Source organism: Phyllostomus discolor, chromosome 1 (genome assembly GCF_004126475.2).
Source record: "Phyllostomus discolor isolate MPI-MPIP mPhyDis1 chromosome 1, mPhyDis1.pri.v3, whole genome shotgun sequence".
NCBI classification, from domain to species: domain Eukaryota; kingdom Metazoa; phylum Chordata; class Mammalia; order Chiroptera; family Phyllostomidae; genus Phyllostomus; species Phyllostomus discolor.
This window is the reverse complement of record NC_040903.2, coordinates 175,523,527-175,782,578: the sequence shown is the minus strand read 5'-3', so window position 1 is coordinate 175,782,578 and position 259,052 is coordinate 175,523,527. Positions and strand designations below refer to the sequence as shown.

At 45.2% G+C, this 259,052-nt stretch overlaps 6 protein-coding genes and 6 non-coding genes across 17 annotated transcripts; 10 read left to right on the top strand and 2 right to left on the bottom strand.

Annotated features, from left to right (window-relative positions):
* Positions 1 to 113,737: 113,737 nt before the first annotated feature.
* On the top strand, positions 113,738 to 128,505 carry LCTL (lactase like). Of its 3 annotated transcripts, none has more exons than XM_028507447.2 (14): positions 113,738 to 113,821; positions 114,374 to 114,513; positions 116,861 to 117,024; positions 117,816 to 117,903; positions 118,181 to 118,290; positions 119,740 to 119,868; positions 119,969 to 120,064; positions 121,424 to 121,478; positions 121,572 to 121,733; positions 124,794 to 125,068; positions 125,575 to 125,701; positions 125,837 to 126,036; positions 126,906 to 126,969; positions 128,390 to 128,505. In XM_028507447.2, exons 2-14 carry the CDS (start codon positions 114,396 to 114,398, stop codon positions 128,503 to 128,505), a joined length of 1,704 nt encoding a protein of 567 aa, XP_028363248.1. In that variant the 5' UTR covers positions 113,738 to 113,821; positions 114,374 to 114,395. The 3 variants fall into 3 exon arrangements, with proteins under 3 accessions (XP_028363248.1, XP_035865342.1, XP_035865347.1); XM_036009449.1 differs by having other exon boundaries at positions 113,752 to 113,821; positions 114,360 to 114,513; XM_036009454.1 differs by lacking the exons at positions 113,738 to 113,821; positions 116,861 to 117,024 and having other exon boundaries at positions 114,456 to 114,513.
* ZWILCH (zwilch kinetochore protein) lies at positions 128,017 to 161,810 on the bottom strand. 2 transcript variants are annotated; one of them, XR_003684108.2, is made up of 19 exons: positions 161,523 to 161,804; positions 159,385 to 159,436; positions 154,241 to 154,336; positions 151,379 to 151,497; positions 149,254 to 149,453; positions 148,644 to 148,714; positions 148,158 to 148,313; positions 146,544 to 146,615; positions 143,171 to 143,264; positions 142,602 to 142,651; positions 141,850 to 141,955; positions 140,815 to 140,894; positions 139,246 to 139,402; positions 138,720 to 138,748; positions 136,010 to 136,146; positions 134,834 to 134,928; positions 133,545 to 133,657; positions 129,706 to 129,821; positions 128,017 to 128,632 (listed from the first exon to the last, which is right to left on the bottom strand). XR_003684108.2 is itself a non-coding variant. In XM_036009458.1 (19 exons), exons 1-18 carry the CDS (start codon positions 161,573 to 161,575, stop codon positions 129,727 to 129,729), a joined length of 1,776 nt encoding a protein of 591 aa, XP_035865351.1. In that variant the 5' UTR covers positions 161,576 to 161,810; the 3' UTR covers positions 128,017 to 128,632; positions 129,706 to 129,726. The 2 variants fall into 2 exon arrangements, 1 of the variants encoding a protein (XP_035865351.1); XM_036009458.1 differs by having other exon boundaries at positions 133,545 to 133,670; positions 134,846 to 134,928; positions 161,523 to 161,810.
* A 64-nt stretch (positions 161,811 to 161,874) lies between these two features.
* On the top strand, positions 161,875 to 167,245 carry RPL4 (ribosomal protein L4). The gene is made up of 10 exons (XM_028506442.2): positions 161,875 to 162,123; positions 163,464 to 163,635; positions 163,826 to 163,932; positions 164,281 to 164,419; positions 164,844 to 164,968; positions 165,504 to 165,633; positions 165,914 to 166,070; positions 166,348 to 166,431; positions 166,725 to 166,845; positions 166,930 to 167,245. Exons 1-10 carry the CDS (start codon positions 162,121 to 162,123, stop codon positions 167,158 to 167,160), a joined length of 1,269 nt encoding a protein of 422 aa, XP_028362243.1. The 5' UTR covers positions 161,875 to 162,120; the 3' UTR covers positions 167,161 to 167,245.
* Positions 163,684 to 163,754, top strand: LOC114493634. Its single transcript, XR_003684255.1, has one exon. It is a non-coding gene; the product is annotated as a small nucleolar RNA SNORD18 (small nucleolar RNA).
* Positions 164,120 to 164,218, top strand: LOC114493636. The gene has a single exon (XR_003684257.1). It is a non-coding gene; the product is annotated as a small nucleolar RNA SNORD16 (small nucleolar RNA).
* Positions 164,675 to 164,747, top strand: LOC114493633. The gene has a single exon (XR_003684254.1). It is a non-coding gene; the product is annotated as a small nucleolar RNA SNORD18 (small nucleolar RNA).
* On the top strand, positions 165,692 to 165,761 carry LOC114493635. The gene has a single exon (XR_003684256.1). It is a non-coding gene; the product is annotated as a small nucleolar RNA SNORD18 (small nucleolar RNA).
* Positions 167,246 to 168,492: 1,247 nt separating the features above from the next.
* Positions 168,493 to 172,237, top strand: SNAPC5 (small nuclear RNA activating complex polypeptide 5). Of its 2 annotated transcripts, none has more exons than XM_036009448.1 (3): positions 168,493 to 168,637; positions 169,847 to 169,936; positions 170,728 to 172,237. In XM_036009448.1, exons 1-3 carry the CDS (start codon positions 168,548 to 168,550, stop codon positions 170,848 to 170,850), a joined length of 303 nt encoding a protein of 100 aa, XP_035865341.1. In that variant the 5' UTR covers positions 168,493 to 168,547; the 3' UTR covers positions 170,851 to 172,237. The 2 variants fall into 2 exon arrangements, with proteins under 2 accessions (XP_035865341.1, XP_028362695.1); XM_028506894.2 differs by having other exon boundaries at positions 168,496 to 168,637; positions 170,731 to 172,237.
* A 1,109-nt stretch (positions 172,238 to 173,346) lies between these two features.
* On the bottom strand, positions 173,347 to 256,096 carry MAP2K1 (mitogen-activated protein kinase kinase 1). 2 transcript variants are annotated; one of them, XM_028505981.2, is made up of 11 exons: positions 255,569 to 256,096; positions 214,445 to 214,655; positions 213,035 to 213,181; positions 205,920 to 205,997; positions 205,316 to 205,365; positions 182,438 to 182,564; positions 179,588 to 179,789; positions 178,243 to 178,307; positions 175,511 to 175,572; positions 175,107 to 175,152; positions 173,347 to 174,378 (listed from the first exon to the last, which is right to left on the bottom strand). In XM_028505981.2, exons 1-11 carry the CDS (start codon positions 255,646 to 255,648, stop codon positions 174,265 to 174,267), a joined length of 1,182 nt encoding a protein of 393 aa, XP_028361782.1. In that variant the 5' UTR covers positions 255,649 to 256,096; the 3' UTR covers positions 173,347 to 174,264. The 2 variants fall into 2 exon arrangements, with proteins under 2 accessions (XP_028361782.1, XP_035865337.1); XM_036009444.1 differs by lacking the exon at positions 255,569 to 256,096 and adding an exon at positions 246,120 to 246,148.
* LOC114493544 lies at positions 236,043 to 236,149 on the top strand. Its single transcript, XR_003684181.1, has one exon. It is a non-coding gene; the product is annotated as a U6 spliceosomal RNA (small nuclear RNA).
* LOC114491499 (60S ribosomal protein L36a-like) lies at positions 238,863 to 241,950 on the top strand. Its single transcript, XM_036011322.1, is given in 4 exon segments — positions 238,863 to 238,880; positions 239,963 to 240,091; positions 241,343 to 241,601; positions 241,604 to 241,950. Coding segments are annotated over 4 exon segments (555 nt in total). The 3' UTR covers positions 241,753 to 241,950.
* Positions 247,045 to 247,176, top strand: LOC114493696. The gene has a single exon (XR_003684305.1). It is a non-coding gene; the product is annotated as a small nucleolar RNA SNORA51 (small nucleolar RNA).
* Positions 256,097 to 259,052: the final 2,956 nt, after the last annotated feature.

Here is a 259,052-nt window from a genome sequence, read left to right as displayed (position 1 = left end):
CCCTTGGGAGCAAATATGTGAACTGTGGCTCCCTTCCCTCCTTCTCCCATACCTCCCTGAGGTACTACAGCATCCCTTTCTGCAGCGTTCCTGGGGGACTGCTCTGAGGGATGTCGGGCCTGTGTGAGGGCCTCAAGCCTAGGAGAGACTCAAGCAGTGGCTGTCCTGGGAAGGCTGCCTTTTCCCTGGGCAGTAACCCAGACCAAGTATGGCTTTGGCTCTTGCTCACCTGTAATATTGGGGGTAGGGTGCCATTAGGTATGAGCTGGATGAGCCTGAAGAGCAACTGAGCCCAGAGTCTGCTAGGCCTGAGTTTAATACTAACCCTACTTAATCTTTCTCGGTTCTGTAAGCCTTGGGGTTCTCATCTGTGAAATGGCATGGGAATCATACTCAAGGTGGTTACCAACATTAGGACATGGGGACCCAGAGTCTTCCCGCCTTATGGAAAGACTGCTCCTTAGGGTGGATTGTGTCCACAATCCTTGGCTTCCCAGGACCCATCCAGCCTAGCTCTGGCCTGCATTATGACCACTAGAGGGTGTGTGTGGCAGGGGCCCAGCAAGGCAGGGCCTGCCTGGGAGTTAGAGCCTAAGGGCACCCTACTAGAGAAGGAGCTCCAGTTCCTGGGGTTGTAGGAGAGGTGGAAGCTGGGGGTCCCAGCTGCTGCTCCTCAGGGGTCTGTAGCCAAGTCACTAACAAAGTAAATCACAAAGAAGTACCTCTAACCCCTCAGATTCAAATCTGCCCCACTCCCTTATTCTAGTTTTCCTCCCCCAAAGCACCCTGTGTTCCTTCCCCTTTACAGTGCTTCTCACAATTTGCAACCATACAACTCCTTGTCATTCTACTCTGCCTCTAGAAGGGAAGCCCATGTGGATAGAGATGCTGAACTTGCAGGCACAGGCACTCACAGCAGCACTGAGGGTGTAGTCATAAGCAGGGCCATTTGAATGAATTCTGTCTCTGCCCTCAAAGAAGCTAATTCACACAAGACAGCACCTGCCCCATTCTCTTTCTCCCCAGTCCCTAGCACTATGCCTGTCACATAGTGGGCACTGTAAATATTTGTCACTTAGGTGAGCTGAAAACCCTCACTTCACCAAGCTCCATGCTCATTATCATCCTGTACCAAACACACACACTAGCTTATCAATACCCCCAACCATACAATGAAAAAGTTATTCTTACTAGACCTGATTTTAGAGAAGGAAACAGGAGGTTAAGTAATTTGTCTCTAGTGACAAAGCCAATTGGTGACAGAGTTGGGACTAGAACCCAGGGCTGCTTATAGTAAGTGTCATCTTCTTAACCCCTGGGCCTAGAAAAGAAAACATGCTTCTTTGTCCTTGGGAAGTTCCCACAGTAGCTGGGAAGATAAAAGGCACAAAATAAATTACACAAGGCAGAACGTGCTTCTTGGTGTTGGGAAAGGGGTGGGGCTCTAGGGGCCACTGCCTATGAACAGAGAGGCCTCACAGAGGGAGTCTGGACCACCTCTCATTGCAGTCAGATGGATTGGCAGGGAGACTGATTCATCCTAAACCCACTTCATAAGAGACTGATGAATAAAGCAAGGCCCTACTCATTAATTCTCCTGGAGAATAACTAAAGCCCCAGTTGACAAAGCGATAGTGTCCTGCCCCTTTGGAAGGTAAATCTACTTGGCCAAGATGGCCCAAAATGGGGAGTTGGGAAACCCTTAGGTGGTAGACAACTGTTCTGTTTTGGTGAATGCTGTGGACCCTCTCTCTCTTAAAAAAATGTACATGTGCATAAATAGAACTTTGTGTTCATTCATTCAACACATAATTATTGAGCTCCTATTGGTGGCAGGCTGTGCTCCAGGTGTTAGGAATCCTGCAGTAGGCAAAACACGAAAATTCCTGAGTGCAAGGAGTCAAGTGTGAGGACAGACAGACCATAACCCAAATAATCAGGTATAAGGTGTTTTGGAAGGTAAAGATACCAGACTGAAAATAAAGCAGAGAAGGGGAGAGAACAATGTTAGCAGAGGGTAGGTGCAGTTCAGAGAAAGGAGTCAGGCAATGCTTCCCCAAGAAGGTGGCATTTGAGCAAGGTCTTGATGGTGATGGGCAAAACACTATAACACTATCTGGAGGAAGAATGTTCCAGGCACAGAGAACAGCAAGAGTCCTGAGGTGGAAGCATGCCTGGAATGTTCCAAAACCAACAAAGAGGTAATGATATGGGAGAAACACTGAGGGGCAGGTTAGGTTCATACAGGACATTCTTGGTTCTTTGGCTTGTCCTCTGAGCTACTAGGAGCCCCTGGGTTCCCGTGCAGGGCAGGAACCTCCCCATTTTAACTGGCTCCCTCTAGCGGCCCTGTGAAGAATAAGCTGCTGGGGGCTGCGGGGAGCAGGGGCCTGGTGGGAAGCTGTTGCTGTGGCCCAGGAAAGGCCATGGTGGGTTGGGGAGAAGTGGTTGGATCTTGGACATATTTGGAGATAGAACCAACTTAATCTGCTGTTACATATCCAAGAGTGAGAGAATATATGCACAGTACACATGCTATTGATGCTTATTTACTTATTTTTCAAATCAACTCACCATGTGTATTTAGCCTTATCATAAGTAGTGATATCCTGAAGTCACAAATGTCCTAGTTGTATTTATTGCTTTAAAATAAATACATAAACTAGGATAGATTTACCTTTGCATCGCCTGAAATCATTCTGGGAACCACCAGGGTACATGCGATGTTGAGAATACTGATTTAGACTATTCTAATCTCACTTACTTTTAAGCTTTTTGTTTGTGTATTTTTGGCTTTTTTACTACTTTTCCTCAGAGAGAATTATTTTCCTGTTCCTGTCAATAACTATGGGGTCCGTTACCATAATCTCTCTGCTGGTTTTGTTATTTATTACCACTGCTGGTTTTATTATTGCCACTCAGGCAGCCTGTGCTTGGGTTCTTACCCATTACTCTGTTGAACCCACCAGACCTGGGTTCAATTCCTGCTTCACCGCCTCTTAGCTATATGGCCTCAGCAGTTTCCTTTACCCTCCTACATAACCCCCAATAATGCACTATTATCATTCCTGTGTTGTAGATTACAGAAGGGAAGCCTGAGACTTAACTGGTAATAATAATATTGGAAGGTTTTTTTGAAGATTAAAATGCTTAGCACAGCGTCTAGCATCTAATAAGTGCTGAAGAAATGGTAGCTATTATTAGTTCAATGAAATGGAGCCAATCATTACCAGGCTAAGCCCCTAATCTAACCCTGGAAACTACTTAATCTCTAGGAGACTCAGTTTCCTCAGCGATAAAATGGACCTTTTGACTAAGGTGGGAGCTCAATGAGTTGGGTCCTGTCACACTGTAGGAGTCAGCAACTCATGGGGGAGGCAGCCTAGAGAAGGAAGGTGGGCTGTGTAAGGGAATCAAGAGAAACTTCCCTCCTGATTGCTACTGGTCATACCCCTGGGCTACACTTAACCCTCTACTATCTATATAGCCTTTCATGAGTGCAGGACAGAATGGGGGCAGGGAGAGGGACCTGGTAGATTCTAAGTCCAGGAAAGGAGAATGATTTGTCCAAGATCACAGGTCATTTGGAGGTAGCAGTGAATTGAGCAGAGATTGCTGACTCCAGGGTGCCTCACCCCTTATCCCAGTACTTAAGGCTTCTCTCGCCCAGCTGAGCAGTGTATGTATTGCAGGAGGTAAGAGGACAGGCTCTGGATCAGACTGCCTGGGTCTTGATCCTGGCTCTGCCCCTTACACAGTGGTCTTGGTCCACTTACCTATCCTTTCTGAGTTTGTTTCCCATCTGTAAAATGGGTTTAATAATGACAGTACCCACCTCATAGGGTCATTGTGAGTATTGACTGAGTATTTAGAGCTGCTGCTGTCACTCTGCTCCTGCGAATACCACAGGAGAGGGCAACACCCTGTGCTTTTTCAGCTTTCAGATTCATCCACTGAATGAACAGAGAGTCTTGTGGTTGTTGAGAAGGCTAGAGGCCGTAGCACAAAGGTCAGGGTGAGGGCTGGTGGATTTGCTACAGTGAAACTGGATTACCTGCACCTTCTCAAATGAGGCAACTGGGGGTGGAGGGAGGTTTCTTAAAGTCAAAAGATTATTCAGGAGAACTAATTTCACTCAAAGATGTTGGGGAAATTTATTTGTATACAATAAATAAATTGTATATTATATTTATACTATATTTCATTTTTAATATTAAAGCTAACCCAGCTATATCAGAGAATAGAATGCAAAATTTCCATGAGTTTTGAACAGAGATGAAAGACTTCTAAAGAATGTCACAGTTGCTGTGAGCAGCATCAGACCACAGTCCCAGACTTGACCTGACCCTAGTGCCAACCACTGCCCCCCAGAAGAAGCTCATTACCCTCCACTTTCAGGGAGATACAGGAGCCCTTGTTGAAAAGATGATGCTCAGGATGTGGCTAACTTTGATGCTGGGCTATAATGTTTCTACTGGGCACCTGCTACAAGCCAAAGTCATCTGTGCAGGGAGCCCTGCTCTTCAGCCTTCACGTGTGCCAGTCCACACACTTGGAATGCCCTTCCTTCTCTTCCTCTGAGCAAAACTTTTGTTTCTCTCTCTCCCTGAGAACAGGCCTGAGGCCAACTTCCTTGCACTGTCCTGGCATTTGTATGCCCCTGCTTCCCAGGGCTGGAAATGATGCATCCGCGTTGGAGAGCCCACAGCCTGCATGCTCCTCCTGTCTGTACCCCTAGCCCAGACCCTGGAGGGGCTCCAGAAATTGTTTGGATAGAGGGGACTAAATATTTGATAAGTAGGGACAAATTGGCCTCCCCATAGAAGTTGTACCAACTCCTGTCCCTACAGCAATGCTCACACCTGCAGTTCCACTCAACATATATACCACACAGATGTGCTTGCGTGGAAGTGAAAATAGTGTCTTTGTGCCACTAAGAAATGCACAACTTAAAGAGTGGGAGTTATGCTCCAGAATGTTACTTTATAGTAGAAGGAAAGAAACTAGAAACCACCTTTATCAATAGAGAATCTTGTTAAATAAATTATGATAGATCATCCAGCTATAGAAAAAAAATGAGGCCCTCAGTGTCAAGAGATCAAAATACTAAGTGGCTAGCAACAATGTATACATTATGCTACAATTTGTGTAAATTTTTTACAAAGTCTATATGCTTGTGTAAAATGTCTCTGTGAAGCTACACTGGAAACTGGTAGAGATGACTGTCCCTTGAGGGTGGGACCAGGAAGCTGGAAGCCAGGTGAGAGGGAGATTAGCTATTCAGCCCACCCTTTGTTCAAATTTTTTGTTTGCTTGTGTGCTTGTTTTAATTCATTCTATTTAATAGGTAATGCCTGCACCTGGTACGAAGTCTAAACGGGACCAAAGGGTTAGTAAAAAGAATTTGCCACCGCTCTTCTGCCTCCAGCCTTCTTAATATTTACCCTTCTGTACATTCTGAAGTTTTGCACCAGGGGCTGGATTACCCACTCAAAAGAAATTAAATCAAGTATTTAAAAGTAAAAATATATATATATTCTTAAAATAGTAAACATTTATTGAAGAAGGGAATAAACCAACAAAAGACTAGTTGACTGAAGAATTAAATATATGCAACCGTGCAATCACCTGCAAGCAGTAACCGACTAAGTGACAAGTGAAATGGCAAAAACAAGAGATGTAAGTAAAAGCTGACAATGGTTTGAGAGCACATCCTGTCTTGTCTTGTTCTTCGTTTCCTGTGTGTGTGTCCTCTCTTCTGAGCCAGACCAGGGCAAGCTTTATGCTCCTGTTTACTTCCCAGAGCCAGGCGCACAGAAGGTGTGAGATAAACACTTCTGGTCCTAACCCCCACTGGCACCAGCCAGGCTCTGGGAAGGGCCTTCCTGGGCCGGGGACTGTCTCCATGGGCTCAGACACTTTTGTCTTCATGGGCCCCTTCTTCCATTAAAAATATATGTATATTGAAAAGTATTTTTTACAAGTGTATTGCCATAATGATAAGTGTAATCCAGGCTGAGTTCATTGTTACACATTCATTAGTATTCATTTTTTTCTTCTGGGTTCAAACAAAATTGAAACATTTCATAGGCCCCCTAAAATTATTGTGGGCCCTAGGCACTGTGTCTGCCGTCTATAATGGATGTCTGCCCTGGGCCTGTGCCCCAGTCCTGGCTGGTGTTCAATAAGCAATGCAGCTTCTAGGAGCAGCCTGGCCAGGGTAATACATGGGGGTTGTATCCCAGCTCCAGCAACACCCGTGAGGGCTCTGAAAGCAATCACTAAGGCTTCCTGAGCTCAGTTTCCTCCTTGCTAAAATGCAGTGTTGCAACGAGGATTAGAAATAATGTAAGGTGCTTAGTTAGCCTAATAGTATTGATTGATCTGTCCCTAGGTTAGAGGGAGTGCTCTGGAGGGGGGCCAGGGATGTGGCTGACGCAATGACACTGACTGCATACAGCCAGGAGTCCTGCCTCTTCAGAAGGAGAGATGGAAGGAAGGTGGTGGTGGTAGAAGGGACACTCAACAGCCTTCTCTCAGTGTAAGTCTGGAGCAGATAAAGAAAGATTAAATTCAGAGTCAGGCGACTGCTCAGGGGTTCTCAGCCTGGACTGTGTTAGAATCACTTGGGAGCTTGAAAAATACTAAAATTCAGTTCTTACTCCAAACCAATTATTAATCAAAATATCTGCTGAGGGCCTGGTATATTGCTTTTAAAGCTGCCCCAGGCGATTCTAATATGGGGCGAGGCTAAGCATCCCCGGGGCTATTCCTGTGGATGGAAGGAGTGAGTGCGGAATCATCTGTCTTGTCCAGCAGACGACTCCTCACCCCGACAACAGCTGAGACCACAAACTCTCAGGGGCTGCCAGGGGTGGATTGAAAGTAGGGCCAAAGTCATTTGTGGGAGCGGGAGCGTTCATCCAAGGCCTTGCACCCAAAAGAGTATTCTTTTTCTTAAAGACAGCTTTCCAAATTGCATAGCTTCAGGCCGTACCCAGCTTGGATCCACCCCTATGAGAGCCACTCAACCCAGAACCTTGCTGGACCCTGAGATAAAGGGACCAGATGCACTATGGCCAGTATGGCTCAGCTGGCACTCATAGTATTGAGTGGGTTGTGGGTTTGAGCCCAGTCAGAGCACATGGCTAGGCTGCCGTGCAGTCCCTGATCCCCAACCCCCAGTCTGGGCACATACAGGAAGTGACCAGTCGTTGCTTCTCTCTCTCTCGTCAATGTTTCTCTCCCTTCCTCTCTCTAAAAGCAATGAAAAAAAAATCCTTTGGTGAGGATTTTTTTAAAAAGGACCAAATGCCCTCTAAAGGTTATACCCCCACCTAAGGGGGAAATAACGAAGAAGACACAGGACCTACCCCAGCAAGTGTGGGCTGCAGGCCCCTCAACCTGAAGATCTGGGTGCAGTTAACCTGCCAGCCTGGGTCATCCCAGGCCCACTGAACCAGCATCTCTGGGTTAGGCCAAAGGCTGCATTTTTCACATACTTCCAAGGGGATTCTCACGTACAGGAACATTTTTGAGTTAAGAGAGAACCTATGTTCTACATCTTGGTTAGGAAGAGAGGATTACAAAATACAATGTCTGTCCAGAAGGTATCCAGCCATGAAAATAGAGGCATTTATTGAAGAAGATACAATATAAAAGAAACATCGTACACAGAACAATGATGTCTCAGTCCCCTTCAAAGTAGGCACCTTGGTACCTCACACAGTTCTGCCAATCGCCATCAGCTGCCCCGTCATATTTTCCTGAATCTCATCGACAGTCTGAAATCTCTTCCCTTTCAAAAGTGATTTTAGTTTTAGGAGAAGCCAGAAGTCTCAGGGCGCTAAATCTGGGCTGTAGGGGGGCTGAATCACCTGGGTGATTTGATGTTTCACCAAAAAACTCCATGAGATGTGATGCATGAGCAGGCATATTGTCATGATGAAGCTGCCAATCACCAGCTGCCTGGAGCTGCAGCCTTCTGAATCATCTGAATAGTTTCTGTGGAGCAATGTTCAGACTAAATGCAAAATGTGATGCAGATTCATTGCTCTACTTGATCAGTCATTTCAAATGCAATGGCCACACAGTACACATGCTTACTCAACAGTGTCTCCTGTCCCCACTAACTAGTACAGTAAAGTCATCATTGTTCACCCATGTGCATTCTAGTCCACTCTCCTTGGCTGCCAAGCTATATCAATGTCGCTCAAACCAGTCTCGTTATATTAATAATGGCTGGACTTTTTCTGGACAGACCTCATATATACATATGTCAACTAGTCATCAAGATTTACACTTAAGATGTATACTTTAGTATCTGATTCAAAAACAAAGGAGAAACAACCTACTATGTGTCTAGAACTTGAAGGAGAATCAGTGAAGGCTGCCTGGAGTAGGGGCTCTTTGAGCTGGGCCTAGACAGGGATAGGAGCAGAGAACAGGGGCGAGGGAGTTGGAAGACCCAGAGGAAAGAGACTCCTGTGGACAAGGCAGTGGGGAGGCAGGGGCAAATGGAGAGAAGGTTCATTCAAAAGTCTTGTCAGGCCACTACCTCACTCCCCCCAGGAACAGGGTGGCCTCAGAGGCCCACAGGCTGCTGTGGTCAGCATAGGTAGCCTATGTAAACTCTCCTCTTCCCTCCAAGTGCATCCAGGGCACTCTCCCCAACAAGACGGCATTGTTTGGGGTTCCAGTGCAGGGCAAGAAAAACAGAAAGCCCAATTGTCCCTGTCATAATGGGTATATAATTTATAATAATGTCAGCTATTAAAGGATTTTTAGTAATTAACTGACAGTGGTGTGCTATTTCACTGCATTTTTGCCTGTTATAATGATCTTGAACTTTGTAAGGCAGTTTTGAACTTGCTCAAAATAAGCCTTGAATACAAAGAAGGGCAAGATCATTGCAAATGAGCGGTAGGAGAGGTTGGACAAAATGAGACTGTTCTCCCAGGAAGAGGGGAGAGCTATGTAGAACCAGGGAAATCTGAGGCCCACTGTCTTCTCAGGAAGCTGCACAACCAGCAAAATGCCTGCCAGACCAGAGTGGTGAGTAAAGATATTTTATAATGGTGTGTTAAGTTGCATTTTTTCTCAACACACCTTGTTTGCATGATACCTAGGAATATTTTTCTCTTCCCAAAGAAATATACTTCCACTCTCATTTTTCTTTAAGTATATTTTGTTAGTTATGCTATTGCAGTTTCCCCAATTTTTTTCCCTTTATCCCCTGCTGCCCTGCACCTCCCCACCACCCAGCATTCCCTCCACCCCCTTAGTTCATGTCCATGGGTCATACATATACGTTCTTTGGCTTCTCCATTTCCCATCCTATACTTTACCATCACCACTGGTCTATTTTTGTACCTACCAATTATGTTTCTTATTCCCTGTACCTTTTCCCCCTATTCTCCCTCCTCCCTCTCCCCACTGATAACCCTCCCTGTGTCTGTAATTCTGTTCCTGTTCTACTAGTTTCCTTAGTTTTTGCTTTTGTTTTTTAGGTTCAGTTGTTGATAGTTGTGAGTTTGTTGTCATTTTACTGTTCATAGTTTTGATCATCTTCTTTTTCTTAGATAAATCCTTTTAACATTTCACATAATAAGGGCTTCGTTATGATGAACTCCTTTAACTTGACCTTATCTGGGAAGCACTTTATCTGCCCTTCCATTCTAAATGATAGCTTTGCTGCACACAGTAATCTTGGATGTAGGTCCTTGCCTTTCATGACTTTGAATACTTTCCAGCCCCTTCTTGCCTATAAGATTTCTTCTGAGAAATCAGCTGACAGTCTTATGGGAACTCCTTTGTAGGTAACTCTCCCCTTTTCTCTTGCTGCTTTTAAGATTCTCTTCTCTTTAATCTTGGCTAATGTAATTATGATGTGTCTTGGTGTGTTTCTTCTTGGATCCAACTTCTTTGGCACTCTCTGAGCTTCCTGGACTTGCATGTCAGCTTCATTTGCCAGATTGGGGAAGTTTTCCTTTATTATTTGTTCAAATAAGTTTTCGATTTCTTGCTTTTCCTCTTCTCCTTCTGGCACCCCTATAATTCAGAGGTTGGAATGTTTAAGGTTGTCTCAGAGGTTCCTCAGCCTCTCCTCATCTTTTTGAACTCTTTTTTCTTCATTCTGTTCTGGTTGAATGTTTATTTCTTCCTTCTGTTCTGAATCATTGATTTGAGTCCCGGTTTCTTTCTCTTCACTGTTGGTTCCCTGTGTATCTTGTTTATTTCACTTTGCATAGTCTTCACTTCTTTATTTTATATCTGTACTCAGTCATTTCTGTGAGCAACCTGATTACCAGTGTTTTGAACTCTGCATCTGATAGGTTGTCTGTCTCCTTGTTGCTTAGTTCTTTTTTCTGGAGTTTTGATCTGTTCTTTCATTTAGGCCATATTTCTTTGTCCCCACACACCTGTTACATTGTAAGGGGCAGAGCCTTAGGTATTCACCAGGGGAGGGCAACCCACTTCACTGCTTTGTGGTGCTGCATGTGGGGGAGGGGTCAGCGAGGGAACAATACCTCTTGCTAGCTTGCTCGGCTCTCACCCCACTTTTCATCACTTCACCTGCTTCCCACAAGCACATTGTGCCCTTTCAGGTGCTGATTCCCAGATGGGTGGGCTTGTTCTAGGATCCCTTGGGCCTCTCCAATGGACTCTCCTGTGAGACTGGGAGTGTCCCCCACTGCCACAATACCCACATGTTTTTTACAGCCAGAGTGTTTGAGGCTTTATTTCCCCACACTGGGACCTGGGTTGCATGGTTTGTCTTGCTCCCCAGTTGTTCCTCCTGGCTTATCAACATGAGAATGTGGGAAATCTCATCTGCCAGCCACTGCCTTACCCACCCCACTTCGCCAACCCCCCCCCCACCCTTGCCACACATCCTCTCTGTCCCGGCTTCCCTTCTTTGCCCCTCCTACCAATCTGGATAAATATTTGTTCTTTAACTCTTGGGTTGTTGGACTTCCATGCAGTTTGATTTTCTGGCAGTTTCTGGTGGTTTTTTGTTTTAAAATTTGTTGTTATCATTCTTTTGGTTGTGCGAGGAGGCAAAGTGTTTTCTTCGTATGCCTCCATCTTGGCCAGAACTCCTCATTTTTCTTGAAACACATGACTCTCTTGGTATCTTTACTTTTTTGATTCTTAATAGAGAGACATAGGTATAGAAATATTTTTTCTTCTTAATTCCATCAAGGAAGAAAAAGGCAACACAAGCCCAATGATAAATAGTAACTGACACTGAGTGCTGGAGAGGCATTAGGGAATGGTGGGGTCTGTGGCAAGTGGTGAACTCAGGCCCAATATGAGCACAGCATCTGCTTCTTAACTCCAGACAATCAGGACTGCAGGCCCCTGGCAGATACTGTTAAGTGGCTATGGCAAACCTCTGTGCTCTCCCTTTCTCTTTAAAAACAGAATGGTGATTATTTTTAGAGGGGAAAATTTTATCCTGGACAAAGGACTAGTTTGGCCTAAGCATAGACACATGACTATCCTAAACTTCCTTGTACTTTGTATAGCCGTGTGACTATTTCTGGCCAATAGATATAAGAAGTTATGCAGGAATTCTGGGAAGGCTACATAAGGAGAGTTGACCTCAGCTGGGAGGCTCCCTTTTATGCCCTCAACTTCTCTTTCCCTTAGAGTATGAATGTGATAGCTGGAGCCTTGGAAGCCATCATGGACTGGTGAAGCAAGCTTTTGCAACAGGAGCTATACACTGAAGACAATAGAGGAGAAAGAGACAGGAGCCTAAGCCCCTGATGACTTTTTTAATCCATAGCCACAGGCCTGGGCTGCCGATTTATCTACTAACGTCTTTTATATACAGAAGCAGCATCTATCTTACTTAAGCTACTGCTATTTTGCATTTTTTCTGTTATCTTGCCCAACTTGTTCCAGTTAATACAACTGGCTCACTATCACCAGGCTATCCAACTTTTATATAGATTTGCAGGTGACATAACTAGATGTCATAAATGTTGGAAACCTCTAAAAATAGTTAAAAAACTGAATAGGCCAAACAAACCACATCTTAGCTGCATTCAGCCCAAGCCTCCCCCCCCACTCCGTCCCCACCCCCCGCCTATACCACTGATGGCAGTTATTAGGACTGTTGACAAATGGCCAGTTCTCTCTTTTAAGGGAACATAGTAGGATTCTATGTACCTATCTACCCCCCTGCACTCAACTGTGGCCATCTGACTTGCTTTGACCACTGAATATGAACGGAAGTAATGTGAGCACTTCTGCACAGATGATTTAGGGGCCAGTGTTGGTCTTGCCACATTCTCTTTTCCCTGCCACTTTCCTGTGGAAGCGTGTTTAACATGGAGCTTCTTCAGCTGGATCTTTGAGTCACTTTGAAGGACAGGGCACCCTGATAACCCACCAAATAGTGTATAAACATGAAATAAAGATGATTGTAAAGCCGCTTGGACTTGAGGATGTTGTTACCACATTACCTGGCCAGTCCCGACCGCTCTGCCATCTACACCCTGGATATTGACCATTGGGATTTTATGAAGCCCTTCTTCAAGCCTGCTCTCTGGAGTGAATTTCTCCATCTTTCTAGCCCTCTTACTCATTCTTTGTTTTTTTTTTCATTTATTCTTTCATTCATTCATACATTCATACATCAAACACATGGAGGGCCCTTCTATGCACCGAGTCAAATCGCTGCTGTCTGGGAGCTCGCATCCTTCCTTTGGCCGGGTTGTTTCTCTTTCTGACATCCCTGTGGGCCCTTCCTAACCTCCCTCACATCCATCCCAGCAGTGGAAAGGAATCAGGGGAGAGGGATGAAGTCCTCTGAGGGCAGCCTCTCATGGCTGAGATTTGTGTCAAGGTGTGTTTGTTTCTTTCTTCTATCTAATTTAACCCTTATCACCTCTGGTAAAAAACCCCAAGGCTCAGAGAGGTTAACTAGCTTGCCCAAAGTCACACAGTTGGAAAGCAGCAGACTAGACTTGAAGCTAGTTCTGACCAGGCCTGTGCCCTACAACTACTTTATGCCACCTGCCTCCATGGCAGTGTCTTTACTCTGGTCAGTGCTACCACCAGAAGCCACCTGTCGTGACAGGGCAGCCTAGCCGAGGGTCCATCTCCCACTTCTGATTGTTTCATCACAGACTGGAAAAGCATCTGAAACTCTGCACTGAATTTGATGCAGTCAGTGCAAGCCCATGGTCAGCAGGGGAAAACAGAGAAACAGAACAGCTTGTTCTGTGGGAGTCTACAGGAGTCTAGGAGCTTGCACGTGGGCTTGGAGATGGTGGATGGCAGCTGTGTCCATTAGGAAGCTTTGGGGTGCAAGTAATCCAACGCAAAGTGGCTCAAACAATAAGCACCTTCACTACTTCATGAAAAAAATAACTTAGAGATAGGCAGGTTCTCAGAGAAGCTCCACAAAGCCATCAAGGACCCAGTTCTTTCTATCTCTTTGATTATCCTTCCTCAGTGGGTCAGCTTTGCCTTAGGCTGGCTTCCCTCACAACTGCAAAATGGCTGCTTCAGTCCCAGGCATCATGTCACGCACAATGAAGTCATCTTTCCTTCTGTCTCCTTCCAAAGAATAAAGAACCTTTCCCCAGCAGATGTCCCCCTCAAATCTCATTTGCCAAAATAGGGTCACTGAAGCTAAAGAAATGTCATCTGTTAGGGGGCTAGACAGTATCCATTCATCCCTTCCTTTCTCCACCCCTCTTTCTGTCCTGGGAGGCTGCTGTGCATGGGCTGCATCAACAGGTAACCTTGCTCTCTGACTTCAGGTTGGACTCAGTCAATGGGGAACACCAGAAAGTGCTCCCAGAACAGGAAGGGGAGCATCAGGAAATTTATTCCCTTGGGTCCTCCTTGCTGGATTGCCATGGATACCTGCATCTTCCACTGAAGGCCACAGTACCTGTAGGGTAGCCCTCTCCATACCATACCCTGTCTTGGTCCTAGTTCCTGCTCCCTCCCTTGGGGGCTCCTCAGGTATATGGGGTGATAGCTCCCCACCACTGCCAACCCCAAGCTTGTCCACCACCCCTCCTGTAGTGCCCAAACTCTTTGCACACCTTTGTAAGTAGTTCTGTATCCACCCCTCTCAGTTGCCTAGGCTGAATGTGCTATTCTCTACCCTTCCCCAGACCTGACTGATATTCCAGGCTGGGGATAAAGCTCCCTTTGCAGTCTCAAATCACTGTCTCCTGGGCCTCTTCCCAGAAGGTCCCTTTAGCACTTAACCCTCAGTCTGTCCCAAATACCACGCATCTCTCTACCCACTGTGCTCACTTCCTCATCTCTGTCAAACAGCACCACCAACCATTCAGCCTCCCAGGATCAAAACTCGGGTGTCAGCTTCCACTCTCCCACTGCCCTGTCCCTAACCCAATCCAGAGCAAGTTCCATTGATTCCATCTTTACTCCCTCTATTCCTTTCCTCACCTCCTACCTAATTTTAGGGCTCCATCACTGCTTACCTGCCTCATGACCGCAAGCTCCTAAATGATCCCGCTGCCCATGCCACTCCCTGCTGTCACAGGAAAGCCCTTACCCACAGCTCTGATCATAATCTTATTCTCCTGCTCCAATACCTCCTCCTATTGCCAGCAAATTAATGCCTTAATCTGATATCAAAGCCCTCCATGTTCAGGCCCCTACCCTGCTATCCAGGCTCATTTCCTACTGCACATAAAACCCTCTGGCTATGTAGGTTTTATCAGCTATTTCTGGGTTAAAAAAATCACCCCAAGTCTCAGTAGCTTAAAACAACAACCTACATTATTTCTAACAATTCTAAGGTCAGCCAGAAGTTCTGCTGATCTGAACCAGGCTCACATGTCTGCAAGCAGCTAACAGGTTAACTGCAGCTGGGTGGTCGAGGATGGCCTCACTCACATGTCTGGTGGTTGTCCGGCTGTTGGCTGGGTGAAAGAAAGTGACTGAGTCGCATGTCACTAATCATCCAGCACACTAGTCAGCTGATGCATTAGTAATCTATTGCTGTGTAACAAAATAGAGAGCTACAAACAACAAACTTATTTTCTCACAGTTTCTGCCCATCAGGAACCTGAGTGCCACTTAGCTGGGCATCTTTGGGTCAGGGCCCCTCACAAGAGTACAAGCAAGGAATCAGCTAACTAGGGCTTCAGTCATCTCAATGCTCAAATGGGGGACGATGGGCTTCTCAAGCTGACTTGTGTGACTTCGACAGGTCTCAGGTCCTCACTGGCTGTTGACTAGAGACATCATATCCATGCCATGTGGACTTCCCACAGGACACTCATGACATGGCAGTTGGAGTCCCTCAAAGATCGCCAGAAAGAGGAGAGAGACAGAAGTCACAAAGTCTTTTCATAACCTAACATTGTGAATTGCCAGCCCATGTCTGTTGTTGCATTCTGTTCGTTGCATTCTGTTCGTTAGAAGCAAGGCACTAGGTCCCAGCCAGTACTCAGTGGGATGTTAACCCAGGAGGAGGGGTCACTGGAGCCATGTTAGAGGCTGTCTGTCACACCAGGGCTTGGGTATACACTGGCGGCAGGGTCCTAAGAACAGCAACAGTGAGTGTAGGGCTAAATGCAGATGCAAGGGATGGGGCAATAGAATCCATCTCTTAATCAGAAGATCTACTCAGTTACACGGTAAAAGGGATACTGGCAAGGGTGGGGAATCATGTCCATTTCTGCAAAGAACCATACAGGGTTTCCCTCTGGTCCCTCAGAACGCCTTGTGCTTTCTCGCCTCAGAGCCTCTAGGTGCACAGTTTCCTCTTCCTGTGTGTCCTGGCCCCGCCTCTGCCTGTTGTCATCCTGCCAGTCCTCAAAGACCAACACATACCCTTTTTCGCTGCTATAACAAATTACCACAAATTTAGTGGCTTAAAACAACTCAAATTGTATTACCTTATAGTTCTGGAAGTCTGAAGTCCCAAATGGGTGTCACTGGGCTAAAACGAGAGGTTGGCAGGGCTGCACACCTTTCTGGAGGCTCTAGGGAGAATCCACTTCCTTGCCTTTTGCAACTTCTAGAGGCAGCCTGCATTCCTCAACTCATGGCCCCTTCATCCCACTTCAAAGTCAGGAATGGCTGCTAGAGTCCTTCTCACTCACATCACTCTGACACTAACTCTCAGCCTCCTTCTTCCACTTATAAGGACCCTTATGATTACTTTGGGCCACCCACATAAGCCAGAATAATCTCCCATCTCAAGGTCAACTGATCAGCAACCTGAATTCACCCTTGCCATGTAACCTAACATAATCACAAGTTCCATGGACTATGACACAGAGGGGGCACTATTCTCTCTACCACACCCCATCCCACCCCCACCCCCGTGAATAATAACAGCAGCAGCCTTTGCTGAGCACTTACTCTTTGCCCATCAGTGTGCCCAGTGTTCCTCTCCCGAAACAATCTCCTCCATTCTTCACAACCCTATGAGGAGGTTCCATTCGTGCTCTGATTTTGCAGGCTCCAAGTGGTTAAGCAATCCCCCAAGGCCACCCAGCAAAGAAGTGCTGGGTTTGGAATTTGAACTCAAGTCTGCCCAACTCTGAAGCCAAAGTCCCAACCACTTGCTCGTGCTGCCTTCTATGAAGCCATCTGGTCCCTTCAACCAGATGTCACCCATTCTCTGTGCTCCCAGAACCGAGTACTTGGGCCTCTCTTTTAAGAAATACTCTTCTGAAGTCTCAGCTTTGGGCAGGCCACCCCCCTGACTCAGCAGGCAAAGTACTAGTAGTAATTCATTAATGAACATTTAACCTGTGCCAGACTCTTCGCTTACAACACCTCTCACACCCACTGCCAAGGCAGATGCTACTCTGCTGTCCAGAGGAAGAAACTGAGGCCCAGAAAGGTGAGGTTTGGCCTCAGGGCTCATTAGCATCAGTGCTGGGAGATGAACCCAAGCCAAATTCCAAAGCCTGTTCTTCCCCTTTGCTAAGCTGTCTCTGCAGTTGTAAGCAGGATAGAAATATACACCATTACCTAACTCTAGGCTGGCAATGTAGCACAGTGGTTCAATTGGACCTCCTGGAGTCTTATTAGTGAGATTCAAATCCCAGCTCTCTCATTGTCTGCCTGTATGATTTTTAGGCAAGTTACTTAACCTCTCTCTGCCTCGGTTTCTTCATCTGTGTAATGGGTATAAATGATAGCACCTATCTCAGAAGGGCTGCTGTGACAATTAAATGATACATCTAACACAGTTTTGACAGTGATCACCACACAGTAAGCACTCTGTAAGTGTTTGCTATTACTATGGGTAGGGTTGGTCAGCTAAGGGTCATGCAGAGTCCCTGCCCCAATGTCTGGCCATGTCATTGGCCTCTGCTCAAGCCTTGCTAGGCATCTCCCTTCTGTGAAACTTCACTACCCCACACTACCTAAATGGGAGGTTATCTGGAAGAGCAAAAAAGATAAAGGCTTTGTAAACTCTAGAGTGAAGTGCCCACGTTGGTTAGTAATGACCTTTATGACATGCTTGACCATCAGACCTGAAAACCACGGACTCCTTGGAGGATCCAGTACAGGCCTTCTCAGTGCGGCCCCAGGGAAACGGATGGCTGGCAGTTGTCATATTTCCTCCTCCCCTCCCATCGCCACACCCCACCCCCACCCCATCCATCCTGGGGTGGCCATGGCTGCAGGAATGTGATGGTATCTCAGCAAACAGACAGTTTGTTCCCAGAGGAGCCGGGCCGCCCCCAGGAGGCCCCACTCTCCCAGCCACAGTAAACACAAGGGTCTGTCCTCTTTATCAGCTTGGCTCAGCAGCAGCGGAGACAGTCTGCCCGCTGGAGAGTCTCTGCGGAGCGATAAGCTGCTGGGCCCCTTGTTGGCTGCCCTCCTGGGGCTCCAGCCGAGTTGCTCCGGATAGGAATCTTGGGGCTGACCTGGCTTGGAGCCTAAACACCTCATCCAGGGGTTGGGAGGCTGAGGGTGGGGCCGGCTGCCTGTGCTCTCGGGGTGATAGCCACTCCACTGAAAGAAGCGAAGGCCTAGAGTTGTGCCAAGGGGCTAGGGCACACAGTCTGCAAAGCTCCCAGTTGCTCTCAAAGACTTGTGAATCATTTAGTTACACTGCTTTGCAGGCTATCTTATCATCAGCATCTTTACAGAGAATACTTATTGGTGACCATTTTCCCTCCAATGTTTTCCAATCTGCACTTCATTCAATGAATTAATGCACATAAACCGCTTAGCACTGGGCCTGCTAAGGGCTCAATGAAGGTTAGCTTGCAGTAGGTGCAGTGTGGTGACATCCTTGTCATCATTTTAGTGGTGCAAGTGACCCCAGCCCCTTATAATAAAAACAGCTGCCTTTTTGTGTAGGAGGGTCAAGCCCATTATGGCCTCAGTGTCTCAACAGACTAGAGGCAGGGGTACTGGAGTGCACAGGGTTCACATATGACAGAGGAGGAGACTGAAGGCACACGGAGATGAAGTGTTCTGCCCAAGGCTGCAGAGCCAAACACAGCACAGCCTAGACCAGCCCCCTGCCCTCGGGCTCGAAGGCCAATGCACCCTGTCCACCTTGGCCACCGCCTGCCTGAAAGGTAACCACTGAGGAGCCTGGCTGGATCACTGGTCCACATCCTGGATCCTCTCAGGGGTCAGGCAGGGGCAGATCAAGACCCTAGGGTCTAGGGACTGGCTAATGCTCCTCCACAGCACCTTAGTAAACAGCAGGGAATGGAACCCCCAAATAACCAGTGGCAGTTGTGAGCATGCTGGGTGAGCAACTGGGAGAGTTGTCCCAACTCTGCTGTTTTTAAGCCAGTGACCTGGGGCTGGGCACTTACTCTCTCTGGGCTTAGTCCCAAGATCTTTATTTTCTTATCTGTAAAATGTCGCCTCCTCTGCCTTGGCTACCTACTCTGAGACTTGCTGGGTGAATGAAAACCCCCTGGTTTGGAGCTCCTGAGTAAAGCTCCCTCTCCTCCTAATTAACTGACTTCCAAAACCCTGGCCACCATTCAGTGCCCAGCTCACATGCCTCCTCAGGGAGCCCTCGTTGGTCTCTCAGCTGGGCACAGCTGCAGCCTCTCTGAAGCCGTCACCTCTCTCCTAGGGTACCCTGTCCCTTAAATGGGGTCAAAGTTCAGGACCGATTCCTTGTTGCATCCCCAGATTCCAGCACATAGTGCAGCACACATTGAGTACTTAATGAAGTGAAAGAGTAAATGAATCAGTTACCAAAGTGAAACGACCATTCTGTTCCCCTTCTCTGTCTGTAACGCTCAGAGAGCATGTCTCCTCCTCCCCTTTGGGCAGCTCATACCAGTAAAGATCTCTGAGTGGCATTTCTTCCTGAATATAGCTTCCTTGCTTTGTCTCTTCCTATTCTCCGCTCCAGATCCTCGTGTGCTCCCTAGGGCCCCCAGGATTTCATGCTGGCTCCTTGGCCTGCCCTTCAAGGCCCTTCCCAGAGAGGCCTCAATGCCTGCTCAGCCTCTTCTCTGGTCCCTGGGCCTAAGAGTACCTTCTACTTGGGCCTTGCTATCTGTTCTCCAAGATTCACAGAACATCTCTGCTCAGCCACCACCATGGCAAGGACTCCTGCTGCCTCCATCCTTCTACACACACACACACACACACACACACACACACGCCGCAGACACTCTGTCCTAGACAAGGGACCTCCAGGTGGCCTTTGGTTCTCATGAATGGGTCCACCATCACTTACTCCAACAAAGCAACGGGGACTCTGAACCTCCCTCCCCCGTACCAACAGGCTCTGATTCTCAGAGTACCAGTGGGAAGGGGTGGGTGCTGAGCTGGAATGTCACACAGAACAGCCCCCACTATATCTCAGGTTTTCTGTCGGCCACACCTTCCTCCCTGTGCCCACTGGAGTGCTCCTGCCTCCATGTCTCCTTCAGACCCCACCGCATGGGGGGCCCCTTCAGCCCACTGCTGCAGTCTTGGCCCTCTGGCTACCTCCCCCCCCAGGCAAGGCTACAGCCTTGCTGCCATGCGCCCTGAACACCCTCCCTGTCATCACCACATTTACAAATATTTACTGAGTGTGTGCTCTGTGCCAGGTACTGTCCTAGGGACATAGCAGTAAACATAATAGACATGGTCCCTTCCCTCATGGAGCTTTCATTCTAATGAAGGAAATGGAAGGAACAGTTAAACACAAATGAGCAAAATATATAGCAGTTTAAATTAGTTTTATTATAGGTAACAACTATCCTTGAAAGTAAAGGCTTTGGCTCAGATTAAAGCTGGGATGGGTTTGGGGGTTGTGGAGTGGAGGTGCTACTTATCATCATGGGGTGGTCAGGTAGGCTGGCTTGAGAAGGTGACATTTATTCAGCGAGTTGTAGGAGTGAGGGAGTGGGCCCTGAGAATCCTGGGGGAAGAGCATTCCAGGCAGAGGGGCCAGTGTACCAGCCCCTGTTTGAGTTCATGTCCCTGCCTCTGTGCAGCCACACTTCTCATCCCTCTATTCGTCCCTTGGCAGAATTCAAGAATGACAGAGGAATTGTTCACTTGGCCACCTGTCCTGCTATGGCAGGAGCTCCTTGGAACAAGGACCTTGTAATGGCCTACTTCAGTCACCCTACACCCCACCCTTATGCGTCCAGACACACACACCCAGACCCGCATGTCCACACACACACTCCCAGACCCGCATGTCCACATACCCCAGACCTGCATGCCCCGACACACACACCCACATTTGCACAGAGACCCACACACTGTGGCCAACAGAGAGACCTCGATTACTGTCTACTGGGATGAACTGAGTGAAGAGTAAATAATAATTAAGTGTGCCCAGCCTGTCTAGTTTACAAAGATCTCCCTTGTGCCTACTCTCTGAGTTTGAGAACTGGGTGATCATTACAGTGAGGTTCAGAGAGACCAAGGTGGGCAGGCTGGTAATTGCTGTTTGCAATGCTGGAGCCCAGCTCTTCTGATTACCATCTAATGTATGTTTTCATAGTTTTAAGAAAATAGGTCAGACATGAACATAGTGCAAAATTCAAAATGTCCCTAGAGATAAGTGTCCCTCTTCTCCCACTCCCACCTGAGCTAGGCCCCCAGCCATCTCCCCGGAATCGGAGCACACAGTTTATTTCCAACTTACTTCAGTGGAGACTGAGGCTCCCTTCTCTCTGTGAAAAGAATCTGACTTGCAACTACATCTGACGGGGTGAAAACAGTCTGGGAGCCCTGGCTCTGGAAGCACCTGGCACTTCCTCTTTGCTCCTAGAGCCTAGGCTGTCTGGAGCCGGGCTTGGCATGCACTTGGTTTCCCCAAACCACAAGTCTCCTGGAGTCATGACATGGTCACTGCATTTTCTACATCACAGTCCCTGGGGAAGATCCAGTCCTCGTGAGGAATGAGCCCTGGGAAGGAGCAGGAAGGGGCCTGGGAGGGGAAGCTGGGTGCTGTGGAGGAAAGCACACTCTGCTGGCATGTCTTTAAAATGAGAACCCCATTTAAATGACCTTTGTGCTCCTCCCCAGTGGTTTTACAGCTAATGAATGAGCTGTGAGTTCCCGTGAAAGGATGGTGTTGGAGTCACTGGATGACTACCCCCACCACACCCAGCACTCAAATGCAACTGTGTAGCGGTGCCCACCTTTCCTTTATTGGGATCAGATGAGAGTGGGACAGCCCTGGGGCTGCCATCAGGAGCTTACAGTCCAGGGGAGGCACAGACACACACACACACAATCCACTCAAGGAACCTGGGGGAACCAAAGGATGGTTCTCCTCCTGGAGGGAGTGAAGAAGAGAGAGGAAGAAATACACAGGACCCTGGGCAGAGGGGAGGTCGTATGCAAAGAGCAGAGATGCTAAGAAATGTTAAGGGGTACTTTGGTCCTGGGTGGGATGGACCAAAAAGGAAGAGTCAGTGGGGGTCAAAGGTGAAGGGCGTGATGACACGTGTTTGACTTTATCTTATAGGTGGAGATTTTCAAGCAGGGTAATGGCAGGATTCGATCTGTGTTTATCTGGATCTCTCAGAGACTGTGAGCGCAGTGGAGAACGTGCTGGAGGCAGGAGAGTCCAGAGGCTTCCAGACTGTGGGATATCAAGGCCTGACTAAAGTGGAGCAGAGATAATATATTTATAATACTTAGTTCTTATATAGGTTGATGGGGACACAGTGTTTGTGTTCTTTCTTATATGTCAGTTTATAATGAAAAAGAAACTTTAAATAAGAGATGTCCACGAATATAAGCTCCAAGAGGGTGAAGAAAAAAGTAACACTAGCTAACAATGAAGCTTATTATGTATACACTTAATAATTGTGCTGAATAGGCACTATTCCCAGGACTTCACAAGTATACATTCATTTAATCCTCACAACCCTGTGAAGTAGGTGTTTTACTTCCAAATTACAGTTGAGGACAACGAAGTACAGAGAGGTTGACACACTTAACCAGGACTTGTGCTGCCACAAGGGTCCTGTTCACTACCACAGCCCTAGCACTCCGCACAGCCAAGTCTGCAGCAAGTATTCATTAAATGAATGAAGCCCAGGGAGGTTTAGCAAGTTCCCTTACAATAAACAGCCCTTCAAGATTAGACCCCCAGGCATGCCTGGCTGGCAGGCCCGATTCAGTGCTCCTTCCCCAGCCTGGCTGCACCCTTCCTCTCTCTCCTGTGCCTCTCACTGTCTCTGTTTCCAGTTGTCCTCAGTCACTATGCCAGCAGCTGAAGCCTGAGTCAGCCAGACCAGTGGAGCCAGGCTGGTAGCCACACATGTGACCCCACTGAAAACAACACAGTGAGGGGAGGCAGGCCGGCACAGGGATGGGCTATACTGGATGGGGCCTGTAGTAGGGTGGGGTGGACCCAAGCAAAGGCATCTGTCCTTAAGCTGTGTTTGATCTTGCTGTCCTGTCTGTCACAAACTATGGGAGACCCAGCTACTGGAGGCCTGTTTTCCAACCCCAAATGGCAGTGCCCTCGGAAGGGCCGAGGCCAGTGGACCCAGGAGGAGGTCCAAGGAGCCTTTCTTTGGGGAGCACCAGCTGCCATGATGACTCAGACCCAGGATTCTGGGCTCAAGGCCTGGAAATGTCATGGCCTGATGTGGCGATCACCTTCCAGGCCTTAGTTTCCTCATCTATAAAATGTGGCAGTTGGCAGGGGTGGGGGCGCTTTCCACTACCAATGCCTGGGAGGCTTAGGAAGATGCTCATCCTGCCCCAACTCATGTCCCCTAGCAAAGCTCCCAGTAGTTTTCCAATACACAGAGCAGCATAGCAGGATCCCCTGAGAACTTTGCAGATTCTTGGGCCCCATCTCAGGCCACTGAATCAGGAACTCTGGAGGCAGCATCCAGCAGCCTGGTTTAACCAGCCCTTCAAGTGATTTTGACGTACACTCAAACTTGAGAACCATTGCTGTAATCTGTAATTTCCTTGATTCTAGCCTAAGGCACAACTGTCATCTTTCTTATGTTCAAAATATCATCGATGGATCCCCCCTGCCATAGAATCAAGCCCAAGCCCTTCTCCTGCCATCCAAGGCCTTTCACAACTAAACTCCCCTTTACACTTCACCCCACCCCCAGAAACAACTAGCCTCTGTGACTCTATTAGACAGCTCAATAACTTGTCTTCCCAAAACACATCATGCATGTGTTTCCAGACCCTTGCTGCTCCCTGTGCCTGGGATGTCCTTCCTTCTTTTGACCAAAACCAAGTTTCTCTCTTTCAGAAGACCTTCCCAGAATGCCCAAACCAACCCCCACTTTTTTTAGATTTAAAAAAAAAAATTTAGCCGTGACTAGAGTGGCTCAGTTGGTTGGGCATCATCTCACAAAGCAAAAGGTCACCTGTTCGATTCCCAGTCAGGACACATGCCTGGGATGCAGGTTTGGTCCCTGGTTAGGGTGCATACAAGAGGCAACTGATCGATGATGTTTCTCTCTCACATCAATGTTTCTCTCCCTCTCTTTCTCCCTCCTTTCCCTTCTCTCTAAAAACTAAATAAATAAAACCTTTAAAAAAACTTTTTTCAATTACAGTTTACATTTTTTTATGTTATTTTGCATTAGTTTTAGGTATATAGCATAGTGGTTAGACTTTACAAAGTAGTCCTCCCAATAGTTCAAGTACCCACCTTATACCATACATCATTATTACAATGTTAGTAACTATATTATCTGTGCTGTACTTTACATCCCCATGACTATTTCATGACTACAAATTTGTACTTCCTAATTTCTTCACCTTTTTTACCCAGACTCCCAATCCCTCACACACACACACACACACACACACACACTTCACCACTTTTTTATCCACTTATCTATTGATGGGCACTTGGGTTGCTTCCATATCTTGACTATTGTAAATAATGCTACAGTGAACATAGGGGTGCATGTATTCTTTTGAATTAGTGTTTTGGGCTTCTTCAGATATATACCCAGAAGTAGAATCATAAGGCTGTTCCATTTTTAATTTCTTGAGGAAACTCTATACTGTTGTCCACAGCAGCTGCACCAGTCTACATTCCCACCAACAGTGCATGAGAGTTCCCTTTTCTCCACAACCTCGCCAACACTTATGGTGTTGATTTATAGACGATAGCCATTCTGACAGATGTGAGGCTATATCTCATTGTGGTTTTAATTTGCATCTCTCTGATGATTAGTGACATTGAGCATCTTTTCATATATCTATTGGCCATCCGTATGTTCTCTTTGGAGAAGCATCTATTCAGGTCCTCTGCCCATTTTTCAATTGGATGGTTTACGTTTTTTAGTGTTGAGTTGTAAGAATTCTTGATAAATTTTGGGTATTAATCCTTCATCTGATGTACTATTGGCAAATGTCTTCTTCCAGTCAGCAGGTTGTCTTTTCATTTTGTTGATGTTTCCTTTGCTGTGAAAACATTTTAGTTTGATGTAGTCCCATTTGTTTATTTTTCTTTTGTTCCCCTTGCCCAAGGAGATATATCAAAAAACATATTGCTAAGAGAAATGTCAGAGATTTTACTGCCTATGTTTTCTTCTAGGAGTTTTATGATTTTGAGTCTCACATTTGTCTTTAATCCATTTTTAAATTAAATTTAAAATTTTAAATATATAAACTTTATTACATTTTTCCATTACCATTTTGTCCCCTTATACCCCCTCCCCCCAGCAGTCACCACCCTGCTGTCCATGTCCATGAGTCCTTTTACTTTTTTTGCTCAATCCCTCCACCCCTTAACCTCCTCCCACTAGTTGTTATTTGCTCTCCATCTATGATGGAGTCTATCCCTGTTTTGCTTAGTTCAGTTTGTTCATTTTTAACCAATTTTTAGTTTTTTCTTTTATATATTATAAGAAGGGGTCTAGTTTCATTTTTTTGCAGGTACCAGAATGCCCAACTCTTGATGCCTCCTTCCTGGGAGTCCTCTGCCTTTGTGTTGCTGCCCAGGGCTAAGCTTTGATTGGGGTTTGGTTTTGTTATGGGCTACATTGTGTCCCTCCCCAAAATCCATTGCTGAAGCCCGGACCCCAGTACCTCAGAATGTGACTCTATTCAGAGATAGGGCTTTAAAAGAGGTGATTAATCTAAAATGAGGCTGTTAGTATGGGCCCTAATCCATTCTGTTTGGTATCCTTATAAAAGAGGGAGTTTGGACACACAAAGAGACACAAGGAATGTGTGCCCACAGAGAAAAGAAAGTATAAAGAGGCAGCAAGAGGGAGGCTGTCTGTAAACCAAGGAGACAGGCCACAGAGGAAACCAACCCTGTGGCATCTTGATCTTGGACTCCCTGCCTCCAGCACTGTGAGAAAATGAATGCGTGTTGTTTAAGCCAGTCTGTGGTATTTTGTTATGGCAGCCCTGGTAGACTAATACAGATCCCCTAGGGGTTAACTGTATTTTTCCCGAGGTCTCTGCCTCCCCTTTCTAAATAAATCTCACTCCTCCTTAGGCCACTGTTGGTGTCTTTGCCATCACTCCTGTGCATGGCCCTGGGGCCTGAACAACAGCCATTTATTAGATGGGGATCCCCAGCTCTCCTAGTGTAAGAATGGATAGGCACAAGCAAAGGCAGATGGGCGCAGTCCGTTCCCTCTGCGTCCCAGACTTGCAAATGGTTTCTCCTTCAGGAACAGTTGTACTTAGCATTAAAGGGACCCAGACAGACATGAAGGATTTTGCAGAAGTCATTTCCAGGTAGTGGATTCCACCTTCCTTATAGTCCCTGCCTCTCCCCCTTTCCTCAAGTTACACTGTGAGACAGGCAATATTAGTCAAAATGGCCAACCTAGAAAACTATAAGCCCTGGAACACAAAGCCAGGAAAACTTGGGCTCTGGACTTGGCCCATAACCTGCTGTGTGGCCCTGGCTTAGTCAATTCTGTCTCTGGGCTCTGGGCATTCCTGCGAAAGGAAGGGCCTGGATGAGCAGATGCCAAGCAGTTCCAGGAGAAGAAGAGAAGGTCCAACTGATCAGGGTAGATGGTGGGGTGGGAGGGAGGCAAATCAGGTTGGAGGAGAAAGAGGCTGGACTATGGAGATCCTTGAAAACCACCATGAGGTGGGAGTTGTGTGGCTAGGCAGTGGGGAGCCATGGCAGGCTTCTGAGCAGTGGAGGGGGTTGACATACCTGGGTGAGGACTGGCCATGCAGTCCTCAGCCTACCCATATCCTCGGCTTCCTAGCTCTGCCCCTTTCCACACTCCCCACTTTTACTCCTGATCTCCCTGTTTTTTCTCCAAGCCACTTCCCACCTCATAGCCTTTACCATTGCTATTTCCTCTGCTCCAATGTCTTGAGAGACATTGTTTCTTATATTTTGTCTGTTTTTCCTGTTGTTTTTAGGTGGCAGGGTAAATCTAGTTCCTGCTGCCTGAAAGTATCAATAACCAGAATTTAAAACTTAAAACAAAAGCAGTACTATTTAAAATAGCATTTAAAATTTTTAAATACAGATATATCTGACAAAAGATATGCAAGATCTGTACAGTGAAAATTATAAAACAGTGCTAAGTGGAAATTAAAGCATCCATAAATGAAGAGACAGATATGCCATCTTCATCTATCAGAAGAATCAATATTGCTAAGATGTCAGTTCTTCCCAGATTGACATGTGGATTCAATGCAATCCCAGTCAACATCCTAGCAGGTGTTTTTTGTTGAAATTGACAGACTGATTCTAAAATCCTTATGGGAATGAAAAGAACCTAAAATAGCCAAAATGAAAATCAGAGTTGGAGGACTCACACTACCTGCCCTTAAGGCTTATTATAAAGCTACAATAATCAAGACAGTGTGGCATTGCCCTCACCATAGGCAAACAGATCAATGAGACAGAAGGGAGAGTATAGAAATGGACCCAAAAGTAAATGGTTGATTTTGATTTTTCACAAAGGTTCCAAGACAATTCAATGGAGAAACAAAAGTCTTCTTAACAGATGGTACAGGGACAACTGGATATCTATATGCAAAAAGAGAAAGAAAAAAGGAAAGGAAAGGAAAGGAAAGGAAAGGAAACAAAACTTTAATTCACACCTTCTATCATACATAAAAATTAACTCAAAATGGATCATAGACCTAAGTATAAAACCTAATACTATAAAGCTATAGAAGAAAACAGGAGAAAATCTTTGTGACCTTGAATTAGGCAAAGATTTCCTAACTACACAGAAAAAATACAATTGATACAAGAAAAAATGATAAATTGGACTTCATTAATATAAGAACTTGTCTTCTTGAAATGCACTAGTAAGAGAATAAGAAGGTAAGTCACAGATTGGGAAAAAATACTTGCAAATAAGATATGATAAAGAACTTGTACCCAGAACATTTATAGAACTCAGAACTCAAAGATGAGAAAATAAATCACCCAATTAAAAAATGGACAAATGATTTGAACACTTCACCAAAGAAGATATACAGATGCATGCCTATGAGAATGTCTAAAACCAAAGTCTGATCATACCAAGTGTTGGCAAGGATATGGAATAACTGCAATTCTCTTACAATGCTGGTTGGAACAAAAATAGTAGAACCATACTGGAAAACAGTTTAACAGTTTCTTTAAAAATTTAAACATTTATCTACTATGTAGCCCAGTCTCACATTTCTAGGTATTTACTCAAAAGTAATATAAGATTTGCATGCAAAGATTCATAGCAGCTTTATTTATGATAAAAATTGGAAGCATCCCAAATACCCATCAACAGATAGATGTATAAACAAATTGTGGGACATTCATTCAATGGAATACTACTTAGCAATAAAAATGAATGAATGACTGATACACACATGATATATATGAGCCTCAAATAATTGTGCTGAGTGAAAAAATCTTAGGCACAAGAATACATTCTGTCAGACTCCATTTATGTAAAGTTCTTGAAAATGCAAACTAATGTATAGTAACCTAAAGCAGATCAGTGGTTGCCTGGGGACTGAGGTGGGGGAGAGGAGGAAGAATTACAGGGAGGCACAAAGACACCTGGCAGTGATGGACATGTTCATTTTCTTGATTATGGTGATGCTTCCATGAGCATAAACATATGTCAAAACTCATTGTGTTGTACACTGTAAATACATGCACTTTACTGTATGCCAACCACATTCCAACGGAGCTGTTTCTAAAACATGAAAGAAACAGATAAATCTGACCTGGACTCTGCTTCTAGCCCACTCAAGGGGAGGGGGAGGAGGGCTGTGGATTGGAACCTAATCAAAGCCTGAGGCTAGAAGGGTGAAGGTGGAAGGGCAGAGTTGAGCAAGGAGCTAGTGTGAGAATAGCGCTAAAGAGCCCTCTGCATTCCTGAAGTCACCCTCCCACAGGAGAGGCTGGCTCAGCCTTATCTCGCATGGCCTTCTCTCTCCAACATTCTTTCATCCTAAGGAGTTTCCAGCCAAAAAAGACTTCCTGAAATTGGGCAGGGCAGCCTGAGGAGGCAAGAACAATAGTGGAGCCCCAACTATGGAGACAGCCTCTCTGCACACATTATTGTATTTAACCCTCACATCACCCCAGCATGAGCTATTATTGTGGTCCCATTTTACTAACAAAGACACTGAGGGTGGGGTGTGAGAGGGAGGATAACAATGGAGCCTGCAAAAGTGAATGACTGGTCTTAAGGACACTAGCTGACTGAGCCTCTCGGCCTCAGCTGGCCCCTGCCAGTGCTCACACAGCAAAAGGACCAGTGGTTGGCAGGGCAGTTTTAAGACTCTCCTCAACCCTGGGCACTCTTATTTTGGAGATCCTACCTTACTCCATACCAGGCATATTAAACCCACAAATCCTATAGTAAATATGATTTTCAATGTGATTATTCATTTTCTTGCAGCAGTAGTGTTGTATTTGGGAGCTAAGACATGTACTTTTTTCCCAGTTTCAAACATTTTCTTAGGCTCTAAGTCTAATGGCAAAACAGCCCTATTTGTGGAGGGTCCTTTCAGGAGGTGTGACAGGGGCCCTGGCTTTGTGGGCAAGGATGTGAAGATCCAGGAGGAGGCCCGGGGCTCCAATACAGGGATGCCTGGCTCCTGGGGCCAGTGGGGAGCGGTGCTGCCGGGAAGCCTGGCTTGGCACGGAGGCTCGCATCAGAGTTGTCTGGTGCACATCCTGGCCATGCAGCCATTGCTCCATGACCTTAGGGCACATTACCTCGCCTCTCTGAGCCTCAGTTTCTTCTTCGGTGAAGGTGGGATCTTAATAACTACCCCACAGGGTCAGTGACTACCGCATGTCTGGTTGGATAGTGTTTAAGGTCCTTTGCTGTGCCGGGACATGTGAAGACTCAGGAACCAATGTCGGAAGAGGGGCCGGAAATCCCGTCTGGTTGGCCCTTTCAGCACCCCCCTCCCCCTGGACTTGCGGTGATTTCCTCTGGAGTCATCTTACCTTATCAAGTCACAAGCCCTTGAGTCACCCCCAGTACCGGGGCCAGCTCCTTGGCTTCCCCACCACACTTCCTGTGGCCCTCCGCCCACCCCATATTGTTCCCTGCCCCACCATTCAGGGAGTTTTGTCTCCCCGGGTCTGGCGACTGTGAGCCGCTGGGAACAGGAACTGCAGAGAGGCCCCTGACTATTTCCAGGAAGCGCGAGTGGAATGGAAGGGGACGTGTCAAGCGGCAGGCCTCTCTACCCTGCCTGGACTCCAGCCTCCAGCCACTTTCCAGCCCGTCCCCTGCACCCCCGCCCACCCAGGAGGGAGGGCAGTAACAAGATGAGAATTGCGGACACCAGCCCAGCCTTGGGGCCCCTCCTGAGCCTTTTATAGTCACAATGTTCACCCACTATCGTAGCAGGGTCCTGGACATGCTGTTTAGGTTTCTGGACATGGGAAGGTCCAGGGGGCTGGGGGAAGGGCCAGCTAGTCTGAGCACCGGAGAGGGGAGCGGGGCATGGATACCAGTTATTTAAAACAGCTGTGTAAGTGCATTACTATTTTAACTGCTCTTATGGTCATGCCCAATGCATGCCAGCTGAAGGTTGGCCCTGCATGTTCGGGTCCCTCTACCTATTAGGTGCCACCCCTTTCAGGATTCCTGCTTGACCCCACAAGCTAGTATCAGGGACCCTTTCCATTGGCCACGTTTACCCTTGTCATATCACTTGTCACTCCATGATCTCCAATATCTATCCCTTATCTGTCTTTCCATTGAAATATTCTGGGGAGAGGGGCCTGGGCTGCCTTTTCCATCTCTCCCTCCATGAAAGAGGCTGTACTTTTTGTTAAATGAATAAAGGGCTTTATATACGTTCAGAACCAGTCAGACCTGAGTTCAAATGTCTGCCTTTCCTCTCATAGTTACTCAATCTTTGCTGTATTTATAAACCCCCTTGTGTCTCAGTTTCCTTCTATGACAAATACACTAACAATGGCTGCCTAAAGTGTCATTGGAACGATTTGGACAAGTGTCTTCCCTCTCCTTTCACTAACCCTTAGATGAAGCTTGAGCCACCAACTGCCAGAGGCCCAGAGAGAGGGGTAGCTTTTGGCTTTCTTGTTGGAGGGGGAAAGGTCTCTGAGATCTTTCCCCCTGAACTTGGCTGCTGCCCAACCCCTCCTAACTCTGCTAAAGGCAAGGCCCATCCCCCCTTGTTAACTCTCAGGCCTTGAATTGTGCACTGACACACGTGCTGCATAGGAAAGGGTCACTGTCATCCTAACGGGAACAGCTTACATTTACCAGCAGCACCCTGTAACAGCAGTAACGAGAGCATCTTTGTGCAGAAGAGGTTCTAGAGCCCCACAGCGTGCTCGCTACTGGCGGGGTTTCAGGCAGCAGCCACTGCAGTGGAGTGGAAGAGGGAACTGGGGAGTGGGAAGGGGGCTTTCCCCAGGCTTTTGAAACCTGACCCCACAGGTGACCGTGCCTCCTCTACCCACAGTTAGACCTGGAAAAGCAAACAAGCCCCGTGCTCTTGCTGACTCCTTGGCCATGGGAGGATCCAGGGAGAAACTTGGCCCCAGCAATGTACCACACTGGCTCTCCACCCTCCGTTTTTATAAGTTCAGGCAGGAGAAAAGGCCGGGAGAAAATCTGCTACTAATAAGGAAATCAATTAGTTGGTGTGCATGTCACGAAATGCTTCAATAAAGATCTGCCTTTCGGGGATTTTTTCCTCTCCCTTTAATTTTTTTCTCCCAAAGAGACCTGGCTGGGGCCAGGAGGCATTTCCAGCATCCTCCTATGGAGGGGGGGCAGGCACGCAGCTGCGTCTGGAGCAGATTAGCAGGGGGATGTGCTCCCATACCCTGCTGGCACCATGGGCAGCTGTGCCTGGCAGGGCCACACCCACGGGGGGTCAAGGAGGAGGGGTCGTGCCCACCCCAGGTCCCAATAACCAAGCTGAGAAGAGGCTTCATGGCCTTCCCCATACACAAGGACACACACACAGTCACTACAAATCACTCGCACATAACCTCACACACACGCCCACAAACACATATAATCTCTCACAAGAACATACAAGCAGCCCACACATCACAGCCCACATACATGCACACACAATTACATACATACACTCACCCCCACACATATACAAGATCACCCTTCTCCATACACATATATAATCACACACACACTAATCATACATATTTACATATATACAATGATTCACTCATAATCCACACACATATACTCTCACACACGTAATTACACCCCATACTCACCACCCCCCACACAGAGCCACACACCTAATCGCACAGCCACTGACAGGGTCACATTCCTAATTCCCTGCGATGGCACACATATACGAGATGTGGGAACTCGGGACTATCTGAGCTAGGACGGATCTTCGAAGTCTTCACTTCCAACCCCTCCTCACGTGACCAGTGAGGAGACTGAGGCCCAGAGAGGAGGCATGACTTGCACGACTGGCCCCTCTCTACCCTAACCCGCCCAGGGAAAGACATCTTGGAATGAAAACATTGACCAGCAGGTCAGGGCGGAGAAAAGGTGGGAGAGAGAAACTCGTGTGGAGCCCAGGCACCAAAGAACTTCAGCCACACCTCTTCTAACAAGGAAAGGTAAAAGCAATCATCAGGAAGGACTCCACAGAGCCCTGTGACTCTTCCAGCCCCTGCCCAGCCTTGAGAACAGTCTATGTGCAGAGACCACGGCCTTACTGGGGAGCCTGATCAGGCTTCCTGAAACTAGGCTTTCCCTTTCACATGCTGGGTGACCTAGGGCAAGGTACTTCACCTCTCTGAAGTACCCTCCCTTTTCTCGGCTATAAAATGGGAATAAAACCGATCTCACAGGATTGCGGGGAGGGAGAACAAGTCAGTGTCTCCAGAGCATCCAGCACTGTGCCTGGCAGGTAGCAGGTACTCAGCCAATCCTACTTCCTTTCTCCTTGGCCCCTTACATACAGGTCTCAGTTTTGTCACGTGAGTTGTGAGTCCCTTCCCTCTCTAGGCTCTGGCTTCCCCATCTAAAGAGATCTCTACAGCCAACTAGCAATTGAACTTCTTGGCTGAGGGCTGGTGTGCAAAATGGGCCCAGGTGGTAACTAAAGCGATGGCCTGGAATTTGCCCCGGAGACCTCAGGCCTCCAGGTTCGAGAGGAGCAGGGCCACTGCTCTTCAGAGAAACAGCTTTGAGGGGAACTCAGCCTTTGTCAGCTCCTGCCTGGCGAGGCTGGTATTTGAAATATTCTTCTGAGTGGTTGAGAGACGCTGGGAGGTCTCAGGGCAAGCTGGGAGGAGGGATGCGGTTGCCTAGGAAACCATGTGTTTCCACTTTTCTGAGAGGGGGAGCCTGAAAAGGAAGGGCCTGGGGTGCATACAAGTGGAGAGGAGTGGGGGGAGTGTGTGCCCTTGGGGGGCAGGCTGAGGGGGAAGGGAGGCAGCCAGCCAGGAAGGGGCTCAGTGAGAGGTTTAAGGGAAGTTTATGGTCCCCAAATGACTGAGGACAAACAGCAGACTCAGAACCACCAAAATGCTTGCCAAAACTACAGATTCCCAGGCCCTGCCTGGGACCCATCAAGTGGGAGGGTAGGAGACTGGGCATGGGGATGAAAATCTGTTATTAACCAGCTCCCAGCCTGGGAACATTGGGAAGGACAGCAGCCGTGTCAAATTAGGAAGAAGGAAAATGAGACCAAGCCTGGCCCCTCTTGGGACCTGGGTGTCTTCATCCATAAAAATATGGTGAAAGGGGGTGGAGCGAATGGCACTGAAGGCCTCTCCACAGCTCCATTCCCTGGAGGCTGTGCAGGAAGGCTGCAGCCTGGGCTTCTGCAACAGGATGGTCTGGGCTCCAATTCCAGTTCTCCCAGTTGCTAGCATAGTCTTGGCCAAGGCATCTCCCAGACCCTGAGTCTGCTCAGTAGTAAGATGGGTATAACACCTATTATTATTATTTATCATTTTATTAATGTGGTAAAGTAACATGTAATATGAAACCTGTTCTTCTGTCCTTGCCTTAAAGTTTAAGAGCTTCTCACTCTGGCCCCAGCTTCCCTTTTATCTCCACCTCCCCCAACCACCCTACGTCCTGCTGTACCCCACATTCTCACAAGGACCCCCAGGCCTCTGCTCATGCTGAGCTCTGCACCTTCTTCCTTTCTAACCACCCAAACCAGCTCAAACATCCCCTCCTGGGTGTTCCCTGGCTTCTCTCCTCACCCAGGACACCCCAGTGCCTGCTCCATCCCCATCCAAGCTCATTGCCACTGCCTCTCAGCTCAGCAGCCCCCAGCCTGCACATGGCACTGGCGGAGGGTGGAGTGGGGCTTGTGGGTGTGTGTGTATGTGTTGGGGTGGGGAGGCTGTTTGGTGGCAGCACACCTCTGGGCTCAGACTCACCTGCAGGTGTCCCCTGCAGGGCTGACCCACCTTAGAACCCCAAAGAGCAAGTTACACCACCTGCCCCCATCCCAAATGTCTTCACCTGTAACCACCTGGGTTACTTCAGACCACCTGCAGCTGGAAAGAAGAGAAGGGGTGGCTTTTGTCCTTTTCGAATGAATGGGTTCTAGCCCCACCCCCATCACCTACAGGCTGAAGATGGTCTTGGGTGACACCTTAGAGAGAAAGGAGGATTCCCATAAGCTGAGGTGAGGAGGGCATTCACCCTAAGCAGAGGGAACAACCAGAGCAAAGGGGGTCAGTGTGGTTTAGAATCAGGAGAAAATGGTAGGAAAGGGGACTTGGCTGTCTCCATCCCTCTTGCAAAGGAACCCAGTCATTTTTGCTGGATCAGGGCCTGAGCCCCCACAGGCCTCACTAGAGGTTGGCACCTTCTAGGGCTCAGCTGGTCCCTGCCTCTTTGCCACTGGCACCCAGGCTCTGGGAAAGGAAAGCCTTCTAGACCCAGGACGGGGAAGAGCTTGATAGGGGGTTGGGGGAGGGGGTGAATTTGGCCAGTTATGTCCTCTGGGCCCCAAGTATCTTTTCTATAAAATGGGAATGGGGCAATCACCCACAAAGGTCCTCCCGGTTCCAAGTTGGCCAGTTCCTCCCACATCAGCTGCCAAGGGGGTGATTAGAGCCTCCTACCCCTTGGAGGGCCTTCTGGGGGGAGGCCTTCCACCCACCAGCAGCACCACCCTCTCCCACACCCTCCCCAGGCCCCAGGGACTGGGGGCAGGCCTCCTCTCTGCTCTGCAGGACACTCCCACTCAGCTTTGCCCTGGGGGAGCCCAGAGGGACCAGCCCGCCAGTGTGGAGCCTGAGCCGGAGCCGGTGGGGGAGAGGCCGGCCCGCCTGGGAGGCCGCCGGCAGGAGACAGCTCCGAGACAAGAGCGATAAGCCGGCGGCTCCGCAGGCCAGCCCTCCCGTCCTGCAGGGTCACAAAAAAAAAAAAACCAAAACGAACTCAAACATCCGGCAGGCGGGCGCTGGGAGGGGCCGGGAGGGCTGGGCAGGAAGGGGGGACACATTCTGGCGGGTGGGGTGCATGGGACTCCCTTCATGGTTTTACCCCGTTAGGACACTGCCCCCCTACCCCACCTCCAGGAGGCTGGGGGGCTGGGGAGGTCAACCCTACTGTGCCCCACTCTGACAGGCTGTAAACCAGGGGCTCCCCTCCCTGCTCTCACCCTTGGGGGCTGTGGGGCCCAGGTACTGGGGCAGTCATGGCTGCTGGGAACTTGGAATGGAGCATCCGAAGCCACAGGCCCTACTACCCCACTGCCAGCAGGCTTTCCTCGGCCTGTCTGGAGAGAGTCTTTCCATTAGGGTGGGGTCCGGAGTGGGTGCTTCCTGTCCTGGGGAACCACCCGTTCTGAGCTCCCCGTGCATAGGGCCTGACCCCCTGCCCAACAGGAGCTGCACTTTGAGACTCCAGAAGGGGGTGAGGTCTAGGTACCATCACTTACTGATCACGCACTATACTGTATACCTAACAATGATCATTATTATCCTGTAAAATAGACTGAGACGGGCTCAGCTTGACTAAGTCCCCTCACCCCTCCACGTATCAAACTCTCATTTTTACAGCCTCTCTAACCTCTCAACAGCCTGCACTTTCTCCATGTGGGTCCTTTAATCCTACTGCGTCTGTGTTTTCATTCATTAGCACGTACTCATTCATTAAAATTCACTAGGCCCTCACTCAAGGCCAGGCATCAAGCCTGGTGTTGCAATTTATGGAGTGCACAGCAGAACCAGCCTCTGCCCCTCACAGTACTTCATATTCTAAAGGGAAAGATAAGGAGCACAATTAAAAATTTATTGACAGCTGTAGGAAGTATTCCGTAGTGGGTACAGTGTGTACAAAACAAATTTGTGGAGTGTGTGTTGGCAAGGGGGGTGGTGTTTAGGGACCTTTCTTTAGGAGGCAGTTTGCCCAGTGATGTAAAAGCAGGGTAGAACCAGGGGGAGGGGGTGAGCGTGTGGGCCATGGGGGTATCCCATGTGGAGGTACTAAGGCCAGAGGGAATCTCCGTAGGTCAGAGAAGCTTGAAGCAGGTGTCTTGTTCAGAGCAGGGGCCCAAAATACAAATGGGAATAGGGCAGAGGCCAGAAGGTATCCAGAGTGGCGGTCCACAGTAAGGATGGCGGTGGGAAGGCAAGAAAGCACTAGAAATCTGGGCACACAGTGACCTGGGTGTGTTTTTTAAAGCCCCCACAGCCACTGTGTGGTGAGTGGACTCTAGGGTTGAGGGCAAAGCAGGAGACCAGAAGCCAAGAGGATGTGGCAGCTGCCCCATGAAAGAAATGCCAGGGGGTTGGCCTCATCTGGTAACCTGCATTTGACAGGTTCATCAGGGATCTCCATGTGACCGGATCCACACAATCCCCTGTGCTGTTGGACCAGCTGGCTGCTCCCTCACTAAACTGCCCTGTCCTGGCATCCTGGGCCTGTGCTCTCCAGTCCCTCCCGCTGCACCTTCTGACCACTTCTGCTTGGGCTCCTAAAGAAGATCCTGTCCTTCCACTCTGCCCCTAGTGTCAGGACACATTGGCTTCAGGCTCACCTTTCTGTCCTCACTCTCCTAAGACAGGCTCACCCATGCTCACAGATTCAGCCACCACCTGCACACAAGCGACTTTCATATATCTTTCCCCCCTGCTCCAAACACCTGTACTTGACACCCCACCCAGCTTTCCTTGGGCTCCCTGAGAGTATCCTGCCCCCAAAGGACATGTTTCGAGTCCCCTGCACCCCCCTCCCCAGGCAGAAACACAGAGCCCTCCTCGACCCCTCCCACACTCACACACCTGACCCCACCCTTTTCCCTTCATACTCAGACTCATCCCCTCTTCTCCCTCCCCATACAACTGCTTTTCTAAAACAGATCTGCCCTCAGCTCCCCTCCATGCTGCTTCTCTGGTTCTCGATGAGCCTCAGAACAAGCCCAGGGTTCCTGGCACAGCTTCCATGGCCTCCAAGATCCAGGATTCACGGTTTCATCTCCCACCAGCCCTCCTACCTCATACTGCCATTCTCTAGACACACTATTTCCTCGCCCTTTTTTAGAGAGAGAAGGAGAGAGAAAGAGATCAATTTGTTGTCCCCCTAATTTATGCATTCACAGGTTGATTCTTGCATGTGCCCTGACAGGGGAGCAAACCTGCAGCCTTGGCGTACTGGGATGGCACTCAACCAACTGAGCGACTGGTCAAGGCCCAGGCACCGTTTTGCACAAGATATTTCTTCTGCCTGACGACCTGCGGACTCTGCACAGAAATCCTCTCCTCCAGGGAGCCTCCTTGACTCCTGGTTCTGCTTGTTTCCTGTATTTCTCCCACTTGGTGTTGGTGATAGGTGAGAAGACAGACTTTGCCCTTCCTATATGATCAGAACTACCCGGGGAAGAGATCTGGCCTAGCAGTTCTGGCTCTAGCAGTCATGGCCACAGAAAAATAGGACGTCAGGGACACAGAAAGCCCAGCCCCAGGCTAGACCAGCAGAACGATTGCAGGGGAGCCTATTTAAAGACGGGAAGGTCCCATTGACCTAGAACCCTTCATACCAACTGGACTTGGCTTACATGAACACAGACTTAGGAAGGCTTCAGGAAGACATCCGACGTGGCCCATCTCCCATCCTTAAAATCCCCTTAGATTTCTACTCCTTTCTGATAAGCATTATCCTCCCATCTTCTCTGGCCAACTGCAAACTCTCCAAGAAGGGCTATATACATTGAACAGCCACTTCTTGCTAGATCTCCCTTAGAGATCAACCACCCAAACCCGATAAGCCAGCAGGCAGTACAGGCTATGCTATAGCAGGGTGCTTTTATGTTTCAACACTCTGTGTACACAGAAGCAGGACCCTGATAAACTCTCTGTTCACAAACACACATTGGAGGGATTTCCTAGAAGGCTGCTTCCCAGAGTGGGTGGCTGGCCTACTTTGCTGTCCATAGCTCAGTGCATAAGTTATTTGAAATCCCTAGCGTTATAGAGACATGGGCTAATTTGAGGTACCTGAACTCTGCCCCAGCTGTGTGGCTGACTCAACACATGAAAACAGGACCATTCAGGTAGGGAGGGTCCTCAGAGCTCACCTGGCACAACACCTATAGACAGATGGAGAAACTGAGGCTCAGAGGGAGAGGGCTTGCTCATTCCCAGGGCAGTGCTCGCCCTGCTGCCTCAGGGCCTAGGCATGAAAACATTCCGAATTTAGTGGGAGCTGTGTTTTCTAAAGGTGCCAGAGACTTTGCAGTGCACTCTGGGGAGGGAAGCCTGAGGAGCCTGTCTTAATATGTTTTGGAGTCGGGATACTGCTTAAAGAACAGCACAGCTGGCTCGGGGGAGGGTATACAGAGTTGCCCAGAGACACTCAGAGCTACATGCATTCCCCGTGATTAGTTTAAAATCAATACAACACATTTACACATACAAACTCATACAAAACTCCTGTTTTCACTTAGCTGAATTTACAGCACAAGTATTCCATAGTCATTGAAGAAAAATTAGAAAGTACAGATAAACAAAAATCAAGTAATGTAATTCATCCACAAATCTTCCTTGAGTAAGGAAGAGGCCGTGTTGCCAAATGGTCAGAAGTCCAAGTACAAGAACACCTAAACCTAAATTCAGTTCTGATTGTACTGCTTAGCAGCTGTGTGACCTTCAATAGGTTGCTTAACTTCCCTGAGCCACAGTTTCCTCATTTATCAGATGAACGCTATTCTAGAAGTGGAGCATTGGCCTTATGTCAGACATGTAACAGCTAAAAAACAAAAAGCAGTTATTTGGTGTGTGGCCTTCCAGAAACCACGCCCATTCTCAAGGACAAATGTAGAGAAAGTAATGCACAGAGCTGGGCTGCATCACCTCTGTGTTCCTACCCCCCACCCCCGGCTTTGACAATTCTGGCACACTGAAAATGCACCCTGGGGCGGGGGCTTTTTTTTTTTAAATCCTCACCCAAGGACATGTTTATTGATTTTTTTTAGAGAGAGAGAAACATCTACATGTGAGAGAAATACTTATGAGAGAAACATCAATTGGTTGCCTCCTGTCCATACCCCAACCAGGAATTGAACCCACAACTTATATATGTGCCTTGCCCAGGGATTGAACCTGTAACCTTTTGGTGCACAAGACAATGCTCCAGCCAACCAAGGCACCAGGCCAAGGTTGCAGGGGCCTTTTTTTTTTTTTTGCCTCCAGGCCTCAGTTTCCCTGTCTGTATTCTAAGCTCAGGGCTGGGACAGCTACTCTCAGTTGTCATTTCTGACTGTTGGCCAGGCCTGGTGGACTCCATCTCTGTGCCCTGGCTCCTAGAGATATGCAGTTGGCCCAGGTGGCTGGTGACTCTGGCAGCCAAGTGCAGGTCAGAATCTGCAGACCACGGCAAGCCTTCCCTATCCGGCTTCCCCAGACTAAGGCAGCATCCTACACTGTGACAGGCCGAACAGGCCAAATAAGCGGGTGCATGCGCTTCACCCAGCCTTCCCAGCTGAGCCACATCAAATACCAACTGTAGGCTAATTACACGAAGAGTCTGAGACACAGGCTATGGAGAAGGCATTCCAGGCCACTGACTCTTAGGGGTGTGGAAGGAGGTACATAGAGATTCATCTTCTCATTGACTCACTTATTCACTGGTTTGTTCATTCAATAAACTCACAGGGCATTGTCTAAAGGTCATGCATTATGCTAATGCGGAGGATTTAGACGGAGCAAAACAATCTTAGGTTGCTCCTGGTCCGGCAAGGACATAATTCCCAGAGGTGCTGTTGAGATGCAAGCACTGCGAGGTGAGATCCAGAATAAAGCGTGAGCCCTTTCGTCTGTGAGATCAGGGAAGACTTTCCAGAAGCAGTGGCCTTTGAAGCAGGCCTTGAAAGAAAGAGGGTAGGAGTGGGCCAGATGGAAAAGAGAAGTAGGGCATTCTGGCAGAGGGTACAGTGTAAACAAAAGCTGTAATTGGTGAGTTGATCATGGAAATCACAGAATGGACACTGGAGAAATCCAAAGAGATCAACTTTGTCCCATCCCTCATGCTACAAAGCGGGAGACTGTGGCCAGGGCAGAGCCCAAGTGCAGCTAGCATCGCCTTGCAGGAGGAGGGACCTGAAAACTTCTACAGGTGACAGGAGTCACCAGGCTTAGCTGTCCAAAGGCTTGAGGTTCAGGCACAACTGAAGAAAGCTGTCCCAGGCAAAGCCTGTCTCTTCTCAAGGAACCTGCAAGGAGCTGTTCGTGTGCTTGTTTTTTGGCCGGCCTTTATTTGGTTAGTTATTATTACTATCATAAGCAGCCAAAAACCTGGAGCTCTTTTTACTCCCTGGAGCTGTTTCTACTTTTAGGTAGCACAGAGAGCAGGCTAATACATGCTTGAGCTTCTGCCAGAGTTTTAGAGTAGATGTGAGGAAGCACATTCTAAGGGTGGACCAAGTTGGGCATAGGAACTGAGGCCAAAGAAGCAGCCCCATAGTGTATCCAGTTTTCTCCCGGCTTGGAGCTCTCTCTCCTGTCCCTCACTGGCACCCACCCTCGTACTCCCAAGGGAGCTGTGTCTCCCATGAGAAGGGCCCTGAGCTCTGGGGGTTTTTAGAGGCCTGCAGTATTTCTGATTTGGGGCATGGATCCATTTGGGAGTCTAACGAAGACTGTCGACCTGTCCCCCCAAAACTCTCCATCTGTCCAGATCTTGCCTGTGGTCTCAGCAGTTCTCAGAGCCTCGTGGCCTGTCTGCGGTATCCACTGTGGTTCAAGGAGGTTCAGACGGCCGACAGGTCCGGGCACCATGGCAGGCCCGCAACTCACCAGACACGTGACCTTGAGTCACTTTATAGCTCTGGGCCTCAATTTCCCCACTGTGAAAAGGAGGAAATGACTACCCTTCCCACAGAGTTGGGCAGGAAATTGGTTAATGCATGGAAAACAGCGAGCACAGTTCTGGGCTCCGAGGGAGAATGGGGATACGTTTATGTGCCCTTCCCCCACTCCTGAAGGGCGGGCTCGTCCAAGACAGCCATAGTGGGAGATGCAAATTCAAAGGACAAAACCTTCTTCACAAATTCCCTCCAGAGTGGAAGACTGGGGCGTCCACTCACTTCTCAAGGCTTTCCAACCTTTCTACAAAGAACACACATGACTTGTATATAAAAAGGACATTCCAGGGGAAAAGCAGGACCAAAGAGGAAGTATGAATAAGGCTGCCCTGTGAAACTGCACAGGGGTCCTCGGACCCCCCACCTTATCTCCAGGCACTGTCCCACTCACAGCTCTCAGACACATTTCTGTATCTGCATTCAGGTGGTTTCCTCTACCTGGTACTTGTTTCTGCTCTTTTCCACCTAAGAAACCCCTAGTCATCCATCAAAGCCCACCTGAAAGGTTCCCTCCTCTCTGAGCTGGACAAGCTTGCCACCATACCTAGCCTGCCCGTGCAGCTTTGGTCTCATGTCTAGCACAGGCTTGCCACATCCCCCCACCCCCTATTTGTCCTGGCTATTGGATGACAGCTTGGACCAAGGTTGTCATTTCCCACCTTGCACCCTGCACTGAGGGGTAGTTTTGTAACTTTGGGCAAATGTCACATGAATGAATTTTCCTATGTCAAAACCTGGGGATCCCACCAACCATTCTCAGGAGTTTGGGTTTTTTTTTTTATTTAATTGTATTTATTTACTTGAGAGAGGGGAAGGGAGGGAGAAAGAAAGGAGAGAAACCAATATGTGGTTGCCTCTCCCATGCCCCCTACTGGGGACCTGGCCCACAACCTAGGCGTGTGCCCTAGACTAGGAATTGAACCTGCCACCCTTTGGTTCACAGGCTGGCACTCAATCCACTGAGCTACACCAGACAGGGCATTCTCAGGAGTTTTTGAGGTGAACATTACCTGATTCCTGATCTTACTATAAAGTCTGTGCCAGGTGGGACCAGCCAGAGAAGCAAGGGGAAGGCTGTGCAGAGGGATGAACTGAGCTCTAACTCAAGAGCGCTGATTCTCAACCTTTCATCTAAATGTCATGCTTGCACCCCCGGCACCCACCAAGAGTCTTTAGAGACAGTTTTTTTCTGCTTGCTCCCCAGTACAAAAGTCTAATACCCCAGGTACACTATATATCTACTTAAGTTCTATGTGTATATCCATGATTTAAGATTTCGTTGATGCCTCCTCCCTGAACCCATTTTTGCCCCTTGCGGGGCAATGTCGCCCCATGAGAATGCCTGTTCTAAGCTAAGGTGCCATCCGCATTGTCTTCTCCAGCCTTCAAACCAGCCCATGAGGCAGGCACCATTGTCCCCTTGTACAGATTTGTAAACAGAGGCACAGGTATTAGTTAACTTGTCCAGCTAGTGAGTGGCAGGGCTGGCATGCACAGCTGGGACTTTCAGAACACAGGTCCTTTGACTTGCCAGTTCCTTGAGGGAGACAGCAGACAGCTGTGTGGGGTGGGGAAGGAGTCCTAAGCTAGGAGACAGGCCCTTCCTGCTTCTGGGCCTCCATTCCCATTCTCCTAACGTGAGGAGGGGCCTCAGTGTGCCCTAAGTGCCCTAAGTACCCCAAGGCTTCAAGCCTCTGAAAGGAGGCTTTGGTGGCCTCCCCGTGCTGGGAGAGGGGCTGACCACCAGGCCCGAGTTGCTGAGGTCAGGTGGAGGGAGGGGAGGACTGAGCCGCCAGCCCCAGAGACTAAGACGTGTGCTCCTAGCTGGCGGCCTCCCAGGGGTGCTCGGCTGGGAGCCTGGCTGGCCCCGGCTTTCCCCGGGGCCTGATAAACCAGAAAAAAAGAAAGCACACTGTGAAGGGAAGGAAGCACCAGCAGACAAAGGAGGGAAGGGCACACTGATTCCATCGGCTCCAAGCCTCAGCCACCCTGGCGGGCCGGGCAGGGCAGGACGTGCAGACGGGTAGCCTGGGAGCTGGCGGCAGGATGCTGGGAGCCAGCTGCCCAGAGATCACGGTGCCTGCCTATCCCAGTGCCCAGGCTGGCGGGGGTGGGGACTGGGACCAGGCCAGTAGGGACAGGCTCCACATCACACAGGTTCTCACTGGAGCCTCCCCACAATTACCCCCATGTAAAGGGGTGTTTTGGAGCCCCTGACGGGGCCAAAGTCACACAGCCAGTCATTGGCGAAGCCAGGTTGGGACCTGGGTCTCTGGCTCCAAACTCCAGGCTCTATCTCACCCCACGCCTCACCGTGTCTGCCAAAACCTGATTCTGTTGTCTGAGAAGGCAAGGAACTACTCAGGAGAGAGAGAGTGAATAGACCCAGTTCACGATGTACTGGGCATGGACTTAATCTCACAAGGGCCCTGTAAGGTTGGCTATGTTATTGTTCCTACTTTACAAATGAGGAAACTGAGACCTAGAGGTTGTAACATGCCCAGGGAACTGAGCTTGGCATCATAGCCCATGTTCCTAATGGCTGGGCCTCTGCAAGGCCCTCGTAGGGCAGCCAGCTTCCCCCTTTTCTGGGGTGAGGACAGGTGTGCTCCAGGGCCCTGGGATGCAGGAAGGCATTCTCTTAGGCCCCTGCCCTGGAGCTACAGGGCCTTCCCTGAGGGCAGGGAAGGGGTAAGGGAGGGCGTCTGAGAGATGGGAAAGAATAGCTAGACTTTTTCCCTTGAATTAGGAACCAGAAAAGATACTCTAAAATCTGCAAACAGACAGAGAGGGGAAGTGAAGCCTAGCTTGGCTCTGGCCCTTCCTTAGGGTCCCAATGGGATGACTGATGCCTGAGTGGACCGGGAATTTGCAGGTGGGGGTTCAGCACCCAGCTCGGGTGCTCCATCTGGCTGCTCCATCCATAAGGCAGAGCCGTGCATCCCTGGCTTGCAGGGCTTATGAGAGGAGCAGAGAGTCTGGGCAGAGGCTCTCCACAGGGCTGGGCTTTGCCTTCAGGCCCCAGCTCCAGCCCACTGGGCTCAGCCTGAGGTGTTCAGACGTGCCAGCTACAGCTCACACACTGACCGTGATCTCTGAGGACCTTTTCCAAAGACTCTGGCATCTCCCAGATGTCCCACAAAGTCAGAAATGAGGACTGGGATGAGTGGAACAGGGGAGGCAGGAAAGTCAACCTAAGGGCCTTACTGAGGTAGCCACAGCTGTGAACAACTGGGGTTGCATCCTGCTGGGGCCCCGGGAAGAGCTGTGTAGAAAGCACTCAGGATTGGTCCCCTGCAGGTTGGGAAGGGAATGTTAACCACTGGTTCTCATCATTGAGGGCAGAAAGCAAGTGCTAAGCTGGGCTGCCAGGCCAAGGGCCATCAGCATGTACCTGCACAGAGCCAGTTGCCTTAGCAAGAGCTGGCATACGAAGATGAGCCAAGAGGATATGACATGGGTGTAAGAGGTGCCTGACACCATGTCCAGTGAGGCACATCCCTTTTCAGTCAATGGTCCCCAGGCCAGAGGTACCTAAGAATGGGTCACACCTGACACCTTCCCTCTAGGAGCTCACAGCCAGTGAGGATCCCTCATGTACATTCTCCAACCAGGAGATAATGACAATGAGACCCACCCTGCACTCAGCACTTCCTATGTGCCAGGTGCCATCAGCAGCCCTACAAGACAGATACCACCTCTGTTTGAGAGAAGAGCACACTGAGGCTCAGGGAGGTTAAGGACCTTTCCAAAGTCTCACTCCAAGCCGGAAGCCTTACCAGCATTCCTGGTGGGGCCAGGAAGTACTGCAGGGCCTTAGAGAAATGAGGCTGCCTGGAGGAGGTGGCACTGGGTCTGCACTTTGCACTTCAGAGGCCGAGCATGTCAACCCTTGCCTACTCTCTGTTCCCTGTGTCTTCCCACAATCACCCCACCTCGAGTCCCCCAAGGACACCTCACCAGCACCTAAAATCACAGCTCATCAGGCTGGAAGGCCTTCAGGGGCCAATTTACTCAATTCCTCCCCCACCTTCCTGTGAGAAACCTGAGGCCCAGAGAGGAGCATCACATGCCCAAGCTCACACAGCATGGGGTAGAAAGCCAAGATGGGGGCCCAGATTCAGTGCCCTCTCCCACACAGGTAGCACATGCTAGGCTCACTGAGGTCCTATCTCTACTCTCAGGAGTAGAGCTCACAGGGTGACTCACATCTACTCTATTCTATGGCTGCATCTCCTTCCTGGGGTGTGCTGAGCTCAAAGCAGAGTGCTGCAGGGTGCCCAGAGACCCTCAGCTTGGGCTGGGGTACAGGAGGGGCTATGGGTAAAAAGGAGGTAGCAGGGAAGGGCTAAGGGACCCTGAATTTTATAGCCAGGGAAAAAGTGTCAGGCTCCTCCCTCCTCACTGGCTACCCGAGTGCCCTAGCCATGGCATTGGGCAGAGAGGACCCCTCAAGTCACTCAGGCACCGGGGTACTGCAAATGGGGTTAGCGCTGAGCCTGGGCGACCTAAAGTGCCAGAGATAGGGGTAGTGGGGGGGATCCAAAACACAAAACAACAAAGAACCGCCCCCAAAGGAAAAGTCCAGAGGCTGAATTTTAAACAGGAAGAACTAGGCGTCAGACTCAGAGGAAGATAACAGGGTCTGCGGAGCAAAGAAACAACAGAAAAAGAACTGAGGAAAGCTGGAGGGGGCTGGGAGGGCAGGGTGTTCCGGCCCAGAGCCTGGGACCTACCCAGATCTCCTTTGCACCCGGGGTGCAGGGTGCTGGGGTGCCAGCTGCCACACAGTGACAAGGGCACAAGCTCCCCCAAGGCGTGGCAGAAGGCCTTCTTGGGGGGGCACCAGAGTATGCGGGGAAAAGCCTGCTCTGGGGGCCAGGCAGTCCAAGACTAGAATCCATGGGCAGGTGGCTTTCCAAGCCTCTATTCTCCCCTCTGAAAAATGTGACTAAGAATAGAATGCCTATCTTGAAGGTTACAGAGGACTGAGGGAAACAGGATTGGCCAGGAGTGGGCACACAGTAGGACTAGGTTTTATTATCTTGCAGACCCAACAATTAAGGCCTCTCTGCATTTCTGGAAGTTCTGGGGACACATTGGTTCTCGCCCTCAACAGGTCCTGGTAGACTGGTGAATCAAAGACGGTCCTTCCAGGACCAAGCAGATGACATCTAACCCAGTAGTCTGCGAGGGCTGCCATTACAAAGGACCGTTAAGCCATACAGGCTGGGTGGCTTAAAAAACAGAAATTTATTTTCTCACAATTCTGGAGGCTATAAATCTGGGATAAAGGTGTCAACATACCTGGTTCCTTTTGAGGCCTTTGTCCCTTGGCTTACAGATGGCTATCTTCTCCCTGTGTCTTCACTTGGTCTTTCCTCTACGTGCATCTGTCCTATCTCCTCTTCTCTTAAGCACACTGTCATATTAGGTAAGGGCCCATCCTAATGAGCTCATTTTAACTTAGTTACCTCTTTAAGGATCCCATCTCCAAATAAAGCCCTATTCTGACATACTGGGGGTTAAGACTTCACAGGAATTTTGGTGAGGACACAATTCAGTCTATAATATCTGCCAAGTCCCCCTCTGCTAAGATGCCCTTCCCCAGGGCCCCATCCCAGAATCCTCTGCTTCGGCACTGGGAGGAGCTATGACCATCCTGAAGTCCAACTCCTGTTTTCCAAGAGAGTGTAAGTGGTTGTCCCAGGTGACACACAAAGAAAAACATCCATAAAATCCAGGCTCCTAGAAGAGAGCACATCCAGGAAGAAGACAATCCCAAGAATACAGTCTTGAGTCCCTCAGTTGAGGCCACCCAAGAGGTGACATCCTCACGTCTGTGGGTTCTGCCAGCTCAGAAACTTTGGGATTGAAGACTTGGGTGAGGGCAGGGACGGAGACATAAGTCAGCCTACAACGTTTCCTGAGTGCCAGAAAGAAAACACCTGGCATTTATGAGCACCTGCTGTGTGCAGGCACTGTTCACAGTTTTAGCCTCACATCAATTCTATGACATATGTGACAATTTGTATAACCACTTTAGGGAAGGGGAAACTGAGGCACAGAGTAGTTAAGCAACTTGCTCCTTGTCACACATCTGACAATGAAGGTGGGTGGCAGTGCCAGGGTTCAGTCCCAGGGCGTCTGGCCCAGGAGCTGGTCTCATCGGCAATGCTTCACTGCAGGTGAGACAGCCGGTTATCTGGCCTGGCACTTCTTTCACTTGGGGTAGGACCTTGGACCTCGGTGTCCCCACCTGCCATGGGGCAGGTAAGAACAGATGACCCTTGAGACCAGGGCAAGCTACCTCTTTCCTCTTCCTTGCCCCTCTGAGGCCCCCCTCAAGGTGCAGCAGAATCATCTTTGGCCTCATTGCCATGGAACAAAGTTCCATAGGTATCTCAGAGCCAGAGATATCTATTCGAGACTCAGCAGCAGAGCTTTGGAAGGCCAATGAGGGACTCAGGGTCTGGACGGCAGAGTAGGGAACAAGACAAGCCCTAGGCCACGTTTGGCTCTGTGCGCCCTCCATAGCTGCTTGCCACACTGGGGTGGCCCTGGCTGAGGGGCAGCACTGCACTGGCTCAGCAAAGTGGCAAAATCTATTCAGGGGATGCCACCCTCAGCTCTGTAAGGTGTCCCAAGAGCAAGCAGAGGAAGGCTTAGGTGCCGGCGGATCTGTGCCTGGCTTCTACAAAGCTGGCCCTTCTCCTTCCCCTGCCTCTGCAAGAAGGCCTCCAGGGCCTCCCCTTCCACTCCCAGACTCAGACCCAGGGCAGAGCCCTGGAGGTAGGAACCTTGGGGCATTACAGTGTCTGCACTTAAACCGCTTGGACCTCACCAAACTGCAGTGTACACATCCAAGACCCTCCACCCCGTGAGCGGAAGGGTGCTGGAGATGGACTCGCGTTGACAGGGCTAAAAGTTACAAAAATGTCACAAAAATGTCAGTAAGTGGGAAAAAAGGAGCAAACTTTCTAAAAACATAAAATTATGGTCTTATAGTCTTTAACACAACATATACATACAGATATTTTGAAATACATGCCTAGAAAAAGAAGCCCTACCAAAATGTTACCAGGTTCCCCTGGGAGTTGGCATGATGAATCCACTCATTCCTTCCTCACTCTTTCCCTTCACTTCCCTTACCTTCCATTAACTTCCCTTTCTTCTCCTTCCTTAATTCCTTCCTTTCCTTCCTTCATTCCTTCATTCATTTCTTTCTTTCTTTATTTATTTCTTTCTTCTTTGCTTTCTTTCTTTCTTTCTTTCTCTCTCCCTCTCTCTCTCTCTGTCTCTCTTTTTCTTTTTCTTCTCTATCTCCTGTTTGAAAAGCAATAAAAATACAAATTGACTATACAAGGAAATGTGAAAAGTAGAGTAGCAATGACACACACACACACAGAGTTTGGCCACCTCCTGTAACAACCTCTCTCCTTGGACGAGTGTAACTCATCTTCCCCCCCAGCCCTCTCATTTTTCAAAACCTCTCACATGCCTTTCAGTTTATCATTTTCAAAGAAAGTGACATGCATTATATCCATCCTCAGAGGAGGAGTGGGGCTAGTGATTGCCATTAACACACGGTGCAGATGAGGCAGCCAAGGCCCAGAGAAGGGCTGTGCCTGGTTCCGAAGCCATCCTACAGGTGAGAAGCAGTGAGGGCTTCTCCTCTGCCTCCCAATCCCTCTCGTCTGAGGGTGCCCTCGGAAACTTGGGGTGCCTGAGCCAGAGCTTTGGAAATCAGGGGCTGAGAGCAGAAGGTATTGGTATGGATTCTTCTGGACCCAAATGAATCACTATTTATTTATTTTTGTGTGTGTGTGAGAGAGAGAAAGAAGTAAGAAAGACTTAGAAGCAAAAGAGGCACAGTTGACACAAAGTAAAAAAGTGTGATTTAACCAATGAACATGTGTTGGGGTGTGTGGTGACGCTGAAAGGAATGAAGAGAACTACAAAGTTAAACAAGAACTAGTTGGATAGGAAAATTAAGTCGCATTAAGGAGTTTGGATTTCATCCAAAGGCTGGTGGGAAACCACTCACTGGCAGGGAAGTTACACAGCTGGTTTTGACTTTTAGAAGGGTCAGTCTCTCCGGAAGGTGAAAAGCTGATTGGGGCACGGAGAACAGGTAGGTATATATTGCCTTACATGATGTGAAAGATGATAGTGGTGTGAAATAAGGTCATTGCCGTGGTAGTGGGGACAAGTGAATGATTTGACAGCTCAGGGTAAGTGACAGAGAAGGCAATATCAAGGTTGACATTTAGGTTTCTGGCTTCAGCAACTAGCTCGATGGTGATATGATTCACTGAGCTAGGCGAAGAATATGATGAATTCTGTCTTGTGCATACTGAGTTTGAGGCTCCCGTAAACTAAGTCCAAATGCCTACTATTCACAGGTGGACGTGTGGGCTTGTTGCTCGGAGCCAGAGATACCTATTTGAGACTCAGCAGCAGTGTAGTGACTGGAGACATGGGTGTGAGTAACTTAACAGGAGGAAAATTTGGAGAGTAGATTGCTTAGAATATGAATCGCTAACTTGCTCTGAAGTTCTCCACCTCAGTTTTCTCAACTGCAGAAGAGCAAGCAGTTCCTCAGCGGCAGGAAGAATGAGCCTGGCCTTCCCGTCCACCCCTCCGCCCTGAGGTGGCTGGGGAGACCCCGTCCTGTAGTACAGTCTGGGGCTGAGCCGCATCCTGTTCTGTTTCATGCCTCGGGCCTGGCCCCTAGAGCCATCCTCTCCCACCCCTCTTCTTGGCCCCCAGAGTGCCCTGGCTCTCCCATGGAGGTGCTCAACAAGAGCACTGACTGAACGGAAAGGCGGGGAGGGGAAGGGCGCACAGTGCCGGCCCAGGCCCGAGGCTCTGTGCCCCTCCCCGGTCCCATCTGGCTTACCCAGACCTGTCATCTGGTCTTCCTCTCCTGGCCTCTGTTCAAGAGGAGAGTGAAAGCTGCACCTCTTCGGTGAGGGCAGAGCAGCACTGACCAAGCACAGGGCCAAGCTGAAAGAGCTTCAGACTACGTACTGGCAGCACCTCTGCTGCACTGCGGACACAGACGAGTCTCCAGGCAGCTGCTGCCCAGTGTCTGGAAAAGACCTCTCAGCCTACACACCCCACTTAACAGTGGGTGACAGTACTTCTCTAGGCCTTGGGTTTCCTCTGTGTAAAAGGGGAGGTCAGGTGAGAGGGCCCTAAAGGGCCAAGTTTTAGGAAACCACCACCACGAGAGCAGTCATTCTGGCTCTGCGTCTGGCCTGTGAGGTGGAGAGCCAGAGGCGGCCAAGAACAGCAGTGGGCATGTGTGGGCCCAGGACGACAGGTTTCACTGTGTCCCCAGATACCCAGTGCGATCGCTGCCTCCCCGAACTCACCAAAGCACAGGTGCTTCTGGTGAACAGACTCAAGGGGCAAGTTTTGAGGAGGGAGGTACAGGCTCATATGGGAGCCTGAAGCCCCTGCCCCCCAACCAGTCTGGTCCACCTGGCCCTGGAGCCACCCTCCAGCTTCATGACGGAGCAATGCGACCACAGAGTAATAGCAGGGGCATCAATAACAACCAGCACTTACAAATCTCTCACCTTGTGCCATGAGTGGTAAGTGCTTTACTTGAACTAACTCATTTAAACTTCAGCCAGCCCTATGAGGGAGGCTCTATGGTCATCCCCTGGTTTGCAGATGAGGAAACTGAAGCACAGGGAGAGCAAGCAACATGCTCAAGGTGAAGCGGCCAGCTAACAGCAGAGCTGGGACTCAAGCCCAGGCAGCCTGGCACCAGCACCAACCCTCTTTAACCTCTGCATTGCACTGGCTTCCAGGAGAAGGGTCCCAGATACATGGGACCATCAATCCCTGCGTCAGATGCAAGCCTTCCTGCTGCTCCTTGTCTCCCCCCAACCCCCCACATACCCACAGACAAAACACTCCACAGACAAAGCACTCCGCAGCCCCTAGGTGGGCACAACATAGCAAGGACACTTAGAAATGCAATACCAGCACCCCATTGTTAACCTCCCCACAGGTAACTGTCAGGCTGAATTAGGGGAGTTCCGTGACACATGCAAACAGCACCTACCATTCACTCCTGTTCACGTGAAATTGAAAGGACACAGACCTCCACCTGCATGGAGACACACCTGGGTGCATGCTCCCCTGTGACACAACTGTGGCTGCCTCTGGGCAGTCAGTCGGGTTGCAGGTCTCCCTTTATACTTGCCTATACTCAAAAAAAATTTTTTACACTCACTTGAATCATGTCTATCAAGATTATGTTAGATTTTATAAAGCATGTCAGGGCCATAGCCAAGTTGGAACCCGGGTCTGTGAGGCTCTAAACCCTTAACTCACTGCCCTTCTCTGTCACATGTCACTGAAGTACTGCTGGGCGGTGGCCCGGCAGGCCGCTCCTGCAGGCAGAGGCTGGGGATGCTCCCGGGGCAGAGCCAGCTTCCAACATCGCTGGGCCAGCCACCTCCCGGCTGCCCTCCTTTGGAGGAGGGTGTAGCTTACACATTCAGCCTAAACGGAATATGTGGTTTGAGGCACTCTAATTTGAGAATATTTACACCACCATCCCACTTCCAGTGCCTTAAACCCCACTGCCAACACTTAATAATAATAACAATGATCAATAATAATTGGCAAGAGAAATACCAGTGGCTTTCCCTCCTCTCTCTCTATATATATATACTAATATATCTCTCTACATACTAATATTATCTCTATATACTAATCTCTATACCTCTATATACTTATCTCTATACACTAATATTTTGGTACTGATCATATTGATTTATAGTAAAATAAAATCATTTTTCTTCAAAATCATACAATTAGCAGAACTCCAAGCTTTGATTTTCACCCTGGAACATAAAGGTTTCTCTCTTCTCTCACATCTCCAGTGTAAAGGCTCTATGCTAAACACTCCACGCCCATTTTTTAGAGTCCTCAGGGATACACACACATAATAAATATCCTTCCAAGAAAAAAAAACTCTTGTCTCCAGTTTGGAGCGGAGAAGCTGAGGCTCTGAGTGGCTACGAGGGTAGGTGACCTGCCGAATGTCACCGGGGGATGCCACCCAGTCTGGGTTCGCACTGAGGCCTGACACCCCAATCCGGGCTCCCCCCCTGAGGCTGCCCCTTCCACCCTCACCCCTCTCCTCCAAGTGACAGCACCACCTCACTTCCTCCCAGCCTTCCCTTCCAATCTGCCTGGCAGTGTCTGCCAGTCCACCCTTTGACCAGAGACCACCGCAGGAGGAACTGGTTAGCATTCCTCCCATTAGGAACCTGTAAAATGCTTGGGTCCAGCCAGCCACATCCATGCTGTAATTAGAAGCACATTTCTGTGGGTCGGTGGTGCCCACACCAGACCTAGGGCCCACATCACACTCCCGTGTGCCTGCCAGGAATACCCACCATGTAATTTCTACCCTCTTGACAAAAGAAGATCTTTTTCCTTCCCAAATCTCACACACACACAAGACCCACCACGGGGCAGGGCCCAAGCAAGGCTAGCCTCCTACAAGTGGGAGGAGCGGGCCCATGGGGAGATAGCAGGGTCCGGTGGCCTAGGGCTGGGCTCAGAACCTGGAACAGAGTACACGGGAATAGAGCTGAAACCCAGATCCTTCCTCATCTAGAAGCCAGAGAGAGGAAGGGTGGCCAAGGCCGTACACTCTTCAGGGCCCAGTGGGGTCCCAGTTCTCCTGACCCCCAGGACAGAACCTATCCCCAACCTCATATTGTGGGAAGGACAGGCCATTGCCCAAGCACATGCTGGGTGCTGGGAATACTGAGGTGAAAGGCCAGCCCAGTCCCACAGAGGAGACAGATATGTACTTGTAAGCCAGAGCCCTTCCACACTGCCTGGCCACGTATGCTTGTATGTGCGGATCCAAGACTGGGCAGGGCCTAGGGGGAGGGTCATGAGGGGGTCAAGGAGGAGCCCCAGGGGAGAAAACAGCAGGACAAAGGCATGGGGGCATGACAGAGCCCCCCACCCCAGGTTAGAGGACATCGGCAAGACTGAGGCAGGCAGGGTGGGGGGTGGTAAGCTGATAAAGTGGATGAGTAGGGCGGGCAAGGGGTGCCTCAAAGGCCATGGAAAGGAGTTAAACAGTCCCTCTAGTCAGTGGGGAGCTACTAAAGGTTTTAAACAGGGGTGTAAAGGGTTGCTTTTGGAGCTGGAACTTGAGGAATTCCGGAGAAAAGTATGAGTGAGTGTGGGGGGAAGGGTGAACAAGGCTGGGCGCAAGGGAGGCTTGTTGGGGAATTGGCATGGGGGCGCTAATAGAAAGAAAAGAGGCTGAGCACCTCAGGGAGAGCAGGCCCAGGCTAAGGAGATATTAGGGAGGCAGAGGTCAGAGGACTTAGTGACTGACTGCCCCTGGGGAGCGAGGGGCCGGCAGGACACCCAGATTCTGGCCTGGGGCCAATGGTGGTATACCTCCACAAGAGCTGCAGAGGTGATGAGTACCGTGCTGGACAAGCCTCACGGGGGTGCCTGTGGGAGTCCTGGCAGTAGCAGGGCCCAGCCCCAGCCCTCCCCTCAACCCTGACTCTATCCCACAACCGCAACCTCCACCTTCCACCTCTGGCCTCCACCAGTCTCGGTCCAAAATACCCCATGGCTACAGGGGGCTTTGAAGTCCCCCCTTCCTTCCCTCCCTCCCTCTTCAACTCAGCACCAAATCCAACCCCCCAGACATGGGTTTGGCCCAGCCAGGCCTGCTATGCTGAAGTCTGGTCTCTCTGGACAAGAAGGCAGGGGCGGCCAGGGGATGCCAGGCGTGCTGCTGTATCTGGGGACCAAAACCCAGTGGGGATGCCAGACCTTGTGTGACAAAGGCAGAGGCTGGGGACAACCCCCAACACCCCTGGCTGACCCCCAGGACAGAACCTGGAAAAGAGGAGGAGCTTCCTCCCCTTCCTCCCTCAGCACACACAGTCCCTGGCCCACCCTCACGCCTCCCCTGACAGCAGGGCCAGGACGTCTGACCCCAATGCTGAGTGAGGACCCTGAGGTCCACACAGGCCGGAGGGTGCTTTTCTGATCCTGTTCCCCTCTGGCCTCTGTGTTCCGACCTCAACAGGAGGCACTGCGAGGCTCCTGGAAGAGAGTAGGGAGGTGTCTTAGAGCCAGCTCTGCCGCTCCCCTGCCCTGGGGTCTAGAGCAAACCTGAATCCATCTGGGTCTCGGTCTGCTCAACTAGAAAATGAGAACTGTGGTGCCCCCCTCCCCAGGGGCTGGGAGGGCTGAATGAGGGCACGGAGGATACAAAGCATAGCTCAAACCCACACCAAACAAGGACGGTGGGTACTTGTAATTCACATACTGATTACTTTATAAGGAAAATGCATTTTTGGATCACTTGTATAATTTTAAAATAACACCAAAAATTCATTTTTAAAAACCGTAAGTCTACAGCAGAGCAACTCCTGGGCCCCCGGCCTGGGTCTACACACTCACCAGACACCCCCACCCCAGGCTGATCCCTGGGAAAACACCCCCCGTGGCCCCGGTTCCCTACCCTGGACCAATGCCGTCCCTGGCAAAGGTCTGGGGGCCGCTTTCCCAGCACTGGGCTCAGCCGGGTGGGACACAGTGGCGACAGCTGATAAGAAGGCCTGTTTAGTTCTGTTTGCTGCAGGCCCTGGGGGGAGGGCCAGGCGGCAGACAGGGTGGCTGTGGCCTCTTCCCCTTCCTGGGCCAGCTTGGTGCCCCCCAGGCTGGAACAGCCCTTGCCAGGGGGTCCCACAGCCACCGTCTCCAGAGCCCTGACCAGCATGAGCTGGGCATAGGGGTGAGAACAGGCATGCACAGTTGTTGGTTTACATTACTTCATCGTTGGTGTAGGTGTCACATCCTCTCAGTTCAAAAAGCTCCATAGGGTTCCCACCCTTATCTCCACCCAGCCCCCCCTCTGCCAGTGCTCTCCCCAGAGGCTGCCCCTGGTGTAAGGCTTGTAGATATACAAGCAAATACATATATGTTGTCCCTGCCTTGCTGCCTCCTGCATCTTCCCCCCAGCACTTGCACAAGGGTGTCCTGGGCACATGCGCCCATGTCTCTGGACAAACCTTGGCCTGTATATGCCACATTCTCACTGGCCACCAGCTGTGCTCTCATGCCACTCCTGTGCCTGGCACGCTCTCCTCCCCCATCCTCCCGCCCCTCACTCCCTACACCCCTGATTCCCAGGCTTTAGTCCTCCCCTGCTGGGTGCTTCCATGACACCCCAAACTTTTTTTTTACCATCTCTACCTGGAATAGCTTGTTTAATTACCTGTGCCCTCACTAGACAGTGGTCAACTTGTCCCAGTTTACCACAGACATTCCCAGTTTGGGTACTGAGAAGCCCACATCTCAGGAAAGCCCTCAGGCCCTGACAAATGAGGACAGCTGGTCATGCTGGCAGACACTAAGTTTCTTAAGGACTCTGGGTTATCCATGCTAGTCCCTCCAGCACCCACAGGCTCCATAAGTATTTGTTGCATCATAAAAATGACAGCCCACTTCTGTAGCAATTGCTCTGTGCTGGGCACTGTTCTGAGTACCTTATGCATATAAACTCATTTAATCTTCACAACAACCCAATGAAGCAAAAGAAGACTCCAGAAAATTAAGGCATTTGCCCAAGGCCACACGAGTGAGGGGTGGAGCGAGGATTCAAGGGTCTTTGCCCAGGCCACTCCAGGTCACCCAGGCTGACCTGCATGGGCTCCTGCACAGGAAGAGTGAGTTTGGAAGGAGCCCCCAGGCTCCCACAGCCCTGCAAAGGGTGACACTGCCAGGGACACAGGACTGGCTGGAACCAGAGGAGACCTTGCTCTAGACCTGTGCTGCTGGATTGGGGGCCTCCTGGGAACAGCCCTATCACCCCTAATGCCCCTGAGCTTTGCTACAAAGTTGCAAATTTTCTCTGCTGTCAGCAGAGGGTGCAGGCTTGGAAAGAGAAATTAGGGGAATAATCATTGTCCCCATTTTACAGGCTTGCTTACAGAGGATTGACTGCCTGGTTTCTAAAGGCCTAGGAGCTCTGCAAAGCTGCCCCTTCCAGAAAGGATCCCTTTGTTTGGAAAAGAAGTAGAAGGAGGAGGAGGGAGAGGAAGGAAGGAAGGAAGGAAGGAAGGAAGGCTGGCTTTTCTACACACACAGCCTCCTCTTCAACATGTAGTCCTGAGGCTTCAGTCCTGGCTCAGCTTTCTTTTCACCTCAGCTGTGTATCCTTGGGCAGATTTCTAAACCTCTCTGAGCCTCTTTCCTCATCTGTAAAGTGAGAATAATAATATATAGCTCATAAAATTCTCTGTGGATTCAATGAATAAAGACTTTAGGAAAGTCATGATGCAGAGTGAATGCTCGGTAAGTAATGGCTGATGTTATTTCATTTTTATGCTGTGCTATCCTCCTAGAATGCCCATCCCCACAGCATGGTGATCCCCACAGCATGGTGAAATCCAATGCTCTGCAAGGCTTTCCCGCTCCTGTGACCCACACCTGCCCCTGTGTGTTTGAGATCAGGGGACACTCGACGCCTTGGAAGCTATAGCCTCATCTATCAATTGTAATTAAAGAAACAACATGTCACCAATCAAACCTTAAACCTAATCAGTTACAATAAAACAGTCATCACAGACACAATCACAAGGACTGTGGAGACCTGACTGAGTGGCTTCTGTCAGGAGATCTGAGGATGTGAGTCAGGGAGAGGAGCTGAGCAGAGCCTGGGGCGGTGTGTAAAGGGATCCCAGCTCCTTTATTAGCTATCTGTGTGACCCTGAGCTCAGAGCCTCCTGTTCTTCATCGGGAAAACCGGGGAACAAGGCCATCCCCACAGGGCTGTTAGGAGATGCATTTAGGTGGTCCATGGGAGGCGCTTTCCTAGGACCATGAATGGCCATGATATGTGCAGCTGTATATCTTCAGGCAGGTGCTAGCCCTCTAAGCATCAGTTTCCTCACCCAATGATCCACAGATGAGGAAATGAAGGCAATGAACCTAGCTCACGCCATGGTTGAGGGCAAAGTACCTACCAGGGAGTCCGGATGATGGTCGGTATTGCAGACAAAGTGTTTCCCTCCTTCACTTCCTCATCTCCCTGAGGGAAGGGACACAGGGAGAAAGCACTAAATTGTGTGTCACTCCCAAACTGCTTTAGGCACATCTCCCAGTTCAGCTGTGCTGGGATGGGAAGAAAGGAGAGAGAGAAAGAAATAAGGGAGTGAGGAAAAGAGGGAGGGAGACTTGGAGGGAGGTAGGGGGGAAGAAAGAAGGAAACGAGAAAGTAAGATTATCCCCATCAGCCAGCCAATATGGGTCTGGTGTAGACCCAAGAGACCAACAGACACAATGGCGGAGGGCTAGGTGGGCAAAAGAAGCCATCTGCTCAATCTGTACTAACAGGAGCTTCCCAAGGTGAGAATCCAATCCCATCTTCTTCCCCTGGATCTCCCCAGCCAGCTACCCACTGATACCACTTCAAAATTTACTTGATGGCCCAGACTGGTATGGCTCAGTGGATTGGGTGTCATTCTACAAACCAAAATGTCACCAATGTGATGCCCAGACAGGGGGGTGTATACCTGGGTTGTCGTCCAGGTCCCTGTTGGGGGCATGCTAGAGGCAACCAATCAATGTTTCTCTCACACACCAATGTTTCTCTCTCTCTTGTTCTCCCTCCCTTCCCCTCTCTCTAAAAATAAATAAATAAAATCATTTCTAAAATGTAAAAAAAAAGAATGTACTTGATGGAACTCTGCCACATTAAAATACAGGGGAGAAAAAAGAACAAAGTTGGAAGCCTCGTGCTTCCTGATTTCAAAATATATTGTAAAATGACACTAATCAAAACTATACGGTACTGGCATAAAGTCAGACATACACACCAACGGAACAGAGAGCCCCAAAGCAGACCCTCTCATATATGATCAAATGATCTTGGACGCGGATACCAAGGGTACATAATGGGGAAAAGATAATGTCTTCAACAAATGGTGCTGAGAAAATAGGGTAACCACATGTAGAAGATCTGTACTTTACACCATATACAAAAATGAATCAAAATGGATTGAAGACCTAAATGTAAGCCCTGGAAATATAAAACTGGCAGTATAAAACATAGGGGAGAAGCTTCGTAACACTGAATTTGGTAATTATCCTTGGACATGACACAGGCGACAGAAGCAAAAAAATAAAGGGGACTACATCAAATTAAAAACTTTCACACAGCAAAGGAAACAATCAACAGAGTGAAGAGGCAGCCTACAGGATGGGGGGAAATATTTGCAAACCATGTATTTAATGAGGGATTAATATCCAGAATAATAAAGGACTCCTATAACTCAACAGCACACAAAACAGATAACCCAATTTAAAAATGGGCAAAGGACCTGAATAAACATTTCCCCAAAGAGCTACACATGACCGATGAGCATTTGAAGATGTGCAACATCCCTAACCATCAGAGAAAGGCAAATCAAAATCACAGCATAACTGTACCTCACACCTGTTAGGATGGTCACTGTGGAAGAAACTGAAAACAGCGAGTGCTTGTGAGGCTGTGGAGAAACTGTTCACCATCAGTGGAGATGTAAAAGGGCACATCCACTATGGAAAACAGTATGGTGGATCCTCAAAAATTAAAAATAAAATGACATAAGACCCAGCAGTTTCACTTCTTGCTATATGCCTTTGTCCATATATGGGGCTGCAAAATAAAAAGTACTGTACTGGGTGGCTCGTAAGCAACAGAAGTTTATTCCTCATGGTCAGAAAGGCTAAGTGTCTGAGATCAGGGTGCCAGCATAACCAGGTCCTGGTGAGAGCCCGTTTCTGGGCTGCAGACTGTTGACTTCTCAGTGCATTCTCACCCAGTGGAAAGCAGACAGCTAGCTACTGCTCTGGTCTCTGCTTATAAGGGCACTAATAACATTGATGAGGGCTCTACCCCATGGCCTAATTGCTACCCAAAGGCCCCACCTCCAGGTACCATCACGTTAAGATTAGGGTTTCAACATGTGAGTTTGGAGGATACAAACCTTCAGTCCACAGCAGCATATATCCAGAAGAATTGAGAACAGGATCTGAAAGCTATACTTCTATATCCATTTTCGCTGCAGAATTATTCATAATCGCCAAGAGGTGAAAGCAGCCTAAATGCCCACTGAAGGATGAAAGGATCAACAAAATGTAGTATACACATGCAGTGGAATGTTACAAAAGAAGGAAATTTTGTCAAAAGCTGTAACATGGATGAACCCTGAGAACATTATGTTAAGTGAAATGTCAATCACAAAAATGCAAATACTACATGATTCCACTTACATGAAGTATCTAAATTAGTCGAACTCACAGAAATAGAAAGTAGAATATGGTTTCCAGGGGCGGAGGGGAGGAGGGGCTGGGCAGTTAGTTGGTCAATGGGAGCTTCAGCTCCGTGAGATGAAAACATTCTAGAGATCTGCCACAAACAACATGCATGTAGTTAACACTATGGTACTTCACATTTAAACATCATTAAGATGGTAAATTTTATGTTACATGTTTCTTACCACAGTAAAAAAAATTGAAGTACAAATCTAAAGAAAAAAAACAACTAAGGGGAAAGTCCCACCATCCTGACCCACTGTCTGGTCCTTGCCCACCTCCCTCCTGGGTCACAGCGCACAAACGCCACTGCATGCTTCAGGGGAAAATACTCTATTGTTTTGTCATTGCGAAAATAAAAATGCCCTTTGTGAAAAACGCAAACGACAGTGACATGTAAAAATAAAAACCCATATAAGCACACCCCACGGCTCCGAAGTGCCTTCCCACAGGCAGCCACATCCTCCCCGGCCTTCTTGCACATCCCTGCAGACACAGACCCTTCCACACAGGCGGAACCGCAGGGCTTAGTTATTGTAACATCTCTTCTTTGTTGTGCGGGAGCAAATTTACTTACTGCCATTGCCCAAATTCTAACAACAATGAAAGCGCTGCAACAAGCCACAAGTCACCAAGATGGGGACCAACAATATGCCACCCCTCTCTCTTCCCGCCACCAGCGACCATCCCGAGCAGGCTGGCAGAGGCCTTTCTTCAGGTTCATACACAGGGAAGGGATGGTTCTTATCCCTCGTATGTACAACTTCTACAAACAAAATGGAAAAAACTCAAACTATCAAAAAATGGGCAGGTTGGTGGTTACCAGAGGCGGTGGGAGAAGTGGGTGAAGGGGGTACAAAGGTGCCAGCATCCAGGTATAAGATAAGGAAGCCCTGGGGACTTAATGTACAGCATAGTGACTGTAGTTAACAATACTGTATTGTCTATTTAAAAGTTGCTAAAAGAGTACATCTAAAGTGTTCTCATCACAGAAAAAAACCTGTAACTATATGAGGTGACAGACATTAAATTTATTGTGGTAATCACTTCACAATATGAGGAGGTCCCCCCAAAACTGGAATTCTCTTCTGGAGGGAGGGCCCCTTGTAGTACAGGCTTCTCCGCTAGGTGAGTGTTCTAGGAACCCATCTGTATCAGTGTACCAGCTGGCTTGTTGTAAGAGGCTGTGTTTGGCTTCAGTGAACTTTTTCTAAAGCTTCTTTCAACACATTTACCCATTTCACGATGGGTGACTAATGTGCACACCGCTCTGAGTGCAGCTTGCTGACCAAAACATGTCGTGACCCCTGGGCCCCACCCTCCCTATTCATCCAGTTTCCACCCAAATGACCTTTTTCATTTCCCCAGATGAAGAAAGTCCTCAAAAGGAAGCATTTTGCTGATGTGGAAGAGGTGAAACAAAAAATGGCAGAAGCACTAAAAGTTAGCATCAGAATCAACGAGTTCAAAAACTGTTTTGAGCAGTGGAAAAAATGGCTCGATAGGTGTATTGCATCAAATGGAGAGTACCCTGAAGGTGACTGAAGTTTAAACTTATAAGTACACAATTTTTTATAAATAAATTCCGGGTGTTTTTGGGTCCCCCCATATATACACATATAAAAAAATCATTATGTTGTATTCCTGAAATTTATGCAATGTTATATGTCAAGAACATCTCGATTAAATCAAAAGAAGAAAATAGAAAAATGGGCAAAATCACTTGCCACTTTTTCCAGTAGAAGCACCCACTTTTCTTCAGGCTCATACAAACATAACCGACATACTACCCCGGTGAAGGCTTCGAGGCTTGTTTCTGTCACGCACACACACATTTTCTTAACACGAATGGGATCAGACTTTACACACTACTGCACAATCCCCTCTTGCCACCTAACAGGATGTCGTAAACAACAATGAAATTCACTGCACATAGTTTCAACAAGCTCATTCTTGGGGGTCCACAATATTCCCCAGTATGAGTGTAACCAAATTTACGCACCCATAACTCTGGAGGTGGGCACTGAGATTGTCACCATGAAGAACACTGCAATTAAAAAAAATTATAGATGCTGGCTGGCGTAGCTCAGTGGACTGAGCGCGGGCTGCAAACTAAAGTGTCGCAGGTTCGATTCCCAGTCAGGCCACATACCTGGGTTGCAGGCCATGGCCCCCAGCAACCACACACTGATGTTTCTCTCTCTCTTTCTCCCTCCCTTCCCTCTCTAGAAATAAATAAATAAAATCTTTTAAAAAATTATAGATAGATTTTTATGGGTAAAATTCTGAAAGTGGGATTGGTGGGGGAAAGGGCATGCCCGTTTCTATATTAATGGTGTTTGGTGAAAACAATGGCATTTTGTTTATACATTTGTTAGCATTTCCCTAACAATTAGGGAAGTCATGTGCTTTTCCCGTGTTTGCAGTCCTCTTCTGTTGAGTGTTTTGTCCATTTCTGTATTGTTTGCCTTTTTCTAATTATCTGTAGGGATTCTGTATGAGGAATTCTGAAGGATATGAGGCATGAGGCCATATCCTATACACAACAAATATTTCCTCATCTACCAGTGTCTCTAGACTTGTTTATGGGGTCTCTTATCATGTTGACATTTAAACATCTTATATGGTCTAATCTGCCTTTTCCTTCACAGTCATGGGTTCCTGGGTTGTTTGAGAGGATCCTTCCTATACCCAAGATTATACAAGACTTTTCCTAAATATTTACCTTATATTTTACTTCTAATTCTTCATATTTAGGTCATTTATCCAGAATGACACAGCTTTGTATCTTTACTTATCTTGTACATCCTTCCTAATTAGATTACACTGATTATCTCATCTTTTTAAATGCTACGTGTATTCCACCAACAGTTACACTAACTTATTTAACTTGGAGTATTTTGGGACATTGAAGTTATTTCCGGTTTTAAATACCCGTGAATAATAGCCATCATTATTGAGTGCTTACTACATGCCAGGCACCGATCTAAACACACTGCACGTATCAGCTCATCCAACCCCCTCAACAGTTCTGGGGCAGGCTCTGCGATCACTTGTCGTAAATGAGGAAGTGCATTGTGTCAAGATCACACAGCTGGGCAATAAGTGGTAGAGCTGGGATCCTATCCAAGGTGAAAGGATTAAAAAATCCCAAGCTCTTAACTACCATATGCACTTTCTGTAGTATTTACAAATATGACCTGAAATACCCCATACTTTCGTTTGTATAAGGACAGAAAAAGGAGGGGGGGAATAAACATTTTTTATGTGCTTCCTCTACCCCAAACCCTGTATTAGAGGCTTTCACAGGCCGTCTCCTGGAATTCTTACAAAAGCCCTCTAAGTGGTGGGTCTCCTCTTTAAAATGAAAACTCAGGGAGGCTCAGCCACTCACCCAGGTTTGTAGGTGACTATGGCGGGTTCAAGCCCAGCTCCATGCAACTAGTGTCTTCCAATGCTTCCCTCAGAAAGGTATGTTCACCAGCTTTACAACAACACACTGATGAACCAGAGTTTTGTTTTTTCTGTTGGTACTGCTGGATTATTTCCTTGGGATACACTCCCAGAGTGAGTCAAAGAGGATGAATACTTCCATGGCTTTCCATCTATACTGCCAAATTGTTATTACAAAGGGCTGCACCCACATTCTCTGCCACCAGCACGGTGGGGAGCTCCATATCCTACAGATTCAAATATTCAGGTGGGGAGCTAACTGAGCTTCCAAGAAGGTGCCACATTTAACTCGTTAAGCTCAGAGCAGAAGCATTTTAGAGATCTGGTGGATAAGACTGCCTTTTCAGGAAAGGGCGAATTTGACAAAAACCCTTTTCTGATGCGGTACCCCTTGGGGAAAGCGCCCCCATCAGCAGGGCCCGGGATGAGGGAAGCCAGGGGAGTGGTCAACCCACGGTGGGAAGGGGTGGGAGGTGAGGAAGCCGTGGGCCCGGCTCTGCCCCAACTCGGCGCCCGCCGGGCTGTAGCCCCCGCGGGGGAGGCCGATAAGTGGGGAGCGGCCGGTCACCACGGTGGCCCCGGTCAGGCGGGAAGGCGGGAAGAGGCCCGGCCGGACGAGAGCAGATAACGCGCCGAGAGCTCGGGCTGCCGAGACTCGGAGACGCCGCTGCCGCGGGAGATGGAGGCGCCCTAGCCCGGGCGCGGCTCCCGGTCCCGGGATCCCGGCGCCCGCAACCCGCAGGCCCGGGGGCGGCGGGCGCGCCCACGGCCAGGAGGCTCCAGGGACGCGCACGTCCGGGGTCGCCCAGCGACCTCCACCCGCCCGCAGCGCTGCGGCCCGGCCACTAACAGGCCCCGATCAGCGGAGGGACCCTCACCCTGGCCTAGGTCTGTCCCTGTGACCCCAGACGAAAGTTTTCTATTTGGACGTCAGTCCCCTGGTCTGTAAAACCCGGGCATTGAGGAACCGTCAGTAACCGCCGCCCCGCAAACACAGGGCGTGTGGCAAGCGCTTTGCAGTGTACAAGGACCCCTCTCTTGTTACCGAGCTTGGCTCTCCAAGGGCGCTAGTGGAAGGTGGTGGTGACGTTACCCCTTTCCGCAGTTGGAGGGTTAGATCGGGACAGGGTCCACAACCCAGAATGCCACACTTGTCTTCCACTGCCCCAGAGAGGGGCTTCTCCCCCTTAAAGGCTTATGGCAAGTCTCTAACAGTGGCATTGCACTCTGTCTTTTCAAATTCCTCAAATTCCCCACATAAAATTGAGTTGGCTGCCAGACAGCCAGAGAGGAGGAGACTGGGGAGAGGCCACACAGGGACCGTCAGGAGCCATAAATGGGCCCCAGCCCTCCACACAGAGACGACTTTGGGGGCGGGTGGAAACGCGCACACACACGGGGAACGTCCCCTTAGTCACTCCACTGCTACAACCAAACATCTCAGGACAACAGCAAACGGTCCTGACTTCTCTGCCTGGTATTCAGGGCCTTGCCCGTGCAGGCGCTGACCCTCCTGGACCTGCCGGGTCTCCACAGCACCCCCACCCTGCAGTTTGCCTGTTGCAATGTCCCAGTTGCCCCCGTGGCTTCTCGGCAATCCTAAAACCTGCTCTTTCTCCCCTACTCACGACCGTAAGAGTTTAACTCTTCATGGTGCCTTCCTAAGGGATTTCCAAGGGGAGGTTTTGGGGGTTTTGTTTGTTTGTTTGCATTAAACGGCCTTAAGAACCATACCCTCTGTAACACAGCTCTGGTTGACGGCACGTCTACTGTGTGCCAGGCCGTTTCATACAGTATCAAATTTTGTCAACAACCCCAAGAAATAGGTGATATCACTCCCATTTACATGAGGAAAACTGGTTCATGGACTTGTTCAGGGTCACAGAGCCAGGAACTGGGTTGGCCTAACTCCAGATTCAGGTAGAAGATGAGTAAAAAGCAACTGACTAGGAGACCTTGGTTCTGCTAACTGTTCTAGCACTTACACGGTGTGAGTCAGTTTGACTACTCTTGGGCAAGTCCTTTCCCTTCTCTGGGCCTCAGTCGCCTGGGAGAGAAGCGGAGATGATGATGGGGCCTCCTTCCCAGGGCAGCTGTGGGGCTCTGAAGAGAAGGATGTGAGGCTGGGCCCACAGGCCAGTGCCTTCTCCTGCGGATGTCAGGTTTATAGGTATGTCCTCTCCCCTAGGTTACAAGCAGTGACTCATGGAAACTGAGTTATCTGTACCCCTGGCAACCCAGCAGGCCTCTCCTGAAAACAAGTCTCCCATTTCCTTCTGCAGCATGGGCATGGGCAATATAATACCATCAGTCTCTCGGGCCCTTGGCTTCCACTCTCTGCACACACTCCTGTTCCTTCCTCCTCTCCACCCCCAGACTCTCAGAACCCTGCTCCCTCGCCCCTCCCCCACTCAAATTTGCTCAAGTCACTCCATCAGTCAGTTACAGTCAGCCAAGTATGAATGAGTTCAAACTACTGGCACACTCTTCCCAAAAAATGCACGTTATCAGCCCAGGATTCTGGACAGTTGCTAATTTGGGGTAATATGCCCCCCCTCCCCAGGCAGGAAGGCTGGTCCTGCCCACTGCATCTGAAATTTCATATTTTTATATTTTTATTGGTTTTTTCCCCTGCCCTTCCCCCACATCCTGAGCTGGGAAAGAAGGTTTATATGAGCCCACTAATTAACAGAGAACAGAAGCCTTTTTATTTCATAAATAAAAGCATAGATACACTGTATGAGCAGAAATGCAGAATGTTCCCTGGAGAGTGTTTAAACATTTAAAAATATTCCCCCCAGGGTCTGGGCAGGTGGCCCCTGAGGGTCTTTTCCATGGAAGACCTTGGGGGGTGGGGTAAGTGGCTGTCCCTCAGGAGAAGGGACATCCTCGGGCTCTGAGCTGGCTGTTTCGCAGCACAGCCTCCAGCTCACACCGGCCCCTGTGTGCTCACTCCTGCCCAGGACCAGCCCTTCCCTCCATGGGCTTCTTTGCCGGGCTCTGGGCAGGGGTGAGAGAGAAGTGAACGACCGCTGTCTCCAGGCACAGTGGAGCTGAGTTCTGGTGTGGTCAGACGGTGCTGTGGGACCTTGGGCAAACCAGCGCCCTCTCTGGACTTTCCTCCATCAGAGGAATGAAAAGTGCACGCGAGATGAGCCTCCGGGTCTCCTCCCACCCTGAGGTCCTGTGCTGCAGGTCAGAGGGAAACCCGGAGCTCGCCTGTGCGCGGCTGGTCTTCGGCCTGCAGGCTTAATGCCTCAGATCACTTCAGGCGTGGGCTGGTGGGCATCCTCAGGACAACACAAAACCACCTCTACCACTATACCAATGTCACGGACTTGGAAGAGGCTAAGGACCGGCACCCAGCCCCTGTGAAGACAGCCAGGCAGAAGCGACTACCTTTCTGCAAATTTGCAAACTGAGGTCTACACCAGTGATTTTCAACCGGTGTGCCACAAGAACTTTTAAAATATGCATTATCTGACTATTTAGTCAGGGGCACTGACCTCTTTTCCCTTAGACTGTCTAATTAAAAAATGACAAAAGCCAACACAATAGCTGTCCAGTGTGAATGAATCAAAATTATAACTATTTTTTTTGGTCAGATTGGCAAAAAATGTATCTTTTGGTGTGCTACAGAATTTTAGTAGTTAGTTTATGTGTGCCATGAGATGGAAAAGGTTGAAATCGCTGGTCTAGAGAAACTTAACTCTCTGTCACAGTCCCAGGGCCTTGCTCTACCAGAGCAACCCCCCTGGGAGCACAGAGTGCAACTTGAGTGGCCATGGCAGGTCGCTGCCCCTCCTGCACTCAACTTCCCTGGCTGTGACCCGAGGTTAATGGATGGGATGGCTGTGTGGGGTGTTGGGAGGGGAGAGAGGCCACTCTAAAACAGAGGCAGGATGAGACTGGTTCATCTTCCTTGAGAGTGCAATGGCCCAGGTGGGGCCATCTGGTGGCCAGGCCTCATGGCTGCAGGAGCTCGAGAGGCTGGGAGGCTCAGGGTTTTCCAGTCAGATTTCCCAGTTTCCAGAAACAATCTGCAAGAGTTTTAAGCCCAGACTACGATGCAGCTGGAATTCAGAGGAAGCTGGTTTGGCCGCTGGAGCAGCTTCCACTCTGGCTCTAACACAGGAAGGACTTATTCCTATCTGGTCTCTAGGGCTCCAGAGTGCCAGGCTGCTACGGAAACATCTCTCATCCCACCCCAGAGATCCCTGTGCCCACAGCACAATGGGGAGACTAAGGCATTAGCAAGTCCAGCCTTTGATTGCAATCACACAGCTAATGGGGAAGAGGGCAGGCTCCAGGAGTAGTAATTCAGGGCGTAATGTGTGCAGCAAAGTCTAGCTTGCTGTGTGACCTTGTACAAATGACACAGCCTCTCTGAGCCTCATTTCATTAGAAAAGGATTGATGCTTTAATGTTGTTCAGCTCAAATGACATAATGTGTGCAAGTTGCTTTACACATAATGGTGAATTGTGCTTATCATTATTATTCCAGCAGATATTTCCCGTTACTTCTCATCTTCTCTCAAGTGAGGGGCCCTCCGAGCACCGCTCATGGAGGAGGACACAGGACTTGAGCACCTTGCTCTGGAATACACTAAGTGGTCAGTCAGGAATTCAAACACTGGCCCTTTCAGGAAATGCACACTGAAGACAGAGGGGCGCAGAGGTGTGATGCTGGAAGACTACTTCCAGCATCCAGGAACATTTCTTTTCAGCTGTTCCAAGAAAAGAAACAACATGGGCAAAAGAGATGATGAAGCAAAATGGGACAGAACATAAACAGTTCATGCATCTGGCTGTACAGGTTATATGGGAGTTTTCTGCTCTAGTTTTGCAACTTTTTCCTAAATTTGAAATCATATCAAAAAAATGTTTTAAAGCGGAGTTGTTTCAAAATTCTAGTTTCCTGTCCACATTCCTGGGGAGCAGATGAACACCCAGTCCTCTCAGAGCTCCTTGCTCCAGGCCAGTGGCCCAACACCCCGGTCGTCTGGTGGAAAACGTGACTGCTGGCAACAGCTTTGCAGTCCCTCCGTAGAAAACCATAAGCTCTGGGGCCAGCAGCCAGCATCACCCAGGTCCCCAAGCCTTCTCAGGGCCCCTCCTCAGCCTCCCTGTTTCCCAGCCCCCCACTGCATTCTAGCCCAGGTCCTCGCCGGGCTATGGTGCAAGGCAGAGGTGGGGTTTATTTATAAGTTCCCGCTGATTGTGAATCACTGGAGGAACTGCCTGCAGACTGGAGACAAAAGTCTGGGGCTGCCTGGCCAGGAGGAAACACTCTTTACATTCGACTTTCCCTTTGGCATGGGACTCCCTGTGCTGGGCTGGGCCAGGCTCTGCCAGCCCCTTCTGTTCTCAGAGGCAGAAGTCCTGTCCGCCTGTCTGCCTTGCTGTGTAAACAGGACTCAGGGATGGAGGCCCAGCCCCACACTGGAAATGAGCCTGCCTTCCGCAGCCCGGCTACTTCCTTCTCACATCCGGAGACTCTTCAGAGTTCATATGAGGGCTCTTGAGCAGGAGCAAGGAAAAGCTGGGGTTTTGCCCTCTGTGGTCTCCATCAGCCTTGATGGGGGATCAATAGACAGATGGAAGAACAGAGGACTCTTAGGCAGCCGTCAAAGTCTAGTATAAACTACCTCTGGGAAACCACTCCACCCTGGGTCTGCTCCCTATTGTAGTTTATGGGGTTTTTTTATGATTCTTAAAAATATTGTATTCATTTACTTTTAGAGAGTGGGGAAGGGAAGGGAAAGAGATAGAGAGGGAGAGAAACATCAATATGTGGTTGCCTCTCATGTGCTTCCTCCTGGGGACCTGGCCTGCAACCCAGGCATGTGCCCTGACTGGGAATCAAACCAGTGACCCTTTGGTTCTCAGGCCAGGGTTCAGTCCACTGAGCTATGCCAGCCAGGGCTAAAGATTTTATTTATTTATTTTTAGAGAGAGGGGAAGGGAGGGAGAAACAGAGGGAGAGAAACATCAATATGTGGTTGCCTCTCACATGCCCCCTACTGGGGACCTGGCCTGCAACCCAGGTCTGTGCCCAGGCTGGGAATCAAACCAGCAACTCTTTGGTTCACAGGCCAGCACTCAATCCACTGAGCCACACCAGCCAGGGCTGTAGTTCAGAGTTTAGTTACATTCAGTGAACATGTACTGAGCACCTACTATGTACCAGACTCCGAGTAAGATGCCTCTGGGGCAGTGGGGGCGGGAGGGGGGCAGGGGAGGGCGGGAATGGAGATATCTTATTCATATCATCATTCATTCTTTTCACTTGACTATAAGCTTCTTAAGGGCAGAGTTAATGTTTGATTCATGATTCATTTGATCCTACAAAGTGGCTAGCATGGTTCTTACATATCGTAGAAGCTTGTAACGTTTCTGTTACACTGACCTGGATTAACTTAGGGCAGGCAAACTAGAAGGCACCCTGGTTCCAGCCCACCCCCATTTCACGGCCTCTGTCCCCACCGTGCCTTGGCATTCTGTGACCTGGAAGCCATATTCCTTCTTGGAGCAACTTGGTTTCCCTTTCTGAATATCTGAACCAGGTTTCTATCTGAGTAAATAACAATGGAGGTGATCTGATTTTAGGAAGGGCTAGAAACCTTTACCTCACCTCACTCTGAAACAGCCCTCCCCCCTTCCCACTGCTCTGAGATGTCACCAACTTCCAGGCATTCTTCTGGGTTGAGCATCGCCCTCTCTCCAAACAGTCATCCATCCGATGGTGAATCTCGCCGCCAGTGGGCAGCACCTTTGGGTGAATGAAGTGAGTTTGCGAGGGTTGGTTGGCATTGCATCCCCATTTCACAGGTAAGAAAACTGTGACTTAGAAAACTGACACCCTTATTGGGGCTGATACAAGGGATAGTCAGCTTATGAGCTCTGCTCTGTACAGTCAATGCCCAGGATTCTTCTCACAGACAGAGTGGAACTGTCTCCCCTTTATCTGATGCCATCTTCAAGCAGGAGGGAAGGGGGAAAGCTACATCTCCTTAGAAGAATTAGAGTCAAGTCCAAAAGCTTGCTATGCCAACCATTCCAGGCTGTGCCCAGGGCAGTCTTCTTATCACTCCATTTATCCCCACTCAACAAAGGGCAAAACTGAGGCTTGGTGAGGTTGGGATGGACTCGAGGTCATCAAGGTAGTGATGGCAGCCGGGACCAGGCCCAGGACCCCAGCGCTGTCTGAGCGTCCTGGGGTTGGGGCACCTCCATGAAAAAGTCAGCCTGATGGCCCGGGGCCCATGGCTGTCAGCCTGGGCGAAGCTGTGGGGCCTGCAGCAAGAGGGCTTTGCATGGATGTGATTCGGGACTTTCTCGTATAGACAGCATGGGAAAGAAGAAAACATCTGAAGGGTTTTTGTGTTTTGTTTTTTACAGTGGCTCCTCTTTTACCTCCCTCAAGGCTTCTATAGGAGCTGCACAGCTGCAAAAAGCAAGGCCTTCTCCTTTTCTCAGGGGGAGCCTACTCCCTCCCAGAAAGGGTGGGTTTGCCAGCCAAGGCTTAAATCCCACTCACTTACTAGCTCAGTGGCCTCTGATAAGTCTGTTCAAGAGTCAGTTTCCTTCTCTTGTCACATGAAAAACAGGGATATTAGCTATCTTTGGGATGAAATGAGTTAGAACATGAGACATCTTCATGAAGCAAAGTGTAAGTGAAGAAATGGTGGCCTCCACCAGTCTCATTATTTCTCACGGGATGGCTCTTCCTCACCCCCGACATCCCAAAGCACCTGAGGGAAGGCAGGAAGGGGGGCAGGGTGCTGCGTCCTATTCCTTATCTGTACCTTCCCCTCCTCTTGTTTCCCCCATCTGTCCTTGCCCACTATGCCAAACAAAATGGTATGTGCCCATCAGTTCTTGCTGATGACCTAGGGTGACTCAACCTGGAGGCAGAGGCATGGGCTCAGGGCTTCTCCAGGTCCTGTCTGGCCAGAGAATTCTGGGAGACGAAACCCCACTGAACAAGGTCTCCTACAGCCTCTTGCCTCGGCCAGTGGGCAAAGACTTTTACATTCATTGTCCCACTTAATGTCACAACAATCCTACCAATTAGATACCATAAGCCCCATTTTACAGATGAGAAAACCGAGGCTCAGAGAAGCTAAGCTGGTTTCAAACTGAAGGCAGGGGCTCTGCTCAACTGGTTTCAGTATCTGAGGTCTTGGTGACTAGGAAAGACCTGGGTCTGAATCCTGGCCCCAACTCTTAGGAACTGTGTGGCCTGGAGCAAGCTCACTCACCTGGACTGTGTTTCTGTAAATAAGGACAAGACACTCTATTGGTTGTTGAGAAACTTAAATGACATAAGAGATGCAGACCCCCCAATGCAGTGCTTGGCACACATGAGGCCAAATTCATGTTCGTGGGCCCTCCCCCACACCTCATCCCCACCCCTGCCCTGGAGTTCACCCACTCCAAGGAATCTTCCTCACCAATGATGACCAAAGTGTCCCAACCAAAAGAGCAGTAAGGAGGTTTGCACCAGCTCCAGGCGTTGGGGGCCTAGCTGGAAAACATAGGCTCATTAGCCACTGAGCTCCAAAGTTTTTCTCTGTGTGCTGGTGCCTGGCACAGTGCCCACACAAAGTAGGCGCTTGGTAAACATTGTTGAATGAATGGATGTTGTTTGGATGCCGAAAGGTCAGCACCGCCACCCATTCGCTGTTCCCGGGGACAATGGGATGGCCTATTTGGAATAGGGGGCTGTCCCGGGATGTCTGAGCGGTGAGGTCACTGGGCTCATGTGCACTGCTCACAGGAAGCTCGCTAGCTCAAGAACGCCTGGTGCCAGCCGGCAGACATTTCCTGACTGGCAGCAGTCTGCTGCCTCTTCCTCCTCCTCCCCACGGGCACCCAGGCCTGGCCCCAGACTGGCTCCTCTCCCTGCCTCAAGTCCCACCCTAGGATCAGAATGCCTGTGGGTCACCTGGGATCCTTACATTCCTTCTCCTCCTAAGGACCCGGGACTACCTTGTCCTCAGCAGTCAGAGGAGACAAAGCTGTTCTCCTCCACAAGGCCACCTCCTTCCTGGGACCCCACTGAGGGAGGCTCCCCACTTTGACCCCTTCCAGGATGACTGGACCAGCCTAAGCCTGGTCCTGGGGCGCCACCTCAGTGGACCCTGGAGTTATCCCATGCAACAAGGGGGCCACATTACACAAATGATGCCCAGGTGCTACAGGACCCAGCACCCCCAGCAGCTCTCACAGTGACTGACAGAGGGCAAAACTGAGGCCCAGAATGGTTAAAACACTTTTCCAGGACTGCCCAGAAGTCCAGAGTGGCCTCCTGCCAAGGGCTGGGACTGGCTGCTGCTTCTCCGCAGCCTTTGGGCAAAACCCTCCTCCGGGCCTCTTTTTCTTCTGAAAAATGAGCAGAGAGGGTTGGACAAGCCTTCTGCCCCTTCCAGCCTCCTGATTAGAAGTGCATCCTCCCTCCCCCAACACACCCACCTGCATGCCTTGTGGGTCACTCACCATAGCCCCTCAGCCATGCTCTCTCTGCTTCAGTGACAGAGAATTGGGTATAGCTCAGCAGTTTTAATAATCCCTGACTTGCATACACCAGTACAGTTTTAAAAATTACTTTCACATGCAATACTGTATTTAATTTTCCCTACACCCCATTTTACAGATGAAGAAGCTGAAGACCATCAGAGGGGCTGTTCCCGTAGTTGGCCGGCAGCAGACCTGGGATTCAAACCTGTGCTTGGGTAGGGGCTGAGTCTGACCCACCCTCCCTTCTCCCTCAGCATGGGCTCTGGGCTAGGCACAAACCAGGTGCCCAACAAACCTGCGTGGGCACACATTAGCTCTTTTAGGGCCCAAAGTGCCCATTTAAGTGTGGTCCTCTGGAGACAAAGCCCCTCCCAGGGAACGGGTTGGACCTTCAGACCACAGCCAGACTAAATCAGAAGGCACTTCTGCCTTCCCATGTGCTCTGGTGGTCACCAGAACTGGAGAGCAATTTCCTCAGTTTCTCCATCTGTAAAATGGAAATAATAATCATGCCCTTAGGAGATGGTGTGAGGACCTCCTGGTGCCAAGTTGCCCCCCTCCACTGGGCCAAGGCGGCTGGTACCTGCTGGGTTCTAGGAGCTGGCCCTGAGCCACCGAGGCAGGCTGGGAGCCCACACCCCCATCTCCTAGCCTCAGCACTGCTCACATCAAAGCCCAGCCACTCACCCTGCCAAACCCCAACCTGGCTAACTAGAGGGGCTGTCGCCAAGAAAAAGGCTGGACCCGACAGGGAATATTTGCTGTCCAGGGCTCAGTGATTGTGGTGTAATGACCTCAGTGGCCAGCAGAGTCAAAGGGGACTCTGTTTTCTGAAGCCAGGACTCCCCCAGGGTGGGTGGGAGACAGCTACCCGCAGCTTGAACTCAGCCTGACAGAGTCGCCGGCCCTGGGCCTGGCGCGGCCTCCATGTTTCATATGCATGACCTCATTCAGTCCTGCGAAAACCCTGCCAAAGTGGTTTGACTATTTGCATTGAACAGGCACGCACACTGAAGTGCAAGGATGAAATGACTTATCTGTGGTCCCACTGCTAAAGAGGAGCAACCCAGGTCTGTCTGACCCACCTTCCACATCCCCCACACTGCCCCAGGGCTGTCTGATCCACCCCCAGCACTGCCCCTAGGCACAATGCAAGGCCACAGCACCAAGATCTGGCCATAACCTCTTTCACAGTGAGTGCCCACCAAGAGCTGGTTTGGATCAACTTGAGCACCTGTCATGTGCCAGGCTATTTGTTCTTCTTAAATGTTATTTGACCTGAAATTGAATAACAGAGAATGCAGCACCACTATCCCCACTGTACTGATGAGGAAACTGAGGCTCACACCAGATCCACTTCAAATATCCATAGGCCCAGGGAATATTTTAGTAGCTGAGCTGAACCCCTTTACCCCCCTTCTTTCCATGTTGGAAAGACAGCAAAAGCATCCCATAGCATTATCCTATTGACTCCCCAGTAATGCCCCTATGTGCCACCTGTACTGCAAAGAACAGCTATATTATGGTTCCTCATTCTTTTGCGGTCTAAGAGGACCTGGTCCTGTCCCTTTTTCCTTGACAAGATCAGAAGTGTACAGCTCAATAATTATCAAAAAATGAATACAACAGTGTAACCTACAAAGCCCTGCTTTTGAAAGTAGTCTGTTCCCCAAAGCAGCACAGGAGTACTTGGGGAAGTCAGGGTGAAGGATCAGTCCAGGACTCAGAGCCACTGCACTTCTCAGGAGCTGCCCGGTGGTATGGGTGCTGCCAGCCTCCTGGGACAGTTGACAGTGGGGAGCTGGACATGCACCATCAGAATCCCCTGGAGCTTGTTGGAAATGCAGACTCTCAGGCCCACTCCAGACACACCTACCATCAGTCGGCTTAGAGCATTAAAGGCTATCGTGGCCCCACCTACAGAGGTCCTCATTTCATTGCCCTGGGGTGTGGCCAGGGCCTCTGTACTCCTGACTGCTCCCTCTGGACAAGAATACGAGAGGCACATCTGAGGGCCAGACGGTGAAGGCTGGGAAGCTCAGTTGTGGAGCATGTTTCCTCAGTGCTGGAACAGGCCAGCCCTATCACCCTGTTCAAACGCTGCCGTTTATGGGGCACAAGAAATAGTTCCCAAGAAGGGCAGTGACCTACCTGTCTGATGGCACATCACATATGAACAGACTTATCAAATGTTAACGCAGGAAGTGACCTTGGAATTCAGCCACGTCAACTCCCTCTTTTTGCATTCAGAGAAACTGAGGCCAAGGGAGGGCAGGGCAGCCATGGCGGGCACTAAAATCTGGAGTTTCTCTCCATCATACCATGCTGTCTGTTGGCTGCCCTTGTTTCCCTCCCATTTCCCTCCAGTTTCCCTCTCCTCCAGATCAGGAAAAGGATAGATCTCTCTGCACCTCTTAATCTCCGGCTACAAATAGCAAAACCCTTTCTCCCCTAAATCTCAATATGTAGATTAAGGACCTTCTCACTACTCACTGAAGTTGTAGTATTACAAATGCAACTTGGCAAGAAGCCAGGATGCCATTAAGAAAACACTGATCATTGGATTTACACAGATTTTGGAAATAAAACATAAACAAAAACTTTAAGAAAAATTTATGCCAATAATTATGACAAGCCAAAGATCAATTTGATGATGCCCTCCACATATAAAGCACTTTACAATCAATTATAAGAAACCGACAGCTCAAAAGTGGTCAATGGCCCTGGTCAGTGTGGCTCAGCTGGTTGAAACATCATCCTGTAGATGGAAAGGTCGCAGGTTCAATTCCCAGTCAGGGCACATACCCAGGTTGCAGGTTTGATCTCCAGTCAGGGTGCGTACAAGAAGGCAACCAATTGATGTTTATCTCTTACACCAAATCAATGTTTTCCTCTCTCTCCCTCTTGCTCTCTACCCAAAAGCAGTGAAAAAAAAAAATGCCCTCTGGTAAGGGTTTTAAAAAAAAGTAAGCAATGGATACCAGAAAAGTTATTCTAAAAAACCCATAAATATAAGAAGAGGTGTTCAATTTTACTTACAGTTGAAGAAATGCAAATTTAAAAACGCTGGGACACAATCTCCACAAACCAGGTAAAGATTTAAAATATGACCTGGCAGTGGCGTGGGGAAGGAGGCAATTGCACACCTGGTTTGTGGACATGCAAATGCACAGAATTTGATTTTTGCAGTTTGGTGACAACTACGAACATTTTAAACTCATATACTCTTTGATTCAGTAAATACCTTGCAGAAAGTCATGCATGTGCACAAAGATTAGGTACAAAGTGTCATATCAGCGTTGTTTGCAATAATGGAAAATTTAAATGACGGAAATGCCCATTATTGCCGTCACTCAAACACTGAAGGAGGTTCACGTGTTCCAACTCAGAAGGCTATTATGTTGCAGAACAGCACATAGGTTATGATTTTGTTTGTACAAAAGATGATGTAAATATTTGCATAGAGTATATATTTGTATGTATATTTGTATGTATTTCACTTTTTAAAAAAAATCTCACAATTCTGCGATGTTCACCCAAAAGTGTATACTATTTTTTAAAGGTTTGTTTGTTTGTTTGTTTGTTTTCAGAGAGAGGGGCGGGAGGGGGAAAGAGAGGGAGAGAAACATCAATTGGTTATATCTCATACACCCTCAGATGGGGACCTGACCCACATCCCAGGCATGTGCCCTGACGGGGAATCAAACCAGCGACCTTTTGGTTCACAGGCTAGCACTGGATCCGCTGAGCCACACCAGCCGGGGCACTATTTTTGTTTTAAGTAATTTACAATGCAATTGGGTTATACTTAGTACTAGTTCAGTGGTTGCTGGTACAGTGCCAGTTTAAGGTGGGGGCAACATGCTAGAACTTTATTAGGACACATGGAAATCTCATTTTAACAGTCATCAGTAAAAAAATTTAAAATAAATAAAAACAATAATTAAAGTAAAATATTTTGAATACATTTTCAAGCATTAACACTATTTAAGATTTTACACAAATGTAAAATGTAAAGAAAAAACAGTCATCAGTCCACTGTTTAAATTAAATGATAAAATACCTCTAATTATATGTCCAGATATGTCTTTCTACCAGGCTATAGGATAAAAGTAATTACCAGCTTACTTGGAGACGAAATTCAGGGAAAGAATACAGAGAAAGGGGAGTGGTGGTGGGGATTAGTATTTAATAGCTTATAATAGCACAAAACTAAAAGAAAGTTCCACTGAGTCAACCCCCAGTCCCTCCAGGGTCCAGGGGGATGTGAGGGGCCCAAGGGGTGGATCAGCATCCCAGCTAGAGACAGGCCCTCTTTTCCCCAGACCTTGGACCAGGACAGCATCTTGGTGTTCTCACAATTTGCAAACCGAAGAGGAGTAGCTCCTTCTGCTGAGTAGGTGAAGGGCTGGGGCAAGGGGGAGGGGGAGGGAGGGGAAGCTTGCCCCTTGTGGGTGGCAGTAGAAACTTATCCACAGTTCCCAGCTGCCTCTCTTATGACTGCCCATCTGCCATGCCCCCCATGACATGGCAGCCCTTCCTTGTCCCCTGGAGTTCTCAAGCCCACCCCTCTTCCTTCCATCAAATTCTAACACGGAGGGGGGAGGGGCAGGGGTCATGCTTCCCACCAATGCACAGAATGTTAGAACTGGATAGAGCCTGGAGACTCCTTGGAACAATCCCTCATTTTATAGATGGAAAAACAAGCCCAGAGTGGAGAAGGGACATGACCACAGTCGTCCAGAAAGGTGGTGGCAGAGCTGAACCTGGGCCTCTGAGTGAGAATGTCACAGCCCCTCCCTACAGTTTTCTGGATACGTTTCACTGCCCTTCTCGATGGCTCCATCTATTACTCAACAAACACTTACTGAGCACCTGCTATGTGCCGGGTAGTGTTCTAGTTCCTGAGGTCACAGCAGTGAACAAAACAGACAAAACCCCTATCCTCATGGAGCTTACGTTCTAGCTTAATGACACTGCTTTCCTGTTACCTGTTTGGGGAGTACAGTGGGAAGGCCGGGTCAGCAAAACATGCTCCGCCCAATCTCTGCTCTGCAGGACAGGGGGCCTTGTCCCTAGAGAAGAAGGATCATCATCCAGGAGTGACGCCAATAGCTCCCGGGCCCAGCTCTGCAGGGTTAACAGGTCCCCACCCATGAGAATCATCTCTTTTGGTTCTCAGGACCACCCTACAAAGGAGGTATTTATATCTCCATTTCACAAGTGGGGAAACTGAGGAGGTAAACACTCCAGACACATAAGCTAAAGGCCGGGCTCTCTCCTGCCCTCAAACAGGGGTCTGGGACACTGCCCAGGCTAGAGCACGGTGGGTGGGACTGTGGGAACAGGCTCCCACTTTTGGAGAGGAGAGTGGGGGACTCCGCTGGCATTTTTTCAGCATGCTCAGAGATGGCCACGTCATCTGCCCTACCCAAAGGGACGGGACCTGGTTCAGGAGGTAGCACCCCCGCCCTGGGATGCTAGCACCCAGAGCAGAGTTCCCAACCATGATGGGACCAGCCTTTTCTGTGATGTTTAATGAAAACCATGGCTCTCTCCATGGCAATATTCTGTACAGTGTGTGATCTGCTCCCAAGAAAGAGAGTGGAAGGCTACCTCACATCATGCTGCACACAAGTTCCCTGAAGCCCGTCCTTGCCCTGCTCCGAGCAGGGTAGGCCCTCAGTGGAGCTCTCCCCACAGGGACAAACCACATCATGGAGCTGGAAGTCCAGTCCCTGCCCCCTCCCCCATACCACCTGCCCCTCCAGAACATCGTTAACTGAGGGGCCTGCCTGCAGATGGTCCTGGGAGGTGTCTCTGGCCAGAATGTGCTGCCCAGATGGGGCGTGAGTGCCCCCTGGGGGCGGCTTATCCAAGTGTCCCAAAAAATTTAATGCCAAGATTTAGTCAATAAAAATTGTCTTTTAAAACACTGTTTTTAAATTACATTTCTCACACAGGAGTGTTAGAAGGCAAACTCTGCTTTAAATGTACGATGAAACCTTCAAAGCTACTTCAGCCTCCTGGGAATAGGAGCTTGCCTTCCCCTCTCTTCAGTGGAGTGACCACGTGGTAGTATTTACCACTTTCTGCCAAGTTTTCTCGTCTGTAAAATGGCCATAAAAATACTCCCTCTCCCACAGGGCTGCTGGGAGAGTTGTGTACATGCAAAGCACTCAACAGAGCCTGGAAGAGCTCTGGCTCCCAATAAATGGAATCTTTTATTACTATTACTACTTTTGTTATTATCATTAAAGGTCTTAGATGTTTAATTGTAAGAACCTCAGCTGGAGCCAAGCCCCTGCTAAACAGAAGGACCCAGTTTCAGACCCCACACCTGTTAGGAACCCAGGCTCGACACACCCCCAACTTCCCCAGCTGCTCCCCACTTCAAAGCTCCACCCCATTCTGTCAGGGCACCAGTTCCCACACGCTCCTCCAGCTCAGAGGTGACCACAGCCCCATGTTTGCGGGGTCCCTATCTAAGTACTACAGGTTCAGAAAGCTAAGGGAGAGGGTGTGCTGGACAAAATGGGAGCAAGGAGGTAGGAGACATTCTGTGTGAAGAGCATTTAGTAATACCAGTGATCCTGAGAAGGGACCGAGACAGCCCTGGTGAGGAGCCAGGAGACCAGACACCTAATGCCCACTAGGTCACCCACTTGCTGTGTTACCTTGGACAAATCACTTTCCCTCTCTGGGCCAGTTTGTTTCTAGCAGTGAGGAGAGTTGGACTCACTGGATGAACCCAAGCTCTGGGGGAGCCCTGCCTCCAGCCATCTGATGCAGGACTAATTTCTTTCTTTGTCTAGGTCCACACAGCAGTATCCTTGACCTGTATTACCCAAAGCCTAATCAAGCCTTTGGCCTCCTGCTGGGGTTTCCAAGGCCAAATACGGAGAGAAATGTCAGGCGCTCACCTGTGTGGCTTCAAATAAGTTGTGAGAGCTGGAGGGGGCTTAGTCGATGACCTATATACATCAAGCCTTCCATTTCACAGCCAAAGAGACTAGGGGCCGGAGGAAAGTGCAGGGACCTGCCCGAGGTCAGAGTGAGAGCAGATGTGCCCAGGGGCTCTGCTTCCTGGCCCTATTCATTCATAAGTCCCTGGGTCAACCTCCAACAGGAGGACAGCTTGGTAGTGGCCTAGCATAGAGGCAGGGGACACCAAATATAATTCTTACTCTGTTACTGGGGGTGGGCACATGGGGAAGCCCAGAGCTGGTCTCACCAGGAGTCTCATCCCCCCGAGATCAACCTCAAAGGCCTGGTCTGCCTGGCATCCTGGCCCAAGCACAGAACATAGAAACCAAGGGGCTTTGAACCTGTTCTCCACTCCCCAGGCCAACTACACCAGGCTGAGGGGAGGGAAGGGGAGGGAAAAGATAGGATGATAGCTTGACTCAGTTTACCTAAAACTCCTAGTTTTCTTAGTCCCAGGAACTGCAAACCAGGAACGGACAATCCAGGGCCACCCCTGCCCCTGCAGGAAAGCCAACCTGCACCTCTTTCCTGGGCTTGATCAGGGAAATGAAGCCCAGAGGGCTTTCAGAGCCTAGCTGGGTCACAGAACCCCATGGCTCTGGGAACCCACGGTTGATTAATGATGCCCGAGTAGTATGTGACCTGCTCCCCAAGAAAGAGAATGGAAGGCCACCTTGACCTTCAGGGACCCCAGAACACTGCTGCTTTGATCCCGTCAGCAGAGCTGCCAAGAACCAAGGTGGGTGCTCTGCCCACACTGACGGTCAGTCGCCAGGAGCCTGGAAGACCACTTCCCTTGCCCACCCAGCCCCAGCCCCCGGGTTGCAGGGTAGGTAGATGATAGAAGCCATTGATGAAATCTGAGATACCCTGAGAAGTGGCTGAGCCGGAGGCACATTTGAGGGTCTAGGCACCACGGAAGCCTTCCTCGAAGGGGAATCTCTGGGGGAGCATGTCAAGACAGACAGGGCTGTGAGCACATCACAGACGTTTCTGGGTCCCCGGGGAGGCCTCAGAACAGGCCCCAGCAGTGGCACTAAGTCGGGAGAGAGCTGCTGATAGATTTGAGACTGCCCTTCGGGGAAAACGGGGAGAACCCAAACAGCCAAAGATTAGATTTGCACCACTTCCCCCTTCCGTTTCTCTCCCCAAGGAGGGCTCAACACAACAGTAAGGGAATGATGGAAAAATTCAGTTCTGTTTCTTGCTCAGCTGAATCACTGACCTGAGACTTAGTCCTGCTGCATTGCCCAGTTCATGCCCTGAAACCCTCCCTCCCTGTCCCCAAACCCCCTCAAACAAAGCCCTGAAAGAAGGACAGAGAAGCCGAGGGAAAGATGAACCCCATCAGAAGGCACAGATGCATTATTGTACTGGGGTTTGAATACCTGCCCTGCCACTTGCCAGCCACAAGCCTCTGCCAAACTCATAAAGCTTCTGAGCCTTATTCCCCCCATCTATAAAATAGGGGTAACAAGCCCCACATCAAGGACCTTTAAATAAGCGAATTCACATAGAGTGACCCTGAATTGGTATCCATCTCCTTCTACCTGGGGTCTTGGCGCATCTGTACCATGAACAGGTTGCACCCACTGGTCACCCAGTTGGCCCTCTGGCTCTAGGGTCAGATGGTTCAGGCTGGCTATCTGTTGCCCACAGAGGGTTCCAGCATGAAACAGTGACCTCTGCCAGAGCACAGCTCCAGTTTTCAGGGGGCGGGGCCCACGAGGGGCCTACCCTAGCCCTGATTAAATCCTGCTGAAAGCTCTGGTTGGCCCTGGCCAGGCCAAGCACCCAGAACACACCTGTCAGGAATGAATGACCCTTTATACCAGGCCTGTCCTACAGACCCCAGCAATCAGCCCTGCACCCCAGACAGCCCCCTGCACCACCCTCTGTCTGGGAGTCCTCCTTCACACACTCACACACATTTTGTGTGTGACTCTGAGCCCAGAGTGACTCTGAGTGGAAGGGGCTAGTGTTTGAAGCCACAGACAGGTGGGTTGGGCTGCCTTCCCGGTCACAAGGCACAGATGGGGGAGGGGCCACACCACAGGTGAGGTCAGGCCTCCAGGTTGACGGAATCCATCTTCTGCCAGTCTCTTCTACCAGCATGCTCCTCCAGAACCAAGAGAGTCTGGGCATCCACAGAAGGAACAGGTAGATCCAGCCTTTTCCCCGGGTACCCACCTCATTAACTCTGAGGCAAGGAGAGGACGGAGACATGAGAGAGAGAAGAAAGGAGAAGGTGCTGAAACCTCTTCTAGAAATATGCCCTGCCGCCCCAAACAGGGAGCAGCTGCCCCAGCTGGGGCTCCACAGGGATCCAGAGCTTGGGACTGATGAGAGCCCACTGCCCTGTCCTTCTGGGAAATGAGCTGCCCATGGCATTCCCAACCCCACCCCAGTGCAGCTACCTGGCTCTCTGCTGGGGACCTATGTCGCAGCTTCTCCTTTTTGATCTTCACACACAAAGGGCTGCGCATTCCCCACTTCCTGGACAAGCCTTGGTTGTCTCCTAGGGGACCCACAACTCTGAGATACACACGAAGCTTCCACTAGGTGCTACTTACATCTTCCCTGAGAACTCAAGCAGAAAAGAAAACTCACAAGTTTGATCTCCAACAGGGCCTTCTATTACACTTGCCTTGTAGTTACTGATGCAGTTTTTAGGGCTAACAGTGGGGCGGGGGGGGGGGGCGTGCATTAGTTTAGGCCTGAGCTGTGCCACGGGCCATGTGTGAACCTGAACTATGGCCAGTCTGAGTGGAGATGTGCTGTCAGTGTAAAATGCACATGAGAACTCAAAGACTTAGTAGAAAAGAAAGAGTATAAAAATCCCATTTTATATTGATTACATGTTAAAATGATAACAGTTTGGGTATAATGGGTTAAGGGAAATATATTATGAAAATCAGCTCTTCCTGTTTCTTTTTACTCTTTTAATGTGGCTACTAAAACAATGCAATTACACTCATGGCTCCCATCGTATTTCTATTGGGTGGCATTGGGTTGAGGCTTTCCTCCCTGCAGGATTCTGAGCTCTCAGAGGGCAGGAAGGGCAGTACGGGCCAGTACAAAGCCTGAGACAGATCATGAGGAACCTCGAACGCCAGATTGAGGAGTCTGGAGTTGCCTTCTCAGCACCGGGGAGCTCAGAATCTGGAGAGTGGTCCTCATAAGGCCAGCTCCACATGCCCAGCATCCAGGACGGTGGACTCCCAGGCCCACACCACCGCCCACCTCCGGAGAGAAGGGACCCTCTGAATGGGGAGGGGAGGGAGACAGACCTTCTAGGGGGAGGTAGCTGTCTGAACGAAGGCTCAGTGGTAGTAGAGTCAGGTACCAGAGGGCAAGAGAGGGGAGGAAGAAAAGAGGGTTGGGTAAAGGAGGCTTGCCAAAAGTAGAGAACAGAGGAGAAAAGAGTACAGGCCTGCTCATTTGGGCCCTCCACACTCTCAGGTAGGTTTTCAAAGAAAATCTCCCAGAGGAAGGCAGGCCCCAGCTGACACTGTTGGCCTTCCCCAGCAGCCCCTCTCTGAGCCTGCAGCCCCCTGACACCACCCTAGCTGTCCCTGTCCCACACTGGCCCAAAAGCAGGCCTGGAACTGGTGGAGGACGGGGCAGAAGAGGGGCAGCCTTGGGTCCCAACTTTGTCCGTGCTTCCTGCCCCAAGACGGATGGATGCCAGGACTTCTTCAAAAGGCCTGGGCTTAATAGAGAACAGGGCCCTGGCCTGCCCCTTCCCCTTCTGTTTTGGGGACAAGCATCCAGACAGAGGGGTGGATGTTAGCATCATGGCCATTGGCCTCTGGGACGCAAAAACCCGGACTGAAGAAGGTGCTGGTGCCAGTGGTACCTTTTCTGGTTATCAGAGGATCCCAAGGGGTATTTGTAGAGCCTATGAGCTAAGAATAGTTTTACATATTTCAATGGTTAGGGGAAAATCATAAGATGAATAATTCATTACACATGAAAATTATATGAAATCCAAATTTCAGTGTCCCTCAATAAAGTTTTACTGGGACAGAGCCATGTTCATTCATTTATGGATTGTCTATGGCCACTTTCATGATACAACACACAGAGTTGAAGAGCTGTGATAATCTGTGGCCCGCAAAGCCTAAAATGTTTACTTTCTGGCCCTTTATAGAAAACATTTGCACATGCGAAAGTTATTCTTTTGAGGATCTGCTGTAAATCTGGGTCCCAGGTTCTAGTCAGACACACCTGGTTTGAAATCTAGCCGCTCATTTCCTAACGGGGTAACTTTGGAGACTCTCAGTCACCTTGTGGGGTTGCTGAGAGGGTCAATGCATGTACATGCTCAGCAAGTGTTAGCGATTGTTATTATGATTCCTTTCGAGTGGAAGAGTCTGAAGACCCTCAAATTTTCATCACCAGCCCAGACATTGAGTTCCATTGGAAATGCCACCCTCCACCTGACCCTCTGCACTCCCAAACCTGTTCCTTCTCCTGAGCACCTGCCATCTTGGCTGGTGTTGGAAATCATGGGGGTAGTTGTCAAGTGCCCCTCACTTTGACTTCCAAACACCAGCAAGTCTGGGGTGGGCAGCTCACTTCTGCAAGCAGGTGAGCCAGGAAAGGCTTAGCAGCCAGATAATGAAGGAAAGAAGAGATGAGAAGGATGTGTGTGGCACTGCCCTTGTGCCAGGCAACCCTGATGGTCTGTACGAGGCCAGTGGTATTGTGGTCATTTTACACAAAAAGAAACTAAGGCTCAGAGAAGCCACATGACTTGCCTACAGTCACACAGCTACGAAATGGCAGGACTTGGATGTACCATATTTTGCTGTATGTAATGTGCACTTTTTGCCCAAATTTTTGAGGGAAATATAAGGATGCACATTATACATGGGTACAATGATTGCACACCATGGGTATAATAATGGGAAAAATAATCCCAGGCAGAATGTGCACAAAAACTATGGGCGCACATTATACATAGCAAAATACGGTATATATATAAAACATTCACACAATTTGAAATTCCAAAAATATAAAAGAATACAACAAAAAGTCTGCCCCTAACCCTGACTCCCAGCCACCAAGTTCTGTGTCCTAGAAGTGAATGGCCTGTGTGTCCTTCCAAAGATATTTTACACATATATAAGCAAATATGAAAAAATACACATATATATTTAGACAGATAAATGTAGATATTCTTCTCTCCCCATTTTAGTTCTTTACCCAAAGGGTGGTAAACTATACACACTGATTTGTGTTTTGCCTTTAACACTTATATCTTAGATTTTTCCATATTAATATATAGAGTGATTTCATTCTATTTCACTCTATTTCAACAGGTTCCATTGCATAAATATATCAATTTATTTACCCAATGCTATGATGATGGACAGTTGGGTTGTTTCCAATCTTTTGCAACTGCAAAAGTAATGCTTCAGCAAAGAGCCTTATATATCGCTCCATACATGTGTGAGTATACCCACAGGACAAATTCCTAGAAGTTGGATTGCTGGGCTAAGGAGTATGTGCGCTTGTAGTTTTGATAGATAATGTCAAATAATATGCACTAGAGATTGATCCAGTTTACAATTCCACCAGTGACAAGTGAGCACAAAGTCAGGGTTCGAAGTCAGGTCCAGCTGGTTTCACAGCCAGAGCTTGTTCTGCTGCACAGTGGCCATCGCTGCCATCACATGATGTTTTTCCTGGTCACTTAGGCTACCTCCAAGTCTTGGGTCCTCCTGCTTACTCACCTGGAATGCCTGCCTTCTCCTCTAGGAGCACTCAGTCCTACCCAATGCCCTCATGCCGGAAGGTGAACTCTGCTTCCCCTGAAACCCTGTCCGCCCACTGTCAGTCCTAACTGATTTCCAAGCATCTAGCAGCTCTCTCCTTGTGTACTAGGGGTTACTGTTTCCCCTCCAGTGCCCCTGTAAGGACAGAGGTGTTGCCACACATCTTCAGGTATGGTACCTGCCATGTCGGTGGATTTAATAAATGTTTGCTGAATAAATGAGCCTGGTTTTGATGCCAGATACATAGACGATATGCCTGACTCCTCCTCCTCTTCACCCTCAACACTTAACTAATACCAAAGCCTATTGGTTCTACCTCTTGAATAGTTTTTGAATCCTTCCACTTAAATAGATTTTAGTCTGGACTGGGTTGCCAACCCCTTCCCAGTCCAGACCATCACAATTTCTCACTTGGATTATTCCAATGGCCTCTTACCTGGTGCCCCTGCCTGCATGCTCAGGCTTTCCAATTACTCTCCACATCTCTTGCTTTATGGATAAAACTGCTAACTGTTCTCCAATATCCATTCTCCCCTTCTTTATTAACAAAATGCCTGTGTTTTGGCTAGGCGCCTTTCCCAGCCTGCCTTGTAGCTAGGTGGGACCATGTGACTGAGCTCTAGCTTCCCGGGGTGAGCACTTGTGACAAGCAGAACTTCCATCTACCCTTAAAGGGGGAACGCACCTTTTCCATCCCCTTCTACACTTCCCACTGCTGGGACATGACAAAGTCAACTTTAGGCCTCGAGATGGAGGCTAGGCAGAGCCACAAACTAGAAGGAACCTTGGGAGGCCTCTGGGCAAAGGGCAGGGCACCTGACAGGGACACTCCGAACAGGAGCCCCAGCTGACATACCAGAAGCACTGCCGACCCTGCCTCATTACCCAAGATCCAGCCAACCAGCCAGCCAGCCAGCCAGCCAGCGGGGATACGGCAGGAAGCAAAACCCTAAGTGTCTTTTAATTTAAAAATTTCTTGGGAGTTGACTTGGAGCTCAGCCATTGAAATGTCACTCTCCTGGGTTCCTGCTACACACACACACACACACACACACACACACACACGTGCTCACGCCTGGCAGCTCTCTGCTAGGAAAGAATGCAGCCCTTTCCCTTTCATCCATCATCACTGTGCTTTCAGACAGACTGCATTCCTCCTCCCTGAAGTCAGCAGCCTCTCACTCTGGGCAGTCACAGAGAACCTATACATACTCAGAGATCCATTCCGCTGGGCCAGTTCTCTACTATCTGGGCCAAAGGAAAAGCGGCAGAGACAGTCTCCAGAGAGGGAATCAGCACACACACAGAGTATGCATGTGCAAATACACCCTTTATGTATAACCAGGGGTGTCCACTGTGGTCCACATGTTTGCTGGATTTTACAGGACCCATGGACAGGGAGAAGCAGCCTCCAGAGAGAGGAGGCCAGTATCAGTGACACTGTGTCATTTAAAGCACAAATCTGTGTATTACCCACCCACGTTTCACAGGCTGTCGTCCCCACCTGCCAAGGCCCCGTGCACAATTACCTGCCCACTTCTAACTATGTCTTAGGTTCCCAAAGCATATTCCATGTAATTTCACAGGAAAGAGCAGTTAATAAACATGAATTTTCTGCCTTCTTTTTTCTACTGTAGCTTTATAGTAAGTTTTGAAAATAGGTAGTGCGAATCTTCCAATTTTGTTGTCTTTTCTAAAATTGTTCTGACTTTTCTAGTTTCCTTGATTTTCTGTATAAATTTTAGAATCAGCTTGTCAATTTCTACTGAAAATAGCCTATTGGAACTGTGATTGGAATTTTATTTGATCTACAGGTCAGTCGGGGAAAGGCAACACCTTGCCAACCTGGAGTCCACCAGCCCATGAGCATAACGTTTCTCTCCATGTGTTCAGGTCTTCTTTGGTTTCTTTCATCATTTTGTAGTTTTTGGCACACAGATCTGGTGCCTAAGCATCTCATGGTTTTTGGTGCTGTTGTAGATGGTGTTTTTTAAATATGTACTTCAATTTCCAAATGTTTATTGTTACTATAGAGCGTTAGGATGGACTTTCTGGGTTTTTTGGGGGTTTTTTTGTATAATGACCCTGTATATTATGATCTTACTAAATTTACCTTTTACAACTAGTAGCTTTTTTATAGATTTGGGAGGGGATTTTTTTTTAAGATTTTATTTATTTTTAAAGAAGGGGAGGGAGGGAGAAAGAGAAGAAAAGAAACATCAATGTGTGGTTGCCTCTCATATGCCCCCTACTGGGGACCTGACCAGCAACCCAGGCATGTGCCCTGACTGAGAATTGAACCAGTGACTCTTTGATTCACAGGCTGGCACTCAATCCACTGAGCCACACCATGCAGTGCTGGGGGGAATAGTCTATGTACACAATCTTATATGTAAATTATGCTATTTCTCCTTTTCTAATTTATAACCCTTTTTCCCCCTTGCCTTATTGCGTTACCTAAAGGTCCCACTATAATGTTGAAGATAATGGAAAGAGTGGACAGCCTTGTTTTAGATATTTCCTTAGTGCTTCATCTCAGAGTGTCCTCCAACACTACACTGCTGACACTGTTTATCCATTGCTTGCTAGCTTGGTGATGAGGGGTGGAAGTATTCACATTTTCCATTCTCAGTGACCCTGTCCTCAGCAATAAGGGCTCCCTCGTTAGACCCCTTATTGCTGAGATCTGGACCCACTCCTTTTTCCATCTCTCCCCCATGGATGTGTTTGTTTGTTTGTTTTCCACTATTCCCTTCCCCCAGCTGCTCTAGGTCTTCCCTTGTGCCCTGAGCACTGACTGCCCTTTCCTTCTAAGTAGCTGAAAGCTTTTGTTTTGTAGCAGAGAAAGGGTGGAAGCATGGAGGGATGGGCTTTGTTTCTTTCCTGAAGTAGCTACTAGACATCTGCCCCAGGCCTCCCAAGAGCGTCTTCTACCCTTTCAAAAACTTTTCTTTTTCCATGACCTCTGGCCTTTCCATGGCCAGAATTAAGAAGCCCCCTCACCCAGTGAGTCTTGCTATGCCCAGCCAGATGCCCCCACCTCTCTGAGAGCCAGGCTTTTGTCCTGGGCCATGTTCCTCAGCCACACTCCTGTCCCCGGAGCCTTCTCCAACCTTATGTAAGTAGCCCCCAGTGCCCTCTCCACAGCTGTGCACCCCAACACATCTGTATTGCAGTTTGCTCTAAGGACCCCACTGCAAATATACCACCTCCCATTTCCTCCATGAGGAATGGGCTCAAAGGGACCGGCTCCCCCACAGTCACACAGCCAGGTACTGCGGAAGCCCACAGTGCTAATCAGCCACAGCCAAAGATTCAATCAGATCTCTGTGAGGTGGGGTGGGGGAGGAATGTTTGGGACTGGGGAAATAGAGAGGGTCTTTGAGTTTGGGTGGCAGCAGGTAGTATAATAGGACTGGGGTTGGAGATTCCAGAGAGATGATGTGGGGAGAGGGAGGCGGATGTGGATTAAGAACTCATTTAGGTTGGAGCAGCAGGGAGAGAAAAAGAAGAGCTTAGGACCTTAGAACCACAACTCCAAAATGGAAGCCTGTATCTTGACCTCTATCTCCTCCAGTGTCAGGGTGGGGCAGTGCAGGGGTCAAAGCTGGAATTTGCGGGGCTTCAGCCAGTTGACTCCTCAGGCAACTTTCCATAGAAGCCCTCCTAGCCTGGGAGCAGGAATGGAGATAAACTACAACCCCCAGTGGAATGAGGAAGGGGAACAAAGTGCTGCAAGAGAGGGGCAGGTCAGACTGTGCTTGCCCAGAAGGCTCACGTCCTGGTGCAGGCAATCAGGGAAGGCTGCCTGGAGGAAATAGACCCAGCACAGAGAGCAGTCAATAATATTTTTCTTAATTTCTTTAAATGTCCCAAAAGACATCTGTGGATGAGTTCTCTGAACCCTAGGATGGAGATGACGGTGGAGATGCTGCCGCCGCCGTCCCTTTGCATTCCTGAGCTCAGACAGGCAACTGTGTCCTCCCAGCGGCGGGAAGCTGTCTGCCAGGCAGCAGAGGCAAGAGGGATGGCAAAGGCACGGTGACTCGGGAAACAAAAGGGCCTCAGTATGAGGGTTTTCAATGTCATTCTAAAGCCAGCGACTCTGACGACTGCCCGAGCAAAGACTGGTTGTCAGACGTGCTGCAGGGCATGTTGCCTGTGCCTGTCGTGTCTGTGGCTGTATCTCAGTGCCTGGAACTGTGCCTGGCACAGAGTAGGCGCTCAGCAAACATTTAAGTGTGTGCACTAGTAAATGTAATCCTCACAATATCCTCATGGGACACAATTATCCCTACTGTGCAGAGGAAGGACTAGAGTCAAAGGTGTCTGGACCCAGCTTTCGTGGGAGGCAGAATTCTAAGCATGACACCCAATGACCCTTGACCTTGTAAGGTTCCCTCCCCTTTGAGTGTGGGCGGTATTTGTGAATATGATGAGATATCATTCCTGTAGTTGTGTTGTTTGACATGATAAAAGGGAAATTATCTGGGTGGGCATAATCTCATCATGCCAGCCCTTTAAAAGCAGAGTTTTCTCCAGCTAGCGGCAGGAGAAGTCAGGTATTTGAAACAGCAGAAGGATTCCATGCACTGCTGCTGCACGTGGAGATGGAGGGGCCACACGTAAGGCCAGAGAGTGGTTTCTCGGAGTTGACTACCCTCCGCTGACAGCTGCCAAGGAAATGGGACCTCAGTCCTATAACCACAAGGAACTGAATTCTGCCGAAACCTGAATGAACCTGGAAGTGGATTCTTCCCTGCAGCCTCCAGGGAAAAGCCCAGCCGCAACTTGATTTTGACCTTGCAAGAAGACCCTAAGCAGAGAACCCAAACATCTCCAACTGCACTTCTAACCTACAGAACTGTGAGCTAATCAATGAATGTCAGTTTAGCTGCTAAGTTTGTAACAGTTTGTTCTGCAGCAATAAAAAACGAATACAGCCCTGTACACAACACACAGAGCACACAAACGCCACACCATACGCAGCACGTGTGGCTCTCATGGGTGCTACAGCCCCCCACTCAGCTCAGCCCCCTCTTCCATCAGGGCCTCAGAGGTCGTCCCCACATCTCCATTCCCCCATCAGCCTCTGTGCTCATGTGAAATGTGTAAGTACAGTGCCCACCACAGTGGCCCATCGTTAAGCATGATGATGACAGTGATCAGCTCAGATGACCTCTTCCTCCTCCCAGTCTCAGGCTGTAAACGTCCTGCTTGTCCTTTACAATGGCCCAAACCCCACCTCTGCTAGGGGCCTGTGACGGTTAATTTTATGTGCCCACTAGATTAGGCTAAAGGATGCCTGCATAGCTGGCAACACATTATTTCAGGGTGTGTATATGAGGGCGTGTCAAGAAGAGATTAACATTTAAATCAGGAGACCAGGTAAAGAAGGTTGCCCTCCCGAAAGCTGGTGGGCCTCATCCAAACGGCTGAGGGTCGGAATAGGACAAAAAGATAGCAGAAGGGCAAATTTGTTCTCTGCTTGAGCTGGGACATCCATCTTCCCCTGGCCTTGGACATCAGACCTCCTGGTTCTTGGGCCTTCAGACTCGAACTTGGACTTACACTATTGGCTCCCTCAGCTCTCAAGCCTTGGGATGTGGACTAGAACTACGTCAATGGCTTCCTGGGGCCTACAGCCTGCAGATGACATCATGAGACCTCTCAGCCTCCATGACTGCATGAGCCAATCCCTCACACTAAGTCTCTTTCTACAGATCCATACATTTCCTTTTCTCTGAAGAACCTGACTGATACAGGGCCCTCCCAAATGCTCCCCGCAGTCACGGTCCCCCCTTCCCAGCACTTGGGCCACACAATTCACCAACACTGCCATGCGTCACAGGTCGGGTTCACTGAGAAGACTCTAAGATGGAGTTTAAGGTGCAAGGTGTTTATTAAGGAGGTCCTTGAGATCACATCTGTGGAAGGGAGGGAACAGAACAGGAGTGGGCAGGGAGAGAAGCTGAGCTGTAGTGCAAGTCAGGTCCAACCCCATGGGAGCCTGGGAACACATGTGCCCTTCTGAGGTGTCATGAGTGGGGCTGAGAGGGCCAGGCCTTTATGTTGCTGCCTCAGTAAGTCAGTGGATGTGGGCCACCTGGGAAAGGGATACACCTTAGGGAAGCAGCTCTTAGTGACTGGGGCCATCCCTGAAGGCCTGACAGTATCCCCAAAAGCTGGGGCAGCAAGTCCTTCCTGAGAGAGGGATCTTTGGTGCTGTACCTCCCTGTCCACCACAATTTGTCCTGTGGCTGTCACCTCCCCAACCTGCTCCAGACAGATCCCTAGAGGGGAGGGAACCTAGAGGCTGAATCAATTCTGTATCCTTTGCCTCCCTCCTCCCACCTCAAATAACCTACAAGGCTGTCCTCTTTGGCACAGACCCCGGTGCTAGCTGAGTTCTGAGGGTGTCTGTGAGCTGGGGGAGGGGCAAGCCCAGGTTACAATGCAAGGGGCCAAGCTGGAAGCCAGGAGCTCTGACTTCCCTGTGTGGCCTCCTGACGCTGATCCTCGGGGAGCAGATACTGCCCACAGAGCAGCCTTTATTGGGTTGTGGGTCGTGTGTTGGCTGTCACAGTGATGGGAGGGAGAGCATCAGTGGTGGTGAAAAAATTGTCCCAGGTCCCATACTGGTGAAAAACTTGTTTATAAATCTCTGAGTCTAGAACTCAACTCTTTTTTACATATAAACACAAGTATTTTGTTGTATGGGTTTTATTAAAGCATACACTGGAATGCAAACACATGTAAATCAAAGGAAGACAGGTACTTTGTTTAGTTTGGAATTTTATCAAGAAATATTCCTCTTTCAGAAAATCACGCCAGGTATTTGACTCACTAGAAAACACCCTGTATCCACCTGCCCTTCACCAGTCACATGCTCCGGGCTTCTATTTATAGCGAAAAGCTAGAGGTGCTGAAAAATTACAAGGTTTTTCTACCATACCCATGCTCAAACATTTACAGGTTGAAATACATTGTATTTTATTCTCAATTGCTTTCTTTTTATTTCTCCTGTATTACACTTAGGGCAGTATATTTGTTTCTTCATCCTGTCTCCGGATTGGTGGTACTATCTGTGAATTTTATTTCCAGGTGGTGAAAGGAGCGTCCACAACATTTTATGTTAGGAGGGTGATAGATCTGACAGGTTAAGAACCTCTGGCCTGGATGAGTATCTTATTTTTGGTTCTGACCTATCTCCAATACACCACCACCATAACCACCACCACCACAATGATGCAGGTGGGCTCTGAAACCTGTGGGGGGAGGGCGCCCTCTTCAGGCCTAGCCCTTTTACGGGGTCAACTTGCCACACTTCATTTCCATTTACTTGTCCAGGTTTCCCCAGGAAGGTGTCTTGGGACTAAGAAGTAGGGTTGCCAGGTAAAATACAGGCTGCCCAGTTCATGTGGATTTTAGGTAAACAATGAACAATAATTTTAGTACAAGTATGTCCCACACAATCCTTGAAACATACCTATATTAAAAAAGTACATGTTGCTCATCTGAAATGGAAATTTAACTGGACTTGTCAGTGTAACTGGGTGACCATGGGGACCCTGTGTATGTGTGAGTGGGGAGGTGTAGGGCAGTGCACAAACCCAGGGTCACCGTGGGAAAGCAGACCTGGAAAACGGTACTACAAGGAACACCAGGACTGAAGTGTGCGCCCATCACAGAAAGGGGAGTGGTCAGGACTCTCCCATGTGGACCCATCCCTGAGTCCTGGGCTTACAACACAGCAGTGCTCAATCCCAGCGGGGTTCTGGGGTTCCCTGGGGTTCAGATTCCCAGAACTACCGACTCCTCCACACCTACATGCAGATTCTGGTTCATTTGGTCTAGGCTGGAGCCTGGCTCCTGTTTCTCACACACCCTTCACTGGGCTGGTTGACAGTTTCGTCATCAGTGCAATTTAAGGCCTCAGGAGTGGGGAGCAGGCAGGGAACTTCCCAAAAGTGAGAAGGCTCAGACCACCATGGATGCACTGTCTGGAGCCTGACTTACCTTTTGATGCCGGGGCTCCGACCTCCTGAACATAGTCCATCCTCCCTGCTCTCCCAGGGGTCTCCTGCCTCCCTGTGGAGAGGAAGGTTGTAGTATGAATCATACTGTTCACACGAAGACACTGAGGTCACAAGACAGGGCCGGGAATGGAACCCAGCCTGCTGAGCACAGGCTGTAGGCTGAGGGAAGCGCCAGCCCAGATCTCCTTGCCTCCTCACCAAGGGCCCTCGGGCATGGCAACCATTCACTCCAGTTTCCCAGCCTGGCCAGGTCCGATTTCAGACAGTCTGTTGTGCTATCCCTTCTCAGCCCATGCATTTTAAATTCCTGACCACACCCTCCTCCCCACCCTCTCCTCCATGAAGGATAGAAGTTCCACACCACTGCTGTTGCTGCTCTTACCGCACCCTATCATGATTATCTGTGGCTCCCCCTGCAGGAGAGCACTTCGAGGGTGCAGACCCACCCCCATTCACTGTTGTGTCCTTCCACTGGGTGTTCTGGGAGTGCTTGAAGAATGAATGCAGGGGAGCTATAACCTAGGTGGCCTGCAGAACTGACTTCTGCTACTGTCCCCAGTTGCCCAAATGTCATCAGGAAGCCCAGTAGCGGCAGACACCACCTTCCAAGGAGCTAGGACCGTCAGCTGTAGAAAGCGAACCCTGTCTCATTAGAAACCAACCAAACTACTTACATGGCCACAGAGAAGGAGGAATTGTGAGGAATATAACTCCATGGCTTCAGTGCAGTGTACTGGGCAAACACAGCAGCATATAAAACATGGAGCTTCCATTTATTCAGCAATTTTATTGTTGTAGTCATTCAAAAGTCCTTAAAGTTCAATGGAATGGATATTTACATATCTTAGGGTCACATGGATTCAGAAGACTTAGGGTTAAGTAAAAAAAAATTACTTATGTAGTATATTAATTTCCTACTGCTGCTGTAACAAATTGCCACAAACGTAGTGGCTTAAAACAACACAAATTTATTATCTTACGGTCATGGAGAACAGCAGTCCCAAATGGGTCTCACTTGGCAGAAATCAAGGTGTGAGCAGGGCTGAATTCCTGCTGGAGGCTCTCGGGGGGTATCAGTTTCCTTACCTTCTCCAGCTTCTAGAAGCTGCTCTCATTTTTTGGCTCGTGGCTCCCTTTCAGCCAGCAATCACATCACTCCAGCCTCTGCTTCTGTTATCACATCTCTCTTTCTGCCTCCCCTGCCTCCCTCTTTCCTTTATAAGGACCTTATGGCTACACTGGGCCCACCAGGGTAATGCGGGATAATCTCCCCATCTCAAGACCCTTAACTTAAAGACGTCTGCAAAGTCCCTTTCGCCCTGTAAGGTAACAAGCGCGTTCACAGGTTCTAGGAATTAGGATGTGGACCTCTTTGGGGGTGGGTGAGTATAACGCACACCTCGTTTAAGATTCGAAATTCAGCCAGGTTACCAGCCAGAGAGGAAGCTGCACCAGAAGAACTGGGACATGTGTAGAAAATTTGGCATGAGAATGTGGGCTACCTGACCCTGGTTTTTTCTCAGCATTTGTTTTTATTTATTGAATTTAATTTATTGGGGTGATATTGGTAAATAAAATTATATTGGTTTCAGGTATACAATGCTATAGCACATTATCTGTGTATTGTACTGTGTGACCCTAATATTTTTGTATTAAGAGAGCTCTGTACACATTTGGTACTCTACAATGCTTGTAATATATAAGATAATCAGTCTTTTAGAGTGATGGCTTTTTAACTAATAACTGAAAGTATATAACTGAATAATTTACACTGAGGGTTTTAAATTGAACTCATAATGAATTTATACACAATATTAGAACACATAAGAAAACTGTAAATTCACCATATTTAAAATTTCACTATTATTTAATTTCTATTTTTTTATAAATTTGACTTGTTGGTTTTATAAATATCATTTAGGACTCAGGAAGAAAGCTCTCATTGGTCTTCAGAAATTGTACTAGAATAAAAAGTCTAATTTTTCAATAAAGATTAAATTTTTAAAAAATATTTGATTAACTAAGTGTATAAACTAGGATAAAAACATCACTCAAAGAGCTGTCAAAGGAGATTGTTAAAATTTGTGATATACATAAATAGAATAGTAAGATTTTCAAGCTGAATCTGAAGTCTAGACGGGAACCTCCCAGCCTACCTGCCCCTGGTGGTGGCAGCTGAGAGGGGCAGGGTGTGGCCCCGGGGCCCGGTGGCCTGGCGCGGGAGGTTGGAGTGAGGGCCCGAAGGACTGCACAGACCTGGAGAAAACCACATCTGGGCTGATGCTGGGGGTCGTATCGCTCATATTGGTGGTGTTGTTTTGAACTCTTGTGTGTGTAGTCAGAACAAAGTAAATAAGCATTTATTTTTTTATATTGGATTTTCAATTCAAAAGAAAAGGGGGTATAACTATAAGATCAAAAATTAAATGGGAACACTATCATGTTGGAATCAAAACGGAGGGGACATCTACTTTCAGTAAAGGCAGACTTAGATGCCTCAGACCAACCTTGCTACTGAAGGCAACTTTAAAAAACTGGCCACAATATTTTAATAATCTTAAAAGCAATGGCTTCTGGCCTAGATGGAGGCATAGGCAGATATACTTTGCCTCCTGGTGGAACCAAAAGAAGGACAATAACACATTTAAAAGCAACCAGAACTGCCAGAAAATCAAACTATATGGAAGTCCAACAACAAGGAGTTACAGAAGAAATCATCACCCAGACTGGTAGGAGGGGTGAAGACAGGCAGCCAGGGCAAAAAGGACCCATGGCCTGGTGGCTGGAGGACTGGAAGGGCAAGGAGGCAGTCAGCAGACCAGGTGGTCTCACATTTGCGTGCGGATAAACCGGGAGGAACAACTGGGGAGTGAGACAGACCTCCCAACCCAGGGTTCCAGCATGGAGAAAAAAGCCTCAAAACCTCTGGGTATAAATACCTGTGGGGGTCTCGGCAGGGGAGAAACTGCCAGCCTCACGGGAGAGTTCACTGGAAAGACCCACAAGGTCCTAGAATGTACACAAACCTACCCCCCAGGGAATTAGCACCAGAAGGGCCCAATTTGCTTGTGGGTAGCAGGAGAAGTGACTGAAAGCCTGCCGAGAGCCAAGTGGCACTGTTCCTCTCTGAACCCTCCCCCACACACAGCGCCACAGTGCAGCCACAGGGGTTGCCCTGCCCTGGCGAATACCTAAGTCTCTACCCCTTACATTGTAACAGGTCCACCAGAGACAAAAAAAAAATATGGCTCAAATGAAAGAACAGATCAAAACTTTAGGAAAAGAACTAAATGATGAAGAGATAGCCAACCTATTGGATGCAGAGTTCAAAACACTGTAATCAGGATGCTCACAGAAATGCCTGAGTTCCAAAAGAGAGAAAAAAGTGAAGGCTATGCAAAGTGAAATAAACAAAAATATACAGGGAACCAACAGTGAAGGAAAGGAAACCAGGACTCAAATCAACAATTTGGAGCAGAAAGAAGAAATAAACATTAAACTGGAACAGAATGAAGAAAGAATAATTCAGCCCTGGCTGGCATAGCTCAGTGGACTGAGTGCGGTTCTGCAAATCAAAGGGTTGCCAGTTTGATTCCCAGTCAGGGCACATGCCTGGGTTGTGGGCCAGGCCCCCAGTAGGGTGTTCTTCAGAGGCACCACACACTGATGTTTCTCTCCCCCTCTTTCTCTTTCCCTTCTCCTCTCTCTAAAAATAAATAAAATCTTTTTAAAAATATGAGGAGAGGCTTAGGAACCTCTGGAACAACTTGAAGCACTCCGACATCCAAATCATAGGGCTGCCAGAAGGAGAAGAGCAACGAGTTGAAAACTTATTTGAAAAAATAATGAAGGAGAATTTCCCCAATCTGGCAAAGGAAATAGACTTCCAGGAAGTCCAGGAAGCTCAGAGAGTCCGAAAGAAGTTGGACCCAAGCAGGAACACACCAAGGCACATCATCATTACATTAGCCAAGATTAAAGAGAAGGAGAGAATCCTAAAAACAGCAAAAGAGAAGCAGACAATTATCTACCAAGGACTTCCCATAAGACTATCAGCTGATTTCTCAAAAGAAACCTTTCAGACAAGAAGGGCCTGGAAAGAAGTGTTCGAAGTCATGAAAGGCAAGGACCTACAACCAAGATTACTCTATCCAGCAAAGGTAACATTTAGAATTGAAGGGCAGGTAAAGTGCTTCCCAGATAAGATCAAATTAAACGAGTTCATCATCACCAAGCCCTTATTATATGAAATGTTAAAGGGACTAATCTAAGAAAAGGAAGAAGATCAAAACTATGAACAGTAAAATGACAACAAACTTATAACTATCAACAACTGAACCTAAAAAAACATAAACAAAAAGAAACTAAGCAAACAACTAGAACAGGAACAGAATCACAGAAAAGGAGATCACATGGAGGGTTATCAGTGGGAAGGGGTCGGGGGAGAATGAAGGAAAAGGTACAGAGAACAAGAAACATAATTGGTAGGTACAAAATAGACAGGGGGAGGTTAAGAATAGTGTAGAAAATGGGGAAGCCAAAGAACCTATATGTATGACCCATGGACATGAACTAAGGTGGGGGAATGCTAGAGGGTGGGGGTGGTACAGGGTGGAGGGCAATAAAGGGGAGGAAAAAAATGGGACAACAGTAATAGCATAACCAATAAAATATACCTTAAAAATTAAAAAAAAGGTATCAAAAAGCTAACAGGATACAAAGACGTTGTCAGGCCAGCAAGCCTGGCATTGGGAGGCACTTCTGCAGTGATGGAGTTGGCCAATCAGGGTGAGGAAGCTGAGAAGCTAAGCAGAACCTCTGAAAGCCTTGACAGAGTCAAGGAACAGAACTTAGGGCACAGAACTGGGAAATCCAAGGGGCTGCAGTCTACAAGTAAAGATGAACAGGAGGCAATTGGTTCTTGCAAGGTCTATACTCTGGCTTTGAATTATGTGGGTAAGCCACAAGCCTTGATATTGGACCACAGTGATCTTGTATTGCTAGTACCCCAGATGATTGGCAGAAGCTAATTAAACTCCTAACTCAAAGGAGATGACATCATTTAAGGCCTCTAGTAATTTCTAAAAGTAATCTTTCAAACAAATGTCCATTTTACAATCAAAGATAACCAGGCACACAAGATGACAAGACAGCATAAGCAAGGAGAAGCTGAACAATAAATATAAAAAACAGATCCATAAGACATGGAATAATCATGCTGTAACACAAATGGGTTTGTAGTTTTTTATAAAAGGAGTCCTACAGTATGTCCTCATATGTATGTTCCCCAGAGGGAAAGGCTGGAGGAGAATGCTGGCCTCTGTACTTTGGCCTCCTGCCTGTCCCATCCCCTCCATTCCCAATTCACACCCCCAGGTAACCCTGGGAAGTCTTGATAGCACTTGCACTCCTACCTTTATGCCTCTGTTGCAGGAGTCCCCAGAACCTACTGGAGCCCCCTAGGATGAATGTCATTACCTACAGAAAGCCTTCCCTACTCCCTCCAGCTAAAACATATCTCTTTCTTCCCTATTATCTTCCTTTCCTGGCACCCTTTTATCCCTCTGCCTTGTATTTTGAGCTGTCGTATTCTGCCTCTCTCCCCTCTGGACCAAGAGCTCTCTGGGGCATGGGCCTAGGGTGCCCCTGCTGTTTTCACCTTGCTTCATCTGCTCAGTGTTGGGCACTTTGGAGGACAACCACAGCGGCAGTAGACAGGTTTGCTCATCATGCTAATCAATATCCTATTAATGTCCTACCGCTGTCATCTCGACCAGGATTCTAAAGGCTTAGGGAACCCTCATGTTAGGTACCCCAGTTCCACCTAAGCTCTACCACGGGCGGACATATAAAGACTTACTACACTAGTGCTACATTTTCAATGTGCCTGAACACACCCAGGGTCGCAGTTGTCTCTCAGCAGCTGTGGCGAGGAGGCATCATTAGCTCCATTTGCAAGCTAGAGACTGAGGCTTAGGGAGTGACTGGCCCAGTGGTTCTCAAGCCTGGATGTACTTTGGAATCACCTGGGAGCTTTTAAAAATTAAGTTCAAATCACTTGGGGTAAAGCCCAGGTGTCAGTACTTTTTAAAGCTCTCCAGGCAATTCTAATATATAGCCACACTTAGAACCATTGGACAGGCTCAAAGCCCACAGCAGAGCTGTGGAAGCAGAGCCAATTCTAGAATTCCAAATCTCAAAACAATGCTCTTCCTTTTATCCCTAGAAGAATCTGGGAGGTTCGTGGACCATTAGCTATTTGGGCTTCCACAAGCCGAAAGACAGTGTTGGAAGAGTGGGCCCCACACAGTCCTGGCTTCTATGAGGCCAACCTCTTCCCCTCTTGTCCTTCCCTGACTCCAAAACTCAGGCTCAGACAGCCAAGACCCATGGGACAATGGGTGACTCAGATGCTTCCTGTTTTCCTGGCCACAGTGACAGGGGGGTGGAAACAGCCTGGGCTGGGGTCCATGGCCTAAGAGCAGGGACCTAGACAGAGGAGGAGACTGAGCTGTGGGGCCAGCCTGCCCTGAGATGTGGGAGGAGTGAGCTAGGCAAAGCGGCACAGGCGGTTTATTGGCCTCAGTGGGTGGGGACAAGGGTGGTGTGTTGGGTGGCTAGGTCAGCAAAGGGAAGAACAATTGGGGGCCAGCTTTTCTTGAAGTGTGGGTATTTTCTGAATCCTCGGGTTGAAGGAGAGACCTGCAGTTCCTCCTGGATATTTGGTTCAGGCAAAGCTGGCAAGCTAGTCGGCTGTGAGGATCAGAGGAAGGAACTCTCCTCTGCTGGAGGCTTCTTTACCTTTTCCAAGCCTTTCCATGAATTACCGCATGACCCTGAGTAAACCCCTGCCTCATCTCTGAGCTCCCGCTTCCTCTCCTACGAGACCAGGAGACAATGGGGTTACAGGAAAAACCGTAACCTCTCCCAGCCTTACAGAACACAGTGCAGCCTCTAGGGGACTTTTCACTTACATGATTTTGATTTCAAGTCAGACGATAACCTTAACGGTGGACAAGAAATGTAATATAATTACCTGATTGCTGTTAATGTCATTAATAATCAGGAAGACTAAGAAAATGCTGGCCAAAGGTATGTGAAAATGCAGGCCTGGACACTCCTTGTGGCCCAGCTTGGTCACTGCTATCCTTCGAGGGCAGCAATTTGGAGATGTTTATGAAAAACCTTCCATGCTTGCATCTTGGTCTCAATCATCTGCCTGCTGGGGTCACCCTTGGCAAATGATCCCAAATTCAGAAAAGACTTGTAGGACAGGAAGATGTCCACTAAATAATTTTGTGTTAATGAAAAATTAACCACAGTCCAGATACTCAGCAACAGGAAAATCCAGACCACACAGAATGTATATTAGCTACCGATTTCTGGGTAACAAATTACCCTCAAACTCAGTGGCAAACTCAGTAGCTTAACAAGCATTTATTATTATCGCTCAGTTTCTGTGGGCCAGGAAGCCAGGTTTAGCTCAGCTGGGTGCCTCTGGCTGAAGGTCTCTTAGGAGGCTGCAATGCAGGTGTGGGCTGGGGCCCCAGTCATTTCAAAATTTGACTGGAAGGCTATCCACTTCCAAGTTCACTCACATGGCTGTTGGCAGTCTCAGGTCCTTGTTGGCTCTTGAGAGAGTTCCACAACTTGTGGGCTCCTCCACAGAGCAGCCACAACATGGCCTCTGGTTTCCCTCAGAGCTAGTGAGCAACCTGAAGGCTCACTGTCTTCCTGTAACCTGACCTTGGAGGTGACCTCCCCTCATTTTAGCTGTACAATCATCCCATGCTGTTTGTGGGGGATTGATTCTAAGACCCTCACAGATACCAAAATCAAATGGGGTCTGTGTGATAAAGCACCTTTATAAATTGGGTCTTTTGCTTTTCAACACATATACTCATTTATGCATACCTCCTGCCCCACAATTATTTATTCGCCAAACTTAACTAACAATTTTTCTGGCCCTGGTTGCCAAGGAGCTGTGTAGGAAGGAGTGCGGGCCCACCTTTGGTCCCTGAGCCAGTGGAGCAATAAAAAGCTACAAATCCTCATATGGGGACAGCCTCGGGAACATATTCCAGGCAAATCCTAACCATCTCTAATCTCATTGCACATTCCTGGGTTTACTGGAGCCTGACTGGAGTGAGCTTTGGGGCTGATCCTGAGGGCAACACTGTTTGGGGAGGATTTGGTTGAAGAGGGCATGACAAGGAGTGGGCAGACAGAAGAACTAACCCATAGAGAAAGGAGAAAGCAGCTGATACACAGTAGAAAAACACCTGAAAGTTGAAGTCTGGGCCTGCCAGTCACTTGAGTGTGAGACTCATTCAAGGTTTTTTTCTCATCCATAGAATGGGATGAAAATAAGTAATATTGCCCTTCCTTGTTCAACATGATTAAATGAGATTGATTATGCACAGAAATACATTCCGTAAACTATAATGCTCTGGACTAGTGTGGGTTTCTTCAGGTATTAACTAGAGCAAATACACCTCCCGTTTACCACTGAGCTCCTAGCAGGAGTCAAGGAGTTCCCCAACCACCACATCCTGAGCCACAGTTCCATTACCATTTTTAACTACTGAGTTGGCCAAAATGCCCATTTAGTTTTTTCTATAAAAGAAAAGACAAATTTTTCACCAATAACTTTACTGATTTGGATATTTTGAGTATGTCAGCTATCTCTTGCTATTGGCTTCTAGTGTGTAGAGGCCAGGGATGCTGCTAAACATCTTCTAGTGCATAAGACAGCCCCACAGCAAAAAATTATTTGGCCCAAATGTCAATAGTACCAAGAAACTTTGCAAACCACGTTTAACATGTTCAATCAGTCACACACCTTCTCCATATACTGCACACATTTCTTTTGCATTTCAGTTGCATTTCCACCTTTCTTGAAATGATAAAACATAGTATGCTGAAAATATTGCATATTTTCTTCCATCTTCAGTATTAAAATGGATGCACAAAAATTCACCAATTTTGATAAGTTTGTTTTAAATGCAAGGTGATAGGACAGCTGTCACAATACAATCTAACAAAATTGTTCTGAATGAGGTTAAAGACAATTAAGCACTACTAGAGCCATTCTATGGAAAAAAAGTAACAGACTTTTTGACCAACCCAATAATCGTGTTGGATAAATGTTGATATTAAATATGCTTCACTTAAAAGGAATGAAGTTACCTCTAATGAAAGATGGCATGGCAACAATCATTAAAACCATAACTGGCCCTGGCTGGTGTGGCTTGGTTGGAGTGTTATCCTGCAAACCTAAAGGTTGAAGGTTTGATTCAGGTCAGGTTATATGCCTAGGTTGCTGGTTCAGTCCCCAGGAGGGGCATGTAGGAGAGGCAATCGATGTTTCTCAGATTGATATTTCTCTCCCTATCTCTCTCTCCTTCTGCCCCCACCCTTTCCCCCTCTCTGAAATCAATCAACAAGCATATCCTCAGATAAGAATTTTTTAAAAAGCCACAGAAGTGACTCATCAGTTCCACTTTTAAAAATAGATACAGACACAGGTATGAAATGACATGTACAGGCATATTCATTGCAGCATTCTTTGTGAGAGCATAGCATTGTAAAGAAAAAAATGGGGACTTCCGGCCAAGATGGAGACATAGGTAGACACACGGTGCCTCCTCGCACAACCAAGATAGGGACAACAACAATTTAGAAACAGAATAACAACCAGAGCTGACAGAAAATTGAACTGTATAGAAGTCAGAAAACCAAGGAGTTAGAAATAGACACATTCATCCAGACTAGCAGGAGGGGCTGAGTCGGGCAGCTGGGCGGAGAGGGGTCACCAAACAAAGATTGTTGGGAAGAGCGTTGGGACCCGAATAAGGCATCCTGGGCACTCAAGACTGCAGTGAGTGGATCCTGGGTACGCAAGCGGCAGCTGGCAGACTGCGGCCAAAGGGTGGCAACCGGCAGACCCAGCAAGGCAGTGATTGTGAAGCAAGGCACTGCGCACAAGGCAGCTGGCTGACCTGGCGGTCCCAGGGTCCCAGAGCTGGGAAATAAAGCCTCGGGGCACTGATCGAAAACACCTAAGGGGTTGAGGCGCAGGGAGAGACTCCCAGCCTCACAGGAGAGGTCCTTAGAAAGTCCCACAGGATGCATAAGCTCACCCACACAGGAATTGGCACCAGAGGGGCCCGGTTTGCTGGGGGGAAGCGGCGGAAGGGACTAAGGTCCCACGGAGAGCAGAGCAAGCACCCTTATTTCCCTCTTGGACCCCGCCCCCACATATAGCGTCACAACCCAGCGACTGGGGCACCCTGCCCTGGTGAACAACTAAGGCTCCGCCCTCATATATAACAGACTCAACCAAAAAAAAAAAAAGATGGTTCAAACAGAAGAACAAATGAAAGCTCAGAACCAATACTTTTAAGCAACCAAGAGATAGTCAACCTATCAGATGCACAGTTCAAAGCACTGGTGATCAGGATGCTCACAGAATTGGTTGAATTTGGTCGCAAATTAGATGAAAAAAATGAGGGCTACAATAAGTGAAATAAAGGAAAATGCACAGGGAACCAACAGAGATGGAAAGAAAGCTGGGTCTCACATGAATGGAGTGGACCAGAAGGAAGGAAAAAACATACAACCAGAAAAGAATGAAGAAATAAGAATTCAAAAAAATGAGGAGAGGCTTAGGAACCTCCAGGACATCTTTAAATGTTCCAACATCCAAATTATAGGGGTACCAGAAGGAGAAGAGGAAAAGCAACAAGTGGAAAACTTATTTGAACAAATAATAAAGGAAAACTTCTCCAATCTGGCAAAGGAAATAGACTTCCAGGAAGTCCAGGAGGCTCAGAGAGTCCAAAAGAAGTTGGACCCAAGCAGGAACACACCAACGCACATCATCATTACATTAGCCAAGATTAAAGAGAAGGAGAGAATCCTAAAAACAGCAAGAGAAAAGCAGACAATTATCTACCAAGGACTTCCCATAAGACTATCAGCTGATTTCTCAAAGAAACCATGCAGGCAAGAAGGGGCTGGAAAGAAGTATTCCAAGTCACGAAAGGTAAGGACCTACATCCCAGATTGCTCTATCCAGCAAAGCTTTCATTTAGAATAGAAGGACAGACAAAGTGCTTCTCAAATAAGGTCAAGTTAAAGGAGTTCATCATCACCAAGCCCTTATTTTATGAAATGCTAACGGGACTTATCTAAGAAAAGAAGATAAAGAAAAGACATGTATAGTAAAAGGACAGCAAACTCATAACTATTAACAACCACACCTAAAACAAAAGAAACTAAGCAAACAAGTAGAACAGGAACAGAACCACAGACATGGAGATCACATGGAGGGTTAGCAACAGGGGAGTGGGAGGAGGAGAGAGGGGGAAAAGGTACAGAGAATAAGTAGCATAGATTGTAGGTAGAAAATAAACAGAGGGAGGGCAAGAATAGTATGGGAAATGTAGAAGCTAAAGAACTTATGACACATGGACATGAACTAAAGGGGAGAATGTGGGTGGGAAAGGGTGTGCAGGGTGGAGGAGAGTGAAGGGGGGGTAATGGGAAAACTAACTGTAACAGCATAATCAATAAAATATATTTTTTAAAAAGTCCACTCACAGGAGACTGGTTAGGTCAGTCATGGAACATCCATACAACAAAATGCTGTGGAGCCATTAAAGTGAATGAGGCAGCGCTGGGTGAACTGATCCAGAAAGATCTCTAACATATATCATAAAACAAAAAACAGCAAGTTGCTGAACAATATTACCTATCTATCTCCACTAACATAGGAAATCAAACCAAACTATATATATGACCTGATTTGTATGAAAATACAGAGAAAATTCAGGAAGGGATAAACCAGATGTCAGAAGTGGCATCTAGGGAGGGGAAGGGAAGGAGAGGGACAAGGGCCTTACCCTTTTTAACGCCATCTACTTCAGGAATGGTTGCCATTCCTTCCTTCTTTCCAAGAAACTGTTTAGTTTCTGTCGATCTTCTTTCCAATCTTGTTGAAGAGTCTGGAAGAATGGCTGAAGACCACTCAGTGGTTCCTCCTGCTATTCAGAGGCCTGAGCAGTGGGGACATCAGCAGGGAACAGCTGAACAGGCACAGAGGGCCCCTTCGTACTTCCAGACCCAGAAGCAGTAAATCTGGGATCTGGAGAGGTTAGTCCTGAAATTTTTTCTCAGGCACAGCCTTCTCAGCAGCGGCCTGCTCTTTCTCCTCAGTCTCTTCAGGAACAGGCAGTGCCTCCCGAGGGTGCTCATGGGACAAGGTGCCACGCATGCGCAGGGCTTCCGGGGCCAGCATCCGCCACCTTAGACCAGAGGAGTGACTTCCCCTGTTGCATGGGGATGGCAAAGTCCACGTAGCACAGAGGAGAGTCTTTGTTACCCAGAGCGATGGCAGGCAGGTTAACATAAGATGCCTCTGTGAGAGACTGGGGTCAACCCAGGGAATCAGTAACCACCGGAAGTGGCGTCTCCCGGAAGGCCGTCTGGAGTTGGTTAGTGCCAAGTTAAGGGGGTGAAGCCACCAGCAATAGGAGTGGCTCCAGGGCAGCAGCAAACGTTAGCATGGCCACTGGCCGCCGGCCGGCTGGTATTGCTGAAGGATATGACATTGATATCAGCTAGTTTTCTACAGCAACGATGGCACGAGCTGCCAGCAGCAGCTTCTCTCAGGTTCTCTTAAGATTTCTGATGCAGATGCTCTCAGTTTTTCTTTTGTAAGTGAACTGCTCCATTTGCAAGTCAAGGAACACACTTAAGTGAGTTCCTGTTGCCAGAAATTTGAGGACATCCTCTTGCTTCATTTTCAGGACCTCAGTGGTTCCAGTCACTGTGGAAGTTCCCCTTTAAGTTTCGAACGGAAAAGCGGAAGGATGCATTATGGACAACCTCTCTGGGTAACACGGAAAGGGGTTGCCATTTCTTTGTGATGTGAATAGATTCATATATTTTCTGTATAACTTTTAAAACTTAAAATTTATATATAAATGGTAATTTTTAAACTTTTTAAAAATTGTTGTTCAAGTACAGTTGTCTCTATTTTCCCCCCACCCCAACCATCCCCACCTAACACCCTCAATCCTACCCTCCTTTGGTTTTGTCCACGTGTCCTTTATACGTGTTCCGGAAAACCCTTCCCCCTTCCCCCCCCCCCATTATCCCCTCCCACCTCCCCTCTGGTTACTGTCAGTTTGTTCTTACTTTCAGTGTCTCTGGTTATATTTTATTTGCTTGTTTTGTTGATTAGGTTCCACTTATAAGTGAGATCATGTGGTATTTGTCTTTCACTGCCTGGCTTATTTCACTTAACATAATGCTCTCCAGTTCCATCCTTGCTATCCTGAAGGGTAGGAGCTCCTTCCTTCTGCTGTGTAGTATTCCACTGTGTAAATGTACCACAGTTTTTTGATCCATTTGTTTACTGATGGGCACAATAGCCAAGGGCTTCCAGCTATTGGCTATTGTAAATTGTGCTGCTATGAACATTGGGATGCGTAGGTTCTTTCAGAATGGTGTTTCAGGGTTCTTAGGGTATTCCAGCAGTGAAGCTGCTGGGTCAAAAGGCAGTTCCATTTTTAGTTTTCTGAGGAAATTCCATACTGTTTTCCACAGTGGCTGCACCAGTCTGTATTCCCACCAATAGTGCATTAGGGTGGAAAGAACCAACACCTGTTGTTTTTTATTTGTTTATGATGGCCATTCTCACTGGTGTGAAGTGTATCTCATTGTGGTTTTAATTTGCATCTGATAGCTAGTATGCTGAGCATCTTTTCATATGTCTCTGGGCCCTCTGTATGTCCTCCTTGGAGAAGTGTCTGTTCAAGTACTTTGCCCAGTTTTTAATTGGGCTGTTTGTATAAATGGCAATTTTTATATTTTAATTTTATGTAATTGTATTTGTATTATTTAGTTGAATTTTATATAATTATATAAAATCTTTCAATATCTTTATTATTTTTAAGATTTTATTTTTTTTATTTTTAGAGAGAGGGGAAAGGAGGGAGAAAGAGAGAAACCTTGATGTGCAAGAGATAGTTGCCTTTCACAGGCCCTCAAGCGGGGCCTGCAACCCAGGCATGTGCCCTGAATGGGAATTAAACCGGCAACCTTTCTGTTCCCAGGCCAGCACCCAATCCACTGAGCCACACCAACCAGGGCAAAAATCTTTCACTGTTGTTAAAATGTTTTTTTTTAAGATCTTATTTATTTATTTTTAGAGAGAAGGGAAGGAAAGGAGAAAGAGAGAGAGAGAAACTTCAGTGTTTAGTTGCCTCTCATGCGTCCCCTACTGGGGACCTGGCCTGCAACTCAGGCATGTGCCCTGTTTGGGAATCAAACCAGCGACACTTTGGTTCGCAGGTCTGCGCTCAGTCCCACTGAGCTACACCCACCAGGGCAAAACTTTTAATCCCTGTCTATTGTTTCAGGAAACTTCCAAGATCTTCATTGGGTGCATGGATACTTACTCCTGAGGACAGAGTCATCTCTCTGTAGAGGGACCTAGGCTCCTCTCTCCCAAGACGGTGCCTCTTCCCAGATGAGGGGCTGTAGTACCTCTGAGGCTCCTCCAACCAGGACCCCAGGACCCCCGCCCCACACCTGCTCCCTGCCCAGGAATGATCCCTTGAGCGTGTTCTCTCATCATCTGTGTGGGGATGAAAGAAAAAAATCCTTAATTCACTCCTTCCTTAAATAAACAGTGTTGCCTTGGGCAAAGCCACAGATATTCAATGCTGAATAACAACAGACAAGATTAGAATCTGGTGAGGAGTGAGAGAAATCTAGCAGCCCCCTAAATAAAAATGAAGTGAGGTCTGTGATGGATGCTCTGGAAGACAGACCCAGAGAATGTCCTGGGGAGAGAAAAGCTGGGGAGACTTTTTTGTGTGTGTGGGGGGGGGGGTGTTTTTTGTGGGGTCTTGTAGTTTATTGTTTGTTTGTTTTATGAGGAGGCTTTACCCCCATTTTCACTGAGACTCTTCCCCTGTCCCCACCCTGCATCTTCATCCTTTCCACCTTTCATGACCTGGAGCCTGAGGATTTGGCTGGCGTCCTCAGCAGCTGCCCCAGGGATTCCCCACAAGGGGAGGAGAGCGGGAAACACAAGGTCAGCCCCAGGAAAGCGCAGCAGATGAATGCAGACCAAAGAGCCCTGGCGGGGATGTGCTGTCCAACACAGCAGGCTGGTTCCAGACCTGTCACCATCGTCATCTCTTGTTCACAGACGCCGGCCTGAGGCCATCCAAGGCCACTGTTCAACCACCACCCTCTGCCCAGCCTCCACCCTCAGGGATCCTGGGCAGCAAGGCCACTGCTGAGTGGGACCTTTCAGTGTAGAATGGATGGTTTCACTACCAATGCCAGTATCTGGACTGAGAAAGGAATTCTTGTGTGTGTGTGTGTACACTGCATTCTGTATACACAGGTTCGTACTCCATGCATAGGGTGTCAATTCATTCCAGATTTACTGGAACAGCCTCAATTTTCACATATTTGGATACCACAAACCATTGAAATATCCTGAAAATTCCAACATGATTATTTATGCAGCACTCCTTCAGTCTTGTTCCAAAAAAAAAAAGGATTTGAAAACCAGCTTGCAGAGTTATATATACTTCAGAGGATTGAAAAATAACAGACAAGGGAATCGGGGAGAAGAGAGAATAGGATGACACTCAGAAATGCTTAACTCGAGTCCCGTGTGCCTGCTGGAGGCAGGCCACAGATGCGTCTCGCAGCCAGGGCTAAGAGGGAAACGAGGTGGCACGGACCCCTGCCGCTGGGGGCTGTGGGAACTCCCCCCAAGCCCTCGGAGAGATGCGGCGTGACTCGGTCAGAAAGGAACACATGCGTGTTCCACATCTTAGCAGTGGTTTGGTGGCACAAAGGACTGCATCGTCAAACTCACAGAGTAGTGCACTGAAGATTTCTGTGTTTTACTGTCAGCAAACTTTACTTCCCCCAGAAAAAGAATTATAAACAAACAGTTAATGATATGCTTGCTGGAGTGTTTAGGGGTGAACTAACATCTCTGCTTACTTTGAAGTGTGTCGGAAAAGGGAGACGATCGCTGGGTGGAAGGAAGAACAGAGAGACTGACATACAGTAAAGCAAGTGCCGTGAAATAGTCTCAGTGGCGGGCCAATGGTGTGTGTGGACTGTACAACTCTTCCAACTGTGCTGAGTTTGAACATTGTAATAATGAACGGTTGGAGGCTCTAAGGCATGGAGTGGACTTCGGAAGTGACCCCCAACACCCAGAAAGCCAAAGGCCCTGAGTTTTGTTCACAGGAGCCAGAGCCAGCAGCCGACCCCCTGGGCGCCTGGCCCAGGGGCCGTGTCGGGGCCCTCGGGAGCGGAGCTCTGGTTTCAGCAAGGGCAGGGAGGCCTGGCCCCCGCAGGGCCCGCAGCATGGCGGGGTTCAGGCCTCTCCCGGACAGCACGCACAGGTCATGGAAACCTCTTGTCAGGCCATCAAGGAGCAGCTCCCCTTGGAGGCGCTGTGCCAAGGGCAGAGTTGGATTTCAGACTTGACCATATGATAACGTTGATGATGGGGATCATTTACTGCGGCTTTTCTCTCTGCTGGCACGGCATTAAGCCTTTACATTTACATGCCATTTAGTGTTTAAGTGACCCTGTGACACGGGGGCTATTGTCATTCCCATTTATCTATGGAAAACGACTTGGAAAAGTTCAGTAACTCGCATGGAACGCTCTGCTGGCAAAGGCTGAGCTGCGATCCAACGTTCTGTTTGACTCCAGAGGCTTCGGTCCTAACCCTGCCCTCTTCTGCTCCGGAAGCTGCTCTCCCCAGCCCTTCCACTTTCTTTCCCAAGCTCTGCCCGAAAGCCTGTCACAGACGTGTCTCTGCTCTGGCCTCAGAAAGAAGGTCAGGAGAAAGTCTGACTCGGGCCCAGAGTGCTCATTATAAACCAAATACCCCTCTCCTGCCCCTGAACTTCTGCTCCCCAGAAAGCTGTTCTGACCCGCCTCCCTGCCTACCCCAAAATCAACAGCCCAGATAAAGAGGTGGCAACAGCGTGCCACCCCTTTAATAGAATCCAGAGCTAAGGAAGACTTCAGGCAGCTGATAACTGGGCTCCTTAGTTTTTGCAGAGGAGGAAAAGAAAGCCCAGAGAGGGGCAGTGGTGGTCCCAGTGTCACACAGCACACCGGGACTGAGCCTTGTCACCTGGGGCTTGTCCCCTTAGCTCAGGCCTTGCAGGGCTGAGACGGGCTTCAGGGCTGTTTCAGGGAGGGGGGCTGGGGTAAGTGGAGGCAGTGGATGGGACCTAGAAAGGCCCCCCTCCAAGAGAAGATACGCTCCTATGGCCAGGGTGAGCATTGCTGGGCCCTGCACTGTCAGCCGGGACCCTGAAAGAGCAACTTTCATTTCATAGATGGGGAGGTTCAGCTCCAGAGAGAGGAAGTGCCTGTCACTGGATCCCACAGCCAGTTCCTGGCTACGTGGGAGGCAGGCATCCATTTTCCTGAACCCTCAGTGTCCTTCCCACTTCACCCCTCTAATCTCTCTAAAGGATCCTGAGGCCCAGCGCAGGCTCAGAGGGCCTGGTGAGTCCCTGAGCTGGGCCTCCCCCACGTTCATCCTTGCATGCCTGGGACCCACCAGGGCTCCTCAGGACCTAAAACCAGACCTTTGGTCTTCACCAAGTCCCTCCCAAGAAGTCGCAGGTCTGGGCCCCACAGAGACCCCCCACTTCTGCAGCCTCTGGCAGGGAGGGAAAAGAGGGAAACTAGGGGTTCAAGAGCCACCCCTCCCATAGCACACCTCCTCCCAGCCAGACCTGGCCCAGGAACTTCAGACCCCAACCCAAGAGAAGGGTCCTGCCCTGCCTGCTCCAGGCCTTAGGGCCCAAGCAGCCCCTGGAGTGTGTATATGTAAGGGAGGGAGTCAGTAGGGGTCACCCAGCTGTGAGGCCCACACCCTTGCAGCCAGAGCCAGGCTCGGAGCCATGGAAGAACAGGATCAGACGGTGGAGACTGAGTCCACAGGCAGACCCCAAGCAGCCTTGGCCATGCCAGGCCGACCAGTAGACCCTCCAACACAAACACTGGGCCCCTGGCTCTGTGAGAAGGAGGCATTTTTCAGAGGTGACATCAGCTCTTAAAGTTTTATGTTTCCTGCCTACTTCATCCCAGAGAGTGGAGTCCCCAGGGCCCATGGGCTTGGAGGGGCAGGCACCAGCTCCAGCACAAAGGACACATCACTGGCCGTGGACACTCGTGACAATCCACCCACAGAAAAGACGGCCAAGATGGTGGCTGTCCAGAAGACTGCTCACCCTGAGGACACAGCCCTGCCTCTGCAAGACAGACTTGAAAGAAAATCTCCCAGGTCTCCAAACCCACCTCGGGGCCTTTGCTCACATTGTCCCCTTTGTCATTTCCCCTGCCTTCCTCACTCCTCATCATCTAGCAAATACCTCCCATCCTTCAAGTATCATGTCCAGTGCTTCCTCCCCTGTGAGGCCAGCCCCAGCTCCCCAAGCCTCCACACTGTCCTATCCATCTGCCATTAGGGGCTGACCACTCTGAACCGTGTTTAGAGCTACCTCCCTTTCCCTGTCCCCCCGCCAGACCAGACCTACAGGAGGGCGCAGGCCAAGTCCCATTTCACCTCAGGGCCTCTTGTAGCACTTGGCGGGACTCAGAAAGTGTTTGTGAAGGAAAGGATGGAGGGTAGTGGGAGACAGTGTTTCTCAGCATCTCCCATCCCTTCGTTGTGTATTTGCTGAGGGACCAGCCCTGACATCCACTCTGAGAAGCAGTTTCTGCCCCACGAATGTACCTGGGGAGCCTCAGAATCTAGGAGAAGAGAGCCTTAATCCCCTCACCACAGCCTTTGACGGTGGAAGCCCCAAGGGAGCCAGCTCCAGCCCCTAGCTGGGCCCCTGGGGTAAGGGAGGGGAGAAGCCAGAGGGAAAGCAGCCCCTGCCTGTGTCCAGACACCTGCCCCCACGCCTGCCTCAGGGAAGCTCTGGATGGTTGCCAGGGTGGGAAGCCTGGAGGAGCTCAGAATGGGTCCGGTAGTGATGGAGGCCTCAGAGCAGGGCCGCCACCAGGCTGGCGTCAGGCCAAGAGGGGCTGCTTCTATTTGCACAGCAGTCCAATCCTGCCCTTGCTGGGGGCCAGAAAATCCACACCATCTCCCCCCAGCAAGGCTGAGGCTGCCTCTGCTGCAAGGGATGCTGGGAGGGTTAAAGGACTCAATATGTAAAAATACCTGGACTGTAGGAAGCATCTTTAGGATAATTATTGTGTTAATTTTTTTATTGATTAACTAGAGAAAGGGAGAGACATCAGTTTGTTGTTCCACTTACTTATCCATTCACCGGTTGACTCCTGTATGTGCCCTGACCCAGGATCAAATCCACAACCTTGGCATATTGGGATGGTACTCTAATCAATTGAGCTACTCAGCCAGGGCAATTATTGTTATTTAGACTCAACTCACATGACCGAGTGCCACCTAAGTGCTGGGGGTAGGAATGCTGGCAGAGCAAGGCAGACCCCTGCCTCCCAGGAGCCTTCAAGTGGCCAGGGGACACAGATACATAAACAGCAGAGGTGGATGTGCAGGGCTGGAGGGGTAAACCCAAAGCGCCTAACCTGACCTGGGGGTGGGTGGGTCCTGGAAGGCTTCCTGGAGGAGGACTTGCTGCCTATAGGAGAGTTGAAGGATGAGTAGAAAGAAATTAATCAACTAAAAGGGGTAAACTCCACCCAGTTGAGAGAGCCACAGTGAAGGCCCAGCTAAAGGAAGGGAGGATTCGAGTTGAGTGAGATGAAGGGAGCTGCAAGGGGTGGGGTGGTAGGAGGGGGCACTACAGTGCCAGAAGTTCCAGTGGGGGACCTGGGCAGCCATGGTAGGGAGAAGGAGGTGCTGAGCCTCCAGGGAAGGTGTGTTCTAGCAGACAGTCCTGGTTGAATGAGTGAAGGAATAGGTGAGGCATCCAAAGAGAGGAAGGCAAGGTGGAAAAACCAGCTCTACCTTCTACATCGAATTCTCTCTGGCAGCAAGGAGAGGTCAACAGACACAGATGCCCACACATGCTCATCCCACCCAGACAGACCTACCTTAAGCTTAGCAGATGAAAGTGTGGCACATCAGGCCCAGGAAAGGTCAGGGGACTGGGTCACTGCCCCTCTGCCCTGGGAGGAGGCCAACTGGATTGCCCTGGACCCAGGGCAAACTGCCCAGCTGCTGACTCAGGCCCTACTGTCCAGCTCAGCATTCCTGCCCACACCGCTGAATGGGGATACTGAAGGTCTTTGTATGGGGGGTTAAGCCACTGACCACACCCCCAACCAGAGCCTTCCACCCAGCTGGGACCTCTGCTCTCAGGGGACAGCATAAGCCCTGGGGGTCAGCGTGAGAGCCCTGTGGCTACCAGGTACCGCTCTGGGGGTGTCCGGGACCAGCAACAATCCTAGGTAAGCAGGCGAGGCTGGCATCAGAAAGGGGATCCCAGTGGGGGGAATTGCTCTGACCCTCAGGACTAGAGGCCCTTGGATGGCAACCCTGCTCAGGGTTCCCGGCTTGGGTCGGGGTGTCTGTCCCCTCTGCACGCACCAGTGTGTGAGTGGGGGTGTGCCATAGCTCCACAGTTGTCCCACCTCCCCCATCAGACTGGAGCTCCTCCAAGGCAGAGGTGGTTTTCCCACTAGATCAGGGCCTCTCACAGGGTGTGGGCCGGGTCCCCCCTACCACACAGGGAGTGGGGCTGGTTGGGAGCTTTCCCCACCAGACCCAGAGCTCCCAAGCCCAGCGTTCATCTCCCCTGTAGTGTCTCATGCAGGAGTCATATCTGGTGCCCGGCCTCAGCCTGACCCTGGCAGAGCCAACACCTCTCTAGATAAAGTGCCCCCTCCTCCTCTTCCCCTCCTCTTCTGGGCTTCTTCCCCTTCTGGCCTTTGCCCCAAGCTGGGGCCTGGCCCCCCAGCCCTGGCTGCATGGGCTTCCACCCGTCAGGTGTGCTTTCCCAGGAATGGAGGAGGGCTGAGTGCCATGAAGCCAGGGCCGGCTGTCACCCTTTGGTGGGTGCTACTGCTGGCGTCCAGGCCGGGGGCTGCCAGGAAGGGATCCCCAGAAGAGGCCTCCTTCTACTACGGAACCTTCCCACTTGGTACGTCCACTCCTCTGTTGGTCTGTCCACCTGTCTGTCAGCTTGCCCACCTTGGCTGGCTTGTCAAAAAGTTTTGTGTTTTAGCTTCCTGACAGGTAGAATGTAGAAAATAACTACATGTAGTTGTTCTAAAAATAAAAGAAGTTCCTAACAGGTTTTTCAGAAATTATTATACAGATAATATGCTAATGGGGCTGTTTTGTATCAAATATTTTTTTGCCTATTTCTTTTTTTAATAGATTTTATTGATTCTGCTATTACAGTTGTCCCATTCCCCCCCTTCATTCCCCTCCACCCTGCACACCCTCTCCCACCCACAGTCCCCCCCTGTAGTTCATGTCCATGTGTCATAAGTTCTTTAGCTTCTATATTTCCTATACTATTCTTGCCCTCTCCCTGTCTATTTTCTACCTACCATCTGTGCTACTTATTCTCTGTACCTTTTCCCCCTCTCTCCTCCTCCCATTCCCCTGTTGCTAACCCTCCATGTGATCTCCATGTCTGTGGTTCTGTTCCTGTTCTAGTTGTTTGCTTAGTTTCTTTTGGTTTCTGTTTTAGGTGTGGTTGTTAATAGTTGTGAGTTTGCTGTCATTTTACTATACATGTTTTTTATCTTCTTTTTCTTAGATAAGTCCCTTTAACATTTCATAAAATAAGGGCTTGGTGATGATGAACTCCTTTAACCTGACCTTATTTGAGAAGCACTTTATCTGTCCTTCCATTCTAAATGAAAGCTTTGTTGGATAGAGCAATCTTGGACGTAGGTCCTTGCCTTTCATGATTTGGAATACTTCTTTCCAGCCCCTTCTTGCCTGCAAGATCTCTTTTGAGAAATCAGCTGACAGTCTGATGAGAACTCCTTTGTAGGTTACTGTCTCCTTGTCTCTTGCTGCTTCTAGGATTCTCTCCTTCATTTTCACCTTGGCTAATGTAATGATGATGTGCCTTGGTGTGTTCCTGCTTGGGTCCAACTTCTTTGGGACTCTCTGAGCCTCCTGGACTTCCTGGAAGTCTATTTCCTTTGCCAGATTGGGGAAGTTCTCCTTCATTATTTGTTCAAATAAGTTTTCCACTTGTTGCTCTTCCTCTTCTCCTTCTGGTACCCCTATAATTCAGATGCTGGATCATTTAAAGATGTCCTGGAGGTTCCTAAGCTTCTCCTCATTTTTTTGAATTCTTATTTAATCATTCTTTTCTGGTTGTATGTTATTTTTCTTCCTTCTGGTCCACTCCATTGATGTGAGACCCAGCTTTCTTTCCATCACTATTGGTTCCCTGTGCATTTTTTTTTCCATTTCACTTATTGTAGCCTTCATTTGTTCATCTAATTTGCGACCAAATTCAACCGATTCTGTGAGCATCCTGATCACCAGTGCTTTGAACTGTGCATCTGATAGGTTGGCCATCTCTCGGTCGCTTCAAAGTACTGTCTGTGTACCTTTTAATTCTGTTTGAGCCATCTCCCCCCACCCCAGTCTGGTCATGCCTATTATGTATGAGGAGCAGAGCCTTAGGTGTTCACCAGGGCGGGGCACCCCAGTTGCTGGGTTGTGATGCTGTATGTGGGGGCGGGATCTGAGAGGGAACAATGGCGCTTGCTCTACTCTCCGTGGGACCTCAGTCCCTTCTGCTGCTCCCCCTGAGCAAACTGGGCCCCTCTGGTGCCAATTCCCACATGGGTGGGCTTATGCACCCTGTGGGACTTTCCAAGGACCTCTCCTATGGGGCTGGGAGTCTCTCCCTGTGCCTCAATCTCCACAGATGTCTTCAATCAGTGCCCCAAGCTTCTATTTCCCAGCACTGGGATCCTGGGTTGCGCACAGTATCTTGTTTCACAATCGCCACCTTGCTGGGTCTGCTGGTTGCCACCCCTTGGCCAGGGTCTGCCAGCTGCAGTCTTGCACACCCTGGCTGCCTTACTTGCCCAGTCCCAATGCTCTCTGCTCTCTGTGCTGTGACCCGTGCCCAGCTGCCCGACTCTGCCCCTCCTACTGGTCTGGATGAATGCATCTATTTTAACTTCTTGGTTGTCCGATTTCCATTCAGATCAATTTTCTATCAGTTCTGGTTGTTATTCTGTTTCTAAATTGTTGTTGTCCCTATCTTGGTTGTGCAAGAAGGCACAGTGTGTCTACCTATGCCTCCATCTTGGCCAGAAGTCTCCCCCCCAAAAATATTTTAATGCATTATGTCTTTCCCCATCTGCCCCAGATGCTCCCAGTTCCAGAGAGGCAGGGGCAGGCTGCTGAGAGGGGCTTGCCCTGTGGCCTGGGAAGCATGGCCCAGGGTCTGGGTGCCGGGCAGGGAGTGGGAGGGCCCAGGGCCCAGCTCCGGTCTCTACTTGCAGGATTCTCCTGGGGGGTGGGCAGTTCCGCCTTCCAGACGGAGGGCGCCTGGGACCAGGAAGGGAAAGGGCCGAGCATCTGGGATGCCTTCACACACAGCGGGAAAGGAAAGGTGCTTGGGGATGAGACAGCAGATGTGGCCTGTAATAGCTACTACAAGGTCCAGGTGAGTGAAGGGTGTGAGTGGTGGGGACGGGGGGGGGGGGGGGGGGGGGGGCGCGGCTGGGGGGGGGAGGAGTTTGAGCACACAGCTAGCTGGGAGGTGGGCGGTGACATACTGGGGGAGTCCAGGTGACAGTGTTAACCCTGTGCTCCACTGAACACTCCCCACCAAAGGGAACGGGGCCAGTTGGGACCAGGGTCTGAGGGTGTGTGCAGGTTGTGGGAATACAGATGTAGGAGGAAAGGAAAGCGGGGCCGGCCCTACCTAAGCCAGGGGGCTCTGTTCTCAGAGGCAGCATAAGCCCTGGGGGTCAGCCTGAGAGCCCTGTGGAGTAGCTGAGCGACGGGTAGCCGAAGAACAGACGCCACAGCCCAGGGCCTATAGTCCTCAGTGGCCTGGATCCCTGATCCCTGCATTTGTGTCAGCCCCCGTGGAGGGAGAGGGACCAGCTCATCCTTAGTCCCTCTGCTCAGCACCCACTTTCCTCTCTGGATTGACTTTTTGGGAAATTCATCACCCAAGTTTATTAGGAATACCCCAACGGCCTTCTCAAAGTGCCCCATATCCCGCATTTTATTTGACTCTTGGCATACCCCCAGGAAGAAGCGGGGCAGGTGTAGGCACCTATTGTATGGATGAGGAAACAGCTGCTTCCTCACCCACTGGGAGTACAAACATAAGTAAGCCTTGTCCTGGGAGCCCCCTACCTGCCCACCCAATGTGACCTCCACCTGCCCACCCCAGGGTCCCAGGTGACCCTGCTCTGCCTCCTGCCCTTTGCCCTCTCTGCCCAGGAGGACATCATTCTGCTGAGGGAACTGCACGTGAACCACTACCGATTCTCCCTGTCTTGGCCCCGGCTGCTACCCACTGGTGTCCGAGGTAAGCCAGGGCAGCCCCTCCCCAGCCCAAGCGCAGCCCCTTTAGGCAACGTTAGCTTTACAGGATGCCCCAGTCCTGGGCAGAGGAACCACAGACTTGGTTTCTTCTGGTAGCAGCTCACATGGGCTCTTTAGGCAGCTGGGCTCCCGAGAGCATCTATAGCACCACTCTGAGGCCCAAGTGCTGGTGGGCTGAGGGGCCTTTAGGCCTATGAATGCCACATCTCAGAAGGCCAAGCCCATGGCCCTCATCAAGCCCTCTTTCATCTCACCTTCAGGTGACCGTGTGAATGAGAAGGGAATCAAGTTCTACAGCGACTTCATCGATGCCCTTCTGAAGAGCAACATCACCCCCATTGTGACCTTGCACCACTGGGATCTCCCGCAGGTGAGTGCTCAGCAGCCCACGGGGAGCTCAGCTCAACAGGAGGGAGTCCTGACCTGGACACCTGGGGCAGCCAGGGTGGGGCAGATGGGCCTGGACAAAAAGATGGAGAGGAGAAAAGAAGAACTCTCTCTGGCTCACCCATGGCAGGGAGGTTGCGCTGGTTTAACTGATGTTTGTAGTAAGTGATAAGTGTGCATTTTGATGTTTTCCCAAAACATTTGTCCTAAAAAACAACTCACACTATAAAGAAAAAAACATCTTTAGAGTAAGATCTGATGACATGGTAGAATAACAAGTTTGTTTAGCCTTTTCCTCATTTGTTTGAGCCAGCACCATATGTGCTCGTACAAGAGCCCCGCCCCCAAGCAATTTCCAAGTCTCAACATGCTTAAGAACATCACTGTTAGACATCACCGTTCAAGCAACTTTTTTCATTCATTCAACAAGGCCCACAGAGATCGCAGTCTAGCCGGGAGAGGAGCCATGCATGTAACTCTCTGTGCACAGGGAGGTGGGAGGTCAGAGGACAGAGATGTGGCTTCAGGGAGGTGTCGAAGAAAGATGAAATCTGACTGGCCCTCTGAAAGGCTGGGTCATGAGTGAGAGGAAGGGGCATTCTGGCTACAGGGGTGTGGCAAGGAGACAGGGAGGGGCTGGGCAAGTGATTTGGCTAGAGTTTGGGGAGCGGGCAGGTGGGGGAAGGATAGAGATTGGAGGAGTAACTCAGATGGCCTCAACTGTGGGGCTGACGGGTTTGTTCTGTGGGAAGGGGAGTCACCATAAGCCTCTATGTTGGGGCTGGGGGCAGAGGGCCAGCTTTTGGCAGGTGAACTGGCAACAAACTCCCAGTTTTCCGTGGTTGATTGCCTTCCCTTTAGCATCCCCTCAAACCCACCACGGAGAGCTTGGTACGTAATATGATGAATCCTGGGAAAACCTGCCCTCAGCCTTTGGGTGGGAAAGAGCCCTCTGCGGAAGAAAGCAGAATCCACTCTCCTAACAGAGGCTTCTCTGAGGTTGCTGACAACTGCACGGCCCTCAAAACCCTAATCAACCTTTCATGCCCACCATCTTATTGCTTCAGAATGCATATTCAAGACTCTTCCCCCATGGTCAGACCTCTTTCCCTTGGCAAATTTTCTTAAATATCCACCCCATCAAGTGCCCCTTAAGCAGGAGTCTAACACCATCTCTGCTCCTCATCCTGTTTGTGTAAGGTGTGTCACACAGGTCACCCACATTCACGTATTATCATGGTTCCTCCCTTCCACCACCTTCAGGTCTTAATGCTCAACACCCTGCATCTTGGCTCCCCTCTCCTCTAAACACCCTGTGCAGCTGCGATCAGCCACCCATATTTCTCCCACACACTCGGCCAAAAGGCTCCACATCTTTTCTGCAGACAGACCCTTGGGGCACCTGCTCCTCTCTCCACTTCTCTATTCACAGCTGCTCCAGGTCAAGTACGGCGGGTGGCAGAACGCAAGCATGATCAGCTACTTCAGTGATTACGCCGATCTGTGCTTTGAGGCCTTTGGGGACCGGGTGAAACACTGGGTCACTTTCAGCGATCCTTGGGTAAGGAGGGCCCCTCTCCAGGTGAGAAAACCCACTGCCCAGACCGAAGTGCACCCTGCCACTGCTCACGGGTCCTTTGGTCCCTTTGCCATCCCTGTAGACAATGGCAGAAAAAGGCTACGAGACGGGCCAGCACGCACCAGGCCTGAAGCTCCCCGGCACAGGCCTGTACAAGGCGGCACACCACATCATTAAGGTGAGGCGGGTCCTCCCGGGAGGGGTCTGGGTTTGGTGTGGAGCGATGAGCCCCAGTGTCAGCTCGGCCTGCCCCGGGGTTCCGAGCCTGCGCCCAGTCCTCCGCTGCCCCACGGCCGAGCCAGCACATCCCGCAGCACTTTCACACCATCCTTTTTCCTTCCACGGGACTGAGGCGGGAGGGTCCTGCCGTCCAGCGCTCCGCTGGACACTGCGGCTGAGATGATATATGGTGGCTGCTCTCTAGGGCTTACAGTCTAGCCCAGGGATTGGGCACATGCATGGAAAACTCGTCACCTATAGGTCTAAGCTGTGTTGTGTGCAATGGTGACAGGAGGGGGTGGGAGTGACAGAGAACTAGGGGCTAAAATCTTCAATGAATAAGCAAAAGTAATGGGAGGTTGATGAAGTGAAGAGCGCTCCTCTGACAGCATGAACTTCAAAAGACCTAGGGATTTTGGAGGAGGAAGGACAATGGTTTAGAAGCAGCAGTGAAGAGCGAGGCAGGCACTTCTCTAAGGTGTGTGGGACGTGGGGGAAACGGTCTCTGCTGGAAAGAGCTGCAGGGGACGTGGTCTTTCAGGATGACCAAGCTCACTTAGGGCGCAACGTGAAAAAGAGATTCAACAATGCTGAAGGTGCCTCACCATGGTTACAGGGGCCCCCAGGAAAGCATGAGAAGGAAGGGAATTGGGTCACATTACAGGACATGCAGGAGGTTACAGGTGACAATGGCTGGAGGGCAGGGACGTGAGGGCGGGAGGCTCCAATGGACTCTGGGCAGAAAGTGGACAATGTGAGCAGGAAGGCAAGGGGCCACTGGGTGACGTGGCACACCCTCAAGTTCATGTTGGGGAGAGAACTTTCTCTTTCTACAATTGGCTTATGATTTCTTAAACTGAATATTTAAAGGGCAGAGCTATGAAGACATCAGTGGGTCACTGGTAGGGATTATGTTGGCACATTTTGAATCCCATTTCTCAAGACTATTCCAGGCGCTTAGTATTTTCCTAGCTTCCTGAGCTTGTGATGGGAAAAGCATTGCTTGGTGCCCCCAGAGAACAACAACCAGGAACATGGGAAGAGGCTTCAGCAAAAACCTGAGAAGTAATAACACAAAGTGGTGGTTTGTGTGTTTGTGCCAGAGGTAGACCAGGTTTCCTCTATCGTACAAAGAGAATAAGTGCCTCTCGAGGCCAGAGGGTGGGAGACTATGGCCGGGGATAGTCAAGGCCAGACTCATGAAGACGACAGGACTCCACCTGGATCTCTAGAGTTAGGAAAGAAAGGCCACCTCCGTCTGAAAGGGAGGAGAGGAGTGGACAGCGAGACCCCTCTGACGCACTCCTTCCTCTCTCAGGCCCACGCCCGAGCCTGGCATTCCTACAACACCACGTGGCGCAGCAAGCAGCAAGGTGAGCATCACCGCCCCCCACGTGCAGAGAACAGACGAGTGCCCAGAGGAGTGACCCCATTCCTGTCACCCCTTTTTCCTTCTTTTCCTGAAGGGCTGGTGGGGATTTCGTTAAACTGCGAGTGGGGGGAGCCAGTGGACATCAGTAATCCCAAGGACATAGAAGCTGCCGAGAGATACCTGCAGTTCTGCCTGGGCTGGTTTGCCAACCCCATTTATGCCGGCGACTACCCCCAGGTCATGAAGGAGCGTATTGGTGAGCCGAGATCCATTTCAAACTCCAGATACCCCGGCAACTGCACTGAACTCATGGGAAATGACCAGAAGGCGGGGGGTAGAAGACTCTGGGCTTGAGTGAGGCACCCAAGGGATAACCTCGCCCCCAAAGAACTGAGAACTGGTTATTTGAATTTGGGGTGTGCGTGGGGGTGGGGAACACCCAAGCAAATCCCAAGTTTAGAACCCAGGAGAAAAACTCAGCAGTTCTCAGCTGCTCTCATGTCCTGCTATCCTGTCTTCTCATTCCACTCCATTTCAACTGCAGTGAAGTAGGAGAGAGAAATCAAAGACACGGTCATGGGTGGCATCAGTTCTATTGCCAGTTCTTTCTGACACGTAGGAAATTCCCTCCAAGCTCTGGTTTCAAGTGTCAGAGAATAAAGACAGGTAGAGCTCACGAGGATGCGCTTAAGTGCCACGTGACAGAAAACCCCAACTAAAGTCACTTGGAAAGTAGGGAATTTATCATCTCACCTGAGTCCAGAGGAGGATGGTCCAGGGCTAGGTTAATCCAACCCTCAGGGGTGTCTCTGGGGACTCAGGTTCATTCCATCTTTCTACTCTGGCACCTCAACTTCTATGGCCACAAGATGGCTGCAGCAGCTCCAGGCATCACATCTTTACACATTAACACCCAAGGGCAGAAAAAGGGAAATAGCTCTGTCATATCTGTTTCTAACAAGGAGAATCTTCCCAGGAAACAGCTTCCACCCAAAGCTGCTTCCCCTTTATGCCTCAAGGGACAGAACCATATGCCCTGGAGTGCCCTAGACCACCAGGATGAGGTCCTCAGAGGCCAGGCAGGGGCCAGGACTCCCATAAAGGATATGGGTCCTTGGAAGAGGGCAAGGAAGAAGACAGACATGAGACTACTGGGAAGGCAACCAGCAGTGTCTGGCCATAGGAATCTAAATGTATTATCTGTGTGACTTGGAAGTATCAGCCCACATCTCACTAAAAAAGAGAGACAAGGATGATATTGAAATAGGTTATAATCTCATGCAACAAGGCTATCCTGGATGTTTGAGAACTGGCAACATGTCAACACCTTCCCTTTCTGAAGCACCCTTTATCAGGCTTATCTGGTTCCAACTCTGCCACTAACCAGTGAATGACGGGACAAGGTGCTTCACCTCTTTGGGTGTCAGCTTTATCACCTGAAAATGAAGGATGAAACAAAATCTCTAAAATATCTTTTGACAATAACCAGTTGTGTGGCGTGTCTATACACATACACTCAAAACCTTGGGAACGGTTTCCTCAAGATGCACAAGTAGAAAGCCCTTGTGACCAGAGACAACGCCTGTGTTCCGGGAGGCACAGCCCATCATTCGCAAGGTGTGTTCACTCACCTGGGGCCTCAGAGGCCGTTGCAGGAGCCACGCAGGATTGCACTAAAAGCTAAAGAGATTATTTGTCATAGAGCAGACCCTGGCTTAAGGCCAATCACCCCACACAACTCTGTGATAACTCAAGTGGAAACTGGGCTGAACTCTTCCTTTGTACAACGTGGAAAGAAAGATCCTCTGGGCAGTTAATATTTTCTTTACTAGTGAAAGCATCTGCTTGAAATCTTGTTCACAAATTACTTCCAGGCATCTCAAGCACCCTTTTATTCACAATAAACATGAACAAAAGTAATTCTAGACCAATGCTGACCAACTTTGGTGATGATGGAAATGTTATGAATAATGTATATATATACAGATATGATATATACAGATACACATTATGCAGATAATGTATATCTGTGCTATCCAATGACAGCCTATAGCTATTTGTCTATTAAAAATAAAAAATTCAGTACTTCGATGTGACTGAATTAAGGATGCAGTCATACTATCTTTAATTCAGTTGCCATATTCAAAGAGCCACATGTGGCGAGTGGCTATTGTATTAAAGATAGTATAGTGGCAATAACTTGTGGTTTTTTTCAAGTTACTAAATTTAACTGAAAGTAGTAACATGCTAATAGTTTAAAGGTATTTAATAATACAAAGTTTTCATTTATTTAAATCAATGGTCTCTGTGGAAACATTTGTATGGTTATATTTTATACCAACTCATAAAAATGTTACTTTTACTTATTCATTTAAAACTTTTTGCATAGATTATATAATGACATGCATGTTTCAAATATTTTGAAGTACAAGAAAGGACAAAGTCAGCCTTCTGCCCCACCCCTTCCCCATTGCCCCCTCCTCCCCATGAGGAAGTGCACTTCTGGGCTTGGACCGCGTGTGCATGCGAGCAAAAGCGCTGCTGCTGGGCAGTACTGGTTACTGTGCTCACTGGAGGCAACCCTGTGCATCTCTGTTTCTTTCCGACACGTATCTTGGCATTCTTCCCATGTTGGTGTACAAGGTACTGTCTCTTTCATTCCAACGGCTGCAGTGTTGGGCACTGAGAAATATCCCATCATTTGTTTGAGCAGTCTCTCCTGACAGACATTTAGATTGTTTCTAACCTTTTGCTACTCAATCTACAGTGAAGATCCTTGTACATATATCCTTTTACATGTGTAAGTAAAGTGTAGGGTAAACGGATTTGTAATTGATCAGTGAGAGGACATATATTTTTACAATTTTGAAGGCTAGAACAAAATTTCTCAGTACAGAGGTGTACCAGCTGACTTACCCTACAACAGAGCACGAACACGACCACATGTCCCCCCACCCCGCACTGTCTTTGCAGTTCCCTTCCCAGAGGCAACCAAAGTCACCACTTTTTGATGTAATGAATAATACAGGAATCCAACTCTACTATTTTCCAGATGGCTACACACATGTCTTCATACCAGTTACTGAATAATCTATGAAAGTATTACTTTTAAGCAATATAAACTTTTAAATTTTTGGATAGTATTCAAATGTCAAAATTCCAGTTTGAAAAGCTAAGGTTACATTTTCCATACAAATAAACCCCAAAGCCCAGGATTTGGATGACAGGTTCTATGTCAACATGTCAGTATCATCCTAGTACATAAAATGATTGTGAGAGGGTAAAACTTTGTTAAATTGTTTTTCTCTTTCAACAGGAAGAAAGAGTGCAGAGCAAGGCCTGGATATGTCGAGGTTACCAGTGTTTTCACTCCAGGAAAAGAGCTACATTAAAGGCACATCTGATTTCTTAGGACTAGGTCATTTTACAACTCGGTACATCACAGAAAGGAACTACCCCGCCCGCCAGGGGCCCAGCTACCGGAACGATCGTGACCTAGTAGAACTGGCTGACCCAAACTGGCCTGATACGGGGTCTCAGCAGCTATATTCTGTGCCATGGGGATTAAGGAGGCTCCTCAACTTCGCTCAGGTGATCATTCCACTAAGCTAGTTCAAAGGCATGTTTTTTTACCTGAATCCAGGGTCTTACAGTTTAAGCGCAGGTGCTTACACTTAAAGTTAACAAAATATATCCAGTTACTCGCATTTCAGAGGCTGATTTCGACCTTACAGACTAATGCCTACTGTAAATAACCACTTCAATGTATCTAACTGTAGCTAAAAGTCTTATTGCACATTTAGTTATTTTGCTGCCCTTCTCACCTGAAATGGAATATCTGGGTAAGATAAGAACAAGACTTGAGGTACATTTTCTCTACAATGATGTTGGTTTATTGAGAAAAGTATTCTTTCATATGAACTTGCCTCCTGCTTGCATTCATCTCTAAATAAATATGTGAGCTGGCATTTACTAAATACGAAACACACATGGTTAAAATACAACAGGCTTGGACACGTGTCTCTATGTGCCTGACTGAGAAACCCACCTACAAGTTGGATTTTTAAAAGATATTCATTACTATGACTCACTTTCAGACTCAATATGGTGATCCTCCCATATATGTGATGGAAAATGGAGCATCCCAAAAATTACACTGCACTGAATTATGTGACAAGTGGAGAATTCAATACCTTAAAGGATATATAAATGAAATGCTAAAAGGTGAGATACAAACCAACACGGTCTTCATACACATGATTGACTAAAACGTGTTTCTAAATGAAAACATTTCTCTTCCCAGTACTATTTTTCCAAGTAAATGAAATGTATTAAGTATGGAATAAAATGTCTTTGCAGCTATAAAAGATGGGGCTAACATAAAAGGGTATACTTCCTGGTCTCTTTTGGATAAATTTGAATGGGAGAAAGGATACTCAGATAGATACGGATTCTACTATGTCGAATTTAAAAACAGAAATAAACCACGGTATCCAAAGGCTTCAGTTCAATATTACAAGAAGATTATCACCGCCAATGGCTTTCCCAATCCAAGAGAGGTAGGACTAATCTTCCATGTTACTCACTCTGGATTTTAGAAGAGCTGGGCAGCTGCGGGGCACAGAGTTGGGCCAGCACCTCTACCTGCTTTCCTCCACGAAAGAGGACCGGGGTGTGTGGGAGCATGGCCCTTTGGTCTCTCAGCCTAACTGGTACAACCTATTTGTTCTTTTGCCTAGAACAGGGTAAGCACACCTTAAAATTTACCCCTAACATGCAGAATATTAACGGCAGACTACAGTAACGCAGGAGTCCTGTGTGTTTAGGTTATATTAGTCCATAAAGACTAATACACTAGTCTTTTTCTAAATTATTGTTTTTCTAAAAGTATCTTTTTAAAATATATCTTTTTATTGATTGATTTTAGAGAGAAAGAAACATTGATTTGTTGTTCTACTTATTTATGCACTCATTGAATGACTCTTGTATGTGCCTTGACCAGGGATTGAACCCACAACTTTGGCATATCAGGACAATGCTCTAACCAATTGAGCTGCCTGGTCAAGGCTAAATGTTGAATCTTAGTGTAAACAAATATTGCCAATTCTTCAATGACATACAATTTTCTCTATTAGCTCTCTATGTTACTAATGATAATACAAGTTGTAATTTAGAATGTCATAATAAAAATAACCAAAAAAATTAATTTCACTTATTTACCAACATTTTTTAGGGTGACTCCAGTTAGACTATGGAAGCTGAGGCATTCACTAGGACAGCACTAGATTATGAACTCCTCAAGAATACCATTGGGGTTTTTTTGACCCCTTCACAATGATGCATATTGGTGTTTAATAAATGTTAACTAATTTAATCTACAAGCAGATTAAAAACAACATTAATCACCAAGTGGCTTTTTTTTCACTAGGTGGAAAGTTGGTACTTTAAAGCCTTGGAAACTTGCTCTATCAACAACCAGATGCTTGCTGCAGGTGAGTGTATTTTAATTCTCCCCTTTGATAATTAAACCACATAATTATATAGGAAATGATATTACCAAAATCTGAAAATGTGGACCTACCCTAGGTCAATCTTCTAAAACCAAATGATTAAAAATGTTTTTTTCTTTACTTTGAAGCAATTTCAAATTTCTATTTTATAAGCATTTAAAATATTTTAAAAACCTACCAGAAAGAGAAATATTTTAGCTACTCTATTCTTTTCTTCTTGAATCATACTGTAAACTTATAAATCCATCATTTTGTTATAGTGGGCTTATGGAAGGAGGGAAAAATTCAACCATTATACCAAATGAAATAAAGAACACTCGAGATATTATATTTACTCATTCAGCAAGTAATTGTTAGCACCCACTTTAAGGTGGGGGGATATTCTAAGAACTGGGGAAATAGTAATAAACAAAACAAGGTCCCTGACCTCATGGAAGGCATCATTTTTTATGCAATGGGATCTAAAAAGCTTAGAGATGTAGAATAAAAAAAGACACAACTATATATCAAGAAATGCCAGCACATACCATTTGTTTCTTTGAATTTTGTCTTTATATCTCTGTAAGGGCAATCAGAGAAATATATTTCCTTTTTTAACAAACGCAAGTTTAATATGGTACCAGAGGCAGAAAGTGCTAACCCTAACCCTGCCAACTCAGCTACTTTTATAATCCAGTATACCACTGTGCCTACCCCTCTTCCCACATCTAAATAAGCAGGTAATATTAAGGATGTATATTTCATTAAACTAAAATAAACCTTTATCATGTACAGACATGATGGAGAACTTCTTGTTGAGCCTGTGAACCCAGTTAGAGCAGGGTCTATGCCTTATTTACCTTGGTAACCAGGGTCCCTGGCACAAAACCTAAAGGCAAGTATTGAATCAATGTCCACTGCTATATTCATGTACATGAAATATGCTTAACATTCAACTCTTCAGGACTATTACTTAACTATGCAAGAATAACCTTGCAAAATTTCAATGTAGAAACTCTTCTTAAGATACACAATAACATCTTTGAAAGGTTGGAAATGTTTGCCAAGGATTTTTCTTTCATAAATCCCTGCAGTGAAAATTATAAAAACCATGTGACATAGCTGCTAATATTCAGAGATTAATTATCGTAAGCACAAGTATTAATACACATTTAGACTTTATTACAGTACCTATGGAAGAGCCAAATTTAGGTATGCTTTATCCTATATTTTCTGAAATATTTTCCAAAGCCCTCACATAATTTTTTATAACATTTCATTCTTCTGTAGAAAGTGAGAATAATTAGAAAGTGTGATAGCATTTTCCAAGTTTTTCCAATACAGGTAAAGCTTTCAGGATGAAATTGTATTTGCTAAAATGATCACATTCCCATTTGCGCTGGTGTTTTCTCTCCCATTTCAGAGCCTTTGGTAAGCCACATGCAGATGGCGACGGAGATCGTGGTACCCACAGTCTGCACCCTCTGTGTGTTAATTGCTGCAGTTCTCTTAATGCTCCTCCTGCGGAGCCAGAGCTGAGACAGGGCTACCCCATTTTGCAGCTTCATCTTTCAGAGAGAATCTCCGATCTTCATCCATTTTCTGCTTCGAAGATTTATATACATTCCTATTTCAGGTTCTGTAATTTTTTCTTTTTGGGCTTATGCTGGGATTTAAGAATTAGAAAATAAAAATAAGCATTTAATAAGTAAAATAAAAATCACCCATCACCTTACCCTTCTCAAAGTCAATGTTAATATTTTGCTGTATGTTATGAATCTATTTTCATTATGCAAAAAGAAATCATGTACAAATTGTTTTACGACTTGATGTTTTTTCATTTTCTAGTCTTCCCAGAAACATAACTGTAAGGCAGACACGAACGCCATCTCAGCACTGTCCTACACACGAGGGGCAGAGTCAGTCACCTACAGACAGCAATCCGTTCAGTCTGGGGGTCCGATCACACACCAGGGAAAAGCTTAGGGGGTACCAAGCAAATGAGCATATACACTTCCTAATTCCAATTCACTTCACTCAATGAAATATCTTAAAGAAATATAACTAATTTATATAGCTTTCCTGTAATTGGACATTTTGTTTCTTAAAATAAGAGTTCATTTTATTCTTAACTATGCTAAAATTAACTAATCTCCATTTATCTGAGGACAAACACAACTTAAGAAGGAATAATATCAGGTATTTTACTCATCTGATTCTATTTAATATTGTTTCTGCAACAACAAAAACAGTAAGATAATAGAAAATGCTATTCCATTAATCCTTTTGGTTGGCTAACAGCATTTCAAATTAAACATTTTTAAAAAGGCATTTATACCTGAAGCTTAGTCCTACAATTGGGCTGGGGTTAATTGCTTTTAACAAGTCTTTGCTTTCAATGTCAAATCGATATACCTGTTCAGGATTTTTCTCTTCCATCAGTATTTCTGAAATCAAACTCTCTATATCCAGATTTAAAGTATAAATATATTACCACTCAAAAAATTTGTTTTTGTTTCTCTGGTTTTGGGATTAAACTATTAGGTTGGCTACAGAAAGTAGAAAGGAAGTTAAAAACTTGCACGGCCCAATAACATCTGGTAAGCCTTTTACATTATTTCTGATATGTAATTGATATTCCTAATGTATTAAATCATCATTGTGTTGAAGAAAAACTAAAACATAAGGTATTTAACACATTACAAAGCATTCAGAGAGAACAAAAAGTGAACATACTACCTGATAGAGGACCAGCACACTTCACTTGAAATGCACCTGGCTGCAGGTAACCATGTTAGTAAAGGATATCCTTTCTTCCAGGCTACTGTTTAATGTTAATTCAGAAAAATCTGTAACTAGAAAGGTAGTGAGATCAGAACTGTTTACCATCCTGCTGGCTTTTCTACCATGTATACTGCTGAGTTTTACAATAAAAGACAGGAAGGCTGAAGATGTATCTTTTACTTTAAGAGAAATTATTAAGACAAAAATCAGCAAGGACAATTCCTTTAGTCAATCCTCTTGGTGCACTGAAACATGATAAACAAATTAAAAGAGAAAGCAAATTTTTAAAAAATTATGTATTTTTGCCCTGGCTTGTGTAGCTCGGTAGACTGAGCATCAGCTTGTGAACCTAAAGGTTGCCGGTTCCATTCCCGGTCGGGGCACATGCCTGAGTTGTGGGCCAGGTCCCTGGTTGGGGGCGTATGAGAGGCAACCACACATTGATGTTTCTCTCCCTCTCTTTCTCCTTCCCTTCCCCTTTAAAAATAAGATTTTTTTAAAAAATTATTTTTAATTTGCTTTATTTTTTTTGTGCCTCATCCACTATAGTTAAACAACTTTTTTCCAATCTTAACATGTATTTGTTAACAATCTACCTAGGATATGTATGTAGTCTCAGGGCTAGACATATCCATTTTTTTCCCCCGAAGTCTGTTATTTCAAAATAAACTGTACAATTAACATTTAGATGAGATTAAGTCTACTTTCTTATAGGTCAACATTTTGGTTCCCATATTCTCCCCATTATCAACAATTATTTGAACACCTGCTGGGTGAGCAGCACTCTACTGGGCACTTTTTACTCCCCCACTGACCCCAAATCACTATTCTCTCTTCCCATAGCAAATAAAGGTACACCTTTCTCTCTTAAGTCGTCCTGCTTTTGATATCAATTGTTTCACTCAAGAATATTATACCACTAAATGTCTTGAAAAACTAGTATTTGATCAAAGTGTTCAGTCCAATGAAATAGGAAGTCTAACTCCTTAAATGCATATGATCTCTCATTATTGGGCTTTAAAATTTATATTCAATCTTTGTTTGAATATAAACAAGGTCCTCCTTCAACAGTGGGTCTTGTTGTGGGCAGAAGGTAGTAAATAAGTTTCTAGACAAACACATCAAGAATACATAATGGATAGCTCTGGCTGGCGTAGCTCAGTGGATTGAGCGCGGGCTGCAAACCAAAGTGTTGCAGGTTGGATTCCCAGTCAGTGTACATGCCTGGGTTGCAGGCCATGGCCCCCAACAACCGCACATTGATGTTTCTCTCTCTCTCTATCTCCCTCTCCTCCCTCTCTAAAAATAAATAAATCTTTAAAAAAAGAATATATAATGGATAGAAGAGGTTATAATACCCAAGCCAAAATGGAGTTATATTGTGTATTTTAAAAAATTTTTTATTTTATTAATTTCAGAGACAGAGAGGAGGAAAAGAGGGATGGAAGGAGGGAGACGGAGACATCGATTTGTTGTCCCACTTATCCATGCATTCACTGACTGATTCTTGCACGTGCCCTGACCAGGGATCAGACCCACAACCTTGGTGTATGGGGGACGCTCTAACCAACTGAGCAACCCGGCCAGGGCTGAGTGTGTTTCTCAAGTACACAAATATACAATTTCATTAAAAATTTTTATTTTCATAAAAGGAGTCACTGAACCAATGCATTAGCAAATTGTTTGAACTATCAATATTCAAAATCACTTTCACTCTTTTTGAAGCAAACCGCATCAAAAAGACTCTGAAAGATATGTTTAGTATACTTCACTTATTCAGCATCATTGGAAAAGGGTATTTAGTCTTGCATGAATTTCTTCATAAGAGGTTTAATCATTATGTAATAAAATTTTAAAACAGCATTTTCAAAAGCATATTGCATATGTTCACATCATTAAAACTTTCTTTTTAATAAAAAAGTAATACATATCTTTTAAAAAACACCTGAAATAACATGCAGATAAAATAAAATGTTTAAATTGGTAGTTCTCAACCTTAGGTTGCACAATGGAATCACCTGGCAAACTTTAAATATTCCTGATTTCCAGGCTCTACTTCCAGAGATTAGGATTTACTTGGTCTGGGTATAAGAACTTTAAAAACTCCTCACATGATTCTAAGGTTCAGCCAAAGCCGAGAACCTCCCCTGCCCTTACCATTCCACACCTCAGGAATTTGTCTGTATCCTCCCAGACCTTTTTCTATGTTCCAGTTTCCATGCTTTCTCTGGTATTTTGCTACTGTAAACAATACTGCATTTAATAGTCTTGTTTATAGGTGTTTTGGCACAAGTGGTTATATGTGTGAAATAAATTCCTATTAAAGAAACTGCTGGGCCAAATTCGTATTCTTGTAAGATTCTGGTGGGTATTGCCCTCCAATGAAGCTGTACACAACTTGACACTCCAAACAGCAATGAGTGACGTTGACTGCCTGTTCCCCCATGTCCCCGCCAGCACTGTGGCACAAACTGTTTGATCTCTGCAAAACTGACAGGTGAAACATGGTATGTAACATGATATATAACATAAATTCACATTTTTCTGATTATATGTAGAGTTGAGCACCTTTTATTTTTAAAATGACATTTGAATTTCCTTTCTGGTAAATTGTTCATATTACTTGGTCATTTTTCTATTGAATTATTAATATTTTCTTACTGATTTGAAATTTCTTTCCCAGGGAATATAGACCCTTTTCTGAACTTGAGCTGTAAATTTCTTTTCCTAGTTAATCATTTGTCTGTTGTTTTGCTTCTGGTATTTTTTGCCATGCAAAATTTTTTTTTTATTTTTAAGGAAATTCTTGCCCTGGCTGGTGTGGCTCAGTGGATTGAGTGCCGGCCTACAAACCAAAAGGTCACTGGTTCGATTCCCAGTCAGGGCCCATGCCTGGGTTGTAGGCCAGGTCCCCAGTTGGGGGCACACAAGAGGCAACCAGTAGATGTATCTTTCACACATTGATGCTTCTCTCCCTCTTTCTCCCTCCCTTCCCTCTCTCGAAAAATAAATAACATCTTTAAAAGAAAAAGAAAATTGTTTCAGTTTCTTTAGGACTTATACAGTTCAGCCATATGGATAGAGAAGTTTCCATTATGACCGAATTAAAATATAATTTTGGGAGAAGGATAAACATTTTCTGGAAATAATTTTGAAAGGTATCAATCACTTGAATAGGATTATTTGTATTCCCAGGAATAGTTAACTACAGGCTTTTGAAGTCATCTTGGATTTTGTCTTACAACCACCAGATTTAATTTTGGATAACCCTTGCAATATCTGAATGCAGCCATTTAAGACCCATGTAAGTAAAAGATGACCGCACCATACAATCCACATGAGCGAGGAAAACAAGTTTTATAGGTGCTCAGGGAAGGGGCAAGACTTGGTAGGCCAGATAATTACACCAGGGGCTAAAAGACATTCTTTGATCAAACTGCCTTTGATAGAATACAGAAATCTCAACCTTTATTCCAGATACTGAGAAGACATTTGGGCAGAAATATAACTATTTTAAACAGTGCACAAAAGTGTGAAGTATGGCATTCAATCTTTTAACCTATTTTTAGTCCCATGTCCCCACTGCTTGATCTCTTTTAATAAAAGTTCCTCTCTTCAGGATAATGAGAAAAAGCACTCTTTCATGATTTTTTTTTTTCAGAATAAATATGTTTTACACATAGGGTTTAGGAAAATTATTTAAAATTGGACACAAGAGCTATAATAATAATTTCTACCAGTAAAATTCTATTTTCATTTTCAATTTATATAAATAGGTTACAAACCATATTTACCAGGTCTGGGGCAATTCAGATGGTCCACAGGTAGACTGTCACTCAGTTGCCACACTGTTTTCACCTTTTTTTGACCACTATTTATTTCCACTCTCCATTTCTGAGGCTTCTCACTAAGGAAAACATCAAAGGAAAAAAAAAACTAGTTATTTCCTTCTTTTTTCCTCCTAAAATCACTTAGTGACATCCTTGTGTGATAAGTACTAAGGAAGAAGAGATTAACAGGTCACAATTCTAAACTTAGATTTTAGAGTTTGAACTGCCTACCTACAGGACACTGAAGTTGGGGGTTCACATCTAACAGAAACACGGGACTGAAGCTCAGCAGAAGCTGGAGGAATGGGTTATGAATTATCATTAGCCCAGAGGAACTGAAGCCTTGAGTATGAATGTAATCACCAGGGAAGACAGAAAGTAGGAAGAGGGCAGAGAGTGGCATCATGGTGAAAACCCTCATATAAAAGGCAGGCAGAGGAAGAACTTGATAGAGAGCTATTCTCAGTCACGAAGGTGGACCAGGGAGGTAGAATTAAAATTAAGACAGAATTCTGTGTCACAGAAACAAAGAAAGGAGATAGGTTCAAGAAAACAATTGTGTTAAATGCCAAATCACCTCATAAGTGCTTATAAGCTTGAAGGACTAATTGGTGGGCCCTCTAATTGCACCTGGAGCTAAAAAACACTGTTTTACTGAGAAGTATCCACTGGATATGGTGCTTAGAAGGCAACTAACTGATGACCTTTGCCAGAGCAGGTTCATGGTCATGCTGGGATTTCAGTAAGAGAGAACTAAATAAAGGGAGTATACAAATAGAGTGACTTAGTATGAGAGAAAGTTCAAGTGTGTGAGATGCTGAGAGGAGACCATCACTTGCAGCAAACTGTATGTCCATGTTGATGGCCAGTCTGTCATCTTAGCCTCACAGTTCTTCCCCACCCCAAACTCTTCTCGCACTCTTACTGCCGTATCTTTGACTTTGTTGTTATTACCCTGATCACTGTTTCTGTAATCTGTCATTTTCTTTATGGCTATACAATCCACCCTATGCAGCAAGGGAATTACAAATTGAGAGAAAAATGAAAGGCTAAAGGCTCAATGGTCCAAAGAGTAAACAAAAGGTCTGGGAGAAGGCCGAGGGAGAGCTCTGTCAGACCGTGGCCAGAGAGGGGTGAGATGACCCAGGTTTCCGAGGAGAGGCAGCTCTGCATCACGAGGTCCCCATGGAACAGATACCGAAACTGCCTAGAATCAGGACTGGACTTAAAGTTCAATTTATTAAATTGCGTACCTTTGATATAGTTTTTTACAGCAGTTGGTCTGACTGGCAGCTGAAAAATGTGTTGTTCATCAAGAGGGTTTTGTTTATAATATTTTATGCAGGACCTATAAAAGTAAAAAAAAAATGAACCTCTTTAAGAAAGGGATGCCACTGGAGATAAAAGCTTTCAGGTGGTGTAAAACTCATACAGGGAACACTTGACTGGATACCACTAAGCACAACATCAACAACAGAATAATCTCAGGGACACAAAAGTAAAAAACAAACACACAATACTCCTCTCCCAACAAAACACTGGTCATTTCTTTTTTGTTGAAGAAAGTATCATCTGCTTTTTAAAAATCAGTAATAGACATATAAAATACATTTTAATTGAGCCCAAATAGGGGCTTACATGAGGAGAGAGAGCTATCAGAAAGGAAAAAAAGCCAAGAGGCAAAATAGAAAGATGTAATCTCCATGGTTTTCAGAGTCTGGGGAGTTGAAGTTATTTATACTACTTATCTTTAATGGAAAAAAAAATAAGTTCTTGGTAGTTTTCCATTTACAACTGAGGCAAATTCTAATTTTGGAACAGGCAGAGATATAATTCCTTTCACAGAGAAAAGAAACCCAGTCCTGTCACTGCATGGTTCACTTATTTCCAGTTTGAGACTTCCAATACACATAAGATACCAGTGATGCTCAGATGAGAATTATTCCAAACTAATTTTAGTCAAACTCATTGGCAGAAATCTCTAAAATTACAGTGATACTGTTAACAGAGGTCTGGTCATATTAATTCCATTCAGTTACCATACAAAAAACTAACAATTAGTTTGGCCTAGTAGAGAAAAGGAACTACCATTTATTAAGCATATATTAAGTGACAGGAACTTTATATACATTACATCATTTAATCCTGACAACAAACAAATAAGGTTATTAGATTACTTTTATACATGAGAAAACAAAATGCAGTGAAAGGAAACTACTTTCTCTGGAAATCAGCCAAGTGTTAAACTGATTCCTTTTGAATTCAAGGCCTTTCCTTCCTATGACAGTGACTTAGAACCATTTTGCTACTCTGAAGACAGGGTGCACAGATTCTATTCTAGCTAGTACTAAAATAGGCACCTATTTTGGCTGCATCTATTCCAGAAGAGAATACTGTTACATAAGTAAAAACAACAGAGAAATACTTACTGTGTTAAAGAAAAGAGGAGCTCATGTTGAGGTTTAATGAAAAGCTGACAACTGACTATTATTTCTAGAATATGGTGGAGTTTTTGAACGCGATAAACTTGTTCTTGTATATCTACTGATGGAGAAATGAAATATTCCTAGAGAGAAAAAAAGTACAAGCAAGATAGGGAGTTAATTAAGAAGAATCTCTAGAAAGAAAACGGTTATGCCTGCTAAACCTAAGTTTGGATGCTTCATTCATAGAGGGAAAATAAACAGGAGGCAGCTAGATAGAATTTACCACCTTTTAATACTATTTCTCTAATCTGTAAGTAAAGTCTTCACTGAGAATATTCTAAGCAAACCATTCTACATAATCTCTGGTGAAGGCAAATCACAGAACTGCTTCATAAAGGAGACCCAAGTGGGTGACTATACTACCCACCAACGCCTCCAAATAGAATATATGGCAAATCCACAAGATAATTCTTAACTTCAATACTCTTGCTAGGTTGATGGAAGTGTCCACCTCTAAAAATAGGTAGTAAACCTGAAGTACTAAGAAATTAAGCAAGTGTATTGATAAGATTCCACTCACACATATTATTGGTAAATTAGTACAACCCTTTAGAAAAGAAGTTTGGCAATGTCTGCCAGGCATCATAAAATGCTCAGACCTTCTAACCCTATTTCTGAGAACCCATCCTAAGGAAACAGGCCTTAGGTAAATATGGTAGGTGGAATTCAACAATGGTCCCCAAGATTCCCGCTCCCTGGAATGCCCATCTTGTATAATCCTTCCACCTTGAGTGAGGCCAAAACCTCTGAATATGATGAGATGTTACTCCTGTGAACAGCTTACTAACTGACGAACTGTGAATCAATCAAAAGACAGATTATAAGTATTACTATGACCTAATCAGGTGAGCTCTTTAAAAGGTGAAGCATTAGAGATGCTTTCCTACTGGGTCTGAGAAAACAAACCGCCTGTAATGTTGTGGAGAGTGCCACATGGCAACGACCCACGAGCAACCTCTAGGACCTAAGACTGACCCAGGGCTGCCAGCTAGCAAGAAAACGGCGACCTTTGTCATCAGGCCACGAGGAAAAGAATTCCATCAACAACAAACAAGGGAACTTGGAAGTGGATCTTTCCCTACTTAAGCCTCCAGAGGAAAATGCAGCAGGCTGACCTCTTGATTTCAGCCTTGTGAAGCCCCAAGCAAAGGACTCAGCTAAAATTTGAAGTAATTTATTATGCAGTAGTAGAAAACTACTACAACAAGGGAAAACATCAGTTATCTAGAGTAGGAGATGGCTTGTTTATAAAGACGTATTATTGAGCCCTAGACCTACCAAGTCACTGGGGCTTAGGAATTAGCATTTTAACAAGCCTTCTAGGAGATTCTCAAGTTTAAGGACTATTGTGTATTCTAATACATAAAAATATGGAGTCAAACCATATTTTTTAAAAAACAGGCATATAAAATGACTACAGGAAAATTCATAAACATAAGAGTATTCATATTTGGATGATGAAAGTAAGGGTGTATTTGCCCTCTAAAGTATTCTAACTTCCAAAAATCTTATTACTTTTCTAAGTTTAAGAATATGTATCAAACCATTCCCTCTGGAACCTCCATTAACATACATGTATATATGTTATATACACAAGGTCTGGCAGAAGGAAGGCTTGGTTGAGTGTGGTTGGTAGAATATGTGAATGTCTCACACGAGATGGACAGCAATTTGAACATTTCACCTAAAATGTCATGTGGTATACTCGAATGATAGTGTTGTTACAGAATTAATGCTTATGATTTTGTAATAGAAGATTTGTATGTAATAAAAAGGGCGTTATTTGTGCTGCACTTGGTATATATGCTATATACATAGTACAGATTTGTGTATATGTAGTTGTTGGTAGAGCATGTTTCCACTAAACAGATATATAAATGTTTAAAATTTGAAGAGCAAAAATTAAACCTCAAAAGAATTCAGTTGAGTCTTACTTTGCACAACAGACACAGTTAGAGCTTCCGGATCTTGTATTTTATGAGACAAATGACTAACAAGCTGCTGCTATAGACCCATTTTCTAGAAGCATCTTCCATCGAATGCCAAGGGTCAGGACAGATGCTGTTCAATCTCCTAAACTTTCTAAATAAAGACACTAGAAAAATACAAAAGCTTGTAGCCATGACCCTGAAACCCAGAAGTCTGTCTTTTGTTTATTGAAATTATTGGGGTGATATTGGTTAATAAAATTATATAGGTTTCAGGAGTACAATTCTATAATATACCATCTGTATATTGTACTGCATGTTCACCACCCCAAGTCAAGTCTCCTTTTATCACAGGAGTCTCATTTGAATCAATATATTAAAGAACATCATAAGTTATTTGGAATTTGTGTGTAATATGAATGGGTCAAGAGAATATAAAACACAAATTCCTTCATAGGGCCTATCAAAGAAAGGCATTCCCTAACCATTTTAGATAAATGGGTTGTGGGAATACATTGGTTTGAGCAGGATACAGCTGTATGTCAGTTATCGCAAACTTATAGAGAATGATAAATGACACTAAAATGGTTTTTTTTTGTTTGTCTAGTTACTACACGGCAGTAAATATGGACGTTGTCTCATTTATCTGTTTCTTAGGACCTAGGACACAGGGGCACAAACTAGATAAAAGTAAAATCAGGTTTTGATTTAAAAAATTAGCTTACCAAATGATTCAAAGATGCAAGTTCCTGACCTATTTATGAAAAAAAAACATGAAAATAAGCTTTAGGTATTATCTATTACAAGTTAAAGAATCTAGTTAAAAATTTTTCATAGTTCATATATAAGAGAGATGCTCAAGCTAAATAGTTGATCAGAAGTGGTCAAATTTTCTGGCACATTACACCGTAAAGACATACTAGTCTTTATTCTAAAAATGATGGCAGCTTCCTCTAACAAAAACGACTAAGTGCTGCGTATTAAAACAGCACCTCATTAAAGGGTCTTTATTTACTACATTATCTTCACAGAATCTCAAAACTAAAAACAAATACTATAAGAACCTTTAATCCCTTTATTGAGGGAGAAACGAAAGGCCCAGCGGACAAAAGTGTTTGTTTCACAGTGAATCAAGGGCAAAGCCAGCAGTCCAAATGACTAGGAACAAGTAGAAAGATAAAATCTGAAAATATCTATGGGCTGACAACTATGATGTATTTTTCAATTTTTTGAGCTGGGAAAGGGACTTACCTATGAAAAAACTGATATAATCTTTCTTTAGTTTATCCAAGCCAATTTCCAAAAGCATCTGAACTGGAAGAGTCCCATTGAGAGAAACTGTGTCCATGGTTCCATGGTAAGACTGATGAATGAGCTTACTGAGTAAACTATTACTTCCACTATGGAGCTGGAAATCAAGAAAATGTTACAAAGTCATAAATAAATCCAATAAGCAAAAGAGGAGCAAACTGCATTAGCTACAAGCTAAAAATTATTCGCTTGCATCTTTAGTCTCCTGATAATATAACTGTTTGAATAAAATCCCCCGAGTTACATAGTTTCTCTAGTGTCATTCCTACTTCATTTGCTCAAGTCCAAAGCAATTAAGAAGGGTTTAAACTTATCACTCCCAGATGCCATTCCACCAAAAAGAAGACAGAGTTGGTCCACTGAAGCTCTACAACTAGGAATTCTCTTTTCCTGGCTAAGTGCTACCAAGCATCTTTGCCCAGTCAAACATCGTCAACTACACCGAAAATCTGCTGCGGCAGAAAATTCTCCCTCAATGGTCCATGCGTGTGTCATAGGGAGCTTCTTATTGGCTACTATCCAACACACTAACTTGATCATTTGCAAATTAAAAAGATCTGTGAACTTATAGATCTAACATATCTTCCAAATGTTAAACAGTTAATTTTAAACACACCTAAAATATTTAGTATTATCTTGCTATTGTCTTTCTATGATCTCTAATTTTCATTACAATCTTCTGCATTTTATTGTTTTTATTGATTTTAGAGACAGAGAGGAAGGGAGGAGGAAGAGAGAGACAGACAGAAAGAAAGAAACATTGAGTTGTTGTTCCACTTATTTCTACATTCATTGGTTGATTCTTATACATGCCTGACCAGGGAGCAAATCCATAATCTTGACATATTGGGATGACACTAACCAACTGACCCACCGGGCCAGGACTGCCAGCACCATTTTTAGCAACTATTACACGTGCCATTATATGGTTATATTATTATTTACTTAGTCATTTCACTAATAGTGGAAATTTAGGTTATTCACAATTTTTTGCTGCACTGACTGAAGCTCTAATGATTATTCTGATACATAAAATCTCAATACACATTTCTGTGTATAAGCCTAGGATGGATCCTAACAAAATAATTATTCATTCAAATGGCATGACACCTTTTCAGGATCGTTATGAAAACTGCTTTCTAGAGAGTGTTCCAAATTGTGCCTTCATCAGGAGTATATGAGAATTGTCATTCACAGCAATAGTAATGATGATAATATTAGTAGCTTACAAATACTGAGCACTTACTATTAGCTGGGTGCTAAAAGCTTTACATAAATTAAATTGTTTAATCCTAAAACAACCTCTGAAGTAGGTATTATTCCTATCACTTCTTCACAGATGAGGAAACCAGCTCCCAAAGCAATAAAGGCATCTGCCCAAGTTTCCGCAGCTAGTAAGTCAGTCACAGCCCTGGAATTCAGTGTCAGGCAGTGTGCCCCTGAGCCTGTGCCCTTAACCATGGTGCCATTCTGCTGCAAGAACAGTGAACCGCAAGCTACTAAACCTACCCATGGCTGTATGTCACCACGCTGCAGACTCTGGTAGATCAATGTGAAACACTTCACCAGGTCTTGATATGAAATCACACCTTGAAAAACAAGTCAGTAACATTATTTTCAAGGTATTTCTGCAGATCAAATATGTCATTAATCTTAAGGCCACACAAATGAAATAGATAAGTATCTGTACTGTATGGATGGGGAAGGGAAAGAAAATGGCAAAAAAAAAAAAAAGACAATGCATTTCTAAAGAAAGAAATTAAACTTATTGCCACAAAATAACACGCTTAGTAAAATATTCAGAAATACCTTTTCCTTTCTCTAATAATTATAATTGCACTAAGGTGTATGTTTTGGTTCATGTAAACACAGCTTAAAAACCCCCTACGTCTTATACTTGAGGAAGAAGAAAAGAATAGATTCTACCAACTGCCTTATATGATTAGCACAATTCTTCAGTAGAATGTGGCAGTGCATCATAAGTTTGTGAAACAGGAACTAGACTTGCACACAAAACTAGTAGTACACACTGTATTATTCCCAAAAGACTTAATTAAAAGTAAAGCCTGGCCCTGGCCAACGTGGCTTAGTGGATTGAGCTCCTGACTGTGAAGCAAAGGGTTGCCAGTTCCATTCCCAGGCAGGACACATGCTTGGGTTGCAGGCCAGATCCCCAGTAAGGGGTGTGCAGGAGGCAACCACACACTGATGTTTCTTTCCCCCTCTCTCTCTAAAAATAAAGTCTTAAAAAAAAAAAAAGTAAACCTTGGTGCACTCTCCCTCCAGGGAGCATGCCCATGCCTTTTCCCTCCTCCTCTTCTCCCCCAGCCCCCTCATACGATTGCCTTCACCATTCTCTCTCCTAAGCTCCAAGGGCCCTACTTTTGCCTCTGTAAATTGTTCTCTGAGCCCATTTCTTCCATAGCTGGTCCACTTTTACCTCTGTGCCTTGGAAATAAACATTCTCTTATAGTCTGAAAAAAAAAGGTAAACCTAAGAAGTAAAAGGAAAAATTTTTATTTTGCAGTCATGACAGACACCTACTACTACTCATTTTGCACCACAGCTGCTCAGCAAAATCGAGATCACACCGCACTGTGAAAAGACACTCAATGGAACGATCCAACGCAGCACTGTCGTGCTTCACCGTCTGAAAAAGTGTCAGGGAATACTCAGTTTAATTTTTTTTTCAATGAAATAGTTTAAGGCCAATAAGCTTTCAAATGCTGCTCTGAGAAAATGTGGACCCATGAACACACACAAAGAATTTTCTACAGCTTCATGCACTACAGGGAGCTACTACTTTGTAGCACTACGGGGAGCTACAAATCAATAGACAATGAAGAACTGGGCTGCTAAAATTGTTTGTAATGCCTAAAAACAAGCACCAACTTCCCTTCCTGTTAAAATATTTAATTAAATTACTGTTGTTTCCATTTTTCCATGCATCAAATGACAACACAATTAGCTTAATTTAGTAATACCATCTCTATCTAGCACATTAATGTGCTGTCTTATATTAATATACTAAAGTAATACCATGTTATAGTTTTTTAACATGTTCATTTCTACTTCTCTGCAGTTGAGAAATAATACAAATGTATTAGTTCTGTTCAAAAATATCTGTCAGCCCTTAAGAAAAACAATCACCAGTGCTGCCATTATAGACCAAAACACTGCTTCTGCTGTACCAGGTCCACTTGATGTGGATGGTACAGCATGAAAGATAACTACCTGTACAACCACATTTTAAAAGCTATTTCAGCATACATTTCTAAATGCTAACAGTCATTTACCTCTGTGTCTTTCTTTGTCGAATCACCAAATCCATCCAGCTTATTTAAGTCTAGAAAGGGGCAAAAGCTTATTAATTCTGGGTATTATTTTCCTGCTTTCAAAATTATTTCCATTCTAATCTTTTTTTCAAATGGTAAATGAGGACAGTAAAAGTATAACTGGGGATTTTAGCACATTACGTAACTCCCCAGTGGAAGTCATAATAGGTGCCCACTAGGTAGGGGTGTGAGGATGAACTCAGGTAGAGGGAAAGCCCCTGACACACAGCATTGTGTACGTAGTAGGTGCTCGAAGGTCATTGTTCCCTTCCTCTTCTCCTGCAATCTTACATATGGCTGTGGTATATAACTTTTAAATTAAATCTTACTGTTAAAATTACTTAGGCTGTTATTATCAGCAATTCAGAATAAAAGCCATCCTTCTGACCATGACAGACTTCATAGTTTATATATCACAACCAAAAAGAATATTAAGCCTAAAAAGACAACTCATATTTAAATATAGCAAGTATATATTCCCAGTTAAGAAAAATAAACAATGTAGAAGCATGAATTAGGAAAACAAACACCATTCAGAAATTCCTGCACAAGTTCAACGGCGGATTTTGCTTCCAGAGGTGCAGGCCATTCAGTTATACCAATCCTCAAACCATCAGCCAAAACCTATGGGAGATTTAAAAAACCCAAAAGTTTGTTAGCGGAAAGCAATTTAATCAGTAAGGATATATTTAATACTAGTATTTCTTGAGTGTTTAATTACGTGCCAGGAACTGTTCTAAGTGTTTCATATGTAGTATGATACTGGGTGTCTGCCATGACGAAGTAACCGCTTGAGCTAAATAAAGCCGACCCTGTAGTATGTTATTTAATCCTCGCAACAACCCTATGAGGCAGACATTGCTATACACCTTCCCTTTACTGTAGCTGAGAGAGGCAAAGGTAACTCGCCTCAGGACAAACAATTGGTAACCGACAGTGCCAGGACACACATCTAAACATGGTGTTCTAAACCACGGTGCCATGTGCGCAGATGCCACAGGACGCAAGACTGATGAGCCTGCCCTGAAGATGCTTGTAATTTTGGTTAAGAAGGACTGATAATACAGATGAAATAATTGGGAAAAACAAATGTAAAGCGAACTGGAAGTAATTCACATAAAAATAATATAAATGTGTACATCCATACATTCAATATTTAAACTGAAATACTAAGGAAAGAAAGTCAAGATATGCTGGAATAGCCAGGGGAACAATGTGAAACCTCAGCTCAACTCCAAATGCGAGAACCAAACCATCAGCTACAGGGCAGGGAAGGAGCATGGAACGAGACGGAGAGGGTGGGATGACTCCAACCAAGGTGGAGACAACACCTAGGGAACACTAGAAGATTACAAAGAAAAGGGGCTACACAGGAATAGTGACCTTAAAACTTAAAAATATTTTTTATTTCACATGGAAGACAACAGCCACTCAATTTTTTGGCAAGTAAATGACACAATCAAGTAGTTAAGAATTCCTCTACCAGAAATACCCAGGATGGAGTCAAAGGAAAAGAGAAGGTAAATTCTTCTCAACAGAATTAATCTCATCCTCTAACCTCAAGTGGAATTTGGAAAAATATGCAAATTATTTTTGGTGTCACAATATCTGGGGGTACAGGAGCATCTTGAGCATTTAATGTGATAGAGGCCAAAGATGCTACACATTTTGCAACATGTACAAAGGTCCCAAACTACAAAGCATGGTCCTGCCCAAACACCAATAGTGTCCCTGCAGAGAAACAATAAATAATCATTAGAGTGGTCTAGGAGGAGGTGATACAAGCTTTAACTAAGATGGGCACAGTGAGTGAAGCTTCAAAGGAAAAAAAGAACAGTATATTCCAGGAAAAAGAGAGAGAGAGAGAGAGCACGTGGGAGAGGGAGAGAGGGAGGGAATGTATGTGGAATAAAAGAAAAGAAAAAATCCTACCCTTTCATAAAAATACAGAAGACTGAACTTGGAGAGACTATGCCCCTATATATATCTAAGATTCTGTAAATATACAAGAGAGATTATAACAAAGCACGGACTTTTGAGTCAGATAGACAAACATGTATTTGAATGAGTTTTGAACCAGGTCTTTCACTCACCAGTGCTGATGCCTCAGACAAAATAACTAAGCCATCTAGCACCCCATGTTTGGCACACAGCAGAGTGGCAGCTTCCAGCTGTGGTAGTAAGTGGAGGTGGCATGGACAGTTCTTACTAAAGTAAAATACAGTTGACCCAAGAACAACAGGGGTTTGAACTGCACGGGTTCACTTATATGCAGATATCCCCCCTGTAAATACAACAAATGTATATTCTTTTCCTTATAATTTTCTAAAAATTTCCTTTTTCCTAGTTTACTTTATTGTGAGAATATAGTATAATACATATAACATATAAAATGTGTTAATCGACAGTTTATGTTATTGGTAAGGCTTCCCAGTCAACAGAAGACTATTAGTAGTTAAGTTTCAGGGGAGTAAAAGTTATGAATTGCCAAACATGCTGGGGGTGGAAGGGTATGCGCCCCTGACCCCCAAGTTGTTCAAGGGTCAATATATAAGTGAAACTGAAGGAATGGTGGAACCACACAGGGGTTCCTAGTCTGGAGATCTAGTTTGGAGAAGATTTCATGTTTCATTTTGGACATACTGAATTTGAGGCAATAACCCTCTACTCAAGTTGCAAATAATTTGGTGGGAGTAGAAAAGATGGGAACTAGTATCGGCTTAAAGAAGGGATGTGGAGTTCCCTCATAAAAGCATTAGTCAAATGACTGAATATACAAGTGATCTGTACGTCTCCCCAGGTGGAGAGAAGGGCAGAGACAGGAGGAGGGTAGACATATGATGGTGGCCCACAGGAACAATCCTGGAAGAGGAGCTTTCACGAAGAAAAGTGAGAAGGGTAGAAAAAGTACCAAGTTTTGCACAAACAGGGAAATCATAATAGGAAAGAATAATAATAATAATAAATAATAGTACCAAGCTATTTAAAATGCTTGGTACTACACTAGATGCTGAAGCACAACAGGGTACTTGGCACTGAAGTCTAGTAAGGAAGAAAGATAAGTAGACAAATTACTGTGATTAATAAATACTCTGACAAGAGTTGTTAGAGTTCTATAGCAGCACAAGGCACCACAAGCCATTCTAGGGGATCAGTGCAACCATCCTAAGCAAAAGACATCACAGAGAGCTCGCCCAGAAAGAGGCGAGGGCACACCCAGTGGATGAAGACATACACACACCAGAAAGTGACAAAGTATGACAGGATTGGAGCTACTACAAGCATGGGGCTCAGTATGGTGAGGGTGGGGGCGTTCAGTGGGAGTGGAAGTAGAGCATTAAATTAAGCTAAAGAAAAAGGTAACTACCAATAGGGACATGAAAAGATACTGAAAGTCATTAGCCAACAGGGCACTGCCACATAACAAGATACCACTTCATCCCCACTAAGATGATTATAAACAAAAACAAAAACAAAACAAAAGCAGATCATATCAAGTGTTGGCAAGGATATGGAGAAATGGAGCCCTCATACTCTGCTAGTAGGAATGTAAAGTGGCGCAGCCACTTTGGAAAACAGTTACAGTCTGGCAGTTCCTCCAAAAGTTACCATATGACACAGCAAATCCACCCAAGAGATGTGAAAAGATGTCACACAAAAACACTGCAGTAAAAAATGCCAAAGAACTGTAGCTATTAATGATCTAACTAATGTTCCCTTTAAATATAGGGTAACTACCACATAGAAAAATTAAACTGCCCAAACTGCCAAGCGTATCCAATGCATACAAAACATTTGGAATAAATTTTGAGGAATGCAAAACTAAATAACAATGATATTAGCAAACATTTTTGTGAAAACATGAGATTTAATGCAAGTTACAAATTCCAGAAGGATACTCACAAGGAGGAATTTCACTTCTCTGTGAAGATGACTCAAAGGACTTCTGGGGTCTCCCGATTCCACTTTAATATTCTAAAAAGTTCCCAAAATCAGTTTTCACTGGTAATCTCATGTTCTCAGCATGAGGGTCATAGTTACTTGTATTTCAAACTACCCACATATTAAGAATATATATTTCATAAAGCATGAGTAAACTGAAAATGTAGGGCAAAACTTCACTGAGAACCTCTCACACTGAGATACCACAGATCTTGCCCATCCCAACATAGTAAGCTAAATTCAGGCCATCAAACCCCGTTTCTTCACCACAAGTTCACCTGCATGGAACAACTGCTCTCGTCACACACTCTCCTGCTCCCTCCCACTGGACTGCCAAAGGACAAGTAGGAGAAATATAAATATAGCTCCAGACTTAACGATAAACTCAGCATTACCACACACCAAAACTAAAACATCCCTGACAAGTATGTTCATTAGACTCTAAGTAAACCAACAATGTACTGCCCTACCTGGAGGTCAATGGTTTCAACCCTAAGATATCATTTATAAAAAAGGGGAGTAAAAAAAAAGAAAAATTAAATTGTGTTGTATGTGAATACCTACTGAAGGAAAAGAAAAGCATTGAGGATATGGCTACCCATAACCTCGCCACCCTGTGGAACCATTAACACTATCCAGACTGCTCTGTACATTTTTTAAAAACATAGTTGCGATTCTACTATATGTTCACTTTTGTACTTCCTACTTTTTTCTGCTTAATAATAAGCATTTCCTATTATTATTAAAGATACTTTAAATAACGATTTTTAAAGAATGTGTAACATTTCCTTTTTTTATTGTTCAAGTACAGTTATCTCCCTTTTCCCCCCACCACTTCCTCCGACCCCAGCCATCCCCAAGAATGTGTAGTATTTCATGATAGAAATCAACTAGTCATTATCTACTGAACATTCAGGTTGTGTTTTTAATATTTTGGAAACACAGCTATATGACTATGAATAGCTTTGTACATATATTTTTGTTAGTAATTCTGATTAATTTCTTAAGGTAGATTCCTAGAAATGTTATAGGGTCAAAAGGCTTAATAGTATAATAATTCTTGATGTATTGCCAATATAGGCACTCTTTTAGGACTAGCACGGATGACGGGGATGTAAAGTACAGCATAGGGAACACAGTAAATATTGTAACAACTGTGTATAGTGCCAGGTAGACACTACACTTAACCAGGAAAATCACTTCGTAGGTTTTATAAATGTCTTACCACTATGGTGTACACCTGAAACTAGTATAATATTGAATGTCTGCTATAATTGAAAAATAGAAAGAAATAATAAAAAGAGTAGCAGAGAGAAGTCATTTTGATAAATTCACTTGAGTCCCAACTCAAGGGACTTCATTAATCACTGGGAAATTCTTAAGTTATATAATTGCAGTGCTGTGGGCAACTGATACATCAGATCACCTGGCAAAACCTCCACTGGCTTCTCTGGGTACTTCAGAGGCAAGCTGTCAGAGAAGGGCTGGGGCTGGAAACATGTAGCACCAGCAACAAGCAAGTTAAAAGTAAACCTACGTTGAGTAAACTCAACAAAAAACAGGGCTCACTCCTACCAGAGTTGCAGTTGAAGAGAGTGGAGGGATCTGAAGAATCTCATCCACAGGACTCCAGGAAATATCCAAAGTGATCGTAGTTTGTGATGCAGGGACTGTATCATCCAAGGCAGTGGACTTCAGGAGCTCATACTGGGCAAAGCCCCTGGCTGTAACCTGGAAAAGCGCATCCAGCACACCAGCAACTATGCTTCACAAAACCAAAGACCATTTTCAAAACTACTTTGATTCTTTTCCCAAAAGAAGAAAACATGCCATACTTTCATCCCAAATGGAAAAATAAGGCAATTATTTTTAAACACAAAGATTAGCAAAAAGGCAAGAAGACATATATTTTAATTTTAGTCATTAGCTGATATGAAAATAAATACAAACATTTTGAAACTACAGAAAAATATATAGTCATATTAGGAGTAAAAAACCTTTAGACTAGAAGGTAGATCAATAACAGCTTGAAGAAAGTAATATGAGAAGAGAAATACTTACAGTAGACAAGTGATGTCTTTTCTTATGTGAATTTTTTAACTCTTCAAGATTTATAGAATAACTTTTATCAGCTATGGGACACGAAAGAAAGAAAGAAAAAAATCTACAATTCAAAATTACATCTTAGCACTATAAAATTCAAATTCTGAGGGTACCACAACTTAACACTAATAATAGCTGAGATTAAATTTTAAATCATAGGTGAAAGAAATGTTTATAAAAGAATAAAACTGAGACCAAGGTCAATACTACCACCAAAAATATAACTGTATGCTTACTATGAGATTGGAATTATATTGTCACTATATTCAATTTTTTATCCTCTAATGAAAAATTCCCAAAAATATACAAATCAAATGAAACTGAAACAAAACAGCCATGAACCCCTGCCCAGACTTTTGGAGGTCTGTTTCTGGTGTTTCTGGAATATTGCCAACATGCTGCAAGTTCCACATTGGAGTAGTCATGCATGGTGGCTAACACAAGTTCTATGGTGTGCATTTCCCTCTTCATGAGATCAACTTCCAATAAAACCCACAAAACAATAACTACCAAATAAATAAATACACACATACACACACCCAGTAAAATAGTAAGAGTGAGCTCTCACCTTTACAACTGACCGCATATAAGACAATTCCTGTAATGCTGTTATTGGTTGTGGTAAGCTCAGCTCCTAGCCAACAGGTCCCTTCAGGATCTGAGCTGTCACACCTTACCCAAAGGGGAGGAAGGGCAGTAACTGGCCGATTAATCTTCAAATGGGTCATATTAGGATTGTGAGCCATGGTATAAAGTCCAATTAACTGCCTTGAAAACAAGAGTAGAAAGTATTAATCATAGGTAGAGATTGCCAATCAGTTAAGAATTTTCTTTTCCAAAGATATCGTATCATGAAGGGTCTCCCAGAAACAAAAATCTGAAAATTAAGTGGCAGAATGCATATAAATATTACACCCAATGAAGAAGTGAGAGACGGGCATATGAGGCAGACCAAGATTCATACACCAGAAAGTGACAGACCGATGGGAGCTATCAGCAGGGAGTTCAATGCAGTCAAAGCAGAAGTATGGTATGAGATTAAGCTAAGGAAACAAGTAGGATATGTCACTCTCTCTCAGTAAAGCTGGGGGTGGGGGGGAAGGAAGTAGGAGCCAAAAAGGAAGTAGGAGCCAATAAGCACATGAAAAGATGCTCTAAGTTATTAGTCACTGGGACACTTTAAGGAAATGAAAGTGAATTAAATAAAAGTATTGTAACAATGTTACATTACCAGATTTTGATCATTGTTTTGTGGCTATATAAGAAAATGTACTTGTTATTAAGAAATCCATAGTGAAGCATTTAGGGGTCAAGAAGTACAATATCTCCAACATACTAAAAAAATGGTGTGTGTAAGATATATATATATTATATAGATAGTGGGAGTGGGGGAGGAGGAGGAGGAAAGAGAAAAAGGAAAAAAGAGTGACAAAGCAGATATAGCAAAATGTAAACAACTGGTGAAACTCGGTCAAGGACATACAGAAGTTCCCATATTATTCTTGTAACTGTTCTGTAAATTTGAAAGTATATGAAAAGTAAGTTGCGAAAATGTGGTTTAATTTCTTTTTAAACAGATGAAAACTGAATTTATTACCAACAGATGTTCAGGAAAGGAATTTCTAAGGGACTGAACTTCAAAAGGGAAATACAATAATCCCAGAAGGAAGGTCTGAAATGCCAGAAGAAATAGAGAGCAAAGAAATGATAAGCACATGGGTAAATCCCAACAAACACTGGCTGGAGAAAACAATATAAATAAATGATGTTTCAGTTGTGGGAGAGAAAAGAAAAAAGGCCAAATGTGATTTAAAATCAAGATGCCATGAAAGAAAATGCTTGATTAATTTAACTGCATAAAAATGTTAAAAGCTTCTACATAGTAAAACAAAAACCATCATGAAGGAAGGTCACTTTGTGAATATTGTTATTACAGTTATTATTCTCTAAATGTTATTATTTTTATGACTATATCCTCCAGAATTCCTTGATAACAAGGACTTTTCAGTTTTGGAGGTAGGGAGGCCAGACAGAGAGAACTGCATATGGCTACGCAGGGAGGAGGCAGGAAGCAAAGCTGGCAAGGCAGAGAGGCAAAAGGGTTTCTACAGGGTAGGATATTCCTCACTGGGCAAGAGAACCCCATGCATTGCAGGATGTTTAGAATCCATGGCCCAGGCCTATAGCTCCCCTCATTCATTATGGTGACCAAAAACTACCCCTGAAATTTCCAAATGCCCACACTGAGCATGGTACTCCTGGTGGAAGACCACTAGACTAGATAAGGAAGGCTCCTATGCATCACTCAAAAGGAATCTGGATGTTATTATGAGGCAGTGAGAACCGCTGAGGGATTTATAAGTAGGGAAGAAACTCGATCAAACTTTCTTGGCAACGCGGAGGAAGAAAGATTGGAGGGGAACCAGATTAGACACAAGGAAAACATTTAAAAGCGACAGCAGACAGTATAGGAGACTGGAGAAAGGAAAGATCACCACAGCCTTCTTGGTCATGTTTGGGACGGTAAATGGGATATTCAGTAGACCTGGATATACATATCTAAGGGGAGGAGGCAGGAGGGAGGGAAGGACCTGCATTAGATACATCTTTTCCCCAATGTTTATAAGAATGCTTCAATTTAAGGTCCTACCCTCCACCTCTATTCCTACCCTGACACTGAGAAAAAAACTTACCTCGCCCTCCCAACTGGTAAAGCAAGTGGTCCAACATTCTCACCAGTAGAGAAATCAGAAATAGCAGTTTCTTCAGATTGTAGCTCTTCAACATGACTTGTTTCTTCCTTTTCTAAAGGCTTTAAAAAATGTTTTAAAAGTATTTAGCCAGGTAAAAGAACATAAAAGTCAACTCTTCATTATGCTAGAACATAATGCATTGATTTCTGAAACTTTAAGCACAAACGATTTGGCTATTGCAAAAACCATACCTACAAACCAGTTTGGTACCGACACATCTTGCCATCAGAAGTATTTCCTATTAGAAGATACTGCTCTGAGTGGAACCATCTGATGCCATTAGGGAAAAAAGTGCACTGAATTGTACCTAATATAACCTGAAGACCAAATATGAGGGGAACCCACCGGAAGCTCCCTGGTTTTGTTGAATTCTTCACTTTCAAAATGCAAAGGTTCCTTAAAGCTATTCCTCTTAGGGCTATCAACTCTCTTTGTTATAGGATTCTGATATCTATGTGTTTAAGTAGATAACTAGTCTTGCCAATAATAACAATTATCAGTTAACATTTCCTAAGCATAACTAGGTACCAGCTACCACTCTCAGTTTTATTTTATTCTTCATAAAAGCCCTGAGATAGATCCTATTATTAACCCCGTTTTAGAGATGAGAAAACAGGTAATGGGTGGCTAAATAACTAGCCTAGGATAATAACAGAGCTGCTGAGTGCAAAGCCAACATTTGAATCGGTAGTCTCTTTTGGCACTAAGTCCTCTGCCAATTTAATAGGAATCAAACCTAGATGCTTCCTCAACTTTGAATTTCTTTTGCCATATTCTAGACTTCATTCCCTTCCAGGCCTGGCTTTCCAAAAAGTTCCTAGAACTAGAGGTACCCCCCAAAATCACTTTTTTCCTCTGTTCTACTTTCCAACAGTTATGTAGCTAACACTCATGCATTAAGCCCTACTGATCTTTGCAGAAACAAAGGCCATTTTAATTGTTCCCTACCCAAAAATGCCAGGGCCTCACTGAATTCCAGGTAACTCCTAACTCCAAGCGGCATTCTCCCCAGTATCTTAGCCCAGTTTTCCACAAATGCCCTCTGTTCATCTTTACCCTTTTCAAGACAGTTTATCTTCATCTAACCATCATCATTTTTTCAGCTTTTGCTTTACATACATACATTTCCCCTTCTCCTCATAACACAAGTCTAAATTCAACCACATACTTCACTTTGAATTATTTTCCTAGCATTTGTCCACCACATATAAGCACTGATAACACCCATGCATTAACATAAAAGACAAAGGAGCTCCCTCCTCAGAAAGTCTTTGTGTGTGTGTTTAAAATAAAGAGCTTGTTCATTCACTGCCATGCCTGTCTGGACAGCATGAGGGTCCCAAAGCAGACAGAGGTGGTCCTTCTACAGAAGCATCCGCTTTCCCCTATTACAGCCTGTTCCCATCTACCCCAGGAAATGATGTAACCAAAGGAATGGTTACATCAAGCAACCCTGTAACGTGACAGCATTATCAGGACTCAATAAAAACCACAACTGCCAATCAGTTACCATAATTAAAGCAAAAAGCTTTAAAGTTGTAATTATAAAGTGATACAAAATAAGAAGTTCCCTCTTGCTACAGTTAAAATTAAAATAGAACTTCATGAGTCATAGTTACTTGTGTTGTGCTGTTCAGTTCACAATAGCCATTAGCCACATGGCTATTGAGCACTTGAAATGAGATACACGTGTAAAATACACATCAGATTTTCAAGACATAGCATGGAAAAAAAGAACTTGAAATACCTCATTAATGATTTTTACATTAGTTAGGTGTTGAAATTATAATTTCAGATAGATTAAATTTTTTAAAAATTACTAAACCTAGCCCTGGCTGGCGTAGCTCAGTGGATTGAGCGCGGGCTGGGAACTAAAGTGTCCCAGGTTCCATTCCCAGTCAGGGTACATTCCTGGGTTGCAGGCCAGAACCCCCAGCAACCGCACATTGATGTTTCTCTCTCTCTCTCTATCTCCCTCCCTTCCCTCTCTAAAAAAATAAATAAAATCTTTAAAAAAAATAAAAAATAAAAAATTACTAAACCTAATTGCACACCCAGCAATCCCACATCTGAGTACTTACTGTAAAGTTAAGTGCGCAAAAAAAATCTGAACAAAAATTACCATAGTAGCTCTTTTCAGGATCACTGAAGATTGAAAATAACCCAAATGTCCTTCAAAGGGTGAATAGGTAAATAAACTGTGGTATATCCATGATATACCACATGAGACACCACTTCACAATTAAATGAACCACTGACACACAACTTGGAAGAATCTCAAAGGCATTATACTGAGTGAAAGCCAAACTCAGAAGATTACACACTGTATGATTCCATTCATAACATTCTTAAAAGTAAATATTACCATATGATATCATTTATCTATTTTTTAATGAAGCTACCAGAAAATTTTAAATTACATGTGTTTCATATTACATTTCTATTGAACATCACTGTACTTATTCCTAAAAGAATTAGAATCCACTTTTAAATATGCTGATAAAAAAATGTATACACCTGAGCCCTGGCTGGTATGGCTCAGTGGATTGAGTGTCAGTCTGTGAACCAAAGTGTCACTGGTTCAATTCCCTGTCAGAGCACATGACTGGGTTGCGGGCCAGGTCCCCAGAAGGAGGCGTGTGAGAGGCGCCACACATTGATGTTTCTCTCCCTCTTTCTCCCTCCCTCCCCCTCTAAAATAAAAAAATAAAATCTTTAAAATATATATATATTTACACTTGAGATTATTCCCACGAAACCAAATTAACAATAAAACCACCACAAAGGCCAAGAACCACTTACCACTCTTTCCAAGATGAATACTACATCATTTTCATTTAGAATATTTTTCAAAGGATTTGGTTGGCCTTTGCTGATCAACTGCACTTGCACATCAACCTAGTAAAAACAGAGGATATCAAGCAATGTTTTCTGGGTTTAATATTTGTACAAATATTTAAATAAAGACCAGTTCTATGCAAGTAATTTTTTTGCCCATATTATTTTTCATCTTTAGAAAATGTAGCTCATATCTACACCTACACATGCTTCAAGGCCCACCTAAATTGCACTCTGTCTTGTAGTCTTTTTTTTTTTTAATTAGGATCACACTGACTGCCTTTTCCTCTAATCATTTCTGAATTTATTGCTATGTACCACAAAATTAACCCTTTATAAAATATTATCCTCTCTTCTGATTAGAATGTGGGATTTAGAACTTTATCAGTTTATAGTCCTTCATTCCAATTACAATACACATTTACTGTAGAAAAGTCTGAAAATAGAAAGCTAAAAGAAATGTTTAAAAACTCACCTATAGTTCCACTAGCCAGGGTAATCACTACTGTTATTAGATTTATTGGCACATAATTTGCCAGCACTTTTTCCAGGCATATAAACAAACCTATGTAAATAAAAATGTATCCACTATTTAGATATCTAGATAGAATTCTGCTTAATAAAAATAGGATATTCCTGCCCTGGCCGGTGGGGTTCAGTTGGTTGGAGCATTGTCAGATAACGGAAAGGTTGTGGGTTAGACCCCCAGTGCAGATGAGTATGATCCCTGGTCTGGGTGTGTATGGGAAGCAACCAACTGATTTTCTCTCTCTCCCTTTCCCTCTTTCTAAAAGCAATGAGAAATATCCTTGGGTGAGGATAAAAATTTTTTAAAACATGTATGTCATGACATTTCATGCCATTAAATGGTCTCTGGCTGTCCAGTAGTATCATGGCTCTACCCTCATATAACTAATTTCACACTGTTTGACATTTAGGTAGTTTCAAGTTATTTGCTATAATAAACAATTGTTAATGGTCATCTTGTATTACTTTCTTAAGATGAATATATAAAATCATATTGATATTGTCAAATTACCTTTCAAATACACCACACCCACGTATTTGCATTCTTATGACCTATATCAACACTTGAGCATTTTCATTTTTACCATCTCATTGCAGAAAATAGTATCCTGTTATTCTAATTTTCACTTATTTGATTACTAATGAAGGTGAATAGTCTCTAATATGCTTATTATTGACAAATATCTCTCACTATTTAAGTCTGTTTAATTTGTTTTGGATATTGAAGCATTTAGATACCAAGTTCAGAGAGCAAAGGTTGTTAGAAAGCACCAAAAGCAAGGAGGCAAGGAAAGAACCTTTCCCAGAGCCTCCAGTGGGAACACAGCCCTGTTGACACCTTGATTCCAGACTCCTGGTCTCCAGAACTGTTAAGAGAATGTATTTCCGATGTTTTAAGCAAACCAATTCATGGGACATTGTTACAGTAGCCCTAAGAAATTAATTCAGGTATCAAGTGGCAAGAATTCATATAGGGAAGGATCAATACATTTACCTGAATCTAATGAATTTCTGAGTTTGGTTAGTGAGAATTCAGATAGTGAAGATAACTATATTTGTATTTTTCTCCCTGTGATTACTTGTGTCCTAATATAGTTGTCTTTTTCTAATTGATTTTAAAGAGGTTTTTGTTTTTTTCTAGCATATATTATGCACTGAATATCAAATGAATGTATGAACGATTATTTGTTTTTTAATTGCCTTATTATGCCATTACTGTTGTCCCAATTTTCCCCCTTGCTCCCCTCCACCCAGCACCCCCCACTCCCTCAGGTAATCCCCCCACCATTGTTCATGTTCATGGGTCATGTGTGTAAGTTCTATGGCTACTCCACTTCCTACTGTACTTTATATCCCCATAGCTATTATGTGACTACCAATTTATACTTCTTAATCTCCTCACTGTTTTACCCATTCCCCCACAGTCCCCTCCCATCTGGCAACCATCAAAACACTCTCCATATCCATGATTCTGTCTGTTTTTCCTGTTTGCTTAATTTGTTTTTTAGATTCATCTGGTGGTAGATTGTATTTTTGCCATTTTATTGTTCATAGTTTTGATCTTCTTTTTCTTAAATAAGTCTCTTTAACATTTCATATAGTAATGATTTGGTGATGATGAACTCCTTTAGTTTTCTTCTTCTCTGGGAAGCTCTTTATCTGCCTCTAAATTCTAAATGATAGCTTTGCTGGGAAGAGTAATCTTGGCTGTAGGTCCATGCTTTTCATGACTTTGAATATTTACTGCCAAGTCCTTCTAGCCAGCAAAGTTTCTTTTGAGAAATCAGCTGACAGTCTTATGGGAACGCCCCTGTAGGTAACTGCTTTTCTCTTGCTGCTCTTAAGATTCTCTTTAACTTTTGGCATTTTAATTATGATGTTTTCAGTCTTTTATTTTTTTATTATTTTAATTGTTGTTCAAGTACAGTTTTCTTTTACTCCCATCCCAGCCCACCCCCCATCCTTCCCCACCTCCCTCCCATTTCCACCCCACCTAATTATGATTTCTTTTGAGTGGGCCTCTTTGTAGCCATCTTATTTGGGACTTGCTGTGCTTCCTGGACTTGCATGTCTATTTCCTTCACCAAATTAGGTAAGTTTCCCTTCATTATTTTTTCAAATAGATTTCCATTTCTATTTCTATTGCCCTTCTCTCCTCCTTCTGGTGCCCCTATGATGCAAATGTCAGACCTCTTGAAGTTGTCCCAGAGGCTGCTTACACTATCCTTTTTTTTTGCATTCTTTATTTTTTTTGTTGTTCTGATTGGTTATTTCTTACTTTCTTATATTCCAAATCATTGATTCTTGGCTTCATCCACTCTACTGTTGTTTCCCTGTAAGTTGTTCTTTATTTCAATTAGTGTATCCATTGTTTCTGATTGGATCTTTTTTATGCTGCTGAGATCCTAAGTTCCTTGAACATCCTCACAACAAGTGTTTTGACACTGCATCTGATAGATTGCTGATCTCCATTTCATTTAGCTCTTTTTCTGGAGTTTTGATCTGTTCTTTCATTGGTCATGTTTCTTTGTCTCCTTGTTTTGGCAACCTCCCTGTATTTGTTTCTATGTATTAGGTAGAGTTGCTATGACTCCCTGTGATAGCAGGGAGAACCAATCTGATAGGTGTCCTATAAGGTCCAGTGGCACAACCTGCCCTATCACCCAAGGTGGGTAACCAAGATGCACCCTTTGTGTGGTCTGAGGACACCCTCCTCTTGTAGTTGAGCCTTGATTGCTGTTGGCAAGTCAATGGGAGGGATTTACCCAGGCCAGTTAGTTTCAAGGACTGGCTGTGACCACTGACCACCAACCTCCACCCTCTGTGGAGTATCAGCTGTGCAGGGGCAGGGTGGTGCTGCTCTGACATGATCCATGGCTGTCCACTGAGAGCACAGGCTCTGGAATTTTCCAGGTGATGCAGTCTAAGGTCAGCCACCACCTGTGTTCCTGCCAGGGCCACCCTACCTGAGCTATAAAGAAATCTGAGATGGTTCCTACTTGTGCTGGGCTTGGAGATTCCCAGGCAAAGCCAAGCTGTGAGTCTAAGCTAGCTACTGCTAATGCCAGGCCTGGGGCCACTTAGCAAGGGGTACAGGGGCTGGGTGCTTAATGAGGTAGACTGTTGCTTTTTTGATAGGATTTAGGAAGCTGTGAAGCATGAGCCAAGACCAGCCATTCATATGGAAAAGTCACAGTTAACAGTTTAGGTGGGTCCATAAGTTGGGTGGCATGGAGTGTCTGGATCTACAGGACAGGGCAAACAGTGTTAGCCAAATTGATGGAATCTCAGATTTGGCACCTGCCTGCTGGCTTTGTGGTTCTGTGGCTCTGTGGGGTGAGGGCTCTGAAAAGGGACAACTACCTCTGCCTGCCTGTCTGGGACAAAGCTGTCCTCCAGCTCCCACCTTAATGCCAGACACTTCAGTTCCTCCCTGTGTGCCACTGGTGCCTGCAAGCTCCTACCCCGGTGCTGGGGCTCAGAGAGAGTGAGTCTGAATAAGTCCATGTGTGGATTCTTTAAAAGGAACTGTTTGGGATCCAGAAGTTTCTTCCACTGATTCAGTCCCGCTGGTTTTTGCAGCCAGATGTTATGGGGACTTTTTTCTTGGCACTGGAACCCTGGGCTGGGGGAATCCCTACTCATGATATATCTCTCCCGAATATTTACCCACCACACATGGATGTGGGACCAACCCATTCTGCGTCCCCACCTCTCCTACCAGTCTGGATGGATGTGGTTTAATTCTGTAGTTGTCAGATGTCCATTCAACTTGATTTCTGAAAGTTCTGAGTGATGGTGGTTCCATATTTTTATTGTAATTTTGATGTGGTTGTGCAAGGAGGTGAGCCAATATTTACCTCCAAGATGCCGCCATCTTGACTGGAATCGTATGTTTTTTATATATGGATATTAACCCTTATCATTTATGACTCTTTCTCCCCAGCTTATTTCTCTTTTAGTGTATAATTTATTTTAGTTTACTAATTATTTTATGGGTTAAACTTTATGGGTAGCTTACCTATGGAATGGTTGGCATATATTAGATGCTTAATAAATACATACATGTTTATAGTAGCTTTATTCATAGTATCAAAACCTGGAAACAATCCCAGTGTCCATCAACTGGTAAATGGATAACCAAATTGTAGTGCATCCACAATGGAGCACTTTTCAGCAATGTAAAGATTGAACTACTAATATATACAACAACATAGATGAATCTCAAATGCATTATACTCATTGATATAAGCCAAATCCAAAAGGCAACATACTATAGGATTTTATTTACATGAAATTCTGGAAAAAGGAAAACAGAGATAAAAAAACACATCAGTGGTTGCCAGGGCCTGGGAGCAGAGGAAAGGGTTACCTATATAGGGACATGAGGACATTTTTGGAGATGTTAGATATGTTCTGTCTTCATTGTATAACTGAATGCATTTGTAAAAACTCGTAGAACTACACTCTAAAAAGATGAAATTTACTCTATGTAAATTAACTTCAATACACCCTACTATTTAAAAATCACAACTTTAGGATTATTGAGTTATGTTGAAAACCAAATAAGTTTTTCATACCTCATAGATAAATGGGTCTTTACAGATTCCTTTCTTTTCTTCATTAAATTCTCTGGAATACAGAACCACATGTGAAAAACAGAGTTACAGTATTATCATTTTAACTCAGGAGTTAGTAATCATTTCATCTCTATGTGGCAACAGTGAGGAAAGCAAAATGCAAAAGTAGTCATGGCAGTCCTATGTTGGGAAGAGAGGTGAAAAAAGCAGAAAAGAGTATTAGGTTACGGAAAAGAGAGAAAAAGGAGATGGTACTAGAGATTAATAGACTGCAGCCCACAGCTGGGTATGACTGCTTCTAAGAGACAACAGTAAATTAGAGTACCTACTTCTACTCTTTTATTTTTTAAAAATATTACTAGCTACTACTAAAAGGCAATTTACCACAAGACTTTTAGGAAGTAAAATGACTGGATTCTGACCTACCAATGAATCAGTGGGCCACCACAGTAAAGTTATTTAAGGGTCCCAGGTCCTAGATGTCCATGGCTAAAATGGAAGCATGTATTCTCCCTCTACATTTGTGAGTTGTTCCTAAAACATTAGTAAATTTGATAATGTTAAACAATTTTCTTTTAAAAATGTAAGTAAAAACCTGTAGAATATCATCAATAATTACCATTTCAGTCAAGGAAGTTTTAAAATAGCCTTGACTGGTGTGGCTCAGCGGATTGAGCGTGGGCCTGTGAACCAGAGGATGATGGGTTCGACTGCCTGTCAGGGCACACACCTGGGTTGCAGGCCAGGTCCCCAGTAGGGGGCACACGAGAGGCAACCACACATTGATGTTTCTCTCCTTCCCTTCCCCTCTAAAAATAAGATAAACTCTTTTTAAAAAAAGTTTTAAAATAGTGATCCCAAAGCATGTAAAACTATAAATCATTAACATACCCAAATGCACATCAGCCTGCTCTACACTCTGAAAAAAGGAAGAATCTTTAGAGACCTAAAGGAACCCAAAGGAATTGTTTCAGGATACTATTTATTATTTTATCTACTCTGTGACCTACTAAAATAAAAACAGGAAAGAGAGGCTTGAGACTGATTCACTTTTTCTCTTTTGGACAAGACTGTGACTTGTCTTCAATATATAACTCAGGGATGTTAATCAATCACTCAACTATCATTTCTCAAGCATGTGTATATTTCTCAAGTATAGAATGAAATATTATACAGCAGTTAATTAAAAAAAAAAACAGACCTATAGGATCTCATACTGAAAGCTACCCAAGACACTGTTAGTTAAAAAAAAAAAAAGCTAGTGTTCATTATATTAATGATCAAAAAAATTGACCAGAATGACTACTTTTATAAGCAGGAAAAAAGCAATAAACGATGAAAATTTATAGCATTTAGAAAATAAAGGGGTTAGATTATACCAGTGGTTTTCAAAGTGTGGTGTCAAGCCAGCAGCATCTGCTTCACCTGTACTTTGTTAGAAAGGCAAATTGTTTGGCCCCACCCAGACCTACTAAATCAGAAACCCTGGAGATGGGGCCCAGCAATCTGTGTTTTGACAGCACTTGAGGTGATTCTGATGCACGCTCAAATTTGAGAACTATCTGATTCATTTTTACTTGGATGCAGGAGTAGACGGAATCCCCTTTGGTACTAGTACCTCACTATAAGAATAAAATGCAATCTTAGAGCACAGTGAAATAAAGGTGCTTTAAAAAGCCAACGCACCATCACATTATCACTATAACTATGGCTCATAAGATAACTATCTTGAATAGACCACAGAAAGGCTTTAAACAGATGAAAGATGCCGACATGTAGTTTTCCATATACTGGAAGGTGCCTCTAGCATTGCAAGTTGTGTGCACTTTTACAATGAATAAACTACCCCTTGGAAAATTGTCACCCTCCACCGCGATCGATAATGTAGATATTTTCTCTTAAACTAGACTACAACGAAGCCTCCACAGGGCCAACCCCACACTGGAGCGGATAGCCGGCTTCTGCCCAACTCCCGGACCCAGGAAAGCTGACTTAGTTTACAACGTACGCGCCACTGAGAATTGACAAGGCGCTAATCCCCAAGGCTGCGGCCAAAGGCTTGAGGGGGAGAAATCGAGATACCCGGGGGGAGTAATGCCGTTCGCGCAATCTAGCCAACAGTAAGGGCTACAACTCACTGCAGGAGACGAGTGTAAAACTCCTCAGCAGCTCGGTTGATTGGCGACCACATCCCACCTTCGCCGGACAGCAGATTCGATACCGCCAAACTAAACTGCGCGCCGGTCGGTGACGTCCGGAGTCATGACCCCGCCCCCGCCGGGACTACTTCTACCGCCCCAAAACAGGTCCAGTTTGTTCACAAGTTAAAGTTTTCCTTTACAGCCTACAGCGATTCTCCCTATCCCTATAATTTTTTCTTTTCCTTAAGAAAAAGTTATAATGCGTTACGGTAGTTGAAGGGAAGACACTTCATCTCGCGAGAGTTGACACGCCTACTTATGAATTATTCCGCGAAAAGGAGTCCCTCGTTTCTAAGAGCTGTTGTTGACTTTGGAAGTCAAGTTACCGTAATGTGATCCATATGAAGAAATAATACTGCGTTTTTATTTTTTTTTTAGAGCGGTAGAAAGAGATTTTGTATCTCTGGATTTGTTCTAAGGCGGAGCAAGATGCGAGGCTAGTTGAAGGTTACAATAGAACGAGGAAGTGCTAAGTACTTCCTTTTCCTGTGTGAGCCGCCGGGCCGAGAGGAGTGTTCTCTCTCCTCTCAACGCCATGGTGAGTAGAACTTCTCCTTGCTGGTCGTTCCCCGTCTGTTGGGCTCGGCAGGAATGGATTGAGGGTTCAGGGCATAAAATCTTATGGAGGGAAAGCAGGGAAAAGGAGACGAGGACCAAATGCATCTGTTTGTTGAGCGGAATAGGGTAGTGCCGCCATATGGCGGCCATCTTAGAGGCAACGTGGGCCCCCAGGCACAGGGCGCTCCTGCTCCTGGAAACAACGCAAGACACCAGATGATTCTCTGGCGCAGAGGGTCTTTCGGAATTATAGCTTTCTTTGGTCTTAAAAGTCACGAGCTGTATTGAAGACTTGGAAGTTCTTGAGTCCTAAGAGTCGTGGTGAGTCAATTTTAGGCGTTGTATCTCCAAGTGCTGGTTAGTAAAGAATATCCCATTTTTGAGGGAGATTTGTTTTTAAATACTTGTTTTTCCACGATTTATCTGACTTATTGACTGTTCACCTTAATCTCCTCTATCGAAAGGTGTCTCCTCCCCTTAAGAATTTTATTATTGGTGTTCCCCAAATCTTAGAACTCAGCCAGCTTATAGTACTACTGATGAACAGAATGGGCAAAAAACTGCCTGTGTTGCTTAGATCATAATTGACTTAGGTGTAAAATTCACAGTAATGTTTGATGGTAGTGAGTGCTTTGCACATAAGGAATAGGAAAGGAGGCAGTAATTGGGCATTAAACGGTCAGAAACCTATAGAAGGTACCCTGAAGGAGGTGAGGAAGCATGCTGGGAATATCTTTCATGAGAAAACACCGAGGCAGGAGGGTGAAGATTATTACCCTGAGTGTATCTGAAGCAAGTGGTCAGGAGATTGAGCAGATCGTATAGGCCATACTCTGAACTTTAAGTTGTATTTTCAGCTGGTAAGTCTTTGGAGAAGGTTGAGCAAAAAGTAACTTTTTAGTTTTGGAGACTGTGTTTAGAGTAGGATGAAGGGGGCAAGGATGGAAGTTAGGAGTTGTAGACCAGGATTTGCTGGCATTTGGGGTGAAGGTGTGGGTCCTGGTTTTAACCTGCATTCTCAAATCTTAAAGTGTTTTGATTATTTCACTTTGTAAGCCCTGGTTTGAAAGCTTAGTGGTAAAGCATTCTTTTGGAAAGTTACGTAGTACAACTTGATTCTAAGTGTTCTTCCAGGTAAGAATTACTGAAGTTAATAAGACGAGATGTGTTTGTAACACAGCCTTTGTTTTCGTTTTAGGCAGTGTCTACTTGGCCAAACTCTAGACTCTTGTAACTGAGGGTTTAACGGCATTGATGGCACATGAGAAGAGTGCTTCTGACATTTCTTGTCAGTATAAATACCTTTTCCTTTTTTCCCAGGCGTGTGCTCGTCCACTGATATCAGTGTACTCCGAAAAGGGGGAATCGTCTGGCAAAAATGTCACTTTGCCTGCTGTGTTCAAGGCTCCCATTCGACCAGATATTGTGAACTTTGTTCACACCAACTTGCGCAAAAACAATAGACAGCCCTATGCTGTCAGTGAATTGGCAGGTATGGATTTCGATCTTTCACGTTTTAATGTTTTAAGAGCTGCTTAACAGCAGTGATGAAATTCCACTCCATTGGTCCGTGTTTCTGAATCCGATGATTTTCCTGGATGTTCTGATGCTGTTTGCTGCCATGCATAATTGTCACATTGATATGGTTGGGTAGCTAAAATTTGGTTTCTTTCCAATTTCAGGACATCAAACCAGTGCTGAGTCTTGGGGTACTGGTAGAGCTGTGGCTCGAATTCCCAGAGTTCGAGGTGGTGGAACTCATCGTTCTGGCCAGGGTGCTTTTGGAAATGTATCTTTTTTGTGTGTGTGTCATTACCTACTTGTCGGCCATTGTGGAATTTAGCAGGCTCATCCTGGTTTATTCGTGTTAGTAGTTTGAAAATATTTTTACCCAAAATACTAAGTGTCCAGCTAACTCTAGACATACTTGAAATCTGGAAGATTCCAACAGGGGCTTTGCATTAGAAAGTTTTACTTGCAATGATGTCGTAATTTGCGTCCGACTCTGTTCACGGCGACAGTTGCCTGCTGTCAGTAAGCTGGTTCAGAAGGGTGACGAAAATTCTTACTGAGCAAGATACAACCTTTTTTCAGTTGCTAACATTTGAGAAATGTGATTCTTAACTGAGAAAAATAGATGTGTCGTGGGGGCCGCATGTTTGCACCAACCAAAACCTGGCGCCGTTGGCACCGCAGAGTGAACACGACACAGAAACGATACGCCATCTGCTCTGCCCTAGCTGCCTCGGCCTTACCAGCACTGGTCATGTCTAAAGGTTTGTGGTATATTTTGTATTACACGAGTGGTATAAAATACCCATGTTTTCCTTCACCTGAACCTCTTCATTCATGTTAATAACCTCTGTAAATTGTATTCATCCCAGTGTCTGAATTTCCTTCTACCAAATACTCTGTTCAGTCTGACAAATCAGTCATCAGTGAATACTATGTAACATGCAAGTAATTCAAATACACAGTGATTTAGTATATTAGAAAACTTCACTTCATGTTGCCTGTTCTGTTTTCAACTGTCAAAATGATGAGATTCCACTTAATTGGTCCGTGTTTCTGAAACACATGATATTTGTGGAAGGTTCTGATTTGGCAGGTTGTACCACTTGGCTTTTGTAGGTTATATAAAATGTTCCAGTTTTTCAAAAGATTCACGGTAACCATCTCAGTGTTAATTGGCTTTGTCAGGTCATCGTATTGAGGAAGTTCCTGAACTTCCTTTGGTGGTTGAAGATAAAGTTGAAAGCTACAAGAAAACCAAAGAGGCTGTTTTGCTTCTTAAGAAGCTTAAGGCTTGGAATGATATCAAAAAGGTAGGTTTAATGTTGGTAGTCCTTCACACAAATTTGTCAGAATTTAATTTTCAAAACATAGCTGCCTTGGCCGGGTAATTTCGTTGGAACATCGCCCTAGTACACTTACACATTTGCATGTTCAGTACCCAGTCAGGGCACATGGAAGAATCAACTAATGAATGTGTCCATATGTGGAACAATAAAGTAATGTTTCTGATTCTTTGTTTTTCTAAAAAAAAAATCAAATTTTTTTTTAAAGAGTGCTGAAGGATGGTGTTAACTACAAGTCTTAGATATGATTACATATGAGAGCAAGTACTCTGGAACCATATTACACAGTCGTGCACTGGTTAACAATAGATACAGTCAGAGAAATGCATTGTTAGGTTGTTTCGTCCCCATGTGACTCTCAGTACTTAAACATAGATGGAATGTAGCCTACTTGACTACACACCTAGGGTATATGGTGTACCATCGTCTATATGTGGTTTATAACTAAAGAACTGTTGCAGGGATCATCTTAATCAGAACACTAAACCTTCTCACTTAATAGGTCTATGCCTCTCAGAGAATGAGAGCTGGCAAGGGTAAAATGAGAAACCGTCGTCGTATCCAGCGCAGGGGACCCTGCATCATTTATAATGAGGACAATGGTATCAACAAAGCCTTCAGAAACATTCCTGGTAATTCTTTTACTGCCTTCATGTTTGGTAGCCTGAACTATGCAGATGTACTCAACTTTTACTGTGATGAGATTCCACTTTATGGTCCGTGTTTCTCTAACACATGATTCTGTGGAATGTCTGGTTCTTGGCTAAATGAGTACACTGTTAATGGTTGGAACCTCATAATTATAGTTCACGGGTATCTTATATAGTACATACGCTGTCAAGACGATTTGTGTTTCTTCTATTGAAGTACTATTGAAATACACGTGCCTTAATTTTCCTTTCCCTTTAAAAGGAATTACTCTGCTTAATGTAAGCAAACTGAACGTTTTGAAACTTGCTCCTGGTGGGCATGTGGGCCGTTTCTGCATTTGGACTGAAAGTGCTTTCCGCAAGTTAGATGATCTGTATGGCACTTGGCGTAAAGCAGCCTCCCTCAAGAGTAACTACAAGTGAGTGTCTTCATATTCATGTACGGAACATAGATGTTTATACTGTGTTCACATTCTGAATTGGTTTTCATGTTTTAGTCTAAATAACATTGTGTTGTATTGCTATTTCCTGTTATGTACAGATGCAATATGATGAGATGCTCTGAGGAGTGATAGGGTAGTTGGAAATTTTCATTGAATTCTGGGGAGCTTTAAATAGTTAAACATTGAGGTTCGTTTTAATCACATGAAAAGAATTGGGCATCTGTTTTCAACATTTTCTTGATTTTCCTTTCAGCCTTCCCATGCACAAGATGCTCAATACAGATCTTAGCAGAATCCTAAAAAGTCCAGAGATCCAAAGAGCCCTCCGAGCACCACGGTAAAGTTGTGATATTTATAGTAATGCTTGCCCCAAGATTATTATAATTAACTTGCTTGTAAAGTGTGGGGTAGGTAGTGTAGCCCTGGCTGACCCACTCGGTTAATTGGAGTGTCAGCTCCGTACACCAAAAGGTTGTAGGTTTGATCCCTGACCGGTGTGTGGGAGGCAGACAGTTGCTGCTTCTCTCTCCCCTTTCCTCTCCAGTCAATTTCTTTAAAACATATCCTTGGTGAGGGTTTTTAAAGATGTGGATAATGGAATAAAATGTTAATACACTGTCTTTTTTATAGCAAGAAGATTCATCGCAGAGTCCTGAAGAAGAATCCACTGAAAAACCTGAGAATCATGTTGAAGTTAAATCCATATGCAAAGACCATGCGCCGGAACACTATTCTTCGCCAGGCCAGGAATGTAAGTGATAATTTGGGTTTTTTCAGATACGGTAAGTCTTTAGAAAGATTCGGTTTTTTAGATTTTCTTCTTGATTTATTGCAGCACAAGCTCCGGGTGGATAGAGCAGCAGCAGCACTAAAAGCCAAATCAGATGAGAAGGGGGTTCCAGGCAAGAAGCCTGTGGTAGGAAAGAAAGGAAAGAAGGTTGTTGGTGTTAAGAAGCAGAAGAAGCCTGTGGTGGGAAAAAAGGCTGCAGCTACCAAGAAACCAGCAGCTGAGAAGAAGCCTGCAGAAAAGAAACCTACCACAGAAGAAAAGAAGCCTGTGGCATAAACTTATATTTGTTTGTTCTATAACAGTCAAGTCACTATGGACAGCTGGTTTTGAATAAACATGTCAAAGGCAGTGAGAAACATGACTTACTGCATCTGTTGTGTGAGTCTTCATTAGAATTGTTTTTGATGACACGTTCTTTGTTAACTCCAGCCTTTCATTTGTTAACAATCTGATCTAAAATGGATCATTGAATTTATACAAAATCCATGCTATTGAATTGTAGGAAGGATGCTTCATAAATACAGATACAAAGTCCAATCCATTTTGTACGCAATGTTTTTGAGAAAAGAGGTGATGGTGAGAAGGCTGGAATCAAATACACAGAAACTTAAAATGAAGCTGCAACCCCCTGCCAAAACAAAAACTAGAGAATTTCATAGATTTGACATTTCCAATAACCACAAGAGGGCATAATCAGAATACATACTTCAGACGCAGCAGTGAGAAACATGATTTCCTCAGAGAAATGTTTTTGTTTTACAACCTGGATCAGTGAGTGCCATTAGAGGGTATTCTTGGCCACACTCGATATTTTACCTCTTGGAATAGTGCCAGAAGTACCAGTTTTGCATGTTCTAGAATGCATATGTTAGTCAAGCATGATAAAGAATATATCAAACCACGTTTCTTTTAATTTGCCATTGAAGGTCATTGCCCTAGAGTTGACTTCATTTTAGGACTTTTTCCCCCCTTTGTATTGGCAGTCAAGTCCATAGTACAAGTGATACATAATCCATTTGCAGATTCAGGGTATCTCCATTCCCTAGCATGCGAAAGCACCACCTTTCAATTTGCTTTACTTTCATGCTCGCTTCCACAGTCTCCTGGGAAGCACATCCATGTAACTGGCAATCCTTACCTCTGACAACCAACACTAGGGGGCTTGTTCCTGGGTTGAATGCTGCTGATAATCCCTACCTTCGAATGCAGGTTTTGTGGTGGCAACCACTTAACCCTAGACTTGCTCCACTGGTTAGAATGTCCCTGTACACAGGTTGCACTTGGCCCTCAGGGCACATACAAGAATTGACCATTGAATGCACAATTAAGCGGAACAGCATCAATGTTTACCTCTGAAATCAAATGTAAAAACTCTTGTCTGTCACATTAGAAGTACGATACGGTACTGTTCAACTGAAGCATTTGAAACCCAATAGTTGAGCAGCTTTCCGGTTCTGTACAGTTTCAAGGCCCTGTTCTTGAGGAATCCTATTCAAGTCCTAGGTTTTACAGTTTAAAACACGGGGATCCTCCCGGCAGAGAGGGCAGGAACCACCCCCCGCCCCGTGCCCATGTGCAGGCAGCCTGCAGTTCCGTTTCCGGGACACGGGGCTGTGACGTCATCACCAAGCGCCCAAACAACTGGGCGGTGTGAGGAGACACGATGTTGAGCAGGCTCCAGGAGCTGCGCAAGGAGGAGGAGACACTGCTCCGTTTGAAGGCGGCACTGCACGACCAGCTGAACCGGCTCAAGGTGACCCCGCGGCCCCCACCCGCCCCATCACCTCCCCCACCTGCCACTGCCCTGAGCTCCGCTCTACGCGGACCCCAGGCATATGCGGTGCAGCACTGCTGCTGGTGGTCCCTTCCTCACCTGGCGGTTAGAGTGCTGACCTGGTGGTAAACAAGCCCCGCGTGCGCTTGTTTTGAGATTACAGGCCCAGCTCAGAACTTTGATATTGTAGGTCTAGGTTGAGGCCCGGGAATCTGCACGTTTGGCGAGTTCATTCCTATACCACATCTTCCGGAAATGCAGGTGGTTCCCACGAGAAAGTTCGACCATCTCCACCCACCATCCCCTTCCTCCCGAGCTCCTGCAGGTTTTACTGCCACTATTTCCAGGCTGTATTGCCGCTTGAAATGGCTCTAGTATTGCAGAGCTAGAAGAGCCTCGCGCATTCTCCCATTGTGAAGAGACTTGTCGCAGAGTTCCCAGTTTTTCTTTCCACAGAGATTACTGACCTCATGGCCTTAACTGGGAATAGAGATTTAGGCCCACCAGGACCCTTTCCCAGACCTGTGCATTACCACTCACCCTTTAGCCCCAGTGTGATTGATGATCATGATAATTCCTGCTCAGCACCCTTACCCTTCTTCAGGATTTTTAAGTCCAAATGAGATAAGGCTTATGAAAGCCCATTGTAAACTGAAAAGCATTGTACACAACTGTGACATATCAATAGAATAAGCACTTTTCCTCAGGACAGTTGTCATAGCCCACACTTAACTCACGTTCTCAGGACATCACAGTACCTGTACAGGTACCTAATGTGTATGTGTTATTGATGAACTTCAAAGCCTACACATCTTTATGTTCCTGAGAACACTTCCATTTTCCGTTCTTCCCACCTTCAGTTTCTCATTACTAGGTAGAGAGCTCAAACCTAAGGAATCTGCCCTCTGTGAAGTCAGAAGATGACACTAGGCTTTAAGACCTCACTCTTGTTTTCTTCCCAGAGCTGCCAGGTCTGGGGGAGTGGAAACCCTGGCTTGGTTGGAGCACCTGTCCATCCAGGGGGGCGGGACTGGAGGATTCCACCCTGCTCTCTAGAGTGGCAGGGAGCTTGTACCGTTCTCACTTCCTTTCCTGATGCCAACCTTTTACAGCATGAACAGTAAAATTTTCCTACATCAGTAGCCCAGTGAAAATATAAGGAAAATATCCTTAACTCCTCTTTTCTAGGTTGAGGAACTGGCCCTCCAGTCAATGATTAGTTCCAGAAGAGGGGATGAGATGCTGCCTTCTCAAGCTGCACGTGAACAGTCACACGATGTAAGCTTAGTGAAGTGTGGGAGTAGGGAGAGAACGTGCAGCCCATTCTGCTGTTGTGATGTTTAGAGGTCAGAAACTGTTGTAAATTACGTATGAAGCCCAAGGGACTCAGGGAAGTACTGGCAGGAATTTTCTAGTTTTATATAAACTGACTATTCAGTATTACTGTTTTAGACAAGAACAGCCCAGCTGGTTACACCTTGATTGATTTATTCATTAGGTACTTATATTGTCTACACCATCCTAGTCATCTACGTTTTCTGTTTACTTTAATGAACGCAAGGAGAGGAGAGATCTTTGCAGGGACATGGCAGACCTCTTGCTCTGTGAGTAAGTTAGTTTGGGGTTCAGAAGTAGAAGATAACTTCAATTGCAAAGCATGGTGCTAACAAGTGAGTTCTAGTCTTCATTGTATCCTCCCTCTTACCAAATGCCCTCACTTAAATCAGTAAAATCATAATCTTTCTAAATACATGATATTTGAGCAGTTCTCTCAGTTGTGTGAAGCCTTTTAAACCCATTTGAAAGTAGTACAGCTAAACCAGCATAATTCTTACATAAGAACCATGTTTGTAAATGAGGTGATATTCTGTCAAATCTAGGCATTTAACTTCCCATTTTAGCAATGCAGGTTGGAGGGGAGCCTGGGGTAGAATCTGGAGAAATAGGAAAGTGGTCATAGTTCTTAGTGGTAAATACTGGGAATGAACACACAATTGAGATTTGGATTAAAATTTGCTGTTTTTGAGGCCAGTGTCCTCCCTCCTAACCCATGATGTCCTTGGCTAAAGCAGATGTCGGTGCATGTAGACAATGAAGCATCAATCAACCAAACTGCATTGGAGCTGAGCACAAGAAGCCATGTGACACAAGAGGAGGAGGAGGAGGAAGAAGAAGAAGAATCAGATTCCTGAAGTGGGGAAAGAGCCAGGATTAGTTATACAAATTAAATTTCGAAGTCTCAGAAACTTCCTTCCAAATATTCTTGCCATGGGCCCTCCCGCCTGCTTTAAAGAGAGCAAGAACTTCAGGAGGATGCACACTTGCGAAACTGGTTCCATCAATAATTCAAGTTTCAGAATGCTTTACCAAAAATTAGCAGCACGGGGAAAAGTAAAGATGCAGTGTCTGAGCATTGAGCAATATGGGTGGTGCTGTGTCTGTATTCTGGTCAGATCCAGTAATTGTGTTCAAAACAGAACATTTCCTTTGAAGTGCTATTGAGAAAGTCTGACATTTGCCAAAAGGGCAGAGTGTAAGTATAAGCCAGCCTTTCCGATCAACAGTGCCTCTTGTAAGCAAATCAGTGTCAGGCTGTTTGCATACCATTGTACCCTTGTAAGCATAGCCAAAGTCTAGGAAAGAAAGAAGACAAGGACAGAAGGCCACTTGAGGGCACAAGCTTTTGCCACTTCTCAGTGATGTCCTGAAACACTGTCCACTACGGACTGTTTTGTGTGGCTGTCATCCCATCTAGGTTGAGACACCGATAAAACGTGCTTAGAAATAAAGGAGATGAGTAGCCATCGTGCAGCCGCTGGTTTCCAGATAGCAATAGGGAAATGGATCAGTTCCTCCTCCGGGGGAAGGAGTACGGCAGGATGGTTTAAAATGCACTTCTTCACTTAGGAGGAAATGTGTCATTAGGGAAGGAATCACCTTGCTTGGGGGATTGGACTTTTAATAAAGAGATGATAGTCACAGAGTAAGTGTTGTTAAAACTTGGTATTTGAAGTTGAGATTTATTTCTGGATACTCTCCCTTTGCCATTGAATGTACTGGTTAGTTACCTAACTTTGTAGAAATAACTTGCCCTGTCCATACAACAGAAAAGCCAAACACAAAGAACCTCCTCAAGCAGAACTTAAGTAGCTATTCCAGAAAAGAGAACATGTTAATTTTCATTAAAGTTATTTTGAGCTACTCATACAGGAAGTAGCAGGAAGTTTAAATGAACATGTTTCTTAGAAAACAATGTGAAGATAGTTTTTTATCAAGGTTATACATTTTGGGGTCTAACTTAAAATATGAGCATGGGTTGTAAGAGCTGGAAAACTGGTTCTGCACCCCAGCCCTACCACTATCTGATTGCTTGCCCTCTTGCATCTTTGAACTCTCACTTTTCTGTCTGTTAAATGAGGGTATTTGTACCTATTTTTACAGGTTACTGAGATAACTGAAAAATCCAATTAGTGCCAGTGTTTAAGAAATTTGAGGAAGGAATTTGACATGAGGAACTCAACACAGCAAGACATGCAGGGAACATTCTGGAGAACGAGATAATTCTTAGTAATTACTGGGGGGAAAAATCTTTTGTCTCTTGAAAGTAATACCTTGAGATATGAAGAGAGAATTTTAAAGCACCCCTCAAAAGATAAAGAGCATGAAAGTGTCCAGATCCAGATTTTAGACTCGAGTTACACCATCCCTCCCTTCTCGGGTAGAATTTGCCTGTTAATGAGACATTCTCAGTACCGTTGCTACTTTCCCTGTTAGCAAAAGACAGGATGAGGAAGATGTGGGTATTAAACCTTGGCCTGAATGTTTGTATGTCAGAAAGTATGTTGACTTAGACATTAGCCCCGCAGCAAGAAAAAACTGACTCTCAGACAGCAGTATACAATACTGACCAGTTTTTAAAATCTGGACTGCATTCCAAGCTCTGGTGGATCCAGAGTGGAACTACCTGCTCAGGAGATTCACCCAAATTCTCTTTTTAACTTGAAAATAAAATATGCATTTTATTTTTTAATATATACTTACCTTAGCTTTCTATAATAGGTCCCCCCAAAGAAGAACGTAGGTCTGGAGAGGCACTGACCAGGCAGCCTCACCTGGACCTGAAGTTCCAAAAGTCATTTCAAAGAAGGAAAGGGTACCTACCAATGGCCAGCTGAGACACGGCCTTGTTTTTTGTGACCTCACAGCCATAACAAAACTGGCAGCAGGCATGTCCCTCCTCTCCAGAAAGGTGTAGGTAAGTGGTGGAGCGAGTGGAGGGGAAACCAGCGCTCGGCGGGGCAGGGCAGCACAGACACGCTGTCCCAGCTGGGCTCCAGTGCCAGCCAGGCACTGCTGACCACCTGCAGGGTGCTCCTCTGAGCACACTGGCCACCCCCACCCACTGCTGCTGCCGCATGTAGTAGGTAGCACATTCACAGGTCCACAGGAAAGGTGGTGGGGAGATTCACAGACAAGGGTGTCTGCTGAGAAGAGCTGGACAAAGTCCACGGTTGGAATTTCAGGAAGCCCCATTAGTCCAAAGCACTGAACTTGTCCTCACAGTAGCATCTCCACCTTCCGGCCTCCTTCCGGTCCTTACCTTTCCCCTCAGAATAATGCTCAGAAAAACCATCTGATTTCTTGTTATGAGACGCTGAATATCCTAACTCTAAAAACACCTTTCAGCCTTTTAACTTGGTAATATATTTATTAGAATAAGAGATTAGATTTGTTAAACATTTGGATTAAGGTTGTTAAAAGGATTTCCATACAATTGTTAGGCACTATACACACTTGTTTACAATAGCATCAGTATTTGGATTTGGGGAAAGATAAATCTCATACATTTTAATGCCTTGATACACTTGTGACAGTCAAAGTAACTCCACCATTTTAGAAACACTAATCCAAACTTAAAGAGACATATACCACTAAATATCCCACACAGTATATTTAAAAATAAATATAGAAATACAACCAGAAGTCTGCAAATCATCAGAGTAGATACACTGGTGAAGCCCCAATTATCATGGCAGTGAAGGGCTCTGGCTAGATTTTGATGGAAATTACTGAATTCTACACCAAAGGCAAAAACATAATAACATGATATACACTTTCTGATGCTCATTTTCATAGCAGCAAAGCATGCTTCACATGCACTGCCTGTGAAGGATCTTACAAGGCTCCTTCCGCAAGTAGAGAAGGTGCGCCTGGCAAGAGTGAAGTACCACCAAGTGTCAAAGAATCCCCAGGATCCAGGCGGCCGGCCAGCCAATCCTCGTGAGGGAGAGCAGTGCAATTTTCAGTAAAAATGACTACCCACAGTCACCAAAGTTTCACACTGTAATTCAATGTTGCACATGATTTGATCATCAACATAACACAAAAATAGCCCCAAGCGCAAAGCCAATCCTCTTAGGGGAATAATAATAAGAATAAAGACAGTTGTATTAAAAATGACACAAATAGAGTTTTGGCACATGCTGTGTTCTTCATCCTTTGTCATATGTGAAATGCATGTCTGAAGAGAGACGTGGGAAATAGGCCTGAAAGCAACATGACACGCCACTGGGCAGGGGACTTGCTCTTTGCTGTTTCCCAAACACTTAGACACCAGCTGCGTGGGTCGGTGTGCTGGGCTGGTTAAGGCCAATGGTGGAGCAGAGCCAACCTGCAAAATCCACTTCCTCAGCATCAGATCTCTTGATGAAAGCATGAACCTGCATGTGAGGAAACAGAGGAGGCAATGTTAAAAAGCCACCCAGAAGGAAAATTCAAGAGTCCTGGTAGGTCTAGAGCTTGTGACACTTGGAAGTAGCTCCTGGAGCCCGCCTTTGAGCAGCAGTGGGGGCCAGGAAAGCAGGTTCAGCTGCCAGACAAAAGACCAGCTCTCCCTGGCTCTGCCAACCACACCAGCTGTGCGGCTTTGGGCAACTGGCTCACTTCTCTGAGCCTGCTCTCTCCAGCTATGAAACAGGGATGGTAGCTCTGCCTTCAGTGCCTCACACAACTGTTAGAAGGAACAAAGGACCTGATGAAAGTGCAAGTTACACTGTACAGGCTCTGTAAGACATGTAAGCCCAGGTATTCACAGTATTACTTAGCTCCCCTTTACCACCACCACCAAACAAGAGGAGGCAAGTGGAGAGTAGCTTGGGGAGGGAGCTAAATGTAAAGTGATCTGGTCAATATTAGAAAAAGACCCTGTCCCCGTGAAGGGGTGGGCTGGCCCTTTCTTTCCCTGGACTTGGGGCTGCAGGGCCACCCCAGTTTTTCCTTTAAACTGATGGGAGGACAGAGGAGACTGGTGTCCGGGACCCTATGGCAGGGCCAGGACTGCTGTGGTCAAGGCAGAGCAGGGATGGACCCAGGAAGTACTAGATGCATGGCTGACAGCGGAGAACAGATGAATAATCAAGTAGTGTAAATCTGAAATAAATGAACTTACCATGAGTTGCTTCAAATCTGCTCGCTCTGCAGGGTTTTTAATTAAGCTTAAAGGAAGAAAAATAACATGAGAGCTATTGCCTGCAGCTGCTTCTACCTCCAATTACTTATGTTTACCTCCCTGTCCTCCCCACACCCTGCAGGCTCTGTGGAGTGCCTGAGCCTTATTCACCTTCCCGTTCTTAGCACAAGGCCACACCCACAGCAGGTTAACAACTGCTTGCTGAACCGACTACGGTCAAAAGGCAGCAGCTACTTGACTGACTGCAGTTGTCAGGTCACCCAGGAAGGGCAGCAGCCGAAAGGATCAGTAGAGACGGGAAAGGACAAAGCCATGTTCCCCCAGATGGGGTGGGAAGCCTGACAAAATGGGGTACTCTTCCATATAATAAGGAGCCAACTTACCATTTATTCACAAAATCTTGAAATTCCAGACTGAATACTCCACTGGGAAGTTTTGGAGGAGGCTGCAAATACATGTCGACACATGAGAAATGCTGGGCTTCCTGCCATGGCCATCTCTCCTCCCCAACCCCTCTGGGCAGTGCTGCCCTTACCCAGCTCAAGTACAGGCCAAGGATGGGAGGCCAGTGACTGGCTGCCGTGTCATTCTGGTGGAACCACTGGCCTCAAACCACAGAACTGGGGTCAGGTCAGTGTTCTACCACTCACTTGGCTAATTACTGAACAGATCGCTGTTCCCCTTAAGCCTCAGTTTACCTTTCTCTGAAATGAGGGCCTCATGACCCTTTCCAGCTCACACTCTACAGCAGAAAATCTGGGAGGGTGGCATGCAAACAACCAGCAATTCCCCGTAGCAGCAGCTAGGGGCGTATGCAAACCACCAGGCCCAGTCCAGCCCTGACAACACTTGTGGAAGTCACAGAAGGCTAACTAGCTAACTAATAAAATATATATCCTGTTTCTAAGCCCAGAAGGAAAGAGAAAGGTTAATAAAACATTAACTGGCAAAGGGTCTGGAAGAATGTTAGCTGCACACTCACTCCAGGACTGAAGCTGTTGTAGGCACCAGAGCAAGAACACTGGCCACAGCTCTCATTTTCCCAGGTGCACAGTGGACATCACTTGGGGCTCCTGAGGACAAGGCCCCGCAGTGTCCTGTGCTCCACACAGCTCAGGAAACGTGACCCACCCCTGTGACCTGTTCGGGGACTGCGTGCCGCTTCCTTGTGAGCTTACCTTGTGAGCTGTCCAGGAAGCCACTGCTCTGATGTATTGCCCAAATAAACAAGTAATTTGAGACTAAAAGTTAAAGATCGGCACTACAGAAAAGCCTAGCCTAGCCCTCTTCCCCTGAATGCCTTATAAGAACAGCAGGTGAGTAAGTCTGATCTGAGGTCTAGGATTAAAACCCAGGTCTTAGGCACAACCTCAGACTCCCCACTGCAGGAAAGGGAAATATGAAGGGAACATCCAAGGGCAAAATGAGCAGCTGGGCCTACAGAGGCCATCCCAGTCCTGAGTAGGAGGGGGCCAGGCGAGGGAGAGACCGTGTGCCAGCACAGTGTGAGGGACATGCACCGGTCACCATGCAGCCCAGCCTCCTGAAAGGTCCAGGTTGAGGGGGTGGGTTGGGAGGAGCAGGTGGTAAGGGAGGAATAGCAGTAGGTGGGAGGAACCTGAGCTTTCATCCTGGAGCCTCAGTTCCCTCACCTGTATGAAGAGCATAACAAAATCCATTTGACCCACCTGGGCAGTGCTTAGAGACCTGATTAGGGAAATGTGGAAATACAGAAGAAAGCAGTGCACACTAGGTGACTGGCAGCTGCACATGTAACCTCAGGGCATTTCTTCCCTTAATGTGGCTCCCACCCACCACCACTCAGCTTAGGTCCCACAAAGTGGAACCCATGGATACAACAGCAGGGGACTGCTTTCCTGACTGCCACAATGCAATGCACTCTCGGCCCTTCCCGAGTCCTAAAGCAGCCTCGGTCAGGTCCTGAACTTTTCTATGTCCACGGTGCTTAGCTTAACGCTGTGCAGTCAGGAGAGAGAGGTCGCTAACCTTCCTGGCAGACTGTGACCCAGTGACAGTGGCTTAGTAACTGCTGGGGTTACCAGGATCTTCCCTGTTGAGTTTGTAATAGATAAGGGACCCTTCTGAGCTTTTTGGGACCTGGTTTGAGAGAGCAGTAAGAAAGCATGAAAAGTTATTCCACTAGTCTCTTGAGGACGAAGAGAACAGGGTGACTGATGCCCTTTACCAAACACCCAGGCTGAGCGGGGGCCCTCACAGCTGCTGCCCAGCTACGCCAGAAGCTTATCCTGGCCCACAAACCACACTGCCCCGGGGGCCAGAAGCCCTGGCCCTATCGTCCAAAATACTGTCCTGAGCGCTGCCCCACCTCTCTGAGCAGTCGTGGTGCCAGCCCATACCTTCCCATTCCCCTCAAACCCACCCAAATCTGATGAATGCTGCTCAGTCTCTTCCTCCCTTGATCCATTTTTTCATTTAAACATACTGGCACACATTATTACATACAATATGTGTTCCTTGTAAAAAAAAAAACAAAACTAACAGCAATCAACAGAAACCTGTAATCACCTGTAATTCCATCTGTGGTGTATTAGTTTCCAGACTTTATACGCACATACCGGTATATACATACGTTGTTTCTACACTGGCACTTTTTATATTCATTGCTTTTTAATGGCACAAGACAAAACCCAATATTGCAGTCATAAATGCATTTGCCTCGCCTCCCCTACACAATCTAAGAGCCTTCACGACTAGGGACTTTGGATGTTCCATCTTTGGATGTCCCCCTCACTCCTGCCACCGCCAGTGCTCAGCACATGGTAAGTGCACAAGAAATGCTTGGTGAATGAAGGAATGAGAATGTAAGTGGGTGAAGCAGAGGCTCCTGAATCTGAGAAAAGAGGAGGGGCTGAGTTACCTGAAGATGTTCCCTGGGGAAGGGATTGGATTGCTGCAGCCTCTAAACCAGCCACTCAATTCCAAAAGTGTGACGCACAAAGCAGAACCCATGGATCCCGAGGCCCAAGCAGCCCATTCAGTGGGAACTCACGGCTTTCCCAGTCAAAGCAACTGTGAGCTTTTTCTTAAGAGGAGCAAATAGACTCCACGGTCTAGGAAGCCATGCAGTCCTTACCTCGTTGACTATGTAATCCAACAACTCAAAAATTGCCATGGGAGGTCGGCTGTCCATTCCATAAGCTAGAGATTTTATAAAAAGAAAGAAGAAAACACTTCTCAGAAACAGGATGATACTTGCCAATAAGGGGCTAGATGCTGAGCATGGACCCCAGGGACCAGAACAGGGTAGTGGACAACAGAGGCAGGGCAGCCACAGGTCAGGCCTGAACGGGGGGGACCAGCAAAGGCCACAGGTAAGCTGGGCATGGTATGAACCTGGGCTCTGCCACATCCCATGTTTTTGACCTTGGGCAAATCAATTGTCACTGGGCCTAGTTTTGAGTTATATAAAGTAGAGATGGATAGATAATTATATCTGTTCTTTCTCCCTTCCTTATATTGAGAAACAAATGAAGTAATAATAAACAATTAAAAAACCTAGTTTTAATTATCCCCGAACTTGGGTTTCTTCCTTGTATACCCCAGAGTCGTGGGCCACAGCCACCAGCCACTTCGATGCTTCTCCCTTGGTGCACGCCCTCTCCCATGTGGGCCTCATAGGGTGAAGTCCAGCCATGTCTCCTAGGTCAGACGCGGCTGTCCTCACAGGGACTGTATAAGAAGAAGATGGCTAGGCCAGAAGCTTCTAAGTATGTATCAGCTTCCTTCACAGTATTCACGTTCAAAGAGGCAGGCAGAGTGCTCACCACCTCAGACTCAGACTTGGCCACTTACAAGTGTATATGGCCCTGGCAAGTCAAGTGCTCTGTGCCTCAGTTTCCTCATATCTAAAATGGAGATTATAATAGTGCCCACATACAGCTGCTATTAGAATTAGATAATGGTAGGCAAATGCATGGAGACAGAAAACAGATTAGTGGTTGCCAGGGACGGGGTCGGGGGAGCTGGGAGTAAATGCCAATGGATGTGAGGTTTCTTTTGGGGGTGACGGAAACGTTCTGGAATTACATAGTGGTGACAGCTGCGCTACATGGGGAATATACTGAAAACCACTGAACTGAACTTTAAAATGTGCATTTTAAGTTACATGAATTTTATCTCAGTAAAAATATCTACCTAAAAAAAGAAAATGCCGTGATTTAAAAATATTAGATAATGCACACAAGTGTGAAGTGTAGTGCCGGGAACACAGTGGGCTTTCAACAAGCGGCAGAAGTGTCAGTTATCACAGTGATTTCCTACACCTACCTGGACACTTCTGCTCCGCTTCCCACAGCCCCAGCCTGGCGTCCAGAGACAGGGAATCAGTCTCGGGAGAGTGTACAGAGAATCAGCCCTCCAGAAATGCCCAACAGTAAGGGACCCCCACAGCCCAAGCTCGGGCACACCAGGACACTCACAGCTAAGGGGTCTCCCAGGGGTCCTTGGCCTGGGTGGTGTCTCAGCTGCATCTCCCTCCACCTGGCACCCAAACATCAGCTCCAGCTCCTTGGCATCTGGAGGAGGGATGGGATACCTCCCAATCGCCATCTCAACCAGAGAGAGCCCCATGCTCCAGATGTCCGACTGCACCGAGTAATGAGTCCCCTGGAGTCTTTCTGGCTGCAGGAGAGACAGAAACAGTTACAAGTGCCTGTGAGATAACCTGGGCCCACGCAGAAGGAGGATGGAGGAGTCCCTATGGGTGCTCAAAGGGAGCCTCAGGACTTCCTGCCACTTTGAGGCTTGTCTGCACTGCAGGGGAGTAGGCTTCCCCACAGGGTCCCGGCCCTAGGTCTGCTGATGGATTTTATTTTCTCTCCAGAACTCAAATCCCATTTTAAGATCTCCTTTAACCTCTGTTAAACTTTGCCTATTGCCTGTCCCCAAACACTGTGCTTACCGAATCCTAGCCAGTCCCATGGCTCCGACCCGTCCTCAATTCCCTGTCTCCCCAGTAACCTAAATGGCATCCCACCCAGCTGAACTCTGGCTGACACCTCGGCTGTGGTTCCAGCTTTGCCCAGCCTGGCCACTGTCTTGCATGCATGGGGCAGCCTGTCCAGAGCCCAGCACAAGAGGCTCATCTTGTTACTTGAGTCTGAAGCATGAAGCTTCTGGTACCATGAATGAGCTGGTGCGGTGGGCAGAAAGAAGTTCTAAGCCCACTCTACCACTGATTCACTGTTCTTGGATAACATGAATGGCGAGAAGGCAAGGATCTAGAGTTAGAAGATGTGGGTTCAAATCTGAACTCTGGGACTTGTAAGCTACACGATCCTGAGCCTCCATTTCCTCATCTATAAAATGCGGGTGATGATGATGATGATGTAGCAACAGTAAGAGCATAACAAAATACCTGCTCTACTTAGTACAGTTATTAGAAAGGTCAAAGCAAATGAAAATGTGTGTTGTGTGCTGCAAAATGCTGTACAAATGAATGGTTGATGGGAAGAGGCAAAGGAAAAAGTATATAGTGCTAGAGAAAACCAATGTTTGATATACCACTTGTATTTTAGGGAACCCTATTAAAAAAATCCTTATTCTGACCATCGTACATTGATTTAGACATCAAATTATTTCTCCCGTAGGATTTTTCCCTAACTCCTAAACTGGACTATTTTGGAAATGACCACATAACCACAAAAACTCAAACCACTACACAAACCCCTGGATCAGTAAGTCCCAGGGCCTGTCAACTGATTTTGAATTTGAGAGTCAGAGTTGAGGGGCCCAGTTTTTAGACATGCAGAGAGGAAGCAATGAGAGGATGGCAGGGAAAGAGAAGAAGAAAGCCCTGAAGGGCCCAGGGGTTCATGTTTTTTAAGGCTGGGTCACTGCGGTGGAGGGTGGAGATGTGGGGGAGCGCCAGCTGGGGGACACTGACCGCGACTAGAGCCATGGTGGGGTGGGGTGGGGTGGGGTGGGGACAGGCAAGAAGGAGTGAAGATGTGGACACGCACTCCCACACAGGGAGGGCAGGAGCCGCTGACGCCCCACCTGAGAAGCAAGTGAGTGCATGCTGTGGGAAGAGAGACTGGTAAGAAGATCTAACATTCAATCCCGGCTCTGCAAGCTTAAGGGAGCAAGTCACTGAACCTCCCTCAATCTAGATTTCCTCATCTCTAAAATGGGAACAATAATCTTCCTGGGATGACCGCATAGATCAAATGAGGTCATGTAAAGATGTTAAAGTGCTTGACACAGAACACATAAAACATCCTCTATGCAAAGATGCCCTGAGCCTCCGTGCCCGGCCCCTGCAACCCAGGCCTGCACTCACACCCACCGCCACAGGGACCTCTGGCCCCGCTTGGCACTCATCCAGTTAAGTTTCCCCCTTTCTGAACCATCCTAAGGCGTGTGCTAGCCATTTCCCACCCATTCAGTCAACCAAATATTCACTCACTCACCAACCACTCCCTGAGCACCCACTATGTGCCAGGCCCCCAGCCAGACCCTAGGGACAACGGAGACACCTATGGTCCTACCCCTGCTTCCAAAGAGCTTGCTGTATGGAGAAGGGAAGAGAACAAGCTAATATTACCATGGCGTGGGCATAGCCACACACAGAGCTCCGGTGGCAGGGGGACCACCAGAGTTGGCAGCAAGAGGAAGACCTTTGTGACAGGGTGTCAGCTGAACTAGAGCAGAGACTCCAGCCAGGAGACATGGTAGGTGGGCTGTGGTGAGAGGCAGGGGCAGTTAACTGGGAGACACACAATGAAGAGGGAGAAAAGAGGCTGGACTAAAGAAACAATTCTTAATAGACTCACAGCAGCTGGGGAGCTGGGAAGGGAGGTTAATGGCTGATGCCCAGGTCTCTGCCTTGGGAAACCAAGGAAAGAGTAATGCCATTTACTGCTAATGGAAAAGACGGGACAACCTGGGGTGGGGCCACGTCTGGGTATGTAAGGTTCGAAGTTCTGAAGACAATCAGAGAGAGAGGTGTCCAGAGGGTAGCTGGAGCTCACAATCTCTTCAGAATGGAAGCCCAGCTCTGGAAACATCCAAGTACTGGCCACAGACTGAGCTGTGATCGGACAGCCTCTTCTCGTGAGAAGAGGCCCAGGAACCCAGTTATGCTCAAGGCCTGTGAAGGCGGAGACCACCTCCATATTTACTGCGATCTCCTCAGGGTGGGGTCACAGGGCTTCACTGATCATTCCCCCACCCTTCATCACCAGGCTCTGGCTCCACAGGAAAGGCACCCACATGCTCCTAGCCCTAACCACAGCAGAAGCTCATGAAATGGAACCCACAGCTCATACCGACATGTAGGACCTTGTGCCCACGAAGGAGTTGGCCATGGAGTCGATGAGCTGCCCACTGACCCCAAAGTCACAGAGCTTGATCTCCCCACGGGAGTTCACCAGGATGTTGGAAGGCTTGACATCTGCAGGGAAAAGAAAATTGAAAAGTGGGAACTTACTCAGCCAGGATTGGGAAGACAAGAGTCAGTGCGCCATGGACAGACTAGCCCTGACCATGAGCCCCAGGACACCCCCGCCCCTGTCACAGAGCCAGCCCATGGCTTGCAAATACTTTGTGACTGTGGAAAATTGTAACTGACCCCACCATTCTTTCAACATCATTTCTGTAAGTGCTGACTCTAATATGTAACTTGTAGGTAAACAGTATGTTTGTATAAGAACCCCAGGAACTAACTTCAGAAGAGACCCTGACCTTCAGGCATCCTAGCTCTGGAGTTTCGTTGGCCTGCCACCGTGGAGCCAGGATGGTATGAAGCTGGGAAATGTAAAACCAGGATGACTAAACCAGGATGACGCACACCGGACCACCACTGGCCTTATCAGAATGGACTGTGCTCGTCTGCATGTAGAGAACTTTTCAACCCCTGCCCTTGATCACCTTGCTCTGGCCCCTCTCTCCTTATAAAAACCTCTGCCTCCACTGAGAGGTGGAGATGGACTTTGGGCCATGAGTCCCCCATCTTCCAGATGGCCAGCATCTGAACAAACCACTTTTCTTCACATCAGCACCAGCCTCTTGAGTTTTGGCTTTTGTGGGGGTAGACAGCTGGGCCTGCTTTCAGTTACAACTTGACAATGAGACCCCTTATTGCCCCTTGTTCAGGGTTCAAGGAAAAACTGGCAAGAGAGGAAATGACAAGCTACTGTAGAAGCAGAACAGAGAACCAGCAAACGTCAACTCTTTAGGAATCCAGACTTGGCAAGATGACTCATGGAAGGAGTCAGTTACCATGAATAATCAAGATTTCGAAGTCTGCTGTGGCTGGTGTGGCTCAGGGGACTGAATGGAGGCCTGAAAACCAAAAGGTTGCTGGTTCAGTTCTTTGTCAGGGCACATGCCTGGGTTGTGGACCAGGTCCCCAGCTGGATGTATATAAGAGGCAACCGACTGATGTTTCTCTCCTTTTCTCCCTTCCTTCCCCTCTCTCTAAAAATACATAAAATCTTTAAAACAAAAGAAGAAAGATTTCAAAGTCTGTCACTTAAAGCACCCCTATCGGCAAAACACAATTAACTATGGTTGGATCATAAGGAAGAAAAACACCAATAATAAGACCTGTATGCTTGCTGAGGCTACAGACCAAAGACTAAAGGGGGATGGAGTGGGGGTCGGACTTTCTATTTTTGACCTTGGTTACAAGCACAGAGCACGTGGGTCTCATGAATAATAGGTATGTCTATTGTTAATAGGCATTGTTAATATCATGAGAACAGCCTGCACAACATCGATGTAACCAGGTAGCCAAGAAGAGTGGACTGGAATGTGCACGTGTGAAAAATGATGACTTCACTGTACTAATCAGTGGGGGCAGAAGACGCCGCTGAATGAGCATACATACTGTGTGGCCACTGTATTCAAAATGACTGAGTAGGAAGAGGTGTCAAATTCATTTTCACCGGGGGCCACATCAGCCTCGAAATTGCCTTCAAAGGGTTGAAATAATTTTAGGGCTATATAAATGTAACTACTCCTCAACTGTTAAGGAGTTGAAATTACATTTGGCCCTTTGAAGGCAACCACCAGGCTGATGTGGCCCCCAGTGAAAATGAGTTTGACACCCCTGGAACAGAGCAATGACTCTGCATCAAATTTTGTGTTAGACTTGAACATTCCTCCATGGAAACCATTCAGGTGATTCAGAAGGCCACAGCCATGGGCAACTGGTGATTGGCAGCTTCATCACAACAACACGCCCACTCATGCATCATGTCTCGTACAGAGTTGTTTGGCAGAACATCAAATCACCTAGGTGACTCAGCCCAGCTACAGCCCAGACTTGGCACCCAGCAACTTCTGGCTTTTCCCAAAACTAAAATCACCTCTGAAAGGGAAGAGATTTCAGACCATCGATGAGATTCAGGAAAAAATGACAGGGCAGCTGATGGTGACTGGGAAAACTGTGTGAAGTCCCAAGGAGCCTACTTTGAAGTGGACTGAGGCATCCTTGTTCTATGCACACTGTTTCTTGTATCTTCTTTAGTAAATGTCAGTTTTTCATATTACACAACTGGATGTTTCTGGACAGACCTTATATGTGGCAGTGGTTAGGAGCTGACATGAGTCTTTCACTGAAGTCACTTCCCTAACAGCCCACACAGTGGCATCTACCTGTTAGTCAAGGAGAGCTGCAGAACCAGGAGGGCCAGAAAAACTCCTCACGGTGGTCAAGGCAGTGCTCACAGTGCCAGTCCCACCCCCTCCCCAGCACACAGACCTTCCTCACATGCGCCCCAGCTGCCGCCACCACTGCTAGGCCACTGGCCATGCCCTCTGCAGAGAGGGGTAAACTTCCAAATATTTTCTTCTACCGCCTCCTCTGATTCAAAGAGCTGCCGTATAAAGTGGGCAGACTAGGGCCAAATGCTATTCTCATTTACAGGTAGGAAAACCAAGGCTGGGACTCAGTAAAAGTCCCCAGGCCAGGACTTTGTGGGCAGACATCAGCAAACATGAGACCCACCAGAGCAGGCCACATGCCAGGGACAGTCATAAACCATGACTGGGAATCTTTCACAGAAGCAATACAGAGACTACACAGAACATCTGTAGATCAGAGTAAACAAGTCCCCATAATTCCAACATACAAGAACTGCTATTAACATTTTATTTTTCCCTTTAATACTCTCAGGTAAATGCATTTATTTTTAAACAGATTCTAACAGGTCTATTTAAGAATCTTTCCAAGAGTACATTGAAACAAAACAACCCACCCTTTCATCTCCCAGTAAGTCCTTCCCCTGCCCAGCCCCCACCTAGCCCCTCAACATCCCCAGCCCAGGGCAGGGCTCATAACCACAGCTCCTGGCCCACTCTAGCCCCTCTCTCCCCACCATCAGCTCCGAGAGGGAGGCGTGTTGGCGATCTGCCTCACCACTGCAACCCCAAAGTGTGGACAAGCCCTGGCACACAGCAGGCACTCCAGACACCATGAACGATGAATCTACACACGCGGTGAGCCGATGCACAACCTCTGAGCCATCTGCGCAGTCTCTGTAAGACCCACCCTCATCACGTCACAGGACACAGGAACACAGGATATGAGACGTTTCCAGACCCCTCAGCAACCCCGTGTCTCCTACAAATAGATTTTCAGAACGTAGGCATCGGAAGTGGCCGTAAAGAGCATCTGGTTCCTCCCCTTCATGGTGGCAATGAAATGTCTAAGGCCCAAGGGGGTCCAGGGACTTGCCTGAGGTCACACAGCAAAAACTGAGTAAAGTTGGAATCAGAATTCAGACCTTCTGATGCCTACACCTGTCCTCTTCCCACTTACCTCACTGTCATATTACTCAATTCACCCATTCACCTGTGTTCACTGAGCACCTACTACATGCAGGTACCAGGGGGACAGCAGCAAGCGAAATGATCAAGTGTTCAGGGTGAAATGAAGCTTACATTTTGGTGTAAGGAGACAGACAAAAACAAACTGAGTAACCAGTGTGCAACGTTCAGTGGTCTCAAGTACCATGAAGAAAATAAAACTACCACCACCATGGAAAAGCACAGGCGGGGCAGGAGATCGCTGCTGCGGCAGGGCTGCTGAGGGAAGGCCTTGCTGTAGAGATGACCCTTGAGCAACCACCTGTGTGACCTCTTGGAGAGGCACTTCAAGCACAAGGGGATATTATAAACTTTAGGAGGTCAGGGACTAACTTTCGTGTCTTTCCCAAGCCTAACATGAGGACAAGCCCAGACAAACACCTTCTACCGAGGAGGCCCTCCTCACACAGAGGACAGAGGACCGGCCCCTGAAGTCAGCGCTTACTCAGTGGAAAGAGATGCTGAGTAACAGGACAGAACTGGAAGAACTAGGCGTGTGATGGTGTTCACCAGGCCTGATGAGGAGGGCGCACGGAGGCACCTAACGAGCACCTCCCTCTTCCCCACTCCCACCAAACACCATGGTACGCCTCCATCCCTGCGCCTGGCCATGAAGCCCTCAGCCCCCGCACCTTCCAAATGCTCCTATGGCCGATTTAGGAGTGGCCTGTTAGGCTTTGTTTTAAAGCAAAAGAGTGGAAGTGACTAAAGGGACAAGGCACTTGGACGCAAATCCTTGGCCCTGCCGCCTGCTGTACATGCAGCCTTGACCGAGCCACTTCACTTCCCTGGTCTGCGGTTTGCCTGCCGGTAAAGCAGCTCTCGCCACCTCACCAGGTGGAGACCAGCATCAATGTAATGAAATGTGGGCATTTAAAAAGCACACCAGCCCTGACTGGTGTGGCTCAGTGGGTTGGGCATTGTCCTGCAATCCGAAAGGTCACTGGTTCAATTCCTGGTCAGGGCACATGCCTGGGTTGTGGGCCAGGTCCCCAGTTAAGGGCAGACAAGAGGCGCTGATCGGTGTTTCTCACGTTGATATCTCTCTCCCTGTCTCCCTCCCTTACCACTGCTCTAAAAATAAGTAAAACATTTTAAAAAATAAAATAAAAGCACACCATGTTAACAGGAACACAAAGAAATGATTCTTTCACAGGCTGCCCCCAAGACAAGACAGCGGCAGTCCCCCCCAATTCCCCAGGGCCCAGGCACGCCTTTGCAGGCTGGCTCAGACCGTCTCTCCAGGCCGTAGCTGCTGCTCAGGAGCGACTGCACTGCCTCTGTAGCTGTCCTTGCATCTGATTTCTATTCATGATGCAAGTAGGCCTCCTTTTTTTCAAACTTATGTAACACATTTTCCTCCAGCCCTGACTGTCAGCTCCGCTTCCCCCACCCGCCCCAGGGAACAGCACTGCTTGGGAGGCTGCAAAGATCCAGGATGGTGATACAGGCAGAGAGGAGCAGAGGGAAATCCTGAGGGCACTTCCTTGCTCCGACCACGTATCCTGGGAGCCAGAGGCACTACACATGGCTGTTCCTGGTGACCAGGGAAGCCTGATAAGCTGCTTGGAGACCTGTCAACTTCAGAGCTTGTGGCTGAAGCAAGCTCCTCCCTGGCAGCCCCAGCCAAGTCGGGATCTTCTCTGGGGGCGCAAAGGAGGTGCATGTCAGACAAAATCAGAGAGTGTTCTCTCTGTCAGCATCCACATTTGCTTTTTACAGTCGCGACCCCTCTCTCCTGTTTCTACTTCCGATATCTCCCCCCTTCAACGTACAGCTCTGCACAGAGCCTGCAGTGGCTCCCATCTTCCCTAGAGTAACAGTCCAAGCCTCTTGGCCTGCCTTTCCAAGCCTTCCATTGCCCCTCCTTACCTCTCCAACATGTCCCCACGTCCATGTCCTCCTGGCTCAGGCTTGCCTGCCTCTCTAACTGTGCTGGTGTTGTACTGGTATCTGCATATAAAGCACCCTCCCTTACCACTCACCCTTCTCACCTCCACTTCTAGGTGCCTAGTTCTTCTGAGACCCTTTCCCAATGCAGAATACTGCCCTGCTCCTGGAGCCCAGAGTTAACTGGTTTCCTCCCACATCTTTCTAGCAGCAACCTCAAACATTGTTCAAATCATAGGCCCGGTCTCTCCCTACTTCCTGAGGCCTTCTCTGCCTTGGGTTCTCTTTCTGACCCCTTGATATCAAGAGGGTGAGGCGAGGAGGAGCCCCAGCATGTGGTGGGTTAGCCTGCATTCTGGAGAAAGCATCCACCCTGCTAGGCCCACAGGCTATAAGCCCCCCTAAGAAATCCATAAGATGCTAAGGTTTAATACTCCCATCCTGCTCAGCCTCTGCAACAATGAAGACGGGAAGGAAGGGATCCTTCTACAAAAATGAATGAGGAACTTTTTGGAAAAACTAAGAAGAAGAAAATATGTTCTTTTCTGATATTTTCTGCCCCAGAAATAACTACTGTTCAAAAACCCCTGTTCTTACTCCCAAGAGCACATGATTTTAACTTAATTTCTGAGCATTTCCTTCCTCTCTACAATTAAGAAGTTTGAATTAAATAAGTCAGCAGGGCATTTGTTTATTCTATAAACCCTTATAGAATGCCTGTACTGAGCTATGAATAAAACGGACACAGTCCCTGTCCCTGTCCTCAAAGCCACTGCCATTATAGGAGACAGATTCAAATAAATTACCAGAATGTATGCACATGTGTGTGACAGTAAGGGAAAAGAGAGAAACAGTCAGGGCACCGTGGTCTCAGCTAGTCCAATTTCTCCCAACCAGGCGGGGTCGGTGCCAGCCTGACTAGGGGCAAGGCCCGGGTCAGGCAGATGAAACAGGTGAGCATCAGCCCCCACAGGTTCCTGTGTTTGAGTAACCTCATTATGCTCGGTTTGGGCTAATAACACAAGATGCGTTACCTATTGCAGGGGGTAGGGAAGGAAGGCAAATGGCAGAAGGTAGAACGTGGAGGAACAAAAGGGCGGAGGAGCAGGAAAGGCAAGTGAGGAGCAGAAAAGAAACAGAGGAGAGCTCTGGGAGGGAGAAAATGAGGGCGCTAGAGAAGCAAGCTGAGGACACTCGGACACCAGATTCCGGCTCATCTGTGACAGGCTGAATCTAAAAGTAAGATGATCTTGGGGAAGTGAGAGTTAAAGGCTAAAGAAAAAAAGGCAAATGAGATTTTTAAATGGTGACTCTAGGCATCGAATGACCTCTTCTTAGCAACCTTAGCAGAGGCTTAATAACACTTCTCTGAGGATGAAGAAACAGAAGGGAAAGGTAGCTGACCCTGGTAAGTCGATTAACAGTCTCCACAGAGCCACCTCCAGTTCATGGCCTCAGGGAGCTAGTTAAGTAACAAATGTAATTAAAATTCAGAGAAAATCCCAAACCCTTCAATTAGCCACGAACTATAACCTCTTTTTCCCACCCGACCTTCCCCAGGGGCATTAAAAAGAGGCCCCAGCCTTCTGCCCTCCCTGCTACCATGGAAAATGAATGCAGCTGAAAGACTGGGGTGGGAGGATGGGGGCCGGCAAGCCCAGCAGACCGAGGCAGACGCCACAACAGCTCTGGGTCACTGAGCACCTACTATGCCAGGCCCTTTAACTATATGGTCTGCTTTAACTCCCACAATACTGTGAAGTAGGCATGAGTGGGGATGAGAAACACTGCAGCCCAGGGTCTAGGACTGACCTGCCAAAATCACAGTGAACTGATGTCAGAGGCTAGAGTAGAGCTCCTAGACTCTAGACTGATTATCCAGAGCCTAAATAATCTGGGTCTAGACAACAGATCAAATGGCAAATCATAGTGAGTTGCACTCCAAAGTTTCAGAAAAGTCATTTTAAGTGGGTGAAGGTAGTCAAAAGGTATAAACCTCCAGTTATAAAATAAATAAGTCCCGGGGATGTAACATACAGGCTGGTGACTACAGTTAACAATACTGTATTGTGTGTTTGAGACTTAATAAGAAGAATAGATCTTAAAGTCCTCATCAGAAGAAAAACAACTGTAACTATGTATGGTGATGGATGTTAACTAAACTCACTATGGTATCACTTCACAGTATATACATGTATCAAATCATGCTGTACACTTAAAACTAATACAATGTTATATGCCCACTGTATCTCAATTTTTTTGAGTAGTGGTTGGGGAAGGGGGTCACTTACATAATAGGGAATAGGATCTGACTTGGGGTAGGTTGAAATCCTTGAATCTGGTTGTGAGAGAAAATATTTCTCTGCTCTAGTTTAGTGGGCACGTGCTTCCCCTGAGCTCCAGCTCATTATCCTCCTTGACAAAGTCAAACTGCAAGAAACAGCGGGAGCTAAAGGTTGTTTCCCACCTCTTTCTGATTAACAATGAGTTCAACAAGGAGCCTTCAAAGCCTGCATGCCAGGTCCTAATGAGCAGCTATTTTCTCTCTTCACATTCAAGATTACTGCAACCAAGTCTAGTAACTGCATTTAAAATATTTTTGTAGAAACATTTATTTTTTTAAATATACTTTTTATTATCCTATTACAGTTGTCCTTTCTTTTCTCCCCTTTATTCCCCTCTGCCCTGCATCCCCCTCCCACCAGCATTCCCCACCTCAGTTCATGCCCCTGGTTCATACACATAAGTTCTTTGGTTTCTCCATTTCCCATACTATTCTTAACCTCCCCCTATTTATGTCTACTATTCTGTCTATCATTTATGGTTCTTATTCCCTGTGCCTTTTCCCATATTCTCCCCCTTCCACCTCCCCACTGATAACCCTCCATGTGATCTCCATTTCTGTGATTCTGTTCCTGTTCTAGTTGTTTGCTTAGTTTGTTTATGTTTTTTTAGGTTCAGTTGTTGATAGTTGTAAGTTTGTTGTCATTGTACTGTTCATAGTTTTGGTTATCTTCTTTTTCTTAGATAAGCCCCTTTAACATTTCATATAATAAGGGCGGAGTGATGACAAACTCCTTTAATTTGACCTTATCTGGGAAGCACTTTATCTTCCCTTCAATTCTAAATGATAGCTTTGCTGAACAGAATAATCTTGGTTGTAGGTCCTTGCCTTTCATGACTCTGAATACTTCTTTCCAGACCCTTCTTGCCTGCAAAGTTTCTTTTGAGAAATCAGCTGAGAGTCTTATGGGAACTCCTTTGTAGGTAACTGTCTCCTCTCTTGCTACTTTTAAGAGTCTCTCCTTAACTTTAATCTTGGGTAATGTGATTATGATGTGCCTTGGTGTGTGCTCCCTTGGGTCCAGCCTCTTTGGGACTCTCTGGACTTCCTGGAAGTCTATTTCCTTTGCCAGATTAAGGAAATTCTCCTTCATTATTTTTTCAAATGAGTTTTCAACTTGTTGCTCTTCTTCTTCTTCTTCTTCTTCTTCTTCTTCTTCTTCTTCTTCTGGCACCCCTATGATTCGGATGTTGGAACGTTTCAAGTTGTTCCAGAGGTTCCTAAGCCTCTCCTCATTTTTTTGAATTGTTTCTTCATTCTGTTCTGGTTGAATATTTATTTCTTCCTTTTGTTCCAAATCTTTGATTTGAATTCCGGTTACCTTCCTTCACTGTTGGTTCCCTGTACATTTTCCTTTTTCACTTTTCATAGCCTTCACTTCTTCCTCTATTTTGCAACCATACTCAATCAATTCTGTGAGCAACCTGATTACCAGTGCTTTGAACTCTGCATCTGACAGGTTAGCTATCTCTTCATCACTTAGTTGTACTTTTTCTGGAGCTTTGATCTGTTCTTTCATTTGTGTCTTGTTTTGTTTTGTTTTTGTTTTTGTCTCTGCAGACTGTTGTTACGTGGTAAGGGATCCAAGAGGGAACACGACCACTTGCTCGGCTCTCGGCTGGTTTTCAGTCACTTCCCCTGCTACCCACAAGCAAATTGGGCCCTTCTGGTGCTGATTCCTGGGTGTGTGGTTTTGTGTATATTCTAGGACCCTGTGGGTCTCTCCAATGAACTCTCCTGTGAGGCTGGGAGTTTCTCCTGCTGCTGAAACCCCCACCGATTTTTACAGTCAGAGGTTTTGAGGCTTTATTTCCCCATGGTGGAACCCTGGAGAAGTTGTGTGGTCTGTCCCACTCCCCAGTTGTTCGTCCCAGTTTATCTATATGCAAATGGGGGACCACCCACTCCACCAGCTGCTGCCTTGCTGTCTGTCCTCCCTGCCCCGCTGCCCATCTCCATTCCTCCTCCCAGTCTGGATGAATATTTCTTCTTTAACTCCTTGGTTATGACACTTCCATACAGTTCAATTTTCTGGCAGTTCTGATTATTTTTGTTTTTAAATTTGTAACTGTCCTTCTTTTGGTTGTACAAGGAGGCAAAGTGTATCTACCTACGCCTCCATCTTGGCCATAAAATATTTTTCTCCCGTCCCAAGATTCATTAGTTTTGAAATGCTTTCATTCTCTACTTTGTACACTCCTCTCTGCAAATTCATTACTCATTTCTCACCCATAAAGGACACAAATGCTGACAATTAAACAGAAGAGGATGTTGCAAGTCAGGATTTGGTTTTCATTGACACACACCATTCTGAGAAATGGCCTAAAATTTTAAAGTAGGATGTAACAAAAGCCAGAGCAAAACATATAGGGGTTATATATTACAGGGTGCAGCCAAGAGGGGGGACCCCAAATGGGCATTTGAAATGGGGTCCAGAACTCAAGGTGTCTAGGAGATTTTAGGATGTCTTCACCCCTCCACCCCCAGGGTGTGGGTTGGGGGAAGGGACAAATGGAGCAGGGCCTTTAAGAGCTGTTTCGCATAGCAACAGCCTTGTAGCTAACCTCTGGCATGCTCATTTAACATATCTATAGCCTTTGGCTGGTTGCTTAGATATGTTAAATAGCTGTGGCCATGCTCTGAGCCAGGGGAATGGAAGTAACTACTCCACCAAGATGTGACTGGGGGGCAGGTCCCCCGAGTTACAGTACCTGCGTGGAAGCTTAGAGAAGATTGGCTCCATGACATGGGGCCACACCTGCCCAGACTCATGATGGCAGTCCAGTGAAGCTGGAAGGATATGAGTTCTGGCATGTGTAGCCGACTGTGGGAAGAGTCGAAAATGGGGGCTGCAGAGGAACACTGGCGCGGGGATTTAAACCCAGAGGCGGCAGCCATTGAGAGGGAGAACCATGCGGCTGTGGAAGTACAGAGAGGATCACAGCCATTGTGCAGGGGAGAACCATGCGGCCTCAACAGAGTGGAGACTCCCGTGGCCCTGAGAGAGAGAACCACGCAGCTTTAGCAGAGTGGAGACTCCTGCAGCCCTGCAAGAGAGAACCATGCAGCTGTGGAAGTGCAGAGAAGATCACAGCTATTGAAGAGGGAGAACCACACAGCTTTAGCAGAGTGAAGACTCCCGCGGCCCTGAGGGAGAGAGATCACCATGTGGCTTTGGCAGAGTGGCGACCCTCTCCCCCCCTTGCAGCCATTGTGCAGGGGGAGAATCATGCGGCTTTGGCTGAATGGGGACTCCCGTGGCCCTGGGAGAGAGGGCCACATGCCTTTGCCAGAGTGGGGACCCCCACAGCTTTAGAAGGGGGAACCACCACCTGGTTTTAGCAGAGATCCCGGCGACTCAGCTGAGGGTGCCGGGAACCCAGGGAGGTCTCCCAGTCGAGATGGAGTACTAACTGGGAGGAACCAGAGGACTGCCTGAGCCATGGACTTCTATTTCCTTTCCTGAGATACGGTACTCTGGACTGGGCAAAGGGGGAAGGAAGGAAGGACTGTGTCTGTTTGTGGGTGTTTTTAAAGGGACTTTAGGGTTTTTTGATAAAGACATTAGGTCACTACTTTAAGTTTGTAGAGCATTAAATAAACATTTCCTTTCCTTTTCACGAATCTCTGGCATTGAGAGACGTCTTTCCTCTGGCAGCGGACATAACGGACCTGGGGGCTTCTTTCAATAATAGTATATCGTCCCAGGCCCCCCCTTGTGTGCTCTGTAACAGTTACACTAAAGTGCAAGAGAGCAGGGAAGGAAAGAAAAGAGGCACGATTAAGGAAAATGCTCACAAGTCCTAGATTCCCTGATCTCTCCTTTCCAATAACCCATAATATTTGGCAGAGCAGCCCTATTTTACAGACACAGAAATTAGGGCTCAAGTGAAGTTTCTTGCCAAAAATCATAAAATAACCTTTCCAATGGAAAGACATGCCTGAATATAGTGTACTTCCCTCTCCAGACTATCTAGGCTCCTTCAGAAGACAAGCAGATATGTCACCCACCACAAAGGCAATCAATCCCAGTGGGCAGAAATACAATGTTGGCTACCTTGGATATTCATCATCTGCTATTCATGAAAGGAAAATTATCTGTTCATTTTTAAATGGAGTGTAGCATCACTGTATTTATGGCAACTCAAGCTGCACCAAAGTAAGAAATCACCATTTGTGCCTGGGTCATGTCTCAACATGATTCTCCACAGAAATCTGGACAGGTCAAGAGGCCACTCACCAGTCATCACTCACACCTCAAGTTTGGGACAAACTCCTAAGAAAAGCACTAGAAGAACATGTTTGCCAATTAAAGGACAAATGCAAGCCAAAAGGAATGGATATTCCTAGTGTAGTTTACTAAGAAAACCCTCTCCCCACCACACCCACTTTGGAAGAAGTGCTCCTTCCTCACTCCAGCCAGTGCCTCAGGTGGAAACCTAAAAGGACCTGAGGGAACAAACATTCCCCCTCCTCCAACACTTCCCAGCTGCCTCACTTGAAGAGCTGGAGACAAACTCATCTGGAGCCATAATCATCGCTGTGGGGCTGGCAGCTGAGGTAACTCTAGAGAGAATGTGACTCTCATTTCTCAAGAGACCAGCATGCTGGATTCCAGCTACTAATGAGCCACTGTTTCTCTCCATCTGTAAGGTGGGGCAGTCTAGGCAGAGTCCAAAGGAACTGGTCCCCTGGTCGATTCATTGCCACCTTGAGGCTGTCACCACAGGGCCTGGGGGATGAGACAAGTGGGGGATGAGACAAGTGGGCAAAGGAAGAAGAGGTGCAGTCAGGGCCACCTCCAGAATACTATGGACCAATTTACGGACAAAGGCACCATCAATACACACACACACACACACACACACACACACACACACACCCGGACACTACCCAGGGCAGAACCCTGTGTACAGCGTCAGGGGCAACCCTGAGTTTCTGCTCTGGGCAGCCTGGCAATACACCAGAAAAAGCCTGGCATGCAGAAGTGCCTTATAAGGGATGCAGAAGCTACTCAGAAACTCATTACACACGAGTCTGCTACCAACAGCTTATAAAACAATCACAAAACAAAAACAATCTCAGGCCACTACAGACCTTGCCTATCAGTGCTAACAGCAGGTCTGACTGAAGGGAGAGGAGGACTTCAGACGTTGAAATCTTGGCCATAGCTTAGGACCCAGTTCTTCTGGAGGCTGCTGTTGGGATACCTGTGAGGTAATCTAGAGACACCCCACCTGTCCCCAGGACTAGGATCCAAAAACATTTTTAAAGTTCCTGAAGAAACTAAATTTCTTTCTGACCTGAGAGCTTCCTATTTTTATAAAACTCTATCCTGAGCAATAAAGAACTCTTCTGGAGTGGATTTCAAGCAGAAAGGCCTCAAAGCACAAGCCACTCTAGCTCTGAAGAATGCCGTTCAGCTTGCTCCAGTTACAGCTAAAGAACTTGGGCTGGCTTTCCTAGTACAGGACAGGCCCAGGCCACCAATTCAACACTGTGCATAAATACCACGTGGGTTGCACACTGCTTTACCCATTAAAGGGAAAGAAAAACAAGTTAAGGCATAATTTAACAATGTTCTGGACCATTTATTAATCATCAGCCAGCAATCCCGAGGCAGAAATAATTTACGGGTGAAGTTGTAAGAACTCCATATTGATCTAAATCATGTAATGCTTCTCTTTCAGGGTCTTGACCAAAATAAAACCTTGGTAGGTCGAGTGGGCTAAGAAGAACGGTGGGCTACCAATGCAAATCACTGCTTTAAAGAACAGGAAACAGAGCTGTATCCTGATCTCCACCCCCACCCCCCTGCGCAACTTCCCTAACATGTGAGCGAGCGCACACACACACATGCACAACTTAACTCAGAACCTAACCATGTGGGGTTCAGCTTTGGATGAAGTGGACCTACAACCTCCTGCCATAGTAAGAGGAAACACTACACAAAACCTTTGTAGCTAGTTTCTTTTAGAGCTCCAGGATTGCAGGGGAAAACGCTCTCTCCTACCTATGCCTTCATCAGGAACTTAGAGCTGATAAACTTAAAGCTGAGTTTTATGACTAAATTCTAAAGTTTCCTCAGGCAGGGGGGATTCTCTTCCCCTTAACTCAGTGGTTGGGAAGCTTTTTCTGTAAATGACCAGAGAGCACATGTTTTAGGCTTTGAGGGCCACGAGGTCTCTTTCACAACTTTTGTCGTGACAGCACAAAAGCAGCCACAGATGACACTTAAACAAATAAACATGCCTGTGTCCCAATAAAACTTAATTTACAAACACTGAAATGTGAATTTCACACAATTGCCACAAGTCACAAAATTCTGAAAAACAATTCTTAGCTTGCAGGCCATACAAAAATAGACAGTGGGCCACATTTGGCCTGCAAGCCACCAATTTGCCTGCCCGCCCTTAAGGGCTCAATTATTGATTTGTGTTAGCAGTATTTTTGTCTTTCTGATCCAATGCTTAACAGTGTTTATGATGGAAAAACTTTTTTTTAAATTTGCTTGCTTTCAGCATCCATTCCTCCTCCTCCGCATCTTCTAGTAATAGAAGTGTTCTTCTTCATTTGGAATACGCCCCTCCCCCAACAGCAAGTGTTTGTTAGGATGTCAACTAGGCCCCATCCATCTGGCCACGGAGGTGGGTCTGTAACCCAGGATGGCCATCCAAACTACTCTAGTCTCCTGGACACAATGATTGGTCCAGGAGTGGGCGGGCACTCCCATCAGAGCCACTCAGTGGTCAAGCAATGACCTGGATGCTGGGAGCCTGGGGGGAGCTCTAAGTTCCCATCCAACATGGAGTCATTTGAAATGTGGAAAGCTATTATGTGCACACCCATGGCAGTATACCTCACTAGGACCAAGACACACTCACCTAGTTGAGAAAAAGATAAAAGTAGTCCCTAAAAGGCACCTGAAAACAGGTGGTCTCTATCTAAATACCATTTACTTCCTCACAAAAGTCCATTTTAAGTACAGGTATGCTTAGTTTTGCATCACTGACATATTACTAAAAAGAAATGTTTGAATCAAATTGATTTGCTTGCTTTTGTGAAGATTCTATGAAAACTTATATTTGAAAGATCCTGTAGTGAATGTATTAAAAAAGTAAAGAATTGCCCCCAGAACAACTTGTGTTATACAGTTATTTTTGTACATTAGTTTCACTTAGAGCAGGGCACACTGAGAGTCACTTTCAACCTAATAAAGTCCCAAATGTCACCCACTGCACTCTGAAGGGGTGCCAACCTGCCTCAGACACTGAGCAGCAGGGCTTGGTGTCCCTTCATGCTGACACCTGCTTGATGGCGTGTATGCTGCACAGGCACTGACCCTGACCTCTGGGAGGTGACCGAGCCACAGCCCACTCCCCATACAGGCTTAGAAGGGCCAAATGACCCAGCAATAGGCCCCTGTGGTAGGTGTGGCCTCGGGGGCAGCTGCTGCTCTGCTTGAGTGACCCCAGCTTCCCAATGAGGGCTGCCCTGGTCCTTGTCCTACCAAAGTCTGTGGGTTCAGCTTTTCAAAGGATTCTCTGATCTTCCCAGGATCCTTGCAAGGAGTAAGTTTCAAGAAGCTTACACCAAGTTAGGCTGGGTTTCTGTTGCAGATGATCATAAAAACCTCTACCAATTCCTCTGCTGAGCAGCAGCTAATGTTTATGAAGTGTTACTACGTGTCAAGCACTATTAAAGTGCTTTGTAGGCATTATCTAAAGTAATCCCACAACCCTTTACGTAGGCTCTATTTTCTCATTTTCCTGAAGTTTGGAAAAGTTAAATAACCTGCCCAAGTCAAGGTTCAAATCCTGAGCTTTTATTACTGTGAGCGTAGAAAAGTTGGCCATAATATTTTGTAGCTCCTCCCAACAACACAGTCTATCATGCTACTCTCTGACTTTGGCCTGACCACATGGTGTGCTTTAGCCAAGAGGCAGGAATAAACCTGACATACGCAGGCGCTTACTTGATGGTTGATATTGGGGTTACCTGCTCTTGCTACTGAAATCCTAAGACCATCATGGGAAGGTAAATGGGCTTCACCCTCCCAGAGGCTGAGTGAAAACATGGGGTGATAGGTCATGCCAACCCGAAAAATTACAGTAATGAACTGCTGTTGTTCTAAACTACTAAGTTTTAGGGTGGTTTATTAGATAGCAAAAGCGAACTGATCATCATTAAGCTCTCACCAGCAAATCAATAGCATCAAGTAAGAGTTAGTAAAAATCTGAGACAGCAAAACCACCTCTTTATTCTTCATCTTTCCTCATGGACAGAATGAGAAGAACAGAGTTTACATTTAATCAGGAATGAATATACAATCAAGAACAAATAATGCCCTTTTTTATTACAAAATCTTGTATTACAAAATCATAAGCATGTAATTCTGTAACACAACAATATCCCACTCAAGCATACCACATGGCATTTTAGGTGAAATGTTCAAATTAAAACTATAATTATTACACCCATTTATTACCCTACCAACCACACTCAAGCAGGCCTTATTTCTGCCTGACCCTGTATGTAGAAGAGAGGCAGAGTTACGGGCAGCAAGGACACCTAAAGACAGAGGCAGGAGGCTCACTCTCTCTCATTCTCACCCTAACTCGGGTTTCCAGGAATCATCACTTCATCACGCTTCTTGCTCAGGAATTAAGTTGTGCAAGACCAGGCCTTACAGCAAATTCTTTCAGAGCTTCTGGAGAAGACCCACAAACAGCAGGGATCTGAAAAGTTGAGCAGCCAGGCCAGCCCACACACGTACAAGCTCACTGGGGCAGAAGTCCTTCCAGTGACTTCTCCTTTTTTGGCTGGGCAAGCAGTGAACTATCTATCCAGAGACCTGTCTAGTTCACTAAGCACTTTTTAAGCCAAAGAGCAATAACTGGTGAATCAGAAAAGAAATTCCTAGGAAAGTGGGAGCAGCACCTAGGCTGAAGGAGAAACCAAGCTTGTTATTCCAGGAATAAGCTGAAACCTTCCTCTCTCCAGAATAAAATATGAGTTAGAACTTTCTGTCAAAGCCACAGAGAAGGCACATGGTAGGGGAAAAAAAACAACAACATAGGACTAGCTTAATGACTATGTTCAGAGTGGAAGACATGGGTCTTAGCCCAGTTTCACTGTTGATTCCTGTGTGTTCTGACTAGTAACTCTTTAAAGGAGAAGCTATTTTCTGCAATTATGTTAGGGACTGGGGATACAAAGGCACATGAGACATGTTTCCAAATTTAAAGAAACTCAAAGACTAGTGAGGAACCTATAAATTCTGTGAGCTTTGTTTCCACATGTGTAAAATAAGAAGAACATACCTATTTCACAAGGTTGTCATGAACAATAAATGAGTTAAGTAGCATAAACATAATACAGCACTTGGTACATAACAGGTCCTCAACAAATAATGATTACTATTTATTACAATAAGAATGAAATGAATACTGTGCCAAAGGAATACAGTTGTAGCATACTTAATCCATTCTGGGTAGGGATGGTTCATGGGAAAACCTCTCAGAAGAAGATATGTTTCAGCTAAATAATATTATTACTAATACCTAAAAATTTTTAATGACTTACGAGGGAGGACTAATTCTACAAATATGTAAATAAAGTATGTAATTCGCAATTATTCCTCATTGGCAAGAATTATCCTCATTCTATAGATGAATGAGTAATTCAGAGAGTTCATATCCCTTTTATATAACTGAGTCAGGATTCGAACTCCAACTGGCTGATTCCCCAGCCTCAGTGCTGTACTTAAAGGATGAGCGTCTTGGTCTAAGGTATTAGTTGGAGGAGGTTGGGTGGGAATGTGGAAGGAAGTACTCCCTGGAAAGCAGTAGTAAGAGCAAAGGTGAGGCTCACACAAAGGTACAGCTCATGAAAGGAATTTAATCTCATTTGTCTCAATTTCCTCACAAATTACATAAAGGAATAAGAAAGCAATTAGCATTGTTAGACCTTCTATATGCAAACTTTGACCAGTTGCTTCCTTTTGTAGTATTATCAATCCTCACAGCAACCTAGGAGTTGGCATGAGGATTCCATTTTATAGAGGAAGTAACCGCTTATTCTACCAGATCCTCTACACTGACTTCATGGGTATTCTGCTGGTGAGATTACATGCCAATCACAGCCTTGGAACACAGCCCCATGCTCAAGAAATGTTCATCCTTCCTCTCCTTTCACCTGCTTCTATTTCCTAGAAATTAATATACTAAAATATTCTAACACGGAACTCAGATCTTGGACACAGATAAAGGGCCACAAACTCTTGGAAAACTGCTTTCCTTTTATGGATCGCTTAAGCCATAACATACCTCCTACTGACAATGTTAATTATCAGAGGCAAGAGGACAAAATGGTAATTAGCCAGTGCAGTTAGAAAGCAGAAGGCTCTCCGTATTTTTGCATTTTAAGTGTATAATTTGATACATTTTGAAAAAAATGTACAATCTGCGAACCCACCACCAAATTCAACATTTAATATTTTGATTACTCCAAGAAAGTCCCCTCTGCTACCCCCACACAACCGTCCCTGCCCTCAAGACCCCCAGGCAATCACTGGTTTACTATCACTGTGGACTGCCTCTGTCTGTCCAGAAATTTTACATACACAGACCATAAAATATGTACTCTTCTGTGTCAGGCCTCCTTCACTTAGCATGTTTTTGAAATTCATCCAAGTTGAGTTTACCAAGAGTTCTTTTTTATTGTTGAGCTGTTTTCTGTTGTTTGAATATGTCAAAATTTGTTTACCCAAGCATCTGGTGATAAACATTTTGGTTGTTTCTAGTATGGGTATATTAGGAATAAAGATGTTATGAACATTTGCACACAAGCCTTTGTGTAAACAATGTTTTCATTTCTCTTAAGTCAATAGTGAAAAGTGGGGGTGATGAATTCCATGGTTGAACTGTTAAAGAAACTGGCTGCTTTTAAGAATCTCTATCACTAGTTTTCAGCAACTTGACTTTTTTTTCCTTTTGTTTTTTTACAGCTTTATTGGTATATAATTTTAATAAAAGAAACCTGTATATTTATAGTATTATCATTTAATGAATATATATGACCATCACCACAATCAAGATTATAAACACATTTACCACCCAAACTCTTCCTCCTTCTCCCTTGTAATTCTTCCGTTCCTCCCCTTTCCCTCATTCCCCCTGCAACTACCCATTTGCATTTTGTCACTACAAATGAGTTTGCAATTTCTAGGATTATATAAATAGAATCACATAGTATGTGCTTTTTGTCTGATTCTTTCACTCAGCATCATTCTTTTAAGATTCATCCATATTGTTCCATGTATCAATGATTTATTCTTTTTTTTATGCTAAATAGTATGCTATTATTTATGGACATAACACCATTTGTTTATCCATTCAACTGTTGATGGACATTTGGGTTGTTTCTAGTTTTTGGCTATTACAAATAAAACTACCATGAACATTCAGGTACAAGTCCCTGACTGGACTTACACTTTCATTTCTTTAGGGTAAATCCTGGAAATGAGATGGCTGAATGTATGGTAGGTTCATGCTTAACATTTATGAAATTGATAAGCTGTTTCCCAATATAATTGTACTATTTTACAATCTGACCAGCAGTTTCTAAGAGTGCCAGTTACTCTACATCCTCAATAATATATAGTCAGTCTCTTTAAAATCTGGGTATTTTCTAATGTAGTTAAAACCACGGTCTCACTGGGGTTTTAATTTATATTTCCCCAATCATTAATGATGCTGAATATCCTTTCATGTGTTTACTTGCCATTCACATACCTTTAGTAAGTTTCTGTTCATATCTTTCCCCATTTTGAAATTGGGCTGTTTATACTTTCATTTTTAAGTTGTAAGAGGTCTTTATATATTCTAGATAAAGTCCTTTGACAGATATGTTTTGTCAATATTTTTTCTCAGTCTGTGGCTTGTCTTCATTTTTGTCACAGTGTCTTTTGAAAAGCAAATGTTTTTAATTTAGATGAAGTTCAATTTACTGATTTTTCTTTGATAGTCTGTACCTTTCATGTCCCATTTAAAACTCATTGTTACAACACAGGTTGCTAAGAGTCTCCTATGCTTTCCTTTAGAAGTTTTATAGTTTTAAGTCTTACAGTTAGACTTATGATCTGAGAGTTAATTTTTATATGATGTAATAAAGGTTCAATTTTGTGCATAGGATATCCAATTGTTCCAGCACCATACGCTGAAAGATTATTCTTCCCCTACTGAACTACCTTGTGATGTGTCATAATTGACTATATGTGTGTATTTCTCAACTCTTCTCTCTGTTCTATTTGACCTATTACTTTTAGCTTTACACCTATGTAACATTCTGTTACTATAGCTTTGTAACAAATCTTGAAATCAGGTAGTGTAAGTTCCACAACTTTTTTTTTCCAAAGTTCTTCTGGCTATTCTACATCCTTTGCATTTCTATATACATTTAGACACAACTTGTCACTTCTACGAAAAAGAAGGCTGCTGGATTTTCAATGGGATGGCCCTGGATCTAAAGCAAAACTGGGGCCTTAACAACACTAATGGTGGTGGTGGTTGTGCAACAATATAAAACGGATTTAATGCCAGTGAACTGTACACTTACACCTGGTTAAAATAGTCAATTTTATGTATATTTTACCACGACCTAAAAAATTTTAACTAAAAAAAGCAATGCCTTAGACTATTTAAAAGTTTAGAACTTATCGCCTAATATATGATCACTCATACATTGGCCAGTCAATCCCACCAGCCTGCTTCTGTCCACTCCACTCCTCCTCAGCCTTCCCTGCCTCTGCCTGCCTCTGTATCACACCGTGGCTGAAGGGACATGGTCTCTCGCACTTTCCATTTTTCTTCAGCTTTTTTTGTTTTTTAATAAACTTTATTGAGGTATAATTTATATATTATAACATACAGCCACTTTAATGGAAGTTTGACTTTTGATAAAGGCGTATGCCCATGTAACTACCACTACAATCAAAATACATTTCCATCACCCCAAAAGTTACCTCATATCCCTTATTTTTTAATCCTCACCTGAGGAAGAGAGAAAGACAAGAGAGGTAGAAGGAGGGACACTGATGTGAAAGAAACATTGACTGGTTGCCTCCCCTATGTACCCCAACAGGGGACTGACCCCATACCCTAGGTATGTGCCCTGACTAGGAATCAACCCACAATCTTTCAGTGCACGAGGACCATGCTCCATCTAACCAAGCCACAGTGGCCTAGGCCCCTCATTTTTGGGAACCGCCCTGCCTGGTTTCAGAAGCTGTAAGCGCCCATGGCTAAGGCTGAGTAAAAAGACCTTGGGACCAGAAGCCACTAAGGAGACAAAGCTTATCTTCCTGGCAGAGGCACTGCCTCTGCCCCCTTTACTTCACCCTGCTTGGCCCCAGGTGGATGACTGGCTAGCCAATGATGAGTCAGATTCCTCAAGGAAGGGAGGACCTAAGACAGGCTCTGTCACCATGGGGCCCTCAGGGAAGGACTTGGGGACTATAGGAAAAAGGAGATGATAGACCCTCACTCCTCGGCTTTGACATAGCCTGAGTATTCATTCGGTCTGTAAAAAGTCTCCTAATCTCTTGGCTGTCTTACTTCCCCCACCTGACTTAAGCCTGAAACAATGCCAGAGGCCGTTGTGACCCTGTCCTGGAAAGGGCGGGTTTCCAGGGCGATCAGGCCTAAGAAGGAATGCACAAAATCCTGTGAAACCTGCTTTGCTAAGAATAACCTCAATTTAAATGATAAGAGTCCAAGCATAAAATGAGTTTGTTTCCCAAAGTTCCATGGCCCTTTGGCATCACTCTTATCTATCTGATCCTGACTCAGAATGAGCCCTCATAGTTCTTTGAATGTTATCTATTGTTTGATCATTACTGCCTGACAATGATTGAACTCTAAATTTACACCCTGTATTCCTACACAAAATAAACCCAATAAAAGCCTATTGAGGAACAGGCTCAAGGCCCTTCTCCTTAAAGAGATCAACCACTTTTCCTCCCCAAGCAGATCATATCTTGGTAGACTTATTCTCAACCATGATGGGCAGGAAGAGGGGTAGGGGAGCTCTGCTGGACAACGCTCCCCCCGACACTTCACATCTCTTTAAAGTTATCCTTTAAACCCCCAGGCAACCATCGATCTACTTTCTGTCATAAATTTGTTGTTGTTTTCTCTAAAATTTTATATAAATGGAAACAGTTTATACTATTTTGTGTTGGGTTTCTTTCATACAGCATAAATGTTTCTAAGGCTAATCACAGTGACATGTATCAGTAGCTTATTTGTCTTCATTGCACTGCTGAACAGTGTTTATTATATGGAGATGCTACAGTTTATCTCTTTGCCTGTTGAAGAACATTTTAATTATTTCTACAATGACTGTAGTTGCTTTAAGCATTTGCACAGGAGTGTATGTGGACATATGTTCAAATATCTTGTCAGAGTGGTATGGTCATATGGCAAATGCATATGTACCTTTATTAAAATAAACCAGAGTTTCTTTTATAGTCAATCTCATACCCAGGTGGTTTGTCATGGCTTTGGGCCTATGGACAATGTAGTCCAACAGGCACACAGTGACACAGGGGGCTGGGTAACTAAATTCTAGCAGAGCCTCTAGCCTGGGCTGGCTGCCCTCTATGTCTGTTACAGCTCCAGGTGCCACATGTACCACGGACCAAGAAGGTGGAACTTGCTGCTCCAGCCATCAAGCTAAATAGCCGAAGACTTGTAATAAAAGTTAAAAATACTATTAAAACTGACTTCTATACCAAACACAAAGAGGATACAGCAACTTTCAATTTCAGCTAAAATTAAAATATAACAACTAGCAGTAAGTAATATTTCTTTTCCTTTCCTTTTTTTTTAATCCTCCCCTGAGACATGCTTACTGATTTTATAAGAGGGAGAGGAAGGGCAAGAGAAAGGGGAAAGAAACATCAATGTGAGAAACATTGATTGGTTGCCTCTTGCAGGTGTCTGGAATAGGGACAAACCCTCGACCTTGAGGTTAACGGATGATGCTCCAACCAAATGAGCCACACCAGCCAGGGCACTATGGCAAGTAATTTCTTACTCTATGCATAATCTTGTGCTTCTCCCTCAGATATGTCAGGCCTTTTATTACCTAGAGGAAAAAGAATGTAAAAAGTGTAGGAATGGAAATAGTGCTGTTAGAAAGACTCAATGTCTCTAATTTAAAATAATCTAGAAAATATTTCTCTAACATCATAAATTTGCCTCTTCCTCTTATTTTTTATTCTTTCTTTTGTATTTTTAACCTTCCCTTATCAAGAAACCATCTCTTTTACATGGCATACAGAGTATTATTTTTAAGTAAAATTGATTATTGCAAGTTTAAACAACATTTAAAAAACACTATTTGCATCCATTTCTTTCTACATCTGCAATATAAAATGAGGCTTTTTGATGTCACAAATGGGAATTCTTTTGGACACCTTATATTTTTCAAGACACAGATTTTAACACAGAGTAAGTCACTTTTCTAGTTTTAATAAGAGAGACAGAATCTAGACAGGAAATGTTCTAGTGAGTAAACCCCATTTTCTTACAAACTTACCCTTGTTGACTTCCTAGCTTCCTCCCTGGTCTACTTCCTACTGATTCATTAACTTAACCAATAAGGGGACTTGGGGGGAAAAAACTTCACAATATACTCACAGCAATGCTAACTTTTCCTAAAATTTGCTCAGGAATTCTTCCAGCTTTCTTCAGGACTTGATCCAAGGAACCCCCATCCTAATAGAAGAATACCATCCCATTTAGTGACAATGTTTCCAACTATGTTTTCAAGTGTTCAACTTCATGAGGAAAGTGAATCTCACACATGGCAAATCCTCCCAGAAGGATACTCTTTGGTTTGTTCCAGACATCAAATATTATATGAATGTAAAACATTGTGGGGGGTATCAAATAACTAGTAACTCAAATCCTATGAATAATCATTAAACAAATTACTAATTCAGTGGTCAAAATAAGGGCTTGATTTGCACTCCACTGTAGACAGTTTGGAGGCAAGCTGTCTAAAGTTGGATCCCAACTGCACTGCTTACTATCTAGGGGATTTGGCCAAGTTACTCAACTTATAAATTGGGGATGATAATAATTATAAGCCTATGAAAATAATCATAGGGCTATTGTAAGTATAACAGAACAGAGCCAAGGTGGGGTATGATATACTATTATCGAAAGGACCCCCACTAGGTTCGCTGTGCCCGCCGTCAGAGGAAAGACATCTCTCAATGCCAGAGATTTGTGAAAAGGAAAGGAAATGTTTATTTAAAGCTATACAGACTTAAAGTAGTGACCCAATGTCTTCATTAAAATATTAAAGTCTTTTAGGATACCCACAGATGCACTATCCTTCCTTCTCCCTCTGCCCTACTCTGGGGTACCGTATCTCAGGAAAAGAAGCAGAAGTCCATGATTCAAGCTCCCGGCACCATCAGCTGTGTCGCCACCACGATCCCCAGTTAATCCAAAACCATGTGGCACCTTCTCATGGCCCACCAGCAAGAGTCCTTTCACCCCTTTTCTTCCAGGCAAAGTCTCACCTGCCTCCTAAGCCACATGACAAAAGGAAGCACCCCAAAGCCATGTGGCCCTCACTCTCACCAAAGCTGTGGGGGTCCCCACATTGCCAAAGCCACGTGGTTCTCTCCTGCCAAAGATGTGGGGGGTCCCCGCTCTGCCAAAGCCATGTGGTTCTCCCTTCACAAAAGCTGCCAAGTCTGGATTTAAATCCCTGTGCCAATCTTCCTCTGCAGCCCCATTTCTGACTCCTCCTACAATCGGTTACATCTGCCAGCATCCCCATATCCTTCCAGCTTTACTGGGCTGCCATTATGAGTCTGGGCAGGTGTGGCCCCAAGGTGTGGAGCCAATCACCTCCAAGATCTCAGGCAAGTGTAACCAGGAGAGTTGCCACCCAGTTACATCTTGGATGGAAGTCACTTCCTCCTGGCTCCAAGAATGGCCACAGCTATTTAACATATCTGTGCAACCAGTTAAAAGTTATAGATATGTTAAATGACCACACCAGAGGTTAGCTGCAAAGCTGCTGCTATGCAAACAGCTCTCAATGGCCCTGCTCCATGTGTTCCTTCCCCCAACTCAACACGGGGGGGGGGGGGGGGGGGGGGGGGGGAGCAGGGAGGACATCCTATATATTTTTCTAATATTTCCTGGACACCTTGAGTTCTGGACCCCATTCCAAATCCCTATTTGGGGCCCTCCTCTGGGCTGCACCCTGTTACATAAGTATTAAGACAAACTAATATATAGACAGCACAAAGAAACAATCTCTAGCAATAATAAGTGCTCAACTAACATCAGCCATTGTATCACCATCATGTCACAACTTGCATTTGGTATCATCCTAATAAATCATAAGTTAATAGACCTTTTAAAATGTTATAGAAAGCACATAAATTAATCCCACAAATCCTACCCAGTATCATGTTAGGTTCTATGGCAGGTAGAGATATGAAAAAGACCTAGTTCCTGTTCTTAATAAATTTACAAACTAATAGAGAAAATATACATCTCTTAATAAAGTAATTATAAAGATGAAATAAATGTATAGAAAGTGCTACAAATGTGCAGAAGAAGGGAGAAGTAATTCTGACTTCACTTTGAGCTGAAATCTTACTCAAGAATAAGTATGATTTCTATACCAGGACAAAGAGAAGCAAGGGGAGAAAGAACAAGGTATTTCAATAAGATCAAAAGCACAGAAGCATTAAACTGCATTGCACTGCTGAATGACATGTGCTTCATTTCACTGTGGGTGCATGAAGAAATGCAGTGGCAGATCAGGCTGGAAACGGCCAGCTGTGGCCAGATCACAGAGCCCCACTACGGAACCAAGGACATGACTTGATGGAGGGCAGAAGGATAGGAATCCCACAGAAGGACAGGGTGTTTTAAGATGGCAAGAACTTCACCTGAGAGAAAGAGGCCAGGCTGTTGGCAAGAAGCAAATCATGGGACGATGACATGAGCTGGACCCTGGCAGAGGGAGTGGGAAGGGAACGTGTAAGAGAGAACACAAGCATGGTGTGAAGCCAGCCTTTGCAAGGCTCACACGGCAGGCACGGAACGTACATTTTCACCTGGGATCTTGAAGAAATTGCTTCTCTCAGGGAACTTCAAGGTCAAGAAAATAGTTTGTGCCCCTGTGGTTTCAGGGGTAACCAACTGTCAGCCACAATTTAAATTACCCTCAGGAGGCAAAATAATTCCTGTAAACTCTGACTATTTTATAAAGTATCCTGGCTACAGTGAATATCATCACCTATCATTTATGAATTACCTCTGAGTAAGGCACAGGAATATGTAAGAAACTGGGGATGAAAAAACTATAAATACACAAAAAAACATACTCTCCTTGGGGAAACAGGATATATTCATAATGAGGCAAAGCTCCTTAAATCCTCCTCTGAAACAGGCAGGGAACAAACAGTTGAATGAGAAGAACAGACACTGCTACAGGTGTTCAGAGGAGGAAATGATCCCTACTCAAAGCGGCTAAGGGATGGACTCACAACAGGAGTGACACAGAAGCTAAACCTTGAAGGTGGGCAAGACCAAAGAGACGTTCCCTCTAAAATCACAAGCCTCTGTGATGCGCCATGGAATGGGAAGTCACAGGACAATGCACAACATAATAAACTAGAGAAGTAAAAAGTCTCTGTATACTCACACAAAACCAGAACATCAAAAACATTATCAACGGTTATTTCCAAGGTAGTAAGATTACTGGGGATATGTGTTGCATGACAGTTTCTTCTTTTGTGCTTTTCTATTGCTTATAAGTTTTTCTACAATGAATAAATATTTTACCTTTTTTAAGTACTGAGCTCATTTATAAAAGTGGAAAAGTAAATCTGCAAATCAATTAACTGAGCATCCATTTTGTGCAAAAGTGCTGTTAGGTAGACATAACACTGCTTTCCTTCTAAGGAGGTGAGAAAATAAGTAAGACTCATTCAGGATACAGACCTCTCAGAAAAATGTTACCTAAAACCATGCTAAAAAAAGATTATCAACTTAAAAATCCTAGGCTTATAAAAGGGATAGTTCAGACCAATCACTTCCTGTCATGTCAACTCTGATCACGGATACGGATGAGAGAGAGCAGTCCAGGTGTGGACTCTCAAAAGTACACTAACACCCCTAAATACGTTTGACTTCTAATCATGATAACTCCCTAGCACAACTACCTAATGGTGGGTCAGTCCACCAAAGAGCACGGTGGAAGATTCTGAAATACAACCTACAAATCAAATGTGAATATCTCCACACAGGTACGAGAGTGGAATTAGGAACCCAGAACCCAGAGAATGCCCCCTATAAGCACACTTATTTTCCAAGAGCCCTTGGAAGAGCCCTACTCAGGCTGAGGTTTGAGTTCATCATGGGAGCCTGACTGCTTTCAAAATGTCACTAGCTCCTGATGACCAAATCAGGACAACAAGGATAACCCAGGTCACCACACCCAAGTCAGCCAGCACCTCTGAATTACCTTTACTGATGGAAGAAAAACCCCAGTGTAGAAAGTTCCCCAACCATTTCTCTTTGCTCCCAATTGAATGTGGTTTCAGATCCTGTGTCTGAATGGCTTTCCTGCTTCTGAGGGAAGACTTAAAGCAAGATATAAAACAACTGCGTCAAAAATCTGATGCAAATGAAATAGAAAAAAGCTGGCTCTGGTGCTTGTGTGCCACAGCCGGGACAGAGGGCAGCCCAGCCACCCATCTTGGTCTACACTTTCTCTGAGGGTTGTGGTAAATGTTTCTAATAAAAAAGGAAGAAACCCCTGGCTCTCTTCCCTTAACCTCCTTCTAAGCCATAGGCAGTTACAGTGTGAACAAACGGAATTAACAAGATTCAAGAAGCGTGAACCACCATCAGGATTACCCAGAGATGCCTGCAACTCACCTCACAACCTTGACATTCCACTTCACTGTTGCCTAGGACTTGCCTTTACTGACTACAGCTGCAGAAACAGTGCTCATTTTTAGAAGCCCATTATTAACTAAGTCAATGGTGCTTTTGTGAAGGTTTTCTATAGAAGAGATAAATGAGTTATGGGGTGGGGAGAGCTCAAAAGCTTTTACTCCTGCACGAGAACCACCAACTCTGAGTCCCCAGTCCTCCGGTTGCCCAGCTACCACGGAGCAGAAATCTACTTCCCCGAAGACAAGAACACTCCTGCTCTGTTCAGGGAGCACTCATTTCTTGGGTCACAAAATTCAGACTGGGCAGTGCACACACAGCTTATTTCTAGAAAAGGTCAGACCCTAGCCAAGTGCTTTAGAAGACTGGGCTCAACGAATGGTAATGACACAACTTACTTTAAATTGCATCCAAAAACACCAATTTGAGCAATGAAGAGATGGACACTATGTGGTAAAGCAAATATGCCAAAATGTTCATTGAGAAATCTAGGTGATGGGTTTACAGTGTACCTTATACAATTCCTTCAACTTTCTGTTTTCAAATTTTCATAACAAGCATGGGGGAAAATGTTAATGACACAAAATATCATGCGAAGACAGTGACACAGAGAGGACTGAAGAACCTCAGAGGTTGGGATATAACTAAAGAACAGAGCTCTACATGTCAACTCCTTTGAAATGCAGAATCTGGGGCAAAGCGGAAATCCCAAGTAGCAGCCAGCAGTCAGAGCCTTCCCATCGGGGCAGCTGGTGCAGGAATGAGATCTCCTGCAGGAGAATCTTCTTAGGAACCAAGAGTAAGAGTGTGCAGGGCTGCAGCAGAAAGTACGCTGGTACTCATGGCTGCCTGAACTTCAGGTCACAACTGCTTTTCTGTAGGGTCCTGTCTCTCCCCTAATACTAACAGACTGATCCAGCTGCCCTCTGACCCTATGTATACTCAGGAACACACTGCCCTATTGCTGACTCTGGAGCCCCTCTCCCATTGAGCCTCAGGTTTGACCATTCCTTCCCCCATCCTGGCCTCCCTCATTCAATTGTTCAACACATATCACCTAAAAGGTGCCAGACACTGTGCTTGGCCATCAAAAGGTTTTAACCCACCCAGCTTCTGACAGCCAGTTTTCCAGGCTCAGGCTCCCCAGGATAATTCCAGAGACATCTTCTATTTCAGGGACTTGTGTGGGATGATCTCACTATTTCCACAGAGCCAAGTCCATGGGGGTGGGGTGGGGGGGGTGACCTGCAGATACTGGAAATGGGCCAAGGGAATAAGAAACACTCTCTTGTCATTCCCATGTCATCTTTTCCTCCTGGAAGGGAAGGCTGGAGGGGATGAGGGAAAGACAGGGCAAGAGGTACAAAAGTCCTCTGGGAGTTCATTGAGACCAGACACCAGGCTCTAATTCCAGGGGCCAGGGCAAGTCTAGAGAGTCAGGAAGGGAGTAAAGAAGTTGCTGAGGGATACTAGGCAGGACTGAAAGCAGTCACAAGGTATAGAGATCAATCATGGCAGCCTGTATCTCTGAACTGTTGGCCCCAGTGAAAATAAGCAAAAGCTAGTGTTTGCAAATGACATACTCTCAGTCAGACAGTGTGCTAGAAGACATCCATCTGTTATGATAATTAATCCTCACCACAACAAGGCAGGTGTAATAATGGCGATTTTACAGATGAGGAAATTGAGAACCAGGATGATAACTTGCCCAAGGACATGGATGAGACAGTAACAACCAGTAAACAAATAAATACTGAGCACCTGCTGTGTGCCAGGACTATTCTGGGCTTTGGAGGCACAGTGGCAAACAAAACAGAGTGCCTACTTGGATTTTTGTGGAGAAGGGAGATATGACTAAACATCTCAGATTCCAAAGTCTCCTGTGCCATGCTGCCTAATGGGGACAGGAGAAAATAGCAACCATGAAGGCAGCCCCTCTCTTTGAAGTTCTAGGCATTGAGAAGGAAACAGGACCCCAATCACTACACAGTGGATTCATCAAAGTACAGGCACTGAGGTCAGACTGCATCCGTTTAAATTCTACAATACCACGTACTAGCTGCATGACCTTGGGTAAGTTATTCCATTTCTCTGAGCGTGTTTCCTCATTTGTGAAATAGGGAAAACAGACCCACACAATCAGATTGTTGTGAAAATATAATAATAAATTAATTTTCTTAGGGCAGTGCTTGATATACCATATACCAAATAAATATTGGTTTATCACTATTAGTATTGCTAACATTATTACTGTTATTATTATTGCCAGTCACTGGGGAGAAAAAAGTGACTCCAGGCAACTAATGGTAAGAAGACTGGCAGCTCACAAACATGATTAGCCCATCAATACTCTTTCCCATGTTCTACTGTGCATCAGGTGGGATTACTTCTCTACTAGCCCCAAGAACCCCTTCGGGCTGCCCTTACAGCAAATTATAAACTCTCAGAGGGCAGGAACTGTCTCACTCATCTTCATAACCCCAGAACCATGTACCTAGCACGTAGCATTGCATATAATGGATTTGAACTAGAATAACCGAACTCTACTCACATCAAAATCTTGGGGTCAAGAAGACTGGTCTAGGCATACCCTCCAGGGATAACTGGGTACTGCTACCTCTCTGAAGACAAGCAGGGATCTAGGAGGAAGCCTTCATCTTTTGGCTATTACAAACTCTACAGTCAGGTTTCCCAGGTGCCCAAGAGAGTATGGGGATCCAGGAAAAAGCAGGAAGCAGCCGGTTACCTCTCAGACTAAATTTTAGCCAAGAGTCACCCAACTCCGAGGCTCCAGAGGTCAACAGGTGCTCACATACCATGTGCTCCATGCAGATGCTGATCTCGCCATCACTGTAAAATGCACCATAGAAGCCCACAATGTATGGGGAGTTACACTCATGTAGAACCTGCAGCTCCCTTATGATCTGGTTCCGAATCGCAGGTTTGATCTCCAGGTGAATTAGCTGGGGAAAGAAAGGTGGGAGAAAGAAAGGATTTAAAAATATATACATGGATGGAGAGATGGATGTATGCATGGAAGTTTTCTTAAATGCTTAAGCTCTTGAAGGTAGGATAAGAGGTAGTCAAGTTTAAGAAACAAGTTTCTGCCCAGCCAAAGCACTAAGTGCCAACACACAAAGGCACGTGTTAGCACCTGAGAACCTGTAAGCAGGGGAGGGCCAGTTATGCCTCCGCTCCTAGGAGCCAAGACTGAGAAATAAAAACTCATCCCTCCCCCAAAAAAGCTAAATGAAGGGTTTCCTCCAAAAAGACCTGTGAAGCTGAGAGATGAAGGGAAAGCGGCCTTGAGCACTTGGTTGATACTAAAAGGCTGTAGGAGTACAAAGAAATGAGGAACTGGGTATGCGGAGCTAAGCTGCCCAAGAGATTTCTCTTTGACCTCAGGAGCCTAATGTAGTTGAGATTTAGTAAACTCCTCAGGTGCCAACTTACATCCTCCTAATTTGTCCCTTGTTTCAGCTGGGGAAACAGGTGGCATACATGAAATGTTTCCGAATAAGGCTGAACTTCGAAAAAGAACCACAGATAAGGAGTGCCAGAGGACATGGAAGCAGTGGTTACCAGTGTGGGCTGCAGCAGTTAGCGCAAGCTAGGCGAGAGGTGGGCCTTGAAGGTGTAGACTCTTTGAAAGATGAAAGGAACAGCACAAGCAAACATATATAGACAGGAATGAACATGGTGTGCTAAAAGAGCTCAGTTTCACTGGAGCAGGGCGCTGTGTTCAAAAAAAGAACCCAGGGAGACAGGAAGGGAAGTCCAGCTTGAAGATGACATGCCGCATGGTGGGGAGCGGAGACGTTACACTGAAGGGAAATGAGGGAAACAACCGGCAGGGCAGAAGCATGGGAAACACGTGAAATGAGTGTGCTGTGCATCCCCAAGGCTGGGTAAACAAAAGCAGCCTCTCCCGCACTTGGTGAATTACAAATATGCACCCTAGCATTCTTTCCAGAACACACAGAATGTTAACAAACGTACTATTTCCAGTCTGGGAATGAGATAAAGTCACTAACACACTATTAATGTGTTTGCCTATAATCTGACAGACAACATGAATTTGAAATTCAAACAGCACAAAAGTTACTGAGTGAAAAGTCAGTCAAACGCCTCTCCCAGCTGAGCTCTCCCCAGGTCGTCTAAGAGATAAACCAATTACCTGTTTACCAAGCAAACTTGATTCAGTCCTTTTTCTTAGGCAGTCTCACCTTTCTGGCCATAACCAGGCCGGACGGCTTGTGGGAGACCTTGAACACCACACCACCATTGCCAGCACCCAGCTCGCTGATCTTCTCAAAGTCATCATCCTTCAGTTCCCCCACCTTCTGCTTCTGGGTAAGAAAGGCCTCAAGGCGCTTCCGCTGCTGCTCATCGAGCTCCAGCTCCTCCAGCTTCTTCTGCAAAGCCTCCAGGTTGGTCCTGTCCCAAAGCGGGGAGGAACAGGTCAATACTGTCACCAGAGGACTCCACCCAAAGAAAGGCTAGGGGGAGAGGTTCCATCACAGTGGTTCTGCCCTCTTCATTCCACCACCCAACACAATTCACCACCAACAAGGCCTTGGTTTCCTCACTCATAAAACAAGGGAATTAGGTCTCTTTCAATATGCTGTGAGTCTACAAGAGGAACCAAATAACCTGCTAAAATAAAGGTGGCTCCAGAATGAGCCTCCTTAATTTGCTTGAAAACCCCAATTTCAAAAGCCCCACCAGTGTTGGTTGTATTGACATTATATACAAAGTAAAATCCACTAAACTGAGCCTCACAAGAACAGAAACTATCTTTTCCAATGTGATCAAGTCAGGAACCAGATAAATTAAAATAATGCAAGAAATCTTAAAAATATATACCTAAAATGATTTATTCTTGCATAATACATACGAATATGCATGCGTTTGCCCATTTTCTAACATAGGCAAGGCCGTCTCCTTGCATAAGGGTACACTGGTAAGAGCCTCACATCATTTTTCTTACATGAACCAAAATATAATAAATTGCCTATCATTTCCAATTCCTGATTCCTTAACGTGAGGTAAAAATGTAGACACAGAGTTATATCAGAATAAAATCCTAAGACTTTTATGGTTTCTTCAATTTTAATGCTTATCCAACTGGATAGTAGTAATGTTTTCTAGTGACTTGAACTTAAGCCTTTCCACAGATTATAACTAGTGTTCACAGGAGGAAAAAATGAAAACCATCTCATTTGCAGCCATATTCATCAGTTTTGTCTAATATTTAAATACATTATTACTTAATTACAATACCAGCCAAAACTGCACAAATAGCTTTGGGAACAAACTGGCTCTTGGTAAGCACACAATTCAACCAGCAGGTGCTGAAGGGAGTGGGTAAGGCAGAGAGCAGCCTGCTAGCTGTGCATTCAGCATGCGGCGGGCATTACTAAGTGCAGAGAGAACCGAAAGTGTTCATTACTCCTGGGAGTTCACCATGAGGAGGGTGGTAAAGAGAACTTCCACGGTGTTTCATTTTATTACAGTCCCTAGTCTACACAAACAACACAGGTGACAAGACAGGCCATCATCCCACACCAGGATGTTGGTCCACCCCCGCCCCCACATACACACACACCATTTCTGAGCTTGAGGGGCAGGAGTAAGCATAACCTTCTACTCTTCATTCAAACTCTATTCCAATCTTCATGAAGACAGTAAGACAGAGACCTAATGCCTCCCCAGTGTGTGGGAAGATCCAGCACTGCCTTACAAATAATAGCACATGGAGCCAAAAAGGACACAAGGCTGCTTTTACCAATTTTCCTCACTGGGTAACTGGGGAGAGGAAAGCTGATGCTATGGACTGAATTGTGCCCACCCCCATTCATAAGTTGAAGCCCTAACCCGTAAATGTAACTATGTTTAGAGATAAGACTTTTAGGAGATAATTAAGGTTAAATAAGGTCATACAAGTGGAGTCCTATCCAGACAAGACTGGTGGCCTTATAAGAAGAGAGGCAGCCTCCTCCCCCTACACCTCTGCACACACTGGCACCCTTATCTTGGAATTCAAGCCTCCAAAACTATGAGAAAACAAATTTCTGTTGTTTAAACCACCCAGTCTATGGTATTTTATTATTCGGCCCAAGCAGGCTAAGACAGTAATCAATAATCTCATCTTGCTAAAACATTCAACTAAGTCTCAGCTGGCCCCAGACCCTCAGGTTTGAGGATCCAGAACAGTGCGGCTGCAGTGCACAAGTACACCCCTCTGGTTTCCTTTCTTTCAGGTCTCTCCACAAACGAGCCCACTGATACCAGCGTTTAGAAACACATGTCAAATGATGATAGATCCACAGCAAAAACTTCTTGAGGTTACAGTTGCCTGGAGGACTCACCAGACCAGCTGGAAACGCAATTCTAAAACGCACTGTCAAACATACATGCCCTGAGTGGATGGGAGGGAGAGAGGACGGAGGGCTGGATCGAAGGAAAACCATGCTCTTCACGACACTGTGAATTCTTCCATTCTATATGCATGAATACTTTTAATCCACAATCCTACAATTACTACACATAGCACACTCAAGTACAGGCAGGTAAAATGATGTGTCTAATGTCACAAAGCGAATAGGTAACAGAGCCAGGATTCAAACCTGGGCAGAAAGAATTTCTAACCTTAACCATGATGCTATATACCCTCTTCAAAAAAATTCGACACCTTCAAGGGAGGCAAGCTGCAAACATGGGTAAGGTCCTAGTGTAGGTCATTGAACACACCAGTGCCCATCAGACATGAAGATGGTGCACCTACACGAAGAGCCTGTTGCTCCCCAGATGCAATCCTGTTTCCCCTGAACATCGTCTGGACACTGACTTGCAAGCAACTGGCCACAAGAAACCCCACCTAGATAGACAGGTGTAGGTGTGAACAAAACTAACTCCATCTTTGTCCTGGATTTAATTTCATTTTTTAAGTTTTGTGTGACCTTTGACCAACTTTACTGACCTTAGGAAAGAACATCAAAGCTTTCTAGTTGATGACTATCTGTGTTCCTTGAGCTGTAGCCATAAATATTTTTGCTAGTAATAGCCAAAATGGCATGACAACTGAGATAAAGAACAAACTGATGACACTGTCAATTACAATCGTGTATCATGAGACCACCAGGAGTGATGGACCTTGGCGCTACTGCATTCTTTTCCCTTTGTCCTGTGGATCATTAGTATCCTAGTTATACTATTTTTAAAAAGTACTGTGATGGGGTCTGTTCATGGACAATAATCTGCTTCCCTTTGGAGCCAATCTTCCTGTAAGTAAATCACCCCATCATAAACCCTGTTACGTTCTGTGGAGTTGCCTGCTTGGTTTGGTGGTCTTAAGATACCTTCTCCTTTACAGAGGCCATTACACCTTTACCCCACTGTGGGACACCACCCATTTGGAAAAAAAATTAAAAAGAAGGGGGGGATGCTGACTGTTTATTCTCCCAATTCTCTGTAGGAAAAGTGATTCTCCCACCTTTAGGGAAGAAAATTAAATCTGGGCATTGTGCCACCTTCCTCCCTCCTCTACCTCCTATGCTGTACTGTCTAAACGCCTATCCCACCAGTAAGGGACTGACTGCTGCCTTGTGCTTTCAGAAGATGGGCCAGGGAAAGACACGGCAAAGACTGCATTGTAAGCTGTGGTGACAACTCTCCTAATGACTAGGGGTGGGATAGTATTGCCAAATAAACAAGTCATTAGTAATCTAAAATCCTGGATTCTTATCCCAAATTGGTGGTCATCAACTAACTGTGTGACCATAGCCGAGTTATTTAACTTGACATACCTCAGTGTTCTCTCCCATAGAATGGAGTCACAACTCACGCTCACATCACTAGTGGAGGATCGAAACAGAAAACTGATGGAAAGAAACACTGGGATTTTGACACATTTCTACACTAATTTCAGGGCAGATGGGGGTAAGTTGGAGGATATGGGGCAGGAGCCAAGGCAGCAACAGCGGGATCCACAAATAACTGCCTTTCCTTTAATTTAACAATTCTTTTTTTAATGTAGAATTTTTTAAAAAGATTTTATTTATTTTTTTAGAGAGGGAATGGGGGGAGAGAGAGAGAAAGAGAGAAACATCAATGTGCGGTTGCTGGGGGCCGTGGCCTGCAACCCCGGCATGTGCCCTGACTGGGAATGGAACCTGCGATGCTTTGGTTCACAGCCCACGCTCAATCCACTGAGCTATGCCAGCCAGGGCAATTTAATAATTCTTAAAACCTTCTAAGAGGTTAAAAAACTTTCAGAGAATGAAAGACACAAGATTTTATCTGAAGGCGAAAGAAAAATTCTGGCATCAAGATGGCTTTCAGTACTCATTAAAAAGAAATCACTCAATACTTTAACAGTATTCAGTATTACTGCCTCTTGCGCAGGGAGTCAATGATGTCCAACAAGGCTCTTTTGCACCTCCCCGAGATGAACTGCCCCAAGCAAACAAAACAGAACAACAGGGGACCCTCAACCCTAAACCACACCACAAATCTCTAAAACCAGAGGGCAAGAATGTGCCTTCTTCATAATTTTTGGTTTCAACTGAAAAACAGCATAATCAGAAATAGGGGCTGAGAAAAAGACCAGAGCCCAGCACAATAAATCTCTGACACACACACACACACACACACACACACACCCCTCTCCAGGGACTGGCTGTGATGAGCTCTGCCCCCATCAAGTTCACCATAGCAGAGGGAAAACCAAACACTGCAATGGGAATTTTGTGCCACGGCTGTCTTACACTAAATACAAGTTCATTGAAATAAATGGAGATTATAGCCTTGAAGTGGGAACACAGAGAAAAACAAGGAACATGGAGAAAAACAAGGGTTGTCACTTGTGATCTGAAAACACCAGGGAGGCACAAGGAAGTGGGTGGGGAAAAGATAATCCTATGGACAAGAACATCTCCTTCCCTCTCATCCTGCGCATCTACTAAGCCTAATTACACCACCACCACTGGAATCTTTCATTTGTGGTTCAGTGGTTTAAATCAATAAACAATACAACATGTAGCACAGGCAGGGACCTTAAAGATGGCCTGATCTAACCCATTTTACAGGTAACACAACTGGGGTCCAGAGAGTACAGGTCACACAGCCTATTGGCAACAGGTCTCCCAACTCCTAGAACAGGGCTCCCTTCAAGGCCCCATACAGCCACCTCCAACTCTCACGGTCATTGAAATGGGAAGCTAACTTAAAGAAGTGACTGTGCCCTGGCTGCAGCTCAGTGGACTAAGTGCTGGCTAGGAACTGAAAGGCCACCGGTTTAATTCCCAGTCAAGGCAGGTGCCTGGGTTGCAGGCCAGGTACCCAGTTGGGAGCCAGCAAGAGGCAACCAATCGATGTATCTCTTCACATATCAATGTTTCTCTCCCTCTCCCTCCCTTCCTCTCTCTCTAAAAATAATCAATAAATCTTTTTTTAAAAATGACTGAAGGGATCTAAGATGGCGTCAGAGTAGGAAGGAGCAGATTTGGCTTTCCTCTGCTCAGGGGAGAGAGTCCTGACCGATCTTTGGAGTACAAAGGCAAGCGACCAGCATATTTCAGCATTTTTGAGAACGGAGGACCAAGGATTGTGGCAGAACCGAAAGAACAAAGAACGGATCCTAGGCGGAGTGCTGCTTCGAGAATAGGTGGAGGAGGTGAACACCAGGATACCCACTGGAAGAGGAAACCCAACAACTAAGGAACCACTAACAGATAACAGCAGAAGAAGGTGAAGGAGGGAGTAGTAACCACACAAACCTCAATCCAGGGCTTATCTGGAAATACAACTAAACAGTAGAGACAGTACCCAATACAAACAACTGAACAAGATTTCTTTAAACCTTGTACACACAGAAGAACCAGCCTCAACACAACCTGCCCTCACCAGCACAACAAAATACAGAAGGTGGTGGACAGAGTGACCCACATTTAACCAGCTGGCGGGAAGGAAGCCACCAAAGAAAGACTCAACAACAACCAAAACCCAAAGGCAAACACAAAGCCAACTTAAACAACAGCCCAAGACCAGCGAGCGTGGGGGGTCAAGGAAACAGCACCACTGAAACTCACTGCTACTCTACTAAAGAAGTTCACATCATAAACCGAGGGAGCCAGAACAGATCAATATAAGAAGCTGAGGTGAACAAGAAGAGTCTCACAAACAATGGGAAGACAAAGAAATACTCCCCAAATGAAAGGAAAGGAGAAAGCCTCAAAAAGAATGCTAAATGAAACAGAGGCAATTCAACTATCAGATATTGAATTCAAAGCAGTGATTGTCAGGGAGCTCAATGAGCTCACAATGAGCTACGAGAAACTACAGGGAAGCTACAATGAACTCAATGAAAACTACATCAGCATAAAAAAGGAAATAGAAACTCTCAACAAGGGCCAAGAGGAAATGAAGAATACAATCTCTGAAATGAAGAACACAGTAGAAGGAATGAAAAGCAGGATCGATGAACCAGAAGATCGGATCAGCGAGCTAGAGGACAAAATAGAAGAAAACACCCAGAAAGAGCAAGAAAGGGAAAAGAGGCTCAGAAAGAATGAAGAGGGATTAAGAGAAATGCAAGACAATATGAAACATAATAATATCCGTATAATAGGGATACCAGAAGGAGAAGAAGAAGAACAAGGGATAGAAAACCTAGTTGAACAAGTGATGATGGAAAACTTCCCTAATTTGATGAGACAAAAAGTCACACAAATACAGGAAACACAGAGAGTCCCAATCAAGAGGAACCCAAGGAGGCCCACCTCAAGACACATCATAATTAAAATGGCAAAATTTCAAGACAAAGAGAGAATCTTAAAGGCAGCAAGGGAGAAGAAGGAAGTAGTAACATACAAGGGGGCCCCAATAAGGCTAACAGCTGACTTCTCAATGGAAACACTCCAAGCCAGAAGAGAATGGCAGAAAATAATCCAAGTAATGAGAACCAGAGGCCTGCAACCACGACTACTTTACCCAGCAAGGCTCCTCATTAAGATAGAAGGCCAAATAGAAGCTTCTCAGACAAAAGAAGTCGAAAAGAATACACCTCCACTAAACCAGCTCTGCAAGAGATGCTGAAGGGACTGCTTTAAGGAAAGAAAGGAAAAGAGAGAGTGAGAGAGGATCACACGTACATAAAAGGCAATGAATAGTACCTATCAATAATAACCTTAAACGTAAGAATGACTAAACGCTCCAATCAAAAGACATAGAATAGCTGATTGGATAGAAAACATGACCACACATATGCTGTCTACAAGAGACCCACCTCAGGATAAAAGATCTGCAGAGGTTGAAAGTGAAGGGCTGGAAACAAATTTTCCAAGCAAATGGACAGGAGAAAAAGCCGGTGGTAGCAATACTCATGTCTGACAAAATAGACTTCCAAAGAAGATCCATAAAGAGAGACCCAGAAGGTCATTTCATAATACTCAAGGGAAGAATTCACCAAGAAGACATAAACATAGTAAATATATATGCACCCAACATAGGAGCACCTAAATACATAAAGAAAATCTTAGAGGACTTCAAGAAAGATATGGACAGCAACACAATTATTGTGGGGGATTTTAACACCCCTCTATCAAAAATGGACAGATCTTCCAAACAAAACATCAACAAAGATATAGTGGCATTGAACAATACCTTGGACGAACTGGGCTTTACTGATATTTACAGAACCCTCCATCCCAAAGAAGCTAAATACACATTTTTTTTTCAATGTACATGGAACATTTTCAAAGATTGACCACATGATAGGACCAAAACAAGCCTCAACAATTTCAAACAAATTGAAATCATACCAAGCAATTTCTCGGATCACAAGGGACTGAAACTAGAAACCAACCACGGAAAAAAACCCAAAAACACTCAAATTCATGGAGATTAAAACAGCATGCTATTAAACAATGAATGGGTCAAGAATGATATTAGGGAAGAAATCAAACGGTTTTTGGAAACAAATGAAAACGAAACTCACAACAACCCAAAACTATGGGATACAAGCCAAGGCAGTCCTGAGAGGGAAGATCATAGCGATACAGGCCCACCTAAAAAAGTTAGAAACATTTCAACAAACAACCTAACCCTATGTCTACCAGAAACTCGAGGAACAACAACAAAGACAAGCCCAGAGCAAGCAGAGGAAGGAAATAACCAAGAATCAGAGCAGAATTAAATGACATAGAGACTAAAAGCACAATTCTAAAGATCAATGAATCCAAGAGCTGGTTCTTTGAAAAGATAAACAAAATTGACACGCCTTTAAGCAGACTCATCAAGAAAAAAAGAGAGAAAACCCAAATAAACACAATCAAAAATGAAAGAGGAGAGATTACAACAGATACCACAGAAATACAAAGGATTGTAACAAATTACTACAAAGAGCTGTATGCCAAGAAATTGAAAAACTAGATTGAAATGGACAAATTTCTAGAAAAATATAACCTTCCAAAACTCAATAAAATGGAAGTAGAAAACCTGAACAACCAATTAACAGCAAAAGAATTGAAGCATTAATCCAAAACTCCCAACACACAAAAGCCCTGGACCAGATGGTTTTCACAGGAGAATTCTACAAAGCATTTAAGGAAGAACTAACACCTATCCTTCACAGACTATTTCAAAAATCCAAAAGATGGAAGACTACCAAACTCTTTTTATAAGGCCAACATCATCTTAATCCCAAAACCAGATAAAGACACAACAAAGAAAGAAAACTACAGGCCAATATCGCTGATGAACATTGACGCTAAAATCCTCAACAAGATACTGGCAAACCGCATCCAACAGTACATTAAGAAATCATACACATGACCAAGTTGGATTCATTCCAGGTATGCAAGGGATGGTACAATATACGCAAATCAGTAAATGTAATACATCACATAATCAAAAGCAAAGACAAAAACCACATGATCATATCCATAGATGCAGAAAAAGCATTTGATAAGGTAGAGCACCCATTTATGAATAAAAACACTCAGCAAAGTGGGAATAGAGGGAGCATTCCTCAACATAATAAAGGCCATATATGAGAAACCTACAGCCAACATTATACTCAATGGGCAAAAATTAAAATATTTTCCACTAAGAACAGGAACAAGACAAGGATGTCCACTTTCACCACTTCTATTCAATATAGTACTGGAAGTTCTAGCCACAGCAATTAGACAAGAAAAAGAAATAAAAGGAATCCAAATCGGCAAGGAGGGAACAAAACTGCACTGTTTGCAGATGACATGATAGTGTACATAGAAAATCCTATAGACTCCACCAAAAAACTGCTTGACCTAATAAATGAATTGGTAAACAGCGGGATACAAAGTCAATATCCAGAAATCAAAGGCATTCTGTACACCAACAATGAAACAGCAGAAGCAGAAAATCAAGAAAAAAATCCCATTTGAAATAGCAAAAAGGAAAATAAAATACCTAGGAATAAACCTAACCAAAGAGGTAAAAGACCTGTATCAGAAAACTACATAACACTGAGGAGAGAAATCAAGGAAGACACAAACAAACGGAAACATATACCGTGTTCATGGATTGGAAGAATTAATATCATTAAAATGTCCATACTACCAAAAGCAATTTACACATTCAATGCAATACCTATTAAAGTACCAATGGCATATTTCACAGACATAGAACAAACACTTCAACAATTTATATGGAACCATAAACGACCCCGAATAGCTGCTGCAATTTTGAGAAAGAAGAGTAAAGTAGGAGGAATCACAATACCTGACACTAACTATACTACAAGGCTACATGTAATCAAAACAGCCGGGTACTGGCATAAAACAGGCACATAGACCAATGGAGCAGAACAGAGAGCCCAGAAAATAACCCAGCCTCTACGGTCAATTAATTTTGACAAAGGAATGCAGCAACATAAAATGGAATAAAAATAGCCTCTTCAACAAATGGTGTTGGGAGAACTGGAACAGCTACGTGCAAAAAAATGAAACTCGAGCACCAACTTACAACCTTATACCAAAATAGACTCAAGGTGGATAAAAGAGCTTAATATAACGGGACACCATTAAAGTCCTAGAAGAGAACGTAGGTAGGAAAATCTCAGATATTTCACGCAGAAACTTTTTTACTGACTTGTCTCCTAGAGCAAGGGACATAAAGGAAAGAATAAACAAATGGGACCTCATCAAAATTAAAAGCTTTTGCACAGCTAAGGGAAACAGTATCAAAATAAAAGAGAACCAACTGTATGGGAAAACATATTTGCTAATGATACCTCAGACAAGGGTTTAATCTCCAAAATATATAAAGAACTTACACGACTCCACTCTAAGAAGACAAGTAACCCAATTAAAAAATGGGCAAAGGACTTGAACAGACACTTCTCCAAGGAGGACATACAGAAAATCCAAAGACACATGAAGCGATGCTCAATATCGCTAGCCATCAGAGAGATGCAGATTAAAACCACAATGAGATACCACTTCACACCAGTCAGAATGGCCATCATAAACAAAGCAACAAACAACAATGTTGGAGAGGATGTGGAGAAAGGGGGTCCCTAGTGCACTGTTGGTGGGACTGCAGACTGGTACAACCATTATGGAAAGCAGTTTGGAACTTCCTCAGAAAACTAAAATGGATCTGCCTTTTGACCCTGCAATTCCATTGCTGGGACTCTATCCTAAGAACACTAAACACCCAATACAAAAGAACCTTTGCACCCCGATGTTCATAGCAGCACAATTTACAATAGCTAGGTGCTGGAAGCAACCTAGATGCCCATCAGTAAATGAATGGATCAAAAAAACTATGGTACATTTACACAATGGAATTCTATGCAGCAGAAAGAAAGAAGGAGCTCATACCCTTGCAACAGCATGGATGGAGCTGGAAAGCATTATGCTAAGTGAAACAAGCCAGGCAGTGAAAGACAAATACCACATGATATCACCTTTAACAGGAATCTAAACAACAAAACAAAACAAAACAAAAACTAGCAAAATATAACCAAAGACACTGAAATAGGGGATAGTCTGACAGTGGCCAGAGGGGAGAGAAGAGGGAATTTCAGGGGGGAATGGGTAGGGATTACAGGAACAAATTTGGAGGACACATGGACAAAAACTAGGGGTGGGGGGTAATGGGGGGAAGGGGGGAGGGTTGGGTGGAGGGGCTGGAACGGGACTAGGGGGGAGAAAACTGTACTTGAACAATGATTGAAATAAAAAAAAAAATGACTGAAGACGGGGGGAGGGAGGTGATGTCCAAAGGAATAGGGTCCTCAAACTGCCACACACTACAGAGAAATGGGCCACAACTGCATGCCAAACACCAGCCAGCTATCCTTGCTCTAACAAACTTAAGCCTTGCTCTAGCCTGGCAGAGCAAGGTTGCTTTAGGTGGCAGCCCCTGTTTTCTGCCAGGAGGAACAGAGGGAAGAACAAAGGATGACAACCAATCACTGTGCTGGAAGGAGAGAAAGGGTCCAGTGCGGGTGGCTGTCCTCACCAGAGAGCCTAGGGAGTAAAGTTCTTTCTCCCCTGTGGCACCCAGCAAGCAGGAATGCTACTGGGGCAGGAGGAGGGAAGGAAATGCAGAAAGGCCCAAGCTAAGAGGTAACAGCACCCAGAGACTAAGGCTGCAACCCCTCGATCCACATCCCCCTACACCACTCCCCACTTGTGAGATCGTGAGCAAGTTACCTCCCTTCTGGTCCTCAGCTTCCACACCCGTTAATAAAAGTGTATGGGGAGGAGGACAGGAGGGGGGAAACAGTTGTCTAAACATATATGAGGTCCAAGCCTGTCAATGTGACAGCCAGCTGAGGAGCTGCAGAATAAGGGTGAAGTGTGTTCAGGTTGAGGGGCTGCGGAGCTCCACCAGGGCAGTGGGGAAGTGTGAGGAAAAATGAGAACTGGCACAGTTAACACAGAGACGGCAGGGGATGAGGGGATGGAGGGGTTACAGGTAGTGAGAGAGGAAAGGAGGATGGTCTTGAAGGAGGAAGGCAAAGAAGGCCAAAGACGCAACTAACCAACTTCCCAGACTCGACCCTAAGCTAGCCCATCTGCGTGTGAAGATGCAGATGTGCCAGCTAGGGCCAGCCCTGGACAATGTGAAGAAGGGCCTCTGTGCCCACCGACACCTCAATTCTGCAGGCCACTATGGGAAAGGCTGGTCAACTAACTTCCAGGATCATACATACAGGCTCTGTGAAAGAAGCCAGATGCCAAAGAACACACACTATGTTGTTCCATCTACATAAAACTCAAAGAAAGGCAAAACTAATCTATACAACTATAAAGTAGGAAAAGGGTCACCTTTTGTAGCAAAGGGCAGTAATTAGAAGGGGCCACGTGATGGTTAATTGTATGTGTCTATTTGGCTAAGCCACAGGGTTGAGATATTTTAGTCAAACATTATTCTGGATGTTTCTACGAAAGCATGTTTTTTGGGGGGAAGAGACTAAAATTCATATTGGTAGACTAAGAAAAGCAGCAGATTACCTTCCATAGTGTAAGTGGGCCTCATCCAATCAGTGGAAGGCTGTAACAGAACAAAGGCTGACCTCCCTGAAGGAGGAGGAACTCTGCCAGCAGACTGCCTCTGGACTCAAACCACAACCCTTCCGTGGGTCTCCAGCCTGCCAGCCACCCTGGGAACATGGGACTTACCCAGGCTTCCATGATCACATAAGCCCATTTTTTTTTTAAAGCCCCAGTCAGTATCTGTCTGTTTCCTCTCTCTCTCTACCTCAATTTCTCTCTCTCCCCCTATAGACGGATGGGTTAATGGATGGATGGGTTGATGGGTAGATGGATACATAGATGTAAACAGATAGGTCAATCAAAGATGCAGTATTCTGTTATCTTTTAATTCTTTTTCCCCCCTTTATATAATTCATTTTGGATAATTTCTATTGAGCCATCTTCAGCGTCATTGATTCTTTCCTCAGTTCATTTCAGTCTGATGAGTCTGTTGACCTTTGGTGTTTTGTTGTTTTTTTAATTAATTTCTAGCATTTCCACTTGAATCTATCTTTAGTTTGCATCTCTTCTAAAATTCTTCATCTGTTCATGTGTGTTATCCACCTTTCACATGTTAATCATGGTTTTTAAAGCTCCTGTCTGATAATTCCAAAATCTCAGTCATCCCTGGGTCTGGGTTCGTTGACTACTTTTTCTCTTGCTAATAGGCTGAGTTTTGTCCCCCTCTCTCGTTTTTTTTGTTCTTTAATTTTTGACTGAATGCTGGACATTATTACAGAAGAACAGAGACTGGAGTAAATTGTCTTTATGTTTGATAATGGGCACATTCTTCCGTCATGCTGTTAGTGTGTGTTAGTCAGGAGTTGAGTTGAGTTTGGGTTTTCTTGTTAACGTTAACACACCAAAGCCTGCAAATTTATCCAGCAATGAGTTTTATCTTGTGCTAAGAGTAGTGCCTGAGCTGCAGTTTTTTTTTTCCCTCGTGTTCCTACTCTTCCATCAGCTCTGAACTGTCCTGTAATGCTGTTCACACAGAGTGGGGTCTTTCTCCATGCTTTCTCCCTCCTCCAGGACAGACTGAAATTACTTTCGCCTGGTGCTAAGCTTGTAGTCGGAACAGGTAGAGGGTAGTCAGTTCTCTCGTGTCCTGGTCCAGCCTCAGTCTGAAGTAGGCCTCGTGAGGATGACTTCCCCTCCTCTCCATGGCAGCCCAACTCTACCTTGTATCTGTGGTGATCCTTGGGTAGAAGAAAGTTTCCTAGACCTCCTCCAGCTATGATAGACCTTTGCAGACCTCTGCTTATGGCTGCTGAGCCTATCTTTAGGCTTAGATTCTTAACCAAATGTGGGGAGCCATGCTTCAGTACAATCATTATTTGGCATGGTTCATCATGTACTTCATTGAATTTAGCAGAGGTATTTGTTACCTTTTGCTTGATGAGGCTGCTCACATGTTGGCTGCCAACTCTTCTCTGCCTAATGACAGGTACGTAGGTGAGAAAAGTCTTACCGTCATTGTTCTTGAAAGCAGCCCCCCAACCCACTTTCAGGTCCAGAGATAATGCAGGAAATCAGCTGCTTCTGGGTCAGCACAGAGCTGGTCTCTTACAATGGCACATGAAACTACCAGAAAATTAAAAAAATATGCATGTGGCTGTCAGATACTCAGGAAATAGGTGTGAAGGCTTTGGGAGTCAGAAGAACCTGGGTTCAACTTTGATAGCTACTGCTCTGTGAACTTGTGCAAGTCACTTGCTCTCAATTTTTCTCATAGGTAAAATAGGGGAGTTAAACTAAGTAGTATGTAAGGTTCTCCTTAGTGATAAAATTCTCTAATCCTAATATCAGATTCCTCTGGTAACATTCCAAAGATAGAACTCTGCTGCTAAGCACCACACATTTGTGCAAACACAGTGGTTAGCTTTTCACGTGGTATGGTTTAAAACCCTGGTCCTTATTTCCTGTCCACATACAAACCCCACTAAAAGTTATCTCATCCTCACTGCATTTTCCTTTGAGACTAAACCGACTGCTTCATCTTCCCTGATGTTCTCTGAGAATGCATGCACTTCAACACCAGAAGGCCATCAGTGAAAGGAATATAGACTAAGACAATGAGGTGATGATAAATAAAAGGTGGTTGTAGAGATTAAATTTGAGTGTAATGTAAAAAAAATTAGAATCACTTTGAATGCTGAACAAATATTTAATATTGTTATTTTATTGTAGCTAATTATTCATTAATAGTACAACACTTAACAGTACCTACCACTGACTTATTACATACCTGCTCTGTGCCAGGTGTGCTACTAAATGTGGATGAGCTCCTTTAATCGCCCACCACCACCACGTTATTACCACTGCCAGCCCCATTTTACTGATGAAATTCCTACCTTTTCACATTTTCATGCAATAAATAAATAATCTGAAAAAAATGTGCAATTTAGTTAAATGCTACCTTTATTGCCTTTCACTGGTTTCACCACCACTCCCCAAAATGACTGTGGAACAAAGACTATCCCACAATCCCCCTAATTCTCACAATGACCTAGAACACAGATGGCTCTGTAGTTCAAGATTTGCTAGAGTAATCAGACTAAGTTTTGTGGGAAACGAGACCTCAGTTGGTCCAGAACAATACACAAAATTTAGACAGATGTTGAATTATAATCTTGTACAGTTGAAAATTATATAATGTTATTAACCAAAGTTATCCCCGATAAAATTTAAAAATTTTTAATTTTCTATAGCAAAAAAAGGAAACACTGTAGACAATGACGTACAATTGGGTTAGGAATATTAAAAGCAAAGAGTAAGGGTTGGGGGAATAAAATGAAAGTAAAGATAAAAATGAAAGTTAAGACAGGTTTTTGCCTGTAATTTCACTTAAAATCAAGTGAATCATTTAAATCATTGGCTTCCAAGCCAATGAACAAATGTTTTTAAAAGTGAAAGAAAACCAGTTTAAAAGGAGACAAATAAGAATTACATATTCCTATCCTTAAAAAAATAAAATCCACTTAGTCCTTGAACTCAAACAGGCTTCTGAAGTCATATAAATGACCTCTCATGGCAGGTTTCCACGCAGACTCACTGAAAAACACATGCCTGCACACACATAGAGGAACCTCTGCAGTGACAGGGTGATCCACTCACACAGACCCTTCTTAATGTTGAACAATGTCCAGAATCAGAGAGGGGTATCATATTGTTGCTTGAAAGAACTCACAGCCTATGGTTCCTTTCGCCCCAGTGGGCAAATTTTGTGTCATATTAGCCGCCTATGAATTAATTCCTAAAGATCAATCTTCCTAGAAATATAAAAGGAGTTTTGCAGGAGAGGGAGAAAAGATCAGAAGCTAGAGGACAAACTGGAATATGACATTTCCTGGAGAGGGGCAAAAGAGGGACATGACAATCTGGTAAAGAATGACATTTAGATGCATGTAAGAGATGAGCTTCCTAAATGCCACCCATTAACTCACTTAAACCCTCACAAAAAACATTTAAAAAATAGGTATGGTGTTCCCATTTTACAGATACGGAAATGGAGGCCAGGAACAATTAAGGAATTTACCCAAGGTGAGGGCTGGAGCTCCAAAGCTTGATTTTCTCCTACCACACTTTGCTGAAGAGCTCATGTCCTTCAAACAAATCCCCCACTGGCTCATCTCTAACACCAGGTGTTTACCCATTAGTGACTCATTCCTTGAGGTAAAGAGTTGTGTTCTGCTAAAAGGGCAAGGTTCCTGGAAAGACAACAAATTGCAATCTACCCAAAGAGGAACTCCCTTCCAGGGAACATCCAAAGCTGACATATTTTGATGGGCAAGGAAGGGAAGAGACAGGACACTGCCCAGGTAAAGCACACTGGTAGAAGCAGTGACAATTCTTGGTGGCCACAGAAACAAAACAGGGGACTGCTGAGGGAGGGAAGAGTAGAGAGAGGGCAGGGAATATTGAAAGGAAGAAAGTACCAAGGACAACCCAGATAGAAAGTCCAATAAATATGTGGTCATCATGAGAAAAATCACAAGGGGATCCTTGGGTCTGGTGGTGGCCACAGAAATGGGTGTGGCTGGAGGTTCCTGAAAGGACAAGCTGACTGACTGTGGCCATAGATGATGCATTTGACACCACCCGTTCCCTGTTCTTGAAAACCTGACCTTTTGGAAACACCTTATGTGAGAATATGGTGGTGACACCATACTAGTCTGTGAATCAAAGATGCAAGTTGCTCTTCAATGCGGGGCAGGAGTGCAGGGAGGGGTACAGGACCCAATGTGACCATAATCTTAGACCTCATAACCCAAAACCATGAGAACAATCAAGTCCCCAAGACAAAAAGATCAATAGCCAGGAAGTGCCCAAAAGCACAGTCCAGGGCAGGAAGATGTAGGTAAGAATCATAGTACTCAAAACCCTCTCCAATTCTAGTCAACACTGAGGAATCTTAATTCCCCAGAACTGTTTCCTCCTCCTTAAATACAAAAACAACATGTTTGGTCCTTCTCCTTGCCCCAAGTACACAAAGGAGGGGTTGCACAAGCCTCACCTCTAAGCACACATCCCCTACGGGGAGAACCCCACTCCCTGGATCCCTCTCTAGTGAAGCTCAGGGAACCCTGCTCTCGGATCCACACAAGGGCTCACCTGGGCAGCTTGACGCCTTAATCTAGAGCGTGGAAAACTACTAGTCAGGTCATTAAATCAATAGCAGTTGGCTTGTAAGGTCAAAACCTACCTAAGTAGAAGTAATGTTATGAACCAGAGAAGACAAATGTAATTAAAACCAAAACTGATAGTGCTTGTTTCTGTCTTCTGAAAGAAGGTGCAGGGTGGAAGAATAAGTGTTGCACTAACCAACCCCTCCTAGCAGAGGCCGACCAGAGGAGAGGAGGCTGCGGGTAGTTTAGAAGGGCCTGCTCCTGAGCCCCGGCATATGCAGAAGCAGGCCTGAGTCAGCAGCACATGGAGTTGAGCTGGAGAGCTGATTATGTTGCAGAATAAATGAAAGAAGCTTTTTAGAATGGCTGTAAGGTAGCAAGAGAGGAAGAAAAAAATGCACCATGGCAGAGTGCAACGGTCATCTAAGACAAAACTACCTAATCCTAGTAGATTTTTAAGTTGTCTTTATTGCCATAATTCTCCTGCCCAGACCTTAATCCAATTTGCCATGCCACACAAATAGCTTCAAAGTGTACTTTGCTCTTGTTGCTGTTTGGTGGAAATCAGGAAAGGGGACCAAACTTCAAACTGGTTAAACACAGAGGCAAAAAGAAGAGAAAAACCACAGAAAGGGAACTGTGAGTCCCACAGAAACAGAAGTAACCATGAGCATGTAAACCGCAAAAACTGCTCCCAAACTAGAGGAGGGTAATGGATAGGGAACTGGAGCAGACATCGGGGTTTACGCCTATTTATGCTTATAGCTGTGCAAATGCAACACAGCTTTATGATGGAGTAATCCCAGTTGTGACAAGCACTATCTACGCTAGAGGCTAGGATGGTGCACATGGGGAAGACAAGGTCCCCATCCTCACCAGGCAATCTCAGTTTGTGTGTTTAACAGACAGGGAGACAGAGATACAGAGGTGAAAAAGAGAGAAACAGGGAAGGATACTAACAAGTATAGCCATGACTGCGGGGTAAAGTAGATCAGAATGCTGAAAGTGAGGTGGGTACAGGGGTTATGGGACAGAGAAAAAGATCCCAATTCCAGCTAAGATGAGGAAGGGAAAATGAAAATCAGAGTAAGTAAATGCCCAAGTTTAGTCCTGGATATCAGTTTTTGCAGCAGAGAAAAAAAGCACCCTGGCTTGGGCATCAGCATGAACAAAAAGGTACTGACAGTTACAGCTTTTTCCAAGTGGCCAGAAAGTAGATACATGCAGAAGAGTGCCCAGATGAGCTGGAGGGTAGGCAGGGGCTGGACCACAAGGGTGCAGTACACCATGCCCAAAATTAGGTTTTGATGAGATTTTGGTTTGAAGGGCACAAACTTACAGTTAGAAGGTAAACAGGTTCTGGAGATTCTAATGCACAGCGTAGTGATTACAGACAACACTAATTATATACTTCAATTGCTAAGAAAACTGTATCGTAAATGTTCTCATCACAAAAAGAAATGATAATTATGTGACACAATGGAGGTGTTAGGCTTATGCTATGGAAGTAACCATATTGCAATACATAAATTTGTCAAATCAGTACCCTTAAACTTACATAATGTTTTATGTCAATTATATCTCAATAAAAAATAAATTAAAATCTTAAGTGGAAAAAAAATTTAAAAGGGTGGGCCACAGCACAGCAGTCTAGAATGCCTCAAAATGGCTAGGGCTTTCAGCAAAGAGCAGCTTGGCATCTTGGCTTCTAAAATGTCATAAGAATACTTGTTTTTAGTACAGGGATGGGAAAAAAAAGTAGTTACAGTTGTTCATATGGAAAATAATACAATAATTAAATAATCATACAAGAATAAACTCTGTGTCTTACGTACTCACATCTGCAAACCTCCTTTTGCCTGTCCACTGTGTTTAAATGTCTAAAATAACTGCAAGATACCACAATTTGACTAAGGATACAATTTAAGCATGCAGTTTTGGGGCCAAATCACCCATGATGTGCTTATGCAATGTAGACATTTGGATAAGTGAAAAAATTTTCATTTGAAACCTTCAGAGAAATTGAGTTAAGAGCTACACAACTCAGGAGACAAAGCATATACAGAAATCTGAAGTCTAAAAACTGCAGAGCTCAGCTTTCCAGATCCTTGGAAGCCCACTGGGGTCTTCTCTTTTAGATAACTAACCTCTCATGGACTGCTCCAAGGAAACAACCCTGAACTTGAAGTCAGGGGACCTGGTGCCCTCCATCAACTATGCTGACAACTGGTCATCTAATCTGGAACATCCCTCATCTGCATTAAATAGAAGCACACTCCTTCCAAAAATGTCATTTCCATACTCAATAAGTTCCTGATAATTTTTATATTGATATTAACATTTCATAATACCATGACATTTTACTAATGGATTTTTTGTAAATATATGATAGTTTTTACATTAAAAAAACATGATGAAGTTGAGGTCTCTGCTATAGTCATTACATCTCCCATATTATACACCTGTTAAGTCTATATCGTATCTGCAAAAATATACATAGGGCCATCTGCACATAATTCATACCCATACCCAATAACCTCATAAACTATTTTCCAACCATTAAAGCACATATATGTTTAAGTTTGAAAGGCATTGCCAGAAGAATGCTTTCAAAAAAAAATCCCACTGCAGATGAATTCTCATCGATTGCTGCTTTTTTTTCCCTACTGTATGCTTTATGAATTGCCTCATCATAACTAACTCCAACCACTGGAATTAATTACTCCAGATGATTTAGAAATTGGTCTTCTCGATTCTTCTGAAACTTGTTGAGATCATCCTACAAAAGCTGGAGAAAGGGTATTAATAAAGCAAAAACAATCTTTGAAAAATGGGGAAAAAATAAATCAATGGAAGCACACTCTTATCCTGTATCACAAGGGACTGTTATGAGTACCTGGACAGAGGATGGGTGAGTATGTGTTCTGAAACAGGTACACAGATAAACACACTGAAGATACACTTAAAAAGAAATGCCTTTCTTGGTTAGTAAAGAGTGCGACTGTGAATGACATCTCACATTAACTGTGAATCCTCAAAGAGCATTAAAAAATAAGCCAATTATCAAAATTACAAACAAAAGCTACCAAGATAATACCCCAACTGCATATTAAACAAATGTATTAAAATTGAGCTGTGGAGGAAAAACAAGACAACTGCGAAACCAGCATTATTAAGTATTCACTGGACCTCGGTCACTCGGAAGGCAAAAATCTGCAGGCTCTGCCTGGCATTTGTAAGGGTGCATGCTCTTAGAGCAGCACATAAAAAGATCTGTCCACCAAGTTCTTCCTCTTCACTCCTCCCCACCCACTTCCTTTTCTTCCAAAGGAGAAGGGCTCTCATTTACCCACTGGTTTGCCACATCCTGCCTCTGAAGCTGCTCCCTAGGAGTTGCTTGGGCTATTCTGAGAGGAGCTTTAACATCTTTATGCCCCAAACCAGTGATTTTCAACTAGTGTGCTGCAAGAATTTTTAAAAACATTCAATACCTGACTATTTAGTCAGGGGCACTGACTTCTTTTCCCTTAGATTATCAAATTAAAAAACGACATCAACCAACACAACAATAGCTCTCCAGTGTGAATGCCCTGTCTCGAACCATAAATACATAGGTCATATAATAGAGATGCATCTTACTGGTCATGTCGTAAGATTGTGTCTGATTGGTTAATTCTTGGTACCGGAAATCCTTAAAGATACAAGTATAAGCACCTGATTCTTTATGCTTTTTGAAAGGCAGGAACAGATGATATCCAGATGATCTCCGGTGGAGGTGGTGAAATACAACATACATAGGAAGATCACCCCCCACACATACACGCACAAGAGATTTGTCTCCTGAGTAGTTTATGGACAGTCCCACTGGAGCTTTTCCAAGGGAGGCCAGGTGAAGTTTCATGCTCAACAAAATATCTGAGTTCAACATTAAAGAAGAGGGAGACTCTCAAACATTGGCAATAAACTTGAGGGAGAAACACCAAATGAATTGTAAATAACGGGTGACATTTTATTGAGTGTTTACAGTGAGTGATTTAGGTGTTATGCCAAAGACCTTTAACCCTCAAAACAACCCTGCAAGTTAAGCATTGTCACCTTCATATTTACTAATGAGGAGCTAAGTATGAGCGAGGTAAAATATGAGCCCTACTGCCATAACTTGTTTAGGAGTGACGCCAGGACTCCACCCTCAGCTGTCTGCCTCCACAGATCACTCCTGTAACATTAACAGCCAGAACGGAGTTTGTGTCAGTGGGGGAGCCGGTACTTGAAGAGGAGCAGGGCATAATTACTCCTCTTTTCCCCTTAAATAGACTGAGATCTTTGTAATCAAGAAAGAAAGACTTTTAAATCAACAAGTCTGTCAACACTGACTACCTACTATCTGTGAGATATTGTGCAAAGAATTATCATCTGCTGTTTTACAACTGGACTTCCTGCTACAGACATCACCCCCATGCAGGTTAATCAGGCCCCTCGGGCTGGCCAGGCATGTGTGTCCCTCCCAAAAGTCCCCACTTCTATGACAAATGCAAAGTATTGTTTTATTTCAAGTTTCAAACTTGGACCTATTGCTACATTTAAATAATCTACAGTAGTTTGAACACCAAAATCTGATGATTTTTAAAGCCAAGGAGCCAAAGGCATACTATTAAGAAAAAAAATTAGTGCTCACTTCAGCAGCACATATACTAAAATTGGAACAAAACAGAGAATATCAGCATGGCCCCTGCGCAAGGATGACACACAAATTCGTGAAGCGTTCCATATTTTTGAAAAGATGCTCAGTATCGATAGCCATCAGAGAAATGCAAATTAAAACCACAATGAGATACCACTTCACACCAGTCAGAATGGCCATCATAAACAAAGCAACAAACAAGTGTTGGAGAGGTTGTGGAGAAAAGGGGTCCCTAGTGCACTGTTGGTGGGACTGCAGACTGGTACAACCACTATGGAAAGCAGTATGGAACTTCCTCAGAAAACTAGAAATGGATCTGCCTTTTGACCCAGCAATTCCATTGCTGGGACTATATCCTAAGAACCCTAAAACACCAATCCAAAAGAACCTATGCACCCCAATGTTCAAAGCAGCACAATTTACAATAGCCAAGTGTTGGAAGCAACCTAGGTGCCCATCAGTAAATGAATAGATCAAAAAACTATGGTATATTTACATGATGGAATTCTATGCAGCAGAAAGAAAGAAGGAGCTCCTGCCCTTTGCCACAGCATGGACAGAACTGGAGAGCATTATGCTAAGTGAAACAAGCCAGGCAGTGAAAGACAAATACCATATGATCTCACCTTTAACAGGAACCTAAACAACAAAACAAACAAGAAAAATATAACCAAAAAAAAACCAAGACATTGAAATAGAGAACAGGCTGACAGTGACCAGAGGGGAGAGGGGAGGGAATTTCAGGGGAAAGGGGCAGGGTTTGCAGGAACAAGTATAAAGGACACATGGACAAAAACTAGGAGGGGATGGAAATAGGAGGGACGTGGGGAGGGCTGAGGGGGGTGGGGATGGGAGTAAAAGACAGAAAACTGTACTGGAACAACAATTAAAATAAAATATATATATATATATATATATATATATATATATAAAATTAACATTACTTTTTCTCTCCCTTTATATATACTTATTATCCTTCCCTCTTTTTCTTTTTTCTCCTAAAAGTTAAATCCTATCAGTCAAATCCACACAGCATAACCCCTGGGCTGCAGCTGACTCTACAGAAATATGTCAAGACTTTAACAGCCCTTACCAAAGCTATGTCAAAGAAAGTCTGTGAGGATTAACAGAAAATTAATTCACTCTGTGCTGGGGGCCTTTAACAATGAACAACTGAATAAAGCAAACAACAAAAAAAATGTTAAAGAAAAAAATAACAACAACAAAAAGGACCGGTCACCTTTATTTATTCTGAACTCAACATATAAATTCTTCCTCTTTTGTAAGACAGATCATAGGGCAGGGAGTAGAGCAGAGGAGAAAACAGGAGCCAAGAATAAGTCAGGGGCCCTGGACCTCAATACAGGCTTTCAATAGCCATTTAACACTGAATAAGATGCCCCACCTCTCTGGATCTCAATATCTTCTTGATACTTCCAGCAGATAGGAACTATCAAGATCTTTTCCATTCCTAGCAGTTAAGGACAGACAGGCAGCTATACTCAGAGGAGGAGTGAAAGGTGTTGGTGGTAAAAACGATGATTAATACAATTTATCACTAACTTGGGTCCAGAAATAGCCTGCCTGGCTTAGCGCTACATTCACCTTATCAGCCTAGATTTATTGAGAGGGGGCAGGGGTGTAGGAGGACTGGTGGGTGGGAATCACAGCCACCTACAGTGAAATTAAACTCTGTTCCCAAATGAGTTCTGCTGAAGTGTGATTTATCCAGAGTGTTAAACAACTACCAGCAGCATGAAACCATGTTACTGAAATTGTGTTACCGCACAAACTTAACTTTTTCCCCAAATGTGATTTGCAGAGAGGATGTAGAGCTGACAATCCTGTGTCTCTGGCCATCTGTCCTATCTGAGTCCCCGGAGAGGCGTGGGGGGAAAGTGTGAAAAGCCACAGGTGCCATGTATATTCAGCCACCGATGTCACATATCCATTAAGGAGCCCAGCATTTGCTGGGGATACGTATTCAGCTCAGTATGCAAAAAAGGCTCATCACCCATCCTCCATCCAGCCCCAAACATTCCCTGAGCCTTCTCTGTGCCAGGCATGGGGCTGAGGGAACACCACAGAATGTCACCAACAGTTTCCCCTCTGGGCTAGTAAGAGACTATTGGCTGAAAAGGCAGTACAGAGTCTACAGGCACTCTTAGCTGCCTGTATGCCTTGCACACGGCCCTTAACCAGAATCAGTTTCCTATCTATGGAATAAACACACGTCCCAAAAGTCTCATGTGGATGTATGAGGAAATAAAGGATGTTCAAACAATGAAGAGTATACAGAGCTTTGAAGAACAAATGCTGTGATTACCACCAACACTGTGACCCTCTTGTGCCAAGATACTATAAACTGAAAATAATCAAACACCAGTAATCCCTTTGGAGGGATTAGCAGAGCCTTGATCTTTGGAGCAGAGCACCTTCTGCCCTGCCTTTACTGCCATCTCAATACTTTAGTCATTCAACAAAATTTTACCAAACCAGACACCAGGGAACATGTTATGTATTGGACATAATGATGATTAAGACCCAGTCCAACTAGATAGAGTCACACAAACAACATAATTGTGGTGGGATATGCACAGAGTGCTCTGAAAGAAGCAGCAGCTGACAGGTGCCTAGAATGGGCTGGAAGAGAGGTCTGCAGCAGGTCTACAGAAGTGCTGACTTACAAGTTGAGCTCCAACATAAGATTAGGATTTCAACATGCACTGAGGGTAGAGAAAGAAATCCCAGAAGACACGGTACGAGCAGAGGCCAAAGCCCACTGGGGAAGATATGTGGATGAACCATGGAGAAGCTGATCAAGGTTTGCGTAGAACTGATCCCCAACATCTGGTTAGGGCCACAGGAAGGGTGTGTTACCGTCCCTTTAAGTCAATGACTACCGCACCCTAGTCCTTCCTACACACACACACAGCCCAGGAAATCCTCTTTAAACTCTTGAAGAGGAAAGCTGAGTTTCCTGGGTGGTGTTGCATCCTAGAGAAGCTGGGAGGAGTCCATGTTGGGACGTAATGTGTGACAGTTGTTTCTTGGCACCTTTGGCAGCCTCCTGTTCACAGAAAATAATTCTATTGCTTCCCTGTACCTCCCCCCAAAATTCTAAAGTATGCCTGGCATTATCTCCATTCTAAGTCTCTACAGATAAAAGAACAGGTGAAGAGCCCCATCACTGGGAGTTCTTTGGGAGGTTAAGAGTTTTCTCTCTTTTTCACCTGAGAGAATAAGGCACCCTGGGTTGGGAATCTGGTCCAGCCCTTACCATTAGTCCTATTAATCATAAAAAGCAGTTTACACAATGTCTATAAATCCCTTCTGCTGGGCAGGTGTTATTATGCCCATTTATAAATGTATAAATAGACTCAAGGATCTGAAAGAACTTGGACAAGATCACTCAGTAAGAGACAGGGTTGGAAATCAAACCCAAGTCTGCTGGCTCCAAAGCCTTCCACTGAGCAACAGCATCTCCAGGCCACACCTTCCTCAAAAGTCACAATCACCCTGGCTGGCATAGCTCAGTGGATTGAGCGTGGGCTGCGAACCAAAGTGTCGCAGGTTCGATTCCCAGGCAGGGTACACCCTGGGTTGCAGGCCATGACCCCCAGCAACCGCACACTGATGTTCTCTCTTTCTCTCTCTCCTCCTCTCTCTCTCCCTTCCCTCTCTAAAAATAAATAAATAAAATCTTAAAAAAAAAAAAAAACAAAAAAAACAGGCCATCCCTTTCAAGGCATTAAAAAAAAAGTCATAATCACAATTCAATCAGCACCTGCTGTGTGATAAGGCCAACTTTTCTTAACCCTTCTTTATAGTCCTGGGTTCTTTTATCTGCCAAAGGTCCTCCAAAATTCCTTTCAACAATAACACTGAATCTACTTAATATCTTAGAGCTTGAATGTGTGCTTGGTGGTGACATATGTGATCGTGTGGAGTTCATTATATAAACCCAAAGGCAGCAAAGCACTGCCAACCCGCCACCACTTTGCAGAGAAGCAGCAGGCACAGAGTGGTCATGTGGTGAGTTGCCAGGTTGCACCAGCGAAGGAGCTCAGATCACACATTTTTCCTCTACACAAGGCACTGTTATTCAAAAGCAATGTAACTTAAACCTCTAAAGCCTGCAAACTTGCAGAACCCTCTGGAAGAGAGGATCTCAGGGAAGACAGACACTGTCTTGGATATCCTGTTGTCATTCTAATTTCTCTGTTTTTACTCTCTCTGAGCATATTCATGTGCATGACTTTAACGCTTCTTTAGGAAAAACCCCAAAACTTTAATTTCTCAGTTTGTGAAGACAATTTGCTAAATAATGAGTCTATTATAATGAAATCAAACATTACATGTAGGTTTCCTAAAAATATCACCCCGGCACAATGCCTCCTTTTCATTCCCACACGCCTATCCCCCAAACACACACACATACACTTTAAACTGTCATTAGATGCTGGAGTGTGTAATTTAAATGTCTTTAATAGCAGCTACTAAAAGGACATTTGCATAGGAGTCTTCACTTTTACTTTAAAGCTATAATCCAAACTGGAGCTTTTACTTAATTTCAGGACTAAGTAAATATGTGGACAGAAAATACTGACAAAATTCAGACAAGAATTAAAATGCATTCAATTTGCCCATAACGTTGGCATCCTTTTCAATTTTCAGCAAAAGTCCTTTTTGTCCATATCTCAGCTTAGTGCCTGGTATATACTAGATATACTGGTATATATCATTTAAATCAACGTTAATACATCTTTACCTTAACACATAAGTTAGAAATCTACTGAAATGTCTGTCATAATCTAAATCTATTTGACCTCAACACAAATGCCATTCAAATCAACAGCAAATAACAAGCAGCTGCTTGCATTCAAAGTAGTCATACCTCTGTCACTTGACCTGTTGTGAAGTTGTCTTCTTATTCAGGAGACAAATGTTAGCAGCTGCAAGTTTCAATTACAAGTGCTTGGTAGAAGGCAGAGGAAGAACCACAGAAAATCAAAGTGCTATTCCTATATTAAGTGTGGAATTTCTTTCCAACAAACATCTTTCCTTTCCCTAGGGAAAACCAATCCAGACATGCCCCTTGAACTTAGGAAAACACAGGGCTGTACATACTTTGGGAAGAACCTAATTTGAAGTCCAAGCAAAGCTGGGAGAGTAGAGGAGTTACTCCTCTTGCATTTGTATCTTCCATTCTGTTATTTTTTTTTTTCTTTTAAGGGAATGTGGAGCAAAGGAAAAGCCACCAGTCCACAGGCCTGGATTAATTAGAGGTATGACAACGAACAAGTTACTTCCTGCCTTAGTCCTTCATTTTCTCCTTCACAAAATAAAATTGGCTTTTTCCTTGCTGATAGTGCTCTCACAAACTTTGTGAACATTCCTAAAACCTGCAGGACTTTCTATAAAAAAGCGTGGCAAGCATCAACTCCACAAAGTAACAGTAAGAAGGGCAAGGATTCTCTGTATGCACAGGGAAAGCAGCATTATGACAGGAAGCAGAGTGGCTATGGTGGGCGGACTAAGCCATTGGCAAAAGAGCTAAAACTACAAAGATCATGCTGAGGATTGAATGCACTGAGCCTAACTGCAGATCTAAGAGAATGACGGCTATTACGAGATGCAAGCATTTTGATCTAGGAGGAGATAAGACGAGAAAGGGTCAAGTGATACAGTTCTAAACTTTGTATTCTGTTTTATTATGTGACAATAAAATCCTGAGGATGTGTTCACTTAAAAAGGGAGGAGAGGGGCTCGGGCGGTGAAGTCAGACCTGGCTGGATAGCTCAGTTACAGCGTTGTCCCGATATGATAAGGTTGCAGGTTCCACCTCTGATCAGGGCACATACAAGAAGAAACCAAGAAATGCAGAAATAAGTGAAACACAATATCAATGTTTCTCTGTCTTTCTTTCTTCCTTCCTCTGTCTCAAAAATCAATAAATCTTTTTTAAAGGGTAAAATTAAGTAACTTCTAGGCACTAATCAAACTTTCTGCAATGATGGAAATGTTCTCATCTGTGCTCTCCAATACAGTAGCCACTAGCCACATGTAACCACTGGGACCCTGAAGTATGCTATGCAACTTAAGAAGTGACTGCCCTGGCTGGTGTGGCTCAGTGGATTGAGTGCCGGCCTGTGAACCAAAGGGTCGCCAGTTCAATTCCCAGTCAGGGTACATGCCTGCCTTGTGGACCAGGCCCTCAGTTGGGGGTATGGAAGAGGCAACCACACATTCATGTTTCTCTCCCTCTCTTTCTGGAAATCAATCAATAAATAAATAAATTTTAAAAATGATTTTTAAACTATTTAAGTTTAAATTAAATAGTATTAATTATTAATTTAACTTAAATAGTTACATATCTGGAGAGTGAAGCTCTAAAAAGACCTCTAGCATTTTATGCATCTCTGGAGGCATATGGGAAAAGCATGGGTGTTAGAGTAGGACAGACCTGGGTTCTAAACTTAGTTCCACAACTTATTAGTTGTGTGGCAGTGTACAAATTACTTAACTTCCCTAAATTTCATTTTCCTTATATGTACAATAGATTATGACCTTTCTTGCAGAATTTTAGTACAAATTCAAGATAAAGGATATAAATAGACCAGACAGACCCTCAATAAATGGTAGTTACTTTTCCAGTTACGATGTCCTTCAGGGAGAAAAGTTTCATGTCTTTTGACTTCATCCTACTGTTCCTTCCCAATCTAGACCCATACTTAATTACTATCCTACAGAGTAACAGCTGTGGCCCTACAGATGCGGCTACAGATGCAGCCCTTGTCTTTCAAAAAGAAAGCAACTTGCTCAGGAATCATTCCAAGTTCTCAACTATGGGGTGAGCCCTCTGTAACCCAAGTCCTCTGAGCCTCCGGAAGTGCTGGTTTCCGCTTACCCTGTGTCCCCTCCACCTCACACCAGCATTCAGGAATTCACAAAACTCCTCCCTGTTATTGCCTATCAAGCTGAAACTTTATTCAATGCAGCTAAAACACCTGTTGGTGGTTTCTGGTACTTTCCTCACTAATTTTGCCTTTGACTTCCCCTAATATTTTATGGCCTTCTTAAAGTTTAGAAATGCTTATGACTATCTTTTTCTTTTTGGTAATTTTTCAGTATACTCAAAAATAGAAAAGCAGCAAACTACATTATGGCTAACCCAGCATTACTTTAGTTACCAAAATAAACAAGGCAAAGGAGACTGTTTTAGGAGTACTCCAGTAAATATAAGTATTATAATCTCTATCTAAATTAATATAATGTGTTAAGAGCCTGGTCCAAATGTTCTACTGGTCCTTCCTTTGGTAAATGGAACCTTTCCATGGTTTAAATGACCAAGTTTACACAAGTGAACACAAATGGCTAAGGTAAGCAGGATAAATTTTCTATTATTAATAACTGTCGGAATGTTAATCTGCTCTCGTTTCCCCACCATTCCACGGGCTGAGGCAGGGCATGGGGAGGAGAAGGAGCAGAAAAGAGGCATCAAGGGAGAGGTGGACTGAAATGCAGGCTGGCACTCAGTAGGATTTCAGTCTGGATCTGAGTAAGCCGTTAGACAAAGGTTTACATTTAGCTTGGAGTTCATGCAAACTTCTGAGGCCTCCCCCAACAAGGACATTCTTGAATGACTATTTATTGAAGGATGTATGAAATCAAACAGTGCAAATAATTTTCACTCTAGACTCTCAAATATAATGAAATTCTCATCTAATTTTTCAGAACTAACCTGGATATGTAAGTTTAACTCAATAAAGAGGAAACATAACCTGGATCATGACAAACCTATAAATATGGCACAATAAGTCATCTTCACCCAACTCCCCAAATTTCAAGACTTAACCTGAATCTAAGTGGATCACTCATTCGCCTAACTCAATTGTGCTCTTAAGAGCATTCAAGATTCTGAACCTTTCCTGGTAACAGTTAAACTCAAAATAGGTCAATTCCAGAAAGGCATTCATTTCAAGGGGACTTTCGTCTGTGGTTATTTTGAAAACCACTGCTTTTGAAACTATCATTTGAAGCTTAAAAATAGGCCCCCCCTACTAAGGATCCTAGACTAAAATATTCTTTCCTCTCCCCATTTCCTTATTTCCCTTTTCCCTCAAACACCTGGGAAATGGTAATAGAGAGGTATCTTCTCCATAGCTTCAGATTATTACTTGAAAAGATGCTTTTAGCCCTGGCTGGTGTGGCTCGGTGGGTTGAGTGCTGGTCTGAGAACTGAAAGGTTGCCGATTTGATTCCCAGTCGGGGCACATGCCTGGGCTGTGGGCCAGGTCCCCAGTTGGGGGTTGCAAGAGGCAAACAACTGATGTATCTCTCATGCATCCATGTTTCTCTCCTTCCCCCTTCCTTCCCTTCTCTCTAAAATAAACAAATAAAATCTTTAATTTTTTTTAAGTAAAGAAGTTTTTTTTTAAAAAAAATATTTTTAGGATAATTGGATAAGGTTACTAAAATGCAGCATTGGGTAAAACTGGGAAAATTTTCAAACCAAGTAAATATCCCAAATGAAACATGTATTACATATACCGTAAGAAAGCAAGTGGGGGTGAAAGCTCACCCACATCTCTTTCCACTTCAGCTGTGTGAACTGCCAGCAAGTTCCTTCCCCTCTCTGGGAATGGTCTCACGAACTCAACTACAGGGCCTATAAAGTCCCATCTCACCCTAAAAGGCTCTACTTCTCTAAAGCCAGGCAGCTGCTTCCTACATTCATGGCTCCTTGGAAAAGCAGAAGTCCTTGGCCCAGAAGGTCTTTGGGAAGCTTCATTATACTTGATACTGTTCCCTTGGAACACAAGAACTACTATTGAGAGCAATTAAAGATGAGACAACTATAAAATATAAAAGGTGTTGAAAGGAAAATTTGTGTTTTACAGATGACACTAGTAAATCTAGAAGTGCAAATATATTCCATCAAAAATTACTAGATATACTATGTAAACTTAACAAAGCTGCAGGAAATAAATAATTCACACAAATCGAACCCTAGTGATGATAGAAAGACAAATTTTATCTTCACCCAAGGACATTTTTTCCCATTGCAAGGGAAAGAGAGAAACATCAGTGTGAGAAACATCAAATGGTTGCCTTCTCATACACGCCCCGACTGCAAACTGCGTATGTACCCTGACTGGGAATCGAACCAGTGCCCTTTCAGTCCATGGGACGACTGAGTCACACAGGCAAGGGCAGAAAAACAAATTTTAAAAGGTTCAATTACAACAGCATCAAAATATTAAATATCTGAAATACTAACTCAGAACACAAGAGAATTATTCAGAAGAAACTATAACATTATCACAAGAAACATTAATGGAAAGGTATACCATGAAAATTTTTAAAGTTTCAACCTAACCTTATCAAATTTAAAAAACAATACTACCAAAACTGCATAAAAGTTAAAAGGAAATTTTAGAAATAGAACAAGATGTCACAAAGACCAAATAAAGATAAACTTGAAACTGTAACAGATGGATAAATAAATCATGTTTAATAAACTCCAGTAAGATGCTAGAACTCCTTGTGGAGAAAAATTAACTTAGACCCATACCTCATGCCAAGCACATTAATTCATTAACTCCACATGGGACAAAAAGTTAACCATTTAAGGGAGAGAAAAGGCTGGAAGAAAATGAAGCCACGTACTCCTGCTAGTTATGAAGAGACAATAAAGGTCTAAATACTAAAGAAAAGTAAGCTACTCCATAAAAAAGACATGCTTTTGAAGACTAAAAAAAATTTTTTTTGTTAAGTAATACAACATAAAAGGAAAATATCACAATGGGGCAACGTAGTAACCACATAATATATAAAACTTCAAAATACAAAGCACACTGAACTACTGCTTCAATAAGCCAGAAAACAAGTAATTATACAGTACATGGATTAACAAAAGATATAACCTAAGGGGGGAAAAAAAACCCAAAATACAAAGCATATGAAAACTATTGACATATTTTTAAAAATAGCGGGTAAGAAAAGTTTACATGTAACTTTTTAGAATGTCCATCCAGCACCACAAGACTGTCCCACCTACCTCTCCAGCTTCATCTCCTGCGCCCTGCACTGATGCTCCAGGCACACTAGGCTACCAGCTGGCTCCTCCACGCATCCCCAGCTTTCCCACTTGTATAAAGTGGCTCGTTTTCACTCTCTTCCTGCCTCCTCCCTCCCCAAACATTCCCATGGAAATCCTAGCCATCCTTCAAGACCTAGCTCAAATGTCATCTCCTCCATGAAGGCTCTCCTAATCTCTTCCACTGCATGTACATCTTCCTCCTCTCAATGAGCTCCGACAGTACTTTCTTTGTACCTCTTCTTTAGGGCACTTTTCTTACTCTACAGCCACTTGTTTCCTTCTTGCGCCCCTGCAACTGCAACCTCTTCCTCCTATGTGAGATTTTAAGATGCTTGGAGGCAAAAAATAGCCTTACTCACCTACCTACAGCTTCCAGCACAGTGAATGACATTCAGTGAGCAGTCACTACATATGAAACTGAATTGGTGAAATACAGAAAAATAATCCCACTTCAAAAATACAATCTGGCTAACTCTTTAAGTGAAGCAGGTTAACCTTTAAAGGAGCCCTTGTACTGCCTATTAAACTACCAAAAAACACTAAACAAAAAAAGAAAAAACCTTCCTGAATCTTAAGGAAACAGTTGAAATATACATTGTAAGTTAGTTGTATATTTTTGGAACATATTCTGTTAATGTGCAACAAAAGTGGTAACACGGTTCATTGCCTCTGATTCTGTGTATGAAGTAATCTAAAAGCAGAATAAAATAAATTGATTTAAAACATTTACAAGAGTATCAATAAATAGAAAAGTGTGGAAGCCACCTAAATTATTAACAAAGTGTCATTTGTGAAACCAGACCCTATCAAATTCTACTCTTCGCCCAAAAATAAACAACAAGGATTTATGAGGATTATGTCCCCATGTAAAAACTGGCAAAGAGGCCTCCTGGTGCTTACCACAGACTGTGTTCTTACACCGCCTGCACAGAAAGAGGAAGCAGAGTAAACCCACCCCATATACACCTCAGCCCAGGCCCTCTGCCTGGTCTGTATTGTGAATGGGGGGACATGGAAAAAAAACTGGGAAAGCATGGAGGGGCAGGGGAGCGGGGGAGGGAGTGGAAGCCTCATCGAGTGATCACAACTCTCAAATATGTACATACGGAAAAACCAAAAGTTAAACTGGAACATTTAATGTCTGTAGGTTCTTTCTTTAAAAGGTATTTGTATATTCGAATTTCTTGAAACTTGTGCTTAAGCAGGCAAATATTCAAAGAAAGGATGAGGGGAAAAGAGGTCACCCAATCCTTGTCTACTTTTTCTTCAACTCCCAGGTAACCTATTCTTAATCTGACTCCCTTGCTGACATCAAAGTAGGATGCCCTGGGATCTACCCCAAAGAAACTGGAGGCAGGAGCAGCATTTTTAGCAGTCGACCCTGCTCTGGGATTCAGAGAACACCTGCTACTTGAAAACAAAACACCATTCACTGTGGGAGGTGTTAACTTTGCAAACAGGTTTGCAAGCCTCCAAAGGGTTCTGGGTTTTAGGCAACAGAACCAGGACACAGGACGTCAAGTAAAACCACAATCAAGTATCACTAAGAGGCCAGGATGATTTTTCAAAATTGGCAGCCTCTGGAAGGAAAACAACAGGAACAAAACCTAGGGCTTTCTTCTTAGGCTCACCTCATCTTCCCAGCCTGCAGGTTCTCCAGATTTGTTTTCTCAGCATGTCAGAAAGATTCACCACTGCTTGACCTGTGCTTCCTGTGGATGTGCTAGAAATAATTACCAACTCATATAGACAAAAGCTTACAAGAAGTTGTTTGTTTAAAACATTATTTTGGCTTTGGCCCACTCTACCAAAATTATTTACTTGGTATCAATAGTTTTAAAAGACCCAGGGTCCAAAACAGTATGGTTCCTAATAATCAAGAAAGCATTTATGATTAAAAATGATACTGCATTTGTTTACTATACAATGTTAGGCCAGATGTTCAAAATGAGAGAAATATGGGTTAATTAAGAAGGGCATAACACTTAGGATGAATTTTGTTCTTTGGGTACTTTTAAAAGAATGTATTATGAATTTTTCCAAACACACAGGAAGACAGAAAGACTAAAACAGTGAAACTCATAAACTAACCAATTTAAATAAACAATTGTGAACATCTGCCCCATTTGCTTTATCCACTGTAAGTGCATTTTTTGCTAAACCATTTCAAACTAAGCTTCATGCATCACTTATTACGACACTCTCCTGCAGTCATAATACTATTGTCTTAAAAATAACAATAACTATTCAAATTTCCCTAATTGACACAAGAATGCATTTTATAGCTATTTCAATTTTTGACGCAGTACCCAATTAAGGTTCATGCATTCCATTTAGTTGGCATGTTCCTTAGCCTCTTATTCTAGAACAGCACCCGTACCTATTTCCTACCCAGGCTTTTCCCTATGCCACTGACTTTTTAAAGAGATTGTGAATGTTCCACATCCTGGACTGGTCTGATTGTGTTCTCCTGGTATCATTTAACTTGTTTCTCTGTCCCTGTATTTGCTGTAAATAGGAAGTTAGATTTCAAAGCTTGATTAGATGCAGGACTGGGTTAGATTTTAAAGGATGGACAGCATATAAAATGTCCAATCAACATGATTTATTAACATTTGCAAATTTGGTATAGAACAAAGGGCAAGAGTCAGCTTTCTGAGAAGGAAGAAATCACAGCTGGCACCCTTAACAACACTTCCCATTCAGGTGGCACTCCGGCAACCATAAAGTGCTTTCTTACACATTGTTTCAGACGATGCTCTCCTGCCCACCTCCCCTCACGAGTTTGTTATACTGGGTTGGCCAAAAGGCCATTTAGTTCTCTCCATAAAATAAAAGACACATTTTTCATTTTCACCAATAACTTTAATGATTTGGATATTCTGATATGTCGGCTATCTCCCACATGGTATATCATGGATTGTTCTCATTTAATATCTCGATTTGATTGCTGTCAACTTCAACTGGTCTAGCCGACCATGGAGCATCATCCAGCGAGAAATCTCCAGCATGAAACTTCACAAACCACTTTTGACACATTCTATCAGTCACAGCATCTTCTCCATACACTACACAAATCTTTTTGTGTATGTCAGCTGTATTTTACCTTTCTTGAAATAATAAAGCATAATATGACAAAATGTTGCATATTTTCTTCCATCTTCAATGTTAAAATAGCTACACAAAAATTCACCAATTTGATTTTGTCTTTTTTTTTTAAGATTTTATTTATTTATTTTTTTTAGAGAGGGAAGGGAGGGAGATACAGTGAGAGAGAGAGAGGGAGAGAGAGAGAGAAGAGAAACATCAATGTGCAGTTGCTGGGGGTTATGGCCTGCAACCCAGGAATGTACCCTAGCTGGGAATCGAACCTGGGACACTTTGGTTCCCAGCCCGTGCTCAATCCACTGAGCTACGCCAGCCAGGGCATGATTTGCCTTTTTAATGCACACTGACACAACAGCTGTCACAATACAATCTAACAAAATTGTTTCAGATGAAGCTAAAGACAACTAAGCACTACTAGAGCCACCTACCAAAACCAAGTGATCTTTTTGACCAACCCAATATAATAATTCTTACTTTACTGATGAGGAAAACTGATGTTCAGATGAGATTTATGCTATGTCTTGAAAGATGGGTCACATTCATTCATTCCAGACACCATGCCGGATGCTGAGGAAGTACCAGTACACAAGACAGTCATGGTCCCTGCTCTCACAGAAGCTACAGTATGGTGGCAAGTCCAAAATAGAAATAAAATCACACAGGAAAGCAGAGGAGGGCATTCCAGACAAAGGAAATTATGTGAGCAAGACCAGGCAGAGGTAAGAAGCAGTATGCAGAGACCAAGAGGAGCACAAAGGGATGCTCAGCGTGGACCAACGCAGGTGAGTTGGGAAAGACAGAAAAATCAAACTAGAAGGGTACAGCTGCTCTACTACTGAAGTATTTTCTCCCTTTCTTTCAAAATGTGTAAATTAATGAAAGTAGAATTTTGTAAGTGTTTATGTTCAAATAAGAGCTCCATGCACATCTTGTCATGGGCTAAGTCATCATTATGAATCTTTTGCCATTCCTTTATCTGCTGCAAGGAAAGACACTCTTCCCAAAGACATGGACTTCAGCTGGACTTACTTTTCACCACAAACTGTTCTCAAAAGACAACACCACTGTTAGTTATTGCAGCAACAAACTAGTAGAAGCATCCAAGTTCAAAACTACAAAATCAGTTACAGCCACTTCGAAAGCTCCTAGTTATCATGAAAAGACCATTAGAGAGCCCTCCCTGCCCCCAAAAGAGAACATCAGCTTATCACAACCTTTGTGTTCCCTTCCTTAAAGGCCTCACATTCTAACAGATGTGTGCCATTTACAAGCCTGGCTGATTTGCTCATGCTATAAACTATGCTCTGAATACAGAGATTGAGTAAGTCTGAGTGTTTCAGGGTTACCTTGAAACCGTTTAAACTCCAAAGTCTATAGATGCCACCAAAGCCAAGTAATGTACCCTCCTGTTTATTCAGCACCTTATAGATGTCAAAGTATTTAATCTTCACAATACTCCTTTAAGGTAGGAATATTTAATCAACAGGGCCAGATATTGTTCTACACACTGAGCAAGAAACAAAGCCAAGCCTCCACCCTCAGGAAGCTTACATTTTAGTTGGGATGGGGCAGATAAATACTTGTACACAATGCAGTGCTGGTTACTGGCAAGTGCTATAAAGAAATATACTGCAAAGAAAAAGGAGTAGAGAATGACAGGAAGTGTTATATTAGATAGTGATCAGGTTGTCCTCTGTGTGGAGACACTTGAGCAAAAGGTCTGAAGGAAGTTAGGAAGCAAGTCACGTGGGTATCTGGAAGGGTATTCCAGGTGGAGGGAATGGCAAATGCAAAGGCCCTGAGATGGGAATGGGCCCACCCTACTGTGAAACAGCACAGAGAACAGTGTGGCTAAACAGAATGCATGAGTGAAGGAACAGTGGAAGAAAACAAAAGATCTGATTCGATAGGGCCTTATAAGCCATTAAGGTAAAGATTTTGTCAATTATTATCTCCACTTTACAGACAAGGACACTAAAAGTCAAAAAGTACAAAGGACTTGCCTAAGGCCAAACATTCCAAAGGGAACTCTGTCACAAGGATCCAAAAGGAGCTATGGTACAAAGGTAGTCATAGCTGCGCCCTTTGAGGCAGCAAGGAGCTGGAAACAACAAAGCGGTCTAATCCCAGAGGAGTAAGTAAAATGTGGCACATGCACATGACTGGCTGCTCTGCCACCAAGAGAAACAATGAGCTAGGTACAAATAAAGCATTACGAATAGAGAGCTCAGAAACATGTTATCTGGTTTTTAAAATTAAAAGGTAAGACACTCAAATAAAAGTTTGGGGTGATCACTGCTTCTGTTCAAATATCCTGGTTCCAAGAAGACCACCACCTAAAGATCAGAGTGGCCATGTGATATGCTTTGGCCAATGAAGTGGTTGCAAAAGTGACAAGTGCCACTTGCAGGCAGAGACTTTAAGAGCCAAAACGTGGTTCTCAAGATTCCCTTCCCACATAAACATATTTTGGAAATGGTACTGCCATCAGTCTGGTCACTGATGGAATCCAATCAACAAAGTTTCCCACTGACCTGCAAGTGTGTTAAATTAATAAGATTTTGTCGTTTTTACCTCAACATAACCTAGTTTATCCTGACTAATGCAGGCTTATAGTACAATAGTATTTTAAATAAAAGTGAATATATTTAAGATATACAAGGTGGTGATTTGATAAACACATATACAGTAAAATGATTACTACAGTCGAGCTAGTTGGCCATATCCATCTCCTCACATAACCAATTTTTGTGTGTGGTGAGAGACCTAAAATCTACTCTCAGTGCATCCCTGGTACTTGGTACAGCATATTAACCACAGTCACCGTGCTCTCCATCAGACCTCTGACGTACTCATCCTGCACAACTGCGCTTTGTACACCTGACCAATGTCCCCCATTTCCACCACCGCTCCACCCCTGATAACCATCCTTCCACTCTCTGCATCTGTGTGCTCCACTTTCTTAGATTCCATATGTAAGTGATAACATGCAGTATTTTTCCTTCTGTGCCCAGTTTATTTCACTTAGCCTAATGTCCTCCAGGTTTATGTATGTTGTCAAAAATGGCAGGAACTTCTTTTTTTTAAGGCTGAATAGTAGCACAATAGCATCCAGCACTCTAAGCACAGAAATACACAAAACAGTATTATCCACCTCCCAAAGGTACACATATATCCAATGAATGGATGGAATTATAAGAATCTATTAAATACCATAGAGTAGGTGAGTAGTACCTATGAAAGAAAAGAAAATGGGGATGGGGAAATGAGAATAAAAGGGAAAATCAAAGAAAAAAAGAAAAGTTACAAAAAGTTTTGTTAAACATATTGCACAAACATTACAAACTTCATTCACTCACTGATTCACTCAACAGGCACTGGTACAGTTATGTGACAGGCGCTGTATTCTAAATACTACTTACAGAGCAGTGAATCAAAAAATGGCAGCACTATGCTTATAGTTTATGGTGTAAAGAAGCCATAGATATTTAAAATACCCTAGTAAAAAATTATAGACAGTGAATGAGTGTCATTTAAACATGAGGTGACATGAGAAAAAGGGATCTACTTTAAACTAGGTGGTCTGTTAACATCTCTGAGGAAATGACATTTAAGAGAGGTGAAGACTGCTTCCTTCCTAGCTTGGGAAGAGGAAAGGATGATTCAGTCCAGGCAAAAGGAACAGCATGTGCAAGGGCCTGGTGCAAGAAGACCATCCCCTGGAGGAAGTGAAAGAGGACCAGTGTGGCAGAAAAAAAAAAAAAAAAAAGCAGCAGGAAATGTGAATAAAGAGATTGGTGGGGGGAGGAGGGATTGGGCAAATCACCCCTTGTCTCATAGCCCAATATAGGAAGTTTGGACTTTATTCTAACTGCAATAGGTCCATGAAAACGCTTTTAACAGGGAAATATGATCTTATTTCTAATTTATTTCATTCTAACACTTAGCAGTCTTGCAATATGATCACAAGTTTTTGCAGAACTCGCAAAATAAGCATTTTTGCATTCATTTTCTTCTCCCAGAACCTGCATAAACTTCAGGTCCCATATAACTCAGCTTGATCTGAGTGGGGTGCTATATTAGACATAAATCCCAAGGGACCAGGGAGCCACAGAGGAGAATCAACCTTGCCAATGTAGTATCAACAGTTTTTCACTGTCAATTAATTTTTTTTCTTCTTTAGTTTACATTGTACAATAGGTTCAGCACTGTGCCCTGGCCTAATTACAGAAATCACAAGAACAGTAGCTTTGCTTGAGAAACACTCTTGAAGGTAAAGATGAAGATGTGTACAGCTCTCCCCCTGTTAGTGCCAGGAAGTGTAGTGGGGCAGTCCCTGTTTGTATCAGGCAGCCTACACAGAGATGCCTCCTACTGTAACACAGCAATGAGTCATGGAGGTAGATGCAAATGGCACAGAAAATTAAGCAAGGGGGAGTCATTTATCCAGAAGCAAAGGCACCTTAATACACACCAGGAATTCACCACCAGGAATGAAAATTACCTTCCAGTTTCCTTCAGCCTTCTCAACATGTACCCAGTAACGAAGGTACCAACAGCTAACACCTATGGAAGATTTACTATGTATTAGCTTATTTAATCTTCAAAACTACCCTAAATCAGTTTTATCGTTAACCCCATTTTCACAGATGAAAAAATGAAACCTAGGCTTTAGAAAGATTTGTCCAAAGTCACAAAACCACAAGTAACAGAGCAAGCTTCCAACTTAGCCTGACTTCCGAGTTCAACCTCTTAACCACCCAGATTTTATAATGCTCCCAGTCCACAAATGTTTCTGCCACTGCCTCTAGGGCACTTTCTTTTTTTCCTTCCTGGACTATTTTCTGTTAAAGAAATGTCTCCCTTTTACAAGAATACAGCTGTGGTGTCACAATTAACAGAATGACAACAGACACTTCCACTTAATTCCTTCCTCCAAATCAAACACGAGCAGGATGATTAGGCCACAACATTCAGCCAGAATCCACTGTGACAAAAACATAAGGTCAAAAGTATGACCTGAAAACAGTGACGGTTACTAAGGAATCCCGTCTCTGGGGTTTTCAGCCTATTTTAAGGGGATAAAATTCTTACAAACTAAAACTGAACGAGTATTTGCAGACCAATACTCTGACCTGTAGAAGTCAATAACATGCAAAACAGACACTACAGTATTGAAGAGGGTTTGTTGGGAGCAGGTGTGAGGAAATTGGCTGAGCTCACACCACAGGTTCACCAATGGCCTCATAATCATTACGAGAATAGACATTCGCCAAGCCAACAGGTCCCTGGAATATTAAAATCCAGAGAGGAAGGTTACAGTCATCACCAAAGGGCAGAAGGTCCCGGCCTACTCATTTCATTAGGTAGCTTCCTAAAGTCTCCAGTGTTCCCGTAAGAGATCAAAAGCCAAATCCTCCAGCTAGCAGGGTCTCTCTCCCCCAGCAGTCTTTCTTGGCTCTTACCCCAAACCCCAAAGAGTTGTGGGAACTCAGAAACCCCCATAAAACAATCTTATCATTATTTGATGTGTTGGCTCCTGAACAACACTGGAAGCTATAAACATGGAGCACCTTGTGTGAAGTTTCCATGGCGATGGTGTTCACATCTCAGGTCAGGAGTTTAGGGCTCAAGGGCAAGGTGAGGAGGGATGTGATGAATGAATGAATAAATGAATGAAGTCAGATGAAGAGGAAGCCGCTCCCTGTAAAACCAGATAGTTTCCAGGAAGAAGGGCAAGGACCGGGAACCCCCAAGTCGGCAATTCAAGAGCCACCGCTGTACATTCGCCCCCGCTGGCCAGGCAGGGGGCCAGCAACAAGGCACTCCTGGCCCACAGGTGTCAGGCACCAAAGCGAGGATGCTGCTAGCTGCTCCCAACTCCACTCCATACTCTGGGCCGATTTCAAAGAAGCAGAGGCGATCTTCATTATTTCCAAGACATTTGTCCCTTCTCCCCATTACAGACCAGAATCCCAGAGAATCACATTTATAAAACAGTTGACGACGAGCGGTGGAAGAATCAGTTTTTATTTTCTTGTGGCCAGGGGTGACTGAAAAGGTCGGAAAAGGAGGGAAAAAATCGAGACTCGCTAGGTCTACTAACTAGTCTGAGTCAGGAGCACAACCAGTGCTTAGTCACCAATACCTCGGCGTCCAGGAGTTCGCCCCTGCCAGCCCGAGACGTACGTGAAGAACTCGAACTGAGCCCAGCGCGCGGTGCACACCCGCTCTGTTTCTGCACCCCAGCGGGGGCCTCCCCAGTCCAGCCCCGCGCTCGCCGCCCACCCCGTACTTACTCTGCCGAGCTGGTCCCGTTAACCGCGGAGCCGTCTGGGGCCGGGTTCAGCTGGATGGGCGTCGGCTTCTTCTTCGGCATTTTGAACCTGGGAAAGGCGCTTCCAACTCCGAGAGGAAGGCGGCCCCTCTTGCTTCCTCCCTCTGCAATGTCCCGCGTCCGTAGCGCGGAACCAATTCGGGGCCGCGAGCTGGCGGCTGTCTTTGGGGGGGCGGCGTGCGGTCCAGTCAGCGCTGATGGGCCGGTGGCGGTCTGGCGGGACCCCCGCCCTATTAGCCCGGGGCTCGGCTCGGCGCGCAGAGAACGAAAGGGCTTCTCAGCAGGCGCAGTTCGGCAGCCCGATATTCCCTCCTCCCTCTCTCCCACAGTCAACCGGTCCCTCGGGCTCCTGTGGCTCCGCCGCTCGCGCACCAGAACCCCGCTCCAACCAGAGCCCGAAAAAGTGCAGCCGCCGCCGCCCTCCCCAGTAGCTCCGCGCAGCGGTCCCTGGGAGGGACTGGAGAGTGGGGGAGGGGCGAGAAAGGGGACCGCTGCCTTCCCCACGAACCTACTAGGCTCCGCCCCAATTGCCTCGCAGGCAGCCAATGCGAGCAGACTTCGGCGGCAGATGACGCGGAAATACGTCACGGGGGCGCGGCGAGCAGCCCTGAAGGCGGAGTCCGGCGCGGGCTCCACACCGCCCTCTACCGGCCGGAGGCACCCAGGTGGACCCATCGGAAAAGGAGGTCCTGCGTGCATCCTCGTACACTTCGGGAGCAGAGGTGAGTTTGTCTCCGCCAGGGTTACCGTGCTGCCTCCTCCTCTGGGGTGACTGGAGTCCTCCGGGCTGTTTTACTTGACAGAGATTAAATAACAAAATAAAATAGGAAAAGGACCCCTTCTCTCATCCAAAGGAAAGGCAGTGTGGAGGAATAGATAACTTGTTTAGAGACTCCTTGCGCCTAAGAAACTGGAAAATACTTCTGATCTACCGACGAAGGTATAGGAAGACGGATGGTGCTGATGAGGTTGTAAATTGGGGCAACCTTTTTGAGAGCAGATTGATAATATTTTTTAAAGCCTTAAAAAACCCTTTCATCCAATAATTCCAGCTCTATGAAACTTGAAGTATTAAGACGTGAGTAAAGATCTTGATAAAATAAAAGACGCACAATGGCTATTCAAAATGCACAGTTTTCCTTATCACCACCTGTTTGTCATTCCTAAAGTATTCAGTCCTAAAGGCTGTAGCTGTGCAGACAGAACAAACTAAGCACCTACACCTGGTGGTCCAGAGCAGGATGTTAGCCACCCCGCAGGGAAGGAGGCTGTAGAAACAGGAGAGGGTTGAAGAGGGCTTGCCCTACAGTGGCCTTGGGCAAGTCAAGTGGGTAGGGCAAGGCATCCAAGGGGCGGAAGCATGGCTGCTTAGATGGGAGTCTAAATATGATTAAGGATAGTAGAGCCAAGTCTCTCACCGTGGGGAAAAGAAGTTTCAAATCAAGAAAGGAAGGAAAGGGAAAGGAAGAAAACCCTGTGGTGCGGTATTGGAATTGGAAGTATTGGTATTAACTCACAGTTTTCAATACATAGGAAGAGATAATATGTGAATGTGTGTAGGTAGATGTGATCCTGTATTTATGCGTATTAAATGTGCAAACTTTTATATCAGATTAAAATAATAAACATTAAAATTAATTGAAATAAATTTTTTCAGAACAATGTATATTGAGAACAAGACAGGCTATCTGAAATCTGGTATGGTTGTATATTTACTAATGTGAACAAATAGTAATAGGATTTTTAGCAATTAATTTTCAAGGTCTCGTTTTCACCCTGTGAAAAACATGAAATTCCTCCAATACTGAAATATTATGATTCTATGAATGCTCCTGAGGGTCAGCCTCCATTGAGTAACGTTCCTAAACCTTCAGTGCAGCCTGAGGAGTCCAGATCAAGAAGCCCTAGTGGTTTAAGTTACCAGAATGGTCCAAAATAGGAGAGTTTTCCTCATTTCCATTATAGATAAGCTTTCATTGATCCTGTTTACTTTTCCTGAGTCCCAAACATGAGTGCTGGTCATACAGACAAGAATAAGACTCATATATATATATGAATTAGTGACTACCATGTGATGAACACTGGGCATACTAGGCTGAACCATATGAAGTTGCCATGTTGGCAGGTAAAAAAAAGCTTGGATACTGACAATTTCATATGGGTCATCCCATAAGCACATAGCAGAATGAGATCACAAATGTGAGGAACTGAGAAACACACAGGCAGCTCATGAAGAAAATGTATCATGAACAGAGAACTGCATTTAATGTAATCCTCTATGGGGTCCAAAATCAAATAAAACAAAACAGAGAAAAAAGAGCATGAATTTGAGACAGAAAAACCTGGGTTCCAGTTCTGCCTTGCACTGATTACCTCTCTCTGGGCCTCAGTTAATTCGCCTATAAAACAAGAATTGTCCTGCCTACTATAGCAGATTGTTGTGAACATTCAATGAAATTGTGAAAGAAAAATGCCCAACATACAGGAGCTAAATAAATGTGGGTGGTGGGTTTCATCAGGTAAACATAATCTGCTGGAAGGAGAATTGATGGGGGCTTTCTGGAAAACAGTTCAGTTTTCAATAATATTCATACATTTTGACTCAGTAATCCCATTTCTATGAATATTTTATAAGGGAATTATGGCAACTGTAAAAGAATGGTATTATTTAAACAGCTAAAATTTGAAACCACCTAAATATTCCACAAAGGGGACATGATTATATCATTTTTGATACACCCATATGATGGAATATTGAGCAAGAAAGAAAAGGCTTTTGTCTCCAAAGATTTCGATCATTAGACAATTTTTTTAGTAACCCTTCTGAAATCTAGTCTCTTATCAGGAAAGGGAAAAAGTGACTGGCTTGATGTCAACCTCTGTTTATGTCAACACAAAGAAAAACGAAAGCGAAATAAGCCAGCACTGGGCCATCACTATTATTGGTAAAATTTGATAGAATATAGACATCTGGGAAATGTCCAGGACTTTAAATTACACAGAACATTCAGTAAAGAGTATAGGGACAACTGGCTGGTCATTTGGAAAAGAAGTGAATGTGGATCTCTACTTCTATGTGCGAAAGAATTCCAGGTGCATCAAAGATGAAACTGTAGAAGTATTGAAAAAGAACATGAGAATATAGTTTTTTTAAATTTGGAATAGGGAAAGCCAGTCTAAGCAAGACAACTCCCCAAAGCTATAAAGGTAAAATATTGAGAAAATTAATCTCAAAAATATTTCAAATTTCTCCATGGGAAAAAAAAACACCTTATACAAAGACATAAGTGCACAAGTGACAAGCTGAGATACCAAATGATTGCAGCATATATAACAAAAATCTAATTTCTTGAATATATAAAAGAACTCTTCCAAATTAAAAAAAAAGACCATCCATCCAACAGAAAATTGAGCAAAACACATGAATAATATAAGTAGTTCATAGA

Bases quoted from the DNA above. Each gene is read 5' to 3' on its own strand.
- LCTL (XM_028507447.2), top strand. From the start codon at position 114,396: ATGAAGCCAGGGCCGGCTGTCACCCTTTGGTGGGTGCTACTGCTGGCG. The intron at 114,514-116,860 runs GTACGTCCACTC...CTCTACTTGCAG, and splicing joins CTACGGAACCTTCCCACTTG to GATTCTCCTGGGGGGTGGGC. The intron at 118,291-119,739 runs GTGAGTGCTCAG...CTCTATTCACAG, and splicing joins ACCACTGGGATCTCCCGCAG to CTGCTCCAGGTCAAGTACGG.
- ZWILCH (XM_036009458.1), bottom strand. From the start codon at position 161,575: ATGTGGTCGCCAATCAACCGAGCTGCTGAGGAGTTTTACACTCGTCTC. The intron at 148,715-149,253 runs GTGAGAGCTCAC...CGTGTCCCATAG, and splicing joins ATATGCGGTCAGTTGTAAAG to CTGATAAAAGTTATTCTATA. The intron at 136,147-138,719 runs GTAAGCTAATTT...TTTTCTCTCTAG, and splicing joins TTGCATCTTTGAATCATTTG to GAATATTTCATTTCTCCATC.
- RPL4 (XM_028506442.2), top strand. The intron at 164,420-164,843 runs GTTTGTGGTATA...TGGCTTTGTCAG, and splicing joins AGCACTGGTCATGTCTAAAG to GTCATCGTATTGAGGAAGTT. The intron at 166,071-166,347 runs GTGAGTGTCTTC...TTTTCCTTTCAG, and splicing joins TCCCTCAAGAGTAACTACAA to CCTTCCCATGCACAAGATGC.
- SNAPC5 (XM_036009448.1), top strand. From the start codon at position 168,548: ATGTTGAGCAGGCTCCAGGAGCTGCGCAAGGAGGAGGAGACACTGCTC. The intron at 168,638-169,846 runs GTGACCCCGCGG...CCTCTTTTCTAG, and splicing joins ACCAGCTGAACCGGCTCAAG to GTTGAGGAACTGGCCCTCCA. The intron at 169,937-170,727 runs GTAAGCTTAGTG...CCTTGGCTAAAG, and splicing joins CACGTGAACAGTCACACGAT to CAGATGTCGGTGCATGTAGA.
- MAP2K1 (XM_028505981.2), bottom strand. From the start codon at position 255,648: ATGCCGAAGAAGAAGCCGACGCCCATCCAGCTGAACCCGGCCCCAGAC. The intron at 205,366-205,919 runs GTGAGTATATTG...TTTTTCCTCTAG, and splicing joins TAGGAAAAGTTAGCATTGCT to GTAATAAAAGGCCTGACATA. The intron at 179,790-182,437 runs GTATGAGCTGTG...TCTCTCCTGCAG, and splicing joins GCACAAGGTCCTACATGTCG to CCAGAAAGACTCCAGGGGAC.